Genomic DNA, 272,891 nt, shown 5'->3' on the forward strand with positions numbered 1-272,891 from the left:
GCCAAGGAGGGTTGCTAATCAGACCTAGCCATCTAGAGCATAACCTAGAAAGACTCAAGCAGGGGATGGCTCGAAACCCTAGGCTAGAGCTTCTACTAGTAGGACCAGCAATAACCCTTATGCCAAGCCAGTGCCTAATGGTCCTTGCTACAAGTGTGGTGAGTATGGCCACAAATCTAGTGATTGTCCTCTACAGAAGGGTGTTGTTCATATGGTAAATGAGTAGGATCGAGAGGAAGACAATGATCATGACATAGGCCCGAACGAAGGTGAACTCAATGATATAGTCGATGGAGATGATGGTGAACCATTTACTTGTGTGGTGCAGTGAATCCTCTACGCATCAAAGGAAATCTCATAGCGATAGGAGATCTTCTAGTCCAAGTGCTCGGTCAACCAAAAGGTCTTTGACCTGATTATAAATAGCTGCAGTTGTGAGAATTATGTATCCAAGGTGCTGGTTGATCACTTGTAGCTAACAACAGAACCACATCCAGCCCCTTATCAAACTAGGTGGATCAAGAAGGGCCCTGCCATTAAGGTGACAAAAATCTATAAGGTTCCTCCCTCCTTTGGTAAATTTTATATAGACGCTATCTCGTGTGATGTACTAGATATGGATGCATGTCATGTGTTGTTGGGGTGTTCATGGCAATATGATGTTGATTCTACACATATGGATAGATAGAATATGTATTGTTTAGATGGGAGAACAAGAGCATTGCTCTTATACCAAAGGGAGATTCACCCAAAGTTTCTAAAGTGGGGGGTGGGGGGGCAATCTTTCCTTTCAATATTTCCGTTGGAACTTGAGCTTTTTGCAGTTACCAAGGAGGCCAAGGAGACATTTGCTTTGGTGATCAAGGGTGAAACAGAGCCCGATCGTGAAGTTGCAGAGCTAGTGCAACCCCTATCGGATGAGTTCAAGGCCCTAACTATGGAACCAAACCATCTACACCCTATGCATGACATCCAACATTATATTGATTTGATTCCTTATACCACCCTGCCAAATCTACTGCATTACCAGATGAGCCCAAAGGAAAGCAAGGTCCTAAGAGAGAAAGTGGAAGAGCTACTACAGAAAGGGCATATTTGAGAAAGCATCAATCCATGTGTAGTACCTGTATTGTTGACACCAAAGAAGGATGGAAGCTGGAGGATGTGTGTTGACAGCCATGCCATCAACAATATCACCATCTGATACAGATTTCTCATCCCTCAATTGGATGATATGCTGGACCAGTTGGGAGGATCCAAGATGTTCTCCAAAATTGACCTGAAGAGTGGATATCATTAGATCCGTATCAAGCCTAGCGATGAATAGAAAATGGCGTTCAAAACTAAGGAGGGCTTATACGAGTGGTTGGTGATGCCCTTTGAACTATCCAATGCTCCTAGCACATTCATGCGGTTGATGAATCAGGTACTCAACCCTTTATCGGCAAGTTTGTAGTGGTCCATTTTGATGATATTCTGATCCATAGCAAATCTGAGGGAGAGCATATACAACATCTATGATAAGTAGTGACGGTACTACATGAGAACATGCTCTATGCCAATTTGAAAAAGTTTCACTTCATGACCGGCAAATTGATGTTCCTTGGTTATATAGTTGGTGCTGATGGGATACATGTGGATGATCAAAAGATCCAAGCTATTCAGGATTGGCCATCTCCAAAGACTCTAATGGAAGTATGCAACTTTCATGGTTTGGCTACTTTTTACAAGAGATTCATTTGAAATTTCAGCAACATTGTGGCCCCCATCACCAACTGTTTGAAGAAAGGGAAGTTCGAGTGGACAGAAGAGGCTGAAAGAAGCTTTACTAAAATCAAGGAGAGGTTATCTTCTACACCAGTACTAGCTTTACTAGACTTTGACAAAGTCTTCAAGCTAGAGTGTGATGCCAATAGGGTTAGAATCGGTGGTGTTCTATCTCAAGAAGGTAAACCAATAACCTACTTCAGTGAAAAATTAAACGAGGCATGATAGAAGTGGTCAACATATGAACAAGAATTGTATACAGTTATTCGAGCTCTTAAGAATTGGGAGCATTATTTAATTCAACAGGAGTTTGTGATCTATTTAGACCACTAATCACTGAAGTATTTTAGAAATCAGTGGCACCTCAACAAGATGCATGCCAAGTGGGCAATTTTTTAGAGCACTTTCATTATGTTATCAAGCATAAATCTAGCACTTCGAACTGTGTAGCTAGTGCGTTGAGCAGACACTCCACTCTGCTCATCACCGTAAGTAATGAAGTTGTTGGGTTCAAGTGCTTGAAAGAGCTTTATGAAACTGATAAGGACTTTGGCAACATATAGGAGAAACATACTACTAGACAGCCTATGGGTGATTTTCTTGTACAAGATGGTTTTGTTCAAGGGAAACAAGTGTGTCACCCTAGAACATCTTTATGGGACAAGGTAATTCGTGAATTACATGCTGGAGGTTTTGGGTGGCCATCTTGGCAAAGATAGGACAATTAGCAGCGTGAAAGAAATGTATTATTGGCCTCAACTGAAGAAAGATATCAAAAATTATGTGAGAAAGTGTTCTGTCTATCAATTCGCAAAGGGGCAATCTCAAAACATAGGTCTTTACATGCCCTTGACAATGCCGTTAGAACCTTGGGAGGATTTATCTATGGACTTTGTGTTAGAACTCCCCATAACTCATAGAGGAGTAGATTATGTGTTCGTGGTAGTTGGTTAGTTTTCAAAGATGGCGCATTTCATTCATTGCTACAAAACTACTGATGCAACGCATGTGGCAAAATTATTCTTCCAGGAGATTGTGCACCTGCATGGAGTGCCTAAGTCCATCACCTCAGATCGGGACAATAAGTTTCTAACTCACTTCTAGTTGACTTAATGGAAGCAGTTCAATACTAAACTTAATTTCAGTAGTACGACACATCCTCAGACAAATGAACAAGTTGAGATAGTAAATAGAACTATGGGCAATTTGATTCATATGTGGTGACAAGCCTAAACAGTGGGACAACACTTTGGCTTAAGCAGAATTTGTATTTAACAACATTGTTCATAGTTCAATAGGGAGATCTCCATTCTCCATCATCTACACAAAGGAGCCCAAGCATGTTCTAGATCTGTTAATTAAAGCTACCTAATGTTAGAGCCATGGTTGAACATCACCAAGCTACTATAGCGGAGGTGAAACAGAAGCTAGAAGAGTCCAACACCAAGTACTAGGCAGCATCTGACAAGCGACGACAAGAGAAGGTATTTGATGTAGGAGACCAGGTGATGGTGTTCTTGTGTAAGGAGCGATTTCCTATTGGTACCTACAACAAATTGAAGCCGAAGAAGTATGGTCCTTATTGGATCTTAAGGAAAATCAATAACAATGCTTATGTTGTTAATCTCCTTGAGGACATGAATATCTCTAGAACCTTCAATGTTGCTAATTTGTACGAATACTTTCCATCTAATGGTCCATCTTATCTAGATATTAACCTAGGGACAAGTTTCTTTCAAGTGGAGGGGAATGACGTGGAGCAGCTTGCAAATAAATGCATGGAACAATTGGATAGGAAGAAACTTCCCAAAAAGGAATGAAAGGATGAAAATGCATAGTCCTATGCAAACACTCAACTTTCTTATTTGTTTCTTTTTTTGAGTTTCCTAGTCTTAGTAGAGTTTTTATTTGTTTGTTTTCTTTTAAATTAGTTAGGAAAGGTGTAGGAGTTGTCTTCTTTCCTATTTGCTTCTTTAGGAATTGGTTTCCTAATTTGAGTAAGTTTGTAACTCAAGGCCTATAAAAGGGACCTTAAGCCTTTGTTTACAAGCAATGAATTTCAAATACAATTTCTTTAAAGAGTTTCTCTTATTTTCTGGTGCATTACCAAAGTATCAACCTAGTGGATTCTAGGCCTTTTCTTATAAACATGTAGCTTGCACGATATCAAGCTCAACTATGGTTTTTGTCCTGTGCCACATCCATTCTCTGTCATACTTAGATATGAATCAACATATCTCAAATAAGCAAGTGGAATTCCTCCTCCAAGAATGACTTTGTTCATTGAAGAATGGTAGATTGAAGAGGAGTCATCCTTTAGGAAGAGTGGTGGAATCGATACCAAAATCTACTCATTCTCACTGTAAAACTAAATTGAGCACTGATGCTTGTTCTAACAAACTGCCATCAAATCCCTCATCAATCCCTCACTCTCTCTAGAGTTTGAATTCTGTCTTGACATTTAAGGGCAATTGATGCATACCAATTGATGTTTCAGTGATAGATGAGATTAAGAAGACAAAGAGTCTGATATTGGTTGTTGCTTTCATGGAAGGGGGAATACAAGAATCCAGAGACATAACTTACAGTATTTGCCTCAAGGCATTCTATGACAGTGACTCTTCAATTGTCACTAGCTGCAGACATGAGTTTTATCTTCAATGTAATCTCTCAAATGGTGTCAAAGATGCTCGCAGTGTCCCCCAGGTGTTGGCAATCCACCAGTTTGAAGGATCCAACTAGTCAAGAACTGCTTAAGGTAGTGGAATGGGAGAGGAACTTCAAGTTTAACCAATCATGAAATGCCACAACATTTCATCACCCCACTCCCAGAGGTTTTGAATCATAGCATTTACCAGCAGGTTGAAATGATGTTAAGCTTGAAAAAAGTAAAACACAACACATTGGCTGCTACTGCTACTATGGGGAGAGTATCATCACTGTATTGCTTGAAGGGAAGGAAAACAAAGTACTACCACTACACATTTCTTGGTGTTCTCTACTCATCCCAGTGTACCTACTGGTGCTATTTCTTCTTCTCTAGCTCAAAGGATAGGGGAAATGTGCAGGTTCCTGCAATTACTGTTGTTAGTCCTTCTACTCTACTAACAGCCATGGAAGAACAACCATGCATCCAAAATTTTCTCCTGCCCAAGTTGGGTAAATTCTTGCCTCAGTATCTATATCTACTGCTTTGGATCTAGTTAATCTAGTTTATCCTTTAACAGATTCTCTAGTAAACCAAGACAAAGCAGGACCTTCAGAATTCCATTCATCTTCATTCTTCATAGTCTGCAGTGGCAATGAGGTATCACTTATACTGAAAATGTGATAAAAAGAAGAATAAGAAAGGTACTGATGTTCATCAGGAGCGGCACAAGTGTTCAACAAGGTTCAATATATTGGCACAATATGCCCGATACCGTATTGGTCACGATGCCATTGAAGACCTATGGCATCTGTCATGACCACCACTAAAAGATATAGCAACAATATAGCCAGAAGTCCGAAAATTATAAAAAGTGATTTCTTATATGTTATAAATTAAATGATTTTCATTGTAAGAAATAACGATAATATCTAATAAGTTGATCTAACAATAATTTATGTCAAAAATGTTTTTGTTTCTTAATTTTTAGGAAAAACAAAATTAATATGTATATATATATATATATATATTACATATTCTAAATGATTTTCATTCCTAATTATTTCCACCTTAAATTTAGTGTTGTCAATGATGTATTTGTGGGATTTGTAAGAATTTTCCTAATATATTCAAACATATCTATATTTTTCCACCACACTCATATATATCCAAAACAAAGCACCCTGTCTTATGTAGCCCCTTCTGTTAGCTAAAAAACAAACCTGTATCCAAGATTTCCAATACAATACGCAATACAGATATTTTAAACCTTGGTCTTCAAAATAAGGCATCAATTAAAGAGCTTTTTGTGTCTATCATAAAGATCTGCTTCAATGTGAGTTTGGCAAAGAGAGATTGCATCTCATTAATAATCTTTTAGAGTAGTTTATCAAATTTCATGCCAATAAAGTTTCTCATGGGCAAAAAGTGGAATTTCAAAATTTTAAAGCATTACATCAGGATTTTCCATTAGGAGACATATGGAAAGGGGTGTACTTCGCATTTTTCTATGAAAGGTGAAATGAGGTTTTTTGAAGGGTCAAAACATGGGGAGGCTTAAGATTAAGTATTTATCAGAAAACATAAGAGGTGTTTAAAAAATTCATTCTTTAAATTAAGATTAGCGGGGACCCGTGCGATGCACGGGAGTTATTAAGTTAAAGATAAATAATAGAAACATGTAAGAGTATACAATTGTTTTATATAATAGTTAATAATCATTTATATTTTATATACCACTTTTAATAATTTTTACAATACAAAAAATAACAATAATTAATTTTACATAGGGTTGTTTGTCAAACTTAGGGATGACAATTTTCCTCATTTCTCTGATCCCCGTGGGGATCTGCCCCGAATGGGGCAGGGATGGGGATGACTTTCTTCCCGTAGGACAAAGATGGGGAAATTTTTTAAAATATGGATGAATATGTTTGAATCTTTTCTAATAGGATTGTAAATTTTAATTATTTTATTTTTATATTTTAAATAAAATAAAAAAATATATAAACATAATGGTTGACATTATAAAGAATCACAAGGAGTGGGGATCTCTGTGGAGACGGGGATGGGGATAACTTTGTCCCCGTTAGCGAGGATGGGGATTTTCATGGGGACGGGGAAGGGGAGAGGCTCCTCGTCCCCGCCCCGCCCCATTGCCATTACTAATCAAACTAATGAAACTAACCAATCCGATTTATAGTAATTCCACTTGGCTTTGGTTCAACAATTTCCCAACCCGACTAGGTTAGATCAGTTTCGCTTTGGCCATTTGTAAATTGATTAAAATCGAACGACCCGGCCATAGATAAATATTAATATTTTATATTTTAAATATATTTTTTAATGCAGGAAACTGGGGAAGTTCCAATATTTTTTAGGTTAAAATATTTTATATCATAAATTTAAATTTTAAATATATTTTTTAATAATGCCATTGTAATTTTTTATAATCTAAACTTAATGTTTAAATTTATTTTTTTTAAGTTTAAATCTTTTAAATCGACCGACAAAATCTTTTGTAAAAATATATAATTATTAATAATATAAATATTATTAAATAGTTTATAATTATTTTTTTGTCTTTTTAATAAATATTTTAAATTTATTATATAATTTTGTTAGAATATTTAAATAATACTAGAAATGATGATGTCATCATCGAGAGGTGTTCCCAATACACGATGGGAATGTGCTTTGGGACGTTGTGGGGAACAATCTCTCTTATTTAGGTAATTGGAACGTGAGAGAGAGAGAGAGAGAGAGATTAGGAAGATTTTTCTAGAAAAACAGAATTTCTAATTACTAATTTCAAAAATGTTATGGATTAAAAAAATTCAAAAAAAGGAGAAAATTTGTACTTCCTTGTTTTAATCTATCTATCTATCTATCTATTATATATATATATATAAGTAACAACATATTTACTATTTACATAATTAACTTAAGAATTGAAGATTAAATTGATTAATTTTTGTCATATAAATATATATATATATAAGTAACAACATATTTACTATTTACATAATTAACTTAAGAATTGAAGATTAAATTGATTAATTTTTGTCATATAAAAAATAAAATATATAGAATAATTTTTTAATAAATAAAATCATTATATAATATCCACTTGTCCCAGTATGTTGGTCGTAGTTATTTCAACCCTAAATTTAATTTCATTAAACGTATTTATGAAATTTGTGAAAGTTTCCCAAATGTATTTAAGCATATACATATCTATATGAAATATATATCAATTTGGTATATGAAATAAATGTTGTGGCGTGCCAATGGTCAACATTTCAAATAAATGCTCTGGTTTACTTTTACACCATCTTTGAAATCAAATCTTCTTGCATCCTTCCCACTCCACCTCTTGTACCTCCATTCTTTTTTATTTATATTTTATAATGGAGGCAAGTAAGGTTCAAAATGCCGATATATCCGATTCACCAGTAATGGCGTATAAGAGAGTATCAATAGCTTTTTTTTTTTTTAATCTTTTTTTCGAATCTGATTCAAATAAACCCCAAAAGCCTCTGTAGAGGCGTATCGGGAAGCCTCCAAGACGATATGCTTTGAACCTTGTGAAGGTCAATTCATTTTATTTCCTATTTCACTTCTCACAAACAAATAAGAAATAAGAAAAAGCCAAATCTGTAACAAAGTATACCAGAATTTACACTCGGCCATTCTCCACGTCCATGCATTTACACCGGAGCAAATGAAATTTGTACTGCAACCAAACGCAGCCTTATAAGTGTCGGTCGCTTGAGAACCCATGGAATATCATCATTGAACATGATGTGTAAGATAAAGATTGCTATCCATTTACGAGTAAACCTTACTTCGGTTCGGTGTTGAGCAAGCACAGACCAGGACCAGACGAAACATAGAAATGCGAACAAGAAGCAAAGAATATTAAATTAACTGATAATAGAAGGATTATTACACAATATGTTCTAACACCACCCCTCCCCCCCTTTGAAAAAAAAAAAAAACTCAAAGCAACGACTTGCTAACACAGGCAACGGAGGAAAAAAGGTAAAAGACAATCACACCCTAAAACAAAAGAAACAGAAGTTTATACACAAACCACTGGCCCACATCATACACCATGCAGCTTGGAATTGATAAGAAACATGAGATGAACTGCAGCCAGACAGGATCTCTGGAACGACATGATCATATAACAAGCATTGAGACAAAAACTTGGCTGATCAAGCTGCAAGGACTATAATCACAATGAGCAGAATAATCCCAAAGATCACCAACAGCAGGCAGGTCTGCACAAGGGAAAATTTAATGTGGTTAACAAAAGCAGAAGAAAAAAATCTAACTCAAATATGAAGTTAAAACAGATAAAGAAAAAGGCATGCAATAGCCCACCACACATAGACTATCCTTGTTCAATCACAAATATGGACCTTTCACCCAGATCTAACTGCATACTTTCATTCAGGTCATACGAATGCAACCTCTTTCCTCAGTAGCATCACTTGGAAACCTAAAGATGCCATCCAAGTTCTGCCAATACAGTGTCCATGGTGCAGGCACTATCCTATACTTCTCAAAGCAGAAAACCTAGAGGTCATTAAAACTTACCAGAGATGAATTTGATCTTTGGGTCTTGGATGCTTTTGCAAGTTGTGCTTTTGCCTGTGCAGTTGCAGCATGGGAATTCTCGATATTAGAGTCAATTTCATCTGAAATTACACAGTTCTTTTCACAGTGAGTATAACAGATTAGACAGATTTACAAAAATAAACCAGAGAAAGACTGACCAATCATTGCTCCTTGATCATGGACAAGCACTGCTAGATCTTTGAAAATCTCATTGACCTCACCAATTTGTTGTTGGATTTCTTGGATCCCTTGCTCCCTCTCCTCAATGATGGCTTCATTAAAAACAATTTCATTATCCAGTAGCAGGACCTCCTGTCTGTGGCCACAAGGAAATAAAACTTGAAGCTCCTTTTTTTTTTTAAGTTGAAAGTTACTGCATTTTCATCCAACCAGGAAACCCACAAATTTAACAGAGGCTGTTTAATGAAATGTGGACTCAGAACAAACCTATTTATTAAAGCACAAACTCAACTAAATTTTACCGATTTAATTAATTCCAGACAAGCTTTTAGATTTGGTTGGAGAACACCAAAATCTCAATAAAATGATTAAATTATATTCAAATTTTCAGAATCAAGAAATGAAATATAACTTCTAAAAGAAATGAAATATTTCAAAAATCCTATTAGATCAATTGGTTAGAACATTGTATTACTGACACAAAGCTTGTAGGCTTGTAGGCTTGTAGGCTTGTAGCCTTGTAGGTTCAAGTCAGTGTTCTCAATTCCGTAAGGCAATGATTAATCATTTTGACCTCCCTAGTCAAGGTGTTGACCAATTGGTGCCTAGGCACTGACAAGCTGACCACAAAAAACATATGCTCTAAATTTAATATACTGACCCAGGCACCCAGCCTCATATGCAAATTCGAAATAAAGAATAATATGTTAGTGTGTATTCTTCATTCCACAAACATAAAAAAGTTTAGATAGGCTGAGATAGGGAGTTACAATCTTTTGTTCCTCAAAGAAAGAGTACTTTGATTATTTGATCCAACCCCCTGATTGGTGACTACTACATTAGTTTATGCTCTTCATTTCACAAATACTTTTTTTATCAATGGAACTTTTATTATATTAAAAATATGTGAAAAACATTACAAGTTTAATTTAATGATCATTATCAGCCCTAAAACATTACAAGTTTTACAAAGATGCCCAAAACAATTGCTGCCTTTCTTCATTTCACAAACATTAAAAAGAAAGATAGATAGGCCTAGATAGGAAGTTACAATCTTTTTTTTTTTTTTGATGAATTAGGAAGTTACAATCTTTGTTCCTCAAAGAAAGAGTACCTTGACTATTTGATCCATCCCCTTTATTTGTGACTACTACATCAATATGACTTTTTTTCAAAAAGAAAATGGTGTTGAAATATGATCCACAAAGGCATTTGCATCTCTTCTGACCCAATTACAAGTCATTCATTGCAATAGATGTAATAGAGGTGTCTCGTAATTGGGTCAGAAGAGATGAAAATGCCTTTGCTGATACACTTGCTAAACAAGGGGTGGGAAGGAATAGCTTGTTTTGGGCTGTGTTGTAATATTTTCATTTGGGAAGGGGCTAAGAGAGTTTATCCCTTCCCCCTTCTTTCTCTTCAATAGTACTAGTTTTCTTCTTAATTAATGATATTGATAAAAAAAAAATGACCCACACATGATACTAGAAAAGATTGGATTGTTATGGTTTGGAAGTTGGAAAATTACTGTCAAAAATTAAGGGGATGGAAGTAATAGGTAAAAACGTCATCTTTGGAAACACTATTAGACTCTTCATCATTGCAAGCTTAAGGTCATAATCAAGAAACGAGAGCTTTAGCCTTTTGTTATGTCTGTATGTATATGTGTGTTTATAATAGAAGCATAATAAGAAAAGACTCAGGATTTCTAAAAGCAACAACTGATATTGGTTAAGGAACCCAAAAGCAACAACTAGTGGCTCATAAAGAAGGTTTTAAAAGAACTCCAAATAGCTTTTTTTCCTCCTTTTAAACCTATCTCTGTTTTTTTCCCTAAATCAGCCTCTTCTTGATTGCACATTATCTCCTAAATCAATCTCCTCACTGAAACTCAAACCAGGTCAGAATTTAGGAACATTGATGAAAATATAAACCATTTTCCAAAGAACTTCAAACACATCTTTAGGTGAAGAAAGTATCATAAAATCATTCAAGTGATAGCATCATATCTAGTTTGACAAGAATCAACAACAATGTGATAACAAATCAATGAGAATTATTGTAAAAGATAGCAAAAAATATATATAAAAACTAGAATACCAAAAAGAGCATGGAAGGTGAAAATGAAATTATGAATAAACTACCATATCAACAAATTTGCGTTGAAAACAGAACTAACCTTCTAGATTCCACAAGAAGAGCACGCTCTTCAGGGCTCTTGCCTGAACTTATGTCAAGCTCGCTTGCAGTATAGCTGCATTAAAAGTTTTTAAAAGCATAATTTTAGTAAAATATGCACACTTAAATCTAACAAAACTATAAAGCCTCTGTAGCCACTGAACAATACCAATTCAAAAATTAAAATGAGACTGTCAATATTTCCAACAATACATTTGAAAAGTATTTTCATCTTGATGCTTGTGCTGGTCTGTGACCATACAGCTACCAGAACTACCTGGAAGGAAGGACTGCCTGGGGAATAAAAGGAGTATATGCTGTTTCTCTCTCAGCTGCAAGCCGTTGAGCCTTCTGAAACTCTTTAAGAACTGCCTGGAAATCTTTTGCAAGCTTAGCATCAGCAATCTTCTTGCTGGCCTGCAGTTGGAAAAGATTCACATTCTAAGAACAAAACCTCAGTTAACTGAAAACATGCATAAAAAAAATTAATAATTCAATAATAAGTTACTTGACATGCTAGATTTTAAAGGCTTCAGGGAAAAATACAAGGATTTCCAATGTATGTAAATGCATGAGGATAGCCATGTGAGTGATCCTGCAACAGTGTAGGTGAATGAAAGGCAAAAGAATGGAAAAGAAAGGGTGGAAATGGAAAGACAAGAAGAGAGACAAAGGAGAATCTAGGACCATTGTTTATTGGGCTTCACAGGAGGGACTTTGGGAAATTATTTACTAGATGACTAAATGACAACTTGTAGAGAACACTGATGTGGGCCCCACAGCAGTGGTCCCCACTGTGTTCGTAGGACAGCATGTTTAGTTATTTGTTTCAGTTATAGTAGTGTCAGTTTGGGTCAGTTTGTTAATTCAGTTTTTTATTTACCTTATTTATCATGTAAGTACTAAGGGCAGATCTGTCCTTTCCTTTATATACTGAACATAACCTATAAATACTAAGAGAGTGGCGGCGGCAGATGTGTTAGAATCTGTCCCTCCTTTCAACCCCTTGTGTTCTCCTGTTTCTCTTCTCTTCCTTCTCCTTTCTCTCACTTTTCTTCTGCTTTTGTAAACCTAAAATCTATTAGGATTCAAGACTGATTACAGTCTTGATCTTCTGCTTGGTATCAGAGCCTATCTAGGGCTTCTCATGTGTGTCTAGTCCAGCCGACCACATGAGGACTAGCTAGAGCTGGAAGCTTATGAAGAAGTATTCGGCGGCTGATTCTTGGAGATTACCAGGAGAGGTTCGCAGCAGTTGAGGACTTTCCGCGGCTTGCAGAGAGTTGGTAATCAAGAAGAAGCAGCGAAGGTTAGGGTTCAGGTAACCCTGGAAGGCAGTAAACCGAAATCCATTAGTAAGTTTTTATTTAGTTTCAGAGACTGCAATCAGTTGAGATAGGTTGGACCTATCTAGAAGGAGAGGCCGAACTGTTTTAAGTTTGTTTCTAGGGTTTGACTGTTGGGCCGAACCCCCCTTCTCTCAGAGGTGATTAGTTTTAGGGTTTCATATTGACCCTACGACAGGTCCCACTTGTATAGACTGCTTGGAGAGTGCAGCTGAGCACTTATTTCAGACCTACAGTTGAAACCCTAATTCTGCTCCTACAGCAATGGGCCCCACAACAGTGGTTTCAGAAAATAGCATCTCAGATTGCTCTTCTAGAGGATAAAAACTTGACAGACTGCCTAGTACTGTGCTTGCCGATTGATTTCAGATCAGATTTGTGTTGGTTTCTTGTATATACTGTGATAGCCGATTGATTTCAGATCAGATTTGTGTTGGTTTCCTACATATACTGTGATAGCCGATTGGTTTCAGATCAGACCTGCATTGATTTCACTCTTTTTTCTGGTGTAGTGACTCTAACAGTTTGTAGCCACTGATTCCTGACCAAAGATGGAGTTTAAAGGTCAGGGAGAAAGTAGTTTTGGAAACAACAGTTATGGTAGTGTATCTGAAACCGGGTTTCATATTACAACTGTGAGATTTGATGGGTCAAATTATTTGGAATGGGCTCAATCAGCCATGATGGCTATTGGAGGAAGGGGAAAACTGGGTTACCTCTTGGGAGATGTGAAAGAACCTTCCAAGGAGGACCCAACATACACCAAGTGGGTTCAAGAGAACTATTTGGTTATGGCATGGTTGTGTAATTCTATACAGCCACATATCAGCCGAAATTACTTGTGGGCAAAGATAGCCAAAGAGATATGGGATGTTGTGAAAGAAACCTATTCCCAACCCCTTAATGTTACCAGAGCCTATGAACTGAAGTGTGAGGTGAACAGCCTTAAACAAGGAGAGAAGCCAGTTTCTGTCTACTTCTCTACCTTGAAATCCTTGTGGCATGAGATTGACCATCTAGAGACCCTTGAGTGGGAGAGTCCCAAAGATGCACAGACTCACAGAAAGCAAGTCAAGACAAATAGGGTGTTTGAGTTTCTGGCTGGTTTGAATTCAGAATATGACATTGTGCGACAACAGATATTGACAAGAGATAATGTGACCCTTTCTCAAGCATACTCCCTGGTGCATAGTGAAGAGACAAGGAGGAAAGTCATGATGCAGCCTCAGCCCCCTTTCCCAGCCCTAACAGCTATTAAACCTAAGTCAGGGGGTGATCCAGAAAGGGACCGGAAGAAGGAAGATAAATGGGACCTGGTATGTGAACATTGCAAGAAACCAAAGCACACAAAAGATACTTGTTGGAAGCTACACCCTCACTTGGTCCCAGCAAAACTAAGAAATAAGAAGGGTAATGCTCATGTGGCCGTGAACACTGATTCAGCATCCTCATCAGGCACATCCCTAGAGACTTTAGTCGCTGTTCAGGCTGCTCTCATACAGTTGGAAAAGGAAGTTGGGAGTTTAGCTCAGCCATCTCAGTCACCATCAGCTCCTGCCACATCTGCATTTGCACATTCAGGTACTCAAGCCTCAGCTTACCATGCTTCAGCTCCAGCTAATACTGACCACTGTTGGGTAATAGATTCAGGTGCATCCGACCATATGACTAGCTTGCCATCATTATTCACTTCTTATCACTTGTCCTCTGGCCGAGATAGAGTATCCATTGCTGATGGCTCTCTTGTTCCCATTTCAGGAAAGGGTGACATCAAGCTATCGGATACTATCTCTTTATCTTCTGTCTTGTATGTTCCTAAGCTTGATACTAACCTGCTTTCAGTTAGTAGTATGACCAAACACATGAACTGTTCAGTAACCTTTTTCCCTGACCGATGTGTTTTTCAGGACTTGGAGACGAGGAAGGTGATTAGGACTGGCCGTGAGACGAACGGGATCTATCTGCTTGGAGAGAGTTCTCGTCGGGAGGAGTCGGTGAATAAGAAGTCTTTTGTTTCTCAGTTTGTGAGTCTGGTTATGCTTTGGCATAATCGATTAGGTCATTTGTCTCTCAAGTCTTTGAAGAGTCTGTTTCCTACTTTATTTGAGTTTGTTGAGTTATCAAAGTTGAGGTGTGAGAGTTGTGAGTTTGCCAAACATTGTAGAACCTCCTATTCTCTGAGTAATAAAAGGAGTAATTCCTCTTTTGATATTGTGCATACTGATGTTTGGGGGCCATATCATATCTCTTCTATGGGTGGGTACAGATATTTTTCTACTGTTTGTTGATGACTATACCCGCTTTTCTTGGGCCTATCTTATGCGTTCTTGGGATGAGGTTCCTGCTCTGACCCAAAACTTCCATCAGATGATTCTCACTCAGTTTGGGGCCAAAATCAAAGTCCTTAGATCTGATAATGCAAATGAATACTTTGCTAAGCCATTGACCTCCTACCTTCTTAGCCATGGAGTTATTCACCAGAGCACTTGCCCTTATACACCACAACAAGACAGCGTTGCTGAAAGGAAGAATAGGCATATCTTGGAGGTGGCTAGAAGCACTATGTTTACCTCCAATGTACCTATTCGCTTCTGGGGTGATGCTATCCTCACGGCAGTATATCTCATTAATTGGGTTCCTTCCCGGGTTCTTGATATGAAAACCCCTTTTTCCCTTCTATACCCAGACGAGGAGTTGTTCATTGTTCCCCTTAAAACCTTTGGTTGTACCTGTTTCGTTCAGCTTCTCGGGCCTCATCATTCCAAGTTTGAACCTAAGGCCTCCAAATGCATTTTCTTCAGTTATGCACAAACTCAAAAGGGTTATTGCTGCTATGATCCGGTTTCAACGAAAAAGTTTGTCTCCATGGATGTCACCTTCTTTGAGGAGACACCCTATTATCCTAGGGTTTCTCCTCAGGGGAGAGCAGTGAGAGTGGGGTTGTTTTGAGTCTCTTTCCTCAGGGGGAGCGCAGTGGGAGTGGGGTTGTTCCTTTACCTATTCCACTGGGTGATGAAGGCTGTAGTGGTGAGGGTGGTCAGAGGGATCGGGAGTTGAGAGTCTATCATAGGCAATGCAGTCAGGTTGATCCTAGTCATCGGTAGTCCCGGCCAGCTCCAGTTCCTTCTGCGGCTCCAGATCCAAAGCCTACTGAGACACCTTCCACTGTTGCCACTTCCCCTCCTGTGGATGACCTTGATCTCCCTATTGCCATCCGCAAAGGGAAACGACATTGCACCACATCTACAGCTCACAGCATCTCACAGTTCTTATCCTATGATCGCCTATCTCCCTCTTACTGGTCCTATCTCACTTTCATTGCCAATGTCCCTATTCCAAGAACAGTGCAAGAAGCCTTATCAGTTCCAAAATGGAAAGATGCAATGCAAGTCAAAATGGATGCCCTGTTGAAGAATAATACTTGGGCATTGGTTGACCCACCAAAAGAAAAGAAACCGGTAGGATGTAGATGGGTGTTCACTGTGAAGCATAATGCTGATGGCTCTATTGAAAGGTACAAAGCCCGACTGGTCGCAAAGGGGTTCACCCAGACTTATGATATAAACTACTTGGAGACCTTTGCCCCAGTAGCCAAGATGACCATCATCCGAGTTCTGTTATCCCTTGCAGCAAATCATTCTTGGCCCTTGTTCCAGATGGATGTTAAAAATGCCTTTCTGAATGGAGACTTACAGAAAGAGGTTTACATGCAGTTGCCTCCTAGATTCTATGATACAGAGACAGGTAAGAAAATTTGCCGACTGAACAAGGCATTGTATGGTTTGAAGCAGTCACCTAGAGCCTGGTTTGATAGGTTCAGATTAGCCCTTGGAAAGTTCGGTTATGTACATGCCCAGTCAGATCATACACTATTCATCAAGAGGGTGGAGTCCTCTCTAACACTACTTGCGGTATATGTTGATGATATTGTGGTGACAGGAAATGATGGCCATGAGATTGAGTCCCTCAAACAGCTCCTTCATCAAGAGTTTGAGGTGAAAGATCTTGGTGCACTACGGTACTTTTTGGGTATTGAGGTTGCTAGATCCAAGCAGGGGATTTTTATCTCTCAGAGAAAATATGTTCTAGATCTGTTGGCGGAAACTGGAAAGTTGGGTGTTAAGCCTGCTGATACACCCATTGAACAAAATCACAAGATTAGTGTAGAGGGCGGGGAGCCTCTTGAAGACAATGTTATGTTCCAACGGTTGGTTGGAAAGCTCCTATATCTCTGCCTCACTCGGCCAGATATCAGTTATGCAGTTAGTGTTGTTAGCCAGTACATGCATTCCCCTAGAACTTCTCATCTTCTTGCCTGGGTAGAGGTATACTGCTCAAGAACAATAATCACATGAGGGTGGAGGTCTATACAGATGTCGATTGGGTTGGGAGTGTTGACAACAGAAGGTCTACCTTTGGATATTGTGCCCTTGTGGGAGGTAACCTTGTCTCTTGGAGGAGTAAGAAGCAGAGTGTTGTTTCCCGCTCCAGTGCTGAAGCGGAATACAGGTCAATGGCTAACGGAGTGACTGAAATCTTATGGCTGAGATCACTACTTGAAGAGTTGGGTATTGACTATGAAAAGCCCTTAATGTTGTATTGTGATAATCAGGCAGCTATTAATATAGCCCACAACCCAGTGCAGCATGACAGAACTAAACATATCGAAGTTGATCGACATTTTGTGCGAGAGAGGGTCACATCACAAGAAGTGTGTCTTTTGTATATCACATCTAATATGCAGCTCGCGGATATCGTCACCAAGGTTGTACCAAGGAAGAAGTTAGAGACAGACCTATCCAAGTTGGGAATGATAGATATCTACTCCCAACTTGAGGGGGAGTGTAGAGAACACTGATGTGGGCCCCACAGCAGTGGTCCCCACTGTGTTCGTAGGACAGCATGTTTAGTTATTTGTTTCAGTTATAGTAGTGTCAGTTTGGGTCAGTTTGTTAATTCAGTTTTTTATTTACCTTATTTATCATGTAAGTACTAAGGGCAGATCTGTCCTTTCCTTTATGTACTGAACATAACCTATAAATACTAAGAGAGTGGCGGCGGCAGATGTGTTAGAATCTGTCCCTCCTTTCAACCCCTTGTGTTCTCCTGTTTCTCTTCTCTTCCTTATCCTTTCTCTCACTTTTCTTATGCTTTTGTAAACCTAAAATCTACTAGGACTCAAGACTGATTACAGTCTTGATCTTCTACTCAACTGATTTTTCTTTTTTTTTTTTATAGTAAAAGGAAAGATTTCATTAAAAAAAAAGAAAATAGTACAAACTCATAAGGTGTTAAGGTAACACCTACCAACAAATAACAACAGAAGATACAACTCAAAATAAGCCATCCAAGTTACAAATTGGCATCCCCTAAATATCCCCAAGCTTGTCCACAAGATCCTCTTTGTTGACTTGTGCAAACTCTGGCAGAACCAACCCAGACTGAAACTGATTTACCAACAGCCTCTACCAAACTATCAAAGCTCCATGTTTAGTCTTCAAGCATTCTTCTGTTTCTCTCCTTCCATTCATTCCAGCAAATAGCGAAAGGTAAGCAACTCCAAATCAGCTTGGCCTTCTTCCTGCCTCTGAGTTTTGGCCATGAAGAGAAAATCACTTAAGGGGTCCTTGGATTGAAGTCTCTTTCACCAAACAATGCTTCGAAGAGTTTCCATAAGAAGCCAGTAATTGTGCAAGATATAAACAAATGACTAACTGATTCCTCCTCCTCTTTGCACAGGTAAGATATACTAGCCATGAAGAATCCTCTCCTTTTCAAATGATCCACTGTCAGCTCCAACTACTCCACACTGTTATTACCCCAAATTTCATTTTTCAATCTTAGATCAAAGATCTCCGGTTTTGTCTCCTGTAACAGTACCACATCCAGTCTGTATTTTCTCAGCACATTCCTAACCACAAACCACCATTCTTCTCTTTCCATCTCTTAGACCCCTCACACTCCATGACATCAGCTTCATTTTAAGCTTTAGAGTCCCCCCCGCCTTCCCTCACCTCCACTCTTCCAATAACATCCTTCACTCTACTTCAACTAAACCTTCTTCTTGCCCTTCTCCTTCCTCCCACACCTCACCACCTTCCCCAATAGCTTTCTTTTTATTATACTCTTCTCTTCTACTCCTTTCAAAGTGACCTATTGCTTTTATTATCACATTTTCCCTGCCCAGGAAAAATAACCCAAGAGACTTTCCCACCAGCATCTGGCTTTCCACAAGTTGTTCAATGCCCACCCTGCCCCCATTACTGTTCTCCTCCCTCAATACCCTCTAACCCCTTATTTCCTCTCCCAGCTCTTCCAGTCCTCCTGAACTTCCACTTCTCCCCTTTCATCCTCAATTCCTCCACCTTCCTGCACTAAGGCTCTTCTCTTTCTATTATACACCCTTTGCTGATGATCAACTTTTCACCACACTAGAAAACTCTCTCTTCACCTCCTCCCCCTACCCTCCTCTTTTCTAACTCTGGTTTCCCTATCCCTCCACTTCCATGTTAAGATCCCCAGCACAGGTGAAGAGGATAAATCAGCAGAACTCACCTCTATGTTCAGTTGTGCTATTATGTCAAGGGCTTTCAAACCATGAGGAAGTCTCTCCATAGTGTCCATTGCTGCCACCAAAATCTGAATCACTCCATCTCGTTCCCCCTCCGTTATCTCATTACCAATTTCTACTATTTCACCCACATCAATGTTTGAATGTTGCTCCTCAATCAGCTGATTTCTCTGGTCCGGCACGCTTTCTTTCTGCCCTTCCTTGCAATTCAACTGCAAACACTCTTACTCATCTGCTTCTGTGTTTTTCACCAGCTTCGAGCCACTCCCAAACTCCTTGGCTACTCCTCGGCTTCTCCCACTGTGATTTTCTTTCCTTTCTCAAACCTTGTTACTACCCAAATCCAGTTTTCCTTCGAAGTCTCTCTCCCTCTATCTCTTCTCTAACCTTATGGGATCTTGACCCCTTTGAAAATATTTTACCCTTTCTAGTAATAAGCTTCCCTTTTACCACTTGTAGCCTTCTATTCTGGTTTCCCCCTTTAAAATCCTTTCTCAATCTCTTAAAATAGTGGTCCCCAGTCCCCGCCCCTTCCTGTATTTTTAATTTTACCTGTTCACTATCTCCTTTCCCATCCCTTTGGCTCAACCTTTGAACTTCCACCGACTCACCCATCCCATCCTCCACGTGTCCTCCACCCTACAGTCCACTCATCCCACCATCCTCCATGTCTTCTTCTTTACCCTCTGATACTGCCACCTCACCATCTTCTCCCTCCTCTTGACAACTCTTCAAATTCCTATCTGTCTCCATTCCTCTCCTCTGGCAAACACTCTCCAGCTCGAGCTCCTCCCACCCCTCCTTTCCCATCTTTGCACCTACTTCTTCATGACCTGCTTTCAAAACCTCTTCTTCCATCCTTAGATAGGTACCATCTTCTCCTCCAACTATAATTCTCAGTCTGTACCTTTCCCCTGCAAATTTAAGCTCCAACTTATTTGGAATACCAGAGACATCTGCCACTTCCACCAGTATTCTTGTCATGTCCAGCTTCTCCATGTTCTATTTTTATCATCAAATTTCAGAAATCTCCCACAACTACTGCCCACTAATTTGGACTTGTTTGGTCTTGCCTCGAGGGGTTTGGTCAAGGGTCCGGGGGCGGAGCTTCTGGCCCATCCACTTGATATACAAAACAGAAAAAATGCGCAAATCTTCAAAGGGCATGCAACTGGGATGAAGCACTAGGCACACCAGGTGCGTGCCTTTTGAAAGTGCTGTGCCAGGGACCTAAGCGCATTTTAAGGTACGCATCTCGCCTGTGTGCCTAGGTGCACCTTTTAAATCACTAGGAGGGAGACTGCCAAAAGATAATGTGCTGGATGAATATGCAAGAAGAGACCCATTGGAAGTTCAGACCTCTGATCAGACGGCTCATTCTCTAGGCAACAACTTGAATAACTCATTAAACTGGGTGCCTAGAAGTGCAAATTCTTTGGCAGATGCTTCAGCCATGGTTCAAAGTCTCAATACACCCAATACGCATGTTCAAGCCCTCTTTTCTTTTTTGTTTTAGTTATTTTTTTCAAAAAAAAAAAAGGTCAGGGGGTTGGTCTTAGGCAGGCCTGCTCCTGTCTAAACCCCAAAAACCTTTTATTTGGCATATTGGAGACCTGATGATATGATACAATATGTCCGATATGGAGCATATTGTATCGAAAATTTGAACCTTGGCTTTAGCTAGGGCAGGTGATTCTGAAAACTTAGCTGGAGTGGGGGTAGCCAGGGCCTGGTAGCATTCTGTAATTCTTTTTTGTAGCTTTTTCTGTTGTTCCTTTTTGTTGGAGCCTGCTTTGTATTCTGTCGCCAATTTTGGTTGGCTGAGTTCTTTGATCTTTCTCTCTTAATAAAATCTTTGCTGTTGCTTATCAAAAAATAAAAGAATAAAAAAGAATATGGAGTGGAAACCCTAAATGAACTGATTTAAGTAAGAAATGCACATTGAACACTGGTATGTGAGGAATTTCAAGGCGTGCAGATGGCTGCTAAGAGGGTAGCATATTATTGCTAGTACATCACTTGGAAGAGCAAAGTGGAAGATTAATTGGCAACCTCCTGAAGCTGGCAGATTAAAATTCAATTTTGATATGTGTTGTTTAGGCAACCGAGCCAAGTCTGGTGTGGGAGGGGTGGTAAGAGATGAGGGAGGAAACATAGGATTAAGCTTTTCAGGGGCTATTGGCATTGGTAACTCTTTGAAAGCAGAAATGGTGGCCCTAGTCTCAAGTTGCTGGCACTACAGAATTGGAGGGATGTGATCACAGAAGAGGATTGCCAAGTGCTTATTTCTTGGCTTGCTTCAGAGGAGGAACCACCTTGGAGATTCAGGTCAATGAAAGGGAAGCAGTAACCTTTAGAAGAAGTCTGAACTGCTCTTCTTTCTTCAGCCTACTCCCTAGCTTAGAGGTTAACCAGGGCAGTCGTAACCAGAAGAGGATGTGTATGGGGGATGGATGCCAGGGCCCAGGACTCTTTTCTAACTTCTGTAATTTCTGTTTCTGCTTTTTGTTTGTACTGTCAGCTTAATGCTGTTCTTTATATAATCCCTGCTGTCTAGTTTGGACAGGCCAGGGTTTTCTCAAGTATTTTCACACAAATTCTTCAGTTAATTTATCAAAAAAAAAAAAAAAAAACTCAAAACAATGACTTTGGTTTCACTTTCACCGTGAGTATCTAATTTTCTCAAGTCCCAAGATTGGGTTGGCAGACCAAGATCCAATTGTGGAACCCTTAGGGTTGGCAACAGAGTGAAATAAATTATTTAGTTAGTAATTTTGGCTGTTTACAACACACACCTGAAGTTGCTAACTGCCCCATCCCAACCAACATGCTAGCCATTAACCATCAGTCATCTTGCCTCTTCCAGGAAAAGATTGAAGTAAACAAAAATAACCTTCATATTTATTATAGAAGCAAATTGTCTCTAAACTTACACTAACTTCACTATGCTGATCTGTTTCACTAGCTTGTTTAAGCTTTGCCGAAGTGTCCTTTACCAGTTGTCCAATATGTAGCCTTGTCTTGTGCCTGCCAACCATTTCAATATATTATGAGGATCAATTAAGGACAAAACAAAAGGTTCATCATGAAATAACGAATCAATTCATCATTACTTGAACAAAATGAAGTTCAACCAATTAAAATAATATATGTTTCAAGTACAAGATATTTCTCGAATGATTTTTGTTATACAAAACTGCATGCAACAAGAAATAGCCAAATTCATATATCAGGACTCTTTTAGTTTTTCATCCCCTATAGTTGGGACAAGGCCTTTTTGAGTTAAATAGCTGCCTGAGAATAGAAGCATTTGGTATACAATAGAAGCAATAGCTGCCTGAGAATTGGTAGAAATATTCTCTGTTCACTTCATATGATAAAGCAAACCTACCAGTTCTGACTCTAGTGGAATCAAAATTTAAAGACAGTACATGCAAGGGCAGATCTGAGAGTAATTGCCTCCAGAAATTTTTACAAAACTCTACATATTTTTTTATCAGCATACAAAGCTCAATATATATTCAGCTTATAACAAGCTAATCCCCTAATGGTTGCAGATGAGACCTAAGCTAGCATGTCTATCCTGAATCATCATTGTTCAGGCCTCGCACAAACATGCCATTTAGAAGTAATAGGAGGAGGAATAGGAATATGCTAAGGGATATAAGCAAATGGATGTGGGAGCTGAATGTTCAGATTAGGTGAATCTCAAGGGCAAGGAATAGCATGGTCAACATCAACATATAGATCAATGGTGTAATTGGATAGGTAACAAGGGCTATCAGGGCTGTGATGGGTTAATCCTTTTTTTATCAGAAAAAAGTAAACTTATTAATTGATTAAAAGATTACAAGTACATCCAGAGCTGGGACTGGATACCCGGCCACCCATATGTTGCTTTTAGCTTTTACAATGCTGCCCAGAAATAATGTTCCCTATGGACTCTTTGTTTGGCCAATGAATCTGCTATTCCATTAGCACTTCCCTTAACCCATCTGAAAGTTGCACCCACCTCCCTCGCTAGCTTCTCGATTTCCCTCAAAGTTGCACCCACCTCCCATCCCCCAACCTAGGTGCAGGCGGGATTTGATCCCAAGTCTCCACTATGACCAGCAGAAGACCTTACCAACCAGCTGGTTGGCACCTTGCAATTTCCCTCAAAGTTTGCCTGTAAAATCAAGCTCCTGGGTTGTTTCTGCACATCCAGGAGATTACTAGCTTTGTTTCTCCCTCTATTTCAATACGCTGCAGTGCAATCTACTTTGCTAGTCTTAGGCCTTGTGGGAGTGCCAATACTTCAGCCTTTAAGGATTCAGTTAACAATGAAAAGAAAAAGATATAGGAGGATTAAATGATATATTCTAGGTTGTGAAAGCAATATTAGTGCTTTATACTGTACATGTTAGAACAAAGTATAGGCTGTGTATTTTGATGCTTAACCCAGAGCGTATACCTTTTGCATAAGCAGTGCTCTACTTATGGATAATTTTGGTCATAAATGAATAAGAATAAGCATGGTTTCAAATGTCAACATATTTCCTAATATTTATTTTTTGATTGGCACACATTTCCTTTTCCATAGGCACTCACATGAACTATTACTGATATTGACATATTCTCCTGTAATTACTACTTCCACTCTTTGGAGTACACAAGATAGTATTATAATATGATGAGTTGGAAACAACATTGCAAATATGTGGAGCATCAATATTATCACCACCTAACAAAAACGATTACCACTTTATGCCAGATCGAAATTCATTTGGAATGTAATATTAAATATTAATTTTTGTTTGTGTAATAGGTCATTCAGTTAATCTAGTACTATTATTTGCACTCTTTGTGAGCTTAAATTTTATTTGAACTTTTAATTTACCCTATTATGTGGTTTTAACTTAAACTATTAACCTTAATTCCTTAGCCTCATTTGATGGTTTGGAATAAGATAATAATCTACAGAGAATACCTCAGCTTCTTTTACCATCTTATAAAACATTATAGTATTTCACAATGTTTTCACTAACTCTAACTCCACAATTTTTGCCATATTTCCATATGACATTTCCAATGTGTTTCACTGTTTCCTATTTTCAGAATTTCAGATGAACTGACATCTCTACTGCTGCCAACATTTTAAACCTTGCCTCTAAGTATAGAATACATTTCTACTCCTTTAAATTATTTTCTTCTCAATAGCCAATGTGATAATTTCAATTAGGGTGTTGACATCCAGCTTTTTGTCACTATATATTCTTTCATTTGTTTATGGCAAAGCATCAATAACCTTGTGGTCTCTCAACCTCACCTAAATCCAAAACACCATGACAAACCAACCTAGGAAAGTGAGTCAAGGGAAATAACTTAAAGGTTTCTATGGATGAAAATAGAGCAGAACATAGGAAACATTCATTTTAAAGACAGTGTCACTCCAGTAAAAATCTCCCCAAAACTCATCTTTATCACCCTTGGAAACATCATGCCTAATGAACTGTAAAAAGATAAATAAAATTATGAATGAAGCAAAATTCCTAGGCAGAAGCTCCATAAGAAGTTGGAGTGAAGTGCCATGGGAGTGGGGGATGGGAGGAATTTGGGCCAAACTCATAAAAAACTTGATACAAGTATAATGGGCACTAATGTTTTCACCTACCTGCACTATTTTCTTTTCACTATTATCTTATCTCGACTATTAAACACAAAAACTTGCCCGATATAGCTACATCATTCGTATTAATATGAATAAGAAATGATTATGTTCTAGGTGAAGCTGAACGTCATTTTGTAATACAAAATTCATATTTCACCCTCTACAATTAAAGACAGTAAGTTACTATACAAAACCAACCACTTGGGAAAAGAAGCAAGAGACTCGTTAATACGTCAATACATGAAATTGGTAATTAATGATATAACCTTCTGTAAGAAGTAAGAACTGCACATGAATGAAGTGAAACTGTGCGAACACCAATGACACATAAAGAAACACCTCATTCATGGATATTATCCAGTCCGACCATCCTAGTGTCAATACCAAGTTACATTCTTTGATGCTTGAAAACTGGAATTCAGATATAAGCAAAAGCTAATAAACATCTTATAAATTCTCTAAAAATTATCACTGAAAGGACAATTAATTCTCCCTAATTCTCCTGAAGGATTGCATGTAAACAATAAAGATACTAATAATTCGAACTTCAAAAGGGAGGAAAAAATACTTACAGCTTTTCCCGGAGCTCTGGCGTATCCTTGGGAGTTCCGAGGGTATTAACGAGACGCTGAAACGTAGAAACGGCAGTATTAATCTGAAACACACCCGAAGCAACGGCCTGCGTAGAATCCTGTTTTCCATTGATGAACTCTCGCCTCGAAGCCAAAGGCCGACCAGATTCGAGATCCTGGAAGCTCATTTTCCTCCCCTAGAATTCTCAGAAAGATTAAAGCGATATCTTTCTGAAAACCCTAGAAGCCCGAAATTCACAAAGATCGAAAAGAATAAAGCACTGATCTTGGATTGATCCGATTTGGGGCGCCAATTCGATGACGACAACGCAAATTGAGGAACGAATTCAGAAGAGAAGGAAAACAAACCAGACTACCAGACAGAGAATTTGAAGGGCGGAGGAAAATTTCTTGCCATTGAACAAAATGGTAATATTGTAATTTCTGGGGATGGTAATGGTAAATAGATGAACTATGATTGCTTACTTGTCGTTCCCTACCGTCGCTTCGGTGTTGTTTGTTTAACAAAGCTAGAAAAGGACACAAGGAATTTGAAGGATTCTTGAAAGAAAGTGGATGGAAATTTCCATGCCCGAATGTGGAGCATTAATCGGTTCAGGTAGGAAAATGGTTCACCGAACACTGATCCGCATACGAATGGGGAAGATGACTTGGATGCGGGTTTAGACCTTCGCTGCCTCGCTGGGAGCATGGGAACCATTTTACGTGTGGGATTTGTATCGAGTTCATTTACGCATACGTGTCGGATCTTCAAGAAGTCAAAAGCAATTAAAAATCGTGTGTGTTTGCTTTGAAGGAAAAGGTAGGAAAAGCCGGAAAGGAAAGGAAAGGTATACAAACCTTGTATAAGTTTCTTTACCTTTTCCTTCTTTTTCCTACCTTCTCCTTCAAACCAAATACAGTTCTAGTGAAAAAGAATTTGTGAAGTTTTTTTCATAAAAAAGAGGAAAATCTGTGATGCTAGAAATACATGATATTGAAAGAATTTTGATCAATCAAAAATCACCCGTGAATTTTAATAAATTTCGCCTGGTTAATTGGTCACAAAATTTTTGGATATCATGTCTATCCAATATCATAACCGAACCCCATAAAAAAATCTCCTTTGAATGGGAAAAAATATCATTTAAAAAAACGGAAAAAAAGTAAAAGGCAAATGCTAGTGATGGAGTGAAATCCGGTCGGTCCTAGCTATCAACGATCTTGCCTCTGACTAGAGCAAAAGGTGCCTGAAACGGGGAAGAAAGCGAGTAGTCTCCGGGGAGGAACCCGGTGAGAGTGCTCCGAAGCTCAAGTTAGTATTTTCTCAAAGGCAAGATAAAAAAAAACCAGATGGCGCAAAGTTATCACGTACCTTTATTCTTGGGGGGAAGATGGCCTTTTATAACCACTTTGCACACTCACTCCCAAGCTCCTGTCAGGTCGAGTATCATTACCTCTGCACTTCTGTCAGTTCGGGTGTCATCACCTCTGCTAGGGCAGACAACCGCCACTGCTCTCTTTGTCAAAGCCATCTCTGTGACTGGAGGTGGCGGTGGCAGGTGGCCGTTGAAGTGCGGCTGTCAAGCGTCAGATCCTAAGTCAGTAAGGTGCGCCGCCTCAGGATACGAACTCCTTTGGTGTCAGGTACGGTTGTTCAGTTCGACGCCCTGGAGACGAAGTGCTGGAGTGGTGTGCGAGGTGAAATTTTGAGTTTGGATAGAAGTGTGGCCCAAACTGCCCTGGGGTGGGCCAGTTCGGGTTGTTGCCCTTTGCGCTCCTCGTAAGGCTCGGGGTCAAAGGGAGAGTTCGGGCTCCTTTTGGGGAGCTTGGACCGCTGGTTCCTCCTCTCGGAGCTCACGCCTTGAGCGTACTCCCGTGTCGAGCTGTTGCTCCTGCCAGGTCACCCTCGGTTGCTTCCACATGTTGGGTGGCCAAGAGGTCGAGCCAAATCTTCCTCCATCAATTGCCCCCACTCCTCGCGCTAAGGGTCTTGCCCTGGCGCGGGGAGTTCACGAGGTGACAGGTGGATTTGACCCATACTTCAAACGGTTGACTGATGGCGTAAAGTGTGCATACGTCAGGAGATTTCCGGATTCTTCGAGCGCCAAAAAGTCAAAAAACGCGCCAATCCGTCTTTAAATGCTAGAAGATGTGACGGCGGGCATTATTTCAAATTTGAAAAAATGCATCGCTGTTGCCTTCAATGTTGGGAGACGTGCGCCGACGCTGCTTCAGTTTCCAAAGACGTGTGACCAGTCACATCTCGGTCTTAGGAGGCATGCAGTCAGCTTGATCGTGGGCCGTTGGATTTGCCTCAATCAGAGCCATCGGTTTTCGGTCGCTGTGGTATAAATAGTGGGGCACCCCCAGTCGCTTTCCATCGTCTTTCTCCTGTGTTTGCTTCTTGAGCTCGCGTCCAAGTTTTAGCTCGCGTCAACCTTCCGTAGTCCATTAGCTTTTTCTGGGTGAGTCAGTACTTTCTTCCTGGTTTTTCTTTCCTCCCGATGTCTAACTCGGACAGTATAGACAACTTCTTAAGGGGGTCAGATGCAGGTTCCACGAACCGAGCTACATCCCCCGACAACCTTGGTGAGCCCGAGGTAGAGCTCAAGGAAGAGTTCGAACCCGTAGGCCAAGTCGCCTCGGGTAGTTTGGGGAGCTCGGACCGTTGGTTCCTCCTCTCGGAGCTCGCGCCTTGAGCGTATTGCCATACCGAGCTGTTGCTCCTGCTAGGTCACCCTCGATTACTTCCACGTGTTGTATGACCAAGAGGTCAGGCCAAATCTTTCTCCATCAGCTAGCATGTGAGCTAAACGCTAGTATAACCCTAAAATTAAAAATTCTATTTAATTTATTATATGGGAAAATATATAATACTAAAAAGGCATGATACCAGGAGAGTTTATGCTAATCAAAATCTCCCATCAATTTTGATTAATACTTCCTAATTGATTACCACTTTTTTATACTGGTTGATTGGTTATAAGATTTTTGGGCATTATGTCTTTATTGTATCCTATTTGAAAACCCTTTTTATATTTATAAGAAGCTATTTTGGATTAAAAAGTTGGTTATTAGTATAATGTTTAAAACGCACTTTTTCCTTTTGTTTTTGAAAATGGACATTTCAAAAAGTGAGATGGGGCTGTGGAACCAATGATAACTCTTCATATTAGTCTTAAAACACGTATGGTTCATACTTCATATTATCATTTGTTTTACAGCCCAGACAGCCATTGTGTTCAGCTAATTAGAATTATCAAAAAAGTGACTTTTCAAAAGTTCGTTTAAATAAAAAAGCACTCCTAAAACATGGCCTGTTTATGCTTGTTTAAGAGGACTTTCACATAAAGGCTTTTCGCATTAAGGGTTGGTATCTTTATCATAAACTTTTTTTCTTTGAGAAATATCATACGATCCAAATCAAACCGAATCAAATTTGATTCGGTCTGCATTTCAAAATAGTTTGTTTGATTTGGTTTGCATTTTATTAAATTACAGATTATGGCTTTGGTTTGGTTTACTAGATTTTATAAATTAAAACAAAATGTTAAACCATAAATATTCAAACCAGTTTAGTTTAGTTTGGGTTGATAATTTATCATATTGTAATTTGATTCGGTTTGATTTGGATCGTATGATACATGAACATAAAAAAAAAAAAAATTTATAAACTCTTTTATTTTTATAATAAAATAATTAAATAAAAGTTTTAACTTTAAACTCTCTCTCTCTCTCACCTCTCAAGATGTTAATATGAAAATACATGAACATAAAAAAAAAAAAAAACATTGGGAGGATAGGGGCATCATTTGGGTTTTCTAATTGGATTAAGCCCAAAAAAAAACATAGAACGGCTCAAACCATATTAGAAAACCACACCAAACCGCAATAAAATGGTTTGGTTTCATTTGGTTTCCATGCCAAAACAGTTTAGTTTAGTTTGGGTTGATAATTTATCATATTGTAATTTACTGATTTGATCAGAGTTCTCCAAACCGCACTAGAACTGCAGTAGACCGAACTTTGAACAGCCATTTGTGAGGTAAACCCAACATAAACAGCTTAAAAGTAATGTCCTTTTAAAAGGGTTTAGCTGAACATTCAACCAAGCTGGTGAAGATGCTTTGAGCCCCCCTGTCTAAGCTATCTAAAGAGCCTTAAGTGGCAGCCCAAAAAAAATGACTAATTATCAGATGGTTTAGGCTCTTAGGATTTTTCACCAAAGGTAGCTTAAAGTTAATTCATATAGAGCCCACTTTGTAAACCCAAAAGCTATTTTATTTCAGCTTGAAGTACACTACCCTCCACCAGAGAACTCTGAAATTACAGCCTCTCTATAAACCGCATCCTACCCGTGAATTTGACATTGGTCCATGGTCGAGATTCATCCCACTTGTATGGTAGGGTGTCCATGAAAAACCAAACCGAACCGAGAAAACTGAACTGCAAAATGCGGTTAATCGAACTGGTTGGTTTGGTTTTGGTTTAGAATTTTTGAAAAACCTAAAGACCGGTTTGGATTTCGGTTAACCTATAAAAAAACCGACAGTTAACCAAACTGACTGGTACATATATTTATATGTATATTATATATATATATTTAATATATGTCACATATTTTCTATGTATTTTATATAAATATATATTCATTATATATAAATATATACTTATATTATATTTATAATGATCTATTTACAAATATATTATATATTTTTAAAATATTTATAATATATTATATATCATTTATTATTTATAATATAATATTATACATATATTTATATAATATATATTATAAATATATAAAAAACCAAAAAAACAAAGAGCCAAACCAGTCAAAAACCGAAGCCGATGGACCGGTTAATCGGTAGTTCTGGTTCAATTTTGGTTTGGCAAAATGAAAAAATTGATACCACCGATTCGGTTTACAAAAAGGGGTCGATAGGGTTAAAAATTATGGGGTAGACTGAACAGTCATTCTCCCAAATTTATATTTGGTGAAAAGTAATATGCAGAAAGTTCGCCATCATTCAGACAAAGAAAGGTTTCTCGAATAAACTTTTTAGTAGCCTCTTAAAAGTGGCTTAAAACACGTTTGGGAGGTATCCATCTTTGATTGAGCTATGTTGATTGAGGCATGCATGTTGAAAAATCTACGGGAGAGTTGGTTTATTAGCTCAATTAAAGTGAATTCTAATTTTTTGGGTTTTCAACGTGGGCCCACCTTGCAAAGCCCATAAGCTATAGCGTGAGGAACTGTGTTCATGTCTTATGCACCCTGCAGAGGAAGTGTGTTCACCTTGAAACTTACATCATGCCTATTAAGTAGTAGAGAAGTGAATGCTCACAACGTTGTTAGTATGGTGTATGTGGTGATAGGAGTCAAAATTTTCTTTTCCCTATCTCTAATGAATACATTTGATGAGGGCATTGAAAATGTATGTGGAGTTGTCCAAAACAAACAAACAAACAAACCATATTGATGCCAAAGTGAGCCATTAGCATGAACAAGTTTTTTTTTTTTTTTTGCCCCCATACAAATATGTTCAGTGCAAAACCTTGTATTTGCACCGTATATATTTGTATTTGTACTCTTCTCAAATTGATCCTAATATTTCAAAACCTTATATTTTAATTGTACATATTTATATTTGTATTCTTCCCAAACTGAGCCTTACTTCGAACAATCATCAATGTTAATATTCTATGTCACTTATGCTGTGTTAATTTGAAAAGTAGGGATTTCTACAAATTTTGTGTCATTGATAGAGCCTTACTTCTCAGTTTCTCTTGAAAAACCATGAGAAATCATATCTTTATAGGTTTTTGGATAATGCATGTAGAACTTTGTTTTGGAACCAGAGCATTGAATGGAAGCCCTTTATGTTCATTGTCTTTTATCTTCATTTATTTATTTAGGTTGTGTTTGGCATCAAAGGTTTGGGGTTTACCAATACAAATTTTTGAGAAATTATCTTATCATTGAATTGGTGTTGGAATTTATAATAAAAACATCAAATTTGGTGTTTCATGAAGAAGTGGAAATGATACCAGCATTTAATGCTAAAAGTGGAATTTTTATGTGAAAAATGTTTTATTTAAAAAAAAAAATTGTATTGATAAGTTCCAAATGTATTTATTTTTTTATAAAACGGAATGGAATATAAAAGGGCTGCACACAAGATGTTCAATGATTAATAATTTTGCTAACCTTAAGGTTCCGGTTGCTAATCTTGTTAGGATCAACATCTTTGATCAGAGGCTCATCATCACCCCATTTGTCCATCCAAAAATTAGTGGAGTTTCCGTTTCCAATAACCCAACCTGTGCCTCTCTTCGGATTTACTTCCCAACGATTATCTTTACCCAAATATTTTTTTGTTACCACTTGAACCAACAAAATTTCATTTTAATTCAAAAAGTTTCCCTCTGAGTTTTGCCAAACAAGCCTCATTCATCCAAAATAAATTCTTAAGACCCAAACCACCCATAAGCTAGGTGGAACAAACCCGGTTCCAATTGACTAAAATAAAAGGGTTCTTATCTTTGTTATTGTTATTGGACCATAAGAAGGTTCTCTATTTTCTTTCCAAGTCTTGAATGACCCCCTTTTGGAATTCTAAATGATCTCATGATAAATTGGGGGATCATGTTTAATGAGGATTGAATGAGGGTTAGTCTACTTGCGAGCGACAAGGAATTACTTTTCCATCCAACCAATTTCCTATTCATTTTTTCATCCAAGAAATTGAAAGTTTTCTTGTTAAATCTATTAATAAAAACTGGAGCCCCCAAGTAAAGGCTATTTCTTGGTTCTAAGAGAATTCTGAGCATTCTAGCCATTATTTTTTTAACCTCGAGTGGACATTTAGAAAAAAAATATTAGATTTGGCAAAGTTTGGAGCCTATCCAGAAGCCTTGGCAAATTTATAGAGGATGTCTTTTATAGTATGACAAGCTTGAGTATCTGCTTTAGCAAAAATAACACAGTCATTTGCAAACTGTAGAATTGGAATCTTCGAACCATATCTAGAGGCCTTAATACCAATACAACTTTTGGTGGATGAGGCCTCTTTGAAGAGATTTTTTTGTAAGAGCCTCTGCACAGAGGACAAAAATATAAGGAGATAAAGGGTCCCCTGTCTGATGCCACGACCACGAGTAAATTCTCTTGTTGGCACCCAGTTAACTAGAATTTGATAGGTTACCGTTTTAACACACTCCATCACCCAATCTATCCATTTGTTGTGGAATCCAAACCTCCAAGAATCTTTTCTATGAACGTCCAATCCAATCTATCATATGCCTTATCCATATCAATTTTACAGGCCATCAAACCTTTTGTACCCTTCTTCTTTCTCATAGAGTGAATCACTTCGTGAGCAATAAGAACACTATCCGTGATCTACCTATTTGAAATGAAAGCACTCTGGAAAGGGGGTATAATGTCATCTAACAGTTTAATTCTATTGACTAGGATCTTTGATATTATTTTGTAGATGGCACTGCAAATGCTAATAGGCCTAAAATTATTGGCTAAAACCTGAAATTGAGTTTGAATAAAGAGAAAAAACTAACTCTGCAACCAATGAAGAAAACCTTGCAAAAATATTCTCAAACTAATTTTGTAACAAAAAATAATTGGTTTGAAAGTTGGAATAAGGAGAAGAAAAACCAAACATGAAGGAAGAAAGAAAGATGATCTCATACATTTGAAACTAACACTACAACTATTTGGAACCATCTATGCAACAATCTTAGCAAACATGAAGAAGAAGAGAGAGAGAGAGAGAGAGAGAGAGAGAGAGAGAGAGAGAGAGAAGACGATCTTAGATGTTTGGAATACCTAAGGTTTGAAACGAAAACCTGCGAGAGATGCTTTGGAAGTCCAAACATCTCTCAAGTGTGATTGGCTTTCATAGAAATTACGTGGATTAAAAAAATAAGAAAATTCAAATTTTTGAGAAATTAGGAAAGGGGTGAAGAAGAAAGGAGAGACATGCTGACATGAATAGACCAATTTTAATATAGGGGAATTATCCAAAACCTACCATCACTTTTTATGAATTATCTTAAACTCACCACAACTTTTCAAAGTGTCCAAAAATCACCATGTTACTAACTTGACGTTAAACAGACTAACAGGAGTTAACACATTACCATTTTACCCTTCATAGAAAAGTATAAAATATATACCTATATATTTTAATATTTTAACTACAAAAACATGAAAAAAGGAAAATATTCAAAAAATATTTTCAAATATAAAATACATATAAACACAGAAATTACAAAAAAATATAAAAAACTATAAAATAAAAAAATAAAAATTGTAGAAAAACACCTAAAAATTATATAAAAAACACAGAAATTGCAAATAAATAACAAAAAATATAAAAAATTATAGATCTTACATATAAAAAAATGTAAAAAATAGAATTAGAAAAAAACGTTGGAAATTATAACAAACACTAAAAATGCAAAAAAAAAAAAAAACAAGAAAATTGAAAACTAAAAAGGACAAAAGAAACTCAAAAAATATAAAGATTGGATAAAAACAAAAATTGCAAATATACATAAAATGATAGAAGTTCAAAAATTATATATTATAGAAAAAAGTAAAAATTTGCAAAAAAACACATGAAAGTGATAAAATTTTCAAAAAAGATAATAAAAACCTACACAGAAATACATAAAATGAAAAAAATTTAAAAATATCAACTAAAAAATATTTTGGAAACAAATAAAAAATTAAAAACTAACTAATAAAATGATAAAATTTTTCAAATAATAAACAAAAATTAGACATTGAATGCAAAGATTGTGCAAAAAAATTCAAAAAATATTTCAGACAATCAAATAAACAATTAATTATTTTTTTGCATAAATTTGTAGAACCCTCCATGGGAATTTACATTCTAGATTCAAAAGAATACATTGCAAATATTTCAAAACATCAAAAGTCTTTGAAATTTATGATTGTCTTCTTTCAAATCTTCAAACCAGTAGATCTTCAAACAATAGTATGTGCGGCAACAACCTTCAAACGAGAGAGAGAGAGAGAGAGAGAGAGAGAGAGAGAGAGAGAGAGAGAGAGAGAGAGAGAGAGAGAGAGAGAAGGTGGTGCAGTGGCTATCTTCAAGATCTAAGCGAGAGAGAAGGTGCTACAACGACAACAATATCCGAAGACGGTGGTGTGGTGGCGGCAAGATCTGAGCAACAGAGAGGGTGGTGTGGTGGCTACTTTCAAGATCTAAGCGAGAGAGAAGGTGGTGCAGCGACAAGATCTGAAGAGGGTGGTGCGGCAGCAAGATCTAAGTAGGAGAGAAGGTGGTGTGGCGGTTACCTTAAAGATCTAAGCGAGAGAGAAGGTGGTGCAGCGACAAGATCTGAAGAGGGTGGTGCGGCAGCAAGATCTGAGCAAGAGAGAGGGTGGTATGGTGACAAGATCTGAAGAGGGTGGTGTGGCGGAAAGATCTGAGCAAGAGAGAGGGTGATGCAATGACTACCTTCAAGATCCAAGCAAGAGAAGGTGGTGCGACAACCAGATCTGAGTGAGAGAGGCAGAGCAGAGAGAGAGAGAGAATTTCAATTTAACCTTAACCTAAATGACCCTTTGCTAACATGGCCATTTATGTTAAAAAACATTAGCGGTGCACTAACGGAAGGTAGTTTTGGAAAGTAAAACTCACTAACATGGGGTTTCCTAGACATTTTGAAAAGTGTGATGAGTTTAAGAGAATTCATAAAAAGTGATGGTGGGTTTTGGACAATTACAGAACAATTACAACACAATTAATTATATTGTATACCTTGTTCAGATTTGAAAACTTTTGATGGATGCACAAAAATAAGTAGCAAGCTTTACTGAATCAATTTACACTATATTCTAATCATATAAAGTGATACATGGAACAAAGCACCAAAATATGTTTACCTTTTCAAATTACTAACAAGAATATGAGAAAACAACTCATTTGCTTAGTATATGTTTGGCATCAATGCTATAGATACAGAAAATAGTGCTGCTAATATGTGGGTTGGAAACGTTGCTGCTAGGTAGAACATTTCTTGGAGCAACATCAACATTTTCTGTTTGGCACCAATGCTCTAGGTCCAGTGGTGGAGTTAGGGGGGACCCAGGGGAGCCATGGCCCCCGCTTTGGTCCAGAAATTTGCACAGTCAATACATTTTTATATGTAATTTTTTCCCTCCCCTTACTTTTCACCCAATGGTTGGCCTCCCCTATGGCCCATCCATAAGTTTTGGCCCTCCTCATAAAAAATTCCTGACTCCACCCCTTCTCTAGGAATCCAGTGCCACGTCATGTCACTGCCACCTCATGTCCCTGTTGGCAGCAATGAACTACAGCTCGAACAAATGCCAAATTCTGTGTTTCCAAGATGTAGCTTGGAGCACTGTTTGTTATGGAAAAACGATTCCAAACAAACATGCATTTCCAGAAGCACCATTTTTCTGACATTGTGCTGATGTGTTGCCATTTTCTGAAACAATGGCGTTGATGCCAAACAAACGCTTAATTGAGATCAACCGCACGCATAATAGGTAAAATGATGAAATTGATTATCCATATCCATGCAGGCTTATGGATAATCAATAATACGTATTCATGCAAGGATTAATTAGTTTCCAAGGGAAAAAATTTACAGGGGTGTTAAATTTCTAATGAAACGTGGTAGAACCCTAGATTTACAAATCTAACCAATAAAGTCTAATTTTCTAAAACCTAAACATATATTGAATATATTCTCTTTGATAATCGAAGCAAAAGAATTCAACATGATGGAAAAGACAAAAAGACGAAAAAACATGCTCGCAATTAAGAAATAGAACCTAAGAGAAAGTCAGCCAAGTGTGTGAGAAATAGTGGGCCGACTAAGTTCCTCTTCCTCTTCTTGTGGATAGAAAAAGATGTAGACAATTACACAAATAAGAATTTGAAAATCCACGCACATATATTCTAAATCCTCAAACTTCAATCAGCTTAGGAATCCAAGAAATTTGGATCGTTGATCAAAGAGTTGTTATATTTCCTTAACAAATTGGAAGTGTGTATGGAATAGCCTATGTAACGTCTTTTTTTTTTCGGGAATATTTTGTTTACCTATAACACCTTGCCCAATTAGAACAAAACTTAAAAATTAGTCATCATAATTGTATTTCATAGAAGGTTAAAACGGTTAAAAAAATTCCAAAAAAATAAGGAATTCATTTAGTTGGAAAAAATAAAATTAAAAAATGTATAAGACAAAACTATCCCTGTTAAATTTAATAGTTTTATTTGTTTTAAAACTACATCTGGGAGAATAGGTTAAATTCATAGAGGTACTTTCTATTCAATAAAAAGTTTAAAAATTTTAGTTATAAAAGGAAAAAGAAAATTTTCATTTGTTCTAGTAGAAATAGATTATTATTTAATTATGACATCATGGGTAGACCGATTTGATTCAAATGATTGGACAGCTAACTAAGAACCTAGATAGAAAAATAGTTTCGTTTTTAGATCAGTGTTAATTTTGTGTTTCATTTACATTAATAATAAAAATAATTATTATTTATCATACTTATTTTTGTTTAATATGAGTGATATAATATTAGAGATGTGTTTAATGCGTTTTTTTTTATATTTTTAAACTTTTATATCTATTCTACTGTTAAAAATTTTTATATTTAATTATGGCATTGTTTGACTTGAATGGTTGAACCACTATCACTAAGATAGGAAAATGATTTCATTTATAAGTTGATTTTAAATTTTATATTCTATTTCTATCATTAATAAAACTGCATCTTATTTAACATACTTATTTTTTAATACTTCTTATTCTATACATTTTTTTTTATTTTTGCATTTTTATTATGTAAACTTTTTAGTATTTAATTATGCATAATGAGTTGACCTGTTTGACCTAAATGATTGAATTGTTTACCTGCCTCTTAAAAAAATGTTTCATTTTCAGGTCAATTTTAATATATATATATATATATATATATACATAAGAAACCAAGATACCTTAAATATAGGATTCAATGGGAGAGTTAATGAGAGAGGTTAATAGTGTGAAATGAACAATAGCTTTCAAATTATAATGTCTGCCCTCACAATAGAGATGGACAAAATTTCAAAATAGGGGTATTTTAGTTAAAAAAAAAAATTTAAAAGCCTTGGGGAGGTATTCGCACTTTTTTCAAGTAGTATAGACACCAAATTTCATATATTATAATACTTTAATACTTTATATACAGCCAGGCTAGAAATGATCACCTCTAATATCTAGCTTTTTGCAATGGTAAAATCTTCAGATAACAAGAGTGAAAATGTAAGCTGGAGTCTAAAATTGGCCTTTTTATAGGGGTGCAATTTGAGCAGGCCTAGCCTGGAATTTTACACGAGATGGGCTTGGATTTTCGGTCCTTGGGCTTGGCTTGGATGAAGTCGGGCTTTTTTATTTTTTGAGCCGGGCTCGAACCTAGCCCTTAGGTAGCCCGAACCCGACTATATACATTTATACATGCATATGTGTATATAAATAAATGTTGCATACATATTTACATATAGATACATACATATTTGTATATATAACATTTGTATACATATTTACATATATACATAAACATATGTACACATTTGCATAAATACATTTATATATGTATAATTTTAGAATGAATTCACTGACCAACCCAAGCCCAACCTGAGTGCATCAAATTAAAATATGGACTAGGCTCGGATTGGAAAAATCGGGCTCAACCTTGGGCTTGGGCTTAGGCCCAAGTTTTAGGGCTGGGCCTAGTTGACCATAAACCCGGCCAACTCGCCCGATTTGCACTCCTTACCATTTTATGCATAAAATGCTAAATATTAAGTTAGAGGGATTCAAAAAAATTATCCATTTCAAAAAAATTCAATGATTTAAGTTTTATATATATATATATATATCAACTTATATCTGATTTAACATATCATTTAACAGTTTGGCATAAAAGGGAATGATAAGTTGGAAAACGATCCAAAACAAGGCACAAAACGTAGCAGTGTCTTTCTGCTACCAAGTGCAGTTAATGATGAGTGAAGCGCAAACCTGATTTACTGAGGCCTGAGGGGTGAAGGCTTTGACCCTAGTAAAATACACTGCTAATGTGTATAGAAAAATGAAAATTTATAAAAGAAAAATAAACACAACAATCTAATGGCTACCGTTGTGTAGTTCCATCAATATATACAACGATAAAAATATAATAAAGACTAACATTTTCTTTTCAATTCCATTCAAACCATAATTATGGAAATTTCCTCATTAATGCTTTCCTTCATCTTCTTGACCAGAACATTCAGCAAAATAAAAAGAAATGGAAGATTAAGAACTTTTGAAAATTTCAAATAGATTCACCTAGAAGTAAACCCATTTCTCATTTGTTGTTTCGGCAATATACAAGGGAAAAATTAATGGACCTCAAATGAAAACCATCCTTTATTTTATTTTTTCAAGTTTCAAGGCTATGCAAACTGACCAGAAGGTTGAACACTAAATGCCTAAAAGGTCACGGACCAAAACAACCATAAACATAGAATAAACCATTTCCTTTATATGTGTCTTAACTAGTTTTGAAACAATCAAATCCAATCTTAATCTTATTACATTAACTGGGACATTCAAATCCAGTATTAATCGAATTACTTTATGGACATGTAAATGCAGACCAGACCAATATAATAGGGTCGGTTCAATTCAGTAGATCTGTCGGATCCACCCAGACCCGTTGACTGCCTTGTACAGTAGTAAATTCATTGCATACCCAAAATAAATATAAGCTAGAAGATGTTATCCTTTCATTAGTGATAAGATTTTAGTAGCTAAGAAAATCGTTGAGATGCTTTTGTTATGGCAAATGAGTTTCTATTTTTTTTAAACTGCGTTTGGAAGCGAGGTAAAATGTCGTCGATGTAAAAGTTTGTCGATTTGGTTTTATTGGCGTTTGGATGGAGTGTAAATTAAAATGGATGTAAAATTACACTTAATAAAGTTTTACATCAATGTAAATACAAGTTTTACATTTTTACAGTATGCAGCTTTATAAATACAATACAGTTCTCAAAAAAGATGCAGTGAGATAATTAGCATCAGATGAAAAAAATAGCAGACCACAATAAATTAAAGTTTGAAGTACACATAAAAAAGAGTACCAAACTTTCTATAAGCCTGTAGACATTCCCAACTTTCCCTAATTCATCAAGCGGTCTGAAATCAATGACAAGACCCTCCGGCATGCATGTATCCCCATGTCTCAAAGGATTCTTTGTTTCTTTGTGTTAGGAGTAACAGATTCACCCACATTCTGCATTGGAATCTCAAATTCTGATGTAAACTCCACATTCGGTAAGGTGTTTGTTGGTGGAAAACTCTGCAAAGGAATCACAAGAACTGGTTCAAGCATGTTGCCCATTGAAGGAAGATTATGCCTGGGCATTGCTGGAGCTGGGTTAATCATGTTGCCCATGTCACACGAAGCATATGCTGAGTTAAGGTTTGAGAACCTGGACTCAGATGGGCCACAATCTGACTGCAATTCAAGGGATTCTAAGAGATCCGAGTATCTCCTATAATCATCACTCAACATCTTATCGAGAGCTTCATATAAGTCTTCTTCTTCTTTTTTATTTTCTGTTTCATGTTGCCCTTGAATTCTCTCCTGTCCTTCCCATTCAGCCTCAACCCCAGCTTCACCACTCTGATCAGCTGTTACAGTTGGAGAAGCATCATTCTGTTTGCCATTGCCACGACTACGTTTATATATTCTACACAACACATAGTCGTCGAACTGGAGGAAAAAGACATTTATTATTAGATGAGGAAAACAGACATCCCAAATATTATTATATTTGGTACATATATTTAGGAGTATATATATAAATATTATTGGTGCATATATAATAGACTTAATTTCTAGCTAGGTAGAGAAAAACAGACATCCCAAATATAAGTAAAGGTTCAGATTTGCATATATACCTTCATGCGATCTGGTTCATTGTTCACAGCCCTTTGGTGTTCAGCAATCCTATACTCATGCATGATCCAATTAGTTTTGCTTCCTTTCTGGGATGACGACCCACTGTAAAATACTAGGGATTTCTTGACACCAATATCATTTTTATTTTTATCCTTGATAGGCTTGTCAGCTCCAGTTGCTTTCCAGTGTCCGTTGGTTGTATCACGCCTTGGCCTGCTACCGTTGGGATATTTTCGACTCCTTGGTGTAAAAAAGTACCATTCCCCTTCTCTCTCTCCTGTGTATCTGTATTTTGCTGCAAAATATACAAGTGGCAAAAATGTTATCATCATGCCTAGTTTTTGCAACGAGCTAGGAACAACACTTAATTGAGCACTCAATTAATGCTCTATTGTTATTGTGGGAAACTAGTTTGGCTTGGTTCAGAATTAGAATTGGGGTTAAGGTTTGGTAATCTGCCCAACCGAAGCAGCTTGGTACTGTGGGAAAAAATCTGAGTTGTAATCCTTTATTATCTAAGCTTAATTCGTACAATGCATGGCAAAACGGAAGCAAAATTTTTCTTTAGTGATGTGAAAACTAAGGGAGGGTTTGCCGGATATATATAACCAATCAAACTCCATTAATTAATTAGTTTTCTGCTTAAACTTTTCAGTAAATCAAGAAGTGCAGTCGGTCAAACAAGGTGAACCCATTACGCCCCAAAGTTGAAAGATTAAGGTTTCAATAAACAAAGATATGCATGCATAGTACGAACCACACATCGATCGGTCCAACCCAAGGCTGCTGGTTCAACCTTGATTTTCTTCTTCTTTTTGCCTACTTTTAGGCCATGCCCGCATGAAGATTTTTTAAAATTAGAGATGACCTATATATATATATATATATATGCAGAAGAACAATGAAAAGAAGAAAAACGATAGATTGATTGAAGAAAGAACTAACGTAACAAAGAAAACAAAGAAGCTGTTATAAAGAAATTAGGCTACGTACCTATCAGCTCCTCAGGATCGAATTGATAGATATCGATTTCAGTCATTCTATGAATTCTTAGCGTCGGATCTCTGATCTTCTCAGCCAGGTAGGCAGTTATTAACTCTTCATCAGTGGGTGCAAACCTGAAGCCCACTGGAAGCTCCATCCCTTCGTCGTTTACCCATGTTATTCTTTCCATTTCCATTGTAATATATATCCGCTAATAAAGATTTAAAGGTCAACAAGATGATAGAGATAGAAGAAGAAGAAGAAGAAGATAATGAGCAGATCGAAGATAATGTGGGTTGATCGCAAACTCTTATTTGATCGATCTATAAATAGAATAGAACCCTAATCGTAATCCTACTATAATATATATACAACTCGTTAATTAACTAGGAGTTCATAAATTAACCCAACACTACCCAAGCTGTTGTTTAGTGTTTGGGTTAGGACATAGTACAGTCTGTCTCGAATCCTACCAACAACTAAATTCTATCTCCGCCACCGTTGGGTTCGGACATAGTAGAGTCAGACATAGTAGCTAGAGTCTATCTCAAAAAGCTTTTTGTGAAAAATTAGCAATTTTTTATTATTACAAAATTTTTTATATTTTTACAATAGAGTCTATCTCAAAAAGCTTTTTGTGAAAAATTAGCAATTTTTTATTATTACAAATTTTTTTATATTTTTACAATAGGTCTATCTCAAAAATCTTTTTGCGACCAATTACCAATTTTTAATTATCACAAAAACTTTTATCTTTTGTGAAAAATTCCTAATTTTTGTTACAAATTGGTAGAAACTTTTACAACTAATCGATAGAGATGTAAAAGTTAATTTGTCACAATAAAAATTTGGTAAAATTTTCACAAAATAAAAAAGACTTTTGGTAACATCCCTACCTAATTAAAAAATTGCTAATTTGTAACAAAATATGATATTTGAACGATTTTAGACCTATTTATAGAAATATAAAAAAATTTGTAATAATAAAAAATTGCTAATTTTTCACAAAAAGCTTTTTGAGATAGACTCTATTGTAAAAATATAAAAAATTTTGTAATAATAAAAAATTGCTAATTTTTCACAAAAAGCTTTTTGAGATAGACTCTAGCTACTATGTCTGACTCTACTATGTCCGAACCCAACGGTGGCGGAGATAGAATTTAGTTGTTGGTAGGATTCGAGACAGACTGTACTATGTCCTAACCCAAACACTAAACAACAGCTTGGGTAGTGTTGGGTTAATTTATGAACTCCTAGTTAATTAACGAGTTGTATATATATTATAGTAGGATTACGATTAGGGTTCTATTCTATTTATAGATCGATCAAATAAGAGTTTGCGATCAACCCACATTATCTTCGATCTGCTCATTATCTTCTTCTTCTTCTTCTTCTATCTCTATCATCTTGTTGACCTTTAAATCTTTATTAGCGGATATATATTACAATGGAAATGGAAAGAATAACATGGGTAAACGACGAAGGGATGGAGCTTCCAGTGGGCTTCAGGTTTGCACCCACTGATGAAGAGTTAATAACTGCCTACCTGGCTGAGAAGATCAGAGATCCGACGCTAAGAATTCATAGAATGACTGAAATCGATATCTATCAATTCGATCCTGAGGAGCTGATAGGTACGTAGCCTAATTTCTTTATAACAGCTTCTTTGTTTTCTTTGTTACGTTAGTTCTTTCTTCAATCAATCTATCGTTTTTCTTCTTTTCATTGTTCTTCTGCATATATATATATATATATAGGTCATCTCTAATTTTAAAAAATCTTCATGCGGGCATGGCCTAAAAGTAGGCAAAAAGAAGAAGAAAATCAAGGTTGAACCAGCAGCCTTGGGTTGGACCGATCGATGTGTGGTTCGTACTATGCATGCATATCTTTGTTTATTGAAACCTTAATCTTTCAACTTTGGGGCGTAATGGGTTCACCTTGTTTGACCGACTGCACTTCTTGATTTACTGAAAAGTTTAAGCAGAAAACTAATTAATTAATGGAGTTTGATTGGTTATATATATCCGGCAAACCCTCCCTTAGTTTTCACATCACTAAAGAAAAATTTTGCCATGCATTGTACGAATTAAGCTTAGATAATAAAGGATTACAACTCAGATTTTTTCCCACAGTACCAAGCTGCTTCGGTTGGGCAGATTACCAAACCTTAACCCCAATTCTAATTCTGAACCAAGCCAAACTAGTTTCCCACAATAACAATAGAGCATTAATTGAGTGCTCAATTAAGTGTTGTTCCTAGCTCGTTGCAAAAACTAGGCATGATGATAACATTTTTGCCACTTGTATATTTTGCAGCAAAATACAGATACACAGGAGAGAGAGAAGGGGAATGGTACTTTTTTACACCAAGGAGTCGAAAATATCCCAACGGTAGCAGGCCAAGGCGTGATACAACCAACGGACACTGGAAAGCAACTGGAGCTGACAAGCCTATCAAGGATAAAAATAAAAATGATATTGGTGTCAAGAAATCCCTAGTATTTTACAGTGGGTCGTCATCCCAGAAAGGAAGCAAAACTAATTGGATCATGCATGAGTATAGGAAGCAAAACTAATTGGATCATGCAGTTCAACTCGTGTTTTATTTAACTCCAAGAGACGAAGCAAGAAGCCAATGGCACAGCCTTTAGTGTTCAAGGAGAATTTCAGAGACCCAAAAGCAGAGCTGGATCATCAGATGAATGTTGTCGTTAATTAATCACATTGAGCATCATCAACTCAACGGGGGAATCATTCACTTTGTGACAACTTCAAATTGTTTGTGGAAGATGGCTAGGACCACTTACTAGTCTCAAAATTTACATCAGCGAGTACAAAACAGAGCAAGAACTTCTGTCAAAAGTTGGTTTCGGTATGATTTAATAATAACCTACCAGTCGGTGGTGCTTCTTCTTCAAAATTAACGACTTTTCCGTCAGATTTTGAGTTGCCAATAAGTGGAACTAAAACTCGTTAGAATGGAAAACAACTTACTCTTAGAGTGGTTTATTGTCTGTGTATTGGCTATGTTTTAGTCCTTTTCGTTTGGAGGGGGAAGAGAGAGAAAGAGAAGATAAATAGAAGAAGGAGGCTATCGGACTGGTTCAGCAGCAACAGTTGCTCCTCTCTGGTTGGTGTTCATAGGGAAGATGAACAGTAGAGCTCCGCCTCCACACCATTAACGGGTAATTTGGTCTTTATAAATGTTTAATGGTCCATCTGGACAACTTCTGTCAATGGTCACTAACGGTGACCTGAGTGAAGGTGAGTTTTGGATAGTAAAATATCTCTAAACGTGTGGCTTCTTATACATTCCAAAAGTTATGATGAGTTTAAGAGAAATGTTAAAAATTTATAGCAAATTTTAGACAATTTCCCTACTTTTTAATGTATACTCTTTTTATGATTTAACATATTTTAAATTGCGTTTGGAAGCGAGGTAAAATGTCATCGATGTAAATATTTATGTCGATTTAGTTTTATTGGCGCTTGAATGAAGTGTAAATTAAAATGTCATCGATGTATATATGCACCAATAATATTTATATATATACTCCTAAATATATGTACCAAATATAATAATATTTGAGATGTCTGTTTTCTTCATTTAATAATAAATGTTTTTTTCCTCCAGTTCGACGACTATGTGTTGTGTAGAATATATAAACGTAGTCGTGGCAATGGCAAACAGAATGATGCTTCTTCAACTGTAGCAGCTGATCAGAGTGGTGAAGTTGTGGTTGAGGCTGAATGGGAAGGACAGGAGAGAATTCAAGGGCAACATGAAGCAAAAAATAAAATGGAAGAAGAAGACTTATATGAAGCTCTCGATAAGATGTTGAGTGATGATTATAGGAGATACTCGGATCTCTTAGAATCCCTTGAATTGCAGTCAGATTGTGGCCCGTCTGAGCCCAGGTTCTCAAACCTTAACTCAGCATATGCTTCGTTTGACATGGGCAACATGATTAACTCAGCTCCAGCAATGCCTAGGCATAATCTTCCTTCCATGGGCAACATGCTTGAACCAGTTCTTGTGATGCCTTTGCAGAGTTTTCCACCAACAAACACCTTACCGAATGTGGAGTTTACATCAGAATTTGAGATTCCAATGCAGAATGTGGATGAATCTGTTACTACTAACACAAAGAAACAAAGGATCCTTTGAGACATGGGGATACATGCATGCCGGAGGGTCTTGTCATTGAATTTTTCAGAACGCTTGATGAATTAGGGAAAGTTGGGAATCTTTGCAGCAGGCTTATAGAAAGTTTGGTACTCTTTTTTATATGTAATTGAAAATTTCATTTATTGTGGTCTACTATTTTTTCGTCTAATGGTATTATGTTTTTTCTTTTGCCAACGGTTATCAAAAACTGCTGCAAAAGGTCAACGTCATTAAAATTCCGCTCCTGCAACTCCCAAAATCACGTGCCAAAAAACATTTCACGACATTTGTTGTAAACGCCATCGATATCTGTTTCAATGACGGTTATATAAAACAATATTATAATAAATGTCTCCCGCCAATATATTCTATGGCGGGAGTGTACGTTTTTAACGATATTGGACATAAACATCAAGATAAAAGGAGAGTTAAATGTCACAAAATAAATCACTTTTGTATTGATTTTAAATTGTTAAAAATTAGTTTTAAAATTGTTTAATTATAAAGTTAACTTACAAAATTTGTATTACTTAATTATAGAAATATTTTTTTTATTTTACAAATGCAATTAATATTTTTATTAATCTTACAAATTTGTATTCAACTATTAATTGTACTCTATGTTTTGATTAAAGTTATTTTGAATATTGAAATGGAGTTTAAGGTTATCCATGTTCTAATTTTTTATACTTAGAATATATATATATATATATATATATATATATATATATATATATATGAATTGATTTTATTTGCTTACATTTCTTAAAAAATTATAGTGGTGATATATAAATAAATGGTTGAATTTTTTTTCACATTCCATTGGTTTGTTGCAAAAGGGAAGATATATAGTAAGTAAATTAGTGCCAATGAAAAAACTAATTTATTAAATATTAAAATTTTCTTTAATTAATTCATTAATGTCTAATTAATCAACAATGTTTTTATCATTTTTTATATTTTATTGTATTATTAATTATTAATTAGATGACTAGTCAATTTATTATTTTTAATTAATTAATTAATAAACCTTCGAGGACTACTTCTAGTTAGTGACGTCAAATTGGGTCCAGCATGGGTTTTACTTAACCCTAATCCCACTCTCAAATGTTCCCATGCAAATCCAATTTGAGCTGATTTAGTAACTCAGCATATGCTTCGTTTGACATGGGCAACATGATTAACCCAGCTCCAGCAATGCCTAGGCATAATCTTCCTTCAATGGGCAACATGTTTGAACCAGTTCTTGTGATGCCTTTGCAGAGTTTTCCACCAACAAACACCTTACCAAATGTGGAGTTTACATCAGAATTTGAGATTCCAATGCAGAATGTGGGTGAATCTGTTACTCCTAACACAAAGAAACAAAGAATCCTTTGAGACATGGGGATACATGCATACCGGAGGGTCTTGTCATTGATTTCAGACCGCTTGATGAATTAGGGAAAGTTGGGAATCTCTACAGGCTTATAGAAAGTTTGGTACTCTTTTTTATGTTTACTTCCAACTTTAATTTATTGTGGTCTGCTATTTTTTTTCATCTGATGCTAATTATCTCACTGCATCTTTCTTGAGAACTGTATTGTATTTACATATTGTAAAAATATAAAACTTGTATTTACATTGATGAGGTTTTACATCGACTTAAGATGTAGAATTCCACTCCATCCAAATGTCGATAAATTTAAATTGGAGTGTAATTTTACATCGATTTTAATTTATACTTCATTCAAACGCCAATAAAACTAAATCGACATAAATATTTACATCGACGACATTTTACCTCGCTTCCAAAGGCAGCTTAAAAAAATAGAAACTCATTTGCAACATGATTGCATATAGTATTTACATATTACTGTATTTTTTGTTAATTTTTCCTTTCTAAGGTCTTTCCTTTGAATTTAAATTAGGGTAGGCATGGAATTTACTACTGTACAAGGCAGTCAACGGGTGTGGGTGGATCCGACCGATCAACCGAATTGAACCGACCCTATTATATGGATGAGGGTTAACTTTGGCTGTTGGGGCCCAATAGCATAGGCTGTTGAGACAGTTTCTAAGCTGGGCACGCTCTTGGCAATTCACCTATTCACGTCCATGTTTTGATTTTTAATAACAATAAATTAATATATAATTACTAATTTACCCATTCTCATGATAACGTGGCATTTTCAGAAACTGTCTCAACAGCCTAGGTGGTTGGCCCCTAACACCTAAAGTTTTTCTGGTCTGGTCTGCATTACATGTCCATAAAATAATTCCATTAATACTGGATTTGATATGATGTCCCAATTAATATAATAAGATTGAGATTAGATTTGATTGTTCCAAAACTAGTTAAAACACATATAAAGGAAATGGTTTATTCTATGTTTATGGTTGTTTTGGTCCGTGGCGTTTTAGGCATTTAGGATTCAACCTTCTGGTCAGTTTGCATTGCCTTGAAACTTGAAAAAATAAAATAAAACAAAGGGTATTTTTCATTTGAGGTCCATTTTTCCCTTGTATAGTGTCAAAACAACATAACAAATGAGAAATGGGTTTAGTGTCAAAACAACATAACAAATGAGAAATGAGTTTACTTCTAGGTGACTCTATTCGAACCTTGAAGATGAATCTATTTGAAAATTTCAAAAGTTCTTAATCTTCCATTTCTTTTTATTTTGCTGAATGTTATGGTCAAGAAGATGAAAGAAAGCATTAATGAAGAAATTTCCATAATTATGGATGAAAGAAAGCATTATTGGTACTCCACAACTGGAGGCATTAGATTGTTGCGTTTACTTTTTTTTTTTATTTATAAATTTTCATTTTTCTATACACATTAGCAGTGTATTTTACTAGTTTCTAAGCCTTCACCTCTCAGGCCTCTTTAAATCAGGTTTGCGCTTCACTCATCATTAATTGCACTTGGTAGCAGAAAGATACTGCTATGTTTTGTGCCTCGTTTTAGATCGTTTCTTCCCACTTATCATTCCCTTTTTATTTATCGCCAAACTGTTAATTGATATGTTAAATCAGATATAAGTTGATATATAAGTCATTGAAGTTTTTGAAATGGACAACTTTTTTTTGAAGCCCTCAAAACTGTTAATTGATACTTACATCTCTGTCAAATAGCTGGATCTGGATGAATGGGGCCAAGTAAATAGAGTACTGTGCATAAATAGGACTGTGACTGACCAGACCAACTTAATATTTAGCATTTTATGCATAAAATGGTAGGTGTGCAAGTCAGGCGGGTTGGGCCGGGTTTATGGTCCCCCCAGGCCCAGCCCTAAAACTTGGGCTTAAGGTCCAAGCCCGAGGTTGAGTCCGATTTTCTCAATCCGAGCCCATTTTATACTGTAATTTAATGCACTCGGATTGGGCTTAGGTTGGTCAATGAACTCATTCTAAATTTATACATATATAAATCTACATCCAATCCAAATATTAATTGGATGTAAGTTTTAACATCCAAACTGGACCTAGAATTAGGGGAGAGCATTTGGTTTATTCGGTTAAAAACCGAATCGAATAAACCAAAAGTCCAAACCTAGCCCAGCCCAAAGACCGAAAATCCAAGCCCATCTTGTGTAAAATTCCGGACTGGGCCTGTTCGAATTGAACCCCTATAAAAAAGCCAATTTTAGACTCCAACTTACATTCTCACTCTTGTTAGCCGAAGATTTTACCATTTCATCAAGCTAGAAATTAGAGGTGATCATTTCTAGCCCAGCCTGGCTGTATATAAAGTGTTAAAGTATTATAATATATGCAATTTTATTGGTGTCTATACTACTTTAAATAAGTGGGAATACCTCCCCAAGGCTTTTAGATTTTTTTAGTTTCTTATAATTATATATATTAAAATTGACCTGAAAATGAAACATTTTTTTAAGAGGTAGGTAAACAATTCAATCATTTAGGTCAAACAAGTAAACTCATTATGCATAATTAAATACTAAAAATTTTACATAATAAAAATGCAAAAATAAAGAAAATGTGTAGAATGAGAAGTATTAAAAAAATAAGTATGTTAAATAAGAAGCAGTTTTATTAATGATAGAAATAGAATATAAAATTTAAAATCAACTGATAAATGAAATCATTTTCCTATCTCAGTGATAGTGGTTCAACCATTCAAGTGGAACAATGCCATAATTAAATAGAAAAATTTTTAACAATAGAACAGATATAAAAGTTAAAAAAATACAAAAAAAAAATTAAACACATCTCTAATATTATATATTAATAATATTACACAAAAATAAATATGATGAATAATATTTATTTTTATTATTGATGTAAATGAAACACAAAATTAAAATTGATCCAAAAATGAAACTATTTTGCTATATAGGTTGTTTGTTAGCTGTCCAATCATTTGGATCAATTTGGTCTACCTATGATGTCATAATTAAATAATAAATCCATTTCTACTATACAAGAACAAATGAAAATTTTCTTTTTCCTTTTATAACTAAAACCTTTTAAACTTTTATTGAATAGAAAGTACTTCTATGAATTTAGCCCATTATCCCAGATGTCATTTTAAAACAATAAAAATATTAAATTAAATAGGGATAATTTTGTCTTATACATTTTTTAATTTTATTTTTTCCAACTAAACGAAATCTTTATCTTTTTTGGAATTTTTTTAACCGTTTTAACCTTGTATGGAATACAATTATGCTGTTTAAATTTTAAAGTATTGTTATAATTGGGCAAGGTGTTATAGGCAAACAAAAGATTCCAAAAAAAAGACGTAACATAGGCTATTCCATACACACTTCCAATTTGTTAAGGAAATATAACAACTCTTTGATCAACAATCCAATTTTCTTGGATTTCTAAGCTGATTGAAGTTTGAGGATTTAGAATATATGTGGATTTTCAAATTTTTATTTTTGTAATTGTCTACATATTTTTCTATCCACAAGAAGAGGAGGAAGAGGAATTTAGTCGTCCCAATGTTTCTCACATACTTGCTTACTTTCTCTCAGTTTCTATTTCTTAATTGCGAGCATGTTTCTTCGTCGATCATGTTGAATTCTTTTGCTTAAGATTATCAAAGAGAATATATTCAATATATGTTTAAGTTTTAGAAAATTAGACTATATTGGTTAGATTTGTAAATCTAGGGTTTTACCATGGTTCATTAGAAATTTAACACCCCTATAAATTTTTGCCCTTCGAAACTAATTAATCCTTGAATGAATACGCATTATATTGGATAAGCCTGCATGGATTTGGATAATCAATTTCATCATTTTGCCTATTAATAGGGCTAGGGTAGTAGAGATGCATGGGAAACCCACTTCAAAAGTAACACAATGAGCATACTTTTCCTGAAATGATGCCAATTGACTCGTCTAGGGACATACTGCCTATATAGACTCATATAATATTGGATTTACATAACCAATCACGAGTAGACTTGTTTATAATAAGTCGGGCTGTGGGCTTACGTTTGCACTGTTTTAATTTTGGTCTTTCGCTGAACCCTTTCAAAAAAAGCTAAACTCAAGCCCAATTCATGTTGGGGAAGATGGGGTAACTGTAACTTAGGAGGAGAAGCTCTGAGGCACGTCTGAAGACACTGTCTTTAGAACGTTATTTGCCCCCACTCAGTTTTATTGAGTTTGCTGTTGGGTTACAGGCAAATTCGTTCCCAGGATACAACAGAGCCTTGGGCGAGAATCTGCAACCAACAAAGTTGAAGAGTCTCCAAAGAAACATTCTGTGAGACTGTAGCAGACCAGACTGAGAGAGAGAGAGAGATAGTGAATTTCGAAATTGTGTTTTTGGAGTCTGATTCATGCTCCTTAAATAACTTGTGAAGAGGTATGAGGAAAAGGTAGGTGCTGGTTTAGAGAAGGCACCTTGAATAGTCACAATTTCAACCATTGTGACTGTTTAAAAAGTTGTTAACAGTTGGTGACTGTTAACTTTGAATTATGCCTCTTGATCACACCCGATCGAATCGTGACCGTTGATCTCATCAATGGTGATCAACGGTCATCAACGTATCAAAACCAGAGCTGCCCATCGCAAGCCACACGGGTGCGAGCAAAGGGCGAGCAAAGTGCGCCTCTAAAGCGCCTCATTGCGCCACACACACGCGCGCACGCGCGTTGCGCGGTATTGAATCCCCATACTCTCATCTACTAATTCTAAGGAGTATAAATCAGCTCCTATTGAAATATTGAAAACAAAACTTATAATTTTCCAATGTGGGACAAGTTCAAAACTGGGTTTTGTAAGAGAAAAACTGATTTTTTCAAACAAGTGTACAATTGCAATTTCTCATGTAATTGACCAATCAAACCCATTGGATTTAATCTCTTATAAGATTAAAATCCAACAATCCCCCACATTGATTAATCAATTACATAGTTCTCTCTCAATCCAAACTACTATGACACAGTTATGCATACAAAAGGTGTTTATCAACTTAAACCTCTTGTTAGTATAGTTATCTTAGAGCCTTGTCAAAGTTATTGGTGGTAAGACCTTAAACCAACTACTCTCAAGACAGACCGGAGACACCTATACACATAAAAATGTTCAGTCTCTACAAGAGTTTCAAATTTTGCTCAGCACTGTTATGGCCATGTGCTTCTTTCCTGGTTTCATGAACAATCCCGAGAGCAAACCCAAACCCTCATGAGAAGCGGCACCACTTCTATGTTCACATAAGTGAAGTTCTACTATGTGCTCCGTTATTTGACACATTTCAGAACTTCATTAAGAGTTTATCTCAACCTTTCATCATAACGGACAACACTGTTTATGTTGTGATGGGAAATTTTTCAATGTCAGTGCTAACAGTCACATTGCTGTAACTTGTTGTTACCCATTAAACCCAATACTAATGACTTTTAAGTTCAGGTTGAGTTACAATTACAGGTGACTAAGTAAAGAGTTTTAATCCCATCTCTTTGGTTGTCATTCTTATCAATTCTCTAGCTAAACCCTTGGTAAGAGGATCAACCAAGTTTTTACTTGACCTTACATAGGTTATAATGATGGCTCCATCTTGAATCAGTTGCCTAACAAATTCATGCCTCAGACTTATATGTCTGGACTTACCACTGTAGGTACAACTGTAGGCCATTGACAGAGTTGACTCACAATCACAGTAAATGGAAATTGGAGGCATAAGACTAGGCCAAAGTTTTATATCCAATAATAAATTCCTAATCCATTCAACCTCTTTTCCAACAGCTGCTAAGGCTATGAATTCGGATTCCATGGTCGAGTGAGATATACAAGTTTGTCTCTTGGATGCCCAAGAGATCGCACCCCCACCAAGGACAAAAATCCATCAAGGTGTGGACTTGTTATCTCCATTACCGGTAATCCAACTTGCATCAGTGTACCATTCTAGTACAACTGGATAATCACAATAAAACAAGCCAAGTTCCAGGGTTCTCTTGAGATACCCAAGAGCTCTCCCAATTTCCTTCCAGTGCTCTGCACCGGGATTACTTGTAAACCGACTGAGTTTACTTACTGCAAATGCAATATCAGGTCTGGTACAAAGCATAACATACATTAAGCTCTCTACTGCATTAGCATACTCAAGTTGTGGAATTGCTCTACTAGTATTTTCTACTAGTTTTATACTAGAATCATATGGGGTGCTATATTCTTTAAAACCTAAATGCTTAAATTTCTCAAGTATTTTCTCAATATAATGTGATTGGCTTAGTGCATAGCCCCTACTATGTTTTTTAACTTTTATTCCCAATATGGTATATATTTCTCCTAAATCTTTCATCTTGAAAACAGAGGATAAATAGTTTTTAGTTTCATTTATGCCAATCATATTTGTACCCACAATAAGCATATCATCCACATAAAGACACACAATTACTCCATAATTTTCAGTGAATTTTGAGTAGATGCATCTATCAACACTATTATGTTTAAAACCAAAAGCTAGAATGCAAGAATCAAATTTCTCATGCCACTCTTTAGGTGCTTGTTTTAATCCATATAGTGATTTAACCAGTTTACAAACTTTCTTCTCATTTCTAGGAAGAACAAATCCTTGTGGTTGTTCCATGTAAACCTCTTCATTTAAATCACCATTTAAGAAAGCAGTTTTAGCATCCATTTGGTGAACATATAAGTGATAAATTGATGCTAATGCTATAAGTGTTCTAATAGAAGTTGTTCTAGCCACTGGTGCATAGGTGTCAAAGTAATCAATCTCTTCCTTTTGACTAAATCCTTTGGCTACCAATGCAGCCTTAAAAGTTTGCACAGTTCCATCAATGTTGAATTTTCTTCTAAACACCATTTACATTTTATTGGTTTTGATCCTGGAGGCAGATCTACTAGTACTCTTGTGTTATTTGACATTATTGAATCAATTTCATCATTTATAGCTACCTTCCAAAAGGCAACATCTCTAGAGGTCATGGCCTCACTATAGGTTTTTGGATCATTTTCAATGTTTAGGACAATGGGTATTTTATTTAAAATCTTCTCTCTATTAGCTTCAACCAAAAATACAATTGACTGAGTAAAGATAAAATCTGAACCTAAGTGTTTCTCTGTTCTTTGTCTTTGACTTCTTCTAAGTCCTATTGTAGGTGTTATAGTTGTATCATTTCTTCTTTCAGTCTCATTATTATCAACAGGTATTGAGATCTGAGTTTCTCTATCATTTTCTGTGGATTCATTTTCTATAGGTTCAAAACACAGTTTATTTTCAAAGAATTCAACATCTCTAGTTTCAATTATTATGTTGGACCCTAAGTCTAGAGGCCTATAGGCCTTGTTATGTTCTACATATCCAACAAACATACTTTTCTTAGCTCTGAGTCATAATTTGGTTCTTTTAGGATCTGTAACTCTATAATATGCTAAGCACCCCCACACTTTTAGATATGCTAAAGTAGGTTTTCTTCCTGTCCATAGTTCATATGGGGATTTGTTATTAACTCTAGAAACAATTCTGTTATGTAAATGACAGGCTGTTAGGAGTGCTTCCCCCACAGGTTTAAGGGTGCATTAGCTTTTAACAATATGCAGTTTATCATTTCTGTAAGTGTTCTATTTTTCAGTTAGGCCATTTTGCTGAGGGGTATAAGGAGTAGAACACTGATGTATTATTCCAAATTCTTTACAGAAAGAATTAAACTCATTTTTAAAGTATTCAGCACCCCTATCACTTCTAAGGATTTTAATTTTCTTTTCTAGTTGATTTTCAACTTCAGTCTTATATAGTTTAAACATGTCAAATGCTTCATCCTTAGTTCTCATAAGGTAGACATAGGTGTACCTAGAAAAGTCATCTATAAATGTTATGAAGTATCTCTTGCCTCCACTAGTTAATACACCATTGAGTTCACAGATGTCAGAATGGATTAGTTCTAGAAGTTGAGAATTTCTCTCAACACTAGGGAAATGTTTCTTAGCCATTTTAGATTTTACACATATTTCACATTTTTTAGTTGATTCATTACTGTAAGCAATTATACTAGTTTGCTCATGTTCTTTATGGATTTAAAATTCAAGTGTGCTAATCTATCATGCCATAAAGAGAAAGAATCAACAATATAAGTAGAAACATTTCCTTCATTAATACTTAATTTGAACATACCATTACAACCATATCCCTTTCCAACAAACATCCCATTCTTGGATATGATTAGTTTGTCGGATTCAAAGACAACTTTGAATCCCCTCTTACAAACAAGATTTACTAAGACCAAGTTCTTTCTAATGTCAAGAACATGGAGAACATTCAAGAGAGTCAGTGTCTTTCCGGAAGTGAAGTTCAACTCTACGTTGCCTCTTCCAGCAACTTTGGCACATGTTTGGTTTCCCATCTGTACCTCTTGGCCATCAGTCACTTCTTCATATGTCTTGAATAAGGACTTGTTCTTACAAACATGGACTGTAGCGCCTGAATCAAACCACCATCCAGAAGATGATTCTGCCATGTTGACTTCAGTAATCATGGCCACGAGATTGTCTTCTACCATGTTTGCAGACTTGATTCCGCCTTTCCGATATCAGCAAACTCGAGCATAATGCCCCTTCTTTCCACAAACATAGCAGGATCCTTTCTTATTGTTGCTCTTTTTGAAGTTCCCATCCTTCTTCTTTACTTGTAATGCAGGGTTAGTCTTCTTCGATCCGTTTTTCACAAAATTTATCTTAGAGTTCAGCATACCGGTCAGGGTCTTATCCCTACTGTCTCTAATTCGAGACTCTTCTTCAATATGAAGGTGTTGCTGAATTTGCTCTAAGGTAAGTTCTTCAGCCTTGTGCAGAAGCTTCTTCCTATAATCCTTCTAAGAGGGTGGAAGTTTGGCAATGATTGCTCCCACTTGGAAAGATTCAGGAAGGATGATATTAAGGGATCGAATTTTATTGACTATCACCTGTAGTTCATGAACTTGCTCCAGTATAGGTTTATGGTCATTCATGGTGAAGTCAAAGTATTCTGCAATAAGATATTTATTCGTACTTGCTTCTTGCACCTTGTATTTGAATTCCAGGGCCTTCCATATTTCTTTTGGAGATGCAAGTTCCTTGTAGAAGTTGTAGAGCCGGTCTGATAAGGCATTCAGAATGTGTCCTCGGCACAGAAGTGAGTCCTCTTCCGTTTTGCTCTTTCATTCTTTAGTTTCTTAGAGTCTTTGTTAGTGGGTTCAGGAAGTGATTGCAGATTCGGGTCCAACAGATAGTATAGCTTTAGTGCGATCAGAAAGAAGATCATCTTGTCTTGTCATCGGCTGAAATTTGCTCCATCGAACTGGTCTAGTCGAACAAGATCTTGGTTCATCATTTTGATCGAAATCATGCTTGCTTCCGCCTCCATTGCAGAATAACGTTCTAAAAATTGTTGGGGAAGATGGGGTCATTGTAACTTAGGAGGAGAAGCTCTGAGGCACGTCTGAAGACACTGTCTTTAGAACGTTATTTGCCCCCACTCAGTTTTACTGAGTTTACTGTTGGGTTACATGCAAATTCGTTCCCAGGATACAACAGAGCCTTGGGCGAGAATCTGCAACCAGCAAAGTTGAAGAGTCTCCAAAGAAACCTTCTGTGAGACTGTAGCAGACCGGACTGAGAGAGAGAGATAGTGAATTTCGAAATTGTGTTTTTGGAGTCTGATTCATGCTCCTTAAATTACTTGTGAAGAGGTATGAGGAAAAGGTAGGTGTTGATTTAGAGAAGGCACCTTGAACAGTCACAATTTCAACCATTGTGACTATTTAAAAAGTTGTTAACAGTTGGTGACTGTTAACTTTGAATTGTGCCTCTTGATCACACCCGATTGAATCGTGACCGTTGATCTCATCAATGGTGATCAACGGTCATCAACGTACCAAAACCAGAGGCGTCCATCGCAAGCCACGCGAGTGCGAGCAAAGTGCGCCTCTAAAGCGCCTCATTGCGCTACACACGCGCGCGCACATGCGTGCGTGCCCGTTGTGTGGTATCGAATCTCCATACTCTCCTCTACTAATTCTAAGGAGTGTAAATCAGCTCCTATTGAAATATTGAAAACAAAACTTATAATTTTCCAATGTGAGACAAGTTCAAAACTGGGTTTTGTAAGAGAAAAACTGATTTTTTCAAACAAGTGTACAGGTGCAATTTCTCATGTAATTGACCAATCAAACCCATTGGATTTAATCTCTTATGAGATTAAAATCCAACAACTCATAACCGGTTTTGTTTACATTGAATCTATATATAGTCTAAACCCATGTGAAATCCACATGCAAATGAAACACCGACATGTTCGTTGATGATTGATTACATGACCCATCATATTGTTTTGTGCCTACAAAATTCGTAATTGACTAGCCATGGACAGAGTTAAGGGTGTTAATGGGCCGGTTTTGGATTGGATCCTGTCCAGTCCAAAATCAATTTGGACGGATTGGATGGACCAACAAAATATATTGGATTGAATCAATCCGGTTCAAAATATTTATTAGATTAGCGTGACCTTTTCTTGGATTCTCAAAACTTCTATCGCTCCATCCCCGCAGGGGCAGAGAACCCGTTGTTGTCTCGGCTGTGCTACCGGAGGCTCTGAGGAAGTCGGAATAGGAGAGCACTCATCTTGGGGGGGGGTTCACTACTTAGATGCTTTCAGCAGTTATCCGCTCTGCACTTGGCTACCCCCTAGTCCATCCGTAACAATTTTATATTGGATTGAGTTGGATTAAGCCAACATCTAGTCTATTGGTATAAGATAAGAATATATGTGTCAATGGACCGGGTTTGGATTAGATAGTCTAGACATTGAATTGGACCAGTCTAAATTGGTCCAAAACATTCATTGGATTGGATTGGACTTGGTCCATTTATAATGGACTCACACTGGACTGGATCGAATTGGACCAAATCAAGTCTAATTGACACCCCTATACAGAGTAATGCTAGCTTGCACAAAATGTCAAAATTGCACTTGGAACACTTTTGCAAATAAGTGGGGACCCATAAAAAGTCACTTACAACTTAAGGCTATTTTTGGTTTGAAGGAAAAAGGTAGAGAAAGGAAGGGAAAGATAGGAAAAGCCATACAAGGTTTGTAAAGGTTTCCCTACCTTTTTCCTTCAAATCAAACACAACCTAAAAGAATGTGATTTTATATGTTTCACAGCTTTGGCATGCATTGCTTATGCAATTAAGCTAAGACTACTAAGCATTCTTTTCAGGGTTTGTTTCATAACAACTGAAATGGCTAAATTGAGTAGCTTATTGCTTTGTAATAAGTTGATAAGATATCCCACTGGTTATAGCAGAGATTTGGAATAGAATGCCACCTGCATCTGGGCTGGGGGTTATGGGTTTGGGGAATGGGATACCCCCAATGTGAACATTGTGTTAAATTAACAACAAATCCTTATGCTAGCCATCTCATTAGGGTCTATATATGCCAAGAGAATACTACTAAGCATTCTTCTCGAAAGATGCAACTGGATAATTACCATCAGATGAAAAAAATAATAGTAGACCACAATAAATTAAAGTTTCGAATACATATAAAAAAATAGCACCAAACGTTCTATAGGCCTGCAAAGATTCCCAACTTTCCCTAATTACGGTCTAAAAAAATCAATGACAAGGCCCATACAATACGTTCCTGCATGCATGTATCCCCATGTCTCAAAGGATTCTCTGTTTCTTTGTGTTAGGAGTATAAGATTCACCCACATTCTGCATTGGAATCCCAAATTCTAATGTAAACTCCACATTTGGTAAGGTGTTCGTTGGAGGAAATCTCTACAAAGGCATCACTGGAAGTACTGGTTCAAAGATGTTGCCCATTGAAGGAAGATTATACCTAGGCATTGCTGAAGCTGGTTTAATCATGTTGCCCATGTCAAAGAAGCATATTCTGAGTTAAGGTTTGAGAACCTGGGTTCAGACGGACCACAATCAGACTGCAATTCAAGGGATTCTAAGGGATCTGAGTATCTCTCATAATCATCATTCCCTTTGCAACTGCACATATCAAACGAGGCATATGTTGAGCTAGGGTTTGAGAACCAGGAGTCAGATGGACCACAATCAGACTGCAATTCAAAAGAGCCTATGGGAACCGATCTATCAGCCCTCATCATCTTATCGAGAGCTTCACATAAGTCTTCTTCTTCCTTTTTATTTTCTGCTTCATGTTGCCCTTGAATTCTCTCTTGTCCTTTCCATTCAACCTCAACCCCAGCTTCATCACTCTCAGCTGCTATAGTTACAGAAGCATCGTTCCCTTTGCCACTGCCCATATCAAATGAGGCATATGTTGAGTTTGGGTTTGAGAACCAAGGGTCAGACGGACCACAATCAGACTGCAATTCAAAGGAGTCAATGGGAACCGCTCTATCCGTCCTCACCATCTTCTCGAGAGCTTCACATAAGTCTTCTTCTTCTTCTTCCTTTTCATTTTCTGCTTCATGTTTTCCTTGAATTCTCTCCTGTCCTTCCCATTCAACCTCAACCTCATCTTCACCACTTTGAACAGCTACTACAGCTGCAGAAGCATCTTTCCCTTTGCCACTGCCCATATCAAACGAGGCATATGTTGAGTTAGTGTTTGAGAACCAGGGGTCAGACGGACCACAATCAGACTACAATTCAAAGGAGTCTATGGGAACCGATCTATTAGTCCTCCTCATCTTATCGAGAGCTTTATATAAGTCTTATTCTTCCTTTTTATTTTCTGCTTTATGTTGCCCTTGAATTCTCTCCTGTCCTTCCCATTCAACCTCAACCCCAGCTTCACCACTCTGATCAGCTGCTACAGTTGCAAAAGCATCATTACCTTTGCCATTGCCACGACTATGTTTATATATTCTACACAACACATAGTCATCGAATTGGGAAAAAAAAACATTTATTATTAGATGAGGAAAAAATTAAACATCCATGAATATTAAAACACCCAACGGAAGCTCTTACAACAATAATAACTTCATACTAAAAGTTTAGCTTAATTTAGGAGTATATATAAATATTATTGGTACATATATAATAGACTTAATTTCTAGCTAGCTAGAGAAAAACAGGCATCCCAAATATAATTAAAGGTCCAGATTTGCATATATACCTTCATGCGATCTGGTTCATTGTTCACAGCCCTTTGATGTTCAGCAATCCTATATTCATGCATGACCCAATTGACACCAATATCATTTTTATTTTTATCTTTGATAGGCTTGTCAGCTCCAGTTGCTTTCCAGTGTCCGTTGGTTGTATCACCCCTTGGCCTGCTACCGTTGGGATATTTTCGACTCCTTGGTGTAAAAAAGTACCATTCCCCTTCTCTCTCTCCGGTATATCTGTATTTTGCTGCAAAATATAAAAGTAGCAAAAATATTATCATAATATGACTTAGAAAAATCATTCAAAGTTCCTTGTACGTGCCCAGTTTTTGCAAAGAGGAAGAAGAGGTAATTGAGCACTCAATGCTCTATTGTTACTGTGTGAAACTAGTTTGGTTTGGTTTGGTTCAGAGTTGGGGTTAAGGTTTGGTAATCTGCCCAACAGAAGCTTGGTACAGTGGGTAAAAATCTGGGTTGTAATCCTTTATTATCTAAGCTTAATTCGTATAAGGCATGGCAAAACAGAAGCAAAATATTTCTTTAGTGATGTGAAAACTAATCCATGGCGCAAATCATGGTGGTTTTACTGATTAAAATACAGGTGGATTTTCAGGCTAACCAATCAAACTCCATTAATTAGGTCTCTGCTTAACTTTTCAGTAAATCAAGAAGTGCAGTCAGTCAAACAAGGTGAACCAGGCCATTACGCCCCAAAGTTGAAAGATCAATGTTGCAATAAAGAAGATATGCATGCATAGAACGAACCACACATCGATCGATCCAACCCAAGGCTGGTTCAACCTTGATTTTATTATTATTTTTTTTGCCTATTTTAGGCCATGCCCGCATGAAGATTTTTTTAAATTAGAGATGACCCATATACATATATACAGAAGAACAACGAAAAGAAGAAAATTGGTAGATTAATTGAAGAAAGAACTAACGTAACAAAGAAAACAAAGAAATTGTTATAAAGAAATTAAGCTACGTACGTACTTATCAATTCCTTAGGATCGAATTGATAGATATCGACTTCAGTCATTTTATGAATTCTTAGTATCGGATCTCTGATCTTTTCAGACAAGTTTGAATGGTGGTAGTGGGATGTGGGCTTTAGCAATAACTTCTCAAAAAATGCCACGTATCTAGTTTTCCAGAAAATTGAAAAAACCACATGTTTGAATGATGGGGAGCTATAGCCTGGTAGTGGATTATGGGATTTATCAAGAATTTCTCAAAAATGACCATATATCTAACTTTCTAGAAAATGAGAATACCACTTATCTAGTAATCGATTGCGGGCTTTAAAAACAATTTCTCAGAAAATGCCATATATTTAAATTTACGAAAAAATTAGAAAGTCACGTGTCAAACTTGTTTTGTTAATTTCAAACTAAATGGTATAATAGGTAATATGCATGCTGACTTACTAAAATAAGTGTTGTAGAAGAGGTAGCAAGGCAATAGGTACTTAATTATTATCAATTATTTGATTGGTTGAAGTTTTATATGCTTTTACAAGGCCATGCCACGACAACGCGTTCTCAATCATAAAAATCTTCCCTACAGTTTAATTTTAGCAAAAACCTTTCTTTTATTTTCAAAAAAATTGGCTCAATCATTTTTCGAACGAGATCCCGGCATCAATTGGAGATTGCCGGTGACGGTGAGCTTCGATATAAGGCATGATAACCTTAGCGGAGAAATCCCTCTAGAACGCAAGCAGCTAGGATGAGCCTCCTAAATAAACAAATCAATCAAAGAAAAAATGGACCCAGAAATTAAAAACGTAAGAATCAAGCTAACCGGATTTGGGCGGCCTAGCAATTGGACCGGTCGAAGAGCGAAACCCCACGCATCATATACACATTGGAAAAATGCCACCTCTGCCTTTTGCATCCGAACACACCTTGCAGACGACTGATACTGAACTATTTATCGGGATATGCTCTGTGATGCTTTCATGCTCTGTATACGTGGGTTCATGTACGTGTTTGCCGTAGACATCATGAACTTCTCTCTCATCCCCTATAGCTTCCATATTTGGTTCTCATAATCCACGCGCGCCAACTCCAGCATCCCTTGTCCCACCGGCGTTGTAGTTTGACTATAGAATGGCAATGACATGCCAGAATCTCGTCGGATCTGGTGGAGGTATTTTCTCATGTAGGAAATTTATTGGTCGAGGCAGTATGTAATTATCCCCTATCCCTCTTCTCTCCCTCCTCGACTACTTCATCATTGTGACGAAGAAGAAGCAATCTTTGTCTTCGAGAATTGTAGAAAAATCTACCTTGTCGGTAATTGGAATTCTGTAGCAACTTCCCGGTGATGATCTTGATGGTTTCCGATGGACGAGAGAGATGGCGATCTACTGAGGAGGGATTCTGATTTTTTGACTCAGAAAGGATCGGAAATTCTTGAACTCTAGAGACAAATGCACGCTGACGTTGTCAAGGTCGATTTCGCGCTCCCCATCAAAGAAGATCACCGGGAAATAAGCGATTGTGAAATTCTCCGTCATATTTACTTGATTCCCAGCGAAATTTCATCAATCTGCCGATGGAACTCCAGGGGCGAGGAGGAGTTTGGATGAATAGGAAGATACGAGAGCAGTTTTTAAATTGGAGAAAGACACGAGGTTTCCTCTTTCAAAACTGAAAACTACATGAAGAAAGTGATGCCAGGGAGAGGCTCATCCCAGCTGTCTACCTTCCAGTTTGAGGGATTTCTCTGGTGAGGTTGTTATGCCTCAGATCGAAGCTCACCGTCACTGGCAACCTCCCAAGTGATGCCGGGATCTCGCTGGAGAAATGGTTGAGCCGATAGATCGCCGTCGCATAGAGAGAACTCATGGTTGTGCCATGCATTGTAGCCGGAGGGGTAAAATAGGTGGAAGGGAGGTTTTTGTCAATTTTTTTTGAAAACAGGAAGGACTTGCAGGGAGGGTTTTGTATTTTACCCTTATTATTATTATTATGATGGGTTGACTAGGCGAGTTGACTCGCCAAGCAAAATTTCACATTTAATGGCCAATTATTTAGGGGTGTCAATTGGACAGGATTTCGTCCAATCCGATATAGTCCAATGTCAATTCATTACAAATGGACCAGGTCTAATCCAATCTAATGAATATTTTGGACGGGTCTAATTCAATGTTTTGGACTACTGAAATTCAATTTGTTCAAATTCATTTTAATTCAGATTGGTTTCAACCCAAACTTGGTCTATTGACACCTATATTCTTATCTTATATCAATGGATCAGATATTGACTCAATCCAACCCAATCCAATATGAATTCATTACAGACAGACCGGGTCCAATTCAGTCCAATAAATACTTTGGATCATTAAGTTGGATTGGTCCAATTCAATATGTCTTGTTGGTCCTAAGGATCAAAATTTTGGGTTGATACATATTGTATCAAAGCCTTTCCGATACGCCCCTACAAGGGGTTTTGCAGGTTGAAAGTGGTTCAGAAGGTAGACCAGCCTTAAATCAACCCCTCTGTACCAATTTCAAGAAAATAAAAAAATAAAAAAGACATAAAAAAATAGTACCAATACAGACTGATACACCCTATCGGCATATGAACCTTTATCGATATTTGGAACCTTGGTTGGTCTATCCAATCCATCCAAATTGATTTTGATTTGTCACCTATATATTAATATATTATACCATATATAATATGTTACTTAAATGTTTTATAATAATATTTATATAACTTCTAGGTCAAGCTCTAGGGTTGCTTAGCCTAGGACCAACCCATTATGTGCAGACTTGGTGCAGATCTGAGCTAAGCTTAATTTAGAGGAAAATAGTTTGATGGGTTACAGGTTACAATTGATCATCCCTAAGTAGAAGGAGGCTTATGGCATTTCCAATTGAGATATTATTATTTATATTGTCTTAATTAATTTTTATTATTTTTACATGGAAGAAAATGGTTAGTTTTTTACTTTTTATTATTAGTTTTAAATTTATTTTAATATTAGTTATTTTTAAATGAAATTCAAATGTATTTTATTTTTAATTTATGAACTACTACTTTTTTTTTTAATTTCTTAAATTTTAATAACTATTAGATAAAAGCCCACTAACTTTAATATTTTTTTATCAACTTTAGTAGTTTAAATTAATTTTAGTTATTAGATTTCAAATTATAATTTTTTACAATTAACCAATTAAATAGAATTTGAATTTGAAACAAATAAAGGGAATTTGAATAATAGTAAAACTCTCTCTCTCTCTCTCTCCCAACAAACACTAGGGAGGATGACAACTCTTGGCATTCAAACTCTTGGAATGCCAATAATTGGTGTGACTCGTTCGTGACCAGTTATTTTTGTAATATATCGTAATATAAATTATAAAAGGTTCAAATTGTTTATTTGTGTCCAAGCTAAGCATTATTTTTGGGTGTTTAACTACTGTTAGGCTCAGTTTGGCCCTAAAATTTGTGAGCTTGATGTAAGATGAGGCCTGAGTTTGGTTGAAACGATCACCGCTATGCAAAGTGTCTTTGATTTAGGGTAGAAGTCTTAAACCTCTCCTAATATTTCACCTAAATGCTAAAACATAATCTCACTTTTCAAATTGAACTTAGACCTCCCTCCTCAGATAAATAAACTACTATCTTTGATGGAGAAAACAAAATGACTAATATACCCTAGGTTAAGTTTGCAATTATATTGATTTGTAATTAATTTAGAGAAGAAAATCCATTGTCTTCAACCTTAGAACAATGAAAACTTACCGCCGACAAAGCTGCATCTATCCACTAATCAACTTATTTTCTTGCCTGTAAATTTATTAATTAGTAGTGGAGTGAATTACTGAGGAGAGTTATTGGCATGATTAAAGAGGAAAAATAATCAAAGGAGTTAATTTCTTTTGGGTTTTATTTTATTCCACTTCATGTCTTAATTTACTTCAGTATTTTTACTCCAACCAAACAAAATAAGCTAAAATTTAAAATAAAAATAGGTCAGAATTTACATTTAAATCATTTGTGCCACCATAGTTTTGCATCAGTGCAGATTTATTTACATTGCAACCAAATGCAGCCTTAATATTTTAATTTATCAATTTAATTTGAGATATATTTCATTAATCTAATAATAATTTAGGGTTCTTCTATGATACCAAAAAGACATCATACCATAAAAACATCTAACCAACCAATTGGTATCACAAAAGTGGTAAGCAACCAGGTGGTATGTGGTACCTTTCCGGCATCAGAGGTTTACCCAATAATTTAATAACAACAAAAATTAATTAAAATAGATAGTTCTAATTAAAATTAAGGGCAATTTTATCAATTCCTGTGATTACATTAACTTATGGTATATCTTAGTTTATTAGATTTCCTAGTTTGGTTAGAACAGTTTTGCTCAATTGATACTTGTATAGTATATCAATATGTAAACTCAATACTTGGCTAATGAATATGTGCTTCCTTGTTACTTGATCTTTTTTTTTGGCTTAATTCCTAATTTGATGTGTTGTCTCTTTGAAACTCTTTTCCACTTTTCTTCTTCTTCATCTCTTCATTGTTTTTCTTTTTCTTCATTGTAATTATACATAATTTTTCATTGATTTCTTTTCTTTATAATTTATTTTACTTCTTATTGAATTCTTAATTTAATTATCATCAAGATATTATTATTTATTTTTTCTGACTTTTAACTCCTTGTTTTGTTAATTCCAAATTAAATGGTATAATAGGTAACATGATGACATACTAAAATAGGTATTTAATTGTCAATTTTTTGATTGGTTGAAGTTTTATATGCTTTTAAATTGAATATATTTAGTTTATTATATTACTGAATTGATAGATTTCTTAGTTATATTTTGCTAGAGATAAATGCAATCTGTCCACATCATCAATTGGATAACAATAATAAAATCTTATTTGTGGATTTATCAACCCCAGATAACCATTATCTTATTATCAACTTCAGATAACTATTATCTTGTTGTACTTTTCAAGTTATCTGTACATTTAATTTTGAATTTTTAAATTCCTTATCTTTGTCTATATAAACCTATGTAAACTCAGAAAATAATACAATGAGAATTTGCTTCTTCAATTGATTCTTGCATGGTATCAGAACCTTGGAAGACTAACGTCATGTCTACTCAAATCTCTTCGATCTTCATGAATGTTATCACAATTCACCTAGATAGGTACAATTATATATCTTATGGTCCATGCAAATTCTCCCTACACTAAATGGGTGTCGACTCATTGGATATATCGATGGATCGCTGCCATGTCCATCAAAGTTTGTTCTTGGCACTAATGATCAACAGGTCAATCCCAAATTTTTCTCTTGTTATGAATAGGATCAGCTCCTATTGAGCTGGTTTCTTTCTTCTCTCATAGAACATGTTTTTGCCCAAGTCGTAGCCTGCAAAACTTCTAAGGAAGTCTGGGACCAGCTCAGTAGCTTATTTTCCTCCACTAAAAAATCCAAAATCCATGATTTGAAGCTGAAGCTAGCAAATGTTAAAAAAGGTGATATGTTAGTTGCAGACTACATTCAGAAAAATAAAGGCATTTCTGATGCACTTGCTGCTTCTAATTATTTTATATCAGATTCAGATCTCATTCACTATGTTCTCGGTGGTTTACCAGAATATGATACCTTTGTTATCACTATTACTGCCCGTTTAGATGATTTGACCATGCCAGATGTGCAGAGTCTGCTTCTTACCTATGAGAAGTGATTAGCTCGACATGCTATTTCTGTTGATTCTCCCTCTATTAATGTTGCAAGCAAAAAAGGGGGTAATACCACTGCACACTCACAACAACATTACTTAAATAAGCCACGATAGTCTTCCTCCTCGGACAGTAAGAAACATCTTAACAATGGTTCTAAACAACACAGTGGTAAGGATACTCCTATTATTTGCTAGATTTATGTATATGTTGGACACACTATTGCCACTTGTAGGAAATATCTAGAGTCAATAAGTTCTCCGAAAAGAATGCCAATGTAGCCTCTTGCACTACATCATCTATTGGTTCTTCTCGTGATTCAGTATAGTATCCGAATTCTGGAGCTACAAATCTTATTGCAAATCTCAAAAACTTATCCTTGCATAATCCATATAATGGTTTTGAAGAAATCACTGTTGGTAATGGTATGCATTTACCCATCTCTCATATTGGCTCTTCTACTATTCACACCTCTTCTGGATCCTTTGATTTACATAACAATTTACATGTGCCTCGGATCACTGAAAACCTTTTGTCAGTAAGCCAATTCTGCAAGGATAATGATCTAGTGTTTATATTTGATGCCTTTAGTTTTCTTGTAAAGGATCGGATGACAAGGAAGACTCTCTTCAAAGGACCAATTAAAGATGGCTTATACATGGTGCAATCCATTTCTTCTAGCAGTCCTATGGCTTTGATTGGAGAACGCACCTCCAAGGATGTTTGGCATTTGCGTTTAGGACACCCCAGTCATAGGATTACTTCTCATATTATTTTTAGATATGATGTACCTATTTCCAATAAATCCTTTTCCTTCTATACGGCCTGTCCTAGAGGGAAAGTTCATTCTCTTCCTTTCTCTTCTAGTAGCCCAGTTGTTACAAAGCCATTAGAATTACTTTTTTCTGATATTTGGGTCTTGACTGGGGTCTTGCCCCTACCACTTCGGTTTAAGGATTTAAATATTATTTATCTTTTGTGGATGCTTTTAGTAAATTTATTTGGATATTTCCTATGATTGCTAAATCTCAGGCGCCATCCTTATTTTTATCATTCAAAAATCATGTTGAAAATTTATTGGATTGCAAAATCAAAGTTTTTCAGATTGATGAAGGAACAAAATATAAGCCTCTTACTGATGCTTTCTATTCTATGGGAATCTTCCATCAACATTCATGTCCTCATACTCACCAACAAAATGGAGCTATTGAATGTCGACATCGCATCATTATGGATATAGGTCTAACTCTCATGGCTATGGCATTCGTTCATCAAAATAGGTGGTATGATGCATTCGGGGCTATCGTTTTTCTCATAAATAGATTGCCTACTCCAACTCCTTCCATGGCTTCTCCGTGGTTAAAATTATTTGGAACTACTCCTGTTTACACATTTCTCAGGGTTTTTGGCTACTCATGTTATCCATATCTAAGACTGTATAGATGTTCTAAACTGGAATATCGTTCTAATGAATGTCTTTATGGGCTATAGTCTTCATCATAAAGGCTATAAATGCTTTCACTTACCAACTGGCCAATTGTATATCTCTCATAATGTTATCTTCAATGAAGGGCACTTTCTGTTTGCCACTACCTCTATAGATCTACCTCTCCTCTCTCTACTCCACCAATTCTTAGGCCTCCACCACTTTGGCCTACTTATCACAACACTCCTCTAATGACAGGTATAGCTCCACCCACCTCTGAGATTGCACATCTCATTGAACCGCCTGATCCACCTATAGTTTCTGCTCCCTCTCATGAGAACGCACTTCCCGTTGTCTCCACTCATCCTATGGAGACTTAGTCCAAGCGTTGAGTTTTCAAACCTAATCCACGTTATGCATTATTGTTGGTGCGCTCCAATATGTGGCATTAACTCGTCTAGACATTTATTTTTCTGTAAATAAATTCTGCCAGTTTATTAAAGCTCCCACCATTGTTCATTACGCAGCTGTTAAGCGAATCCTTCACTATCTGAAAGGCACTATCTCACATGGACTATCTCTTTGTCCCTCCAAATCTCTCAATCTCACTGCCTTTTCTTATGCAAATTGGGCGAGCGGCCCCATTGATAGACGTTCTTAGAGTGGCTATTCCATATTTCTAGGTCCCAATCTTGTCTATAGTACAGAAGCAGAGTATCAGTGCCTTGCCTCCACAGCTACCGAAATCTCCTGGCTAACCATACTACTCTCTAAACTTGGAGTAAAGTTCTCTCCCACCACTGTTTGGTGCGATAACATAAGTGCCAAATCCTTAGCCTACAGTCCTATCCATCACGGTCACACTAAAACATTGAACTTGATGTTCATTTTATTAGAGACAGGGTTGCAAAAAATTCTATTCTCCATACACTATGTTCTCAACAGTGACCAGATTGCTGACTTTCTCACTAAATCGCTTCCCTCTACACGGTTTCTTCATCTCAATGACAAGTTGACCATTGGTCCACCCCTATCCAGCTTGAGGGGGGATGCTATAGATAAATGCAATCTGTCCATGTCACCAACTAGATAACAATAATAAATAGTTATCTGTGGACTTATCAACCCCGGATAACCATTATCTTGTTTCAACCTCATATAACCATTATCTTGTTGTACTTTTCACGTTATCTGTACATTTGATTTTGAATTTTTAAATTCTTTATCTCTGTCTATATAAACTTATGTAAACTCAAAAAATTAATACAATTAGAATTTGCTTCTTCAATTGATTCTCACATATTTGCAACCAAACAACATGAATATTTTTTTGCTTCATGCTCAATACTATGAATTTTCATGCTAATGTTTTGTCAGTGGGTACAATAGCTGTGCAAGTGTGCATAAACAGAAATTTGAATTTTGTCTTAAACCGTGGACATCCAAAACTTGTTAAATGAGAGAGAGAGAGAGAGAGAGAGAGAGAGAGAGAGAGAGAGAGAGAGAGAGAGAGAGAGAGAGAGAGAGTTCCAAATTCCCAATGTTTCATAATATTGTATCAAACCATAATTTAATTACAAAACAAGAGACCAAAAATGAATTGCATGCTCATATTCATACTTAACTAGAGATGGGCAAGACTAGTCAAAATTTCTAAATCAAAGAATTTGGATCAGAGATCTAGAGAGAGAGAGAGATTGGAATATCTGAAACGCTGTGGCTGTGGCTGATTGTTGCTTCAGTCACTCTTTGCTCCTTGCTTTGTTGCTCCTGGAGCTCTGGCAAATTAAAACCACAGTTGTTGGCTGGAATTAATACTTTCCTTCTATCACAGACACAACTCACATGATAGCACAAGCATCAGCGCTGGTGTTGGGATTAGGAGCTTGATATACGCAATACTGAGGCATACTACAAGCAGCCTGGTTATAATTGAGAAACCAATCTACAGACTGAACTGTGTCTGTGGCTTTGGCCGCTGCTGTTGATTGGTTATTATTAGTTTTCTCCTCCTTTTTCTCCTTCACTTCAGAAACGCTAACCAGCTCCGCAGACCCCGAACTCTTCCTCAGAGACACTGTCAAGGTGATTGAATCAATCCACTCCCCTTCAACAACAATCTGACTCTTATCTTCACCTTGCAATGAAGCTGATTCAACCCCTGCAACAGTGAAAAACAAGCTGATCATATTGAAGGGTCTACTTCCATTATTGTCTCAAAATCCATACAAGTTATATAATAGATCAGATGGCCCATCTTACCTTGTATCCCAACTGCTATCTTGAGGTTTTTAGTGCGGGATTTTGAGCCATTCACAGGAACCTTGATCACCACCTTTTGCTGCACAAACAATCGATCATCAGTTTCTATTCAACACTCTACTTTCCAAAACTGAAATTGATCAGAACCCAGAAGTTAAAGCTCTACATATAAGCTAGCTAGTTCTCAGCTATATATACCTTCATTGTGAAAAATTTATTGGGTAACGAACAAATCAATCTCCAACTGAGATTTGAGACCTGAGAAACTACAGAAAGCGATATTTGGTTGTTATAAGCTATAATCGGTGGGTTGCAGAAAGTCTCAATGTGATTTTTGTTTGCTCTGTTTGTTGCACTGAGCCTCCCTCCTCTCCATGCATCTATTTATTATGGACATCAGATTGCCAATCAACTGAAAGCTTCCAACTTTCCAAGAAAATAATGATAGCGATGGTACAATCCCGAGAGAAGTCAAGTCAAGTCAAACAACACGTAATATTTAAAGGGGTTATTTTATATTTGCCCACTTTCTTTTCCGAGTTGATCTCGTGTAGTTCAAATCTGATGAGTTAAAAGATTTAAAACCCCGTCGTCACTATTGATGCGAGCAGTTGGGCATTGCTTCGTCAAATTAACTCGTGGATGCCGATGGCGACGCGTTCTCATCACATGGCCAATAGTGCCACGACAAGATTTGAACGCGTCCTTACAAGTATTATTCTGGCGGGTTGATTAGGCTCGCCAGTCTAATCAAGCCATTAAATTAAGAATTGCAAAATTTTTACATTTAAGGAGGAGGGCGAATAGCTTTGCCCCAAAAAACATTAAAGTAATGGTATTTCTTTCGTTACTCTAAAAAAATGCAACCCAACTGATATAGAAGTTTGATAAGTGCTAAAACACTCTAGAATGTGCCACGATACTATCAGATCTTAGCAGCACTCTTCCTTCAAGCAACGAGAAATAAAAAGTATCTCGTCGTCGCCATCTACTGCTTTATTAGGTGGGTTGCAGCTGAAACCCTGGCCACCATCACAATTCGAGTAATCCAAAGTTTCCTTTGAAAAAGCATCATCTGCCACTTTGGCCTTCCTCACATGCTAGTCACGGATAATGGGAAGTGGTTCTACAATGCGAGGTTCAGAAATGATGTGCCTCCCTCGGCATTAAGCAATAATTCACCTTGGTAGGCTACCCTTAGATGAACAACCTAGTCGAGGTCACCAACTGAACTATCTTAGACGGACTGAAGACCAAATTTGATAGAGCAAAAGTCTTATCGGCAGATGAACAAAACAGTATCCTATGGGCATACCAGACGACACATCGGACAACCATGGAATAGACCTCGTTCAACCTAACTTATGGCACCGAGGCCATCATTCCAATAGAGATTGGCCAACCGACACTTCGAACTGAGGCGTACAATAAGGCCAAGAACGGTGAAGCGCTTAGCATCGGACAACCTCGACCTCCATTGCCTGATCCTTGGCATCTGTTGCTTCCCTCCAGGCATCCCATGCAACCCCGTCCAAGCGAGCACACTCCTCATCGAACACCCTCAAATGTTCTTGAGCCCAAGCGAGTCAAGCCTTCTCGGCCTTCAGATTGTCCTCCACTATCTGTCGGAGCTACTTCTCCTCCTTTTGTAATAAGAGGGTCTCGTCTCGGCTAGTCTTAGTTGAGGACACCTGCACTCACAACTGTTCATTTTTCTTCTCAACTCGTTGCACATGGTCGAGGAGGCCAACCCAAATCCCTAAGCCTATGTAGTGGTGGCAAACTTGTAGCAGATATCCCATCAGCAAAAGCATAGCAAGAAGCCAACAAGATAATGAGGCAAAAGTTGAACGAAACTCACATCGGCCAAGAAGTCCAAGCCCTCATCTCGGATGACAAGAGTATCGGTCTGCATCATCTCAAACCGACCCCCCAGGGGGATCATCCCCTTGATTAGGGCCTTACTAACCCCCTTAGAGTTGATGGAATCCCCTTCACGGATGCCCCACCTATGGAAAAACAGACAACTGAGGTGCATCCCCTCCTCAGTTAGCTCTGAGGAAGAAAGGGGAACAGACGAAGCCCCGATGGTAGGCCCGTTGGCAGACGACATCCTTGGAGTAGCAAGAGGCCCCCTCCTCGATTCTCCACCCTGAGTCGGGCGATCCTTATGCGCCAACCTTTTTGTTGGAGGTGTAGGTGGCACCTCAACTGACCTCTTCTTGGTAGCTTCCCTCGGCCAGTTTCCCTCTATCGACCTCTTCCCTCTTTCGCCCCCTCCTCAATTGGGAGCTGGAGGCCAAGGGGTCCCCTCTACAGGCACAAACCCCCTCTCTACCCTCGCTGGTGGCACCTTGGCAAGCCTCTTTAGCATCTATCTCCAAATGTACCCTCAGCGGCCCCCTTCTTCCTTGCCAGGGCGCTCTTCAACAGCATGCGCTTGGCATCCAGTGACAAGTCAGCAAAAAAGAAAACAAGAATCAGTAGTGAGTAAAAAAGAAAAACCAACGTGTTAAACAACCGACGCAAGGATTCCTCCTATCGAGGGGGGTAGTGTTGAGCCCCGCAAAAACTAGAGGAAGCTCGGCCTCTACCAGGGCTTTGGCCCGAAGCGTTCCCAACACAGGGAGATGGGCTACCACAACAGCTTCATCATCCCGAAGTATTGGCTTGGCCATCTTGGCAGCTAGATACATTTCCCCCCAGCTCGAGTTGATTGGCCAACCCTCAAGATAAGAGATGAAGAAAAACTTTTCCTTCAAGCCATGGACGGATGAGGGATTGTCTAGGGGTCAGCTTCTCCAAGGGTGGAAGTAGTACATGTTGGCCTCGGAGGTGTGCTTCCTCGGCACAACTATAGCTCGGAACATCTTCGACATGAGGACCACTTCTTGAAGCCAAGCCACCACCAACATACTGATGATTGTCCTAACGGCATTTGGAACCAACTAGCTAGGAGTAACACCGTACCATTTTGGCAGCTCGGAGATCAATGAATGAAGGGGAAGCTGAGGCCGAACATAAGAAAATGTTGGTACACGTAGATCTCCCGTTGCTCTGGCATCCATGATTGATCACCAATGTCAAGGACCCTCAGTCGATAAGACCTAGGGATGTGATACCTCTTAGCCAAGGACTTGACTTTGTCATAGTCAAGGGTACTATCGAGCTCCGAACATAGTAGGTGCTCTACATTCATCCCTTGAGTATTCGACCATCGTCCATAGGCTTAGCTTGGGGACTGGTCCCCTTTCCACCACTTAAGGGGGACCCTTCGGCCTCCCTTGGTGCTGCGGACTTGGCATTTTTGTAGGAATATTCCTCACCCCCTCGTCTGCACTCAACATCCCTGGGGGCAGCCCTCTCCCTCAGCACCTCGACTGCTCGGCATGAGGCTGGGATCTTGGCGACCGATGTGCCTCGACTGGAGCTGATAGGGGTTTGGGTGCGGAAGGAGCTCGCTCCCGAAGAGACTAGGATTTCATAGCATTCGAGACCAGAATCAGAGAAAGAAATGATGTTTACCCAGGATGAAGACGAGGGCGACAAAGACTTTGAACTCTAAGGGCGAACAACTAAAGCCAAGGACTCTAGGAAGCAAGGGACTCTTGGAAGCAAAGGCATTGGAGAGCAAATCGTGAGCGGATGCGCGACTAAGGCCCCTATTTAAAAGAAAATGGATGGTTAAAATTGCATTGGATCCAAAGGCTACCGAGCGATCGCCTTTACTGCCCCATCCGCTGACCGACACGGGTCACCTACCTCGGAAGATGAAATGATGCTCAACAAGACAACTTGCCTCCTAACTATGACTCATTGGTCTGCCTAGCCGTGCTGACTCAGTAGGGACATGTTCTGGTTCGCCTATGTCCCATCCCTCATACGACAGTAACTCTGCAACCCATTGTGGGCATGACCCCCAACTCATCGATTTGAGGACTCGCGACCTACGCGACCTGAACCTAGCACCAGTGATCACTTCCTCCATAGCCCAAGACATCACAAAATGAGATTCCCTCACAAAAGAGCTAAGTCACTAGCTCGGGCACCCTGACATTTTCTACTCGGCTCTCCCAACCAAGGCCGAGGCCCCTATAGAATCTCTATCACCTCGGCAAGGCATCGGGGGACACACCCAGCATTCACGCATGGCTGGGGGGCAAGTCTCCCCCTCGTCCACATGACACAACAACTTCTGTGCCAAAGCCAAGGTCCCCTATAGGAGCAATCGAGTCGAGGCTTAACAAGAGCCTTAGTCTTCACTCGTGAAGAACAAAGGCAAGCTGACGCCACCATATGCCACGATGCACACAAAAGGCCCACCAACGCCTCCTGACTCAGACCAACACTCTCCCTTCAACCGAAGTTGAGGCCCTCTCAGCAAGGGTCTTCACCACGGTCTCTGGAGTGGGGGGCAAAGGATGTAGGCATAGATGGCCCAGTCCAATCGTAGGACTCACACATGCTAGGCGGTGCATGTCAGAACAGAGTCAATCAGAAAACGTGTGCTACCTAGCACATCGAAAATCGAGGAACCAATGGTGCAGGATCAGTTAGAGGCATGGCCACACACCGCACATACATACTCAATCCCCGCCGTCTGAGCTCACCTACCTCCAGGCAGCTTTAAGTATAAATATGAGATGGTCCCCCTCCAGGTAAAGGATCGAATACTTGAGCTCTCTAACTAGAATTTGAAATCTATTGCTCTCTAATGACCTCGTCTTGGTGCTTGCACCTCAAACCTCATTTACTCTACACCTTGGTACTAATTTGACCATCGGAGTCCTTGCCTCGGGTCTTTACCCGAGGCCTCCGACATTTTCCTTCATGCAAAAGGGATCACTTGGTCCTCAGCCACCTCGGATGCAAGACACAACGACCTCAGACTTCGGATCTCGGATCCTCATCACCTCAATCTCTAGTCCTCAATCACCTCAATCCTCGAGTACCTTAGTCGTACTCAAACTTAGGAGTGAATTGACAGTGTTGTACTCGGACAATCCGAGCATCAACAAGACCCTTTTCCACTTTTCTTCTTCATCTCTTCATTGTTTTTCTTTCTCTTCATTGAAATTATACATAATTTTTCATTATTTTCTTTTGTTTATAATTTATTTTATTGCTTATCGAATTCTTAATTTATCATCAAGATATTATTATTATTATTTATTTTTTCTTACTTTAAACTCCTTGAATTATTAATTCCAAATTAAATAGTATAATAGGTAACATGATGACCTACTAAAATAGGTATTTAATTGTCAATTTTTTGATTGGTTGAAGCTTTATATGCTTTTAAATTGAACATGTTAAGTTTATTATACTACTAAATTGATAGATTTCTTAGTTAGATTTGAAGCCAAACACCATGAATATTTTTTGCTACAAGCTCAATAATATGCATTTTCATGCTAAAGTTTTGTACGTGGGTACAATGGCTGTTCATAAACAGAATTTTGTCTTAAACCGTGGACAACCAAAACTTGTAAAATGAGAGAGAGAGAGAGAGAGAATCCCAAATTCCCAATGTTTCATAATATTGTATCAAACCATGGGACAAGCTACAAGTAGAACAGTTAAGATAATTTAATTACAAATCAGCAGGCCAAAAATGAATTGTTCTTATTGCCTTTTCATACTTAACTAGAGATGGGCAAGACCCTTTTAGTAATTAGTGTTCTCCTCCTTCACTTCAGAAACGCTAACCAGCTCCGCAGACCCCAAACTCTTCTGCAGAGACGATGTCAAGGCGATTGGATCAATCCTCTCCCCTTCAACAAAACTCTGACTCTTGTCTTTACGTTTTATTTAAGCGGATTCAACCCCTGCGACAGTGAAAAACAAGCTGATCATATTGAAGGGTCTAGATCCATTATTGTCTCAAAATCCATATAAGTTATATAATAGATCAGATGGGTCAGCTTACCTTGTATCCCAACTGCTATCTTGAGGGCTAAAGTGCGGGATTTTGAGTCATTCACAGGAACCTTGATCACCACCTTTTGCTGCACAAACAATCGATCATCAGTTTCTATTGAACTCTCTACTTTCCAAAACTGAAATCGATCAGAACCCAGAAGTTAAAGCTCTACATATAAGCTATCTAGTTCTCAGCTATATATACCTTCATTGTGAAAAATATATTGGGTAACGAACAAATCAATCCCCAACTGAGATTTTGAGACCTGGGAGACAACAGAAAGCGATATTTGGATGTTATAACCGGTGGGTTGCAGAAAGTCTCACTGGACTTTTGTTTGCACTGTTTGATTCACTGAGCCTCTCTCTTCTCCATGCATCTATTTATGGAGATCAGATTGTTAGTGCTTCAAACTGTTTTGAACCCACGTAAAAGGCAAAGCTAATCTATTTACTTGAGAGCAAATTTTTTTTGATGAATTTAAACCATTAAATACAAATAAATCAAAGATGCACGTAGCAGAAAAGTAGGCAGCAACTAACCCATGATTAAGAACTCCTAAGCTCATGGCTTTTTCCTAAATAATTGGTAAACACTACCTAACTTCCTAAAGAATAAGATTACAAATTTATTCTTCTGAATAACAATAAAATAATAAACTTTAACACCCTCCCTTAAACTGAATGTCATACAATCAGCATTCAGTTTAAACTAGAAAATGAAACAACTCCAAGCAAATCACGTAGCTTCACAAATGCACCCAATTTGAGAGGCTTGGTTAGTATATCTGTAACCTGGTCTTCACATAAGCTATCTAGTTCTCAATTAAATATACCTTCATTGTGAAAAATATATTGGGTAACGAACAAATCAATGACTCCTTCTTTTGTGACAATAAACCAATTCAATGACTCATTCTTTTGTGAGATGTCGAAGAAAATGGTATCTCACATCTATGTGTTTGCTCCTACCATGTAAAACTAGATTCTTGGATAGCTTAGTGACTGAACTATTATCACAATATATCTGTATACTCTCCTGCTTGAAACATTGCAACGATTCAAGTATTCTTTTCAACCAAATAGCTTGACACACACAAGAAGCTACTGCTATAAACTCTGCTTTTGTTGTAGACAATGTAACAACTTGTTGTTTCTTTGATGCCCATGAAACAACCTCTGAACTCATCATAAAGACATAACCAGAAGTACTTTTTCTATCCTCTAAATCTCCTGCATAATCACTACCACTGAAGCCAATAAGATCTGATCCTCCTTTTTGATAAAAGATACCAAAATCAAGTGTACCTTTCAAGTGGCGTAAGATTCTCTTTGCAGCAAGGAGATGAAACTCAATTGGAGATTCCATAAACCTGCTAATTAAACTTATAGCATATATAATATCAGGTCTAGTTGCTATTAAGTACATCAAAATTCCAACAATTTGCTTGTATAAAGTACTATTAATTTTCTTTCCTTCATAGTCCTTCGTGAGCTTCAAACTTGGTTCAATTAGAGTTCCCACTAAGTTATAGTCCATCATCTGAAACCTATCCAAGATCTCCAAAGCATATTTCTTTTATGTGATGAAAATCCCAGCTGTTGATTGCACTACTTCGATGCCAAGAAAATAGTGCATCATTCCTAGATCGGTCATCTCGAATTCTGCCATCATGGACTTTTTAAACTCCTCAAATATTGCTTGATCATTTCCTGTGTAGATTAAATCATCCACATAAAACAAACAATCGGAATTTTCTCTACAGATTCTGATTTAATAAAGAGAGTATGCTCATATGGACATTTTTTAAACCCAGCCTTGGCAAAATAAGTCTCAATGCAGTTGTACCAAGCTCTAGGTGCTTGTTTCAGCCCATATAAAGCCTTCTTCAACCTGTACACTTTTTCTTCACTTCCTTGTTGCACATAGCTAGGGGGTTGATCTATAAAAACCTGCTCATCTAGATTGCCATGTAGAAAAGCTAGTTTTACGTCCATTTGAAAGATTGGCCAGTAATTTTGTGCTATCAAAGTTTGAATAGTATCATGCCTTGCAACCGGAGCAAAAACTTCCTTGTAATCAACACCAAATTGCTGCTTGTATCCCTTTGCAATGAGTCAAACTTTATACTTGTCTACTTTGCCATCTTTGTTCAACTTAGTTTTATAAACCCATTTAACACCAATGGATTTTTGTCCGTTTGGAAGTCCCGACAACTCCCATGTGTTGTTTTTCTCTATTGACTTGATCTCTTCATCCATGGCTTTTTGCCATTTTAGATCTTTGACAACTTCTTGGAAGGTTATTGGATCACAATATGATAATAAAACATGATGAGCAAGAGTATCATCAGAATGATCACCACTAACCTCATAATCCTCCATCCATGTTGGTCTTCTTCTGATTCGTTGAGATCTTGAACTTGCACCTTCTGTTTGAGCTTCAGTGATATCAAGTGGTTGCTGCAACTGATGGTCAGGTTGTAAAGACAGAGGTGTATCAAAAATAGTTTGCATTTCTGCTCCTTTTTCTTCAAAGTCCACAAGTATTGGTTGCTTTCCTGTGATTGGATTGAATAACTTGTAAGCCTTTGACTACTCACTAATTCCAAGAAAGACACATTTTTCACCTTTGTCACCCAACTTCTTCCTCTTCTCATCGGGAATGTGTACATATGCAATGCACCCAAAGACTTTAAAATGATCAATCGATGGTTTCCCCAAGCTTCTTGTGGAGTATGAAAAGAAACAACATGGCAAAGAACCCAGCCGATCAGTTGCAAACCTTTCCCTTTCTTTTCCTCTTGCTCTCTTTCAAGTTGAACAGGAGGTGTATGAAAAGAAACAAAAGCAAAGAACCCAACCGGTCTAAAGCTAGAGAAGAGGAGAAATACTAAACAAGAAGAGAAGGGTTTTGAGATGAAAAAAGCTAGCTTGCTAGTTGATGGAAAAGTTAGGTTAGACAAGACATATCCAGTTGGTTTCATGATGTTGTGTCAATTCCCAAGACAAATGAGAATTTTCGACTTCTGTATGATATAAAGGGTCGTTTCTGCCTCCATTCTATCAAGGATGAAGAAGCAAAGTTCAAGCTCTACAAAGTTCGATCAATGCAATTTGGAGACAAGGGAATTCCCTACCTGAACACATATGATGGTCGTACAATCCGCTATCCAGACCCCCTCATCAGGGCTAATGACACCATCAAGTTTGACCTTGAGACCAACAAGATAACAAATTTCATTAAGTTCGATGTCAGAAATGTTGTTATGGTGACAGGTGGAAGAAACAAGGGGCGTGTTGGAATCATCAAGAACAAGGAGAAGCACAAGGTAAGCTTCGAGACTATTCATATTCAGGATGCAATAGGCCATGAGTTTTCTACTCATCTAGGGAATGTTTTCACCATTGGCAAGGGGAAAAAGCCATGGGTGTCTCTTCCCAAGGGAAAGGGTATTAAGCTTTCCATTATTGAGGAAGCAAGAAAGCGATTGCTGCAGTAGCAGCCTCGACCGCCTAAATCATTTAATTTATTAGGTTGGCATCAGTGACTTTTGCTTTTAGATCTTTAGTTTTGTTCTTTTTGATATCAATATCATGCAACTTGATGTCATGATCCAGTGCTACTGACCTTGGTGGAGCCATTTCATCGGGCAACTCCTAGCCTCTAAGCACACAAAGGCTTGTCCTAGCCTACCTTGGCCTGGACGCCACACGGGTTTCTTCCGTTGTAGAACTACCCCTGTCACAGTTGATATCAGAGCTAATCTATTGACTGTTTAGAACTCACGTAAAAGGCAAAGCTAATCCATTAACTGGAGAGCATAATTTTATTGATGAATTTAAACCATTAAATACAACTAAATCAGAGATGTACGTAGCAGAAAAATAGGCAACAACTAACCCATGACTAAAAACTCCTAAACTCATGCCTTTTTTCCTAAAGAATTGGTAAACACTACCTAACTTCCTAAAGAATAGAATTACAAATTTATTCTGCTGAATAACAACAAAATAATAAACTTTAACACCCTCCCTTAATGCACCTTCACAAATGCACCCAATTTGAGAGGCTTGGTTAGTATATCTGCAACCTGGTCTTCACTGTGACAATAAACCAATTCAATGACTCCTTCTTTTGAGAGATGCCAAAGAAAATGGTATCTCACATCTATGTGTTTTCTCCTACCATGTAAAACTGGATTTTTGGACAGTTTATTGGTTGAACTATTATCACAACATATTTGTATACTCTGCTGCTTGAAACAATGCAACAATTCAAGTGTTCTTTTCAACCAAATAGTTTGACACACACAAGAAGTTGCTGCTAGAAACTCTACTTCTATTGTAGACAATGTAACAACTTGTTGTTTCTTTGATGCCCATGAAACAGCCCCTGAACTCATCATAAAGATATGACCAGAAGTAATTTTTCTATCCTCTAAGTCTCCTGCATAATCACTTTTAAGTAGCGTAAGATTCTCTTTGCAGTAAGGAGATGAAGCTCAGTTGGAGATTCCATAAACCTGCTAATTAAACTTACAACATACATAATATCAGGTCTAGTTGTTTCCACAATGCATAATATCTGGCAATACAACTCCAGGAGTTGGTTCAGCCACACCTGTTTCCACAATAAGTCCAATACTCCTTGGATCACAGAAAATTCTCCATCAACATACTCCAGTGATCATAATGACCATCAAAGCGAGGAATTGTTGATTGCACATAGCTGTTGTCTGATGCCACTGTCGCCTGTTGGCTGTTTGCAAAAGAACAAAATAAACCCAAAACCCTTGTTGGCTTTGATACCAAATGTTAGTGCTTAAAACTGTTTTGAACTCACATAAAAGGCAAAGCTAATCTATTTGCTGGAGAGCATATTTTTATTAATGAATTTAAACCATTAAATACAACTGAATCGAAAATGCACGTAGTAGAAAAGTAGGCAGCAACTAACCCATGACTAACAACTCCTAAGCTCGTGGCTTTTTCCTAAAGAATTGGTAAACACTACCTAACTTCCTAAAAAATAGGATTACAACTTGTTGGCTCTGATACCAATCAACTGAAACTGAAAGCTTCCAACTTTCCAAGAAATTAATGATAGAGATGCTACAATCCCGAGAAAAGTCAAGTCAAACAACACGTAATATTTCAAGGGTTTTTTTTTATATATTTGCCCTCCTTTTCCGAGTTGATCTCCATTAAAGTTGCTTTGAAGAGATTCCAGAGGTTTGATATTAGATATTACCTTCCTTGTTGTTGTTTAAAACCATGTCGTCACTCTTTGACACGAACAATTGGGAATTGCATCGTCAGTCAAACTAACTTGTGGATGTCATGCCGATGCGTTCTCATCACATGGCCACTAATGCCGCAACCAGATTTGAATGCGTCCTTACAAGTATTATTATGGCAGGTTGATTTGGCGAGTTGGCATGCCCATCTAATCAAATCATTAAATTAAGAATTGCAAAATTTCACATTTAAGGAGGAGGGAGATTACGTGTTCCATGAAATTCATGAAGGCTTCTGCAGTATAGCCTTGGCCCAGAAAGCACCAAGGTAAGAGTATTTCTGGCCGATACTTCAGAAAGAAGCAACCAAACTGTTACGGAAGTGTGATAAGTGCCAAAGACACAGTATTTGCCACTAACTAGCCACAACACTATCGGCCCTCAACAGTCCTTGGCCCTTTGCTAATTGGGGCATGGACCTCCTCGGCCCTTTCCACAAGCAATGAGAAATAGAAAGTACCTCGTCCCCATCATCGACTACTTCACCAGGAGGATTGAAACCGAATCCCTGGCCACCATCACAACTAGGGTAATCCAAAGTTTCTTCTGGAAAAACATCATCTGCCGCTTCGGCCTCCCCCACATGCTGGTCATGGACAATGGGAGGTTCAGAGAATGGTGTGCCTCCCTTGGCATTAAGCAACAGTTCACCTCAGTAGGCTACTCTTAGACGAACGGCCTAGCTGAGGTCACCAACCAAACTATCCTAGATGAACTGAAGACTAGATTTGATAGAGTAAAAGGCCTATGGGCCGACGAACTAAATAGTGTCCTATGGGGCATACAAGACGACATCTCAGACAACCATGGGAGAGACCCCATTCAACCTAACTTGTGGCACCGAGGCCGTCATTCCAGCAGAGATCAACCAACTAATAATTTGAACTGAGGCATACAATGAGGCCGAGAACAGTGAAACGCTTAGAGCAAACTTGGACCTATTGGAAGAAGTCTGAAAATAGACCCAGATTAGGGTGGCGGTCTACTAGAAGAGAGTGGTCCGCTACTACAACTCAAGGGTCAAAGAGAGGCACAACTGAAAAAGGAGACCCCATCCTCAGAAAAGCCATGGTGCCCAAACCTGGCATAGGCAAGCTCGTTCCCAACTAGGAAGGTCCCTATAAACTCAAGCAAGTTGTTGTCCCTGGCACCTTTCAGCTCGAGAACCTAAATGGAAGACAAGTCCCTCAGACATGGAACTCGGAGAACCTCTATATGTACTACCAATGATTGTAATCCCTATTAGCTGAACAATGAATAATAGTGCAAAGTTTCTCCTCAGCTCATTCTTCAATGTGTGTAATTTCTTATTCTAAGTGGCCAAGACCCCTCGACTGCACGACCAACTGACACGCATAGCCTCCTCTAAGGCCCTTGCGCTCGGGCTTGACTGTGGTTGGGACATACATCTCGTCTTGAGCCAAACGTCCGTCCAACCTCTGTAGAAGAGGCAAGGACAAGTAGGGGCCTTAACTGCAAACCACAATAAGCACACTTGACCTATAATGAGCAAACACAAAACTTAAGTACCTTGTCAGGAAAAGCAAGCCAGGTCAGCCTAGGTATCACTCACCTCGCCCCAAGCCTCGGAGGCAAGTAGCCACCTTGGCTCCACAACACCTACCAGAAAGAATGGTAGGATCCATCTAATGGACGCCATAAAGGTTGCGGAATGGGTGGGCGAATTTCAAAAATTTCCTACCTTCTCTCAACTGGGAATCATATTCCCTAAATTTAGAATACAATATTCAAGGATCCTACTTGAACCATAATCAAACCAGATCTGTACCAAAAGATAAATGGGAGGAATATACCTGATCCGGAGAAGCAGTATCTCCCAAAGTTGGTGTTCACGCCCAAAGAATGCTCCAAGATCCGTTCATGCTGAAGATGACACAGCTGTGAATGGAACAGAACCAGCAGGGTGCGTCCTACACACTGGATCCTTCACAAGAATCCTCTGGAAGTATTAAACACTGGATCTTTTTCAGTCTTTCTTGCAAGACTGATGTCAAGAACAGATTTCTTGACTTTCTTTTCTGCAAAGATCTAATCTTGCAATGGCAGATGGCGGCGGCAGGAGGAGATCTCCAAAACGAAAAAGGCTGAACTGCTTTTTCTGTTTTTCTGGAGAGTATGAGATCTGATCTGAATTCGCAGGAACCTTTCTTGCGATTTTTTCTTGGTTCTAAATCTCCTCCTTTCTTCTTGATTAAGAAACCTCCTTTTTAGGAGTTATCCCAATCCAAATCAGTATTTGGATAGGGGATAATCTTAATCCTTTCGGTAGATAGAGTTAGCTTACTCCTGATCTTATCAGGAGGTTACCAGATTCAAATCTAATTTGAATTTGGTCTCTAAGAGTGGATAAGGCTAAAGGCCCAATCCTTTTACTAACTTTAATCTCAAATTCGCCCCAAGGATGGGTGATCATATCAGCCCACCTCGAAATGGGCTTTTGGCCCATTAAGTGTTCAGTGTCTAATTACTTTCCAATCTGCTGCCCAGTTGGGCTTCTTTGTATGGCGTGGGACCCAAGCATTGATCTACACACCAGCCACATGGGTTCGGCCCAGCCTCTAAAACAAGGCCCAACCGAATTCACTAAAAAACTCAATGAACCCCTTGAGTCCATCATATGGACCCTATGGGCCCAACACTTACATTAAGTGGTCCCTAGGCCAAGCCATCTTATAAAAACCCAGGGACTGTGGGCAGGTGCAAGATTAGCCCATCAAGTATTATCCTCAATGGTCTTACACTTAACCTCTCAGCCCTTAATGATCAAGCATTGCCCGACAAGAGAGGACCTCTCCCTCGGCTGCAAGGAACAGTGCCGCACTCTCCTCTCACATGGATCTCGAGAATTAAAACCATTTGCAAACAATTCGAAACCGTACATATATATATAAATATATTAATTTTGCAAAACAAAATTCCAACGATTGAAATCAACTGCCGGCAGTTTGGTTTCCATCAGAGAGAGTGCATTCCCGATCATTACCCTTTGTCCGACAAAGTGGCTGATTCTGTCACTATGATCATCCACTCAGATGAATTCTCAAACTGCCCAAACATACCCAGGTTTTGATCCCCGCTAAGGATCTCACTGATTGGCATATCAAAGGCAGCCTGATCCAACACCTAGTGAAATGTCATAATCGAGTCTAGGGGTCAGGTGTAACTTTCTAGTTTTGCCCATCTATCTCCAAGGTCCAGGGCAATACTGGAAATCTGGTCCAGTTCAAGGATTCAAGTAATCCCATACTACATGTGCCTCGGGTCTTACCCTGATGGCTGAGACAGGCCATCCCAACACTTGGTGGCACACCAGTATCAGCCTTGGCAGGATAAATCTCCCCAGACTTATCCAACGACTGTGAACATTTAAAACTAACATGAGTCTCTATAAATGTCCAGTTTTAGGATTTTACACAGAATTAAACCAAACAACATGAATCAGACATGCACTTTATTTATTTCCACTAAATAACAAAAGTACATCAAATCAGATTGAAGCTAAGGGCATACAAAACTGTCTAACACTACCATGAAAAAGGAAAGAGGAATGTAACCCCGATTGCCTCGGTGGTTCGCATCGGCACATAACCCGATCACCTCAGTGGTTCACCTCAGCCTCGCCTAAGTCGACACTTAAGGGAATAAAAGTAAGCCAATCGAGCTACACCTTAGTGGTATAGCTCACCCTCGGACACACACACTAACTTCCTAAAGTGAGTGTCTAAGTAATGAGCCACCTTGGGCTATTTTTTGCCCACTTGTGACCTTTCGAAGGGGAGGGGCATGGATCTCTAATGAAAAAAAGAAAAAGAGCGAAAAAAGAGAAGAAGAAGAGAAGAGAAAAGAAGTAAACAAAGGCACAAGATATACAAAAAATGCTCCATTCCATATTCATTGTTTAGCATACAAAAAATTCTAGCCTCAGAAGGGCAAGCCAAGCTCATTTACAATAACAAAAAACAAAAACAAGGAAAAGAAACATGGGGGGCCAACTATGTATCGCCCTTGGTTGGAGGAGCGACAGAGTCCTCGCTGCCTACGCCAGCAACATCAAAGGGACCTTGGTAACGTCTTCGGGGAGCAGGAAGTCTGAAAGCACTTGCAACTCGTCTACCCGAAAGTCGGGCATCATCTTCAGGAGTGCCTTTTAGTGTCCTCAGTCCCCTCCAAGTAGGCCTCAAACCCGTAATCAGCCAGACACTTCTAACTCTAGAGTTTGTTGGCAAACGATGACAACATTTTGGTAGTTGGCCTTGGCCTCCTCAGCCGCTACCTCGGCCTCTGTTGCCTGAGCCTAGGCATCCATTGCCTCCCTTCGGTCCTCCAATGCACCTCCCTCCTCCTCGAACGCCATCAATGACTCCTAAGCCCAAGCGAGCCAAGCCTTCTTGGCCTTCAGATCATTCTCCACCATCTGCCGAAGCTACTCTCGGTGGAGGCCACCCGCACCTGCAACTGTTCACTTTTCTTCTCGAGCCACTGCAGATGGTCGAGAATGAGGTCGACCCGATCCCCCTGGCCGACGTAGTGGCAACAGACCTGTAGCAGATATCCCATTAGTAAAAGCAAAGCAAGAAGCTAAAAGATAACAAGGCAAAAGTTGAACGGAACTCATCTCGGCCAAGAAGTCCAGGCCCTCATCCCGAATGATAAGAGGATCAGTCTGCATCATCTCAAACCGATCCCCAGGGGGATCATCCCCTTGATCAGGGCCCTACCAACCCCCTCAAAGTTTATGGAATCCCCTTCGGGATGCCCCACTTGGGGTGGAATAGACAACTAAGGCGCTCCACCTCCTCGATTGGCTCCGAAGCAGAAGACAGAGTACATGAAGGCCTGGTGGTAGGCCCTTTGGTAGACAACATCCTTGGAGCAATAGGTGTCTCCCTCTTCAGCTAGCCGCCCTTGGCTAGGCGGTCCTTGTGCGCCAACCTTTTTTTTGGAGGTGCAGGTGGAAACTCGGCTGGCCACTTCTTAGCAACCTCCCTTGGCTAGTTTACCTCTGCCGGCCTCTTCCCTCTATTGCCCCTCCTCCATTGGGGGCTGGTGGTCGAGGGGTCTCCTCTACAAGCGCGGACCCCCTCTCCACCCTCGTTGAGGACACCTCGAAAAGCCTCCTCGATGTTAACCCTCCGAATATACCCTCAGCGGCCCCTTTCTTACTTGCTAGGGTGCTCTCCAACATCATGCGCTTGGCGTCCAGTGACATCTCTATAAGAAAGAAAACAAGAATTAGTATCGAGTAAAAAAGAAAAACCGACGCAAGGACTCCTACCGGGAGTGTTGAGCCCCAAAAAAATTGGAGGAAGCTCAGCCTCCACCAGGGGCTTGGCCTGAAGCATTCCCAACACAAGGAGATGGTCTACCACGATAGCTTCATCGTCCCAAAGCATTGGCTTGGCCTTCTCGGCAACTAGATACATTTCCCCCCATTCTGACTTGAACGACCAACCCTTAGGATAGGAGATGAAGAAAAACTTTTCCTTACAGCCAAGGACAGACGAGGGATTGTCTAGGGGTCAGCCTCTTTGAGAGTGGAAGTAGTACATGCCTACCTCGGAGGTGTGTTTCCTCGATACAAGCATAGCTCGGAACATCTTCGACGTCAGGATGTCTTGAAGCTGAGCCACCACTAGCATACCGATGATTGCCCTAATGGCATTTGGTACTAACTGGCTAAGGGTAACCTCGTACCATTTCGACAGCTCGGAGATCAACGGATGAAGGGGAAATTTGAAACCAAACTTAAGTGTCCATGGTTGATCGCCAACGTCAGGGACCCTCATTTGATAAGACAGAGAGATGTGATACCTCTTAGCCAAGGACTTGACTTCGTCATAGTCAAGGGTATTGTCAAGCTTCGAGCGGGGTAGGCGCTCTACATTCATCCCTCGAGCAACGTATTTGGCCACCATCCTTGGGCTAAGCTCGATGACCTGCCCCCTTTCCGCCACTAAGGGGGACCCTTTAGCCTCTCTTGGTGCTGCAGACTCATCACTTTTGCAAGATGGGTCCTCACCTCCGAATATACCCTCAGCGGCCCCTTTCTTACTTGCTAGGGTGCTCTCCAACATCATGCGCTTGGCGTCCAGTGACATCTCTATAAGAAAGAAAACAAGAATTAGTATCGAGTAAAAAAGAAAAACCGACGCAAGGACTCCTACCGGGAGTGTTGAGCCCCAAAAAAATTGGAGGAAGCTCAGCCTCCACCAGGGGCTTGGCCTGAAGCATTCCCAACACAAGGAGATGGTCTACCACGATAGCTTCATCGTCCCAAAGCATTGGCTTGGCCTTCTCGGCAACTAGATACATTTCCCCCCATTCTGACTTGAACGACCAACCCTTAGGATAGGAGATGAAGAAAAACTTTTCCTTCCAGCCAAGGACAGACGAGGGATTGTCTAGGGGTCAGCCTCTTTGAGAGTGGAAGTAGTACATGCCTACCTCGGAGGTGTGTTTCCTCGATACAAGCATAGCTCGGAACATCTTCGACGTCAGGATGTCTTGAAGCTGAGCCACCACTAGCATACCGATGATTGCCCTAATGGCATTTGGTACTAACTGGCTAAGGGTAACCTCGTACCATTTCGACAGCTCGGAGATCAACGGATGAAGGGGAAATTTGAAACCAAACTTAAGTGTCCATGGTTGATCGCCAACGTCAGGGACCCTCATTTGATAAGACAGAGAGATGTGATACCTCTTAGCCAAGGACTTGACTTCGTCATAGTCAAGGGTATTGTCAAGCTTCGAGCGGGGTAGGCGCTCTACATTCATCCCTCGAGCAACGTATTTGGCCACCATCCTTGGGCTAAGCTCGATGACCTGCCCCCTTTCCGCCACTAAGGGGGACCCTTTAGCCTCTCTTGGTGCTGCAGACTCATCACTTTTGCAAGATGGGTCCTCACCTCCGAATATACCCTCAGCGGCCCCTTTCTTACTTGCTAGGGTGCTCTCCAACATCATGCGCTTGGCGTCCAGTGACATCTCTATAAGAAAGAAAACAAGAATTAGTATCGAGTAAAAAAGAAAAACCGACGCAAGGACTCCTACCGGGAGTGTTGAGCCCCAAAAAAATTGGAGGAAGCTCAGCCTCCACCAGGGGCTTGGCCTGAAGCATTCCCAACACAAGGAGATGGTCTACCACGATAGCTTCATCGTCCCAAAGCATTGGCTTGGCCTTCTCGGCAACTAGATACATTTCCCCCCATTCTGACTTGAACGACCAACCCTTAGGATAGGAGATGAAGAAAAACTTTTCCTTCCAGCCAAGGACAGACGAGGGATTGTCTAGGGGTCAGCCTCTTTGAGAGTGGAAGTAGTACATGCCTACCTCGGAGGTGTGTTTCCTCGATACAAGCATAGCTCGGAACATCTTCGACGTCAGGATGTCTTGAAGCTGAGCCACCACTAGCATACCGATGATTGCCCTAATGGCATTTGGTACTAACTGGCTAAGGGTAACCTCGTACCATTTCGACAGCTCGGAGATCAACGGATGAAGGGGAAATTTGAAACCAAACTTAAGTGTCCATGGTTGATCGCCAACGTCAGGGACCCTCATTTGATAAGACAGAGAGATGTGATACCTCTTAGCCAAGGACTTGACTTCGTCATAGTCAAGGGTATTGTCAAGCTTCGAGCGGGGTAGGCGCTCTACATTCATCCCTCGAGCAACGTATTTGGCCACCATCCTTGGGCTAAGCTCGATGACCTGCCCCCTTTCCGCCACTAAGGGGGACCCTTTAGCCTCTCTTGGTGCTGCAGACTCATCACTTTTGCAAGATGGGTCCTCACCTCCTTGTTTGCACTCAGCATCCCTGGGGGCAGCCCTCTCCCTTAGCACCTCGACCGCTTGGCACAGGGCTGGGATCTTGGGGACCGATGAGCCTCAACCGGAGCTCGCTCCCGAGGAGACCAGGATTTCATAGCATTTGCCTCCTCACTACAACTCGTTGGTATTCCCAGTCGTGCTGACTTAGTAGGGACATAGTCCGGTTCGCCTACATCCCATCCCGCATATGGCAGCAACTCCGCAACCCGTTGTAGGCATGATCCCCAACTCACCGATTAGGGGACCCGCAACCCACGCGACTCAAATCCAGCACCGAGAACCACTTCCTCCATAGTCCACGACATCATAAAACAAGATTCCCTCATGAAACGACTAAGTCACTAGCTCGGGCACCCTGGCATTTCCTCCTCGGCTCTTCCAGCCGAGGTTGAGGCTCCTATAGAATCATTATCGCCTCGACAAGGCATTAGGGGACACCCCCAGCATTCACGCATGGCTTGGGGGCAAGTCTCCCCCTCATCCACACACAACAGTAGCCTTAGCGCCGAAGCCGAGGTCCCCTGCAGGAGCAACCAAGTCAAGGCCCAACAAGAGCCTCAATCATCACCCGTGAAGAACAAAGGTGAGCCAACGCCACCACAGGCCACAACGCACACAAAAGGCCCATCAATGCCTCCCGACTCAGACTGACACACTCCCTTCAACCGAACCCGAGGCCCTCTTAGCTTGGGCCTTCACCACAGTCTCGGGAGTGGGGAACAAATAATGTAGGCGCAAATGGCCCTATCTAATCGTAGGACTCACACGTGTCTAGTAGTGCACGTTAGAGTGGTGCCAATCAGTGAACGTGTGCTGCCCAGCTCAACGGAAATCTAGGAACCAATGGCGTAGAATCACTTGGCGGCCTATGATGGCCACACACCCCCTGTACGGGCTCAATCCCCACCATCCGAACTCACCTACCTCCAGGCAGCTTCAAGTATAAATATGAGGTGACCCCCCTCTAGGTAAAGGATTGAATACTTGAACTCTCTCACTAGAATTTGAAATGTATTGCTCTCTAGTGACCTCGTCTGGGTGCTTGCACCTCATACCTCATTCACTCTACACCTCGGTACTAACTTGACCATTGGAGTCCTCACCTCGGGTCTTCACCCGAGGCCTTTGACATTTTCCTTCGTGCAGAATAGACCCTTTAGTCTCGGCCACCTCAGACGCAAGACATAGCGACCGCGGACTTCGGACCTTGGATCCTCATCACCTTAGTTTCTAGTCCTCAATCACCTCAATCCTCAGACCTCGGGTACCTCAGTCCTACTTAAACTTAGGAGTGAGTTGACAGTATTGTCCCTCAGCTAATCCGAGCATCAACAAGATACTTTTCCACTTTTCTTCTTCATCTCTTCATTGTTTTTCTTTTTCTTCATTGTAATTATACACAATTTTCATTATTTTGTTTTCTTTATAATTTATTTTACTTATCAAATTCTTAATTTATCATCAAGATATTATTATTATTATTTATTTTTTCTTACTTTAAACTCCTTGTTTTGTTAATTCCAAATTAAATGGCATAATAGGTAACATGATGGCTTACTAAAATAGGTATTTAATTGTCGATTTTTTTTATTGGTTGAAGTTTTATATGCTTTTAAATTGAACACATTTAGTTTATTATACTACTGAATTGATAGATTTCTTAGTTAAATTTGAAACCAAACAACATGAATATTTTTTGCTACATGCTCAATAATATATATGCATTTTCATGTTAATGTTTTGTCAGTGGGTACAATAGCTGTGCATAAACAGAATGTTGTCTTAAACCGTGGACATCCAAAACTTGTTAAATGAGAGAGAGAGAGAGAGAAAGAGAGAGAGTATCCCAAATTCCCAGAGTTTCATAATAATGTATCAAACCATGGGACAAGCCACTAGTAGAACAATTAAGATAATTTAATTACAAATCAGGAGGCCAAAAATGAATTGCTGTTATTGCCTTTTCATAAACTAGAGATGGGCAAGACCCTTTTAGTTATGGGCCCAGATCCTAGTCAAAAAAATTCTAAATCAAAGAAGTTGGATCAGAGATCTAGAGAGAGAGAGAGAGATTGGAATATCTGAAACGCTGTGCCTGTGGCTGATTGTTGCTCCAGTCACTCTTTCTTCCTTGCTTGGTGCTCCTGGAGCTCTGGCAAAACCACAGTTGTTTGTATCAGAGACACAACTCACATGATAGCACAAGTATCAGCGCTGGTGTTGGGATTGGGAGATTGATAAACACAATACTGAGGCATACTATAAGCAGCCTGGTTATAGCTGAGAAACCAATCAACAGGCTGAACTGTGGCTGCTGTTGTTGATTGGCTAGTATTAGTTTTCTCCTCCTTTTTCTCCTTCACTTCAGAAACGCTAACCAGCTCCGCAGACCCCAAACTCTTCCTCAGAGACACTGCCAAGGTGATTGAATCAATCCCCTCCCCTTCAACAACAATCTGATTCTTATCTTCACCTTGCAATGAAGCCGATTCAACCCCTGCGACAGTGAAAAACAAGCTGATCATATTGAAGGGTCTACTTCCATTATTGTCTCAAAATCCATATAAGTTATATGATAGATCAGATGGGTCATCTTACCTTGTATTCCAACTGCTATCTTGAGGGCTTTAATTAAAGCTCTACATCTAACCTAGCTCATAGCTATACCTTCATTGTGTTTGTTGGGTTACCGGATAACGAACAAATCAATCCCCAACTGAGATTATTTGAGATCTGAGAGACCACAGAAAGCGTTATTTGGTTGTTAAAACTGGTGGGTTGCAGTGAGCCTCTCTCCTCTCTCCATGGATCTATTTATAGACATCCGAATGCCAATCAACTGAAAGCTTCCAACTTCCAAGAAATAGTTCAATATCTGTCAAAGTCAAGTCAAGCCATTAAATTAAGAATTGTACAACCCTGAGAAAAGCCAAGTCAAACTGTCAAAGTCAAGCAACACGTAATAGTTCAATATCTGTCCTCCTTCTTTTCCGAGTTTATCTACATGGAAGCTGCTTAAGAGATTCCGAGTTTAAACCCCGCCGTCATTCTTGACGCCAACAGTTGGGCGTTGCAGCGTCAAGCTAACTCGTGGATGCCGATGCCGACGCGTTCTCATCACCTGGCCACTGGTGCCACCACCAGATTTGAACGCGTCCTTACCAATCAGACATAATTAATCTTCTATTCTTTACCCGTTCAAAAATTAAATAAACAAATAAAAATCTCAAACTATTTGTAAGATCTCATACCTTGAGCAAATTGCAAATTGGATTTTGTTTGATCTTGTGATCATGTAAATCTCGTCCACTTTGCCATTCACATATTATATTTAATAAATTGTTAGTATTCTCAATGAATTTAGGGAAAATTCCCCATTATTACTCTGTATTTTGGGTTTAGTACCACTTTGGTCCCTAAACTTTAAAATGCAATAATTCAGTATCCTAATTTTTAAAACTTGACAACCAATCACCCAAACATCGACAAAAAAATATCCTTACCTTTTCTATTCAAGAAAGTTGGGTCACCTTAATGTCCACTCAAGTGACCCTAACTTTCTTGAATAGAAAAGCAAGGACTTGAGACTGTTAATTTTTTGTCAACATTTAGATGGTTAATAAAAATATTAAATAACACTTGAAGGGTGTTTATGTCTTTTTCAAATACCAATTAATGGCTGGTTAACAGCTATTTAAGGGTAGGTATTGGATTGTTATGTCTTAAAAATTTGGGTACTGAATTATTGTATTTTAAAGTTCTAAGATTAAAATGACACTAGCCGAAAATACAAGTACTAATCCGAAATTTTCCTATGAATTATTATCATTAAAACATATAGGGTCAAAGTGGGATTTTCACGCCCAAAATATTTTTGTGCATGACTCATCCACTTGATGTTATAAAGCCTCACATATTATTCTTAGATCAGCAAGAAATGAATGTGCTATTACGCAACCGCACTTGGGAGTTAGTCCCTCCTGCTGACATATTATTCTTAAACAAAACCCCGATGGCACCATTGGAAAAGGTTTTCACCAATGTCTAGGTCGGGAATACATGTTGAAACCTTTGGTCAAGTTGTTAAACTATCAACCATTTGGTTAGTCCTTGCCATTGCCACCTCACACAACTTGGTGATTAATCATCTTGATGTTTGATGAGGGGTGATTTGGCCCGATCTAATATGCAAGGGATATATGGACACGACCTGCCAACTAAGTGACAAATCAGCGTATGAAGTCATGTCAGCAAAGCAGGGGACCTCAGGCACTTGGTTACTCCGAAGCCCGGGGCACCTCGGTACCCACTTGCACTGAGGTACCGAGTAACCAAACTTAGAAGCTCAACAGTTATTTCCGAACTTCTCAAGATCACGCCGCGTAACCGTAACCTTATCCTCATCCCTCCTAAATCGGAGGGAAACAATAAACCTCATTAATAAGTTGCGTTACTCTCCTACTAAAGCGGAATGGATCTGTCCGTCCGGGGCCATGAGTTTCGGGAATGTTTCACAAGACCTACGACAGTCCAGATATATAAGGGCATCAACCCCCAAGATCTAGGTATGCGCTATTATTTGTTCACTAGCATTCTAGCACTCGAGTATTTAGCTCGCATCCATAATGCAATACTGACTTAAGCATCAGAGCAAGCTTGCCGGGTTAGCCACCCCGGGTTTTCTGATCCTCTATCTTGCAGCTTGATCCAGCTCGCCACGCAACTAAGATCCAGGTCATCTTCTAGCTAGGAACTTCCAAATCGTGCACTATTAATGTTCAAAGTACTTTCTTACAGGAAGAGCTTTCTGAAGCAGTGTTCATGAAGTTGCCACTTAGATTCTTTGATCCCAGTTTCCTTTTTAAGAAGTCCATATATAGGCTGAAACAGGCTCTTGAAAATGTTTCTCAGTATTGCATTATCGTTGGGGCACTGCAATATCTCATTATCACTCAGCCTTCTTAGTTAGTAAGGTATGTCAATTTTTACATGCTCCCATTACAGAACACTAGACTGCTGTTACATACATGCTTATTCTGATACTAATTGGGCTATAGTTTCCTGGATGTCTGCTGCTTAAATGGTGGTTACTGCATCTTCTTTGGCGCTAATCTTGCTGACAAGGATGTTAGAGAGAATGAAGGAGGTCACATCTCCAACTCCACCACCTTCCCTTCGGTTACATCAGTTGTGCATACCTTCTATACTTTCATACATTTTTTTGACAAGTGTACGTATCCATTGTCATATTATGAGCACTTAAAATCATTTCTTATTACTTTCATACCTAAATCCTTTTCCATCTATCCCTAGCTCTAACCCCTTTAAGAGGTGTTGTAGATGGTCTTATATGCATGTGATCAAACCGTTTTAATCTATCTAATTACATTTTTTTTGAAAAAGAAAATGCAATCCAATAGAGTTAAAAGGACGCACCAACTAAGGCTTAGTTTGGAAAGAGTACAAATGCAAATATGTACAGCGAAATGCTTGCATTTGTGCTGCTTCCAAACTCAACCTAAGTGGTGGTTTGGTTGGCATGTAAATTGGGTATTCCCAAACGAGATGTGATTTGGATCCCCAATATTGACTATCATCACCTTTGAGAAGAGTTATCAATGTTGCTAGAAAAATTATTGTACTCTGTGAAAAAAAATGAAATATGGCTTAGAGACAAAAGGCAAGCAATACCCAAAATAAGAAAAAAGAACGCTGTATTTGCACCCTAAGCACAAGATATTTATTAGATGAATATGAAAAACAAATCAAACCCAATTCAGTTAGATCAGCATCGTTATTTTGTCTACAGTCAGTAAACAAACAGAGAGTAATTGAGGTCGATGTAGATGATTGTGAAACAATCTCTCCTCATTTTAATTACTTAGATATGTTCGAGAGTGACGAGCTCTGTTTGACCAACTTTCTTTCTTAATGTGCTCGTCAAGACAACGGGATCCATTCCATCTCCCGTCACCACCACCATATCTTTCTCCTTCCCATCCAACTTCACAGACTCAACACCTGTATCAAAATCACAAGTTTTTAATTACATCATTTCAACTTAAACTCTTTTCTAATATCAACTAATAAAATATATCACCTTAGAATGTTCTAGGTTCAAATCACATCACTAATAAAATATTTCTTGACCATTAGCTCGGCCCCAATGGCCCCACCAACCCCTCTACTTCACTAATAAAATATATCTTGACTAATAGTTTTTAGGTCAACGATTTGATTATTTAATTTGAATGTATAGTCTATTTTAAATTAAAAAATAAAAAATAATTAAAATAAAAAACATTTAAAACTGTTGTTCGAATTGAACGAGTCAATAAGTTTCTGACCAAGTTAACGATTTTTTTGCCCAAAAACAAATTAGAGATGAAACGGAACTTATTGCCTGTTTCTCAAGATAAACGGTCCAATCGTCTGGATCAAAAACAGTTTGAAAACACTGGTCTAACATATATGCTTTCTTAAAAGACCAAATGACATCAATGGCGCCTTCACCAACTCTAAAATGGGTAGCTTTGGTCAAAGTTGTTGTTCATGCCAGTGTTATAAAACCTCTCCCTAAGGTTGAACCACTCTCTCCATGTCCATGGGTTAGCGGTTCAACCGTATGAGTCAAGGGGTCTCTTCGTGATGCCTATTATAAAATTTAAAATAAAACCAAAACCAAAAATAGATAATCGGGAGCACAAGACCCAATAGAAGTGCATCCCACAGCATCCTACAGTACATCCCCGCCTTGTATTAGGAACATCTCTTCTGAGGATACGTATTAGAAATGGTGAGGCATTATGGGGAGATATTCCCAGTACACGTGGTGTGAGACATTGTGGGGTGTCCCTTGTGGGGGGCTGGTTTGAACTCCAACAAAACCATCAAGAGCATGAGGCCAATAATCTGTACCTGCCATCAGTTCACCGACTCAACCACCTGGTTCATCAAAAACCCTGAAACCGAATACTTTTCTCCATGGTTTTCAAAACCAGGTCAGACCGGAAAAACTGGATTACCCTAGAACCGTCTTTTGACCAAAAACCATTGATTTGATCAGCAAACCACTGATCTAATTGATCGAACTGCCCAACAGTTTTTAGCTTTTTTTTTGTCAGAATGAACCGTCTATTCAATTCAAATGGTTGGACCGTTCGACCCAGAAACCGGACTCCAAACAGTTTGTTATCCGATTTGGTTTTAAAAACCTTGCTTTTCTCAATGAATATATATGTTCAATACATACCACAAGCCCCTGCAGCGACCTTGAGGGCCTTTGTCTGGCATTTCTGGCAGCTCATCTCCACCTTCAGAACTATCTTTTGCTGCAAGATAATTACATCACACAATAAATCTTCTTGTAATTAATCCTTCATGGGCAGAAACTCAAAACAATTAATGGAGAAAACTAAGCAGCATTTTAGCTAGCAAGAGACCAAAAAGAAAAGAAAAAACAAAAGATGAAATTATTAGCTACCTTCATGTTGCTCTGCTCGATAGAAACAAATCAATAAAAGATTATGAGCTTAAATTGACACCTCAAATGGAAATGGCTGAGAGAACAGAGACAAATCAGACTTGCTTGCAACAGGAGCTTATGGAGAAACAAGAGAGCTTGCTCTCCTTTTAATACAAATCCAAAAGCCAAAGTGAAGTTGCTGAGAAGTTTCTATTAAACTTCTATCTCAATGACTCGGTTTGATTTCCATAGATATAAAGTAAATTTGACAGATCTGTCAACATCCATTTACTAAACTTGGCCGGAACCTAAAGTCCTCGATCAGTGTCTGCTTTCTAGGAAGTTTAAATGAAGGGGTGTAAACGATATATGAAAATCTGATTTCGAATTCGATATTCAACATAATCGAATTGAATTCGGATAATTCGAATATCTAAATTTGATTTTGAATTCGATATTCAATATAATCGAATTGGATTCAGATAATTCGAATATCTAATCGGTTGAATTTAGATATCCTATTTTTATCGAATAGTTAATCAGATTTGAATTTGGATATGACTTGATTCAATTTGATAAATATCCGAATCTGACCGGTTATTTAATTCTTATATAATATATATAATAATTAAATTATATAAATAATTTATATACTTTATATCAATAGAATATTTATTTTATATATTTATTAATTATCTAAAATAAGTAATTAATCAAATTCGAATTGAATCGAATATTCGAATATTTAATCAAATTCAAAGTCAGATATTAATTTTCAATATCCATCGAATATCAAATCGAATTCGAATATCAGATTTTCTAATCAAATTCAAATTCGAATATTACCTGATCCAATTCGAATTCCATCCGTTTACACCCCTTCTTAAATGTATATGCATACACCAATAAATTGTCTGAATAATAGGGTCCACCAAAAACACACCCATTAACGTCATCACGTGGTCTGTGGCCACAGATTACGTTTAATTACCCTGTGCCCAATATTGCTTTTTGGACTAAACGAATATCTGAAAAATCACTTTTTGAGACGGTCTTTCTGGAAAAGTGTTTTTTATGTTAGTTGGGTTGTTGGTAAGCTTTTTTATTCAAATTAGCTTCCTTTGCATGTAAAAAGCTGAATGGAATTTCTTCAGTGCGCTTTTTAAAATTGGCCTTTTTTTATCTGATGCAAAAAGCATTCTTCAAACGTTTTTCACCAAAACAAGTTTTTTTTTTTACTAATTTTGGGCTTTTTCTAAGAATTCAAATCTGTGCCCCACATGCATATCTTAGCGTGCGTTGGGAACATCTCCCAAAGTTATTATTAGGGGAGATGTTCCCAATACAAGGTTGGGATTAGGGTGCAAATGGATTGGATTCTGATAGGGTCCTATATATACATATTATTTATTTATTTATATAAATATATATAATACACATATGTTATTTATTTATTTATAAATATATTATTTATATTACATTTTTGTAAATTTATTATATTAACTATTTTTTATAAAAAACATGCATATATATGATGAAAATAATAAAAAAGATACTTGTATTTTTTGTTTTTTAAATTATTATATTTTATTTTTCTTTTAATAATTCATTAATTTTCTAAGAAATTTAAATCCAATCAGATTATATTCAAAAATCTAACTTTTTATCGAATTCAAATTTGAACCCATACTTATGAAATTCGATCGGACCAACTCTTAATAGTATTGAATCATATTCGAATATAATCTAATTCAAATTCGATCCAATCCATTTGCATCCCTAATTGAGATATGTTGTGGGGCATTTGTAGGGCACAGATTTGAATTCCTTTTCCAATATGAAAAGCCAAAGGATGGATTTGGGGGGCGCTCTGTGGGGAGCAGATGTGAACTGCTTTAAGACAATCTCCGGTAGACAAAAGACAAATCTGGACCATCTTTTCATGGTTCCCACCTGTAAGTCTGTTGTTTGATGGTCTCATGGCGTGTGTTGTGTGTGTGTTTTTCTTTGAACCCATCTACATCTTACATTCTTTTCCTGGTTATATTATACGTCTCCTTTTTACTTCATTAAAGAAGTATAAAAAAATTCCTATTCTTTGCATCCTTGTATTTTCATATTTGTATATTTTTTTATGGGAAGATATTCCCAATGTAAGGATAATACAATATCTTCAAATTTGTATGTTTTTTTTCCATGGAAAAGATAATATCAATGTAAGGATGCAAGGGACTCTGCGTACGGTGTGCATACAGTCTTGTGAGGATAGAAGCCGATCTTCTCTAATCTTCATGCTATGGTCACAGTATGTTGTTATGATGGCTGAATTCACATAGATCAACAAACAACAAAAAAAAAATAGACCACCTAGTGTTTAGATTTGGTCCAATCCAATCTAAGTAAGGGTGAGCATTCGATTTATTTGGTTAAAAATCGAACCGAATAAACTAAAATTTTAAAAACTGAACTAAAAAAATTAAAATTGAATCGAACTGAATTATAAAAGAACCAAAATAATCGAAATTGAAATTGTCAGTTTGGTTTTCAGTCATTTCGGTTAAAACCAAATTTTAATAATATATACTTTATTATATATTATAATATATGACATATATTATATATTATGAAATCAACTTTTATTATATTATATATCAACATATAAATATATAATATATTATAGACTATATGTTACATATTATATACTATATCTTACATATTATACATTATATATTACATATAATAATAGAAAGTTCGGTTAACTCAGTTAATTGAATTTCTAATTCTAAAATCCGAATTAGTCAAAAACCAAACTAAACAGACCAATTTAACCAAAAAAAAACAAAAAATCAAACCGAACAAACCGAAACCAAAATTTTTGATTCGGTTTTAACCGAATAGTGCTAACCCCTAAATCCAAGTGTAGTAGTGATCCAATCCAATTTAAAGTGGATATTTACCCAAGTGGCTATAATCCTAACCAATTTAATCAATTTATTGGTTTCATATCTTTTCACAAATAAAAATAGAAAAAAAAATCTATTTGATTCATATGTTTTTTAAGCCTGAATTGGAATCATATGATTTGAACAAATCCAAAACTAAACAAACATATACCCACATTGGTTTGCACCTCTCTCCCTCCTCTATTCCTCTATTACGATCCCGGGTAGGATGTAACTTGGATTCGTCTGTATCTACGGAGATAAAGACCTCCAAGAGATAAAAATCTCAATTATAAAGGATAATTTTCATAATAATTTAATTAAGAGGAGAATTACAATTTAAACAGACTTTGGGAGAATAACTGATCAGTCCAGTTCAGAATTTTCATACTAATAGACTTTGGGGGGCTATTAGTAAACTAGGTGGGGCTGTAATTCAGAATTTTGCATTGGGCTGCAGTTAGGGGTGGATTCGAGGTAAGCCGAACTGAATAGTACGAGGCTCGAACTCAACTTGAGCCAAAAACTCATAAGTTCAAGCTCAGCTTGACTTGACTCGAGCTCAATTTGAGAAAAAATATTTTATAAAAATAAAAAATTATATATATATAAATATTTTTTATTTGACATTTAAAAAATTAAGAATAATAATATATATTCGGCCTTGATTCATTTATTAATTGAGCTTATAAATTGGGATCAAACTCGACTCGAAGCTTAGTTGAAGCCAAGCCGAGCCGATCTTTTCACGAGTCAAACTCAAATAGTTCATGAAAAACTCGACTCGTGGCCACCACTAGCTGTAGTATACTTAACCCATAGACTTTTGAGCGGTACAAGACTTGATCTCGACTATGACCCACGTATTCCACTTAATGCAACCACTTTCTACATAACTACCAGCATGGACCCCACAAGACAATGTGAATGCAATACATGTATTTATATGTAATCTAATTGACTCAAGTAAGGCAATTCTATGTACTGGTAGCAATTTCTTGAATGAATGAAATCATATTTTAACCTTCAAAAAAAATAAAACAAAAACACTTATGTTTAAAGATTTCAACTAACAAACCTTTTATTCTCTTCCTAATACCTAGATAGGTGAGCCCAGTAATGGATATGTGACATTCTCTGTTATGATTGCCTTGAGAAGCTTGTCCCCTACCCCTCCCTTGACCCCTGTTTTGGGTAATTATCTTGGATTAAACCAAGAGATTTGGCAAGTTTCAAGTGAAAATCATGCCCCCTCTACTCTTTCATCCATCTCTATTCGACTATGATATGGAAAGGATATGATATCAAAAAACAACTGATCAATAAATTGAAATCACAAATATAGTAATAAATAAGGTATTATTTATCAAAATTTATGAATGAATTTTATTGCTCAAAACTCTTTCCATATCATATCTTTTCTCCATCATAGATTTTCTCATTTGAACCACACGTAAATAACAATTCCAACGAATTACAACCATTTACCACATTAAACTCCTAACACGTAACAAACTAATAAGCAACCACATAACTTTACTACTAACTCATTATTCTCCAAACGACTACTACCATATCATGCATTGCTCCACGTTACCCTCTTCTTATCCTTTGATCTCCACGTGTATATAACTCTCTCTCTCTCTCTCTCTAAACATTGCATAAACTACATTTTTATTTCCATTACTGATGTATCTTTTTCCACTATGGGTGCAAGAGAAGAGACTGCTGCAACCCACTGTTTTGAAATAAGACCAGACCAGATGATTGAACCGTTTGATCTGGGAATTGGTTATATTTTTTGGTCTGATTTTGGATTGGATCATTTAAAAAAAAACGTTAAATTGGTTAGAGAACCATTGATTCAAATAGTCAAATAAAAAGTTATTTGACCCAAACAGGGTACAGTTCAATAAAAATATTATTTATTTTTTTAGATTATTAACAAAAGAATAGGAGATTGAGAGAAGGGGGAGGGACTGAAACAATATCTTAGATCTGAGATCTATGTGTGTGTGTGTGTGAGAGAGAGAGAGAGAGAGAGGTTTTAGATCTGAGATCAAAGAAAGAGAGAGATCTAAAAGGACTAGGGAGAAATGTCATTGTTGCCACCATCATCATTGCTGATGAACGTCGTCCCTTCTTCCTCTTCCTCCTTCCTTCCTTTCTTTCTTTCCTTCTCCCCTTCCTTTCTTTCTTTCATTTTTCTCTTAAAAATGAATATATATTTTCTCATAAAAGAAAAGATATAAATATATATTTTTACTCTAATAATAATTCAATCTAAGGGTCAAACCGTTCAACTCAAATGATCAAACCGTTGATACAAAAACTACTGGTCAAAATGGTCGGTTTTTAAACCTTACTGCAACTAGTCTCTCCCCATATTGAAGGTGCGCTCCATTAACGAGAATTACTATTATGCCCATCACCGATTGTGTTCCTATGTACATGCACACTTTAAACGTCTCAAGCATACACCCTATGTACACCATCAACAAAGTTTGGTTCCAAAGTCAATTCGTGCAAAATATCACAAAGTCCACGACCCATATTGGTTCTGTTAAGTGCCCATTACGGGCCCATGAATTAGGGGGAGGTCAATTAGGTAAATAAGCCCTCGTTTAGGAGCGCTTATTTTTAAGCATTTATTAGAAAAAGGTGCTTATTTTAGACCAGGACTACACCAATAAGCACTTACATCATTACATGCGTAAGAAATAAGCCTAAATAAGCGTTTTTTTTTTCAGAAAATAAGTCCATTTTGAATAAATTAAAAATTTGGCTTTTTTTCAATGGTTTATTTTGAAAAAGTGCTTATTGCATTTTTATTTGTCTTGGTCCACCTCCACCACATGATTTTCAAAATACCCATACTATACTCACTTTTAAGAAAGTGCTTTTTCACCAAAACTCATAAGTTTTTATTATGAATTACATCAATAAGCACTCCTAAACAGGGGTTAAAAGAAGAATTAGTTAGTAAATATGAGGGTTGGATTATGATATGGAAAATATATGATATCTGAAAATTTTCTGACCAGTAGGTGTTATTTATCAAAATTCATGGGTGAGTTTTGATTGATCAAAACTCTTCCCATACCATATCTTTTCCGCATCATAGATTTTCCCGTGGATACATATATTATATGTTTAGTTAACATTGTGTTGGACCATGTATGGAATAGGTGCCACATAAGACAGTTCAAGTAGTGGACTTTGCTCTTATCATGAGAAGCTATTGGGATTTTATTTCATGTAACAAATGAATTCTAGTCCATTACTTCTTAAGCTATTAAACATATGGACTTCATTTTCTCATGTTAAGGAATCTTTAGGCTGTGTTTGGTTTAATGTATTCTAGATTTCACGTGAAGCACTTGGTAGAAATAGCAATGCATGGTACCAATACATAACTCTCACAGTGATGTGACAATATATATATCTCACCAATTTGTATTGATAAACCATCAAAACATTGTAGGTAGAAATAGAAGTGGTACCAAACACAAACTTAGATCTTAAACTGTGTTTCATTTGTAAATATAAATATAAAGTTGAGGGAAAGCACAAGGCTCAATTTGTTTGTATGGTAGTGCAAATAGGCTGTGCAAATTTTGATTTACTTTTACATCAAGTTTGACTGTCTTATTTGTTTGAGAAGTAAAATGATATGGTACCCTTCCTTATATGAAAGAGAATGGAGTTAGATAGAGGGTTATTTGTTTTGAAGTTAGGTAGGAAATGTATGGCCCATAAGAATTGAGGTAGGAAGAGGATAATGCAAATTTTGCATCAGTTTTTGGCAAACAAAATTTGCACGAGACAAAATGTACAAGTTTTATATCAAGTAGGAGTTCAAAATCATAGTTACAACTTACAAACAAATGGATAGAAAATTGCACTGGGTGTGAAATTTGTTTTTGGTTTAGATTTGCATCACAAACAAACAGAACCAAAGGACTTTCACCAATGTCCTTAATAATTTTCTCTCTCTCTTATTTTTTGTTAAACTAAATATACCCCAACCAGTCTCAGATAACCTGCTTATCGATTTTGGATCCTATACAAACCCCACAAACCCTTACATATGGAGCCCTAGAAATCACTGCTTGGATAACCATTAGCCGTTCACAATTCATTTACACTGTACCTAATTTCATCTGTCTTTTTTATTATTCATTTCTAGTTGTCTCTATAGTCTATAGTTCTATGCTACATTATTGATACACATTGACATCAATTTGATCAAGCAGCTTAGGCTTCATTAAATAGAAGAATAAATAAAAGAGAAGTGGTCTATTACATGTCAATGATATATCCGAAAATCTATGGCCCGAATCGACTATCTTGAGTTTGGATGATGTATTTATGTAATTGGATCATATTAAGATTTTGCAATTAAAATTATATTATATATAAATTTATATATATATATATATATATATAAAATATTTTATATATTATATTATATATGAATTTATATATATATATATATATATAATAAATTCAGTATGTTAAATTTATATTAATTTATTATATATAAAAGTTGGAAAGTAATTAACTTTTTATTTTTTTTTGTATTTAAAAAAAAATTGAAGCAGAGTCAAATTAAATCTGAATCTGATCCGAGTCTATTTCGAATCATAAGTCTTCAAATCTGATCAAATTTTAGATCGAATTCGGATGTAAGTTTTCAATAACGGAATTTGAGTTTTACTTATTCTGATCCAAATCCCATCCAATTACAGCCCTAAGTGGTCCATTGGTAATAAAAGGGAGGTATACTGCACTCCTTTGCCAATAAAAGGATAAATGTTCTATGTTCAATTCTGTTTGCCATCCATCATCCGTCCTATTTGCCTCCACTGTGGCATCGACCTAGAAAGGAAACTTTGATGGTGCAACTTCCTCATCTGGTTCAGCCATTGGAATTGTTCTATGGTCGAGCAAAGTCTTCTCACCTTTATCTGCAGCAGAGACAGAAGCAATGGTTCTATGGGAAGCTATGGAGCTCGTTAAGCAGTTGAATTTGCACTTTGTCATATTTGAAGGGGATGCACTAGTTATTATTCGAGATGTGTTGGGGAGCTTCCTTAGATGGAATCCCCAATAGGCGCTGAAATTAAATTGTTGTGGGTCCTATGGTTGCATTCAACTAATCCTTACTCCAAAATTTGTGCCTCCATCTGAAAATGAGGTTGCTCACTGTGTCATTCTTTCCTTTCTATATCCATAAGGACTGTGTTTTGAGCTCTCATTGATGAATCTGCCTAATTAGGATTCAACAAAAAAAAAAAACAAAGAAAGGTGTATTAAACTCAGGGGCTCTTTGGCAAGTCTTTCTACATAGACTTTTCAATAGTCTAATAGGCAAGAAGACATACTGAACTTTTGGGATTTTGTCTTTAAAGAGCAAGACCATCTGGTTTGCATCATGGTCTACCAAGTTGTTAAAAACACCTGGGAAGGCTATTTTCAGTGTGGAAATATCAAAACTTCATTTAAAGCTTTCTAATTTTTGGCTTTTTTTGGCCTTTCTGTGCGCTTGTCTTCGTGTCTTTCGGTCTATATGATAACAAACGAAAAAATATTATTTTTTTAGTCTTTTGAGCTTTCTGTAGATGAAAAGACACATCAAAAAGACATGCCAAACACCTCTTCATTTTTTTATTTTTATGGGAAGTTTCCATAATACTTAAGAAATATTCCCAAGGATTTCGAGAGGTTTACTAGATTCAATGGAGCCAAGGTGCCCATGACCCAATGACTTGGGCCTAATAAGGAAGAACCTCCAGTCTAACCTAGAGAAACTCATCCAAGCACAAGAATGAGAAGAAGAGATAGGTGGAACCTATAGTTAATCAATTTAAATTCAGTACCTCCATAGTTTTTGGTCTCAACCAAACCCATTCAAGTCACTCTAACCCAACCCAATCGGTCCCACAAATTAATGGAACCTCTATGCTCAGTCAAGGCCAACCTCAACCCAAACCCAATCTAAAATCCAATTAAGATTGACCCAACCCCAACACAATAGGGTGCACCCTAAAGTAGACATCCTTGTGGAGCCAAAATGGCACAAGGATGGAGGACTGTTTTACTCAATTTGGGTTGCAATTGTTGATTAGATTCCTCAATTCCTCAATTAATCAATATCTACCAAGCTCTTGTTAAGATCAGAAAAAAAAAATTGTCTTTGGACTTTATTCTCTTCTTTCATTGTTTTTTTATGCATAACATTGCAAATTTTCCTCTCCAAGAAAAATGAAATGTCACTGATATATTAGAGATATTTTGAATTCAATTGATAAATTAAATGTCTAAGATTTAAATTTTTAAAATATTTCCAAAACTTTTTAATGTTTTGTTAAAATCAATGAAAATTTTTGAATTTTTTTTTCTTGAAAGAACAAATGGGAACTCTATGATTGGATAGTTGGCTTACAATTATGAATGTGACCATAATTCAATAAAAAAAGGACAAACAATTCCAAAAGAAGATTCTCAGTCTAATCAAAACATATAGTAACAAAAGAAAAAATGCACTAATATCATGTTGTTACAATTGTTAGCAGCTGACTGTGTAATTGCATTGATGAACAAAGACAAAGAGAAATTAAAACACTGGAAATGAGAAAAGCATATATATAGACCATCTAGATCCTATTTGAGTTATGACCTGCTAACAGCCAACGACTATGAAGACCTATCCAAGAAGGCTGTCAAATGTTCGAAGGTGGATTCATCACAAGGTAGAACAATTCCCATTGGATTATCAAACCCATATTCAGATGCAGCTTTCTCGAGCAATTGCTGGAAGCTGGGATTCTTCAGGTATGATGTGGGAACAACAAATCTCTTTCTTGTACTACCCACATAGACGACAAAGTGGCCCTTTGGAGCTCTTTTCCTCTCTTCTGCTTGTTTCCTTGGCATTTTTGGAAGAATGGGATTCTTCTGAAAGAGCAGAAAAAAAGAAGAGAGAGAGATAGAGATAGATAGATAGAGAGAGAGAGATGGTGAGGAGAATGATGATGGTGTGTTATTTAAGTAGCATTTGGACTGAAAGGGATATAATGAAGTTGGAGAACGTATCATCCATCTCAAATTGGGAGATAAGGACAGAGATGGGTGTTGGGAGTAAAACAACATGGGGATAACGTGGAATGAAAATTCCCAATTGCACAATACAGAGAGATACAGAGAGAGAGAGAGAGTTCCAATTAAGCTATGTTTGGGCAGTGATTATCATCCAATGGGTTTTCTGCGTCCTTCCACGTTGGGGAAACCAAAAGCCAGTCAAAAACTGTTTGGTTTTGTATATATATATATATATATGAAAAAACTCCCCTGTTAGCTTTTAATCTCTTTTCAGAAGTGGTTTTTTCTAGAAATCCATTTAAGCTAAAAAGAACTCCCAAACACGACCTAATTAATTAATGTACTTGACCTACGTGGGGTATATGTATATGTCATTGTGGGCTTGGGCTGCACATGGCATCAGTTCAAATTTGCACAATTAATTCAATCAAAGACTTCACAAAACGAGAAAGAATTGATTGTTTTAGTCTTCCATCTTCCCACGAGAATTACATGCGGAAATAATTGTGGAAGAGTCCTCGTTTCCTGAAACAGCTCCTTCATTGTCGCCTTGGGGTCCATAGAGTGATTTGGCATATGGATGTAACGGATCAAAGTTTGTACATGGGGGCAGTTGAACCAGAAAATACTATGGGCCCCATGGGCCAAGAGGCATCTTGTAAACCTCTCAAAATAATGGGCAAATACATTTTGACAATGAAAAAATACGGCGCCGTTCACTTTTTGGTAAGTTATTTATCTGAGTAAATACAATTATTTAGGTAAGTTTTTCTTGTAAAACATTTACTTAGGTAAGTGTATTTATCCATGTTCTTTTATTTCTCAAGTAAAAAAAGGAAATGATCATTTTAGCCATAAAATCAATATTAAAAGGGGTATTTTTGTCTCATTCAAGTGTTTGAAACTTTCCCCAAGGTGGAAAAGTTATTTACCCACCTAGAAGATGTGTATCACTTACCTGAGTAATTGATGCTTAGAAAAATAAACTTTTCTTGGTCTCCACATTAATCTAAAAAAAGAACATAGGATTCTTGGTCAATGGGAACCAAAATCCCATTGACCTACTTCCCCCCCTCTCAAAATCCAAAAAAATAATGCCCCCTAACAACCTACCTCTTTTCTTTTCATAAATAAGGGAGTCTCCCATGTGAACTATTTTACTTGTGATGAGTTTTAAAAATAAAACAAAACCAGCTGGTTTGAAAATAATTGGTTCTTCGAAAAAATGATAAAAAAAATGCTTTATGTTATATGTGTATTTTTGTTTCCAGAAGCAAAACAAAAATCTTGCTCTTGAATTTCTGGTTTGAAAAACATGTTTTCATCTTTTTCTTAACCCTTAAATTTACTCCAGGCATGCGGTTGTGGATGGTCAAACCTAGCCTCCCTTGCCCCGCAATCCAAATACAAAGCACACTTCCTCACCATCTCAAATGCAAAGAGCAGGAAGCCTTCAATAGTCTCCTTGACAAATTGGATTTTTTGCCTACTACTCTCTACCCACACTCGCTTTGAATTGTGAGATGTGCAGCTGTAGTGTACTGTCAATATACTATGGATAGGGTGTGGATAGAGAAGGTGAGTAGGAAATCGGGGTTTTCTTCTTGAAGAGCATGATGAGGCACAAATCCGCTCACTCCCTTGTGTCTCAATGATGTGGCTCAAATTGGTTCCAACCTGGTGATGTCGAGCTGTGAGTCTATACGTCCGAGTTGAGAGATGCTGTAAAGGAACAAGGGTCACGGTGCCTAGGTAGGTTTAACCCAGGAGAACACTCCAATGCTTAAGTCAGTAAGGTGATTTAGTGAGAATCTTTGAAAGAGTTCAAGAGATTCAGTGCGGATAACTTTCAGAGCGTCCCAAGGTTCTTTTTATAATTTTTGGGCATTCAGGTGTCGTTGATCAATGTCTATGAGCTTTCTACAGAGCTATTTCCGCAGTTTGAGGGAGTAGTGGTCCGTTAGTTGCTAAATTCGCACGGCGGTTACAGGTCACCCATAGGTCTTGTGGTGCATGATTCGGTGAATTGTTCCTATAGTCTCAGTAACGATACTAAATTGGATATGGCACATGGGACGGTTTCGGGTGAGCTGTTTGTTGTCGGTGGGCTGAGCTCGCCTCAGCTTGGCCGCATACCTATTATAATCTGCCACATGTTGAGCTGGCTAGCTATCTTTCTGATTTGGATGTTGTGTTGCTGATAGCATCCACATGTTCACCATCAAGTGGATTGGCCAAAATGCCCCTCATTAAAACAGTTTCAAAAGATCACGAGCAGTTCTCATCTATACATTGGTTTATTTCTCTAATAAGCTAGAGTGAGAAGATTTAAGACTCGTAACAGTGTTCATTCTTCTAATTATATCACATAAACCATACATGATCATCCAAGAAAAAGAGGTTCTAAGGAGACATCTTCAAAAGAACATATATGTTTTCATCTGCTTATTTAATATCATGTTCGATAAATCATGTAACTTTCATATTAGAAAATATACTTTTGTTTTAAAACAAAATCAATTCATTTTTGCTTCTCAAAACAAAAACACAATTAAAAAATGTATTTTCGTTTTTATGCTAAGTGACAATTTTAATAACAAATGAAAATAAAAACATTAATGTTGTAGATACATGCACCCCTAATGTGTTAAAAGCTCATTTCGTCATGCTCTAGAGATTGAACTGTGAGTTTATAGCCCCAGACATGTTTATAGCCCCAGACATGTGAGCAAGCTATTTTTTTAGTGTACTATGATCAATCAAATGGCTTCTTCTGATCTTCTGAGCATAAATCACGTTAGATATGGTCATAAATTGCAACTGTGAGTTTATAGCCCCAGACATAAGAGATCCTGGGTGTACTTGGCCTCACCCACCATCATATCTCAAATCAAACCACACCCACCACCATATCAAACCCTCCATAGATTCCGTAGATCAGAATTCATTCTCTTGAATGCCTAATTTGTTGCACATTAATACAAGTTGGAATAAGTTGTGGATGTTGGCCTTTTGGGGCTGGATTAATTGTAAAACAAAATAAAGAAATAAAAAGGAAGAAGAAAAAGAATGAATTTGTGATTTTTAAAGCCCTAAAGCACAAAACCTCAATCATTAGGCTCAATTTTGTTTTAATCATGGTTTTCAAAATTGGGAGAATCTGTCAGGTAATCAGTTTTGTTTCATCTTAAAATTGTTTTTTTTTTCAAAAATCGTAAATTGATTTGATCAATGACCCGCTGGCTCAGGTAGTTGAATCATTAAACTGTCGACTTGAACAATGGTTTTCTGTTCATTATTTATTTATTTATTTATTTTTTAAGTCAGAACAGGCCATCCATTTGAATCGGACAACCTCACCAATTTTAAAAACCTTGATTTTACTAGAACGGTTTCTTTTCCAGTTTTAAAAACCTTGATTTTACTTTTAAAGGAGCAACCTCACCAATTGGATGGATTCCATGTACTGTGTTCATTATTGGAAGATGGGGAAGACTTTCATTTGGTCAATGTATTAGATAGTAACCATGTAGTGGTGTCCTTTGAATATAGAACATGTGGGCCATACAATGTAGTTTTTAAACCCATCTACAGCGCCAGCTCATCATAGAGACCGGATCTGCTCCTCACACCTGGTGCTTCACAGGCGTCTCACATGCACATTCTATCATGCATTAGGAATATTTCCCACACTTATTAATTATTATTCACGGGAGATATTCCCAATGCATGGTGGATGTGCATGTGAGACACTCATTTGTGAGGAGCAGATCCTGTCTTATCAACATAACCCTAGACCCTTCTAAAAGAAAAAAAACATGGTTTTTAAAAACGAACCAGTGACCGAATCAGTTAGGGGTCCACTTATCGGTTCGAATGCTCCGATTGTTCAACTTGAACAGTCGGCCTGTTCTAACAAAAAAACAAAAAAAATTTAAAAATTAGAAAATGGTCAAAATCGTCTGAACAATTAATCAGCCGGTTCAGTGGTTTGCTGACCAAAATCAATGATTTTGGGGAAAAAGCGGTTTTGGAAAAAAATGGAACTGGTCAAGTGACCGACTCCCGATTTTTCCAATCCAACCGTCTGGTCCGGTTTTAAAAACAGTGAGAAAAGGAAATAGAAGAAAAACCATCTTGGGTACGCATGTTTAGGGATGTTGGTGACTTGGTGGGTTGGATGAATTCGGCTTCGATCAGTAAAAGCCCATGCTCACACGGTTCAAACAGTCTAATGCAAGACTGGAAAGGCTGTTCTAATGGAATTTGCACTGACTAAGTGGGTCTCAGATTGGGTAGGTCATTAAGCGGTGAAACTCCATTGAGATTATTTCTTGCATGCAAAATCCAGTACGTTAATCGGGATTTGGTCCTTACAGAATGCTCTTCATATCGACTTTAGAGCACATCCCACCTTCCATTGGGAACATTCTCCATGAATAACAACATCCAATTAGGGGAGATGTTCCCATATACCGCTGGTACTTTCTGTGAGTTTGGGTGTCATAAATTATAAATTGAATAATAAAATGTAAAATTATGAAAAAATCATAATATTCATAGAAAATTGAGCATGTTTCTAATGTTATAATATATTCAACATATTATACAAATTAAAATGTGTTATAAATGAAAATTATTGTTATTAATGATGAAAATTACCAGATGGGGTGGGTTTTTTGCTTGAAGGATGGGTTGTCTTATGGTAATTTTCATCATTACCATTTGCTTGAAGGATTCTAAAACCCTACCTGATGGGTACCCACCCCTACCCTCCCCAATAGGGCGATTTTTTTTTTTTTCTTGAAGGATGGGTTTTAGGATTCTACAAGCCTTATGGATACAGGTAGGATACATTATTAGGCTAAACCCAACCCTCCCCAACCCACATAAACTTTATGTACCAAGTGTTGAATTTAATAATATTTTGAAATATATGTGAAAAATAAATTATAACTTGTGTTTTCTACATGCCTTAATGAAATAATTTGAAATTTTGTTGTTTATTTGTGTTATTTTACTTGCTTGTATATGACAATAAATAATAGGAAATTAGATGTGCGTTCTAATTCCAACTCACCCCTACCCTTGAATGAGGGGAGGGTAGGATTGGGGAGGGTTTTGCATTTTTCATGTGTAGGTAGAGTTTGGATTCTCAAAATCCAACTCGCTACAGGTTTTGGAGTGGGTACAGGTTGGGAGGTTTAGGGAGGTGGATAGAGTCTAGAATTAACAAAACCCGCCCTATTTCCATCCGTGTATTTCCATTACTCCTTTTTGTCATTAAGTTTTTTTATAAGAATACTAAAATTATCACCATTATCCAAATATGCCATGTTCAACACATGCAGATTCACTTGTGCTAGTATTTACAAATATGGCAATGCCATAATGTTAATGGTTTGGGTATGGATGGCGTGAAGCACACACATCGAACCCAATCTACCAAATTGAGGTTAACCCAACCCTAAACTTAGGATCAGGTCAATGTGGATTTGCCACTTAGCCTGACCCACTAACATCCCTAGTAGAAAGTACAGAGTGGAAACCTGAACTCTTGGTTAGATTATACATAATGTCTAGCTTTTATAGACATGATTAGACCGGACCGGGTGGTTAGAACATAAAACCTGAGATCGATATCCATTCCAAATTTTTATACTATTATTCAAATTTTAAAAAGAAAACGGTAAATAACTTATTGGGTTTCAACGACCCAACCGGTTTTTAACAAGATTTTTTAAACCGAACCAGTCAGGGGTCCGGTTCCCAGGCTGAATGGCCCAACTGTTCGAACCGAATGGATGGCCAATTCTGACAAAAAATTTAAAAATAAAAAATGGCCAAAACCGTTGAATAGTTCGACTACCTGGGTCAATGATTTGCTGACCAAATCAACAGTTTTTGACAAAATAACGATTCTGAGATAAAACGATTCTCGATTTTTCTGGTCCAGTTTTAAAAACCATGGTTTTTAATGACCATCTCGCAAGTCGCATAACTTAAATTACCATAAACTTTCAAAAGACAACAAAGAAACTTGAACTTTGTGACCCCTCTAGCCACCGCTTACACCACCAAAATAACATGCTATATACATATATACCCGTTTAACATACAACATTGTTGATGACCCACCCCCATGCGATTGTATAGCCCTTCAAAAGAAAAAAAATAATAATAATAGTATGAAAAATAAAAATAAAAATAAAAAAACTACTACAACCATACATGACAAAATAACTATGATAACTCAAAACCAATACCTTCATTTTAAAAAAGAGGTGATATGATTTTGGAACACAACAACCCTTTTTTTGAACCACGAACCAATCACTACCCTAATAAACAAGTTAAATTAAAAATAGCAAATTACAATCCTAAAACCCATACTGTAAACAAGTAAACCAATAAAATAGGTAACTATAGTTCAAACTTGAGACCATCAACAGTGTACTTTAGGAAATGATTAGTAAAGAATTAGGAACATTACTCCAACCAAAACAGTCACTAACCCTGCTTTTTCCAAAATATTTACTTATACAAGTTTATATGTTCTTGTTGGGTAGACCGTGATTTCCCTTATAGATGATGGCTTTGCCCAAAATTAAAAATTCTCCACTTGACTTTAGCTATTTTCACTTGTAGCCAATAAATAAAATAAAATAAAATAAAAACTTTTCAATGCCACCCCCCCCCCCCAAAAGCAAAATTTGGTTCAAACTTATTGCTTATGTCCCTCAGCAAAACTGGTAAAACCAATTAAGACAATTTTCATTGTTCCTTATGAAATTATAAATTCTCCTTATAATTTACTAGGCTAAATATGTACCAATACATTGAAGATTGTTTACAAAATCTCCCATTCAAAGCTTCAACCAGTCTAACTCATTCCCCCTCAATGAAACCAATAAAACAAGTAGAATAAATTAAAAATTACTTCTATGCAACTAGATCTGCTACCAACAAACGCTACCAACAAGCCTCCCAACAGGACCCTAAGCTGCACAAGGGAAACATCTCCCCATGAATGACAAGAGATGTTCCTGATGTGCGGCTGTAAGCCTGTAATGGCTTGTTGGTAGCAGATCCTAAAACCCTAATTTGATTTAAGAAAGCATTACATATTAGGAAAATGCAAAAAAAAATTATATGTACAAACATGTTTGGACTTGTCACAAAGACTTAACATTTACACAGTTTTTTTTCCTGCAAGTGAATTTATAGTAATATGAAATCTTTAGCTAAGGATTCGGCATATTTAGATATATTTTTCTTGGTGTAAAAGCTATTTCATTCAAAATATCAAGAATGAACAATCTATTCAACCGTTCTAGTTATTTAGTGTAATGGCACATTGTAAATAGTAGATGGGAAGATTTACAATTAGAGAGAGAGTTTTAGTAATTGGTACAAATGAAAATGTGTAATTCTTCTCAAGTTTAGCTCCTACAAAATATTAAAGAATTACCATGTTTATAGGGAGCTAAAAACCTAGGAAACTATCATACAACATGACAAATAAAAAACTTTTTGCAACATCAAAGGGAAAATAAATTTTGCCTCCACTTTGATGGTCTAATTAATTCCCATCAGAAGTGTTATTTTGTTGTCCCCACAGCTGAGCGTATCTTCCTGCATTTGACAAGAGAACTTCATGGGGTCCCTGTTCAACTACCTTCCCATTTTCCAGGACAATAATCTGGAAATTCACAAGGTAAAATCAATTAGAAAAATAAGAGGGAAATTTTGATTTTTTTTTTGGCTGGGGGATGAGATAAATAAGAAAATGTCAACAACTAATGCATCAAAATTAGAACCCAGCAGAACCAACATTTTAAGAAACTACCAGTATTTTAAAAGGGGTGTGAAATTTTAAAGACCGCTTCCAAGTTTTCTGTGCATGTTTGTTTTTAATTTGATAATATATTTAGTGTTTTTTAAAATGTTTGTTTTTAAAGACCGCTTCCAAATTTCCAATAGTTTTGATGGATTTATATGAATGTAATTTTTTCCAAGATCTTAGTAATTTGCGATGGGATTCTCTGCAAGCAGAAACTCTGCACACATCATGAAAGCATGGGAATCCCACTATGCATTGGGAACATCCCCCCAAGAATTTAAACATGAATGCGAGATATTCTCAATGTGCAGCTGGATGCTATGTGAGCAGAACTTTTGCTTGCAGGAGATCCAGGCTCTAGTAATTTATGGTCCTTGTTTATATGATGATTTTCATCTACTTTTCTTGTATGAAAATAGTCATGTCTACAAGTTCACAATTTTCTCAATTAAAATTTTCTGTTTATAAGATAAGGCTCATCATCACAAGATCCTAGCACCAAGCCCCAAGTTTATCCTATTCTTTAACCGTTCACTGCTGGGTTCCCTACATCTCCTACTGCCCAAAAACAGAACAGATAAAACATGATTGCTTTAAACTAATAGATACCTACCCCATAACAGTGTTGTGCGTTTCTCTTGAGCTATGATATCTACAAGGAAATTTGCAAATTAGGGAACACAGGAAAAGACTGATCCCATAGTGAGAGCCAAATGCTTTGCTCCCAAAGTCTGGTGTCTTAAACAATGTTTTAAAACACAGAGGCTTGGCGCAAGGCGTTCCACTACCTAGAGACATGAGGCGTAATTCAGAACATAAGAGGTGTAAGCCTCCCGAACACAAGGAGGCATAAGCCTCCTTAAGAGGAGGGGGATGAGGAGGAAGGAGGGAGGGGAGGAGGAAGAAGAGGAAGGAGGATCTCTTTTTTTTTTTTTGCCCCGGGCCCACTTTCCTTCCCCTTGTCTTTTCTTCCCTTCCCTTTTCTTTTTTCTTTTTCTTTTCTCTTTTTTTCTTCTCTTTCTTTTTTCTTTCCCTTCCCTTTCTTTTCCTTTCCTTTCCTTTCCTTCCTTTTTTTCTCTCTTTTTTTCTTTTTTTTTTGTCTTTTTATATGAAATGTGCATGAGGCATACGCTTCTAGCACGCCTCATGAAAAAGGCGTATGAGGTGTATGCCTCAGAGGTATCAGTGCCTCGGGCATTCACCTCAGGGTATTTTGGGGGCGCCTTGCCTGGAGGCATACGCCTCCCACACCTTTTAAAACACTGGTCATAAATGACAAGCCCTTCCATTTCTCCTTTTAGTTAGTCGGCAATCATCTGAGTTCCCTTCTACAAGCAAATATCCTTGCAAATCGATGCCCTTGTAGTACAGCTTGCAGTTATGCTATTAATTTTCAGAACCTATCAAGTCATGCCTGAAACAGTGTTTTAAAAGTCAACATGGAGGCTGACCTGTTTATATATAAACATGGAGGCATGATGCGAATTCGCATTCCACTACCCAGATGCATGAGGCATTCAGAACACAAGTCGTGTACAACTCCCAAGCACAAGGGTGTATAAACCTCCTTAAGAAGAAGAGGAAGAAGAAGTGGAAGCTCTTTTTGATTCTAGATGTTTTGTATGAAGAAGAACGACGATGTATAATGCTAGCAAAACGGGGGGAGAAATCATCCCGCCGTACATCGGGAACACCCCCCCTCCAGTTAATTGCTTATAGTTCATTCCCTTGCTCATGTCAAACTGGGTACAAATCATTTGATGGAAATAGAACATTATTTTGGAACTTCACCACAAGATCATAGAAGATAAATCCAAGTATAACGAGAATAATCATCCACAAACAGCAAAAAGTAACAAAAACCTCCCATAGACGGAACACGATAAGGTCCCCCTACATCAGAATGCACAATTTCAAAAGGTAAATTCATTCTTGTTTTACTAGAACAAAATAAATGTCTACAATGCTTAGCAAATCAAAACTTTCAGACTGTAAACTTGGCAACTTAATAGTTAACACCTATGAACAACTCCGGAAATAAAAGACACAGACTAAAAAGGCAAATAACCTAACCGATGACATAAAATAACACGATCAACTGGCTCAAATAGGACAAACTCATAAGCAACCAGATGGTGTTGGGTGAGACTCTTAGGCACATTGGGCAGATATTTATTCCATTCGCCTCACAATCACTACCCAATCATCTTCTAAGACTTGAGATTCTAAAAGACACAATGATGAGGAAAGAAGGTTACAAAACAATTCAAATCTTTTGTAATGGCACTAACTAAAAGAAGATTTGTATTGAGGTTAGGAATATGAAGGACAAAAGAAAGATTTAGGTTATTAGAAATCTTGGTGTTTCCCTTTCCCAAGATAGGAGCAAGGGAACTATCACCAATAGATACTCTCTCTTCTAGAGCAAAAGGTATATGAATGAAACAAATGCGAAAGGGAGGTCATGAATCTAGATTACCTATATAACTGACATGGTTGGCAATGGTAGTTGTACCAGTGGTTTTAAAAGTGCAAGGCACAAAAAAACAAGGGCCATTTTGTGCCCAAGTCACAAGGTGCAAGGCGAGGCATGCACCTTTTTGAAGCAAAGCGCAAAAATGCAAAAATGCAAAAAAAAATCAGAAAATGCAAAATATTAAACACGATATTAATTAAAATTATAAACTTAAAATTTAAAATAAATGTTTAAAAAAAAATCTATTATCTCAAATTAAAATATATAAACAAAACATGTAAAACATATTTATAATGAAAATTTAAAAATAAAATCAAACATAACATATAAAACATATTCAAGCAAGTAAACTCTTAACCTCTTTAACTTTTTTCCCAATTGCATTACCTTAAATAGCTAATGTGATGTTAAACATTATATGTTCCTGATTCTACAAGTCGCCTTTGTACCAAGCCCCTCGAGGCAAGCCCAAACAAGTCCATATTACGAAATTTAAGACCCTAATATGAACTTGTTTGGGCCTGCCTCAAGGGGTGTGGTTGGGTCCAGCCCTAGACCCTAGATTCTAAGCATAAAAAAAACAAAAACAATGCACAGATTTTCTTTTTAAAGTGTTGCACCTGGGACCTAGGTGAGGCGCATACCCTAAAATGCACGTCTGTGCACCTAGGCGCACTTGAGGTGTGCCTTTTAAATCATGAGTTGTACTTGAATGAGCAAAAGCAGTAAAGGAAGCAGTAGAGGGGCCTACAGCACTAGTAGCACTTCCCATAAACTTCACCCAGTGGCTTAGATATTTCTCATAGTTATCAAATTCGGCTCTTGTGGCTGCAAGGATTTCTAGTGATGAATATTTCTGCTATACAAAAGTGAAATTCTACTTATCTATAGAAGTAGTAGCAACATTATCATTGTGTAAATGGATGATTCTGTCCTTACAAGAAAGAATAAAATACATCAGTGTACAAAAGTACTGTACAAAGAAAGATGAAAGATAAAATTACAAATATTAACTCCCATCTTCTCTCTATTCCCCCTAAAACTGATGTCGAAGTAAAAGCATCAATTTGTCCACAACGACATTGTGTCTAATGCAAGTCATAATGATAGGTTGCTGCCTACCTCAGGGTTCCTTTGAGGGGAACTGACCACCTGAAGAGAGAGGGAGAGAGAGAGAGAGCAAAGAAAGGATCGTTATTATTATCATTTCTTGGTAGAGGGTTCAGCTTATATAACTATAGCTGACCGTTACACTGCAATTCTAACAAACTCGGTTGCGATTTCCCTCGATCGTGGTCTGGAGCTGCTCAAGTGCAAGGCAGAGGTTCTTCTTCTTTCATGTATACACCATCGTAACCGGGGGTCGTGGGCCATTAGCATAACGAGCTGGGCTTGGGTCGGCCCTTGGGTTCTCATCATCTCCTCCCTCCTTCAAATCGACCTTGGGCTCGAGGTCGAGATCAAGAAACTGAGTTTGCAACTCCCAATAAGGTTCCCAAGTGACATCAATTGTAGGTAGCCCATCCCATTCTACCAGGGCCTCCTGGATGACCCGCTTCCCTTTCTTAATCCATCTGAAATCTGTGAAGCGCTTGGGCTCAGTAACTAGACCTCCGTCGTCAGTGAACGTGGGCAGTGTTGGGATGACGATGGACTGTGGGCTGGTGCATTTCTTAAGCAAGGATACATGGAAGACTAGGTGAAGGCGGGAGGTGGGGGGAAGCTCCAATTTATAAGCAACCTGGCCAATTCTTTCCAAAATCTTGTACAGGCCAAAGTAACGGGGTCCAAGTTTTGCCCAAGCCCTCTTTGTTACTGAGACTTGACGATAGGGTTGAAGCTTCAGGTAAACATATTCCCCAATCTCGTACTCCATCTCCCGATGCTTCTTGTTGTAGTAGCGCTTCATTCTCTGTTGGGCTTGGTACAAGTTAAACTTAAGCTCCTGTAGGACTTCATCTCTGTTGATCAATTGTGTCTCAACGGCAGCCACGTTGGTGGATCCCAATTCATACGGCAGAATGGCGGGAGGATCCCTCCCGTACATGGCCTTGAAGAGAGTCATGGTTGTTGTTCCTTGGCACGTGGAGTTGTACCAATATTCGGCCCAAGGTAACCACCAGACCCATTGTCGTGGCCTGTCCCCTGTAAAGCATCTCAAATATGTCTGTAAGCACTTGTTTACCACCTTAGTTTGGCCGTCGGATTGTGGGTGGTAGCTGGTGGACCAATGTAACTTAGTCCCCTGAAGCCGGAAATATTCCCTCCAAAACTGGCTAAGGAAGGCCGGATCATGATCTGAAACAATCGACTTGGGAGTTCAGTGTAACTTGGCCACATCCCTGATAAAAACTTCAGCAACCATTGCAGCAGTATAGGGATGCGGAAGTGCCAAGTAGTGCGCATATTTTCTGAGGCAATCGACGACCACCATTACAACTGACTGTTTGTTGGACTTGGGCAACCCCATAATGAAGTTCATAGAGATCTCCTCCCACACCTGTGTGGATATTTTGAGAGGCTGCATCAAAACGGAAGGTGCCTGATAGTCATACTTCTGCTGCTGGCAAGTGGGACAGGCAGCCACATATTGTTGGACCCTCTTTTTTATACTAGCCCAATAGTAGTGTGAGGCCAGCCGTGAGTCATGAAAAAGTTGTAAGAAAGCAGTAAAGTGTTGGGAGGAGGGAGGTAACACGTACCGCCCTTTGTAGAGCAGATCTGGGTCCATCATGGTGTATCCTGGTACCGCGGTTGGGTCCTGCTGATAACGGGCTCGTATCTGGGCCAATCTGGTGCATCACGAGCTTCCAACCTGATTGCTTCAAATAATGGGTGAATGGGTTGAGAACCCATCAATTGATGTAACTTGATTACCCTAGAGAGGGCACCTGCTGCCTTATTGGTGGGCCCAAGTTTGTATTCAATAGAGTAGTCATACCCAAGAAGCTTAGAGATCCATTTTTTCTGGTCTTCTGTGTGGGCCCGTTGCTCCAACAAGAACTTGAGGCTCCTCTGGTCTATTCAAATAATGAAATACCAGCCCCATGGATAGGCCCGCCATTTCTGGACTGCCAAAGCGATAGACATGAGTTCCTTTACATAAGCTGAATAATTTTGGGCCTGGGCTGACAAACCCTTACTGTAATAGGCAAGGGGCTTCCCCTTTTGCATCAGAACTACGTCTAATCTGGTCCTCGAGGCGTCGCACTCTAGCACAAAAGTCTCGTTGAAGTCCAGTAGGACCAAAACTGGAAGTGTGGATACGGCCCTCTTCAGGTTTTCAAAGGCATGATGAACTTCGGGTCCGCAAATAAAGGAGTCCCACTTCAACAACTGAGTTAATGGGGCTGCCATCAGCCCATATCCAGGAATAAATCGTTTGTAATAGCCCGTGAGACCGAGAAAACCTCTGAGAGCCTTCACTGTAGTGAGAGTGGGCCAAGCCTGAACCCTAGTCAGCCATAACTTGCCCTGTTGTGACTATGTGACCTAAATAATGGACCCTGGTCTGGCCAAACGTGCATTTGGACAATTTGGCATAGAACCAATTCTCTCGCAACACCTCCAAGGTTCTTTCAAGATGTTGTAAGTGTGTAGACCAATCACAGATGTATACCAAGATGTCATCAAAGAACACCAATATGAAACGCCTTAGAAAAGGCCTAAATATGTCATTCATAATGGACTGAAAAGTAAGGGTGCATCTGAGCCTCCTAGTTCGAAGTCCATGGTCATCTGAGTCCAATTACACATTACTGGGCCTACCTAGCGCAACCATTGCACCCCTAACATAGCATCCGCCCCACTAAAGTCTAGGGGGTGGAGATCCACTGTAAATTTATGCCCCTGAATGAACAGCTTCCCATCTCTACAAATACCATCACATACAATTTTGTTTCCATCCGTAACATGAAGGGAAAAGCAAGGACAATAGTGGACAGCCATACCTAGTTGGTGGACCAGAATCAAAGCTACAAAGTTGAGAGTGTTGTCACTGTCTATCAAAACAGTCATCGGGCGTCCCCAAAGCTGTCCATTTACCTTCATAGCCTCGGAGGATGTCTATCCGTTTAATGCATTGAGGGATATCTCCGTATCAATTTCGGTGATCGTGGGCTCTTCTTCACCAAGTTCAAGAACCTCCATTTCTCCTTCAGAATCCGTTTGCAAGAGAAATACTTGTTGGACTTTACATTTATGGCCTGGCTCGAGTTTCTCCTCACAATTGTAACACAAACCTTTCTCTCGTCGAGCTTGCATCTCAGCCCAGGATAGGCGTCTAAAAGGTATTTTGGGCCTCTGAGCAGAGGCTCTGTCTAGTCCGGTATTGGGCTGGGGCAAAAGCTCATCTAACTTGTGAGGTGGAGACTTAAGAATCAATCTCGTGGCTCGATTTACTCGCCTCGTCTAGCCCAGACATTCCTCCTAAAGACGGGCTAACCCCACGACTACCAATAAGGTAGAAGGTCTCCAAGCTTTTACTTCTACCTTGATGTCTTCCCTTAACCCTCCGATGAAACTCCCAACCAACACCTTCTCCGTCCAGCCATCGACACTGCGAGTCTCTCGAGTTCAACTTGATACTCTCGAATAGGCCCTATTTGTTTAAGCTTCAAGAGAACCTCATCCCAGTCTTCATATGCAGTCGGCCCGAAGCTAACACAGAGGACGTCGATGAAGTCCTACCATGAAACTTGTGAGTGCAATCTCTGGAACCACTGGAACCAAAGGATGGCACCGCCATCGAGATGAAACGAAGCAACGATCACCCTCTAATGACCAGGGGTCTCATGATATTCAAAATATTGTTCCGCCTTAAAGATCCCCGGAATGGGGTCTCCGCCAGCAAACGCCGGAAAGTCAAGCTTAGCATACCGTCCCCCATAGGTTCCAGGGCATCTATGTCCACTACTGCTCGACTCCACTTCACTGTCCCTGCCCGCAGCTATCAATTTCTCACGTTGTTGGGAAGCCACCATTGACGGCAACTCCTTCAACTCCTTCAGTTCTAACGTCACCTAGTGTATGTCGACTTCCAAGTGGTCCATCTAGTCATCTAAAGAAGCTGATCGAGTATTAGGCATGGTGAAACGTTGGGCTCTGATACTAGATGATAGGTTGTTGCCTACCTCAGGGTTCCTTCGAGGGGAACCGACCTCCTAAAGAGGGAGGGAGAGACAAAGAGAGAGCGAAGAAAGGACTGTTATTATTATCATTTCTTGGTAGAGGGTTCAACTTATATAACTATAGCTGACCGTTACACTGCAATTCTAACAAACTCAGTTGGTTACGATTTCCCCGAACGTGAAGTTGGTTGCGATTCCCTCAATCGCGGTCTGGAGCTGCTCAAGTCCAGGGTAGAGGTTCTTCTTCTTTCGTGTATACACTGCAATTCTAACAAACTTAGTTGGTTACGATTTCCCCGAACGTGAAGTTGGTTGCGATTCCCTCAATCATGGTTTGGAGCTGCTCAAGTGTAGGGCAGAGGTTATTCTTCTTTCGTGTATACACCATCGTAATCGGGGGTCGTGGGCCATTAGCATAACGGGTTGGGCTTGGGTCGGCCCTTGGGATCTCATCACATAACCTTGGTGAAGAGATCGGCTCACTAAAGATTGGAGGAAATATGAGGAAGAGTGATGTGACCTGCAGTGAGAAGGTCTCTAATGAAGTGAAAATCCACCTCTATGTGTTTAGTTTGTTCATGAAAGACTGGATTAGAGGCGACCTTGATTGCATCCATGTTGTCAGAAAATAAAGGAAAAGGGGCTAGATCATGGAGAAGGGCCTTAAGCTAGACAAGTTCATAGAAAATAGATGACATAGCATGGTATTTAGCTTCAATAGAGGACTTAGAAATTGTCTATTGCTTCTTGCACTTCCAAGAAATGAGTGAATTACCCAAAAAAACACACCATCTAGTGGTGGACCATTTGGTGTCTGGACAACCAGCCCATTCAGCATCAACATAGAAAATCAACTAAGAAGTAAGGTTTGCGAGGAGTAGGCACAAACTGACTTACTATTTGTACAGCATAGGATATCTCTGGCCAAGCCATGGTGAGGTAAATGAGGCTACCAACAAGTTGATGATATAAGTTTGCATTAGAAGAAGTTATCCACCACCCTTACTAAGCTTTAGGTTGAGTTCCAAGGGAGTATCAACCTACTTCAAGTCAAAGAGATTGGCCATCTTGATAAAATCACTAGCATATCTCTAGTGATTAACAAAGTATACCCGGGAACTCTGAGTAACCTCAAGACCAAGAAAGTAGGCCACTAGACCAAGATCCTTCAACTTGAAGGATTGGCCAAGAAGTTGTCTCAACTGAGTGACTGACCAATCCCTTCTAAGTCATCACTAGTAATAAGTATGCCATCAACATACACCAATTGTGGAGTCAAGCATTGAGGACGCTTGAGAATAAAGAGGGAATAATCTGAGAAGCTCTGCTGAAATCCTGATTTAATTACAACTCCACGGAATCTATCAAATCAAGCTCATGGAGATTGTTTGAGCCCATAAGGAAGGCATTCTTTACATCCATTTGGTGAACATTAACAACAGTAAAGGCAAGAATAAGTTTGACAGTAGTCATCTTGGAAACAAGTGCAAAAGTCTCCTCATAGTCAATAGCATGTTCCTATTTGTACCCTTGAGCAACAAGCCAGGCTTTATATCTGTCCAAACTGCCATTAGAATTCAGATTAACAGAGTAAACCCAATGGATACCAATGATGGAAGCATCTGGCGGAGGGGGGACAAGTTCCCAAGTATCAATCTCCAATAAAGCCTAAATCTCAAAGTACATTGCATCTTTCCAATGTCCAACTACTATAGCCTATTGCTAAGATTTTGGATTATCTATGGAAGAAAAAACAATAGAAAGAAAGCTATCGGTGACAGGAAATCCATAGTGGTCAAGGGGCGGGAAACTCAATCAGCTATGTGTTCCTTTATGGGGTAGGAGGTGAAGGATCACTTACAGGAGGTGCAGATGTGGATGGAATAAATTCTAAAGATAAAGAAGAAGCAGTCGTCGGAGTCGATGATGGAGGCGGCATAGGTGCTGGTACAACTGGATACTTTGTAAATTGTGGTACAATAAGTGGGAGAGGGATATTGAATTGTAGAGAATACTAAATTGTTTGGATATTTCTTAATCTTTTGAGCATAGGGGTATTTTTATCTTTTCCTTATTATCACAAAGGAGGGTGTAAGTATCTTTTACTATTCCTTGTACTAAATATAAAAAGAAACAGAAGAAGTCAATGGGCTGCACATTATTTCTTCCTCTCAATTACAATTTTTCTCTCTTCTTTCTTGCTCTATATTACTGAAACGTATTTTCCCATTTTTTGTTTCCTTTACAGGTTTCTTTTCGAGTTGGTATTTATAGAAAAATTTAGCATGTTTATGGGGGTCAAACCTCAAACAATTGCATATTCTTCCCTTGTTAGAATAGGGTAGAAGTGGTTTTCACACAAGCATAACAGAGAAATAAATCTGAAGAAAAATTAAGATAAATCACCAACAAACTTCTATTCTACCACCACTGCATACCCAATGCAAAAATAATGGTGCATTTTGCTATTGAAAAAAAAGAAATAGGTATTGAGATTCTAATATAAGTCCTGAAGGTAAGCCCAAAACCATATGAAAAGGTGCAGTTTCATAATTTTTTTGTTGAATAACTGAAACTTTATTAATAATGACAAAAGAATAATTGTGAAAAGGGCAAATTTAATAAACCTCATCACACTGCATTGCTGTTGTAAGCCGATGAGCAATGAAGATTGCTGTTCGATTCTCTGCTACAGACTTTAATGCATTTAATATCTCAGCCTCTGTTGTACTGTCAAGTGCACTGGTAGCTTCATCACAAAGCCTAGCAAGAACGGTAGGAAGGAAATTAAGGAAATGGAATTTTCTTTACTTTTACATACAGGAAGAAAAAGACTGAAAAAGAGCTGTAAGTAATCAGCATTCACCAGTGATCAATCAGACTTTACAGAAGTCCCAAGATAAGAAAAAATAAAGAAACCATATCTCTAAAATACATCTCTGACTTGATTTTCATTTTAAATGATAGAAAATAACTTGTCTTGCTACCCCTGGAGCTGGGGACTCAATCAAGTTCTTGTCTTTCTACTCCAGCCCTAGCAAGAGAGGCTGATAAAGCATTGGCCAACCATGTGATCCAACAGAATAAGCAGTTAATAAGAGTAGCCAAGGATTTAGTTTTCTGTAGGAGAATCTGAGATTCCAGGGCCCTTTCTAAGTCTAAAAATTCCATCTTAATACAACTTAACAGTGGCCATCAACACATAAACCACTCTAACTAGGTCTGTCAATGGGTTGGTTCTGCGGCTTCTGAGTAATTTCCCAAACTGAACTGAACCGATTATGTCGGTTCTGGTTCCATGATTTTGTCCCAATTAATAATTGGGTCTGTTCCAGTTCTTGCCTGCCCAAACCCAACTCATTGACAGCCCTAACTCAAAAATAACGAGGTCAGTTTTAGGTCCTATAAGAGGGCAAGTACCTCATCTCTTAAAGAATTCCCTTCCACCACCAGACATTCAAAGATCAAAAGTAATGTATTTTCATGATTTCTGAACACAAAACCCATCCTTGAAGGGATAACTTTACCTGAAGAGCAACAATCAAAGTTGCATTTGATTACTCCACTACCCAAAGTGTTAGAAGTAGATAATAACGTATTGGAGTAGGTGACAGGGTAGTTATTTCCATTTACACAAGTTACTTATGTAAGGTTAGTCTAGTATATTTGATTTGTGTTATACTTCCATATAAATATAAGTCGGCCACAATTTTTTTTATCAGAAATAAAGATAGATTCATTAATAAAAAATATATGGGATTAAGGCTAAGTTTGGGAGTGCTTAAAAATAAGTGTTTATCTGAATAAACACTTAATTTGGGCCAGGACCACACCAATAAGCACTTCTTTGCATTTGGGAAATAAGCCCAAAATATGTGCTTATTGGATAAGCCCAAAATTTGGGCTTATTTTTAAGTGCTTATATTTCCTTTTTGGCCTATCTTGTCCTGCCATGTCATTTTAAAAAATACCTATACTACCCCTGTTTAAAATTATGCTTTTTCACCAAACAATCATAAGTGCTTATTAGAATAAGCACTTGTTTTTAATCACTTATTTTTCAAATAAGCACTCCCAAACTTGGCCTAAGTACAATCTGATGACCCTAGTGTCATCCCCACAAAATACAACCAGAATTACAAAGAGGCCCAATATAGGTGCTGCTTTGTAGCCCTTTGTTTGGCTAAAGTATCTGCTAGCCCATTTGCAATTCTCCTGATCCACCTGAATTCAGCATTTATATCCTTTGCTAATCTTTCCACTTCCCTGAAGATATGTTTAAGGGTCCATGGGATATGTTTGTTACATCTTTCCCAGCATATAACTACTTTCGAGTCTCCTTCCATTTCCACATATTGAAAACCCAATTGCTTTGCCAACCGGAGCCCCTTTAGTAAAGCCAATAACTCTGTCTTTGTTGAATTTCTAATGTTAATTGGCCCTGAATATAGAACCAATATCTTCCAATCCACAATCCTGATTGCTTCACCTACTCCTGCCAATCCCGGGTTGCCCATTGAGGCTGCCACCAAAATTCAATTTTACTTTGCTAACCTCTGGTGGTTTCCACTCAACTCTTAGAATTTCCTTTTCTCTAGAGGACAGTACTATTTCTTTCCATGCCCTTAGGACGTCAATTACTGAGAAAAGTTGAAAATTGTCAAAAGTTTTTATCCACGAGGCAACCCTCACTTTATGTTGTCAACTACTTCTTCCAACGTTGTAGTGAGAATGGCCCGAATGGGCCTTAGTGTTCTTTATTTCTTTTAATTAGTATTTAAAAGTCATGTTTCTTAGTTATGGGCCTTAAGGACTTCTTTTATTTTCTTTAATTATTTCTTTAGTGCTGGCCGCCCCATTAAGGGCATCCAAGTAATTGTACTCAGAATTATTAATAAAAGTGATGAAAGGGGGCTAAAGAAAGAGGTTCGAATTCTTCTTTTCTCTCTTCCCTTCTTTTCTTCTTCCACAACCTATTGCTGAAACTTCTTTCTTCTTTCTTCTTTCTCTTCCCACTTTTCTTCTTTTCTTGCATTATCTGAATTATCATAGGTGTAATTTTCAACTTGGTATCAGAGCAGGTTCTCACTTTCAATCTTTTTCTCCTTTCTTTGCCCATACATAGTGTGTATGGAGAACTAATCAGTTGATCAATCAGCTACTTATGCAGCCTAGTTAGGAAGGTTTTTGGAGAGTCTTGTGGAGGTTTTTCATCCTTAATTGAAGCCCAGGGCAGATTCTTGGAGATTTTTCACAAAAACCCTAGATAACTAGAAAAACCTTGTTACAGGTTGTATGGATAGTTTGAACCAGGCGCTTGGGGATCAAAGGTAAGCTTTTTGATTTCTATTAGGGGCAGTTTTAGTTGGATTGAAATTCTGGAACCTCTAGAAGGGTGGTTGAAGTTTCTCTCTTTCTACCCATCTCGTAGGACCCTGTGAAACCCTAATTTTGGGGGGTTGAAAGGTTGTTCTTTGCTTAAAACAGTAAATCCAGCTTAGTAAAGCCCTAATTTGATTTTCATTTGCATCCGTTTACTCAATGGAGCAAACTGGAGGAGAGACCAAATATTCCACAAATTCTAGGTTTGGACATGGGGGGTCAGTGGAGAATCTTTTGGGGTTGTGACTACTGTGAAGCTAGATGGGACCAATTATTTAGCTTGGTCTCAGGCTATTAAGATACATGTGTGTAGTAGAGGAAAATGGGGTTATATTACCGGGAGCAAGAAGAAACCGAAGGAGGAGGATCCTACCTATGAAAGGTGGATGCAGGAAAACTACACAGTAGTGGGTTGGTTAGTGAATTCTGTGAAACCACACATTAGTTAGCATTACCTGTGGATGGAAACTACAAAAGAAGTGTGGGATAGTGTCACAGAGACCTATTCCCAAAAGCTTAATATTACTCAACCCTACAAACTGAAGCATGATGTGAATAATCTTAGACAGGGGGGAGAAGCCCTTAGCAGTCTACTTCTCTATGTTGAAATCTCTTAGGCAAGAGATTAATCTAATGGAGATTGTTGTTTGGGGTTGCAAAAAGGATGCAGAAACATATAGGAGGTTGGTGGAGAGAAATTGGGTCTTTGAGTTCCTCACCGGACTCAACTTAGAGTATGATACTGTGAGGCAAAATGTTTTAGCAAAGGATGAGGTAACTTTGTCTCAAGCATATGCTATGGTGAGTAGTGAGGAGAGCAGAAGACGGGTTTAGTCTATTGAGCCGCAGGTTGATCACTATGCTAATGCTGGGATGAAGCCGAAGGTTAGCATTGGGAAGAAAGATATTATCTATGAATATTGCAAGAAGCACTAACACACTAAAGACACATATTGGAAGCTACACCCAGAGCTCGTTCCTGCCAAATTCAAGAAAGAAAATGGTGGAAAAAGGGTTGAAACTGGAAAAGGTGGAAATGAAAATGTAGCCACCTCTTCACAAGGTGAACAAGGACATGGTGGAGAGAAGTCAATGGAAGAACAGCTTGTAGCCACTAGGGCTGAATATGAGAAGTATGTTCAAATCATCAACCACTTGGAGTCCACTGCTACAACTCCTTCAGAGACAGTTCCTTCCTCTACATATGCTCACTCAGGTATTTGTGCCACTGCACATCATGCTTCTGTCTCAGGCACTCATAGAACCCCTTGGATAATTGATTCTAGTGCTTCTGACCATATGACCAGTGTTTCAGAGTTATTCACCTCTTACCAACTTCTTTCTAGCCAAACAAGATATCCCTTGTTGGTGGCTCCCTATCCCCTATCACGGGAAAGGGAGATATTAAGACCTCTATTGCCCTAACCTTATCATTTGTTCTTCATGTACCTAAACTTAATACCAATTTGCTTTCAATTAGTAATTTGACTAAATCCCTGAATTGCAGTGTGACCTTTTTTCCTTCATATTGTGTTTTTCAGGACATGGAATCTCAAAAGGTGATTGGGAGTGGCCATGGCCCATGAGGCGAATGGGATCTATCTGTTAGACATGCCTGAGTAGAGCCAAGTACAACCTAAGAGAACTACATGTGTTTCAAAGTCCACTAGTCGTATTATGTTATGCCATAATCGTTTGGGTCATTTGTTCTTTTCTTCATTGAGTTAGTTGTTTCCAAAGTTATTTAAAGGAATTAGTCAATCGAGTCTTCATTCTGGGGGCCTTACCATTTACCATGTATGGGTGTGTATAAATATTCCATCCTGTTTATTGATGATTTTTCACAATATACTTGGATTTACCTTATGTGCTCTCGGGATGAAGTGCCTAAACTTGTGCAACAGTTCCATGAACACAAACTCAGTTTAATACCCACATCAAAATATTTCGGTCAGACAATGCTAAGGAATATTTTGGGGACCTTTATCTCCAATCTTGAGAAGTTTGGGGTTATTTATCAGAGTTCTTGTGTTCGCACTCTACAATAAAATGGAGTAGCGGAGAGGAAAAACAGACACATTGTGGAAGTTGCAAGGAGCATTCTTTTTACTATCCATGTTCCTGTGAAGTTTTGGGGTGATGCAATTTTAATAGCTACCTACCTTATTAATCGCATGCCTTCTCAAGTCTTGGGGTTAAAATCTCCTTTTGGAGTCCTCTTTCCTAATGTTGAGATTTTCTCTATTCTTCTGAGGGTCTTTAGTTGCACTTGCTATGTCCACATTCCCAGTTCCAAAAGACACAAGTTTTACCCCAAAGCTTAGAAGTGTATCTTCCTTGGTTATGCCTCCAAAAGAAACAAATTTGTTTGACCTCAAGGCTCAAAAGTGTATCTTCCTTGGTTATGCCTTCACACAGAAAGTGTATCTTCCTTGGTTTTGCAGAGTCAATTCCTTTCTATAGCCATCCTTCTGAGGGGGAAACATCTCTCGAGTTGTTTTCTTCATACCTTCCTTTGCCAACTCCAATTGAGTCTTGTGTCGAACCCTCCACAGTTACCTCCATTCCTGTGGAAGGATCGTCGATGCAAGTGGGTTTTCACTATCAAGTATCGTGTAGATGGATCAATTGAGAGGTATAAGGCCTAGCTTGTTGCCAAGGGATATACCCAGGTATATGGGATAGATTACACTGAGACCTTTTCTCCAATTGCTAAGATGACTTCGGTGAGAGTTCTTTTATCCTTAGTAGTGAGCTATGATTGGCATCTATATCAATTTGGCGTTAAGAATGTATTCCTGAATGGTGATCTCACTGAAGAGGTATATATGTCCCTTCCTCCTGGTATATATGGCAAGGAAATGCAGGGTAAGGTGTGTAGATTGAAGAAATCACTTTATGGCTTGAAACAATCTCCACGTGCTTGGTTTGACAGGTTTAGGACTTCTCTTGTTTTGTTCAGCTTGTTAAGGGAAAAGGCACTTTGGTGACATTTCTTATAGTTTAAGTAGATGATATTGTGGTTGCTGGCAGTGATACAGAAGAAGTTAGTGCTCTCAATAAGTTTCTCAGTTCTAAATTTGAAATTAAGGATTTAGGGGAGTTGTAGCATTTTTTGGGCACTGAGGTTGCTAGGTCCAAGGAAGGTATCTTTATTTCTCAACAAAAGTATGTGCTAGACCTTCTTACTGAGACTAGAAAACTTGGTGCTAAACCTGCCTTTACCCTTATTAATGTGAATCATAAACTTTTAGATGACAATGGAGTGTTTTAGAGAATACTGGGGAAATTTCTTTATTTATGTATGACTCGTCCAGACATTTCATATGTTGTGAGTGCCATCAGCCAATTCATACATGCTCCCAAAGACACACATATGGCTGCTGCAAAAAGGGTGTTATGCTACCTTAAGGGAACCCCTGGAAGGGTATATTATTTGCTAAACATGGACACATGAAGGTAGAAGCATATACAGGTGTTGATTGGGCAGGAAATGTGGATGGCAAGAAATCCATATCAGGATATTGTGCTATGGCAGCTGGAAATATTGTTTCTTGGAGAAGCAAAAAAACAATCAGTGGTTGCTAGATCTTCAGTTGAGGCAAAGTATAGAGCTATGGCCCATGGTGTTTCTGAGTTGTTATGGCTTAGATCTCTCCTTAATGAGATGGGTCTTTCAGGTGATGAGCCATTGGTGTTGTATTGTGATAACCAAGCTACTATTAACATTGCTCGCAACCCAATTCAGCATGATAGAACTAAGCACATTGAGGTAGACAAACACTTTATACAGGAGAGAGTGGCTTTAAGAGAGGTGTGCCTACCTTTCATTGCACCAGAAGAGCAGCTAGCAGAATTTCTAAGTAAGGGAATCCCAAAGGCAAAGCTTCGACATTATGTAAGCAAGCTGGGCATGATTGACATCTATGCTCATCTTGAGGAGGAGTGTAGTGAGAATGGGCCGACTGGGCCTTAGTGTTTTTTATTTTTTTTTTAGTATTTAAAAGTTATGTTTCTTAATTATGGGCCTTATGAGCCTTCTTTTATTTTCTATAATTATTTCTTTAGTGTTGGCCGCCCCATTAAGGGCATCCAAGTAATTGTACTCAGACTTAGAATTACTAATAAAAGTGATGAAAGGGGGCTAGAGAGAGTGTTTCGAATTCTTCTTTTCTCTCTTCCCTTCTTTTCTACTTCCACAACCTATTGCTGAAACTTATTTCTTCTTCTTTCTATCTCTCTTTTCTCTTTTCTTGCATTATCTGAATTACCGTAGGTGTAATTTTCAACCCAACGTTCTACTTTTTCTAGCAAAAATTTTGTTATTCCTTTCCTCCCACACTTCCCAAGTAACAGCTGCCTTAGTAGCTCTCCACATTATTCTCCCCCTCTTCTTTTGTTGCCTCAAGAAGTTAGGATTGAAGATGCCCATCACCTCTTGGGGAGGGCTCCACCTGCAACCAAAGAGAGAACAGAAGTTAAGTGATGAGCCAATTTAGCGTCCCAACCATTACAATCCAGATCATGGATGCTTGCAATTGCTTTGTGCCACAACCTGTCCCTTTCAAAGGGAAATCCCCACAACCATTTTCTATGAGCAATATTTCCTGACCCTAGAGCCCCTTGCTCATTTTTTCTTGAAGAGGTAAAGTAAATTTTCATTAATCAAAAAAAGAGATATACAAGAATAACTGCCCACTGCCCAACCATCACAAAAGAACCCAACACATCCCCTTTGAACAACACATTTGTACTCAGCCACCCTCTCAGGTCATCTGCAACTGAATTTATCACTTTTCCACTTGGAGCTGCTTCTGATAAAAAACCCTCCTATTTCTCTCCCTCCAAGTGGACCACAGGATTGCCAAAGGAATTGCATTCCACAAGATCCTTCCCTTTTTGCTCATGCCACTCCCTTGGCTTACTAACCTATTCCCACTTGAGCAAATGATCCTTTTTTTCCTCCCCTGGTTCCCATAAGAAACCACTCACGTATTTCCCTAGCTGTTTTTCTATCCTTATCGGAATGCAAAAGGTGGAGAGGAAGTAAATGGGTACATTTGCTAGTGTGGCCCTAATCAAGGAAGTTGACCATGGAGATAGATTTTTCTTACACACTAATAGATTTTTCTCACACACTAATTCTCTCTATTGTTATCTCTTCCTCTTATAAATTCTGTGATTTTCTTCAATATTTAGTTGGTATTCTGATATTTTATAACATGATATCAGAGCATTAATCTGAGTGGTCATCTCTTTGCTTCATGCTCTCTCTTTTTCTTTTATAAATAACTCCTATCTGCCAATCCCACAAATCGGAAATCATCTTCTTCTTAAGGTTTCAGATAATGAAATTTGGCTTGTTTTACTTATGGTCACCTCTGGTGATATAGGGTTTTTGTGGTTATAGTCCCTCTAATTGACAGTTACAAAGAGGGAAATGGAGGCTGGTAGTGGTGTTGTTCAGAATCAAAAGTCTGATGGTTTTATGGTGCATACAGCAGGTCAGTCGGAATTACTAATAATAATACCATGTTTTTAGAGAAGAATGAAGACTGAAGATGTAAGTTAAGAAATCTGTAAGTGCTGGTAGATAGTATGGTATTTTGTCTACTATAGGCATGATGTTTCTGGCTAACTCCCAAGTGTGTTGATATGTAAATCAGTCCTCAAATATTAGGTGTAAATTTGAAGATTAGAAGAAAAAGGAAGAAGAAAAGTAAGAGCAGCAACACAAGAGAAAAAGATGGCGAAAAGAGAAGGAAGAAGAAGAAGAATCGAATTATCTTCCCTTTCTCCTCTAATCCTTTTTTTATTAAGAAGTAAAGTTAGAGTAATGACAAGAATAACATAAAGAGATTAAACAAAAAGAAATAACAGGCCCATTAAGAGAGGCCCATTAGCCAACAATAAAAGAAAAGATATTACAAAAGAAGATACTAGGACCCATTCGGCCCATCCTCTTTACACTCCTCCTCAAGCTGAGCATAGATGTCAATCATGCCCAGCTTGCTTATATAATGTGTCATTTTCCTTCTTGGAACTCCCTTGGTCAAGATATCAGCCAAGTGCTCGTATAAAATGTCTTCTTGGAACTTCTCCTGAGAAACTCTTTCCCTTATAAAATGTCTATCAACCTCAATGTGCTTAGTTCCATCACGTTGAACAGGATTATGTGCAATGTTGATAGTTGCTTGGTTGTCACAGTAGAGCAACATTGGCTTCTCGTAGTCAACCCCCAATTCTTCTAGAAGGGATCGTAGCCACAGTAATTCTGACACACCATGTGCCATTGCCCTGTATTTTGCTTCAGCTGAGGACCTAGCAACTACAGATTGTTTCTTACTCCTCCATGACACAATGTTCCTAGCAACCAGAGCACAATAACCTGAGGTGGATCTCCTATCATCAATACATCCTGCCCCCTGCCCAATCAGCATCAGTGAAAGCTTCCAGCTTCATGTGTCCATGTTTAGCAAACAGAATACCTTTCCTTGGAGTACCTTTCAAGTAACACAAAACCCTTTCTACAGCAGCTAAATGAGTATCTCTAGGAGAATGCATAAATTGACGAACAACACTTACTGCATAGGAAATATCTGGCCAAGTCATGCAAAGATATAACAACTTCCCAAGCAGTCTCTGAAACACCCCCTTATCAGATAAAAGCTCACCATCTGTAGCAGAAAGCTATTGATTAGGATCAATAGGAGTGGAGATTGGTTTAGCTCCAAGATTACTAGTCTCAGCAAGGAGGTCAAGGACATATTTATGCTGAGAAATGAAGATACCATCCTTAGATCTAACAACTTCAATGCCCAAAAAATACCGAAGATCTCCCAAATCCTTGATCTCAAATTCAGAGTTGAAAAACCTTTTTAGTTTACTGACCTCTTGAATGTCATTACCCGTGACCACAATATCATCAACATAAACTATCAAGAAGGTCACCAGAGAGCCATTTCTCTTCAAGAACAGGGTATGATCATATTGAGTTTGTGTGTAGCCAAAGGAGACGAGCAGCCCTAAACCTCTCAAACCAAGCCCGATGAGACTATTTGAGACCATAAATAGATTTCTGCAGTTTACACACCTTGACTTGCATTTCCTTCCCATACACCCCTGGAGGCAAAGACATAAGACCTCTTCATGCAGGTCTCCATTCAAGAAGGCATTTTTAACATCAAACTGGTGTAGGGGCCAGTCAAAAGTAGCAGCTAGAGATAACAAAACCCTGACTGAGGTCATCTTAGCGACAAGAGCAAATGTCTCAAGATAGTCAATGCCATACATTTGAGTGTAGCTCTTAGCAACCAGCCTAGCCATAAACCTATCAATAGATCCATCAGAGTGATATTTAATGGTAAACACCCATTTACAACCCACTGGTTCCTTCCCTTCAGGCAAGTCAACAATATCCCAGATATGTTGTTATGCAAAGCATCCAGTTCAGCCATCATAGCATCCCTCCATTCAGGTTGAGATAAGGCTTCCGGTACGGACCTGGGTATCACATGGGAAGAAACAAATGCAAATAAGAGTAGTAGGAAGGAGAGAGAAGGTTGTAAGACAGGTGTTTGGAGATACAATGGGTTGTACACTTCCACTTTTCCTTGCGGAGAGCAATAGGAAGGTCAAGGTCTAGGAAAGTTGTAGATGGGTCAAAAGACCTGTTACCTTAGTAATGATGGGAGGAGCAAGAGGCTCTTCTAGGAGTGGAAACAACTTGCCCATGTCTGAAGCTTTGCCTTTGGTACCACCTTTGGAGAATAGGAGGAAGAGGAATTATAGGAGAATGAGGTGGAGGAAGAAGAGGAATAGGAATATCAGAGGTAGGTACAGTGGGAGAAGTAGACACCTCATGATAGGACTCAAGAGGAATGGGAAGAGGAATAGCTGGAGACATAGCAAAAGGCTCTTCAGATTTCTCCCCCTTAGGAGAAATGCTAAAAAAAGGAGTCAACTCAGCAAAGGTGACATCCCGAGATACAAAGCGGGTGCCACGAATTGGATCAAAACAGCAATATCCCTTCTGTGTGGAAGCATATCCCAGAAAAACACATTTATGAGCCTTAGGTTCAAACTTGTGCCTTTGATGACTATGAATATGCACATAGCAAGTGCACCCAAAAACACGGAGAGGAAGAGAAAATATCCTCATCCGGGAAGAGAAGGCAGGGGGTTTTGAAGTCAAGGACCCGAGAGGGCATATGGTTGATCAAAAAAGTAGCAGGAATAACAGCATCTCACCAAAATTTTATAGGAACATGGGATGCAAACAGGAGGGATCTGGCAACCTCAACCACATGTCTATTCTTCCTTTCCGCCACCCCGTTTTGTTGTGGTGTGTAGGAATAAGAACTTTGATGAATAACCCCAAAAGTTTCAAGATAGGTGGAGAGAGTTCTCTCGAAATACTCCTTAGCATTATCAGAACGAAATATTTTGATACGAGTGTTAAACTGGGTTAGGATGAGTTCATGAAATTTTCGCACAATAGTTGGTACTTCATCCCTAGATTTCATGAGATAAATCCAAGTGTAACGAGAGTAGTCATCAATAAAAAGGATAAAGTACCTGTAACCCCCCATAATTGGCAAATGATAAGGCCCCACGTCAGAGTGAACAAAATGGAAAGGAGAAAGAGATCTTTTATTGCTTATTGAATAAGAATGTCTACAATGCTTTGCCAGTTCACATGACTCACAATGAAGACTCGATAACGGCACTCCCTTAAACATATCTGGAAACAAATGACTCAGAGCAGAAAATGACAAATGACCAAACCGAAAGTGACATAACAAGACTTTGTTAATAGACTCTAACAAAACTGACTCTAAAGCAACTCCATGAGGTGGTCCCAAATCTCGATCCGGTGTGTCCAACAAGTATATTCCGTTCGCCTCATGGCCACTCCCAATCATCCTCTGAGATTGCAAGTCCTAAAAAACACAATGAGTGGGAAAAAAGGTTATGCTGCAATTCATGGATTTAGTTAAGCTGCTAACAGATAAAAGGTTTGTGTTAAGTTTAGGGATATGAAGGACAGAGGATAAATAAAGGGTGTCAAAGGTCTTTATATCTCCTTTACCAGAGATGGGAGCAAGAGACCCATCAGCAAGGGACATTTTCTCTTTGCCAGAGAGAAGGTGGTATGAGCAAAAGATATTAGACAGGCTGGTCATATGGTCTGATGCACCGGAATCAATAATCCAAGGGATATTATGATTACCTGAAACTGAAGCATGATTTGCAAAAGCATGAATACCTGAGTGAGCGAATGCTGATGAAGATGATGTGTTGTTGCTAGAAGAGTGAGATGAAACAGTAGCTTCCATGTGATTTGGTAGCCTCCCATACTTTTCAAAATTTGCCTTCATTGCTGCCAACTGTTCAATGGTTGATTTCTCTTCACTCTCCTTATTTCCTCTTTCAGGTACTGTAGCAACATTAGCTGCCTTAGGCTTTCCTACCTGACTACCTTTCTTAGAGCTATTGTTATTCTTAAACCTATCAGGAAGAAGCTCAGGATGAAGCTTCCAGCAAGTGTCCTTTGTATGCCTCGGTTTCTTGCAATATTCACATATCTGCTCCTTTTTCTCAGTAGGACCCTTTGGCTTTATTCCAGCGTGTGCAAAGTGTTCTGTAGGTGGACCCTACAACTGAACCTACCACCTACTCTCCTCACTGCTTATCATAGCGTATGCCTGGGAAAGAGTAACCTCATCTCTGGCAAGGATATTTTGCCTAATGATGTCAAACTCAGGGTTGAGTCCAGTAAGAAATTCAAACGCCCTATTTCTCTCCATCAACTTCCTATACATTTCAGCATCATTCTTACTCTCCCATACAACTGTCTCCATAACACCGATTTCTTGCCATAGGGGTTTCAGTATAGAGTAGTAGATTGCTACACTCTTCTCCCCCTATCTTAGGTTCTTCACGTCATTTTTCAACTTGTAGACTCTGGCTACATTCAACTTCAGTGAATAGGTCTCAGTAACACTGTCCCATATCTCCTTAGCCGAAGACATCCATAGATAATGCTGACTTGTATGAGGTTGCACAGAGTTGATGAACCATCCAATGACTGTATAGTTCTCCTACATCCATTTCTCAAATTCAGGGTCTGTCTCTTCGGGTTTCACTTTACTACCTGTGAGATACCCGAGTTTTCCTCTACTACAGACATAAATTCTTATAGACTATGCCCAAGCAAGATAATTTGTCCTGTCTAGCTTGATTGTGGTTACACCAGTCAAAACGGAATCTACCGAGCCAAGGCCTGAAACAGACACTTGCTTGAACTCACTTCCGTATGGCTCCATTAATCAAACAAAAATCAAAGAACCAGAAATTTTGTCTATATAAACTTACTTGAAGTCAAAACAGAACCCAGATGCTTGAAAACTAGGATTTTACTTCGTCCAGCTGTTGGGGAGGAAGAGAGAAGATGCAGTCGCTCCTACCAGAACTTCCCAATCTCTTCCAAACCTGAACCGCCCTCCTTTAGTAGTCACAAGACACCTCCCCAGCACAGAGCGCCACACCCAAAGTTTCACCTTTACCTGTACCTTTGAAAATCTCTAATCTGCTAGGGTTTTGGGCAGTAACAGAACAACACCGCTTCTTGGCAATATCCAACCAGATTTAAACACTCCAAACCCTCTACCAACTAGGCCAGAGATTCTCTGAACTATAGAGAATCTATCTCTCCATACACTCTCTTCATCTAAGGGTGTATGGGAAAAAAAAGAAGAAAAAAGGAAGAAATAGACCTGCTCTGATACCAAGATGTAAATCAGTCCTCAAATATTAGGTGTAAATTTGAAGATTAGAAGAAAAAGGAAGAAGAGAAATAAGAGCAACAACACAAGAGAAGAAGATGGCGAAAAGAGAAGGAAGAAGAAGAAGAATCGAATTATCTTCAATTTCTCCTTTAATCCTTTTTTTATTAAGAATTAAAGTTAGAGTAATGACAAGTATGCCCTTAAGTGGGTGGCCAGCTAGGCAGTAACATCAAGAGATTAAACAAAAAGAAATAACAGGCTCATTAAGAGAGGCCCATTAGCCAACAATAAAAGAAAAGAAATTACAAGAGAAGATACTAGGACCCATTCGGCCCAGTCTCTTTACATGTTGAAAAGGCAATTTTAAGATACCACATCTAGATACACTTTGAATACACATGGATATGGTGGAAAAATTAAGATATGCATGGATACACTAGGGATATTCAAATAAATACTACAAATATATAAATTATAATAAATGAAAGCTTTAATGTTTTGTGACCTATTAAAAAAATGCAATTAATAAGGTAAACATACAAAAGAAACATGTATTTTAATATATTACTACTTTACGTGAAGTATAAACTATGAAGATATGCTTAGGGGACACTAAAAAATGGTAAAATAATTAAAATTTGCATGTATATCTTGGCAAACCAACACTATAAATCTCATTAATGCTTATACAATAATTAGGGCCTGTTCGTTTGCTCTGAAGTCTGACATCTGAAAGTACGATAATTACATTAAGAGGTATATTGGTATTGGTGAACTTTTCTTTCCTCTGAACTCTGAATGTAGAGAACGTTGCTCTGAATTCTGAATTCTGAAAATTATCAAATATCCATTTTGACCCCATATATGAGAGTTTTTGTTTGTCTTTTAGGGGGTATCATTGAAAAAAAAAAAGTTGTATGATTGCACTTTAAGAGATAAGAGATAAGAGGAAACGATCAACCATTTTTCTCTTAAAGTTAAAAGATTCCTATTAAGAGATAGGAGTTAAGAGGAAACGAACAGGCATCTTAAAGCAATGATGAATGAGCCCTCTATATGAAGAATTTAAGAGATTTTAAGGACTACAAGGGCTTTTTGCAAAATTAGTGAGAAGATAGAGAAGAAAAAGAGAAAATCAAAATCACTCCACAAGCACCTAAAATCACTCTAGGGTTAGACAAAAAAAAACACTATAGGGTTAACGGGAATCACTCACCACAAGCACAATATGCAGAAAGATCCCTTTAAAATCATACAATATCCATCTCCACCTTTTTTACATACACACACATACACATATAAACACTACAAGGGTGGCCAGATGGCCCATCATAGGGGTCTATAACAAAGAAACAGAGAAATTTCAGAACTACTTAACCAATTACTATGAAACTTTAAACACAACTAGCATAAGACTAGAGAACTAGACAATTAGATCAGACCCCACAGACAACATACAAAATGATCAAAAATACCCTTTTGTCTAAAAAGACAAAAATACATGAAGTTTTCAATGAGCTTCCTTTATCCTTCTTTGCTTCTACATTAAGGTAACTCTATCAAAAACAAGCTCAAGCAGATCATTAGACATTTAGACCTGTGTTTTTTTTTTTTTTTCATTTTCTCCAATTTGCTGGTGAAAAGAGAACATGCAATGAACATGTATTATATGGGAAAAGGTTTCCCAAACAGGTCAAGCTGGGAGAATCCATATATAACCTACCCTATTTGAGCAACATAGACAGATAATCTGACAGATTCAAACTATTCACTAAGTAGGATACCTTGGTCATATGTTTAATCCCCAACTTCACATCGTCCCTATACGCACCTTGTATTGGTGGTTTATCAAACTAGTTTTAGCTGTTCAAAGTTGTAAATTTTTAATAAAAAAACTTGCTCATAAAAGGGCTTTTGGACCAAACTTTGTTCAATAACCATAAGGTAGAAGAATAACACGGGGAATCCTTTTAGACAGGAAACTTATTTGTGATATGGAAGATTCCAAAGTCATTTGTACTTTTCTAAATAACTCAACTAGGACCATGACAGCTCTATAGATTCCATGAGTGCAGATGCAAGAAACTTCCTTTCAACTATAAGAAAACTAGTGCATTTCAAGGGCATTGTAAACAAAGCAAAAAAAAAGACAAAAATGGGTAAAAATGTTACTTACAGAATGGCTGGGGCTTTCAGGAATGCACGAGCAAGTGCCACCCGCTGCTTCTCACCACCACTTAACTGTGAGAAACAAATTATCTTATCATAAAACCAAATAGCCTAACTCAATAATTATATGAATCTTCAATCTTTGGAAATTGCAAGTTTTATCCTCAACCTCAAAAAAAGAAATAACTTGGATATAACAATTTCAAGAACAACTTCGAATTAATATGTTTACAATGAGAACTGTTTATAGGAAAAGGAAAAGTGTTGCACTTCAAGAGATCTGGAACAACTGCCAAAGTGTATCCGTTGAAGAGCATGGGCAATTCTGGGAAAAAAAGTGGAGTATTGTATTCAATAGAGCTGTAGTCGGGTTGAATTCTGATTGGATCAGGCCACATTCGAATCTAATATGATTATTGAATATAGACATCTGAATCTAATTCGAAATCTGATTGGATTTTGGGATACCATATCAGACTCAAATTTAATTGGAGTCTGCTTTATATCTATTTATAATAAAGAAAAACTAATAATTAAAAAAAAATTATTACGTTTTAAGTTATATATATATATATATCACCATCATCATCCAAGCCTTGTCCCAACTATATGGGGTTGTTAACCCTAGTTGCTATTCAGATTCAAAATTGCAACAGATTAGTTCTTCTTACAGGTGCTGTTGGTGGTCTTCTATGCACCTGAACATACCATCTTAGTTTACTTTCTCTCATTTTATCACCTATTGGACCTATTCCTACGTTCTTTCGAATGACTTCATTTCTGATCCTATTCCTTTCTCGATTGTCACTCATCCATCTTAACATATGCATATCTGCCAGACTCATTTTTTGGATATGTTGCTTCTTGACTGCCCAATATTCTGCTCCATACAACATAGCTGGCCTTAACAACTGTTTTATAAAATTTTGGACACACATACACAAAGCCAAATAACCTGATCAGATGCATTGTAATTAGAACCACCGGATCTGAAAAATTAAATTGGATATTTAATTAAAGTAGGTAAATTAACTCAGCCAATGTGTGCTTGTCATACATTGCCAGTTCCCGAACCTAAATAGAGAAGAGTTGTCTTGAGTTAAAATCACCAAATTTTTATGAACATTGATCCTAAATTTCCATTCCATGCTCATGCTAGGGCATTCCCAAAAGCGATGCACTACACCTTAACGTGTAGTGAGAATTGTACAAGTTCTAGGGCATTCCTTGCAAACAACACATCACAACAACACCAAGTTGTGGTGAAAAAAAAGGGCAAAGCTTCTTGCATTTTTTGAATGAGAGTATGTAAAGAAGTTAGTCCAAGAAACAAGAATTCAATTTTCTATTTCAAATATAGAAAATATAACAATAAAAACAACAAAATTAGTAAGCACAATGAAGAGGAAAAGGATTAACATTGCATGGTTACAACAAAATAAATGGAAGGGGGAGAGCTACATAAATTGATGTGTTTAATAGTTGTCAAGGCGATGCCTAGGCAACAAGGCACCCTTGAAGGTTCACCTCACCTAATAACCAAGCAGTTATGTATATTGTGGTATAAAATGCTTTTATATTCTTAGTCCTTTTAGTATAATTATAAAATAGACATTATTAAACTAAAATATTCATTTTGTGTGTTTATATGCTAATTTCTTTTTATTATTTTCTTATTTGTTAGGGTTCAAGCAATATAAACATTGTTAAATGTTGTATTTATCCTCAAAGACTTCAAAACCAAAACCAATAAGCAAGGAAGAACTTAAAATTTTGTCTTTTTTTTATCATTTAAAATTTTGTCTAGTTAACACATTATCTTCTTCCACATCTTCCTATAACAAAATAGGGGTTCATATTTTCATTTCTTTCTTCTTTTTCTTATATTTATCTTCAAAGACTTCAAAACCTAAACCAATAAGCAAGGAAGAACTTAAAATTTTGTCTAATTAACACATTATCTTCTTCAACATCTTCCTGTAACAAAATAGGGGTTCATATTTTTTTAATTTTCTTTTCTTTCTTCTTTTACTTATAAATAAGTTGATTTTCTATACTTTAACATGAAGTTTATACCTTTCTTATGAAAATTATGGATAATTGTTAAGGTAATATGATTATGGAACCTAGGGAACTACCCTATGATATATGTTTTTTACTTGAAAAAATTCATCACCTAGGGGACAACTAGGGGCCCACCTAGGCGACTAGGCAACAAGGCGCCCCCTGTCGCCTAGTCTCGCCTTAGCATCTTGAAAACTAAGTTATAAACGATGGTACATGAGAAAAGTAAAAAAATAGAAATGGCATTAGCAATAATAATTGATAAAGATCTAAAAATTCAACTAGACTTCTTTTAGGTGAGGAACTTATTAACATAATTAGTGCTTATGCACCTCAAGTAGATATAAAAAAATTATAAGACAACAACAAAAAAAATATATTTCTAAGGGAAGTTTAGATGGGTGTGTGGGGAGATGTAGGATATGATATGGTGCAAGGATGATTTGGTTTTTGGCACTACAACAAAACAAAGATGCAACTCTAAAATTTACAACAGCCTATGATATAGCAACAGTAAACACATATTTTCAAAAGAAGAATGAATATTAATCAAACTCAAGTCAAATAGGCATTCTTCCTTAATAGGAGAATAAAACAAGTGATGTGTACGGATTGCAAAGTTATTCAAGGGGAAATCTTAATTGCACAAGCTACTTACCTCAATGGTTTCACCATTGCCTTCTATCAAGATTGTTGGGAGTCAATGAAAGGAGATCTTATGAAAATGTTTGAGAAATGTTTTTGTAAGGGAATTATCAACAAGGGTATTAGTGCAACTCTTATTGCCTTGATCCCTAAGAAAACAGGTGCTTGCCATCCCAAGGATTTTAGAACGATCAGCTTGGTGAAAAACCTGTATAAGACCCTAGCCAAGGTACTCTCCTTTCATTTAAAAAAGGCCCTCCCATCAATTATCTCTCAATTCCAAGGAGCTTTTATTCGAGAGAGACAAATCCCAGACCAAATGCTTATTGCCAATGAAATGTGTGGAAGATTTTAGAAAATCAGAAAGGGTATCATTTGCAAATTAAGTTTGGAAAAGAGTTGGGATTTTTTTATCGAAGTGATGAAGAAGAGGTAGTTTTGGTGCTAGATGGTGCAAATGGATAAAAGGGTGCTTGCAAACTTGCCAATATTCAGTCTTGGCTAATGGGGTAGTTAAAGATTTCTTGGTGCCCATAGGGGTGTGAGACAAGGGGATCCACTCTCCCCTTTTCTTCTCACTCTCATTGCAGAGGTGTTTGGTAGATTGATTTCTAAAGCTTATAGAATGGGGGTAATAAAAGGGTGGAGAGTTGGAAGAGATAATGTGGAAGGTAACTCATCTTCAAATGTTTTATGAGTAATGAATGATTTTCTTAAAAATTAGAAAACATAAATGACACACAGAGAAAACTTCCCACAATGAGGCATGAGATACAGCATCAATAACTCATCTTCGATTTGCAGATAATATCATTATTTTTTGTCAAAATGAGGGTGAGCAAGAGGCTAGAAATTTAAAATTGTTGGTGAGCTTCTTTGAGAAAGTGACGAATCTCAAGGTGAATCTCAACAAGAGTATGATTGCAGGTGTTAATATGGGGAAAGAAGAGGATGGGTTGTGGGCAGGGGAATTAGGATGCATGACAACTAATTGGCCGTTGAAATATTTAGGACTTCCTCTTGGTGCAAATTCTAGAACCTTGGCTTTCTGGAACCCGGTGGTGGAAAGGTTTGAAAAGATATCGGTAGTGTTGAAAAGGAATTATATTTCTCTTGGGGTAGGATAACACTCATCAAATCCACCTTAGCTAATCTTCCAGTATATTTCCTTTCAGTATTTAGCATGCCCCAAGCCATTGAAAAGAGGATCGAGAAAATTATGAGGGATTTTCTGTGGGAACCAGGGGAGGAAAAGAAAGATCATCTAATTAGATGGGAAGTGGTGAGTCAAAGTAAGGAATGTGGTGGGTTGGATTTAGGAAGAATGAAAGAAAAGAATGTGTCTCTTTAAGATAAGTGGTTGTGGAGATTTCCACAAGAAACAGATAAACTGTGGCATAAGGTGGTGATTAGCATTCATGGGATCTCTAAGAATGGTTGGAATGCTGGAGTGTCCAACAGGGCTTCTAGTGCGTCTCCTTGGAAAGCTATTCATAAAGTTATCCTGCACTTTGTTACTCACATCAGATTTGATCTCAACTCAGGTAATAAAATTAATTTCTGGGAAGATCTATGGCTGGGTGAGGCTCCCTTAAAGGATTGTTCCCATCAATATTTGCTCTTTCTGTCTCTCATCTTTCAAAGGAAACCCTATTTCTGAATGTGTAACTCCCTCTCCCTCCTGTTTTGGATTTGGTTGGAACTTGGGCTTCCATAGGAATGTAATACAGAATTGAGTTGTGTATAAAATCTCTTACAAATTCTTGATGGAGTATTCTTAGATGAAAATAAAGGAAATAGTTGTATCTGGTCTATTCATCCTTCAAGGGCATTCAGTTGTGCCTATTTCTTTAAATCTTTGTCTTCTTTAATGTTAAAGGTAGCACATTGGGTGAAATCAATGAATTTACTCTCAGATTTTACTCACGATGATGTAATCAGAACGTGGAGCACAATTGCAGCTTCATCATCCTCAAAGAAGAATATTCTAAGAGCTTGGGGCCCACCTGAGAATGGCTTCCTCAAACTGAACTTTGATGGAAATAGTTTTGGAAACCCGGGTCCTTTTGGAATGGGAGGGATGATAAGGGATGAAAATGGACTAATTTTGGGTTTGTTCTCAGGACCGCTTGGAGTAAGGGACTCAACAACAGCTAAGTCGAAGGCAGTGGTTTTTGGAATTCAAAAAGCTGCGGAGATAGGGATAAGGAAATAAATGAAGGAGATTCTAAAGTAACCATAAGCTGGCTGAAATGAAATGAGAAGACTCCTTGGTGTTTCAAGAAGGAAATCAAAAAGTTTAGGAGCCTTTCACGGGAGATGAAATTGGATTTTCATTGGATCCCAAGATCAGCCAACTGTCTAGCAGCTCACTTGGTAAAGCAAGGGGTTAACAGGGAGCATTGTTTCTGGGATAATTTGTAAAGCTAAAAAGGTATAATTTTTCTGTTATTTGATGTTTTTCTTTGCTAAGTTTGTTTGGGGGTAGCCAAGGCTATCTAAAAGTTGTAACTTTTTCTCTCTTCATTAATAAATTTTCTGTTGCTAATCAATAAAAAAAAAAACATTTCTTAGAGTTCCAGCAGCAGGAAGATACTATTGGAAGGAGGGTTAGACACTTAGACCTCCCTCCATTGGGATTGTAATTTAGATCTAGTAACAACAAATCAAATGGTACTACAGAAAACTGTATGTACAAACTGGTTCTCATACTGGTGATAAGTCATCAGGTGTCTATAGGTGTTTGACATGTCAACCTCCAAACATCATGCAAGGAGACATAGTGATAAATAATACTCATATCATAGATAACTCAGAATATAGTAAAACCAGACTTTTTTTTTATAGATATTAAAGCATACATTCCCTATTGGATTTTTTTGTCGCATGATATCTTATTTAACTACAGCTTGGAAAACCTCCAAAATAAGAAAATTAGGTATCATAATAAATTCCAAAGTTGGTGCAAGTGTCTGGCATACGTAGACCCTACAGTTTCAAGGTGTCTATAGAACACCTTTGAATACTGTTATAGATGTACCTTAGTATAGTTAGCACTTGATCATGGTAACCACAAGAAAGAAAAAGTATTTAGTTCTCAGTAAAAATTAAGCAAAGTAAAATAAGGAACTTGAACTCTATCATAAATGAGGTATTCAGGAACACTCTTTAAGGATATAATAGATCACTTTCTCATGCTTTGTGGACAGGAGTTAAGAAAAAAATAGCAGGTTTCAAATCATTCCTTTCATTATAGCTCACCTTAAGTCCACGTTCTCCAACCACAGTTGAATATTTCTCTGGAAAATTCATTATAGTTTCATGGATGGCTGCACGTCTAGCAGCATTATATACCTAAATTTTAGAAAAGTAATCAGAATGGGTGTCAGGCTACAATGTTCGAAATATGAAAATTAAATGGCACTGGACTAACCTCCTCTTCTGTTGCTGATAGACGGCCATAGTGAATGTTATGGAATATTGTATCATTGAAAAGCACCTTCCCATTAAAAACCAAATCACCAAAGTTTAAGCATACATGAAATTATGAGATACAACAAAATAGTTTGCAACTTTATGTGACGAGAAAACAAATACCAAGAGTAAAGAAACAAAATTTTGTTTCACTTGTTAACTTACAGTATCTTGTGGTACAACACCAATAGACTTCCGGAGACTCTCAAGGGTCACATCCCGTATATCCTGGCCATCTATTCTTATCTGCCAAGGAAACACTTATTAATAGCTCCTTGGGGGAACAACTTTGATGTAAATTACTAAGCATACTTGAAGGGTGCCTCTCCTGATGTCCAGATGCTAGATGATGGAAAGAATGTAGAAATGGTAATTTCAAAGTGAAATCCTATTGCAACAGAATTTTCTGTGACTAGTGGCACTTGATAGTATTCTCACAGTGAATCACTTGAAAAGGAGAGGCCTTCAGCTAACCATCTTGTGCTAGATGTGCAACATCAGTGCAGATGTTAAACATTTACTCATATCATGCAGTATGTTTAGAAGACAAGTACAGCAGCTGGTGCATCCACAAGATACAATTGCTTTTTGACTTAGCTGGAGTTGTATTTACTTTTGCCATTTGTTAAAGCATTTGGGAAGGGGAAAAAATGAATAGAAAAACCTTTGATAGAAAGCAGAAGGATTATTAAAGATAATGTGCTGATGTGGGGAATATGATTTGGATGGATTAGTGCACCCAAAACTTATGAATGTTCATAGATTCTCTTTAGGCTCTAGGTTTTGGTTTTCTTTTATTTTAGAGAAATTCTCTTTCCATGTTAGTATTTTACCATAAAAAACGATATTGAAATATCCACCTTCTGGGGCATCCTCCTGAGAGTGGGCATAGGGTTGTCAATCGGTCTGGATTTCGTCCAATCCAGTCCAATCCAATATTGGTCTATTTACAAATGGACTCGACCAAATCCATACAAAACAAGTCCAAACCAGTCCAAATAAAATGCAAATGGACCGGATTGGGTCCATCCAATCCAAATTGAATCAAATACCAAAATACATGAGAAATCCAGAAATTATATAAAAAAACTACAACACCTTCTGCTATCCAATCCAGTCCAATTAAATTGCAAATGGGCCGGATTGGGTCCAACTCAATCCAAATTGAGTCCAACACCAAAATAACATGAGAAATCCAAAATACATATATATAAAAAAAAACTACACCACCTGCTACAATCCCATCCAATCCAATTAAAATGCAAATGGACCGGATTGGGTCCAATCCAGCCCAACTAAAATGCAAACGGACCGGATTGAATCCAAATCCAATCCAAAGTAAATGAAGAGAAGTACTTTGATAAAACAGATTTCATAAAAGTGCTTTTGTAAACGTAGTTTCATAAAAATGCTTTTGTAAAAGTGTTTTCATAAAAGTACATTGATAAAAGTACTTTGATAAAAGTACTTTGATAAAAGTACTTTGATAAAAGTACTTTGATAAAAGTACTTTGATAAAAGTGTTTTCGTAAAGTGCTTTTGTAAAAGTACTACAAAAGTGCTTTCGCAAAAGTGTTTTCATAGAAGTAATTTCATAAGAGTACTTTCATAAGGGTACTTTTGTGAAAGTACTTTTATAAAAATGCTTTCACAAAATCACTTCCGTAAAAATGCTTTTATAAAAATAATTTCGTAAAAGTGCTTTCATAAAAATGCTTCCATAAAAGTGCTTTCATAAAAATGCTTCCATAAGAGAGATTTTATGAAAATACATTTTGCAAAAGTTCTTTTATAAAAATAATTTCGTAAAAATATTTCAAAGTACTTTGGAGTGTTTTTATAAAAGCACTGTGGTTCGCATATTTAATGACTTTGGACTACCAGACCAATCGGTTTTGTCCAAATTCGGTCCACTACGTATACAGGCCATTTATATTTGAACCGGTCTGAGTCCATATAATCTTTTGGACCGTCCAACCCATCCAAAAGACATTTGGACTGGATGGGGTCCAATCCAAATCCAGTCCATTGACACCCCTAAATGGGCACTACCCCAGCATTAATTATACCTGCATAGATAAATTCCATTTTTTGAACATTACAAATTTACAATATGATATCCCATAAACATAAGATTTAGCCATTTCTATTCTGAAAATAATAACTGCATAGGACAGCCTAATCTCTGTGCTTTTAGTCAAAAGTTGGGAATTTGGGAAATAGTATCATTACTTTGGTTTAAGAATAAATTTGGAGCTGGCAAGCATCAGAATGAGCGTTCAAGTCTGGGAACGTCCACTTTGCAGGAAAAGAAATGCCAAAGGTTTTGACTGTTTCCAGTCTACCCCTCTCAAGACCCCAGATAGCCGGGAGGCCCAGGACCAACATCACATAATGGCCTAACTTCAGAGCATATAATTCATATGATGAAAAAATAAGCTATAAGTCAAACTATACAAATTGCACATGTGACAATATTGGACGTTGGTACCAAATAATTTACCAATGTAAGAAAAATATAAGAAATAAATTACTCACAGCTCCTGAATGAGTGTCAAAAAATCTGTACAGCAATCTAAGTATGGTTGACTTACCTGCACATCATGATGAATAAATTAACAGCAGCAAGAAAATATGAAGAGTAAAATACACATTTTTTTATGCTAAAAACAATAAAGATTTGTCATGGTAAATGTAAAATTCAGTGAAAAGAAAAAAAAAAGAAATATAAGAGATACAGGATCTGCAGAACAATAACCCAAAAAGAAAAAGAAAAGGAAAATAATCAACACCCTCAAATGTCAACAGTGAGCACACGTGAAAATCTACAACAAACTACCTCAATATACAAAACAACCAAGCTCAACCCCAAAAGCCAACCAGCAAACTACACAACTCTAAGACACAACATAACCACCATGACTGTTTAAATATTTAGTGTTTAAAGTGTATGAGGAATGGGAAAAACTCGGTCCCAGTCCATACAGCTTCAAACCTAGTCTTTCAAGAAAAAGGTAAGCATAAAAAAGTTGACTACCACTTTGTGAAGGAAAAAGTACTACATGGAACTTCTTTTTGTCAAAAACAACAATAAATACCATTTCTTTTAGACAAAAGAGTACAAAAGTTCTTCCTGTGTACATGACACTTTATGATTTACAGAACAAGCTAACTTAGTGATACTATGAGCCAAGATATTCAGGTTCCTATTTACAAAACATAACTTCACATCTTTAAATTTACTCTTGACCTCCTGAAATTCATCAAAAAGAAACATATTCTCCCAGCTGAACTCCTTTGTCTTTCCTGAAAGCTTCCAAACAAGTTGTTGAGTGTCTGAGAAAAGTAGGACTTTTTAAAGCTTATATTTATAGCTTCCTTTTAAGTTTATTTCTACTATATCCGTATGGTCTGACTCTGACAATCAGTAAGCAGATCTGTTTGTTGAAAAGTAGAAGATTGACTCTCTGATTGAGTCTCCAAAGTTTTAGGTCCATCAGTTTAGGAAACATACATAAGTTAGTTTCCTAGAATCATGGGATATTAATTGGAGAATATCACTGACATAGAAATTAGTTTTCTAGGAAAAGTTAGTTTCCTATTTTATCGCCCTGTAAGTTAGCTCCGTAATTCTATATAAAACTGTGTATATGCTCCTTACAAGACAATACAAAATTAATTTTTTCTCTCAAATTCTCTCATGGTATCAGAGCTGGTCACGACCTAATCTACACATAGTATCGCTTCGGTCATCTCTGCTGCTGCTGGTTCAAGAACTCTCTAACAGTATTTGGGAGGTTCTTGAGTGTCCTTGATTCTTCTTTGAGAGTGGCTACAGATCTGAACTCAACATTTTTTTTTCTACTGGGCTGCTGCGCCATCGGATTCATCCTTTTTCCTGGATCTCTTTGTAGAGACATCGGATCAATCTGAAATCTTAGATCCGGTGTTGCCAAGAGCAGATTTACTGAATCCCTTTGCTTTGGTTTGGATCAGTTTTGATTTTGAGAGGTTTCGATGCATTCTTCAGTTTGGTGGAACATTACAGGAACCTTTTTTTGGACATTGGCTGAAAGATTCTTTAGGACTTCATCGCCAACCCTTAAAAAATTTTCAGACCTTCATTCTCTGTTTTTCTCTCTTTCTTGAAGCCCGCCCAATATGTCAGAAGCCACCGTATCAAATACCACTGCACAATCGGAAGAAGTCTCCTCCCATCAGGGATCTAGCGACCAGCAAAACATTCAGGCAGCATATAGGTTGAACGGGAAAAATTACTTCAAATGGTCTCAGTTTGTTCGAACATATTTAAAGGGAAAAGGAAAGCTTAGCCATCTCTTAGGGACGGGACCGAAGGAAGGAGATCCAAGATTTGATGCATGGAGCGAAGCTGACTCCATGACCATGTCATGGTTATGGAATTCAATGAACCCGGAAATCAGCAACACGTGTATGTTTTTATCCACGGCTAAAGAGATCTAGGATGTTGTCCGAAAAACATATTCAAAGGCATGTGATGCAGCATAAGTGTACGAAATTACAGTCAAGACTGGAGCGACCAAACAAGGCAGCAAGACAGTTACCGAGTATGCAAATTTACTGCAGAACCTGTGGCAAGAACTCGATCATTATTGGTGCATTGAGACTAAATGTGCAGCGGATGCAGCAATCCTAGAGAGTTTTATCAAAAAAGATCACGTTTATGACTTTCTTGCAAAACTCACCACAGAATTTGATCAAGTTAAGGTTCAGATTCTCGACAAAGAAGAGGTACCATCTCTAAACGAGACTATTTCTCTGATTCGTGCTGAAGAAAGCCGTAGGGGGGTTATGCTTGAACCCCAAGTACTAGAAGGTTCAGCAATGGCTACAAGGATGGAGCAACCGAAAATACTGGAAGGAATGAAGACAGATTTGTCCTCTGCACGGGACAACAATGAGTCTCTTTGGTGTACCTATTGTAAGAAACCAAAGCACACCAAAGGGAAGTGTTGAAGCTGAATGGTAAACCATCGAACAGGGAATGGGGCTACCGAGGACAACAGAAGAGTCGAAATCAAGCTAACTTCACTACGAATCAGCGGAGCCAACAAAAGCCACCAGACAAGACAGAGTTCAATGAGAAGATTGAAAAGTTAAGGGGGCTTCTGGGATCGTTGGAGAAACCTAGTTGTGCAGGCTCTCTTGCAATCTCGGGTAAGTTTTCTATTCCTCACGAACTAAATGTATCATATGAAACTATTAGGGATTTATGGGTTATTGACTTAGGAGCCACAGATCACATGACTCACTCCTCACTACATTTTAGCACTTATACCCCCTGCCCAAGCAATCGAAAAATAGCCATTGCAAACGAATCCCTTACTACCGTAGCTGGCCTTGGGGATATCCATATTAATCCATCACTTACACTAAAAAGTGTCCTTCATGTTCCAAAATTGTCCACTAACTTGTCCAAAAACTCACCTATGACATGAACTGTAATGTGCTTTTCTATCCTTCTTACTGTATATTTCAGGACCAGGATTCGGGGAAGAGGATTGGACTTGCTAAGGAGAAGAATGCACTCTACTATCTTGAAGAATCATGCAAATCAAATATTATCCAGGATAAGTTATCTCTGTCATTCCTTTCATCATCCAACAAAGACACCATTTGGCTTCATCACTTTAGACTAGGACATCCATTTTTTGGAATTCTGAAAACTATGTTCCCTCCTTGTTTAAAGGATTGAGTGTTAAATATTTTCATTGCGATGTGTGTGAATTTGCAAAACACAAGCGTGTGCCCTTTCCAATCAGTAACAAGAGAAGTCCAGTCCCATTCTTTTCTATCCATAGTGATATATGGGGACCCTCCACTGTTCCAAATGTGTCTGGCTCACGATGGTTCGTCTCTTTTATTGATGATTGCACTAGAGTCTACTGGATCTTTCTTCTTAAATCTAAATCAGATGTAAGTAGTGTACTCCCAAATTTCCATAACATGATTCAAAATTAGTTTGGGGTCAGAATCAAAAGATTTAGATCAGAAAATGCACGGGATTATTTCAACCAAACTTTATCCCCATATTTTCAAAAAGAAGGGATTATCCATGAATCCTCCTGCATTAATACTCCACAACAAAACGGAGTAGCAGAAAAGAAGAATGGTCATCTACTAGCTACAACCTGAGCCTTACATTATAAATCGATTACCCTCGAGGGTGCTAGGATTTAAAACACCAAGAATCTTTGGATGCACTACTTTTGTCCATGTCCATAGCCATAATAGAGGGAAGTTAGATCCAAGAGTTGTCAAGTGTATTTTTGTGGGTTATTCGTCCACCCAAAAGGGTTATAAGTGTACCCACCCACCTACCAAAAAATTCTTTGTCTCTATTGATGTCACTTTTGAAGAAAAAACACCATATTTCACTCAACCTTATCTTTAAGGGGAGTCCTTGTCATTCATTGAAGATAATATCAGAGATTTATTCCCGCTTGGTCTACCTACAGTTTCTCAACACCCAAACTCAGCATCTATACCAGTTCAATCCGTATCTGCACCTATCGAACCACCTCAAACCAAACCAACTTCTTCACCCATTCATACTAGAGCCATGACAGAGAAAGATGAACTTTGTGACTCTATGAGAGTGCAGGTATATTCAAGAAGAAGACACCAGGATCCTAATCTTGTGCAGGTTCAAGATTCAACTCCTAATCTTGATAATGAGGTAAATACAGTTCCAGAAATTTCTTCTGAATTAGCATCTGACCAAGATCTTCCTATTGCCCTTAGGAAAGGCACAAGAGAATGCGCTAAACATCCCTTATATCCCTTAGCAAATTTTATGTCCTTTAAAAACTTCTCACCATCACATAGCAGTTTCCTAGTTAGTCTAAACACCATTCATATTCCTAATACTTTATCTGATGCATTATCTGATGAGAAATGGAAAGATGCTATGAGAGAAGAGATGCAAACTCTAGATAAGAATCAAACATGGGAAATTGTTGACCTACCACCAGGAAAGAAACCCGTGGGCTGCAAGTGTGTTTTCACAGTAAAGTACAAATCAGATGGCTCTCTAGAAAGATACAAGGCATGACTCGTGGCAAAGGGATATACACAAACCTATGGTGTTGACTATCAGGAGACATTCGCTCCAGTGGCTAAGATGAATACATTAAAAATTTTGTTGTCACTAGCAGCTAACTTCAATTGGTACTTGGAGCAATTTGATGTAAAGAATGCTTTTCTTCACAGTAATTTAGAGGGGGAGATATACATGGATACTCCTTCGAGCTTCAAAGGAAATCTAAAAGGAAATAAAGTTTGCAGGTTGAAGAAAGCATTATATGGTCTCAAGAAATCACCTAGGGCGTGGTTTGGAAAATTTACTAAAGTTATGCTTGCCATCGGATACAAACAAAGTCAGGGAGATCATACACTCTTTATAAAGCATTCAGATGCATGGGGAGTCACGGCTCTTCTGGTATATGTCGATGACATAATTGTGACAGGAAATGATGAAAAGGAGAAGGAAGCCTTGAGAAGATGCCTAGTCAGAGAATTCGAAATAAAAGAACTTGGGAGATTGAAGTATTTTCTAGGGATTGAAGTAGCTCATTCCAAAGGAGGCATCTTTATCTCACAACAGAAATACGAAACAGATCTTTTAAGAGAAACAGGAAAGTTAGCATGCAAACCATCCTCCACACCGATTGAGCCAAATCACAAATTGGGAGAAGCAAATGAAGATCCAATCGTGAATATGGAAATGTACCAAAGATTAGTAGGAAAACTTATATATCTTGCCCACACAAGGCCAGACATAGCATATGCCGTGAGCGTGGTTAGCCAATTTATGCACAACCCGAAAGAGGTTCACCTACGGGCGGTCTATAGGATACTACATTCTCTAAAGGCTAATCCTAGCAAAGAAATTTTGTTTAAAAGAAATACTGGATTAGCCCTAGAGGAATACACTAATGTAGATTATGCAGGCTCTCCCATGGATAGGCGGTCCACTACATGTTATTGTACGTTCCTTGGAAGAAATCTTGTGACATGGAAGAGTAAGAAGCAGAATGTGGTAGCTAGATCAAGTGCGGAGGCAGAATTCAGGGCAATGGCTCAGGGAGTATGTGAATTACTATGGCTCAAGATAATTTTGGAAGACCTAAAGATCAGATGGGAAGGTCCAATGAGATTATTCTACGACAACAAGTCAGCTATTAAAATTGCTCACAATCCCGTCCAACATGATAGAACAAAGCACATTGAGATAGATAGGCATTTCATAAAGGAAAATCTGGATAGCGGATTAATTTGCACTCCATACGTCTCAACGAATGGTCAACTGGCAGATGTGCTGACAAAAGGGCTTTGTAGTGTGGTATTCCAAGGACTTATCTCCAAGCTAGGAATGAAAGATGCATGTTTGCTGAAATAGGGCTGTCGAATGAGAGAAGAAGAGAAAGAAGAAGAAGAAGATATGAGATGGGCGGCAGAATAGTCCTCAGTCAGCCCTAATCTATTATATATAAGAACATTACATAATGTTACATAAATAGACAAGAATGCCCCTGATTAGTGATGGGACACCTAGTCAAAATAAACACTAAATAAGATTAGGCCCAGTAACTAAGGCCCAATAACTAATGACTTAAGACCCAACAAAGATAAACATACAAATTAAGACAGTCGAACCAACACTCCCCCTCAAGCTAAGCATGGATGTCAATAATGTTTAGCTTGCCAAGTAAGTCCACGAATTTCACTGTAGCTAGACCTTTAGTCAGAACATCAGCAATCTGCATCTCGGAGGGAGTATAAGGAATGTAGAGTTCTCCTGAGACAATTTTTTTCTCTAACAAAGTGACGGTCTATCTCAATATGTTCCGTTCTATCATGTTGCAATGGGTTATTTGCAATGTTGATGGCAGCCTTGTTGTCACAGTACAACCTGAGAGGACACTCAATCTTTATTCCAAGTTCACCAATCAGGATCTTCAGCCATAAAAGTTCAGCAACACCATGAGCCATAGCTCGGTATTCGGCCTTTGCACTAGATCTAGCAACCACATTCTGTTTTTACTCCTCCATGTAACTAAATTTCCTCCAACAAAGGTGCAGTACCTAGAAGTAGACTTCCTGTCCCCAATAGAGCCAGCCCAATCTGCATCAGTATATCCTTCAACTTCAAGTTTACTGTTTTTCCTTAACAGAATTCCTTTCCTCGGGCAAGACTTCAAATATCTAAGGATCCTTTCCACAGCTTTCATGTGAGGGATTTTAGGAGTGCGTGAACTGACTGACAACATATACAGCATAAGCAATGTCAGGACGAGTGTGGGACAGGTAAATCAACTTCCCCACCAGCTTTTGGTATCTTTCCTTATCAAGGTAGTCCTCTCCTACTGACTCCTGTAGACCATGATTCTATTCTATTGGAGTATTTGTTGGCCTAGACCCCATCATGCCTGTCTCTTGAAGAAGACCAAGGATGTATTTCCGGTGACATATATCGATGCCCTCTTTGGACCTTGCAACTTCAATCCCAAGAAAGTATCTCAGTTGGCCTAGGTCTTTGATCTCAAATTCAGCAACCAAAACCTCCTTTAGTCCTTTAATCTCTTCCTGATCATCCCCTGTAATTACCATATCATCCACATAGACAATAAGTGCCGTAAGTTTGCCATTTCTCTTCCTTATGAATAGGGTATGATCTGCCCCACTTTGAATGTAACCCCCTTTCTTCATGACCCCACATAGCTTCTCAAACCAAGCTCGAGGGGACTGATTAAGGCCGTATAGGGCTTTTCTCAGTCTACATACCTTCTTGCTAAAATCATAACCTGGTGGAGGATCCATGAACACCTCTTCATGCAGGTCGCCATTCAAAAAAGCATTCTTCATGTCCAACTGATGTAACTCCCATGAGAAATTTGCAGCTAATGATAATAGAACTCGGATTGTGTTGAGTTTTGCCACCGGAGCAAAAGTTTCTTTGTAGTCAATCCCTTCTTTTTGAATAAACCCTTTTGCTACCAGTCTAGCCTTGTACCTCTCAATGGACCCGTCCTCCCTATGCTTCACAGTGAACACCCACTTGCATCCAACAGTGCCTTTCCCTTCTGGTAGATCCACTAATTCCCAAGTCCTTGCTTTCATTAAGGCCTTCATTTCTTCGTCCATAGCCCCTTTCCATTTTGGGTCAGATACTACCTCAGAATACCTGGTAGGAACATGCACAGAAAAGAGAGCAGACACAAAAGAACAATAACGAGGAGACAAATGTGAGTAAGACACAAAATCAACAATGGGGTGTCTGATAGTACAAGAACGAGTAGACTTACGAAGGGCAATAGGAAGATCCAAGTCAGAGGAACTGATAGGATTACCTTGAGTTTCTGAGACAGGTTGATCCGAGTCCAATTGGTTGCTGTCATGAGTTAGAGGACCCTTCTTCCTTCTGTTGTAGGTGATTCTGATATCTCTTTACAACCTGTTGGAGTCTTCAATAATATTTGCAACATCACTAGTAGTAGCTGTTACAATGGGAGCCTCACTAGATTCACCCGGGATACCACAACTAGGTGGATCAGGAGGAGAAGATGGAAGGCCTGAGGTAGAGAGAGGTACAAAGAATGGAGGAACAGAATAATCTTCTTCCATCCCACTAGTCTCCCCCTGAAGAGGATTCTGGGAAGAATGAAAAAAGGATTGAGACTCAAAGAATACCACATCCTTTGTGACATATTTTTTCTTGGTGACTGGATCATAACACTTGTATCCCTTCTGAGTAGGGGAGTACCCCAAAAAGATTCCCTTTGTAGCTCTAGGATCCAATTTGGTCTTCTTCGGATCCTTGACATGTATAAAGCATACACAACCAAAGACTCTCGGTGGAAGAGAAAAGTCAAGAAGATGAGGGCAAAGAACAGAGAAAAGAGTTTTAATCCCCAATACCTTGGATGGCATTCGATTTATCAGATATGATGCAGTAAGGATTGCTTGAGACAAATAGTTTTTTGGAACTTTGTGCTGAAATAGTAAGGCTCGAGCAGCCTCCAATAGGTGCCCATTCTTGCGCTCAGCAGCCCCATTCTGTTGGGGGGTACTAGCACAAGATGACTGATGAATCATTCCAGCATCCTCCATAAACATATTCAAAGACCTTTCAAAGTATTCTGTAGCATTATCTGACCTGAATTGTTTGACCTTCGTACCAAATTGTGTTTCAATCATTTTGCAAAATGTCATGGTTACTCGCGGCACTTCTTCTCGTACTTTTAATAAATAGATCCATGTGCATCGAGAATAGTGATCAATAAAATTGATAAAATATCGAAAGCCATCAACAGAAATAATGGGAGAGGGGCCCCAAACATTAGAGTGGACTAAGTCAAAAGAAACTTGAATTCCATAACTCGAAGTTGAATAAACAGTTCTACATTGCTTTGATATTGACAGACTTCACAAACTAACTCTTGACTTGAAACACCTTTGAATAATTCTGGAAACAACACTTCCAATGATGAAAAAGGTAAATGACCTAGCCTAGCATGCCACAGATGTAACCTAGCTATTGACTCCACATTGCACTGACTACAAGTAGCAGATGTTTGCAAAGCCGAACTGATGTCTGCATCAAGATAGTAGAGACCTCCACTCTCATGACCACTCACAATCGTTCTCTTCGTCAATCTGTCCTGAAAGACACAATGAGTAGGAAAAAAGGTTATGCTACAATTCAAATTTTTGGTAAGCTTTGAAACAGATAAGAGATTTGAAGAATGATTGGGAACATGCAAGATAGATTTGAGTGAGAGGTCCTTGCTTAGGTCAACCACTCCATTCCCAGAGATGGTAGAGAGAGAACCATCAGCAGCCCTCATTTTATCTTGGCCAGACATTAAATGGTAGGAAGAAAATAGAGAAGACATGGGTGTCATGTGGTCAGTTGCACCATAATCAATAATCCAAGAGACAGGATCAATAGTACTAGTTGCACTAAAGGCAGAGACAATACCTGATCTGGCAAGGGAGGAGGATGGAAGAGAACTGGTCCTCAGACAGGCTAGAGCCCAGCTAAGTACCTCTACCTCATCGGTAGTAAAACCCAAGGACCCGGTTCAGGGGGAAGTAGTAATCTGTCCCATGGAAGAGGAAGTAACTGTAGATGAGTGTTTTGAACTATCATCACTTTGACTCGTAGCCAGATTCACACTTGCAGATTGACCCTTCAGATGCTTCTTATCTTTCCTCAATGCAGCTAGCTTCAGATGCGGATGGAGAACCCAACAGGTCTCTTTCACATGCCTTTCCCCTCCACAGTGGGTGCACTTCAGATGTCTCTTGTCAAAGTGTCTATTTCCCCTTTGATTTGTAGAGATTAGGGCCGACTGATCCACAGACTGTTCAGCTAGTTTTGTTTGAGTATCAACCTGCATCTCTTTTCTTCTCACCTCTTCATTCCTAACAAGGTAGTAAACATGATGTAAGTCTGGCATTTCATCCCTTCCCAGAATTTGGGACCTTATGCACTCATATATAGGATCTAGGCCAGCCAGAAACTTAAATGCTCTAGCATCCTCAACTTGTTTATCATGCTTTTCCTTGTCTCCGGCACTCTCCCAATCAATAATAAAGTGGTGATCTAACTCTTCCCATAGTCCTTCTAGTGTAGCAAAATATGTTGCAACATTCATATCTCCTTGCCTCAAGGGAGCAATGCCTTGATTCAGTCTGTAAATTCTAGCATTATTCTTTTTTTGCCCATAGGTTTGTTAGAATTCAGGTCTGCCTTAGAGTTCGGCCTGACTGAGTTCAGTTATGTAGAAGAAAAAAGAGTGATAGAGAAAGAGAGAAAGAGAGAAAGAGAGAAGAGAGAATTCTGGTTCGAACTGAAAGACTCAACATGACTTCTCCCATTCGACCAGTAAAATTTATATTAATATTAAAACATAACTGAAAAGACCTATGTGCCCTTACTTAAGTTAAGAACACATATTTCAACACAACATTACAGATCAGCAACATCAATCAAGGTATAAAGACAGAAATACCCCTACGCTAACACTCCCCCTCAAGCTAGTGAGTATATATCATATACTCCCAGCTTGTTACATATGTAGTCCACTCTTCCCCGACTCAAGCCTTTTGTAAATAAGTCAGCCCACTGATTTCCTGTATTAACATGTGTAGTGTCTAGTTCTCCATTCAGCACCTTCTCCCTCACAAAGTGACAGACAACCTCAATATGCTTGGTTCTTTCATGAAACATTGGATTCGAGGAAATATGAACTACAACCTGATTATCACAATAGAGCTTCATTGGAGTGTCTGCTTCTTCCTGTAGAAGGTTCCTTAGCCACACTAATTCACAAGCAGTATGCGCCATAGCCTTATATTCTGCCTCTACACTGCTTCTTGCCACAACTGTCTGCTTCTTACTTTTCCATGTCACCAGGTTACCTCCTAAAAACGTGCAATAGCCTGTAGTAGACCGCCTATCAGACATAGAACCGGCCCAATCAGCATCAGAATACCCTTCTATTTCAAGTTTTCCCCCACTCTTGTATATCAGACTGCGACCCGGGACCCCTTTTAGATACTTCACAATTCTCAGAACTACATTCCAATGAGCATTCAGACGTTTTTGCATAAACTAGCTTACCACACTAACAGCAAATGAGATGTCTAGTATGGTAATGGTTAGGTAGTTCAGTTTGCCCACAAGTCGTCGGTATCTGCCGGGGTCTTCAAACACTCCACCCATATCACTGCTTAACTTGGTATTTGCGTCCATGGGTGTTTCAGCTGGTTTGGCACCCAACAAGCCTGTTTCTTCCAGCAAATCAAGCACATACTTCCTCTGGCACAGGTTAATCCCATACTTGGATCTCGCTACCTCTATCCCCAAGAAGTATTTTAGTTTACCAAGATCCTTTGTCTGAAAGTGATCCTGCAGATAAGTCTTCAACCTATCAATACCAATGTTATCATTCCCAGTAATAACAATATCTACATACACCACCAACAGTATTTTTCCTCCCGGAGAGTCATGACTAAATACAGAATGGTCAACCTTGCACTGTTTCATGCCAAACTTCTTTACCACCTCACTGAGCCTACCAAACCATGCTCGAGGAGACTGTTTAAGCCCATATATAGCCTTCCTTAGTCTGTACACCTTACCATCCTCCCCCTGAGCAACAAACCCAGGAGGTTGCTCCATGTAGACCTCCTTGAGTAAGTCACCATGCAAAAAGGCATTCTTGATATCAAGCTGATATAGGAGCCACTCATACATGGCTGCAAGAGAGATCACAACACGAACTGACCCTATCTTAGCAATCGGTAAGAAAGTCTCTGTGTAGTCAATGCCATAGGTTTGGGAGTACCCTTTTGCAATTAATCGCGCTTTCAGGCGTTCAACACTACCATCGCAGGTACTTAACCGTATAAACCCACTTACAACCAACAGCTTGCTTCCCAGAAGGAAAAGCAGCGAGGTCCCAAGTATGATTATGATGAAGGGCTGAGAGTTCTTCTTCCATGGCACGGCACCACCCTGCAGAGGCAAGGGCTTCCTGGACATCTTTAGGAACAATAACTGATGATAACAAGGTAACAAACTGGCGATGGGAAGCGGAAAGGTGAGTAAGAGAAACATAATTAGAAATGGGATGAAGGGTGCAAGTACGTTTACCTTTCCGCAAAGCAATGGGTAGATCAATCTCAGATGCCAAGTGGGGTTCTGGTGCCGGATACGTCGACAGAGATGTAGTCGGAGGAGTAGTAGCCGGTGCACGAGGGCGATGTGTATACACATGACGGATAGGTGTGCGTTCAACAGGTGGTGGCATCGGAGGCAAGGATTTGGTCACAACTGAAACAAATTGAGGATCGACAACGGGAAGTGGAAGGGGAGGAGGTGATGAGAAGGAAGAAGCATCACCAGACCCCAAAAAGAATGGAGTAGACTCAAAGAAACTGACATCAGCACACACAAAGGACCGTCGAGAACTAGGATGATAACACCTATACCCTTTCTGGATCCGAGAATAGCCAAGGAATATGCACTTGAGAGAACGGGCATCAAACTTGTCGTTCCCAGGACCAAGATGATGGACAAAACAGACACACCCAAAAACTCTCGGCGTAAGAGGGAACAGAGACAAAGAGGGAAACAAGACCAGAAACGGAGACTGACCATCAAGGATGAACGTGGGCATCCGATTAATAGAAAACAAGAGGTAAGCACTACATCACTCCAAAAAGGTTTCGGAACATGCATGTGATGCATTAGGGATCTTGCTGTTTCAAGGAGATGGCGATTCTTTCTCTCACCCACCCCGTTTTGTTGTGGGGTGTAGGTACACGAGGTCTGATGTATAATGTCGTGTTGGTCCATGTATTCCTGAAATGATGAGGATAAATATTCGCGGCCATTATCAGAACAAAAACCTTTGATGTGGGTACCAAACTAGTCATGAATTTCAGCATAAAATTTTTGGAAAATGGTAAACAATTCACTTCTTTCTTTCATTAAATAGGGCCACGTCATCCTTGAAAAATCATCCACAAAAATGACAAAATATCTGTATCCATTATATGACATTACTTTATAAGGACCCCAAACATCTAAATGAACTAAAGAAAAAGGACTCGACACACAGTTATCAACCCTAGAACTAAAGGGAACACAATGGTGTTTCCCAAACTGACACGACTCACAATCCAAAATAGAAAGCTGACTAAAGGACGGAACCAAGGACTTCAAGACTTTTAGCGACGGATGACCAAATCGGCAGTGCCACTGGAGAGGAGAAAGAGATGATGGAGAGCTGTTGAAGTTCTACCACCACCACCGTCAAGATAATACAGTCCACCTGCTTCATGCCCTCCACCAATCTTCATCCCCGTCTTGAGATCCTGAAAAACACACATAGAAGGATAAAAGGTAATGGAGCAGTTAAGTGATTTGGTCAGGTTACTAATAGACATAAGGTTAAAAGGAAATTTAGCAACATACAGAACTGATGAGAGGGATACAGGATCTAGGTCAACATTACCAACACCACAAATTGAGGATGTGGAACCATTAGCAAGGGTGACAGATTGTGATGTTGAGCAATGTGATAAGGAGGGAAACACACCTGCAGTTCCAGTCATGTGATCGGAGGCTCCAGAGTCAATGATCCAGGGATTGGGTGTAGATGCCAGACAAGCCATACCTGAGTCAGCAAAAGTTGTCGTGTTCTGCTGTGATTGGATAAACCTCTCATATTCATCACGGGGAACACTCACCATCTCCTTCATGGGACCATCTGTGGATGTAGGAGGCAACTGGTCAGATGAATGATTCTCCTATTTAAAGTTGGAACTTGTCACCGGTCGCGGCATGATTGGCCCAGGTTGAGGGAGGACCATGTAAATCATAACAATAGTTGATGGTATGTCCATCCATACCACAATGAGTGCACTTCCTCGGGCCTGAGCTACGTCCTCTACCACGGGCTCCCCCTGAATCTCTGCTCCCAGTACGACCACCACCACGATTATAAGTAGACCCACCATTGCCACTTCGGCCATATGCAGAACCACTACCAACACCACGGCCAGACTGAGCTCCACCTCTACCACCACGGCCTCTCGATGCAGCAAAGGCCGATCTATCTAAGATATTAGAGTTCTCAGTAGATCCGATAGAAATCCTCCGAAGTCGAGCAAATACCTCTTCTAGGGACGGAATAGCTGATCCCCCTAATATGTGAGCCCGTACTAGTTCATATTCAAACTTTAGTCCCACCAAAAATCTAGTTACATCAAGCTACTCTCTCTGTTGTTGCTGAATCTTGACATCAGAAGTGAGAGGATGATAGACATTCAACTCATTACGTATGTTCCTCATGTTGGCATAATACTCCTCAAGACTCTGATTGCCCTATTACAAATTAAAGTACTCTTGATAAAGCTGATAAACTCTGGTTGTGTTGTCCTGCCCCGAATACAATTTTTTCACATGGTCCCACACGTCTTTGGCAGTATCAAGGAACATGAAATTCACACTAATCCTGGGTTCCATACTGTTCCACAACCATGTGATGATCTGAGCGTCCTCTTGCTTCCAATCTTCATACTCGTGAGAGTCAGAGGAGGGTTTCTCCTCTCTGATATGTTTTACCTTCTTCTTTGCCTTTAGAAAAACTTCAACGGATTTAGCCCAAGGCACATAATTCTCTCCATTTAACTTAATGGAGGTCATCTGAACATTCAGGTAGTCTGTATGCACCATCACACTAGGTTTATAATCATTACTGTCTCCCATTATGTTATCACCAATTCTGCACACTTGTTGAATTCTATTATCACCGAGATCTACACACTACACACCACTAGGTCACACCTGTCACACTGATTGCAGCACTAATTGTTGCTGGAATGTGTGCTCTTTACACCACAAACCCTGCTCCTACAACTACCTGAAATCTCACCACTATATGATCATATCTCTTCCTTCAACATGCACAAAGAAACCAGCATAAACCCTAGCACTTACTGGCCGAAACACTAGCAAATGATCTGAAACACACCTCCTATTTAATCCATAACTGATATCAAGAACTGAAATATCTTACCTTATCGCTGAAGTAACACCCATGCGAGCAGGAAAGCAGTCCACACACAACAGCCGCTTCACACACAACATCCACACACAGTTCGGCCCTCTATTCCTCCTCTAACTAGGAGAGGGCGAACTCAGAAATCACAGCAACCGACCACATACGACCTGATTGGAGGCATAGAGACCCCCAAGGGAAGAGGGCATCACTCCTTTTCAGCCCTTTCCCTTATCTCCAATCGAACACAGAAAAAAAGAGGAAAACCCTAGATAGGGTGCGCAGAGAATGAACCCTAGGCAAGCAGAAATCTAGGTAGATTTAACCTGCTCTGGTACCATGTTAGAATTCAGGTCTGCCTTAGAGTTCGGCCTGACTGAGTTCAGTTATGTAGAAGAAGAAAGAGTGATAGAGAAAGAGAGAAAGAGAGAAAGAGAAAGAAGAGAGAATTCTGGTTCGAACTGAAAGAGTCAACATGACTTCTCCCATTCGGCCAGTAAGAATTTATATTAATATTAAAACATAACTGAAAAGACCTATGTGCCCTTACTTAAGTTAAGAGCACATATTTCAACACAACATTACAGATCAGCAACATCAATCAAGGTATAAAGACAGAAATACCCGTACGTTAACAAGGTTTTAGAAACTTTTTCCCATATCTTGGCAACCGTGGAGAAATGTTGAACAGTCCTAGCTACTCTTGGAGTCATTGAGGCAAGTAGCCAGGACATAACTGTAGCATTCTCCTTGCGCCAAGCTGCATATTCAGCACTCCCCACTTCTTGTTCCTTCTTCTGCCCGTCCAAGTAACCAGTGAGTTCCCGGGATGTGATGAAAAGCATGGCTGAGACAGACCATTCTCTGAAGTTGTACTCATCCAACAACACACTTGTGATCTGTAGGCTGTGAAAATTTGGATTCTCTAGATTAGGAGACCTCCCACAAGCCCTAACATCTCTAGAAGACACTTCCCCGGATATGGAAGACATCTTCACTTACTCGTAAATGTCAAGACTGTAAACGCAATATATAGTGAACTGTTTCACACTTACGGAACTTGCTGCACTGTAAACTCAGTCCTGAGAACCCGACACAAAGCTGAAACACTGAGTACTACACTGCACACTGTGCCCTAATTACTGTTGTCACAGATTATACTCTGTTGTGCTACCTTCTGCTGTGTTCTAATCACTGCTGCCGCACCCTGCAACTTGCTATGTTTGCTTCTATTGTGTGCTAAGCACTGCTATCGCAGGTTATAACCTCACCCACGAACAGTTCTAGGACTGCTGAGATTAGTCCTTCCGCCTAGATCTGTTCTACACAGATCTATCTTAGCCAAATGGCTACAGTCTGTTGTACTGCGTCTATTAGGGCATCAACCTCTGGGTCTAACTCCCCTTGGGCCCTACAACCAAGGGAAACCTAGATGTAGGTCTAGCTGTGTTCTACGACCAACCCTAGGGTTTCTTTGCAGCAACCAAAAAAAAAAAAGATGAGAGAGTTAACTGCGAGTAGAAGAAGAGAAGGTTGCTGTAACCAGTCGAAAGATAAGTGCTCTGATACCATGTTTGCTGAAATAGGGTTGTCGAATGAGAGAAGAAGAGAAAGAAGAAGAAGAAGATATGAGATGGGCGGCAAAATAGTCCTCAGCCAGCCCTAATCTATTATATATAAGAACATTACATAATGTTACATAAATAGACAAGAATGCCCCTGATTAGTGATGGGACACCTAGTCAAAATAAACACTAAATAAGATTAGGCCCAATAACTAATGACTTAAGACCCAACAAAGATAAACATACAAATTAAGACAGCCGAACCAACAATGCATATTCACCAGCTAGAGGGGGAGTGTTGGAAAGTAAAAGATTGACTCTTTGATTGATTCTCCATAATTTTAGGTCCATCAGTTTAGGAAACATACGTAAGTTAGTTTCCTAGAATCATGGGATATTAATTGGAGAATCTCACTGAAGCATCAACAAATCATAAGGTGTCATCAGCAAATTGAAGAATGTTGACTTTTTCTTTTCCCGGAGCAATTGCAAAGCCCTCCAAAAGCCCCTTCTCAACAGCCTTCTTGCTAAAGAGAGATAAAATTTCCATGACGCAAATGAAGAGTAGGGGAGAGAGAGGGTCACCTTGCCTCAAACCTCTTGAACTTCCAAAAAACTCCGTCGTTTGCCCATTAATTAAGATGGAGAACTTAGGAGTCTTAACACAAACTCCGATCCAGTTTCTCCAAAGCTGCCCAAAATTCATTTTCTCCAAAACCAGATCCAAGCAGTGCCGGTTAACATGATCATAAGCTTTTTCAATATCCAGTTTACACAGAACACCTAGGGTCCCCTCTCTTCTTTTGGACTCCAAAAGTTCATTGGCAATGAGAACAGAGTCAACCATCTGTCTACCCGGGACAAAAGCACTTTGGTTACAAGAGATAACACTGCCTAACACACACTTCATTCTTTCAGCAAAAACCTTAGCCAAGATTTTGTAGAAACTATGCAAGAGACTAATGGGCCTGAAGCCCTTTATATTGACAGCCCCCTCAATTTTTGGAATAAGAGTGATGAAAGTTGCACTCAGACTTCTCTGAAAGGAAGCATTAGTGTGAAATGCCTGAAACACCTGCATCAGATCACTCCTCACAATATCCCAACATTATAAATAGAATAGATTAGAGAACCCATCAGGACCCAGTTATTTATCATTTTCTAGCTTCTTTACTACACTGTTAATTTCCTCTTCTGAGAATGGTCTCTCTAACCAGATTTTTTGCTCTTCATTTAACTTATTAAATTGGAGCTCGGAGGGAAAAGGTCTCTGAACCCACTTCTCTTTATAAAGGTTCTTATAGAAAGAAGTAGCTACAGATTTAACTTCAGAACTAGACTCACCACTCCTATTGCTAAGATGACTTCAGTCATGGTTTTACATTCTCTAGCAGCTACTTTTGACTGGCCTCTATGCCAGTTTGATGTTAAAATGCCTTCCTGAATGGAGACCTGCATGAAGAGTGTCTCTACCTCCAGAAGTGTATGGGAAAGAAATGAAAGGCAAAGTGTGTAAACTACACAGATCTATTTATGGTCTCAACCAATCTCCTCGGGCTTGGTTTGAGAGATTTCGGGCTGCTCTTGTCTCATTTGGCTACATTCAAACAAAATCTGATCATACACTATTCTTGAAGAAAAATGACTCTCTAGTGACCTTCTTGATTGTTTATGTTGATGACATTGTGGTCACGGGTAATGACATTAAAGAGGCCAGCAAACTAAAAGGATTTCTCAACTCTGAATTTTAAATCAAAGACTTGGTATATCTTCGGTATTTCTTGGGCATTGAAGTTGCTCGATCTAAGGATGGTATCTTCATATCTCAGCGCAAATATGTCCTTGATCTTCTTGTTGAAACTGGTAAACTTGGCGCTAAACCCATCTCCACTCCCATTGATCCTAATCGAAAGCTTTCTGCCACAAATTGTGAACCTTTGCCAGATAAGGGAGTGTTTCAGAGACTGCTTGGGAAGTTGTTATACCTATGCATGACTCGATCAAATATTTCCTATGTAGTAAGTGTTATTAGTCAGTTTATGCATTCTCCCAGAGATACTCACCTAGCTGCTACAAAAAGGGTTTTGTGCTATTTGATAGGTACTCTATGGAAAGGTATTTTGTTTGCTAAGCATGGTCACATGAAGCTGGAAGCCTTTACTGATGCAGATTGGGCAGGATGTATTGATGACAGAAGGTCCACCTCTGGTTATTGTGCTCTGGTTGCTAGGAATATTGTGTCTTGGAGGAGTAAGAAACAATCAGTAGTTGCTAGATCCTCAGCTGAAGCAGAATACAAGGCAATGGCTCAAGGTGTGTCAGAATTACTATGGCTACGATCCCTTCTAGAGGAATTGGGGGTGGACTATGAGAAACCAATAATGCTCTATTGTGACAACCAAGCTGCTATCAACATTGCACATAATCCTGTTCAACATGACAGAATTAAGCACATTTAGATCTTAATAAAATAGGGTTAGATGAGAATGGAGAATTAATTCGACTCCTTCTCTTACCTCTTCTCTTCGCCATCTTCTTCTCTTATACAGTTATTCAGACCTGCTTTATTCTGCTAATCATTGAATTTAAACTTGATACTAATTTATAATCTTTTTATTGAAGATAAATAAACAAGAAAATTCAATAAATAAAAGAAAAGTACAATGCAAAGGTGATGAGAAATCACCAAAGAGAGAAACAGAGTACAAGAAAAAAAATAACAGAATACATTAAGGCCTTTCTTCCAACTCCAAACAAGGCCCAAAACAGCTGCAAAAGACTCTCTCAGAACCCCTGAAAACTCTGGCAGAATTAAAATCCAATCCAGAATTCTTCTTCCTATAGATGAGAAAAGTTCCTCGAACTTTCCTTGGCTTCAAAGAACCTTCTATACATTTCCTTCCATATCTCCCAAAAAACTGCAAGTGGAACATGTGGCCAAACTATTTTTGCCTTCTTGGATCCAGATAATACTGGCCACCATGCAAAAATATCCTTTGGGCATCTTAGATTCCCCCAAACTAAATCAAAAAGTATGAAGAAAAAACCCCAAACAAAAGAAGCAAATCTGCACAATACTAAAAGATGAAGGACATCTTCGTCAGCTTCACCACACAAGTAACATCTCTTAGCCATTTGAAACCTTTTTCCTTTTTAAAGGATCTTGAGTCAAAATGACATACAACGCAATCAGCCACCCAAAAGCTAATGGCTTCTAGGTTGAAACATTCCACTTGATTTCTGGTGAGGACTTGTAGTTGACTTCACCATCAACATTCCATTTATGCATTCCTTCGACCATCTTGAATCAGCTCAATCAACCTCTAAATCCACCTATTGCAATCTAGCAAAAACTTTAAACAATCCTCCACTTCCCAATCAAACAATGGTCTTCAAAATGTAGGAAAATCAAACAACTCTTCCTTCATTAAATTGGGGACATTGAGCAACCAAAATGTTCTTCTTGCTTAAATTGTAAATTCTTGGACATTCATCACAAAGCCTTCCAATCCCCAACCATTCATCTTCCCAAAATTTTCTTCTTGCGCCATCTCGCACTTTAAAAGAGACAATTTCAAAAGACTGACTGAAAATTCATGGTTCCTTCCTAACACAAGCCCAATAACCGACCTAACCTTCCTTGAATCTCACCCAAAAACCACTAAACGATATTTACAAGCAACACCTTTCTCCACAAAGCCTCTCTCTCCATGCCAAATCTCCAAAGCCAATTCCCCCCCCCCCAAAAAAAAGCTTTTAAATCAACAACCGCACCCTCCTAATCCCAAGACCCCCATCCTTTTTTGATCTACATACTCAATCTCACTTCACAAGATGATACATCTCTAAAACTTTTATATTCTATAGAAAATCCCTCTGCAATTTTTCAATTGAGTCTACCAACCAAAGCTGAAACCTTTAATGGTGACAAGGAATAAGTAGGCAGATTAGAGAGCACACTAGACGAGAATAATTATCCCCCTTGTGAGAAATATTACCCTTTCCAACTAGGCAACCTTCATTCAATCCAGTCTAAAACTAGAAGCTCCTGAAGGGGGACCGAAACTAAAGAAAGGAGTAGGAGGAAGCCTTCTCAGTACCTGAGTGGAAGGATGCAACGAGGGTAGAGATGGACACCTTGCTAAAAAACAATACATAGGAGTTAGTTGATCAGCCTGAAGGGAAGAAACCGGTTGGGTGTAGATGGGTGTTTGTTGATGGCTCCATTGATGGATATAAGGCCAAGTTAGTTACAAAGGGGTTTACACAGACATATGGCATAGACTATTTGGAAAGTTTTGCACCAGTAGCAAAGATGAACACTATCAGAGTTTTATTGTCCATTGCAACAAATTTCTCGTGGCCATTGTTTCAAATGGATATTAAAAATGCATTCCTCAGTGGTGATTTGCAAGAGGAGGTGTACATACCTCTTGGACTGAAATAGTCTCCCAGATCCTTGTTTGATAGATTTAGATAGGCTCTTAAAAAATTCGGCTACGTGCAAGCTCAATCAAATCACACCCTTTTTATTAAGAAACTGGACTCCTCCTTAACTCTACTTGTTGTATATGTAGATGATATTGTGGTGACAAGGAGTGATACCTGTGAGATTGACTCTCTTAAGCAACTACTTCACCAAGAATTCGAGTTTAAAGAGTCGGGAGAACTACGTTATTTCCTAGGCATTAAGGTAGCACGATCTAAACATGAGATTTTTGTTTCCCAAAGGAAGTATGTTCTAGATCTTTTGGAAGAAATTGGGAAGCTAAACGTTAAACCTGCTGACAAACCTATTTAACAAAATCATAAGATCAATGCAATCAGTGTCGTTAGTCAATACATGCATTCCCCCAAAACCACTCACCTTCTTGCAATTGAGAGGATACTAGGTTATTGGAAGAAATGTCCAGGTAGAAGCATACTCTTCAAAGATAATGGTCATATGAAAAGAGAAATTTACATAGATGTTGATTGGGTTGGATGTGTTGATGACAAGAGATCTACCTCTGGGTATTGTGCTTTTGTAGGAGGAAATCTTATCTCTTGGAGAAGTAAGAAACAAAATGTTGTTGCCCGCTCTAGTGCTGAAGCCAAATATAGATCTATGGCGAATGGTGTGGCTTAAGTGTTATGGTTGAGATCCCTATTTGAGGAATTGGATATTGCTTATGAGAAGCCCCTGATGATGTATTGTGATAATCAAGCAGCTATTAACATTGCCCATAATCCGGTACAACATGACAGAACTAAGAATATTGAAGTGGATGGACACATTATCAGAGAGAGTTGCTTCCCAATAAGTGTGTCTTCCATATATCGCCTCTAATATGTAGCTTACAGATGTCTTCCATTTATGCAAGTTGGGAATGACTAATATCCACTCCCAACTTGTGGGGGAGTGTAGAGATGTAGAACAATAATATGATTATTTGTGGTCCCCACAGCTACATGTCTCTTTTTGTTACTGTTAGCATGTTAGCTGTATTAGTTAGTAGTTATTTCAGTTATTTTTTAGCTTATGTAAGAGTAGTTATTTCAGTTATTTTTTAGCTTATGTTAGCAGTAGGGGTAATATTGGTTTTTTACCATGTTTTAAACTATTAATATAAATAGTTGAGTGGGGCGACAACTTCAGTTATGACCCACACTCTTTTCTGAAAGTTTCTCCTCTTCGTTTCTCTCTTCTCCTCTTCTTCTCTTCTTCTTCTATTCTTTGCATTCTTTCTTATCGAATTCACATCTAAACTAAGACTGATTGCAGTCTTACTAGACAAGTGGGAGGATTGAGCTCAAGAACCCTCCCAAGCACTACCTTTGACCATCGGCCTATAGTGATTAGTAAAATGGATGTTGGAAGTGTTGAGCCGTCCCCCTTTAAGTTTGAAAGCATGTGATTATCCCACCCTGGTTTCCTTGAGAAGGAAAGGAGTGGTGGGGAGAATACAACCCTAGTGTCAATTGAAAGGAACAAGTTTTCACAAAAAAAAAAACTCCAATATTTGAAAATTAAATTAAAGAATTGGAATGAGTTGGAGTTTGGAAGATTAAAAGAAAAGAAGCAAAATGTAGTTGACCAAATTGAAGAGCTAGATCTAAAGGAAGAAAAGAAGGGGTTTTCTTAAGGCGAAAAGGAACAAAGATGTCTCTTGAGGAAACAATTGGAGGATATTTTGTACAAAGAAGAGGTAAGTTGGAGATAGAAATCAAGGTGCAAGTGACTAAAGGAGGGAGACAAAAAAATACGAAATTCTCCCATGCTCTGGCAAACAGGAAGAAAAACATTATCTCCAAACTAGAAGTTGAGGGCGCAACTTTGACACAACAAGAAGAGACTGCTAGGGCCCTTGTGACTCGTTTTAAATCTCTATTTAGAAGACCCTTAAATCATAGGTTGTGGGTGGATGTGTTGGACTGGCCAAGATAAGAGGAAGGGCTTAGAGACTGGTTGGGAAGGAAATTTGAATTGGAAGAGATTAGAGAAGCAGTTTTCTCAATGGATAGATCAAAAACATCCAATCCAGAATGGCTTTTTACCAACATTGTGAGGACATACTCAAAGATGATATCCAGTTAGTCATGGATGAGTTTCATAGAAGGGGAGTAATTAATCCAGGCCTGAATTGCACCTTTTTACCCTTGATCCCTAAGAAATCTGATGGAGACTTCAGACCAATCAGCCTAGTGAATACCCTATATAAGATTATAACTAAGATGTTGTCCCTAAGGATTAAGCATGTCCTCCCCACTATCATTGCACCTAATCAGGGGGGTTTTGTGCAAGGAAGACAGATTGTTGATCAAATCTTTGTTGGAATGTAGAAGATTGACTCTCTGATTGATTCTCCATAATTTTAGGTCCATCAGTTTAGGAAACTTAATTTCCTAGAATCATGGGATATTAATTGGAGAATCCCACTGATATAGAAATTAGTTTTTTAGGAAAAGTTAGTTTCCTATTTTATTGCCCTGTAAATTAGCTCTGTAGTTCTATATAAAGTTGTGTATATGCTCCTTCCAATACAATACAATCAATTCATTTTTTCTCTCAAATTTCCACATGGTATCAGAGCTGGTCACGACTTAATCCACACATAGTATCTCTTTGGTCACCTCTGCTGCTGGTTCAAAAACTCTCTAACAGTATTTGGGAGGTTCTTGAGTGTCCTTGATTCTTCTTTGAGATCGGCTACAGATCTGAACTCTACATTTTTGCTTCTTCTGGACTGCTGCGCCATCGGATTCATCCTTTTTTCTTGGATCTCTTCGTAGAGACATCAGATCAATCTGAAATCTTAGATATGGTGTTGCCCAGAGCAGATTTACTGAATCCCTTTGCTTTGGTTTGGATTTTGAGTGGTTTCGATCCACTCTTCAGTTTAGTGGAGCATTACAGTAATCTCTTTTTTTTACATTGCCTGAAAGATTATTTAGGCCTTCATCGCCAACACTAAGTTTTTCAGACCTTCATTGTCTGTTTTTCTCTTTCTTGAAGCCCGCCCAATATGTCAGAAGCCACTGTATCAAATACCACTGCACAATCGGAAGAAGTTTCCTCACATCAAGCATCTGGCGACCTGCAAAACATTCAGGCAGCATATAGGTTGAACGGGAAAAATTATTTGAAGTGGTCTCAGTTTGTTTGAACATATTTAAAGGGAAAAGGAAAGCTTAGCCATCCCTTAGGGACGGGACCGAAGGAAGGAGATCCAAGATTTGATGCATGGGACGAAGCTGACTCCATGATCATGTCATGGTTATGGAATTCAATGAACCCTGAAATCAGCGACACGTGTATGTTTTTGTCCACGGCTAAAGAGATCTGGGATTTCGTCCGACAAACATATTCAAAAGCACGTGATGCAGCACAAGTGTACGAAATCAAAGTCAAGACTGGAGTAACTAAACAAGGCAGCAAGACAGTTACCGAGTATGCAAATTTACTGCAGAACCTGTGGCAAGAACTCGATCATTATCAGTGCATTGAGACTAAATGTGCAGCGGATGCAGCAATCCTAAAGAGTTTTATCCAAAAAGATCGTGTTTATGACTTTCTTGCAGGACTCAACGCAGAATTTGATCAAGTTAGGGTCCAGATTCTCAGCAAAGAAGAGGTACCATCTCTAAATGAGACTATTTCTCTGATTCGTGCTGAAGAAAGCCGTAGGGGGGTTATGCTTGAACCCCAAGTACTAGAAGGTTCAGCCATGACTACAAGGATGGAACAACCGAAAATACTGGAAGGAATGAAGACAGATTTGTCCTCTGCACGGGACAACAATGAGTCTCTTTGGTGTACCTATTGCAAGAAACCAAGGCACACCAAAGAGAAGTGTTGGAAGCTGAATGGTAAACCATCGAATAGGGAATGGGGCTACCGAGGAGTACAACAGAAGAGTCGAAGTCAAGCTCACTTCACCACAAATCAGCCGATCCAAGAAAAGCCTCCAGACAAGACCGAGTTCAATAAGGAGGAGATCAAAAAGTTAAGGGGGCTTCTGGGATCGTTGGAGAAACCTAGTGGTACAGGCTTTCTTGCAATCTCAGGTACGTTTTCTATTCCTCACGGACAAAATGTCTCAGATGAACCTATTAGGGATTTATGGGTTATTGACTCAGGAGCCACAGATCACATGATTCACTCCTCACTACATTTTAGCACTTATACCCCCTGCCCAAACAATCAAAAAATAGCCATTGCAGACGATTCCCTTACTACCGTAGCTGGCCTTGGGGATATCCATATTAATCCATCACTTACACTAAAAAGTGTCCATGTTCCAAAATTGTCCACTAACCTGATATCCATCCAAAAACTCACCCATGACATGAACTGTAATGTGCTTTTCTATCCTTCTTACTGTATATTTCAGGACCAGGATTCGGGGGAGAGGATTGGACTTGCTAAGGAGAAGAATGGACTCTACTATCTTGAAGAATCATGCAAATCAAATATTGTCCAAGATAAGTTATCTCTGTCATTCCTTTCATCATCCAACAAAGACACCATTTGGCTTCATCACTTTAGACTGGGACATCCATCTTTTGGAATTCTGAAAACTATGTTTCCCTCATTGTTTAAAGGATTGAGTGTTGAATATTTTCATTGTGATGTGTGTGAATTTGCAAAACACAAATGTGTGCCCTTTCCAATCAGTAACAAGAGAAGTTCAGTCCCATTCTTTTTTATCCATAGTGATATATGGGGACCCTCCACAGTTCCAAATGTGTCTGGCTCACAATGGTTTGTCTCTTTTATTGACGATTGCACTAAGGTCTCTTGGATCTTTCGTCTTAAATATAAATCAGATGTAAGTAGTGTACTCCCAAATTTCCATAACATGATCCAAAATCAGTTTGGGGGCAGAATCAAAAGATTTAAATCGGATAATGCACAGGATTATTTCAACCAAACTTTATCCCCATATTTTCAAAAAGAAGGGATTATCCATGAATCCTCCCGCATTAATACCCCACAACAAAACGGAGTAGCAGAAAGGAAGAATGGTCATCTACTAGCTGCAACCCGAGCCTTACTTTTCCACCAGCATGTTCCAAAAACCTATTGGGGGTAAGTTGTGCTTACAGCCACATACATTATAAATCGATTACCTTCGAGGGTGTGGGGATTTAAAACACCAATGGAAACACTTTCTCAATATTATCCCGATCTACGTAAAACAAATAATCTCACCCCAAGAATCTTTGGATGCACTGCTTTTGTCCATGTTCATACCCATAATAGAGGGAAGTTAGATCCAAGAGCCGTCAAGTGTATTTTTGTGGGTTATTCGTCCACCCAAAAGGGTTATAAGTGTAACCACCCACCTACTAAAATATTCTTTGTCTCTATTGATGTCACTTTTGAAGAAAAAACACAATATTTCACTCAACCTTATCTTCAGGGGGAGTCCTTGTCATCCATAGAAGATAAGGACAAAGATTTGTTCCCGCTTGGTCTACCTACAGTTTCTCAACACCCGAACTCAGCATCTATACCAGTTCAATCCGTATCTGCACCTATCAAACCACCTCAAACCAAACCAACTTCTTCACCCATTCATACCAGACCCATGACAGAGAATGATGAACTTTGTGACTCTACGAGAGTACAGGTAAATTCAAGAAGAAGACACCAGGATCCTAATCTTGTGCAGGTTCAAGATTCAACTCCTAATCCTGAGAATGAGGTAAATACAGTTCCAGAAATTTCTTATGAATTAGCATCTGACCAAGATCTTCCTATTTCCCTTAGGAAAGGCACAAGAGAATGCACTAAACATCCCTTATATCCCTTAGCAAACTTTGTGTCCTTTAAAAAATTCTCACCATCACATAGGAGCTTCCTAGTTAGTCTAAACACCATTCATATTCCTAATACTTTATCTAAGGCATTATCTGATGAGAAATGGAAAGATGCTATGAGAGAAGAGATGCAGGCTCTAGATAAGAATCAAACATGGGAAATTGTTGACCTACCACCAGGAAAGAAACCCGTGGGCTGCAAGTGGGTTTTAACAGAATAGTACAAGTCAGACGGCTCTCTAGAAAGATACAAGGCAAGACTCGTGGCAAAGGGATATACACAAACCTATGGTGTTGACTATCAGGAGACATTCGCTCCAGTGGCTAAGATGAATACAGTAAAAATTTTGTTGTCACTAGCAGCTAACTTCGATTGGTACTTGGAGCAATTTGATGTAAAGAATGCTTTTCTTCACGGTAATTTAGAGGAGGAAATAAATATGGATATTCCTCCAGGCTTCAAAGGAAATCTAAAAAGAAATAAAGTTTGCAGGTTGAAGAAAGCACTATATGGTCTCAAGAAATCACCTAGGGCGTGGTTTGGAAGATTTACTAAAGTTATGCTTGCCATCGGATACAAACAAAGTCAGGGAGTTCATACACTCTTTATAAAGCATTCGGATGCAGGGGGAGTCACGGCTCTTCTGGTATATGTCGATGACACACTTGTGACAGGAAATGATGAAAAGGAGAAGGAAACCTTGAGAAGATGCCTAGTCAGAGAATTCGAAATAAAAGAACTTGGGAGATTGAAGTATTTTCTAGGGATTGAAGTAGCTCATTCCAAAGGAGGCATCTTTATCTCACAACAAAAATACGAAACAGATCTTTTAAGAGAGACAGGAAAGTTAGCATGCAAAACATCCTCCACACCGATTGAGCCAAATCACAAATTGGGAGAAGCAAATGATGATCCAGCCGTGAATAAGGAAATGCACCAAAGATTAGTAGGAAAACTTATATATCTTGACCGCACAAGGCCAGACATAGCATATGCCGTGAGCGTGGTTAGCCAGTTTATGCACAACCGAAAGAGGTTCACCTGCAGGCGGTCTATAGGATACTACATTACCTAAAGGCTAATCCTAGCAAAGGAATCTTGTTTAAAAGAAACACTAAATTAACCCTGGAGGCATACACTGATGCAGATTATGCAGGCTCTCCCATGGATAGGCGGTCCACTACAGGTTACTGTACGTTCCTATGAGGAAATCTTGTGGCATGGAGGAGTAAGAAGCAGAATGTGGTAGCTAGATCAAGTGCGGAGGCAGAATTCAGGGCAATGGCTCAGGGAGTATGTGAATTACTATGGCTCAAGATAATTTTGGAAGACCTAAAGATCAGATGGGAAGGTCCAATGAGATTATTCTGTGACAACAAGTCAGATATTAACATTGCTCACAATCCCGTCCAACATAACAGGACAAAGCACATTGAGATAGATAGGCATTTCATAAAGGAAAAGCTGGATAGCGGATTAATTTGTACTCCATATGTCTCAACGAATGGCCAACTGGCAGATGTGCTGACAAAAGGGCTTTGCAGTGTGGCATTCCAAGGACTTATCTCCAAGCTGGGAATGAAAGATGCATATTCACCAGCTTGAGGGGGAGTGTTGGAAAGTAGAAGATTGACTCTGATTGATTCTCCATAATTTTAGGTCCATCAATTTAGGAAACTTAATTTCCTATAATCATGGGATATTAATTGGAGAATCCCACTGATATAGAAATTAGTTTTTTAGGAAAAGTTAGTTTCCTATTTTATCACCCTGTAAATTAGCTCTGTAATTCTATATAAAGTTGTGTATATGCTCCTTCCAATACAATACAATCAATTCATTTTTTCTCTCAAATTTTCACAATCTTAATTGCAAGTGAGAGTGTGGAGGATTCAAGTAGGGCAGAGAAGAAAGTAGTGCAATGCAAACTTGATCTAGAAAAAGCATATGATTGGGTTGATTGGTCTTTATAATGGAGGTAATGGTCAACTGAGAAGGATGGTGCAAATGGGTGTTAGAATGCCTTAGGACCTTCCATTATTCCATTTTGGTTAATGGAACAATGGTGGACTTCTTCCCGGCTTTTAGGGGTATTAGGCAAGGGGACCCCCTCTCTCCTTATTGTTTACTTTGGTAGCAGTAGTTCTAGGGAAATTGATTACAATAGTAGATTCAAGAAATCTACTAAGGCTGGAGAATTGTAGGGAAGGGTTACTGACTACGCACTTAAAGTTTACAAATGATACAATTCTCTTCAGTTAAGGGGGTGATTTGCAGTGGATTAGGAATTTGAAAATTGAAATTGGTTATACAACTTTTTGAGTAAATGTCCAATTTGAAGATAAATTTTGAGAAAAGTTGTATAGTGGGAATTAATTTGGAGGAGGGGGAGATCTCAGTGTATGCTGCTATTTTGGGTTGTTTTGTCTCAAATTGGCCCTTGAACTATCTGAGTTTGTCTCTAGGGAATAATCCTAAGAAAGAAAGTTTCAAGACTCTAGTTGCTAAAAGATTTGAGAAAAAGCTTGCCTCCTAGAACAAAAATTACTTTCCCTAGGTGGGAGAATAACCCTAATGGTACACAGCCACTTTATTTAATTTGCTTGTGTACTATTTGTCGGTGTTTAAAATTCCAAAAAGGGTGGCTAGGAGATTGGAGAAGCTAATGAGGGATTTTATTTGGGAACCAAGGGAGGAAAGGATCATAGGGTTAGATGGGAAGTAGTGAGTAGAAGTAAAATCTTGGGAGGTCTAGGAATTGGAAATCTTCAAAAGAGGAATATGGATTCATTGGGGAAGTGGCTGTAGAGATTTTCTGCAGAGGAAGAAAAATTATGGGTGAAGGTGGTGGTAAGCATCCATGGGCTTGTGGTGAATGGATGGGACACTAGAACTCAGGCTAGGATACAATAGCATCACCTTGAAATCCATCCAAGCTTCTCTTCCATTGTTCTTGTCGTGGATCAGGAACAACTTACATTCTGGTAGCCAAATCAAGTTCTAGGAGAAGATTTGGATTGAGGATTCTCCCTTGAAGGATCAGTTCCCTTCCTCGTTTGTCATCTCCAATTATAAGAATGAGCCTATTTCTACTTTTTTGATACCGCCCAATTCCACTACTGGGTTTGGTTGGCATTTTGGATTCAGAAGGGTTGTTAGGGACATAGAATTAAACAGTGTTCCAACTCTGTTGGGTATCCTTGATGGGATTTTTTTGGATCCTACTAAGCCTGATAAAAGGATTTGGACCCTTTCCCCCTCTAGTTCATTCTCCTGTACTTCCTTTTTCAAAGCCTTAACCCAGCCAGATGACCTTGGGGTTTTGGCATTTCCTACGAAAGAGGTGTTGGGTAGACCTATTCCACCAAGGGTTGGGAGCTTCTATTGGGAGGTTTTCCAGGAAAGAATCAACACATGTGATTTGCTTCAATGAAAAAGACCTAAAAGCTGCTTATCTCCCCACTGATGTATCCTTTGCAAGGCCAATGGTGAGAATTGCTACCACTTATTAATTACATGTAATTTTGTGAAAGATATTTGGGAATGGTTTTACTCTTTGTTTAGGTGCAGATGGATTCCTCCATCAAACGTGCAAAGATTGTTTACCACCACATTTTTCAGTCCTCTCCTGGTGTTCTCCCCCAATGGTTTCTTCAAGTTAAACTTTGGTGGAAGTAGTGATGGAAATGGGCGTTTGGGCATTGGGGGAGTGATAAGGGATGAAAAAGGGAACCTAATTGCTTTATTTTCGGGCCCAATTGGAGTTGGTGACTCCCTTAGGGCTGAGATACTTGCACTTTTGGAAGGTGTACAAAGAGCCAAGGAGATGAACATTAATAAACTGATAATAGAAGAGGTTTCTAAACCGGTGGTGGATGGCTGAAGGATAAGCAAGATGGATTGTGGGCTTACAGTAATGAAAAGAAAAAACTCAAGTGGCTGATTCAGGGTATGGAACTTAAAAGTGTTATGGACTAAAAGATCTGCCAACACATTTGCTGATGGGTTAGCTAAACAAGGGGTAAATAGGGCTGATTTATTCTGGGCTCACTTGTAATTTTCTGTTTTTCAATTTACCTCTCCTTTTGTACCATCTTTATTTTCCCTTCTATTTTAATGAAATTCTATCATTGCTGATCAAAAAAAAAATTTGTTCAAACTCATACCTCCTTAGGTCTTCGATGTGAGATATATCTAAACATTGTAGAACCACTTTACTCCAGAGTAAAAAAATTATCCCTTCTCTTCTATTTTCTCCTCACTCATTTTCTCTCAATTTCTTTTCCCTTTTATGTTTTTTTCTTTGTTTTTGGTTCTGATCAATGATAATAGACAGGTAAATAGATGACCAAGCACCGATGGAGGAAAACATCCCTTTCCTTCAAGACAACACAACTTGCCTTTACAACAATACCCTGAACAACTGAAACTTACAAATACAGAAACCCCAACCAATGCATCACAAATTGGAGACTAGTAACATGGGACAAGGATTCTGGGGCAGACTTAAGACTTATAGTTGGAAAGCTTGGTTTTAGGCATGTGGAATAGCATGCATACATAGATTGTCCAACTGATAGCAACCCGTTGAGCTACCATGTGCACAGTGTCCCACCATGTTAGATTTAAGGAAGTGAACTCCTCCCCTACAAACCACAACATTTCAAGCTTATTCAAATTTCAAAAAAAAATGTTACATGAAGCAATCTTGTTTTCCCAATCTCTTTCATGGAGCTATTTGGATGTAACTTGTCATACAGATAGAGGGTGGGTTTCTAGTGTACTGAACATGTAAAACTTTGGCTACCACCTCATACAGAGGTTGGCAAGTCTAAAAACAGTGCCAAATTATTAAATTGCTTGTACAGCTGAGATGCCAACTTCACAATTATGCCACCTCTAAAGCCTTACCACTACCACTGGTTCCAACAATAGCTACACTTTTCCCTGCCAGTACAACAAATGAGATACCATCAAGAATTTTTCGTTCTTTGAGGTACCTGCAGCAAACAAAAGAAAAAAAAAGTGTCAACCATCAATTGGCAGCAAAATCAAGAGTATAACAGACAAACAAGAGTGGAAAATCAGAAAGTCCAATAAAATAAGGAAAAGGCATTATATGGGATATGCTTCATCTCTTACCCAGAGAAAGAAGGAAAGTTACCGATGTGCAACATAGAGGAGATGACAATCAAAGTTAGTTGTGAATTACTTGGGCTTCAACCAAAGTTTATCTGTGTCTAGAGGAAAACACCAAAACCATTTTCCAGGGCTGCAACACATACAGGCATATCCCAAGCAAGGTTCAAAAAAAAAATTTTTGATAAGTAGCAAGGTTGAAAATTTCGCAACATATCGGTCCCTATCAACCAATACATATTGTATCTTTAAGAAGTTGTCACCAGAAAAATTACAAAATCCTTTGTGTCATGCCTTTTCGTCGTGCCAACCTCGTATCGGGGCGTATCAGGACCGTATTGGGGTGTATTGGCTGATACAGTACGACTTTCCTGTAAGTGAAAAACAAATTGAAAACCTTTGAAAAAGAGGCTTCTAACTCTATCCAAAAGCCTTCTTTGTCTCCCAAACTCACCAAACCATCCCTACACATTCTTGGGTTGCAAGATCTTTAAAAAATCCCCAAAAACAACCTCCAAAACCCAAGATTTTTTAAATTTTTCAAAATTTGCAAAAATAGGTGTTCTCAATTTATTTGATAATATGTTACAATGTTTACATTTTTTTTTTGGTTTTGATGCTTGGAAATGCTTCTATATACATCGATGTACTCTTCTTGCGTTGAAAGTCCTATATTTTTTTGTACTTTAAATATATTACGTAAGTTTTTGAAGAAAATTCAGAAAAATATAAAAATAATAAAAATATAAAATTCAGAAAAATATAAAATCATATATACATTGATGTACTCTCCTTGTGTCATAGACCTATGGGTGATCTACCATATCCATAGATCTAGTGAAATTTCTTGTAGAATATTTATTTCATTTATTTTTTGTAAAATATTTATTTTTTTTTAATATTCATTTTTGTGAAATATTTATTTTTAAAACTTTTTGTAATTTTAGAATAAAAAATATTTATTTTTCTATTTTTTGGTGTGATCTAACCATAATATTTACTATGTTGTAAATCTATGGACGATCTATCACATCCATAGAGTAATTTTTTTGTTACATTTTTTTTAATTTTTGTTATAACTTTTGGAATAAAAAATAAAATAATTGTTTGAATAATAAATAAATCATTGTTTAAAAAATTACAGAAATTTTTCATTAAATAATTATTAGACTTATATTTCGTAGTTATAACCTTATTAGAGAATACCCTTATGTTCCCAAATGTTTATTATATCTTTTTTCATAATGATCACTAAAGGGTGTTATTTATGTATTTTTAATGTTATTGATGTATTTTTATGATTTATTGGATTATCTACAGTGTTTCTTTGTGTATCTTAATTTTTCGTTCGTATCCATGTGTATCCAAGGCGTATCCCGATACATCTCTTAAATTTGTCTTTCTGATACACTTAGCATTTCCAATACTCTAAACCTTGAAACCAAGCCAACCCAAGCTCTTGCATAGGTTGAGATTGAGTTTACTACTCCAAAAAGGCCTACTGATGTGGACAGAAAAGCAAGATATATGCAGCACTTCAAGAGTACAACAATACAAAGTTGAAAACAACAAAAACACGTTGGATTCTTAGTAACAATGGTGTCAAGCTGGCCTCTTGCATGGACACAGCATTAGAGGGATTGGAAGGTGCCAAATAGGTCGATTTCTCAAAACCGAAACTCCAAGTACTTGAAAACCCTAGTTGGGGATGAGTTGCTTCTCAAATAAGAAAGAAAGAATCAAAAAGACCCCCACAAAAATAGCCCCTTCTCTACTATAAGACTCAATGGCTTGCAGGAGAAGCCAACTAAAATATTTACACAAAAGATAACTTTTGTTACAAAAACACCAAATAGACCAAAATCTAATAAGTGTGCACCCAACTACCCCTAACCAAAATCTAAATTATGAAATGAAGAAAATACCCATGGGCCCAAACTAACAACAAAGCTACCCAAAAATAACTATTTGGAATCCTACCTCAAAACAAACAAGTTAGAACATTTTACATCATTTCTTTTCTTTCTTTTTTTTTTTCTTTTTTATTAGGCTTATCACCTAGGCTAGAAAACCCAGGCTTAACCCAAACTCAAGTTGGGCTTGGATTGAGGCCTCAGATAGCCCAAGCCCAACCCAAGCCCATCCAAACCCACCAATCTGTATATTATGTATATATGTATGTATATGTATTACTATGTATTTATGGCATGTATATTACATATATATAATATATCTAGTTTTTTATAATAATGCAATCTTTTGCTCAATTTTATCAATCACTTCTTGAAAAGCAGTAATTGCAGAAGTTCATGGGTGATCGTCAGAGATTGTCAACTCCGGAAACCTACAACAAGTCCTAAATACTACAACGATGAGAAAGTCAGTAGAAATCGGTTCAAAATCCTAAGTTCAACACAAAACCTTTCAAACAAGATGATTTTTTATTGCTTACAGAGAGAGGTAAGGGAGGTTGAACGAGAATATCCCTAAAAGTAGAGGAGACGACCTAGGTGAGAGATTTCCTCCGAGAGGTAATCTCCACACAAATGGGATTAGTTAAAGAGCGTAAACACGCTCACAAGGGGAAGGTGTTATTAATTCAACAAAGTGAAAATCGTTGGGGTAGATACATCCGTTTAAGTGTTTGGGAACTCAACAAAAAACAAAGGTCAATTTGCATCCCGGAAGAAGAAAAGAAGTCGGGTTGGAAGATTTTTTGCGAGGTGTTAGACTCTTTCATCCCTAAGCTTGGACCTTCAGCCTCTGAAACCCTGACTGCTTTCCCGTCACTGACGATTGGGCGGAGTGGAGTTGTGAAGGCTGGAGGTTCGGCCCATATCTCTATCGCCACCCAAGAAAGACCTTTTGCTTCTTGGAAAAATGCTTTTGCGTGCACCAAAACTGACGAATTGGGCTGGAACGAAATCGAACTCGGCCTCTCGGCAAACCTCCACTCTCCAACCCACATCCATCTTTACCCTTTCTCTAGCAACAAAGTTCTGGGGTTCACTCCTTCTGAAGACCTAGCTTTTGCTTGGGCTAGAATGGGGAGTCTCTACATGTACGGAAGTTGGGTGAAGCTAAACCGTTGGTGGCCAACTGTAAATGCAATTCCCGCAGATTTACTATTTGATGGATGGATCACCATTCATGGACTCCCATTTCATTTGTGGAAGGAGGAAGTCTTCGAGCTGATCGGAAGTATGTGCGGAGGACTAGAAGAAGTTGATCCAAAAACAAAAAACTTGACTGATTTGAAGGAGGCTTGTCTGAAGGTGAAAAACTGAGGAATACACTCTATCCCTCGTTCAATACCAATCCTCAATAGGAACGTCTGGTTTTTTGCTTCAGTCATAGTGGAGAAGACAACCGAGTCAAATACCAAACTCGTTGCGTCATCTCGGAGCAACGGTACGCAAACCCGTGTGAGTTCTACGGCCCCCGACCAACCAGGAGATGGGGCAGGCCGGTTACGTGCAAAGGAAGGAAAACATGTGGCGAGACCTAAAGGGATGGACGGAGTCAGGAATAGGCGGGCTTTTACTCTATCGGGAAATAGAAAGAGAGAGGAAGCAAGAAATTTTACCTTAAATAGCCGGATTAGGAAGCCTGTTCAAATTTCAAAAGGAGCCTCAGCTTGAAGGCTTAGCTCAGAGAAAGTGGGTTCTCTTTCGGGTTTGAATGAGCCACGCCAGCATAATATTGATCTAACTAGGAATCCTAGCCGTGTATCAAGCCGAACACAACCACCTCAAGTAGTTAGCACATGCCAAGATATTCACACGCATAGCTTGTGTTCGACTCCCACATACACTGGACGAGACTTCCCTGAACCCCCCCAAGCACAAAATCTCGCCAGAAAGAAGTGCTCCGGTCACCAACAATCGAGTACCCATCGTCAAGCTGGTCGGAAGAAGTAGAAGAGTTGGGCTCAAATGAAGTTTCAAGCACCTACAAGACAGAAACAGAGGTTGATCCATAGGAAGTGGCGCTATCCAGAGCCAAAGCTCTCCTAGACGGGGGAAAGGAGTGGGGGTGTGTCGACTTGTTGGAAGAAGTATGTTTAGTCGATCCAGAATATGGGATTCAGTTGCCTACTTACAGAAGCCATGAGGACGAACAAGGAAGAACTTCACCGCTCTCTTTGAACACAACCTCATCCAAATCTCGCTCTTATTCAAACCCTGGCTTTCCTTGTTCTTATTCAAACCTCAATTGTTCTTGTTCTTTTCTTCATTGTAGCTTTCCTTCATCTCACTATAGCCATTTGTTTACTTGTGATCCCGGTTCAGGCGACCAGCAATCTCAACCGTTGGACAATCCTAGATTTCACAATCGTAGTTCGGGTCCAAAGGAAACTTCGTTGGTCATAGCAGGGGCCAAAGCTACAACAAGCCAAGAAAAGGAGAAACAGAAAATATCTGAAGTCATAGAGATGGAAGGGGAACTAGGAATTCACTGTAGCGGAACCAGTGGGATTTTGAGCTTGGAAAGAAAGAACACAAAGGAAGATAGTGAGTCCAAGGAAGTAATCGGTATAAAGAAAGGAAAAAGAAAGGGAATCAATAAGGAATTAAAGCGTTTGCAATAGGGGATAAGGGACCAGAATGCAGATAGCAAAGGGGAAGAGAATAGAAGATTAAGTAATAGAAAGCCAGCTAGAGTTAACAAATGAAGATATTGAGCTGGAACATAAGGGGGTTGGATGGTGATGTAAAGAGAAGCATAGTGAAGACAAGTTGAGAAGAGAGAATCCCGACATAATCCTCTTGCAGGAAACAAAAAAAGAATCCGTGGAAAGGAGATTGGTAATATCAATTTGGGGAACAAAAGGCAGGAATTGGGCAGCCCTTCCGGCCACAGGCACCACAGGAGGGATTATCATAATGTGGAGAGAAGACGTAGTATCCGGAGTAGAAATAGACAAAGGTGATTTCACGATTTCAGTCCTGTTCAATAACAAGGAAGATGATTTTACCTAGATCCTAACTGCGACTTATGGTCCAAACACCCCCTCAAAGAGGAAGAACCAGTTTTGGGAGGAGTTGGATTCCCTTCATGAACAGGCAGACATCCCCTGGGTTGTGGGTGGGGATTTCAACGTCACTAGATTCAGTTATGAGCACTCAAACGGGAAAAGAGTAAACAGAAGTATGAGGGCTTCTCCAACTTTATTTCTAGACACAGGCTGCATGACCTTCCCTGAAGAAATGATAATTTCACCTGGTCCAACATGCAGGAGAATGCTTTAAGGTGCAGACTAGACAGATTTTTAATCTCCCCAGAATGGGAAGATCTATACCCTTTGACCTTTCAAGAGATCAGGCCCCGATGCATCTCTGACCATTGGCCAATTGCTCTCACCACAAATTTGAAGCTTCAGGGAAAAACCACTTTCAGATTGGAAAAAGTCTGGACTGAGCACAAAGATTTTTCCAAGAAGGTGGCAACCTGGTGGGAGGAATGCAAAGTGGAAGGCTGGCCAAGTCACAGATTTTTGGAAAAGCTAAAGTATGTAAAAAGGAATATAAAAAGGTGGGGGAAAGAGGAATTTAAAGCTCTAAAGGAAGAGAAATCTCTCCTATTATCAGAATTAGCAGACCTGGACCAAAAGGAGCAAACCGGCCAGTTAGAGGAGAGTGGCAGAAGAAGGAGAAACACTTTAAGGCAAGAATGGGAGAAGGTGGTAAGGCACGAAGAAGTGTATTGGAGACAAAGATTAAGGATCAAATGGCTGAAAGAAGGAGATAAAAATTCCAGATTCTTTCACATATATGCTTCTGGAAGGAGGAAAAGGAATCACATCTCAAAAATAAAAATCGAGCAAAGAGAGACGGAGGATCCCGAAGAAATCTCTGAAGCCTTGGTAAGTTTTTTCAAAGACTGAAAGTAGAAACTCTCATCAAAGCTCTTGGGAAGGCTCAAAAGTTTCAAAGACAAGTAAAATCTGGTTAGTAAGGGAATTTCAAGAACAAGAAGTGATAGAAGCAGTCTTCAATATGGACGGAGACAGGGCACCAGGGCCAGACGGATTCCCTCTTTTCTTTTATCAGATTTGCTGGAATACCATAAAACAAGATCTGCTAGAGGTCTTTAAAGATTTTTACCACTCGGCCATAGTGAATAAGGGAAATAACTCCAACTTCATATGTTTGATCCCAAAAAAGCAAGAAACTCCTAAAGTGAAAGATTTTAGACCAATCAGTTTAGTGGGAAGTGTTTACAAATATCTAGCTAAGGCGTTGGCTAGGAGATTGAAGGAAGTTCTAGGTGAGATCATCTCGCCTAACCAATTTGCATTTGTAAAAGGAAGGCAAATTGTTGATAGCATTCTGATAGCAAACGAATGGGTGGAAGAGAGGAAAATGAATGGCAAGCCGGGGATGATTGTGAAGCTAGACTTGGAGAAAGCATACGACAAAGTGGATTGGGAATGTCTATTAGAAACCCTTAGGCTAATGGGGTTTGGAAGAAAATGGATTCAGTGGATGGGGGGATGTGTTAAATCCACGTGGTTCTCAGTTCTAACCAATGGACAACCTAAAGGCTACTTCAAGGTTAGTAGGGGTTTAAGGCAAGGATGCCCCCTTTCCCCCTTATTTTTCACTCTTATAATGGAAATTTTCAGCCAACTGGTGAAGAAGGCAGATCTGTTAGGGTTGGTGAGGGACTTTGAAGTTGGAAGAAATTCAATTCAGATGACACACCTTCAATTTGCAGACGACATTATGATGTTTTTAGAGGCCAAAGAAGACAATGTTGTCAACTTGAAAAGGATCATAATCTGTTTTGAATGGATTTCGGGGCTTCAAGTTGACTTTTCTAAGAGCAGTATTGCAGGGCTGAATATAGCAAATTCCCAATCCCTAAACAATTTCAAGGAAATTCTTGGCTAAAAAGTTGGAAGCCTCCCTTTCTATTATCTTGGAATGCCTCTTGGAGGAAACCCGAAGACACAAAGCTTTTGGGAGACTCACCCTAATCAAAGCCTCTTTGACAAATCTGCCCACATACTACCTCTCATCCTTTCGAATGCCAACCAAATTTGTCAATCAGCTGGAAAGACTTCAAAGAAATTTTCTGTGGGAGGGAAGTGGGGAAAAGGGATCCCATCTTGTGAATTGGTCCCAAGTGTGCAACTCTAAGGAGGAAAGTGATTTGGGAATAGGTCATTTGAGAGAAAAAACACAGCTCTTCTGAGTAAATGGCTGTGGAGATTCCCTCATGAACCAGATGCCCTTTGGACTGAGGTCATCAGCAGCAAGTACGGGAAACATGCAAACAGTTGGGATTGCAGGCTGCACTTGAATCGGATCAAGGACATAAACCCTTGGAAAGGTATACTCTTGACCTACCAAAATTTCATTTCCTTTATCAGGTACAAAGTGGGAAATGGGGATAAAATAAAATTATGGACTGATGTTTGGTGGGGTGACTCTACTATGGCTGAATCTTTTCCTCGTCTCTATAGCCTTACCCAAAATAAAGAAGCTCCCATCTCCCTTGTCCTATCCTCTCATCTCTCCCAGTTCAACTGGAACCTAGACATTAGAAGACCTTTGAGAGAAAATGAGCTTGAGGAAATATCTAGATTCCTTTACACTCTCATAGAAGTGTACCTTTCCCCAAACACCCCTGACACTCGAGTCTAGACCCTACACCCAGCAGGTAAGTTCTCAACCAAATCTTTCTTCAGGACTCTAATCAAGAAGAATTAGGTATCTCATCTTTTCCCGTTTAAGACAGTCTGGTGCACACGCATTCCCTCCAGAGTTTGTTTTTTTGCATGGGAAGCCAGTCTGAAGAAGATCAGCACTATGGATCTTCTCCAGAAAAAGAACCAAGGAAGGTCCTGTCTATCCCCTCATGCTTTCTGTTTGTGTTTAAAAGCCAGGGAATCAGCCAATCACATTATGATCCACTGTGAGGAAACCAGAAAATTCTGGAGTTTCTTCCTCAACCTTTTTAATTTTAGTTGGGCTTTCCCTGAAAATGTGATAGACTGTCTCAGACAATGGGCAGCAAGAAGTTTAAGCAAAAGAGGAAGGATCCTTTGGATTTCCATAGTACATGCCATCCTATGGAGAATTTGGGAAGAAAGAAACAACCGAATCTTCAACAATAGAGAAAGGAACTTCGAGGAGATTGTCTATCATCTCCCATAGAATCTCCGTTTGGACCGCCAGCTCAGAGAACTTTAAAGGGGTTCCTTTTTCTGACCTCCAAAGAAATGCTGCAGAATTTCTGTTCTCCAACACCAATCCTTAATCCTCTCTTCCCCACATTCTCCTGTGACGGAAGGGGAGATAACCTTGTACTTTGATGGAAGCGCATTTGGAAACCCAGGTAAAGCAGGAATCGGTGGAATTTTCAGAAGAGGAGATGGTACAGTTATTTGGGCTTTCAATGGACCAATAGGGATAGCCTCTTCAACAAAGGCTGAAACTATGGCAGCTCTAACTGGAATCAGGATAGCAAGAGGTCTGGGTTTTCAGAACATCACCATAAAAGGAGATTCAGCAAAGACAATCAGGTGTCTAGCTGATCATGGCAGTGGGCCATGGGCGTTAGCACAGTTTTTGACTGAAGCAAGGGATATCCTTCTCAACCTAAATGCACAGCTGGGGTGGATCCCCAGGGAGCTAAACACTGAAGCGGATGGCCTAGCAAAAGCTGGTGTTCACAGGGATGTCTTATTCAGTGATAGTTCCCTATGTACATTTTTTCTTTAAGGAGACTGTTTTGGGCTTGATTATAATAATATCTAGTTATTTACAATATGTATATGATTAGCCAAAACTAAACCCATTCAGAAACATGTACACATATATGCATTCAAAAATCCCTTCAAATCCAACCAACCAACCCAGGCCAGCCCAAGCCTAGCCCAAGTTGCGTTGGGTTAGCTCTAGTTGCACCCATGGTTCACAATTTTAATATCAATGGACATTTTGCCATATAGAGATGTCGAAATTTTGAGAATTTTCCCTATGATATTTGGAAAATCTAAGAAAATTTGAGGAAACTTTCTAGAAACATGGAATAGGAATAGGTTAATAATAAACCGTCAAGGTATTGTTAGAAGTATGATAGCACATTTAAGGTTCAAAAAACCATAGCAAACAACTATATAAATAAAATAAGATTATATTAAGAGACTTAATGGGCATGTTTCTCTTTGTCTCCCTTTTAGTCTTTTAGCCATCTTCTCTTCATTTCATGTCATTTACTTGCCATTTTGACTTTTGTCTTTTTTGTTATTATATGTTTTCATGAGATTGAGAATCTGCTATTATAGTTGTGTGCATTTTTCTTTTTATTTTGAACTATAGTAACTTAGTAAGTGAACCATATCAAAATAGTAAGCCAATCATCCAATAACCAATTCTCCATTGATTTCTTTGGGAAAACACTTAAAAAAATATCATGATTTTAATGAAATATCATAAAATTTTTAAACCATAAATGCATAATCTATCAACAAAATTTGAAATATCACCAACATATCAGCAAAATATCAGATAAGGAAAAAAAGATTCTCAAAAAAATTTCATGTCACTACCTAGCAAAATGGGGAGATAGATTTTAGAGAAACACCGCTAAATCTCATTGATATTGCAAGCCCTGGTTGGACCTAGTTTAGTAAATTCAACCTTGACCCCATGTTGGACCAGGCCTAAACCTGAGGTTTGATCTTAAGATTGGACCAGGGTTGACCGTCAACCCAACCCAGCCAGTCAAATTGCACCCCTACCATTTCCCAAGCATAGCATAGTTTATAAGCTATAGTCTACCTAATCCACCTTCCCTCTTATTTTTTCCCATAGTGCTCCATTTTATTAAGTGATCTCTTTTAGAATCCCCAAGTTCCCAAAGAAATTATCTGATTAATTTCTCCAGCTATTGGCAATTTGGCACTAGCAATCTAAACATTAAGAGAAAGTAAGCCAGTAAGTTAGCAAGGGTGGACATTATTAGGGTTATTATTCCTCCAGAGAAGAAATAATTCCTCTTTCATATAGCCAACTTTTTGAAAAACTTGTTCAGGACAGGGTTCCAAAACTAGATGATCCAGGGTTTCCTTCCAGTGGTAAGTTGATAACCAAAGGTCGCATAGGGCCATTCAAAAAGATGCCTCTAGATTTTTTGGGGCTATTTTTCTTTTTTGTTTTCTTTTAATTCAACCTGGTTTCAATATTTGGAAGAGTACATCTTTTGGTGATTATTGCATTTTTTTTTCTGAACTTTCTGGGTTTGGGGGCTGTTTTGATCAGTCCAAAATCTGATCTGGTTTCAAATATTTTTGGATGGCAGAAAATTGCTAATCATTGTTTAGGGGGATTAACTTCGAATCTGGCCATTTCCCCTTACATTTTAGATCATTTTTCCAGTCCCTTTTATCACCATTAACTCAGTTTTTTTTATATTTGTTTTGGATCTGGACAAGAAGCCCAAGAAATGTGGGCTATATGGGATGCCAGTTAGACCTTTCTGTTGGTTTTACATATAAAACTACTGCTCAAGTGTTTACACATCTATGTACACTTTAAGATTTGATATGATAGATTTAGAGAAAGGGGAAGTATTTTTACTGAACCTTGATAGAACAAACTACTCAATGTGGATATTTCACTTTCATTGTTCAAGGGAAAAGTCAAATTCTGTGGGTATGTTGATGGATCAAAAGTTCAATCAAACACCAAGGACAGTTTTTTCTTTGTAAAGGTCTATCACCTAGACAACTAGGCAACTAGTCAATCCACTATTATCAAGAATCGCCTAGACTCCTTGACAATGGTGCGAAAAGCATACCTAAGTAGTTCAACAATATGTCATACAGCCAAACATTCACAACAAGGTACTTCCTGATAAATAAATAATTAACCAAATAAAGAAAGGTCGGTTTCTACCCGAAGTGTACATTTTCAAATTCAATGCTTCCTCCTCTCAATGTTAGTGGTTTTGCATCAGGTCTAACTCCAATTTCAGGCCTCTCCTACAGAATTCATCAAAAGAACTTAAAGAGAACATTAAGAGATAAATATAAACTATGATAAACCATTGGAACAGGATACAAGTTAGACATAGAATAAAAATTAAATTGATTGAAGGACAGAAGGCATTTAACTCTCAATAGCAATACAATGTGTAAATGTAACCAAAATAGCAATAACCTTAAAAAAAAAAAAAAAAACTCTATGCCTTCCTTCCTAAGCATATTAGGGAGCCATACTTAATTAGGGGCAGAAGTGTAATTTGCAATAGTTTGATAAGTATATATAAAGCAGCCAACTGGGAGAGATCTAATAATTTAATCTCTTACCCATTGGCTCTAAGACAACACCTTACAACCACAACCAAGACAAACTTCTATTGAGAATTAGACACCTGTCACACCTCTTCATTCGTTGCTTGATTCTGAATTCGCTGACAACCATAAATCCCCCCTTTCTCAAAAACATCATAAATCCTCCACTTTATCCACCTATTCTTGCCTGTCTTGTTCATCATTCCACATCTCTCCTCCTTACCCTACTTTGGACTTCTTCATCCTCTCTTCCTTCTTGCTCCTTTCAAATTCTTCAAAAGCTCTTCTAACAAATGCCTCTCTGATGCAAAAGAACATACCTAAGCTCTTGCCAACCTTTACATTCCTATCAACCAAATTCTCAACCCCCACACTTCCTATCTTGTCCACCTTTTTTTTTTTTCTAATGAAACCTCACCATCTCTCTTCTCTTCTTTTCCACCATCCTTTTCCTTCTCCTTTGGCCCTTCGTTTATCTCTTGATCCTCCTCAGGTGCGACCAGTAACGAGAACTCCAAACTTATGGACACTTGAGACCCGTGAACCCACCCCTGAAGAACTACTTTGTTCAAATTTTTTCTTCCTTTTTCTTATAAACTCTTTCATATTTGTTTTTATGGCCTGTCCCAACCAGACCTTTTTTAAATGACATAAAATTTTAATAACATGCACTAAATGGGTTTTGCTTGAACCTCAAGCATTCTTCAACACCTCCAAATCGGATTCAGCAGCCAACCCACTACCACCTTGGAGTCTCCTAATAGTAAGCTCTCCACCCAAAGTTGGTTAGCAATCTGTAGGCCTTGTACAGCTGCTAGTATTTCAGCCCTTGTTGAGTCTCCAACTCCCACTGGACCTGAGAATAAAGAGATAATGTTGCTGTCCATGTCTGTCAAAACCCCTCCAATGCCTTAGGGCCCTGGGTTGCCTTGGCTACTACCATCAAAATTCAGCTTTACAACCCCTTCTGGAGGAGGTGTCCACCTTGCTTGTATTCTAGTATTCTTAGAGGCTGTGGATGCCACAGCTGCCCAACCCCTTCAAATATCATAATAGGAGTAATCCACAAACAAATAAGAAGTTTTCAGCCAAGAGATGGTCCTTGTTAAGATACTCTCCTTAACTTCCTCAGGACTCCTTTCTTTTTCTTGGAAAATGCTGGCATTCAGTTCTTCCCAAGTAGTCCATACCATAGTTGCTCTACATTTCCACATCAGTTTTCCTCTCTTCATTGGAAAGCAAGTTCCACCTACACCAAAATCCAAATATCTGCAGTAAAAGAGCAAGATAGCAGAAAGTGGTAATAGTCCTCATTCTGCACTTTACACATTGTACACACCAGTCTGGGGATAAGCACAAACAAGGTTTCTTCTTTTGTATGTTATCCAAAGTACTACTCTACCATGATTAACCTCCCAACAAAAGACTTTTTTTTCACCAAGGCACAAACTCTTTTAACTGGATTGAGATGGCCCTTGACTCCTTCTCTATCATCCATTCTTTATGTTCCTAAGCTTCCTTTCAATCTCATGTCTGTATATTAACCAAGTCTAACTGTTCAATCACATCCCCCCCCCATGTTTTTCAAGATACAAGATGGAAATGAAGATTGATGGAGAGAGCATGAAGTTGATGGGTTGTATGATCTCTAAGGTGAAGGACCAAAAGTGGCACTTCAATCCTCTTTCGCACCCTTCTAGTGGTTCTAGTGCCATTGCAAACTTGGTCATACTTCTCTTCAAATGTTGGAGTTGTTGGTTCCATCCTTGAGTCATGTCTCTTCCTTGGAGTTGAGACATATCAACTAGGTAAACACTATCAAGTGTCTTTGAGTCCTAGAGTTGTTATTATTTATTAGAGTCTTAAGTCCTTTTTCTTTTGTTCATTCAAATATTTGGGGTCCTATTAAAGTTGAGTCCTACAATGGTTTCAAGTATTTTGTAATCTCCATTCATGATTACTCAAGAAAGACATGGATTTATCTTTTAAAAGAAAAGTTATAAACTGTTAACAGATCCATTTCCAGTTTCAAGTTTAGACCTTCCAATTCCATCAATGAAAGGTAAAAGAACTTGCACTAATCATTTTATCTCTAGTTTTACATCTGTTGAACATTCATCCCCATCCTATAAATAGTTAGTCACATTGTTATCCTCTATTTCTATTCCTATGACTATTCAAGGAGATCCAGGCTCACCTAGTTGGAAGAAAGCAAAGGAGGAACTATATTCTCTAGTAGACAATAGTACCCAGGAACTTGTTTCCCTTCTTTGAAGCAAGGCACAAATTAAAAAAAAAAAAAAAGCCAAAATAAACTCAAAATAAATTAAGAAAATATAAAAAACAGTATTAATAAAAAATGCAAACTTTAATTTTAAACTAAATAATTTAAAAATCTCATTAACTCAAATTAAAATACATAACCATAGCATACAAAACATATTCAAAGTGAAAATGCAAACTATAAAATCAAACATTGCATATATATAACATATTTTTGATAAATTAGCATATATAACATATTCAAACATGTCAGCGTTTCAAATTTGCTTATTTCTTTCCTAACTATATTATTTCAAATAAATAATATGATGGTAAACATATTTCATTCCTATTTCTATGATCCACCTTTGTAACAAGCCCCTTGAAATGTGCCTAATTCTATAAACATATTTCATTCTTAGGCAAGATGCAAACCCTAAAAGCAGACATTTAGAAATTGTTGCCAAGATGAAATGTGCCTAACAAGCCCCTTGTTACAAGCCCCTTTGTAACAAGCACCTCGCTTATGCGTCCAAGCGCACTTTTTAAACCACTGGGTTATACACTCAATTCTTGCAGATGGAAGTGTAGAACACCTTAAAGACTAGTTGCCAAGGGATACATTTAGAAATATGGGGTAGATTATTTTCAGGCATTCTCTCCAATTGCAAAGATTAGTTCAATATGTGTACTTATCTCTTGAAACTATGTAGATTCACCACTCCACTAGCTTGATATCAAAAATGCCCTTCTTCATGGTGATCTACATGAAGACAATTAAATGGAGCAACCACCAGTTTTATCGCTCATGGGGAGGCTGATAAAGTGGGTACACTATGGACAGAAATTTATGGGTTGAAGTAATTTCTACAAACTTGGTTTGGCTGATTTAGTGAAGTGGAGAAAAATTTGGGATCTAACAACACAATGTTGATCATTCTATCTTCAATCATGATTCAGCAACAAAAAAGATTCTTCTAGTGGTGTATGCTGATGATAATATGATATTGTCATCACAAGGAGTGATACTCAAGGAATAGGAAAGATAGAAAAGGTTCTTGCAAAAAAATTTTTAGACAAAAGATCCTGTCAAGTTGAAGTACTCCTCAGGCATTGAAGTAGCAAGATCACAACATGGCATCAAGTTGAAGTACCTTTTAGGCTAATTATATTTGTTTCCCATATATATAAAAAAAAAAAAAAATTATAGTTTCCTCAGAAATGGTTGATGAAGTTGCACTGAAGTTATATTAGAAAAGTAAAAACAGATATGTTTTATGGAAGAAAACGAAATGTGCCCCTATTTTTTGTAGTTTCTTGTATGACCATTTTTTGTAGTCAATTTCCATGATCAAGAGGCTGTAATTAAAACTATCAGGGGAGTTTTTTGAAATCAAACTATAAATCCTTGCTAGTGATGAAAATGCAGACACTAGAAGGGACAAAATGTAATTACAAGTTTACTTCAGGGGAAAGAATAAAAAGCACCTCAAGTAATTGAAACAATGATTTCATGTCAATAAGACTCTGTCTGGTCTCTCGGTACACACTCCCAAGGAAGTTGAGAGGAAGAGATAACTGGAAGAGAAGTCCATTTACCATAACCTGTGCATTCCAAAATTATGATTTAATTCTCACAATCATTGTTAAAACACAAAAAAAAAAGTATCCTGCGATAAATTCTGAAAGAGCTAGGAGTGAAATGAGTGAGCATTACCAAATCACCAACAGTCATCATGCCATTCACAATTCCATGTGAGCATAACACCATTGCCGTTGATAGAGCCATGCTAAATATCACATTTTGGCCGAAGTTCAAGAGAGCAAGGCTACTTTGAGTTTTTAAAGAAGCATCCTCATACCCTGAAGAATAGCATTACCATATGAGTAAACATAGTTATAAAAATAATACAAATATCGTGCTACAGCTCTGTCATTTTGTTAAAGATTGCCAAAGTGACAGAATTTTGTCCGTGGAAATTAAATCCGAATATTCAGTAATATGAATAACAAAAACATGATCCAATTTCAGACCAAGATGAACTAGCACTAATGCAAGGAAAATAAAACCTTTCAGGATTCAAAAAAAGAATAGCAGTAGATGACGTAGACAAGAGGTCCAATATCATCAAAACTTACTCTTTAAAAATTCATCATACTTCTCAGCTTCAAAAGCCTCATTGTTGAAATATTTGACAGTCTGAAAACAAAAAAAAAAAAAAAAAAAAAACAGTGCATGATGAATAAGAATCATATTCATAAAGAAGAAACAACAAATTTGATATAATAGAAAGAAAGGCATATAACATGAAACAGTAAATACAGACAAAGGTACCGCCTCGCTCACCTCATAATTTATAAGTGAATCTATTGCTCTTGTGCTTGCATCATTATCAGCTTTATTCATGACCTGCCTAAACTTAGTCCTCCACTATGAAGGACAACAAAAACCTTTAGCAAAAATGATAACCCTGATCCCATACTTTACAGAAATAGAAGAAGAAGAATAAAACCCAGTTGATCCTTAGTCTACATAAAAAAAAAAAAAAGAAAAAAGACTAGTAGCAAGGACCCTATTCTATTCTGAAAGATAATAGATTTACTAATTAAATTAAACTCCAATGTTATGAGGTAGTATTGAACGCTTACCTGTGTCACAGTTAGGGTAAAAATAACATATGCAGCAACGGATAAAGATGTAATCCATGCAAAAGATGACCCAAACTTGTATGCCAGAATACCTGACACCATAGATATCTGAAAAGTTTGTGTTAATACTCAAACCTTTCTTATTGTCAATCAGCAGAATAAAAATTTATTCATCAAATAAAAATGATCAAATGAACTTGGTGGAGGCTGATCCAGTTAGGGATGTTTGGGGTAAGCCTGTACCAAGGGCTGAAGCATTTGCTTGGTTGATTGTGAGAGGTTGCATTCTAACCCAGGATAACCTAAAGCTCAGAGGTCTGCAGTTTTCAAGTATATGTGTGCTGTGTTGTGCTGGTGAGGAAGATGTGTCTCACATTTTGCTTCATTGCAGCTTTTCATATCCAGTTTGGTCCTATTTCTTCAAGTTTTTCAAGGTGGACAGGAGCCCTTTGGCAGATCCAACTGAAATTTTTAGTTGTTGGCCAAGAACCCGAGGTGGAGTTAAAGTTATGATCCTCTATACATGTATTTCCTTTGCTGTTTGCTGGGAAATATGGAAGGAAAGAAATAGAAGGATCTTTGAGGAGAAAAAGAAAAGTATGGAAGAGATGGTAGCTGTTATTAGTTCGACAGTTATTGGTTGGGTGCTTTTGCTTCCAGAGTTTCAAGGACTGCAGAAAAAATACTTTGGAGCTGACTTTTGGACTTCTCTGAATTCTTAAAAGGAATGCTGAGATCTGTTTTGATAGAAATGTTGTTTTTGCTTTTTTGTGGTCTCGCATTACTGTAATCTGCTGGGGGTGACATCTTTTCACCTAGTTACGATGCATTGTTTTTTCCTTTTAGCAATAAAATTTCTTTTTAATTTATCTTCAAAAAAACTTGTTTTCCCACTTCCTATGGACTTAGTTTTTCTGTGCAAATAAAGTTTCTGGAGTAACTTTGGTAGAGCAATGACTCATTTTGTTCCAAATTCCAAAGAATCTACTCCAACTTAACTACATAACCAAAATTCAAAACCATCTCCAAGCATACATACATTACTTCTTCAGGTATCATCACCTAGGATCTTGGCTTTAGAAGATGGTTGAGGGTCATGAGTCCATTGTGGCTTTGACTATCAGTAACCGTTTGACAAGGATCTTCCTTACACTTACCCCTTCTAGTTCCAATTAAAGAAGTGGCTTATGAATCAAATGGGATATTTCTTGTGGCACAATTCTTAGGGATTTGATCTTTTCTCCAATACACCTTTGGTGTTTCAGTGATAGCATTTTGATACAACCCCACCCAAGATAAGTAATGTAAGATGAGGAGTTCTACTAGGATAAACGTGGTGGGAAGAGGAGGGAGAATGAAGGATCTGAATTATGAGAAGAAGAGATTCAGATCTGAAATAGATAAGACAGATTGCACCTTTAGGGTCTGTTTTCTTCTTGACAAATGGCTGAGAAATATGAGATATGCTTTAAACATTCCATTTTCCAGTGTTTTTTAGCAAGTAAACATGGGATGGACCAAGAAACTAATGGACAAGTTTCATCAAAAGCCAGGACACAGGGTCATACAAAACCAATGTGACCCCAGTGAGAAGGGAAGTGGACAGAGAAAAAAGGTGAGGTCATCTTACTACTTGACAGCCAAACATAGCTCAAACGGTCAACCGATTGGTGCTTCTCAACCATTGTGAAAGTAACCACCAGATCCAGGATTTTCATAGATCTCTCAACTATATTCATGTATTTTTATTTTCATTTTTAGAGATCCAAGCACAACCAAAAGAGAGGCATCACCACCGTGGCTGCCATGGTTTCTGATGACCATGGTCAGCCTCCGGCAAGTGACTTAGGTTTTCCTTCTTTTAAGTCTTTGATCTGTTCATTTGCTCCCTTAAATCTGCTCATAGAAATTGATCTGAGTTTCCTCTTTTTTCTGTTAAATATGATTATTTTCTCACTTATTCTGACATAGAAACTGATCTGGGTTCCCTTAATTGATGAGTTTACTGTTTTCCAAAATCTCTATTTCTTCAATATTGATTATTGATCATTCTTGGTAGAGAGAAATCAGCAAATTCCTCTATCATCAAAAGTCAGTATCCATGGCAGATTTCTGATAAGATTTTTGTTGAAAAATATTTGAACTAATTCTATTAGATACATAGTTGAATCATTTGATGTATTTCCACGAAACCAGTGTAGGAGATTACTACTGTTAAAGAAGTGGCAATTCGTCCTGATTCTGATTCTAATCTCTTAATTGATCTGAATTTCTGGTGCATATTAATCTTCTGTAACATGGACTGAATTAGAATCGGATGAGTTTTGTAGTTGAACCATTTGCACTTTTCTCTTCATGAGGTAGTTTGAAGTTGGAATTAGATGGTACATGGTACTTGAAATAATTGGTATTATTTATGTTCTCATCTCATAATGTTCAATATATCATCAGTATCTATTCAAGAAACTACTCTATTCAAGAAACTACTATAAGGATGATGTCTCTTGTAGTCTGCAACTCTGCATTATGCATTCTCATCTATCTCATTCAGTAACAGGAGACTAAAATATTCTCATTCTGTGTTCTCATCTCGTTACAATACAATACACACAATGCATTGTATTTAGGAATAGGCAAAACAGAGTTGCCTCATCACGTGTAGTTTCACTTGGTCAAGCATTGTTGTAATGATTCTAGATAGATTTTTATGAAATAATTCCTCCTCCTATACCTACTCAAGTGGCCATAAATGACATGAATACAGTGTCAAAAATGACCAGGCCAGAGACTACATGAAGTAAAAGTTAGGTGTGAAGGTTATTAATGCATTTAGACATTCTTTTATCATGCAACAGTGATTTATGTAGATTCTCTACGTCCACTTATTCCTTATCACCTACCATTTTCCTTACTAGAGCAACTGCCAAAATCAAAGGTCAACAAAATTTTCCTTCCTCCACAAAGTGAATCAACTCACTCTGAATAGCCAAGAGCTCTCGCCTGAACTCAACACTAAAAACCTCTACAACAGAAAACGGTGGTGAGGCTTCCTTACATTTCCAATCCAACTTCTTCGCTGCAGCAGTGCAGCTACATGCCAGATGTCACCACTCACCAGACAACTTTGAGGGACAAAAATATCCTTTAAATCCCATTCTCTTGTAAACCTTCTTAAAGATCCTACAAGGGCCACCACCCCAGAGACCCAATTTAAGCCAAGGAAAATATGCACAACATGAATCAAACAGCCACTCTTAGAGATCTTAAATCTCTTCACAGTGCTGATCTTTCATTCCTCTACGGATAGCACCAGGCCTTTTTTATCGTTAACTTTCAATTTCATTAATTAGGGAAAAGGTATGGTATGTACAGATATGCATTACAAAGGAAATAATGCTATTCAGCCTAAAATAGTTTAGTTAGCTTGAAAAGAAGGGGTTTCAGCTTGGCTAGTTTCTGCTATATGTCAGAAGAGCAAGAAGAGACAGTCTACCACTTATTTTATTCTTGCAAGGTTGCTGGTTTCATATGGAAATTTTATTCTCCATTGTTTGGTGTGAAAGTATTTCAGGCAAGTTCTCCTGCAGAAATTTTCTCTTCATGGCCAAAGTTTAGTGGTAGCAAGAAGGCTAGAATCATGTGGAGCTGCATCCCTTTTGCGGTATGTTGGATTTTTTTGGTAAGTAAAAGAAAATTTCATTAAGAAAACAAAAAAGCAGCTTACAAGCACCAATACAGGTGTTAAGATAACACCTAATCAAACTTCTGCGGTATGTTGGATTATCTGGAAAGAAAGAAACAGAAGGCTATTTGAGAAGAAATCTTCGAGCATTGAGAGGCTGGTGGCAGTCATTGGCAAATCAATTGTAGATTGGATGTTGATCCTTCCAGAATTTGCACAAGTCAATGGAGTAGATTTGGGAGAAGTTTCAGGAAGTGCTTGAATTCTAAGATTGTAATTTTGATAATTTCTTTGGTTGAGTTTTTTCCTGTTCTTGGGTGTTACCTTGACACCCCATTAGCTTGTAATCCGTTTTCTTTTTTTCGATAAATTTAATCCGTTTTCTTTTCTTCAATAAATTTTTTTCTTTTACTATCAAAAAAAAGCTCAGTTAGCCATAATTGGCATACTTCTCTTTTGTGGTAACTAATAGGCTTACTTCTCCCATACCTTTCAAAACTTTAATTGGGAATTTGGGATACTATCAAGTCCTAACGCCTTTCCCTTCTTCATCCTATTTAATGCCACCTTCACTTCAGAAAATCTAATTTACTGAAAGCCCATATTGATTTTAGTAATGGTAAAGTTGTCAATCCTTCATCCACTAGCACTTTCCATATGTTCTTCATTTAACAACTTTTCAAAATAGCTTTTCTAAGCTTCCCTTGATTTCCTCATATTTTTATCAAGACGCTTTAATCTTCCTCCTTGACGCATCTAACATGAATCAAATCTCTGCTTTTTCTTTCTCTCATTTTTGCAGATTTATAAATTCTATTTTCTCCTTTATCGTCTAATTTATGAGAGAAGTTCATCACATGTCTTAAATATAGCTTCACTAACTTTCTTTCTGATTTCCTTTTCTTATACTTTTCCAAGTTTTCTATATTTTTAGTCTTTTGCCTAACTTTATAATATGCTTTTTTTATTATTTTTTGAACCTCCTCATTCCACCACCTACCATACAAATAAAATTAAAGACGTAGAAGTTTGATCAAGTATAAGAATAAGCAAGCCAATAGAATTGTACCTCCAAAATAGTGGGTACAATATTAAACACCATTGATGAAAGAATAAAGTTTATTGCACGGCTACCACGGTCAATTATTCGATTGAGTGCACCTGTTTGTCGACTAGAAGTAACAAAGCCAAGTCAGGAACAGCAATAAAGGATCCACAGCATCCTTCCTTCCAAATACATTATCATATGAAGAGTTAAGCAGTAAACACAGGTTCAAGCAAAAGTAACGGAATGCATCTTATCACTTGAGGAATAATATATTGGATGTATAACAAAAATGCAAATCAGAAATTAAATTGAACCACTTTATTTTGATATTTTAGTTATACCAGACTCTTGGCAGCAAGATTCCTCTATGCTTATGTATCAGAAAGGAAGAAACACTTCACCCGAAGAGACCCTTTCCCTAATGAAGTGTCGATCAACTTCAATATGCTTGGTTCTATCATGTTGCACTAGGTTGTGAGCAATGTTGATGGCAGCCTGATTATCACAGTACAACATCATTGGCTTGTCATATTCAACTCCAAGTTCTTCCATCAAAGATTTTAGCCATAAAAATTCAGAAACCCCATGTGTCATGGCCCTGTATTCTACTTCAGCAGAAGACCGAGCAACAACCGATTGTTTCTTGCTTCTCCAAGAAACAACATTACTAGCTACCAAGCTGCAATACCCAAAGGTAGATCTTCTGTCATCAATGTTCCCGGCCCAGTCAGCATCGGTGTAAGCTTCAAGTTTCATATGACCATGCTTGGCAAACAGAATACCCTTTCCTTGGGAGCCCTTCAAATAACATAGGATTCTCTCTGCAGCTGCCAAATGAGTGTCTCGAGGAGCATGCATGAATTGGCTAATGCAACTGACTGCATATGCAATATCTAGCCGAGTCATGCATAGATACAAAAGTTTCCCAAGAAGTCTCAGAAAGATTCATTTGTCTTCTAACAATGTCCCTTCTGAGGCTGAGAGTTTATGACTCATATCAATAGGAGTAGCAGCTGGTCTAGCACCCATCTTTCCAGTTTCAGAGAGCAAGTCAAGAACATACTTCCTTTGGGAGATAAGAATCCCATCCTTGGATCGAGCCACTTCTATGCCAAGAAAGTATCTCAATTCCCCCAAATCTTTAATCTCAAACTCTGTATGGAGAAAAGATTTTAGATCATGAATTCTTGAGGCATCATTATCCGTCACTACAATATCATCTACATACACAATGAGGTATACTGCCAGAGGTCCACTCCTCTTCACAAAAAGAGTATGATTGGACTGTGTCTGCACATAACCAAAGTTAACAAGTGCTGTTCTAAATCTCTCAAACCATGCTCTAGGGGACTGTTTTAGTCCATAAAGAGATTTCTTCAGCCTGCATACCTTCCCTTTTATATCAGTTCCATACATCCCTGGAGGAAGAGACATGTAAACCTCCTCATGTAATTCACCATTCAGAAATGCATTCTTCACATCCAATTGATAAAGGGGCCAGTCAAAATGAGCAGCTAAAGATAGAAGAACCCTCACAGATGTCATCTTGGCAACAGGTGCAAAAGTCTCTAAATCATCAATCCCATATGTCTATGTATAGCCTTTTGCAACCAACCTGGCCTTGTACCTTTCAATGGTGCCATCAGCTCTGTATTTGAAAGTAAAGACCCACTTGCAACCAACAGGATCCTTCCCTTCAGGCAAATCCACCACTTCCCATGTGTCACTCTTGTGTAGGGCATCTATTTCAGATTTCATAGCATACCTCCATTCTGGAATCTTAAGAGCTTCTGACACAGACCTGCGAATAGGATGAGAAGCAGAAGAGAGATAGGCAAAATATGAAAGTGAAAGAAAACTGTAAGAAAGGTGCTTAGAAATGCAGTGTGCAGTGCACTTCCGTTTGCCTTTTCTAACAGCAATGGGAATATCAAGGTTAGGGAAGGATGAATCCCAAGGTGCTGAACCAATATCTATTGTCTCTTCTGTGACTGGAAGTGTAGGAGGCTCATGTGTTGTAGGAGAAACAACCTGCACATTTCTGGATCTTTGCCTTTGATACACCTTGGGATTGAGGATAGGACGAGGAGGTAGGGTATCGGGACAAGGAGAATGGAACGACTGATCCAACCTTGATTCATTTGAGGGAGAAGCAAACACATCAAGGGACTCAACAGGGACAGGAAGAGGAAGAGCAAACACATGTGTCAAATCCTCCCCCTATGGACAATGTCCTTCTGGAGAGGAACCATAAAAAGGGGAAAACTCATCAAAGGTGACATCCATTGAGACATACCGATTGCCAGACTTTGGATCAAAACAGCAATAACCCTTCTGTTTGGGAGAATAACCAAGGAAGATACACTTTTGGGCTATGGGTTCAAACTTATGCCTTTGGACACTTGGAACATGTACATAACAGGTGCAGCCAAAGACACGAATAGGAACAAGAAAAAGGTCTTTGTCCGAATGAAGAAGAGTGAAGGGAGACTTAAACCCCAAAACCCTGGATGGCAGTAAGTACAACATCACCCCAAAACCTAGTAGGAACATGTGAGGCAAATAAGATACTTCTTGCAACCTCAACAATATGCCTGTTTTTCCTCTCAGCAACCCCATTTTGTTCTGGGGTCCTAGCACATGAGCTTTGATGAATAACCCCCATGTCAGAAAGATAGCATGATAGGTTTTTCTCAAGGTATTCTTTTGCATTGTCCGATCTAAAAATTTTAATCCTGGTATCAAATTGGGTCAGAACAAATTCATGGAATTGTTTTACAAGTCTTGGAACTTCATCATGGGAATTCATCAGGAATATTCAAGTGAATCGTGAAAAGTCAACAATAAACAGGATAAAATATTTGTAGCCACCCATGGAGGGTAAGTGGTAAGGCCCCCACACATCAGAATGCACAATATTAAAAGGAACAGAAGATCTTTTATTTCTCAAAGGATACTTGCTTCTACAATGCTTTGACAATTCACATGACTCACAATGAAGACTGGACAGACTAATTCCCTTAAACAGTTCAGGGAATAGATGACTCAAGGCTGAAAAAGACAAATGACCAAAACAACAATGACACAACATAATCCGACTGACAAACTCTGAAGAGACAGATCCAAGAGCAACATTCCCAAGATGATCAGTGCATTGTCCCGGAGCATCAAGCAGGTATATTCCGTTCGCCTCATGACCACTCCCAATCACCTTCTGAGACTCCAGATCCTGAAAAACACAGTAGAAAGGAAAAAAGGTTATACAACAGTTTAGTGACTTGGTTAAACTGCTCACAGACAACAAATTTGTATTTAGTTTAGGTACATGAAGGGCAGAAGGTAGGTACAAGGAATTCGTAGCCTTGATGGTTCCCTTACCAGAGATAGGGGCAAGTGAACCATCAGCTAAAGTGATTTTATCACGTCCAGGAAGTAAGTCATATGAAACAAACAAGGTAGACAGATTGGTCATATGGTCAGAAGCACCTGAGTCAATAATCCAAGGGATCTTGAGATTACCTGAAGAGGTAGCATGATTAGCAGAAGCCCTTATACCTGAATGAGCAAATGCTGAAGTAGTAGAATTTCCTGAAGAGTCGGAAGCAGAGGTCACACCACTCAGCTGACTGATCATCTTCCCAAACTTTTCATATTCTGCTCTCATGGCTGCCAACTGTGCAGAAGCAGACATCTCTTCACTATCTGGCCCAGCAGCTACATTTGCACTTCCTGATCTTTTACTATCATATTTTTTTTGAAACCGAATGGGAACAAGATTAGGATGTAACTTCCAGCACTTGTCTTTGGTGTGCTTCGGCTTCTTGCAGTACTCACATACAACTTCTTTCTTTCCTGTGCCACTAGAAGTTCCAACATTCCCTTTAGGTTTAATCCCCATATTGGCAAAGTGATCATTAATATCAGCCCCTTGAACCTAAACAGCCCTTCTACTCTCTTCACTACTCACCAATGCATAAACTTGTGACAAAGATACACACTCCTTGGAAAGAATATTCTATTTTGTGATATCATATTCTGGGTTTAGTCCAGTTAAGAACTCAAAAACCCTGTTCCTTTCAACCAATTTTCTGTAGGTCTCTGCATCATTAGTGGTGTCCCAAGTTACAACTTCTATTAGGTCAATCTCTTGCCATAGGGATTTCAGGGTTGAGAAATATACAGCAAGAGGTTTCTCTCCTTGCCTTAAATTCTTTACATCACTTCTCAATTTATATGCCCGGGCCACATTGAGTTTTTGGGAATAGGTTTCTGCAACACTGTCCCAAATTTCTTTTGCTGAATTCATCCATAGGTAGTGTTGACTGATTTGTGGCTGCATTGAGTTCACAAGACACCCAATGACAGTGTAATTTTCTTGCATCCACTTCTCGTAGGATGGATCATCTTTTGGGGGAGCCTTCTTACTCCCGGAAATGAACCCCCACTTTCCTCTACTACAAACATGAATCTTTACTGATTGTGACCATGCCAGATAATTAGTTCCATCTAGTTTAACTGTGGTCACAGTCAATAAGGAATCACTTGGAGTCCCCTGACCCAGTCCATATTCAGCACCACTTTTGTTTTCAAACTCTAAGGAGTACATCATGTAAACACTCCAAATATGATTTCAGATGACTTCTACAAGTATACTGAATAAGGACAAGCAATAACTGAGTTCAACCGACCACAAGGAGGCAACACACTGAGTTCAGCCGACCACAAGGAGGCAACACACTGAGTTCATCCGACCACAAGAAGACAATTCACTGAGTTCAGGCTTCAAGAAGTAATCAGAAACTCCTAGGCATTGTGCACTCAGCCGAAGTACCTTTTCAAGGTTGTACACTCAGCCAAGAAGAGTAAGTACCAATCGGTGTTGCTGAATAGGCCTTTTCACAAACACAGTGTGGGCAATAGAGACAACCCCACTGTCAAGGCAGAGAAAAGACCCCTCTTTCCTTCACAAGAAACTCGATTAAATCTGCAATTAGTGATCTCTACTTGGTATCAAAGCAGGCCGAAGGTTCCTTGAAGTTGTTCTCTCATGCAGTCCTAGATCGGCTGACTACATGGTGATTTAAGAGGCTGGTCGAAGCTCTCAGGTAAGCCCAGTTTTTGGATTTTTTTGGTGGATCTGTGTGCCTTGTATATGGATCTTCCTATTGGTTTTTACAATGATACTGAAAAGGGAAAGTTATGTAGGCTTAAGAAGTCACTTTATGGCTTGAAACAATCTCCCAGAGCATGGTTTGACAGATTCAGACAGGCCTTGATTGCTTTTGGCTACACTCAGACTCAATCTGATCACACCTTGTTTGTGAAGCGAAAGGGATCTTTGGTGTCAGTCCTAATTGTTTATGTGGATGATATTATTGTCACCGGGAATGATTTGAGTGAGATTGATGGTCTGAAAAGGAACCTACATAAAGAATTTGAAATTAAGGATCTTGGAGAACTGAGATACTTCTTAGGCATTGAAGTTGAAAGATCAAAACATGGAATTTTTATCTCACAAAAGAAGTATGTCTTGGATCTTCTTCAAGAGACAGGGAAGCTTGGAACAAAGGCAATCAGCACCCCTATTGATCAGAACGATAAAATCAATGCATCAGAAGGTGAACCAGTAAAGGACATTGGGAGATATCAGAGACTTGTGAGTCGGCTGCTATACTTGTATATGACAAGACCAGACATTTCCTATGCAGTAAGTGTAGTAAGTCAATACATGCATGCTCCACGAGTCCAGCATCGGAAGGCAGTTGGCAAGATTCTTGGTTATCTGAAGGGACACCCGGGCAGAGGCATATTGTTTACTGATCATGGACAGTTGAAACTAGAGGCTTATACAAATGCAAATTGGGCAGGATGCCTTGATGACAGGAGATCAACTTCAGGAGTGTACACCCTAGTTGGGGGTAACCTTGTCTCTTGAAAGAGTAAGAAACAAACAGTGGTGGCAAAATCAAGTGTTGAAGCCGAATACAGGGCCATGGCACATGGAGTTTCAGAACTTCTCTTGATTCGTTCCCTGTTAGAAGAGATTGGTGTACAGGCAGAAGAACCTATGATGCTATACTGTGATAACCGGGCAGCAATTAACATTGCCCATAACCTAGTCCAGCATGACCAATCTAAGCACATTGAAGTGGATAGACATTTTATCAGAGAAAGGGTAACTTTTAGAGAAGTTTGTTTTCCATACATTGCTTCTGATCTGCAGCTCGTTGATGTTCTCACAAAAGGTGTTGCAAAGAACAAGCTGGAGCATGATCTACGCAAGTTGGGAATGTGTGACATTGACTCCCAATTTGAGGGGGAGTGTTGAGTTGGTCCGGTTTGTTTTTATTTAGTTAGGAAGTTGTTGGGCTTTAGGCCCATTAGTTTGTGTTTTTTTTAAGTTGACTGTTCAGCTTTTAGTAGCCGCCCTACTATGGGCATCCTTGTAATATCTCATCTTTTAAAGTTAAGTATAAATATAATGAGAGGGGGGCGGCTAGGGTTAATTTTCACAATCCTGGTTGACTTCCTACTCTCTTCTTCTTCTCCTTTCTTCTCTACTGCTGAAATCTTCATCTTCCCCCTCTTTCCTTCACAAGAAACTCGATTAAATCTGCAATTAGTGATCTCTACTAAAAAGACAAAAAAAAAGACGATGCATTGCAACTATGTCATCCCATAAGCCTCAACATTGTACATTGGATTCTGATCTCTGAAGAGTTTAAGGGGGCTTCCTTGAATGATCTTTAAGAAGGTGGCAAAACATTGGTGCTTTGAATCGTATACAAAAAACAAGGGCTGGCTGGGAGCCTCCTATAGGTGGCAGACTTAAAATTAAATTATGATGGTTGCAGTCTTCACAACCAGGAGTTTTGGGCATTGAAGGTCTGGTGAGGGATGAAGGTGGAGTGGTCAGACTAGCCTATTCGGAACTCATAGGTCATGGAAACTCTCAAAGGGCAGGGCTGTTATCTGTATTACAAGGTTTGAAGTTGGAAGCCACAAAGAATTTAAGGAACACCATGGTGGAGGGTGACTGCCAAATGGTTGTCTCTTGGTCAAGAACAGGGAAAAATGTACCTTAGATAGTTAAATAACATGTTAGAGAAGCATGAGTGCTGGGAAACCCATTGAGGTGCTCATTCAATTGAGTCCCTAAGTGCAAATGATCTAGATGATGAGCTAGCAAAGGCCAGTGTTTTTTTTTTCTTTTTTTTTATCAATAACAAATAACTATCAATAAGAAAAATGGAGATTAAGTACAAAGGAGAGAGGGAGATAAACTCTCTTAACTCCCCAACCAAAAGAAACAAAAACAAAGATACATATTAGCCCAAAACAAAGCATCCCTATTCACCCCTTGCTTAGCTAAACCCATCATCAAAAGAGTTAACACTTCTTTTAATCTAATTCAGCTTAATTTCAATATCCTTTGCCAACCACTTAAGTTTCATCTTTTCATTGCTATAGTTTTTTTATCAGCAAAATAAGAATTTTATTAAATTAAGATAAGTAAATACAGAGTTACAGCAGTGAGAGCATAGACATTTCAACAGAAAATGTTACAATACAGCCCAAAAAAAGCTGTTGCCTTTGAACTCCTTGTTTAGCTAGAGAGTCAGTTGTTCCATTTGCAGTTCTCCTGACCCATGTGAATGATGCATTAAGTTCCCTTGCCACGCTTACTATCTCCCTTAATGGATGTCTGTAGTTCCAAGGAACATTACTGCTTGAATTGGTACAAGATATCACTGCTTTTGAGTCCCCTTCTTTCTCCAAATTACCAAGATCAGCTTGCTTGGCAATCTTTAGACCTTGAAGCAGAGCTAACAGTTCAGCTTTTAAAGAGTTACCTTCCCCTAAAGGTCCTGAGTACAGAGCCAACACTTAGCTTGAGGAGTCTCTGATCACAACACCAAGGCCTGCCATACCCGGGTTTCCTGTAGAGTTCCCATCAAAGTTCAGCTTATACTTGTTGGGGCCTGGGGGCTTCCACTCCATTACTTTCCTTTCCTTCTCAGCAGTGTGTGCCACTTCATTCCAGGCTCTTACAATATTAGTAATTGAGATATTTTGAACGAGCCGGAGTGACTTTACCCAATGTGCAACTTTTATCTTTATGTCCTCCATAATAACCTCTTTTGGTCAATGCTTCTCATTGAAGATCCTTGCATTCCTTTACGCCCATATTGTCCACACAACCGCTGCCCTTGCTAACTTCCACATAACCCTTTCTCTCTTTGTTGGCTGCCTTAGAAAGTTTGATCAAAGAAGCTAACTACATCCTAGGGAGCACTCCACCTGCAACCAAAAAGAGCATAGAGATTCCCAAACAAAAAGCACAAAAGGGCAATGGATCAATAAATTAGGTAGGGATTCACCATCTGTAGAGCAATTGATGCACATATCAGGGGAAAGGCATTTATTTGGCCTCCTTTTTTGAAGCATGTTGCAAGTATTTACCTTCCCAAGAAACACCTCCCAACACAGAACTTGAATTTTTGGTGGAATGGGCTTGCTCCAAATCTCTTTCACTGGAAAATTGTCACCCCCAACAAGAATTTGTACAAGGGTATTCAAGAAAGAAGCATAAGTAAAGGTGTCATCAAAAGAAGTAAACCATACTCTGGTCTCCTCCAAAGACTGAACGAAGAAAAGTGGCTTAAGAGTATTAAGCAAGCAAATAAGAGACTCATCATTATCCCTCAAACCGCTTCTGAAACCAAAATCCCAACTCAATCCAAAGTGAGAAAGGGTGACAAAATTTGAGATGGGTTGTAACTTGTAGTTAGAGACTGAATATAGATCAGTAAAGAGGGAGCAAAAAGGAGTATCACACAGCCGAAGATCTTCTCAACAGAGCACCCTAGGGCCACAACCCACATCAACTCTGATGAGATTAAGATAGGATATACCTCTTGTATTGCTTTCCACAGAGAACGCGAGGAAGATGTGGGAGGTATCTTTGCATACCAGCCATTGTTCATCAGCCCATGAATGCTTTCTACCACCTTATGCCATAGCCTGTCTCTTTCCAATGGGAACCTCCAAAGCCACTTTCCTAACAAAGAAGTATTCCTATGAACTAAGTTCCCCAGTCCTAACCTCCCTTTTTATTGCAACAGGATTGCAAGGGATTGGATAGTGTTTGTAATTTGTACTGCAATGCTCATGGTGTTCTTTGCTTAGTTGTTTGTAATGCTTATGGAGTTCTTTCCAATGGGAACCTCCAAAGCCACTTTCCTAACAAAGAAGTATTCCTATGAACTAAGTTCCCCAGTCCTAACCTCCCTTTTTATTGCAACAGGATTGCAAGGGATTGGATAGTGTTTGTAATTTGTACTGTAATGCTTATGGTGTTCTTTGCTTAGCTGAATGTTGTTTGTATTCTTCATTTGTTTGACATTTTGGCCAACAAGCTACTTAGTCAATAAAATACAGTTATTTAGCAAAAAAACTATACAAATGTCATACCAATGGAGTATCTAAAACCATGGCAATCCAACAGCAAAATAGGACTTAAACCTCTTGCTACTAGTTAAACCCAGGTACTACTGGATTTTGTGTATTGCCAATACTGTTCTTTTGCTTAGTAAGTTCATACTAAGATTTCTCTATTTTTGTATAAGTAATAAATTTTATTAAAGAAGGAGAGAAGAAATTACAGCTGTTTCTTAGTCTGTTAGATTTCTTTATTGTTTAGGCATCAATTGATGCCAACCTCTATTATTTCCCTCATGATGGTTCGATATTACCAAGAAACTAGAGTGTCATTCTTTAACCAACCCACAACCACTCTTGAATCTCCTGCCATCAATTTTCTATAGTTGATAAGTAGCTAGGCAGCTAGAGAAGATAATGAGGGACTTTTTGTGGGAGCCAAAAGAGTAAAAAAAAATACCACTTGGTAAAATGGGAACATGTTTGTAATCCCAAGGAGCAAGGTGGGTTAGGCATTGGAAATGTGTTAAAAAGAAATACAGCTCTTCTTGGCAAATGGTTGTGGAGGTTTCTTCGTGAGAAAGAAAGACTTTGGCACAGGGTCATAGTAAGTATTCATGGTGTAGAGAACAATGGTTGAGATGCAAAACTAGCTTCAAATACAAATTCAAGCTCCCTTTGGAAAATAATCATTGAGGTATTCCCCAATTTCCTTAATTTCACTTGTCTTGATGTTGGGAATGGGAATAGTGTTACTTAGGGAAGACCTTTGGCTCGGGGATCAACTCCTTAAGCTGCTTTTCTTAGACCCCTACTCTTTGTCAAACCTTAAGGCGGAACCTGTTGCCAAGTTTGGTTTGTTCTTAGAATGTGGGGAAAATTGGGATCTTGGCTTCAAGAAAGGTGCGAGAGATACTGAGTGCAATTCCATCCTTCACTTACTTTCACTTTGGAAAAGGTCTACTTGGATCGATCTGCCTCAAAAAAAAGAATTTGGCACCCAAGCACTGATGGTTTGTTTACCTGTGCATCATTTTTTAACAAACTTACCCGTTTTGACTCTGTGGAAGTGACTTTTCCTGTGAAAGAAATCTAGTGCAAGCCAATTCATCCTAAAGTTCAAGCTCTTTATTGGGAAGTGTTCTAGGGAAAGTAAACACTTGTGATGTGCTACAAAAAAGAAGGCAAAATAAGTGTCTCTCTCCCCATGTGTGCATCCTATGCAAGGCTTGTGGTGAAACCCTTTCTCACTTGTATCCTGCTCTTTTGTTTCTATTATAATTCGGTTCTGCCTTAGAGTTCTGTCTGTCTGAGATCAGTTATGTAGGAGAAAGGTGGAACAAAGAGAGAAATTCTGGTTCGAACTGGAAGACTCAACTTAACATCTCCCAGTCGGCCAGGCAGTATTTATATTATTAAAATTAATTGAAAAGACATATGTACCCTTACTTAAGTTAGGAGCATTGGTTCCAACACAACATTACAGATCAGCAACATTAATCTAGGTACAAAGCCAGAAATACCCCTACGCTAACACTCCCCCTCAAGCTAGTGAGTATATATCATATACTCCCAGCTTGTTACATATGTAGTCCACTCTTCCCCGACTCAAGCCTTTTGTAAATAAGTCAACCCACTGATTTCCTGTATTAACATGTGTAGTGTCTAACTCTCCATTCAGCACCTTCTCCCTAACAAAGTGATAGTCAACCTCAATGTGCTTGGTTCTTTCATGAAACACTGGATTAGAGGAAATATGAACTACAGCCTGATTATCACAATAGAGCTTCATTGGAGTGTAAATGTTGTACCCTACTTCCTAAAGAAGGTTGCTTAGCCACACTAATTCACAAGTGGTGTGCATCATAGCCCTATATTCTGCTTCTGCACTGCTTCTTGCCACAATCGTCTGCTTCTTACTTTTCCATGTCACCAGGTTACCTCCCAGAAACGTGCAATAGCATGTAGTAGACCGCCTATCAGACATAGAATCGGCCCAGTCAGCATCAGAATACCCTTCTATTTCAAGTTTTCCGCCACTCTTGTATATCAGACCGCGACCCGGAGCCCCTTTTAGATACTCCACAATTCTCAGAACTGTATTCCAATGAGGAATCAGAGGTTTTTGCATGAACTGGCTTACCACACTAACCGCAAATGAGATGTCTAGTCTAGTAATGGTTAGGTAGTCAGTTTGCCCACAAGTCGTCGGTATCTGCCAGGGTCTTCAAACACTTCACCCATATCACTGCTTAGCTCGGTATTTGTGTCCATGGGTGTTTCAGCTGGTTTGTCACCCAATAAGCATGTTTCTTCCAGCAAATCAAGCACACTTTTTCTCTAGCACAGGTTAATACCATACTTGGATCTTGCTACCTCTATCCCCAAGAAGTATTTCAGCTTACCTAGACCCTTTGTCTGAAAGTGATCCTGCAGATAAATCTTCAGCCTGTCAATACCCATGTTATCATTTCCAGTAATAACAATATTATCTACATACACCACCAACAGTATTTTTCCTCCCGGAGAGCCATGACTAAATACAGAATGGTCAACTTTGCATTGTTTCATACCAAACTTCTTTACCACCTCACTGAACCTACCAAACCACGCTCGAGGAGACTGTTTAAGCCCATATATAGCCTTCCTTAGTCTGCACACCTTACCATCCTCCCCTGAGTAACAAACCCTGGAGGTTGCTCCATGTAGACCTCCTCGAATAAGTCACCATGTAGAAAAGCATTCTTGATATCAAGCTGATATAGTGGCCACTCATACATGGTTGCAAGTGAGATCACAACACGAACTGACCCTATCTTAGCAACCGGTAAGAAGGTCTTTGTGTAGTCAATACCATAGGTTTGGGAGTACCCTTTAGCAACCGACCGCGCTTTCAAGCATTCAACACTACCATCAGGCAGATACTTAACCGTATAAACCCATTTACAGCCAACAACTTGCTTCCCAAGAGGAAGAGCAGTGACGTCCCAAGTATGATTATGATGAAGGGCTGAGAGTGGCATCACCCTGGAGAGGCAAAGGCTTCCTGGACATCTTTAGGGACAACAACTGATGATAACAGAGTGACAAACTGGCGATGGGAAGCGGAAAGGTGAGTAAGAGAAACATAATTAGAAATGGGATGAAGGCTACAAGTACGTTTACCTTTCCGCAAAGCAATGGGTAGATCAAGCTCAGATGCTAAGTGTGGGTCTGGTGCCGGATCCGTCGACGGAGATGTAGCCAGAGTAGTAGTTGGTGCGCGTGGGCGATGTGTATACACATGATGGATAGGTGAGCATTCAACAGGTGGTGGCACCGGAGGCAAGGGTTTGGTCACAGCTGGAACAAAGGAAGAAGGGTCAACAACGAAAAGTGGAAGAGGAGGAGGTGATGAGGAGGAAGAAGAATCATCGGACCCCAAAAAAAAACAGAGTAGACTCAAAAAAGGTGACATCAGCACACACAAAGGACCATCAAGAACCAGGATGGTAACACCTATACCCTTTCTGGGTCCGAGAGTAGCCAAGGAAGATGCACTTGAGAGAACGGGCATCGAACTTGTCATTCCCGGGACCCAGATTATGGACGAAGCAAACACACCCAAAAACTCTTGGCATAAGGGGAAACGGAGACAAAGTGGGAAACAAGACTTGAAACGGAGACTGACCATCAAGGATGAACGTGGGCATCCGATTAATCAAAAAGCAAGAGGTAAGCACTGCATCACTCCAAAAAGGTTTGGGAACATGCATGTGATGCATGAGGGATCTTGTTGTTTCAAGGAGATGGCGATTCTTTCTCTCAGCCACCCCGTTTTGTTATGGGGTGTAGGTACACGAGGTCTGATGTATATTGCCGTGTTGGTCCATGTATTCCTGAAATGATGAGGATAAATATTCGCGGCCATTATCAGAACGGAAAACTTTGATGTGGGTACCAAATTGGTTACGAATCTCAGCATAAAATTTTTGAAAAATGGTAAACAATTCACTTCTTTCTTTCATTAAATAGGGCCACGTCATCCTTGAAAAATCATCCACAAAAATGACAAAATATCTATATCCATTATATGACCACTTTATAGGGACCCCAAACATCTGAATGAACTAAAGAAAAAGGACTCGACACACGGTTATCAACCCTAGAACTAAAGGGAACACGATGGTGTTTCCCAAACTGACACGACTCACAATCCAAAACAGAAGGCTGACTCAAGGACGGAACCAAGGACTTCAAGACTTTTAGCGACGGATGACCAAATCGGCAGTGCCACTGGAGAGGAGAAAGAGATGATGGAGAGCTGTTGAAGTTCTACCACCACCACCGTCAAGATAATACAGTCCACCTGCTTCATGCCCTCCACCAATCTTCATCCCCGTCTTGAGATCCTGAAAAACACACATAGAAAGATAAAAGGTAATGGAGCAGTTAAGTGATTTGGTCAACTTACTAACAGACATAAGATTACAAGGCAATTTAGGAACATACAGAATTGAGGAGAGGGATATAGGATCTAAGTCAACATTACCAACACCACAAATTGAGGATGTGGAACCATTAGCAAAGGTGACAGATTGTGATTGAGCAATGAGATAAGGAGGAAAACACACCTGGAGTTCCAGTCATGTGATCAGAAGTTCCAAAGTCAATGATCCAGGGATTGGGTGTGGATGCCAAACAAGCCATACCTGAGTGAGCAAAAGTCGTCGTGTTCTGTTGTGATTGGATAAACCTCTCATATTCATCACGGGGAACACTCACCATCTCCTTCACGGGACCATCTGTAAAGGTAGGAGGCATCTGATCAGATGAATGATTCTCCTGTCTAAAGCTAGAACTTGAGTCACCGGTCGCGGCATGATTGGCCCAGGTTGAGGGAGGACCATGTAGATCGTAACAATAGTTGATGGTATGTCCATCCATACCACAATGAATGCACTTCCTCAGGCCTGAGCCACGTCCTCTACCACGGGCTCCCCCTGAATCTCTGCTCCCAATACGACCACCACCACGATTATGAGTAGGCCCACCATTGCCACTTTGGCCATACGCAAAACCACTACCACCACCACGGCCAAACTGAGCTCCCTTAGCTCCACCTCTAACACCATGGCCTCTCGATACAGCAAAGGTAGATCTATCTGAGATATTAGAGTTCTCAATAGATCCGATAGAAATCCTCCAGAGTCGAGCAAATACATCTTCTAAGGAGGGAAGAGATGATCCTCCTAATATCTGAGCCCGTACTGGTTCATATTCAGACTTTAGTCCCACCAAAAATCTAGTCACATCAAGTTGTTCTCTCTGTTGTTGCTGAATCTTGACATCAGAAGTGAGAGGATGATAGACATTCAACTCATTACGTATGTTTCTCATGTTGGCATAGTACTCCTCAAGACTCTGATTGCCCTGTTGCAGGTTAAAGTACTCTTGATACAGCTGATAAACTCTGGTTGTATTGTCTTGCCCCGAATACAATTTCTTCGCATGGTCCCACACATCTTTGGCAGTATCAAGAAACATGAAATTCGCAATAATCCTGGGTTCCATACTATTCCACAACCATGAGATGATCTGAGCATCCTCTTGCTCCCAGTCTTCATACTCGTGAGAGTCAGAGGAGGGTTTCTCCTCTCTTATGTGTTTTACCTTCTTTGCCTTCAGAAAACTTCGACGGATTTAGCCCAAGGCACATAATTCTCTCCATTTAATTTAATAGAGGTCATCTGAACATTCAGGTAGTCTGTAGGCACCATCACACTAGGTTTATAATCACTATTATCTCCCATTATGTTATCACCGATTCTGCACACTTGTTGAATTCTATTATCACTGAGATCTGCACACTACACACCACTAGGTCACACCTGTCACACTGATTGCAGCACTTATTGTTCCTAGAATGTGTACTCTTTACATCACAAACCCTAAATCACACCTGTCACACTGATTTCAGCACTTGTTGCTGAAAAGTGTGCTCTTTACACCACAAACCCTACTCCTACAACTACCTGAAATCTCACCACTATATGATCATATCTCTTCCTTCGAAATGCATAAAGAAACCAGCATAAACCCTAGCACATTACTGTCTCACACCCTAGCATATGGTCTGAAACACACTTCCTATTTAATCCATAACAGATATCATGCACTGAGAGAAATCAGTCCACACACGACAGCCACTGCACACACAGTTCAGCCCTCTATTCTTCTTCTACTAGGAGAGGGCGATCTCAGAAATCACAACAACCGACCACATACAACCTGACTGGAGGCATAGAAACCTCCAAGGGAAGAGGGCGATCACTCCTTTTCAGCCCTTTCCCTTATCTCCAATCGAATGCAGAAAAAAAGAGGAAAAACCCTAGATAGGGTGCGCAGAGAATAGAAACCTAGGCAAGCAGAAATCTAGGCAGATTCAAGTTGCTTTGATACCATGTTATAATTTGGTTCTGCCTTAGAGTTTTGTCTGTCTGAGATCAGTTATGTAGAAGGAGAAAGGTGGAAGAAAGAGAGAAAGAGAGAAGGGAGAAATTCTGGTTCGAACTGGAAGACTCAACTTAACATCTCCCAGTCGACCAGGCAGTATTTATATTATTCAAATTAATTGAAAAGACATATGTACCCTTACTTTAAGTTAGGAGCACTGGTTCCAACACAACATTACAGATCAGCAACATTAATCTAGGTATAAAGCTAGAAATACCCCTACGCTAACAATTTCTTATATTTGGAAATACTTTTGCTCTCTCTAGTTGCAGATGGGTTCCACCGCAGGGTATAGTGAATTTGTTCAGCTCAAATTTCCTAAGGCAGCAGAAAATGAGGGGGAGATGTATGTGGAAGGTGGTAAGGGCAATTGTGGTATGGTCCATATGGGAATAAAGAAACCAAAGGATATTCAATGAGAAATGTAAGTCAAGGGAGGAAGTGATTGAAATCATAAAGATCAGAACCGCACATTGGGTTAAAACATTGGACATCTTCAAAAACATATCTACAGACAATATACTAAGGAATTGGAGAGAAGTGGAAGAATCATAAATGCATAGAGAAAAGGCAAGAATGAATTAGAAACCATCAGGACCAAGCAAGCTAAAGCTGAAGTTGATGGCAGCTTCTTTGGCAATCCAGGGAGGGTTGGGATAGGGGGAGTTATTTGGAATCATCAAGGAGAAGTTGTGGCAATGTTCTCTAGACCAATTGGCTTTGAAAACTAAATTCAGGCTGAAACTCAAGCTCTCCTACAAGGTCTGAAACTGGCTGAGCAGTTGGGAGTAAGAGAGGTGGAAATTGAAGGGGATTGGACAAAACAAATCGACTTAGCACCTTGAAAGCTTAGCTTCATCTTCAGAAAAATTAGCTCACTAGCAAGAAAATTCAGCTCCGCTTTGATTGGGTCAAAAGGGAAGCGAATAGTATGGCGGATGCTCTAGTAAAACAGGGAGCTGATAGACCCACTTTATTTTGGGCATTTCTGTAATTTGTCGTAATTGATCATGAAAAAGGTGACACATTGTACTTTCAAAGTAACTTTAAATTAATTAAAGGTTGTTATTTACTGATCAAAAAAAACTCTAGTTGAAAGTCCTTGCAAACCGCAAGCCCTGAAGTAGGAAAAAAAAGCACAATGGAGAAAGAAGAATCTCCAATTAAATTACCAATTCACAGAATTTAAAACCAATAAAAACTTCAGTAACACAATTCCTGAAAGTTTATTTTACAAAACAAGTTAGTTTCAACCAAAAGAAATAAGAATTGAAGGAAGATTCAAGACCAAAATAATGGATGGCCTAAAATGATGGCATATTAATGTATTATAATTTCTAGGACATTAGACATGGATGAGCTTTCCAATTCAATGCAAAGAAAAAAGAAAATTCAATACCACTGCACTTAATTCTCGCAAGTAAGAAGCCTATAGAGTTTAGACAAATATGTATTCCAGATAGGGGACTATTAAGAAAAACACATACATCGAGAAAGAAATACAAATAATACCAATTAGCAAACATTAATAAGCATGTTGATATAATGCCCCATGCAAGCATAGTTCTGAGTAACAAAAAGCAAATCTACCACTGTAAAATTTTCATGCCTTCCTACCTTAGATGGTACCGAAGGTCAAGACCATGTAAATGGGAAAACACCTGCACAAATTGAAAACTCCATCACTGAGTAAGAATCTTAACTCAGACCATATCATCATTTTGATCAAACATGAATAAATAGGAAACGATGACAAGAACTCTAATGGCAGGGTGCTGCCACTAGATAGAAGATAGACTTGGATAAGAAGAGACTAATAATATGTCTCAAGCACAACTAGTCAGTTGTGCTTGACTACTTGTTAGATTACATATTGAGGCCTATGAATGGAATGACAAACCCATTATAGAAAATGTTTAATGATCAATAGAAAGGAAAAAAAAAAGTTTCACCATACAGTAAGCCATAGCCTGAAGTCAAAATATAAATGGAGTTAGAGGAACTTGAGGGGCATCTTATTCCCCTTGCTAATGCTACTAGATCTAGGGTACATGCATTTGCCAAAATAAATTTAAAGAACTTTGCATGGCGGTACTTTTGTTCAAGATTGCTTTCCATAATAGTATTTAATAAATCATTTTGGACCTCCTGATATTGGCATAACCCAAGATCGATAAAGGAATACAACTATAACAAATAAGCTTCATATACGAGTAACAAAAATTTTTTAGCAATAAATGAAAAAGAAAAATTTATTAAAGAAGAAGAAAGTACAATAAGGTGATAAGATATCACCACAAAATTTCAAAACCCAAGACCTACATCACCAAGACCCTCCAACCCCTATAGATACAAACTCTTTTTCTTCCCTAATTTTTACAAAACCAACAAAACTCACGACCAAAACCCAGAACACTTCAAAACCTAGCAGTCCCCTTTAAGATCCCCAAACCAATGACCCTAACAACTTTCAGCATTCAGGTCTCCCCTTTAGAGCCTTCTTCATTCAAAGGATGTCTCTTTTCCAATTCCTGGAACATTTTTCTTGCATATTTTTCCCCTCCTACAAAAGATAACCCTAATATATTGCTTACTTGGACTTCAATTTCCACCATCTTTTCCAAATCCACATTCTCTTCTATCTTTCTTTATCAACAATTACCTCCTCCTCTTCAGACTTGTCTTCCTCTAAATCCTCCTGTCCCGACCTCTCCTCTTTTCTCTGCAAAACCATAGTCTTCCAACCATAGTTGTCAAGGTGACGCCTAGGTGACTAGGCGCTTTTCAAAGAGCGTCTCGCCAAAACGCCAAGAAAAAATATGTTAGGCGCATGCTTAGGGGACTGAAACACATATATACTATATAATATTTATTAAATAAAAATAGATATAAAATATATAATATTTTATTGGTTGGTTTTAGGTTTTAATTTTATAATAGAACCTGCTGCATGTTATCATGTTTTTGTTGTGAGGAAAGTAAGAACAAAATAATCTTCGAGGGTTTCACTTTGACAAAAGAACCGAACCGAGGAAGAGGAGAGAACAACAGCCCTCCATCGTTCCCACATAGTTCTCTAAGTCAAGGTGAGTTAATCAGTTTCCTTCTTCTTCTTCGTTTTGTTCTCTGTTTCCTGATTTAAAACAGTGGTTATGCCCCATTTTTCTCCTCTTACTTTCTGTATCTTTTCCCCAAGTTTTTTGATTCATTTTGTTGTACTAAAACAGGGGCTCCGCCCCCTTCTTTTGTTCTTAATTTTTTTGTGTTTTCAGCTTTTGTTCTCAATATTGGTGTCTGAAACAGGGAGGAACAGGGGTTTCACCCCTTCTTTTATTCTTCACATTCTTCTTTTATTTTAAGCATTTTTTCACCAGCTTTTCTGGGTCTAGAACAGGGGCTCTGCCACCTACTTTTCTTCTTCATTTTCTTCTTTTGTTTTTTTATTCTTTTTTTAATACATAAAACCAAAAAAAATACTAATTCAGAAGGGGTAGAAATCCATCAGCTTCTTATTTTTAAATTCCACCTGGGCGCCCCATGGTCGCCTAGCCTCGCCTTGGCGCCTTGAAAACTATGATCTTCTATTTGAGCTTCAGAATAAGACTCCATATCCCTCTTTCCCACCTCAACTTTCAACGTAGCAACAATATTGTTACTTTAAGCTGAGCTCTGCCTTCATTTCTGGATTTCATTCCCTTCCTCTAATATATCCTCTTGAGCTTATTGCAAGGACCATCATCAAAGAGACCTTCCTAAACCTCTGCTTCCACCTCTTTATCCAAGTCCAATTTCTTCTCCACCATTCTTGTTTGATCTAATATCTGCTCATTTTCACTCTCTCGTGGCTCAGATTCTTTTCCAACCAGATCCTTCCCACAAGTTGGCAGCAACAGGGCACAAGACAAAAAAGGTACCCGAAGGCAGCCTTATACACCAAAGTACCTGCTCCTATTACTTCAAAACATTGATTCACTATAAAATCTTTATTACTCAACCCAAATAATATTGGACAAATATCACATAATTGCCAACCTTACACCACAAATCTTCCCAAAACCTGACTTTAGAACAATTGCCTACCAAAAACTTGTAAGTAGCAAACAATTGTTGAAACTTCGTTATCACCTTCTAAACAAAAGCCCTATAAGATCCTGATAATGAAAGGAAAAAAAAAAAGTTTGATTTGAGGTTAACTGCAGTAAGAGTGTATTCTTCTTCCTTTTTATTCTTTCTTTCCCTCTTCTCAATCTCAGATCAGAAACATTTTTCTTGTCCTACTTCTTGTCTCTATTCTCAGATTTTTTTATTGGAAACGGTAACTTCATTAATGCATAATTAAGTACAACTGTCACCCATAAACAGGTATTGAGTCCCCAGTAATCTTTATTACAAAACTGCCCAAAACATACTCTCCCTCACAGTCCCTTGTTTAGCCAATGTATCAGCTAAACCATTAACGGATCCCCTTGTCCAGTTGAAGCAAGCACCAATCTCCCTTGTTATATTGAGGATTTCCCTTATGGCTGTGTAGGTATGTAGCGCTCACTTAAACCCTCAGAGAACATTAAACATCAAGATCAACACCACAAAATACACGTGAGCAGCTCACAACCAACCCCCACGCTGTGATGAACCCGCAGCACACCAGCATCCCTGCGATGAACTCGAAATACGTATCGCAGTAATCGCGATAAACCCACAGGTCACCGAGTAAAGTCAGCGTTAGAACCCAAAGAAACCACAGCCGAACCCATCCGAGAGTCCCAAGCTCTCAAGAATGTGAGATGAAGCCACACCCGCCAAAGCGTGCGATAAACCCACAGCCCGCGAACACGCTCGTGGCGACGGGTCAGGAGGGACCTAGGTCGAGCCCATAGCGAGGCCCGTGTATGCCCGGAGACACGTGGAATCCACAACAATTAAGGACGCAGCGAGTCGCCACATGGGACCAGCTAAGCGTCGCCCGTCAAGCGGTGATGTCATTGATGCCATGCAGGATTAGTTATAATGCACAAAAAGGCAGTAGCACACGTGAGTAATGAGGAACCTCAAGGATAAGAAAAGCCAATCCTCGAGAAGATCCTCATGAGACGCGTGGCAAAACCCCAGTAGTGCATCCAATATTTGACAGTGAATCAAATATTCCCTTTTCCTGATATGAAACGAATATCCTCATCTCCTACCTTTTAGGATCTCGGGATCTCCTCCATAAATAGAGATCCTCCTCGTATCAGAAGGGACCCGATCCAAAGCACTTGTCATCCAATGCCCCGGAGGACACCCCGGCTCTCCTATTCCCGCATCCTGAGAGACTCCCCCATTTTTCCCTACTCACGGAACCTTTCTCTGTCTTTCAAAGAAACCGCTCCCCAACCAAGCCTTACCCAGCCTACAAGTTGTCTATAAATCCAAGCTCCCAACTTACCTGATTGCAGCAACTCAATTAACAATTTAGAGTCTTTCCTCTATCTCAATTTGGTTTAACCCCAATTGTTTGGCGTATCTTGCACCTTGAAGCAAGGCCATCACCTCCACTCTCAATGAGTCCCCCATTCTTATTGGCCCCGAAAACATAGCAACAATTCTTCCATTTTCATCTCTAAATACTCCCCCTATACCTGAAGGGTCCGGGTTACCTCTAGAGCTCCCATCAAAGTTCAGTTTCATTCTTTGTTATGTTGGTGGGGACCAAAATTCCTACACAGTAGGTTTTATGGAAGTTGTAGATGCCACCACTCCCCAATTGCTATAAATGTCCTCGGCTGAGATGTCTTTAAACAAATCCAAAGTTTTCAACCATTGAATAGTCATAATGGTTATTCTTTCTACAATTTCCTCCTTGGATTTCTCCACTCCTTTAAAGATCCTATTGTTTCTTTCATCCCAAAGTGACCATAGGATAGCTGCTCTTGTGGCTCTCCACATTAATCTTCCACGTCTCTTCGGTTGCTTGAAAAAGCTTGGGTCAAAAAGACTTGCCACATCCAGGGGAGGTGTCCACCTACAACCAAGGATAGAAGAGAACCAAGTCCAAATAAAGCACACAAATGGACAAGAAATTAATAGGTGTGTGATCGTCCCACCAGAACCCAAGTAGAGGCTACAAACATAGGGCAACAGGAAAAAACTTGACCTTTTACTTTGCAACATACCTAGAGTATTGATTTTTGGAGAAACAGCTCCCAGTAAACATCCTTTGAAGGAATGCTGATTGTAGGGTTTGTTGACTGAATGATGACATCAAAGAAAGAGGAACAAGTGAACACACCAGATGGGGAAGGTTTCCAAATTCCATTATCCAAACAAGATTGATCCAGATAGGTTGACCCTAAAAGGGTAACTAATTCATCCACCATTGCCATTTCCAACTCCCTTAGACCTCTCCTCATACCCAGGTCCCAAGAATTATCAATAAAAACTAAAGAGATCATTCTTCCTTTATTTTCTAACAGTGAATAAATAGTAGGAAACCTATCACTAAGGGAAACCTCTCCAACCCAAACATCTTCCCAAAACAACATTGTTTCTTGCATAGGCATCAAACTTAAAGTAGGGATGAAAGGCAATATACCATGAATAGATTTCCAGGGAGAGCATCGAGAAGCCCTAGGGTTGACTCTTGCATCTCAACCATTGTCTGCAAATCCATGAATGTTAATAATCACTCTAGGCCAAAGTCTATCTTGTTCCAACGGCAATCTCCATAACTATTTCCCCAATAATGTAATGTTTCTTAGTCTAATATTTCCAATTCCTAGGCCTCCTTCATCTCTACTTCTAGAAACCACCTCCCACTTCACTAGGTGGTCTTTTCTAGTGTCTCTTGGTTACCAAAGGAAGTCTCTCATAATCTTCTCTAGCTGGTTTGCCACTTTCACCAATATCCCAAAAGTAGATAGGAAATACATGGGTAAGTTAGCCAATGTTGACTTTATTAGGGTTATCATACCTCCCAAAGAAATGTAGTTTCTCATCCAATTTGTAAGTCTCTTTGTAAATCTCTCAATCACTGGATAAGCTATATGTATTTGGATTTCCTCCTAATAGTAGTTCCAAATATTGCAATGGCCAATCCCCTACTTCACACCCCAACTGTCCAGCTAGCAAATTCACCTTTTCACTCCCTAAATTTACTCCTACTACACATCTCTTGCCCCAATTAATTTTAAGGTTGGAGATCCTCTCAAATTTATATACTATCCTTTTTGCCCTCACAAAATAAGATAATACCATCTGCAAACTGTAGATGTGTAACCACCACTTCCTCCCTTCCAACTTTCCAGCCTCTAAACATATTGTTAGCATTTACCCTTATGATCAATTCACTCAACACATCAGCTACCAGAGTAAATAGGAAGGGGCAAAGAGGATCTCCTTGTCCAAGGCCCCTTTTGGCAGGAAAGAAATTCTCTTGCTACTCCATTTACCAAAACTGAGAAGTGACATGAAGAAGTGCAGCCTTTCACCCATCTACACCATCCTGCTCCGAAACCCCTACGCTTAAGAATGTCCATCAGAAACTCCCGGTCCACCATGCCATAACTCATAAGCCTTTTCTAAATCCAACTCACAAACCAGTCTCTTTTGCTTCTCCCTTCTTCTAAACTCTACACATTCATTGGCAATGTGAATTTGATCCATTATTTGTCTCCCAAAAACAAAGGCCCCTTGATTTGGTGAAATCATCGAGGGGAGTACATTCTTTATTCTTAGGGCCAAAATCTGGAAAATGATCTTGTACATGTTTCCTATCAGACTTATGGGCCTAAAGTCCTTCGGCTGGATTGCATCCACTTTCTTTGGTATCAAAGCAATGAAAGTTACATTTATCAAAAAAAAGACAATGAAAGCTACATTTGCACCTAAGTTAAATTTGCCCCTCTCATAGAATTCATCAAAAATCTCCATCAGATCACCCTCAATTATCTCCCAACAATCTTGATAGAATGCCATCGTAAAACCATCAGGTCCCAGCCTCACAGGGCTTTAAGTCTCTAAATCAAAAAGATTGCATTTTTCACTTCTTGAACCTCAAATTTCTTTTCCAAGGAATCCAACAACTCTCTATTTACAGCCCTCCATTCCAGGCCCTCTAAATCTTCTCTTGAACTCCTCGATCCCTCATAAAGTGTTTTGAAAGGATCCACAAAGGCTTGATCTATGTCCTCATGTCTTGTCAATACTTGCCCATTCCATTCCAATTTCATCACTGAGTTTTTCCTTTCTCCCATTTGCCAACATATGAAAAAAAAATGGTATTGTCATTCCCTTCCCTAAGCCATTGACATCTAGATTGTTGTCTCCAAGTAACCTCCTCTTTTCTTAGAATGTCTTAATCCTTTTTCAACCCCTATCTCTCTCATAATTCAAATCCTTAATTTATATTCTTCAAATTTCAAAGTATTGGAAACGTAAGGTGTATTGGAAAGGCAATAAGAGACATATCGGCATATGCTTTGGATACACGTGGACACAGATGAAAAATCAAAATATGCATGTATACGCTAGGAAACTCAAATAAATTTGGAAAAAAAAATATACTAATAACAACAAATATAAGCTTTCTGTGGTTATATATAAGTTACTTAAACATAAAAAGCAATACTTTAATGGCTTATATAAAGTGTGAGATATCAAGACACAATTGGTAACCATCAAAAAATGATGGAAGAACTAAAATGAGCAATACAGCCCAATACATTGCAAAATTTTAAACCTTGGCACTCTTAACCAACCATGTTAATCATATTATTCCCATCCTATATAACTGGATTCCAAGGGGTTGAACAATACTTAAGACCAAAGATGAACAAGCTACCATAGGATCAATAAGCAGTATAGAATATTACAATGCAAATTCTTTAAATTAAAATAAATACATATGTATCAAACAACAAAAAGTAACTTCTCCCACTAGAAGAACAACCCAGCAAAAAGAAAAGGATTAAGGAGGTTTTTTCTTACCTTCCTAGAAACTAATCGGATGGTCTGTGATGCCACCTTAGAAAATACAGCATTCCGCAACTCTACAAGAAAACAACGGTTTGCCATTTGTATGAAAGATGACCAAGCATTAAGAAGCAACCAATAAAACCTTTAATGGATATAAAAATCCAATACAAGCACTCTATCAATCCAAAACCAGACAAGTCTAAAAGATTACTTCATTTGTAATACCGTTGCAAGCAGATGCCCCCGCCCTTGCTATTCCATACCCAACTAGAACAGCTGCTGGAGTCGCAAAAAGCGCAACAACAGTGGAATTAGCTGTCATAAATGAGGAAAGTGCACCACCAGCCCCTGTAGCATTTGTCAACCAATCCACCGCAAGCTTGAATAAGAATGGAACTTGAACATTTAGAACCTGAATGATAATATTAAAGATACTTGTGAGGGAATTATTGGTAGAACCACTTTTTGTTTTCCTATATTATGTGTTTCAGCAGATACACAATTTTTTCCAATAAAAGAAAGAATGGTGATAGAATGACCATAAGAAGAAATTTTTCTAAATAAGAGAAAAAAATGATCACCTTTGCCCCAACCAGAAGACCCAATGCCATTACCACCCTCAATTGAAACTCAAGGTTATCTTTCAGCCATAAGTACTTTGCAAGAGTGCGCAGGATAGTCATGTCTGTGATTTTTTCTTTAGAAGCTCCTTTAACAACTATATTGGTTTGGTTTTGCTCTCTCACTTGCTGTGTGCGCTTCAAATCACCCACTGATGTTGAAAACATTGCATAACCCTTGTATAACGAATTCTGTTTACAAGTTTGAATCAGAGAAGCATTACTTCAACAACATTAAGGAGAAGAATATTGCCTTACAACTACTAGCATGGCTTGAGAATGAAACATAAACGCTGGCCAGGGAAGTACCCAGACTTTTTTTTTTTTGGATAATTTAAGTAGAAGCTCACTACTTAGTTGATGGTTGATCAACGAATTGAGATTAGTCACAATTAGGAAAAATACGATGAATCTAATATCTTTTCTTTATTTCTTTTTTTTTCCTTTTGGTAGGTAGAAATTTAAAGTTTAAAGCAGGTAACATGCTTAATTGCTGCAACTTCCTCGTTCTTGTAGGGTTTCCTTACATTTTTAATTGAATATCTGGAGTCGAAGATAAGTAGACTTGTTATGGTTTTTTTATTTTTTATTTTTTTTTTGGGGGGGGGGGTGGGGGGGTAAAAGGATGGAAATAGGGGCTACATAATTTTATTTTTACTTTTACTTTTAGTTATAGTTTAATTTATTTTTATTGGAGATATACAATGAAATTAAAGATGATTGAAGTATGTGTGATGCCTCCTTTCATTATAGAAAAAAACTCTGACATTCCCACACCCCTCACTCACCAAAGAAAACCATAACCACCCCCCCACCCAAAAAAAAACAGCAGACACCACTCACTAATAACCTAGAACACCCTCAGCCCAAAACTCAAGGCATTTTTGTCAAGGGTAGGTGAATCCTTGATCAGTATCTCGTTGCAAATAGGACTGTGGACAGTTTAAAATATCAAGTCTGCGAGGAATACCAAGTAAGCTAAACTAGAGAAAGCTTATGAAATGGTGATCAAGGGGTGCGCTTTGTCAGCTCATTTCTTTATCAATATTAGTGAGAACCCCACTTCTGTTGATAAGCAACCGCACTTTGAATGGCAGGTAACATGTACACCAGATATTTCTTTATAATTTAACTTGGATTTTCGTATACCACTTCGAATGGAATTCATCATCTAAAATCAATACATTGCTAAGACTCATTCCAATCTCTTCAAAAAGAGTATTTGGGCAAGCAGAGAAATGAAAAAACAAGATAAAGCTCATACTTACAGATTCTCTATATGGTCGAGGCAGCCCAGGTAAAGACGTATCCGACAGAAACCCAGTGAGATGCCTAAAAAACCCAGCTTTGCTTGCAACAGTATCCAGTTTGTGACGACCAATAGCCAATTCTCCAGAAAACCCATAATTCCTATTCTTCATTACCTCTTTAGGTCCTACACGAGGCCAACGCTCTCGAGAAATCCGGTGACTTGTGCTCCACCGGCTTGGGAGCACTGTGCTTCGACAGAAACCGTGCGCATTCATCTCTGCTCTGCTCCGGAAGAGCTCGCTGACCCTCAAGCACTTTGAAGCGGCTAACATGCTGGACTGCCGTCTGCTGCAACGTCTTAGTTCTGGTAGCTTTGCCTTTCGTTTCTAATTGAATCTCTGGTGCCAAAGATGAGTAGTCTTTGTGGGTTTTTTTCTTTTGAAATAGGATGAAAAGAAGATGGGCAGATACATTGTATATTAGAGTCCAGCCGTGCTAAAGGATGGTAGATTCGAAAACAAAAATGTCCTAACTCCTAAATTTGCTAGCCACCGGTTTTATTTCATTCCCTCCACAAGTGCCTGTAATAATGCTGTTACAGTATTATGGTAATATTCAACCAAGCTTTCACATCTCTTTTTTATAGTGAATTTTTCCTACAATTCTAGATATTTGTCTTCGAATCTCACTTTTATATACAATTTTATAAGGGTTCGACTATGATATCATGGAATCTTTTTCTTTTTATGTTTTTAATCATTATCATTAAAAATTAATTAATTTATATATATAATCTAAAATAAAAGATTGTACCCAATTGTAGTACATTTGAAAAACAAAATCTTTTTTATATAACCTGAAATCTTATAATCTTTCCTTTCATGATTTTAAGCATTACAATTACAAATTTAATTAATTGCAATGATGCATTGAATAAAACAAAAAAAAAAACAATCATATTTCTTATTTCTTTTCATCCTTCATATTTGATACTGTAAATATAATTATTTACAATGGTGCCATTGCTAATTATTTATAATGGTGCCACTAAATTTTTATTTTTTTTCATATTTATCAAAAATTATCTTTATCTCTCATTTTATTTTATAGTCGGGCCATGTTGGGCTATGCCCTACAGGTTGTGCTTCCCTCTCCTGTGATACTTTAAGGGGTCGGCATGGCATGGGCCTCGATCTAAGCCCGCACAGGTCGATGTCGTGCTGTAGTTCAAGTTGGTCTGCGAGCCAAGTCTTAGGTCAGGTTGTGGCCACAAATCAAGTTAATCTATATTTTTTTTAATTTTTGAAAAAAAAATAATGAAAAGGTTAACATAAATTAGAAAATAGATAAAAATTTAAAAAATATCTTAAATTTTTATTTTATATGAAATTTGATATATACAATTGTTTATATAGGCAATACAAAATGAAATAATATAATAAAATTATACATTATATAATTATTGTATATAATATACAACACAAGCCCAGCGGGCCCATGCCGTGCCACAGGCCAGACTAAGCCATGTTTTTCAAAAAATTTGAAAAAAAAAATAATGAAACATTTAACACAAATTAAAATAAATACCAAAAAATTAAAAAATATATTAAAACTTTATTTTATATGAATTTTGATGTATACAATTAAAAACTAAATTATATATATTAATATATTATATAGTTATTATTAGGCCACAAACCAAGTGAAGCCATGTTTCTATAAATTAAAAAATAGATAAAAAAATTAAAAGTATCTTAAAATTTTATTTTATATGATTTTTTTATGTATACGATTGTTTATATATGCAATAATAAAGTGAAATAATATACAAAATTATACATGTTAATATATTATATAATTATTGTATATAAGATACAACCCAAGCCCATGCAGGCCTGTATCGTGCCACAGGTTGGGATGGTCCACAAACCAAGTGTTACGCCAAGCCAGGCCACGAACCAGGCTAAGCCTATTCATGGGCTCGATAGCTTAATAGTTCAACCTTACCCATTAACAATGCTAAATTAAATAATTAAATAATTTGAGATAGCCTTTACCAATCTTGTGTTGATAATACATAAAGATTATTTATGTATTTACTTATTTTATTAGATTATTAAATTAGTTAATAATTTAATAACCTAACAAATTATTATTGCTAGCAAAGTAAGACATAGAGTCGTGTATATATTTATATATATTTACTACTTCACTTGATTGTCTATTTATCTCATTTATTTATTTATTAAATTAAATTAAATTAACTATTTACAATTATTACACCATATAAAACAAAAAAAACAATGGCAAAAGTCATCTCTCCCTTTTCACTTTATTGCGCCACTGCCATTCTGAAGGGACGTGCGTTGGCGGTTTTGTCAGTTGTAGGAAGATGTGCGGTGCATTGTTAGTTTCAGAAAGACGTGCGCCAATCACGTCTCAATCTCCGGGGATGTGCGGTCAGCGCGAATGTGGGCCGTCGGGTCGTCATTGATCTGCATGGTCGGTTCTTGGTTATTGTAGCTATAAATAGTGGGGGACCCCAGCCGATTTGTCACTTCTGCGGTTTGCCTCTTGAGCTCGCGTCCAAATTTTTAGTTCGCGTCCAGGTTTTTCAGCTCGAATCTAGGCTGCTTACTTAGCCTTCAAGGTTTTGGACTTGTTCCTGTCTCCAGAACCCTCAGAACTTTCTTCCGGTGAGTACCTTCTTGAATCCACCTATTTTCCTCGATGTCTAGCTTTGATAGCTCAGACGACTCTTCAAGTAGGACTGATGTAGGTTCTACAAACCGAGTCGTATCCCCCGACTGCCTTAGTGATCCCGAGGTGAAACTTGATGATGACTATGAACCCGTAGGCCGAGCCGCTTCGGGCAGTTTGGCGTCTACCTCTCGCCGAGGTCAGATGCTAGACAGGTTTGGTCCCTCGACCATGACGCCCGAGGGGCTCTAATCTATACTCATGTATTATGATCTGCCTGGGGGGTATACATATTTCATTCATTCGGCTAGTTTTCCTTGGGAACACGGTCCTGACGAGATCGTGATTTTTCGAGAGCAGCTCGCTGCGGGGCTGCGACTACCTTTCCACCCCCTTCTAGTCAAAGTCATAAACCACTTTGGTGTTACCATTGGCCAGCTTCATCCGAACTCTATTCGGAACCTGGTGGGGATAGTCCCCCTCTTTTGTGAACAGAACTTCCCTTTAGATTTGGAGATTTTCTCCTCTATCTTGATGCTCAAGAAACAAGCGGGTTCTTTTCCTGGGGGAAGACGGGCGTATTACCTTTCTCCTCACCCGGGCTTTAAGCTTATGCACGATCTTTCTAATAAGGTCCCGGCGTGGAAGCGGGACTACTTCGGTGTGCGAAGTGCACAAGGATGGCCCTTTCAGACCGGGTGGGGTGAGGCCGCTCCTGATTCTGGTGTCACTCTCGACAAAGAGACGGTGAAGGGCCTCCGGCAATGGGCACGACAAGGTTTAAAGTGTCATTAGTACTTAACGGAGGCCAAGCTCATTGCGGCCGGCCTGAGTTCGGGTAGGTTTCTAATTCTGCGGCTTTTTGCTTGCTTTGTTCCTTCATTTTTTCCGATGTCGAACTCGTTTCTGCAGGTGTGATGGACGCGGAGAGAACTCGTGGGGGGCGTCTGTTACAAGGCATGAAGAGGAGGAAGCGGGTCGCCAAGCGAACTCGTACCGAGCTGCCCCCGGATGAGGACCCTCAAGTTCCAGGCCACACGCCGGAGGATCTGCCCAGGGAGCCCGAGGTGACTCCACCAATGCATGAAGCGGCCGGGGTGCCTTACGCTGAGACTACTCACACGGGTGCTCCTGCTTACTCTAGTGCTTTTGCTCACTCTAGGTCCGCTCATACGCGAGCTGGGGCCTCGGGCTCGGGAGCTCAAAGGGAGTTCAGGAGCGTGTTGACGCCGAACTACGCTCTTCAGAAGAGTAGGGAGGCTACTTTCCCCGAGGAGATCGCGGCGTGGACCGATCTTCCTTTGAATCAGGTCGCCTGCCGCGCCATAACACATGCTATGGTGGTAAGTCAGATTTCATCTGCCTTCTTCATTTTCTATCGCTTTTGCTGTTAATAACTTGTTTCTTTTGGTAGGTGAATTCTTCAATTCACGCCTTAGCAGCCCAAGTAGAGAGGAGTTCGCGACAGGCGCGAGCTGCTGAGGCTGTCGCCCATGCTGCTGAAGAGGCTTTCCGTGCCGCTGAGGCGAATACCCGAGTTGCTGAGGCGGCCGCTTATGCTACCGAAGAGGCTGCTCGCATCGCCATGGCCAGGCAGGCGATGTCTCAACGTGATGCCGAGGCCATGGGGGTAGTCGTCAAGCACATGGCGGACTTGAAGTTGGACTTGCAGCATCAAGTCGAATATCTTCAGGAGGACATCAGGGAGAAAACGCAGATTTTTTCCTAAGGCATTGAAGACGCCAAGAAGAAGGCCGTTGAAGACTATATTGCCTCTCCGCGTTTTGACGATCTGATGGTGGATTCTTACAGAAGGGGGTTCAAGCTGAGCCGATGGATGATCTGGAACACGTACCCCGACCTCGATGTTAGTGCCATATCCACTTCGCGTATAACTCAGGAGAAGGCCAATGCTGCCGATGGCGAGCCGGATTCTGAAGGAGAGGTAGGGCCTTCGGGTGTTGTTGAAGTGCCTTCTGATGGCGAAGAAGTAGCTCCGAGCATGTAAAGATTTTTTTTTAAGTGCCTTTTGATGGCCAATGTACTCCTGTTTCTTGCAACGGAATAGACAATCTTTTTGACCAAGTGTTGTTTTTTCCGAACTGATTCTTTGTCGAACTGATAATATGCCATTGTTTATTATCTGGGTTATTGTACTTACGTGACCTGTTTCAGCGCTAAGGATTTTGTAGCGAACTGATTTTTTGCCGAGCTGATAATATGCCTGACTTTTCTTTGCTTGCTTACGCCGAGGTTTCTCTTGGCTCTGCATCATGGCCCTTGGGCCCTTGAAGAGATTTCGTCCACTTCGCTTGGTGGTTTATAGGTAGTATCGCCTTAAGTTCACAATGTTCCATGCTCGAGGTACTTGTTTGCCTTCTAAGGTTTCGAGCTCGTATGCCCCCCCGAGTGCTCTCTTTACCTTATAGAGCCCTTCCCAGTTTGGTCCAAGTTTGCCCACACCGGGTTCGGGCACCATAATTTTACGAAGGACCAGGTCGCCGACCCGGAAGCTTCGCTGCTTTACTCTGGCATTGTAGTATCGAGCTACCTGCTGCTGATAGACCGCTGTTCGGATGTGCGCGAGGTCCCTTACCTCGTCCAGTAGGTCAAGGTTGGTCCGTAACTCATCTCCGTTTGTCTGATCGTCATATGTTTCTAGTCGCAATGTTGGTACTTCGATTTCCGCCGGGATCACTGCTTCAGTGTTGTAGGTGAGGTTGAAGGGGGTTTCTCCCGTGGTGGTTTTTTCTGTAGTTCGGTGAGCCCATAAAATGCTTGGTAGCTCTTCGGCCCACAATCCCTTAGCTCGATCTAAACGTGCTTTCAGTCCGCACAGGATGGCTCTATTCATAACTTCCGTCTGACCGTTTGCTTGCGGATGCGCGACTGATGTGAAGTTTTGCCGAATCCCCATGCTCTGGCACCACTCTTGGAACTTGATATCCTCAAATTGTTTGCCGTTGGGTTAGTCGATCCTAAGAGACGGGGGAAGCCCGTTAGACAATGCGATAAGCGTGAGCTTCGAAAGGGAATCAGGTTAAAATTCTTGAACCGGGACGCGGTGGTTGACGGCAACGTTAGGGAGTCCGGAGACGTTGGCGGGGGCCCCGGGAAGAGTTATCTTTTCTATTTAACGGCTTGTCCACCATGGAATCGGCTCAGCCGAGGTAGGGTCCAGTATCCAGAAGTGCACCGCATGTCACGTGGTGTCCGGTGTGCCCTCGACAGCCCTTGAAAATCCGGAGGATCGAGTGTCAGTCGCGCCCGGTCGTACTCATAATCGCATCAGGTCTCCAAGGTGAACAGCCTCTGGTCGATGGAACAATGTAGGCAAGGGTCGTCGTCGCGATCGTGGAAGGCAGCGCGCGCCCTTAGGCGTGCCTTGGCACTTGTGTGCTCCGGGCATCGGCCTGTGGGCTCCCCATTCAGCCCGTCTTGAAACGCGGACCAAGGAGTTTGACATGTGTGCGAGTTAACGGGTGAGTAAACCCGTAAGGCGCAAGGAAGCTAACTGGCGGGATCCCCTTGTGGGTTGCACCACCGACCGACCTAGATCTTTTGAGAAGGGTTAAAGTGAGAGCATGCCTGTTGGGACCCGAAAGATGGTGAACTATGCCTGAGCGGGGTGAAGCTAGAGGAAACTCTGGTGGAGGCCCGCAGCGACACTGATGTGCAAATCGTTCGTCTGACTTGGGTATAGGGGTGAAAGACTAATCGAACCGTCTAGTAGTTGGTTCCCTCCGAAGTTTCCCTCAGGATAGCTGGAGCCCGGGTGCGAGTTTTATCAGGTAAAGCCAATGATTAGAGGCATCGGGGGCGCAACGCCCTCAACCTATTCTCAAACTTTAAATAGGTAGGACAGTGTGGCTGCTTCGTTGAGCCATGCCACGGAATCGAGAGCTCCAAATGGGCCATTTTTTGTAAGCAGAACTGGCGATGCGGGATTAGTTTACTACTAATTTAATAAATTAAAAAACTAATTTATATTTCCTATTAGTAAATTGGTATTTCTTAATAATTTAAGAATCATATATATATATATATATATATATATATATATATATATATATATATGTATTATTTAATATATTTCCTAACATTTTGTCCATGTCTAAAAAATAATGGGTCAAGCCAAACCGGGCCGTCAAGCTACCTGGTCCATGAATAGGTCTAACTGTATATATAAACAATTGTACGCATAAAAAATCATATGAAAAAAAATGGAAATATATTTTTCAATTTTTTTTAAATGGACCTCTCATAGCTTGGCCCGGTCTGTGACCTAGCCTGGCCCAAGGCTTGGTCAATGGACCATCCCAGCCCACGGCATGACACAAGCCCGTGTGGGTTCGAGCCATGGGCCTTGCTGAATCGACCCCCCAAATTATCCCATGGAGGGGAGGCACGACCCGGGATGCCCCATGGGCTAGCACGGCACGGCTTGCACTTTGTGCAAGCCACATGCTGGTCGTGTTGTGCTGGCCCAACACAACCCGATTTACACGTCTACTTGAACCCACCCAATACTTGGTAGAAGGCGAGGAAATTTGAGGATTCCCCATCCTTGATGAGGAATGTGGGATGCCTAGCCCCTGAATTTGCCCGACATTGAGGAGTGGTTGCCTAGCCCTAAACCCACTTGACACTGAGGATGGGGTAGAGTATTTTGAGTATGAGCCAAGGACAGGGATGGGGTGCCCTACCCTGAACCCACCCCATTGTCATTCCTTTATAATTGTTAATTATTATTGAAATTAATAAAAAAAGTTAGCTTTTGTAATAATTATTATTTATTTAAAGTTAATCAATTTTTCATTTAAAAACAATAAAAATAATAACAATTATTAAAATTACTACAAAATATTAATAAAACTAAATTTATTAAAAAACATTTATTCATATAAATTAACAACTATTATTTCATGTAAATCAACATTAAATGAAAATTACAATTATTAAAATTTTACATATTCACAATAACTTTGATTACTTTTAGTTAATTAACAACAAATTTTGATTATTAAATCTCTTAGATTTTTCCGTGCATCACACGGGTCCCTACTAGTATATATTAAAATTGGTCCTACCATGTCAGCATCCCTCTCCTGGCTTCAAACCCCCTTCCTAATTTTTTTTTTTTTGAAATTTTTATTTTTTTAATTCCACATAATTACCATTAAACCAATAAGGAAATCACATATGTTTTGCTATTTCTAACAACCATAAAGAAAGTGGAACTTGCTTTTCTAATGTTTAGCCAAGTGGCACCACTTCCCCCACTTCCTCCTAAATTTGTCATTAATTCCTATTTATCTCCTAAATTATCTCTAACTCCTATTTATCTCTTAAATTATCTCTAATCTAGTAGAGATGTTCTCTCCTAAACTATCTATAATTCCTATTTATCCTCTCCCCCACTTTTTATCTACATCTATCTAAAGAAAGTTTCAATTAAGAAATTTAGAACTATTTAAATATTAAAACGAAATTATATACTCAATTTCAAGTATATATTCAAAACACAAAAAATTAATAGATTTAATAATATTCACATTATTAATAATTCAATATTTTTACAAAGTTCATCATGAAATTATGTAGTAACAATATAAATTATAATTTTATGAATTATTCAATTTAAATGTTATTCAGATAATAAAAATTAACATTAAAAATAAAACAATATTTAAAATTTTCAATTACTAAAAATATTAAATAAAAAGTTAAAAATAGCTAAATAAAATAAAAAATATATGTAATATTACATAATAACATTAAAATAATTAAAATTCAAATAATTAAAATTTTAAAATATTTTAGATATTATTTATATAACAAAATATTTAATATGGCAAAATTTTAAATAATTAAAATAACGAAATTATGTAATAAATTTTACAAAAAATCTTAAAAGTAGAAAAATAATTATAATAGAATTATGATATTCATATTAATAATAACTTAATATTTTACAAAATTAATAACGAATTATGTAATAATAGTACAATTATAATTTTTTTATTACTAAATTCAGTAAATAATTAATATTTTAAGAACTTAAACAACAATATTATTTAAATAAGTAAATAATGATGTAAATAAATAACTTCACTTATATCAATTAATAATTATAGAAAATAACTATCAACAAAATTATATTTATTAGTAATAGTTTTACAATAATAGTGTATATTCATTATATGTTTATATTTACTATAATTAATATTTATTTTATTTTCAGTAATTAATTATTGTTTTGTTATAAATATGCTTTGAATAATTATTTATAAATGTATTTTTATTTTTTATTTAATAGAAATTTATCGATAACTATTGGTGATTAAACAACTATTATTTAACTTTTGAAATTTACTTTATCGTGTTTATTGTATTTTTGTTATAAATTTATTTTTAGTAATTATATATTTATTATAATTTATAGATTAACACTTTTTAGAGATTAAACTATTATTTATAATTACACTATTTATTGACTAATTTTGTATATTTTTATTATTTATTATATTTTTGTCATTATTGTATTTTTATTATATATCTATTATATTTTCATTATAAACTTATTTTCGATGATTGTGTACGTTTGCTATAATTTTTCAATAATTATTGGAGATTAAACTATTTTTATTTATTAGAGATTATACTATAAATTTATTTGAAATTAGGAGTGTTCAATGATTGGTTCAGTTTAGTCGCAGGTTGTTTTGCTAACCAAATCAATCTAGTCAAGTTCGTAGTTTGTCACTCGAAACCGATTGACCATTAGTAAAAACCCACCAACTCGAGTTGTATCGATTTGGGTCTATTTTCGGTTTAGTTTGTTTTTTCAAAATAATTAAACTTTAAATTTCATAAATTACAATGATATTATTAAAAAATAAATTACAAAATTAAATATATGATATAAATTATCTTAGACTAACAAATATGAGAAATTTCCTACTTCCCCGTATTAAAAAATTAAATATAAAATATTAAATATTAATATATATTTATTAAACCAAAGCCGATATGAAATACTAGAAAACCGACCAACTCGGGTTGAGTTTGATCGGATTCTTTATTAAAAAGTTCAAATATAAAACAATTATATACTCTTATGTATTTCTATTGTTTAACTTTCGCTTAACAAAGCACGGGTCCCATCACTATTAGACTTGTTCATAGACCTATTCATGGGCTGGGCCGGGCCGGACCGGGCTCGGGCTGGGCTTTTACTCATCATTAATGGAAATACGCTAGGCCCGAGCCTGAGCCTGAGCCTGAGCCTGAGCCCGGCCCGACCAACAGGCCTATAACTTGGGCCCGAGCCCAGCCCTGATAAAAAGCCCGAAGCTCGACCTAATAAATGAAATTACAATTTTCCCTATTAAAATTAAAATTAAGAATTTAGATGTTTTTTTTTTCTATTTAAATGAACAATGGGCCTACAATATGGTTTTTTTCCCTTTATTTGACGTTTTAAAACACAATTTTACAATCTTAAATTAAAAAATTTTATCAAATGGACATAATCACATGACCCATTTTAAGTCTAATTTTAGGTTAGGTCGGCTATTTTGACAAAACCCGAGTCCAGCTCGAATTTATTATGGGTCGAGCTATTTGGCTCGAGTTTAAACCCATGAACAGGTCTACTCACTATGCCTATCCTTGCTCCATTATCCCCACCTTGCATTCTCTTTGACTTTCTCTCCTCTCCCCTTCCCACCAATCCCATTAAGCCATGTCACCCAACTACCTAAAAATATTCCTATAATCTCTCTCCTAAGATATCTCATTTAAACAAATAGGAAAGTATCATGTTGCCCCATTCCCTAATGAATTTCTAAAATGCATCCCCCCAATCTATATCCACTCTCCCTCATTTAAAATATTCATATTGATTAATAAATATCCCACTTGTATTCAATGAGTATTAAATACTGTTATTACCAAAAGTTAATAAATACGGTTAGTAAATTACCAAAAAATAATAAATATTGTTATTAATCAACTCGTTAACAACATTTTATAGAAATTGAAAACTCTTTAACTAATTTGTATAAAACTGAGAATTATATTTAACAATTATCAAAAAGTAAAATTTTATTTATTGTTATTATTATAATTAATAATCAAATACAAATAGGGGAACAAAATATTATAGTGTTAGAAAATAAATTTATTAATTAATTTATATTGAAAAATAAAAGATAAATTAGTGTAATTTTGTTAGTAAACTACCAAATAAGAAAATATGTTTAATAATAATTTAAAAAATCAATAAATCTCCATAGTTACACAAATGTAATAAAATTTTCATAAAACTAAATTTTTGTAAAATAACATTTTTGAAATTAAAAGATATAAAGTATTTGAAAGTTTATTTAAAATGCATTAAATAATTATTGAAAAATATTAAAATATTTTGGAAATTTTAGGAAAATTTATTACATTTGATAGATTTTGGAAAATCATTGAAACATTATGTAATTTTCATGGAAAATTATTGAAAATTATTAAAGATAAATGACCATGGAAAATGGAAAACTATAATTTGAACAAATAATTACCCAAATTATTCAGATAAATTAGTATAATATTGGAAAAAGGAAATTATTGGTTAGTTTATATTATAAATTATAAAATAAATTAGTATAATTTTGTAAGTAACCATTTAAAAATAAAAAAAAAATGTTTAATAAAAAATTAAAGAAATTTGAACAAATTTTCAAAATTACATAAGTACAATAAATTTTCCAAAATTTTCATAAAATTACATTTTTGAATATTAAAGATGATTTTGTAAAATTCCGATGAAACATACAACTATGCAAATCTCAATTATTATGTTTTCTTCTTTAATGGAATACTTTACCTTTTCTCAAGAAAAAAATATTATCCAGATTAAGTCCATGATCATGTCCAACTTAGGAAAATAAGTGCATCTAAATTTTCCTTACACATATGTGATGTAATTTCAGTTCAAAATTGCATCTATATACCCCTCAATTATAATAAATAGACTTAAACTTACCCCGTAAAATTATGAGTGGTGCAATCCACGACACATTCGTGATCTTTGTCCATGTTAGAGAAGGAGTAGTTTTCACAGCTGAATTCTTTAAACTGTGCATTCACCAGGAAAACAGAAAAACAAAAACAATGCATCAACGTGCAATAAAAAGGTATCAGACAATTAAACGAACAAAATTTGAATAAATAAAGCAATTAACAAGGAATTAAGCCCAAACTGCACAATATCATCAAACAAGGAATTAACCCCTAATCCTCATGAACTATATACTAGGACAGGTTTGGAAAATAAATACCAAATAAAGAAACCATAACCCTAGAGATAATGGATTCAAACCAATGATGAGAGGTAGTTAAAGGATAGCTATTTCCGGAGAGAATGATTACAAGGTCGTAGGTTTTGATGAATCTACAACACATATAAGCCCTGAGCTGATGGACAAAGCTCGTTGGTATCTATGCAATGCTTCCCATTGTCTAAAAATGTCCGTGAGGTTTAGAATTGATAAAAAAACTTTGAAGCGAAAAATGAGTCAATGAAGAAACTCAAAAGGGACCAGTCAATAAAGAAGGAAATATGTATTGTATTCATTTTTCTCAACAGTCAAAGATTGGAAATGAATTTCCTCACAAATTTGGTTACAATAATCAAATACGAGATACTATAAAAAAATAAATTTGCTTTTCTCGTTCTATCCATTCTCGATGACCAAATGAAGTATAAGCTATTAGACCAATAAAAATCTTATACTATATAAACTTACTGCCACCTCTTTTTTTTTATTCAAAATTTCTTTTATTCTCCCTTGCAATATATTTTTCTTCTCTACTATTATTGTTTTGTTATAATTAATAGAATTAAAAACTTAAACAACTAAACATTTGCAACTTGCTTGTGTTGAAACCAATGAGTGGCAAATACTATTTTTGTGATTGTATTTGTTGGCATTGTAATAATGATTCAAATGTAAATTTTGCACTGAGTTTAATTTTTGCTTCTTATTGTTTGTAGCTATTAATTTCTCTCACACTTGATACAAAATTTATTACTTTCGCCTCATTTACACTCACTGGTAGTGTAAATTTTGCATCTCAAAAATTTATGCAAATTTTGTACCATCTTCTTCCTACATCAATTCTCTTGCATATATGGTGGGACCATATCATGTTATTTCCAATTTTATAAAACAATGTCAAATTTAAAAGTTTTTTTTTTTTTTTAATGTAAATTTGATTTTGTACTTAGCCTATTTGCATTCTCATGCATTCACCCTGATGCAAATATGTAAACGGCTACAACCTATAGAATAACTGGCTTTCAACTTATTGCGTTTAAAAACATACTCATTCAATTTGATTATTCAAAGTGTTATGAACTTGCATATGTATGATGATCCCTCTGATTACATAACCTCTGTAAGTCACCATAAATAATTTCTAAAGCATTTATGGGGATCAAGCTTGGCTCTGGTTAAGCATGAGCCGTTAGATGGTGATAATGATAATGACGACGAGGAAGAGCACCAATAATTGAGTAAACCAAGGAGCTTTTTTACATAGCTAAATCATATTAATTGACACATAGAGATATTATAGACCATTTGGAATGTTGCTAATTTGAGAATAGACCATTTGGAATGTGATGTATGTTCAACTTCACAATTCATATCAGCCATAAAATCATTGCCGCTCAACTTTTAAAAATTCAAACATTAATAAATCATACTAAATTGGAAGATTCTAGTTGGATATATATATTTTTTTTTGGTATTATATAGTTGAGAATTAAGGGTAGGGACAAAATGGGGTGTACATAAGGCTCATTGGCCTTAATATGGAGAGCTTGTTGTTTTGTAGGTTTGATCTCACATCTCTAATTTCAAATGAATGTGAATTGATCTTTTCATCTATATGGATACAAACAAAATAAGTTGAATTCAAATATGGGCGTATCATCCAAATTCAATTCGATAGGACTTGAATCTGATAGGCCATGCGATACCAAAATTCAAATTCAAATTGACAAATTATCAAGCATTTTAGAACAATTATATTTTGATTCAATTAATTTGATAAAAATTGAAAAGGAATAATAAAATCGAATAAAAAACAATAATATAAGGGTTTTGGGGGTTAGGGTTATATTTGATAGCAAAAGCTAAGTCTCATATTTGTTTTAAGATGAGCTTTTTCACGTTAGGGTTGCATTTAAGGATAACAAGCATTGAATTTGTATTTGAAGAAAAAGAACCACTTGATCTTTAAATCGATTGCCTATATGGTTCTACTTTTTACCACGAATTGTTTTTTTTCTTGCAAAAAAAATGTTGAATTGCTTAGCGAATTGTTGATTTGGATAGTTTGACCATTGAATTGTTTGGCCCAAGCAATGGTTAGCAATTCAACAAAAAGAACATCCATTTTTTAGGAATAAAGGGGAACTAGGGAAGAAGGAGGGAAGGGAGACATGGAATTTGAGAGATCTCAAATCTCATACGAGGGAGAGAGAGAGAGAGAATCCCCTAGTCCAATGTAGAAACAAAAAGAACATCCATTTACCACGAATTGCCTTTCACAAAACTAGCTTTTTGGTAAGATTCCCGAATCGCTTAGCCATTTCAATATAGAAACAATCTATCTTAGTAAGAACAAGTTTACAGGAGATTTATCGGTGTTGTTCAAAACAAATGGAACACTGTCGAGTTCGACTTTAATCTTAACAAGGTGAAGCTTCCCAAGAGCCTAGAATATTTGAACTTGTCCCATAACAGGATCAGAGGGAGTATCCCCAAGGAGGTTATGGGATTGAATTTGTATTGGCTACACTTGAGCTATAATCGGCCATGCAGAGAAATTCCATGCGATGGGAAGATGAATGAGTTCAATGCCGACTCTTTCTTCCATTACCACTGTTTGTATGGCTAGCCACTCCCCAAGTGCTAGTAGCTTGGTCGGCTCACTGTGGATGACAAACGTAATGGACTATGTTCATTTAGGGCAAACCCTCTTTTTATTTGACAAAGAGGAAGAAGAAACCCTTAACCCCAATTATTATTTTTTATTTATTTCAAAGTTTAATATACATTTTTATATATTAAAAATGAGATAGGAGTGGGGGACATTTGAAACATATGTTAATCCCACTAGCACATCCTCTGATTTGATATACAAGAAGATCTATACTCAAACAACGACGAATAACTTAACCTGAAGCACAATCGTTGCCACTTTAGATCTTAGATCTTTTTCTTCTCATTATTTTCTTTCCTCATTCTTTCATTTTTTCTTAGCCATTTATTACTCTATACACCAAATCTTCGTTAATAAATATAGGTTACATTACCCTAACATTCTACTAGTGCTAAGATGTAAAATTCATTAGATATTTGATTCAATGCTTTGAACAGTGTATTAGATATTAGATATTCCATGTTGGTTTAAAACGCTGCCTTAGGGCTGCAAAACAACAAGCACTCATGAACTAGCAACAATGATTATTGAGGTGGGATGGTATTTGGCAATTGGTGGCAAAGATGTTTATGGCAAAGTGTTCTCCATTTTAGTTTTTTACTTCATTACAAAACTAAGAACTTTGTCCTTATTTGAAGTTTGTTTTGATGAATGCAAGGTTAAATAGTTGAGATCATTCAATTTTTAACTTACAAGTTTATACATAAACGAAAAATGAAGAATCAAATCAAGGATATATTCAAATTCGATTCGATAGCTATATTTGGTTGGTTTGAGAGAAAAGGTAGGATGCATGTTTCCTTACTTTTTTCTTTTAAACCAAACACAGGGCAATTAAATCATATTATTGGGTCCAAATTGAATTTATTAAGCCTTACTTATATTCGAATGCGGATATAAACGGATCACATTTGAATCAACCAGATCAAAATTTGATTAATTTGCAGCCGTACCATCTATCAACAGGAGGCTAGTTGGTGGGATTAGGATTTTGAGGTTGGTCTCTGATCTTGGTGGGTTGGACTTGGGTTGGAGCCTCATGTAGCCTGAATGGGTCTAATCCAAGCCTTGTTCAGTTGGGCTTGAGCTTGGCCCAAGTTTGTTAGTTTCTCATCGGGCTGGGATCCATGATCGGGTTGCCCGACCCGGCCGATCACGTTGCATTGTTTCTAAACCCTAATGTTTAATTGGTGATAAAACTCGTCAGAGCCCTCTCCACTGCAGAGACAACTCTTTGTTGATCCCTGCTGTCATTGGCTTCTCCAAACCCTAATCGCGAGATTTTATAGTTCGGAACCTCAGAATTTTGATCGAATCGTGTTTGTTGCTCGATTGGGATTTTGGGTGTTGCGGAGATGGATATTCCTAGTCTTGCCATGGTTCTTCAAGCAGCTCTTAGTCCCAATCCGGATGAGCGAAAAGCTGCAGAACAGAGCCTCAATCAGGTAAAGTTTAATCCATTTTGGTTTTGACCTCGAAATCTGTTTTGTTTAGTATTTTTTTTTTAATTTTTTACTTTTATTATCGACTGAAATCGATGTTGATTCGATGGACATGCTTTTGACAGAGAACAATTTTTACTTTTGATTTTATTATTTTCGTTAATCAAGTAATTTTATTCTTCTTTTTTCGATTTTAATGGTTTTGTTGGTTGTAGCAACCCATGTAGAATAGTCACATAATTCTTCTTGGGTGTTCTTCATTAAAAATTTCGTTGTAATAGGTTTGTTTTAGTGTTTTACTTCAAAGGTGAGATTGAAGTAGCATATCTATCTTGGCTCCAAATTGTACCCTTCAATTTGCATCTATTGTAGGTGTAAGACCAACAAGTAGTTGTTGCTCCTAAACTATAAAAAGTTTATTTGATGTTATTTAATATGATTTTCTTTTGTGGTATACTGTTTTGCAGATCCAGTACACTCCGCAACATCTAGTGAGACTGTTGCAGATCATTGTAGATGGAAATTGTGATTTGGGCGTGAGGCAAGTTGCAAGTATTCATTTCAAGAATTTTGTGGCGAAACACTGGTCACCTCATGAGCCTGGTATAGTATTTCGATTGCGTCTAATTCCTGGGCTATTGATTTGTCGAGCATTAGTGCTTATCTTTTTTTGTCATTGTAGATGAGCAGCAGATCTTGCCAGGTGATAAGGACTTGGTGAGGCAGAACATTCTTGTTTTTGTTGCACAAGTTCCACCATTACTAAGGTAGTAATGGTACAATTATTAGCTGATTTGTTTTACTTTTATGTACGACATGTGAATTTTTATATTTTATAGAATTCCCTGTAGCACTAAACTTATGGGTTAGTGTTGGTACTCGTTCTTTTTGTTGGGACCAATCATCACCTGCAACTTAACTGCAAAGTTCTGCAGCATGGGTGGTTTTTTGTTATGATATCATGTTTTTTGTTATACAGGGTACAGCTTGGAGAGTGCCTCAAAACGATCATCCATGCAGATTACCCAGAGCAATGGCCTAGCCTCTTGCAATGGGTTAAGCATAACTTACAGGATCAACAAGTGTATGGAGCTTTATATGTGCTGAGGATTCTTGCTAGGAAATATGAGTAAGTATATGCTTCTATTTATTATCTTGCATGAGTTCATTTATTTACTTGTATGCTTTTTCAGCTGCCACATCTAGTGTCATGATGTGCAAATTGGGAAATGAAGTTGTGATGCATATAATCAGTGTAGACACTTGTTTGGCATGATCGTAGAACAAACAAGCTGCAGAAATTAAAAAAAAAGTGACTATTCTTTATCATGCACACTACGTATCCTAAATGATGTATTATGTTAGAAATCATGTACAGATATATGCCATATGCATGCATACCTAATTACCTACTGCCGCTGAACATATCTATCCTTCCAAGTTGCTTAAGCATTTGAAATTGAAGAGATTGTACAAATAAATAGATAGAAGTTGCACATTTTCTGACGCACGTTTTTAATAGTTGCATGCATGGTTTCTGATTTCTTTGGAGTGAATTGATTTGTGTATACCTCAAGGAGTGATTCTCTTTTACATTTATTTGTGGTTTCTTTTTGATATTGTCTTAGAGGTTGTATAATGATGTTGAATGCAGAGCATTCTCTCAACACTCTTGCCTAGTATATTCTTGTTTTGATGTTAATAAAGCTTTATTTTTCTTGAAAAAATAAAATCTTTTGGTACTTGTTTGTCCTTTACCTTCTTATTCTTAGTCGAATTTGTTAGTTATAATAAATCTATATGAATTTGGTTGTTTATTTTTGTTTAGTTATAAGTAATGTTTGTATTGACACTGTAATAGGGGACCATTACAAATATGCTGTACAATATATGATGGCTTTATGCTTAAACAACTTTTCTTTTCTTGGATGAAGGTTTAAGTCAGATGAAGAGAGGACACCTGTATATCTCATTGTCGAGGAGACATTTCCCCATCTGCTCAATATATATAATAGGCTTGTTCAGATTGTTAACCCTTCATTGGAAGTAGCAGATTTGATCAAACTCATCTGCAAAATTTTCTGGTCATCCATATATGTATGTCTAGCATGAAAGTTTCTTCCATTGTTCTTTCAGCGTATTTATTTTAGGATACTCATTATGTTTTGGCTTCACCGTTTTCAGTTAGAGATTCCAAAGCAGCTGTTTGATCCAAATGTATTCAATGCATGGATGATTCTTTTTCTAAATATATTGGAGAGACCTGTTCCTTTAGAGGGACAGCCAACAGATCCAGAGATCAGAAAATCATGGGGATGGTGGAAAGTGAAAAAATGGACAGTTCACATTTTAAATCGGCTATATACTCGGTGAGTTTTTGCATGCGTGGTTGTTTTTCAACTGGATTTGTAGTTTTTGGACTCTCCTGATGGCATCTCTTGGGTTCACCTTAGGTTTGGAGATTTGAAGCTTCAAAAACCAGAAAACAAAGCCTTTGCTCAAATGTTTCAGAAGAATTATGCTGGCAAGATTTTGGAGTGCCACTTGAACTTGTTGAATGTGATCCGTGTAGGTGGCTACTTACCTGATAGGGTTACAAACCTTATTCTGCAATATCTGAGCAACAGGTTTGTGTAATTTGTATCCTCAATATCTTTAACTTTTCAATTCTTATCGTATAAAGGTGCAATATCTCTTCATCTTGGCTTAAGTATCTTTTCTAGCTGCTTAACATGTTGGCTGTTATCAGTATCCCACTTGAACTGTATGTTACATGGGATATTGATGGATTCTTCCAGATTTTATGTGTGAATTCCTGAAATTGCGTGCTGGGCCATAGGTGTTTTGATAATGTACCACTAAAGGGAAAGTAGTTGGACCTTTCTCTTATTTGGTCTTCCCCTTTTTCTTCTTCTTGGAATAAAAACATCATTGGATTCCTTATCTCCTTGCTTTATTCATATGTGATGTTAACGGACCCATGCATGTTAATGTGTTATATGATGCCATCTGGAAGAAATTAGGTTCCGGTAATTTTCTTTTTGGGCCCCTTACTTTTTTTTATTTGCTTTGCCTGTGGTAACTGCAACCTCTTCAAGAAGTTCTGAGCTATGTTTAAGATTATAATAGAACTAGAATAGCTTGATAAAAAAGAACTCTAAGCTTGAGCTTAGAAGGATTAACTAGCAAAACTAATGATTTTTGAAGAGGTCATGGGCATGAGGTATGAAATGCACTGATTTATTGGAAATCTGAATGACAAGAAAAACTCTTAAATATGTGCTTAGGATTTAAGTAGCTAAGGTGACTTTTTTTTTTTAAGTTTTTGTGCATAAAGTATTAAATGTATCAACTTCTTGAAGAATTAATAACATTCTTAACCAACTGATGGTGACTTGGTTAGTTCTCTCTTGTCGTAGCAGAGACTTAGAATCAAATCCCGCTTCCAGCAGGGTTGAGGGGTTATGGGCATGAGGAATGGGATAGCCCCATTGTGTAGCCTAACCCAATGGAGCAAAAAAAAAATCATGGATGCTCCCAATCTTTCACTTTGTGTTCATCTAAAGCAGAAGAGCGGTCTTGAGGTCATTTTGAACTAAGCCATTGTTCAATAGTAAATTTGTAAATAACACTCTTATTTTAGTGAAGAAAGATCAAAACAGAGGTTTTTTCTTTTTGATTGTTTAACAAGAAAATATGATCCAAACAGAAAGTTATGAGAGATTATTTGAATTTTTGTTTCCCACAGAAGAACTGATGGTCAATTTCTTACATATGATAGGTATTCAGTGTCTCAGCACATTCTAATTGATAGAGCGTAACTCCAATAAATTTCCATTAATGGTCTCGTTTCAGCATTGTATTTTGTATGGAAAAGTGATGCCTTGTTCATCTGTTTTATTTTTAAATCCCTCTAATGAAATTAAATCTCATCACTATCAATGTTTTAAAACGTGGTATGGCTTGAAGTGTTCTGCTACCCTAAGTTTAAGGCGTAGAGCAGAGCAGAATGCAAAAGGTGTATAAGCCTACTATGTATGGATTTTTTAATTAATAAACAATTAAAAAGAAAACAAATAGATACGCAAAAAATATGATAAATATTGCAGAAATAGGATGTATTATGAGAAACTTGAAACTTTTAAATTTGCAATGTTTAATAATAAAATTATCACATTTAATTCTAACTTAAACGACCACTACATCAAGTATCATAATCAATAATTATATAAGTATCTTTGGCTATCAATACATCACTTGCAAAGTTGCAAATCAAATTTCAGAATTAAAAATTGAAATAAGTTGCATAGTATTAACATACATAATTCTGTCATCTCATAATCAAATGAGTGTAAAGTATTGAAAGCAATCAAAGCAATGGTGTATGCTATATAATACTGTAATGACCAAGATGGAGGGTTTTCTTCATTTCTATTATTTTAATGTGTAATGGTAAAATGAAAAATGGTTTATGCACTTAATTATAAAATTTTATTATAAAAATGTCCTTAAAGGTATGAGCATATGAAGCATACACCTTTCTAAGCTCCTTGAGACTAAGATTAGTATGCCTCAAGTGTGTCTGTGCTTTTCTGTACACTTCTGCACATTTTCTTAGTGCTTTGCTTGTGCTTCCAGCACCTTCAAAAACACGTATCTCTACTTCATCTCCTGGAAGATGTGCTTAGGGTACTTCTGTTGTTTACGTCTGTTAAACCTGATTTTTGTATTGGTTTCTAGAAGATGATAATTAAAGATGTCCTAATCTTTGACCATTTGCTTCCTTTTTGAAACAAAAAATTTGTCTCGCCCTATACTTTTCTTTCCTTACTGTCATAAGTTGTATTTGCATGGTAATACATCTATTTGGATGGAGTATATTCACTCATTTTTCCATTTTTTGGCAGTATTTCAAAGAATAGTATGTATCAGTTGTTACAGCCACGGTTGGATGGTCTACTTTTTGAGATAATTTTTCCTCTTATGTGCTTCAATGACAATGATCAAAAGCTTTGGGATGAAGATCCACATGAGTATGTAAGAAAAGGATATGGTGAGCCCTGCCCTTTAAAAGGACTGTGATGTTGATCCTCCTACTTCCTTCACTTTGGTTGGAACTTGACTTATGATAGTTTGTCTAAGCCCCTTTTTTCTGCAGATATTATTGAAGATTTATATAGTCCTAGAACTGCTTCAATGGATTTTGTCAGTGAGTTGGTCCGAAAACGTGGTAAAGAGAATCTTCAAAAGTTTATTCGGTTTATTGTAGAGATATTTAAGAGGTATCTTCTCACTCAAACTATGATAAGATTGATATTATTTAATCTTTAAATTTGGAGAGTTGTTGATGTTTCCTATGCTATTCTAAAACAGATATGATGAGGCTCCAATAGAGTATAAACCTTACCGGCAAAAGGATGGTGCTCTTCTTGCTATTGGAGCATTATGTGATAAATTAAAACAAACTGAGCCTTACAAGTCAGAGCTTGAACGCATGTTAGTGCAACATGTTTTCCCTGAGTTCAGCAGTCCTGTTGGCCATCTTAGAGCAAAGGTTAATTAATTGAAGTGCTCTCTGTTTTCTTTTTGTTGTTTTGGTTTTATGAATTTCTCAAAGTTCTGTGCTTCCATTTGATCTGGCTTCTTGCATTTACTTTTAAGTGCCTGCTTGGCTATGGATTTGACTGCTTAGTTGTATGGTTCATTCTTCACAGGGTGACGAACGTTATTGTGGATTCCTGGCTTGTTTGTAAACTGGATATATTTGAAATAAAATCATGTTATTCTATTGGCTTGAAAAATGAAGAGGTTGCATGTTGTATTTGCTTTTCTACTTCTTTGGCTGGTAGTGTCAGTTGCTTATGTCCACAAAAATTCTTTGAAGACAGTGATTGATATGAGAACTGGGAGTTATCAGTTATCATTTATCTAGTGTCTCCCCAAACTTTAGAATTTGATATCAGTGGCTATTTGATGCCTCACTATTTTGCTGGTCTTGAATGGTAACATTAGCTTTATTGATAACCTAGATTTTTTTATTTGCCATAGGGCGTTTTTTTTTTCCTGGTTGTCTCACTACTTATTTGTTGACTTTGTTGTCTTGAATGTTCATTTGTCAGTGATTGATTACTTATAAAGGAATGGAAGAAAAACCTCTTCATCCTGATCTAAATATGTCATGTCTAGGTTCAATTAAAAAATATTGCTTCCGTCCAATATAGACGATTAAATGAAGAATTAAGTTGTTGGTAAAGACATAAGTGCAAGCCATTGATGCTACCTGAAAGGTGATTTGGTGGGTGGTGAAATGAATTGATCCTTTATTGGGGCTCCTTGGCTGGAGCACTTTTATTGTTTTCCATGTATACACCACACACCTTGTAGTTGTAATCTTACTGCAACTGAATAGTTTGCTTGTCCCTTTTATATTCTCTTTTTTGTCTACTGCTAAACATGTTTATTGTGCATTTCCTGTGTTATACTTGGTTTCTGATTGTTGATTTTCAAGGCTGACTTATTTGATCTTTCTTATTCTTTTATTTCTGTTGAAAATTTGATAATTTGAATTATTAGGCTGCATGGGTTGCCGGTCAATATGCACATATCAACTTCTCAGATCAGACCAATTTCCGCAAAGCTCTGCACAGTGTTGTTTCTGGATTGCGTGATCCAGAACTTCCTGTCCGTGTTGATTCAGTTTTTGCATTGCGCTCTTTTGTTGAAGCTTGCAAAGGTATGTTATCCCTGTTTGAGTTTGATTTCTTCTATCTCTTCTCTCTCTGTGAATGTCTATGTGTGCATGGCAACAATTTTCAATATCTGGTAGACATAAATAAAAGATTACATCCTGTTGTGCAGATCTGGGTGAGATCCGTCCAATTCTTCCTCAATTACTTGATGGTATGTTGTTTGGAAAGCCTTAGTCATGATTGCAATTTGCAAATTAATCTCCCAAACTTCTGTCCGTATTGTTCATGAATGTTTAATGATTTCTGCAGAGTTCTTTAAACTTATGAATGAGGTTGAGAATGAGGACCTTGTATTCACTCTTGAGACCATTGTGGACAAGTTTGGTGAAGAAATGGCTCCTTATGCTCTTGGATTGTGTCAGAATCTGGTAACAAAAATTCTTTTATTAACATTTTTTATATCTGTCCGAGTGTTGTGGAATTTCAGTTCTATGCTTTTCTGCTTTCTGAAGCACTTTTGTCTTTAATTCTTTAGGCTGCTGCATTCTGGAAGTGTATGAACACCGCTGAAGCCAATGATGAGGCTGACGATACAGGTGCTTTGGCTGCTGTTGGTTGTTTGCGTGCTATAAGCACAATTCTAGAATCTGTGAACAGGCTTCCACATCTCTTTGCGCACATTGAGCCTACTCTATTGCCCATAATGCGCAGGATGTTGACTACTGATGGACAAGGTATACTTACTTTACTGACATAACTGGCTTTTCTTCTCGGTATACTGGATTATTGTCATATAGTTTAGGAAGGAATGAGTTGCAAATTTATATTTTTGAAATGCAATTTTAATGTACATTTCACTAGTATAAGCATTAGTTATCTTGTGCAGCTTAAACAACTCATTCTGAATATTTAAATGATTCTGGCGTATAGCTAATTCTTTTTCTCCCAGCTCACATTTCCTTACGTGCCATTGTCGTTTGATCTTCTGACAGAGGTTTTTGAGGAAGTTCTGGAAATTGTCTCATATATGACGTTCTTTTCTCCAACAATTTCAATGGAGATGTGGAGTCTTTGGCCTTTAATGATGGAAGCATTGGCAGATTGGGCTATAGATTTCTTTCCTAGTAAGTTTGTTTTGACTAATAAGAGTGTGGTTTTGTTTACTATTCTTCGCATGTGGTTATGTCTGGATTTGACATCATTATGTTGTTCCTTGCTATTTATAATTTGTATATCTTCACTCTTTATTATTGTGACTCTTAAGCATGAAGGGTGGTTATTGCACTGTCAACTCTACTTAATGATCAAAACATGAAACTAGTGCATAAAGGAAGTCACTATTTTTGGATGATTGTCAACTATGGAAGCTATTCTTTTACTTTGTAGATTAATAGATAAGTGTAGGAAATGGAGAAGGCATGCCTGCTTGGTATTTATTGTTTTGTGAAAAGCATGTGATAGGGTATCTACCATCTCGGGGAGTCATCTGGTGCATTTTTAGAGGTTTTCAAGTAGGTTTATATATATATATATATATATATATATGAAGGGGCAGTACCCCCAATGTGATAACTTAAGACGGAAGATTGGTATTTATTCGATTGAATTAGTTGTGGATAAACTAACTAGACATTTATAGGAGGTTTCATGGTGTATGCTGTTTACTAATAATATAGTGTTGACTGGTAAGGCTAAAGGTGAACTGAATGTGAATATACCCCTAATAACTCTTCCAGTGCCTTTGATAAATCATTTATAATAATGAAGATTTTGAAGATAATGTATTAATAAAAATAGAAATTGAAGAGGATGTTCTCCATGCAAGTAGAGCAGGGTGGTTGAAGTAGAGAGGTGCTTTTGGTGTCGTATGACTGGCATAGTGGCATGTGCCAATGAAACTAGAAGGAAAATTCTACAAGACAACTCTAAGACAAGCACTGTTATGTGGAGTAGTGTCCGGCAGTTAATAATCATTTTAGAAAAGAGTATAGCTAAGATGGATGACAGAAATATGGTTGTAGTAAAAATGACTTAGGAGTAGGTCTAATTAGTAATAAAATATGGGCAAGTTGATCGAGGAATGATTTGGTGCAAGTAAAAGGCTCTAAAATGGCATGTGGAAAACAAAGGAAAATGTAGGCTGACATGGTAAGGAATTATCTAAGGACTGCAATTTGATAAAAAACATAGATATTGATAGATCATGAAGGCGGGCAGTATTCATGTAGCTGTCCCCAAATATTTGGGATTAAGACTTATCTGAGTAAATGTCTGGCTATGCTCTTTGAATTTTTATCACAAGCAGTTGGTTTGCTTATTATTGTGTCTGCAGGAGTTATATATTAAATTAATTTCAGCATGAGAAAAATCTTTGGTACCATGTTATCTAATGTGACTTTGTAAAAGTTGCCAACTTGCATGCTTTAGCTAGGCTTATTGATTTTTGTTTGCCAAGAACACTATAACAAGAAAGTATTTTCTCATCAAATCAGTAATACTCTTTGTTATTATTTTGTTAATTTGAGCTTTTATTGGAGGGAATAGGGAGTTTTTGTTAAACAAACAAGGGCTGTTTGCTGCAAGTTTAAATCGTCTATTGTATTAAATTAATTTTGCTTGATGTGTAGAGGAGAATGTTCTCTGTGCATTTAAATGTAGTCACTTGAAACTCAAACATTTATGATAGAGGAGTGAAACACCTTATGTTCTTTCAATATTGTTATAGACTTTACTGAAAATATTCTTTCTTGCAATTCTTGTCTATATATGAGAAAATCTGAGATACCCATTCAAAGCAATATATTTTAGTTTTTAATTCCACTATTTTCATTAAAAGAGGATTTTTTTGTTCCTGCCAAGTGTACATATTGATCTTTTCGTTGGTCCAATAAGATAATAATCCTTGATATCCGAACAATATAATGCCACCTTCACATGCATTTTACTTTCTATAAGGGTGTGTGTACCAATATTGTAGTGTAATTTTCCAGAAAATGTTTTCACTAATGCAGCTTTCTGAAGCGTGTTTTTTAGTTTCTTCTACTGTTGCATTCTGTTAAGTATATTTTCATTCTTTTGTTCCTTCTATGTTAATGGTCTCATAAAATTTCTTTTATTACAGATATTTTGGTTCCATTAGACAATTACATATCCAGGAGTACTGCACATTTCCTAACATGCAAAGATCCTGACTACCAGCAAAGCCTTTGGACTATCCTTTCATCCGTGAGTCATCATGGTTTCTATGAACATTAATATTTTATTGCCAATCCAAGCTGTTTGAAAAACTAACTACACTAAAGAGATTGAATTATGTTTACTCTAATTATTGTTATTATCCCTTTTCGATGATAATAACAAATGCATCGACTTTCAATATGTAGCTCATGGCGGATAAAAATATGGAGGACAATGATATTGAGCCTGCACCCAAGCTAATTGAAGTAGTGTTTCAGAACTGTAAAGGCCAGGTGGATCAGTGGGTTGAGCCATACCTCAGAATCACAGTTGATCGGTTACGTCGAACAGAGAAGTCTTACCTGAGATGTCTTCTGATGCAAGTGGTGAGTATCCTGAATAATTTGAGCAGTCTTCTGCACACCACCACTCCAAAAAAATAAAAGAGATGCCTTAAAGCCCAAGTTTCTCTATAAACAGCACCTTAGTGGTTTGGGTTCTTCTTTCTTTATTCATCTACGGGCATGCTTTATGAGGGTGGTATTCTTAATTATTAAACTAGCAAATCGATCATGCTGTCTGTGTGGACAATTACAATTGCTTTAATAATTAAAGTTTGTTTGCTGAGAAAAAAAGGGTTCTAGGCTTCTAGCCAGAGGATAACTGTCTCCATACATGAGCCTGTTATTGTAGGTCTTCTAATTTGACATCTAGGCTTCAATTTTGTGGGTTCTTAAATATCAGTTTGACATCTCTCTCTATAAATTACCACTAGATTTTTTTATTGCTAAATAATGAACACTGGATTGACTAAAGTGAAATCAGAATCAATGAATGGTCTCACTTGTATATATTTATAATCCAGAGGAGACCATTTAAAGGTGGATTGTTCTGTCATATATCTTCTTTAAAATAAATATCATGTGAATTGGTTTAGTAAAGCCTTTTAATGGCGTGTTTGAATTCTCCATTGTGGTATCACATAATAATTGGGAAAATGCCATGTCTCACTGTTTAAAGAGATACACAATTAGAATGATTATAGGCAAAAAATCACAAAAGGGAAATAATCGTGTTAATCCTATGTCAAGATGTTGTAAAGACAATCAGTGTTCACAACTGTATTTTGTCCACACCTTCACTCCCTGAATATTATACAAGTAGACTCTCTTTCTACAACTTTTATTTTTTTTGATGCTTTTCTTTTTCCCCATGTATTCTCCTATGAGTTATAAAACATGGGCCATAAGCAAGATTATATCCATGTCAGAGATATGTCAAAGATAATGTGGTTGATCACTTGCTTATGTTTTTTGTTGTGTTTTTGTAGTGGGTAAACACTTAAGCTACCTGTTTAGGTATCGGTTTATTCCTTTCCCCTGTTTATAACCTCAATATTTATGGAGCTTGTGCAGTCAGCATAAATTTTTTTTCCAAGCTCCTTTGAACATGGATCCTGAAATGTCATTTTGTGCACATTCTTGGAAATTCAACCTGAACTTGGTAGGGAATGGGTGAGTGTATATTAGGGTGTTCCCCAAAAGTGATGTCCCACAGTATTGCCTGGTTGTGGTGAGAAATAGGCGAGGGTTCCCACATCTTTTTAGATGATGGTGGGTAAAAAGGTTGGTTAAAGTGACAAAAATTTTGACTAACTACATGGAATGTAGGAACATCATTAGGAAAAAAATATGAAATTAGTAGATGCAATATACCATTCTTATAAGGAACTAAATGAATGGAAAAGCTAAAGTTGATGTCTGCAAACCATGGAAAAAAGCTAAAGAAAGATGTCTGCAAACTATGGTACAAATACATGTTTACCTCCACTCAGAAATAGCAAGAGTAGTTTCCTCTACTCCCCAAAAATGTCCTCACTTCAACTGTTGTGGGACCCGCTCCAATAATGACCAACCTTTCTAATATAATCTCCTAATTCAAAGAAAAGAATCACCATGATGATTTTCAATTGTTTAAGTGATGTGGGTCTCATTCTCTTAAATAAATGGGTCATCAATTACAAATTAAACCTGATTTAATCTAATAAACTAAATAGGAAATCATTTAACAAAGAAAAAATAATAAATAAAAGGCAAATTTATCACATGAATAGTGATATGCGCATACTGATACTTGCCTGCCTCTTCTTTCAGAAAGCATCAATTACACGGTTGTCGACTTACCTTGACTCAAAAAAATTAAGTGGCTACTCCACTCCCTAAAAAAGTGCTTATGTCAATTGGTGTAGGACCCATACCCATAACGATCAACCCTTTGTTGAACAAAATGGCCAACCCACCAATTGCTGGAGGAAATGCCACCGCATTGGTGAACAAAAACAAAGTTTGTTGAAGGTTTCAAAGTTGCATCTCCTTTGTTTCTGAAATTTAGGGGCGGGGGGTGGTGCCATATTGTCTTCATTTTTTATGAACAAAGTATGCTTGTTGGTTTGCAGATAGCTGATGCTCTTTACTACAATCCATCTTTGACACTCGGTATACTTCAAAAGCTTGGGGTTGCAACAGAAGTATTTAATCTATGGTTTCAAATGTTGCAACAAGTAAAAAGAAGTGGTGTTCGTGCAAACTTCAAAAGGTTACATCAAACACTCGTTTTCCTCTGATATAATAATGGTTGCTATTAGTGCTGTTATTGCTTAGAAAGAACCTGACTATATGTTCCAAATCATGGGGTGGCTGCAGGGAACATGACAAAAAAGTTTGCTGCTTGGGATTGACATCACTTTTTACTCTTCCTGCGGATCAATTACCTGCGGAAGCATTGCTACGTGTTTTGAAGGCAACACTTGATCTGCTTGTTGCCTACAAGGAGCAAGTGGCTGGTATTTATTTGATTTATTATATGAAGTTATTTTAAATTTTCCCTCTTTCCGGGCAACTAGTTTTTATTGTTTTTGGAATTAGCCAATGAAGGTAGATGGTTATCAGATTTCTTTGTGGTCAGCACGTGCACCTTAAGAATAGTAGTTAGTATCTTTCTGTTTTATTATATTATTTTTTTCAACGACAACTTTCCGTGATGGTGGGCCTGTTGCTAGTGTAATAATTGTTTTTTTTTCCATATTGACTACTTAATTTATTTTATTTTGTGTGAACAGAAGCTGCAAAGGAAGAAGATGCTGAAGATGATGATGATATGGACGGCTTTCAATCTGATGATGACGATGACGAAAATGAAGGTTCTGACAGGGAAATGGGAGTTGATGCTGAGGATGGTGATGAAGCTGACAGTGTTAGGCTTCAAAAATTAGCAGCTCAGGTCTTTGAATTATTGAATCACTACATCTTATTTAGATTTCATACCAAAACCAATGTTACGAGGCAAGATCATGGACATTGGTGCAATGTGGCTGCTAGTTTGTGTGGGTCAGGCACCTGGATCCTCTGGGACAAAAGTTGATGGTTATAGAGGCAATTACCCAATGTTGGTCCCAGCTATTTTGGGTCTTTGGAGGGGGTGGTGGGTTGGGGGGAAACTGGATATTGGTCCTAACCTTTGGCACATTTTTGCACAAAGTGGTTGTTCTCAGGTTTGAACCCACATTCTCATGCTTGCCGGTCTCGGGCATTACCATTACAACAAGTGATGTCCCCTTATGTTATAGAAATTTTAAAAATAAAATTGAGGGGGGTGGGGGATGGATGGGTACTGGCCTACTGGGTAGAAGGGATACTGGATATGGTCCTAGCCGTTGGCACATTTTTGTACAAAGTGGTTGTTCTCAGGCTTGCCAGACTCAGGTATTACCATTACAACAAGTGATTACCCCTTAGGTTACAGACTTGGTCCTGGTTCAACGGGTTAACACAATAGTATAGGGGTATCACTGGCTGGGTTTGGCTTAGCACCTATAGTATATGTACAGCATATATGTTACAATATATAAATATAAAATATTATGTCATTTTATAATAATATGCATATATGTATAAAGTATAAATATGTAATATATAAATATATTGCGGGCTGGGCCTGGGCTGGGTCTTAACACAATCCAGGCTGAAGAAGCCTGGAATTTTGCAAGCTTGGTCAGGCTGGGTTAGAAATGATCACCTCTATTTCATAGATAAGGTAGTGTTGCCCATGTAATTTTGTCAAAATGTAATCAGTGCGAAACTCCAGGCAGGTGGTTAATCTGCACGGTTTAGGGTCTGGATATAGCGCAGGTGGGTTGAACATTTCAGTTTGGGGTAGGTTTACCACATGAAAGGGTGATGTGCAACGCATGGAGCTGTTTTAGGTTTCAATATTGAACTCCATATATTTATCATGGCCCATGGTAAATTTCATTATCAGTAGTATATAACTCAAGTTTGCAACACCTATGTTTGATGAGGTCCTCCACTACAGTCGTTAAAAAGGGTTTTTTTTGTGGGGGGTGTGGGGTAGTCAGATGCTTATTTTATTACAGATTTATATGTTATTGTTTGGTTGGCTTTTAAATACCAATATTTGGTTCTGTTCCTCTACTGAAACATGAAAAAATCTCACCATATGATAAAAAGCTGTTTTGACAGGCCAAGGCATTCCGTCCCAATGATGAGGATGATGATGATGATTCAGATGATGATTACAGTGATGATGAAGGGTTGCAATCACCAATCGATGAGGTGGACCCATTTGTCTTCTTTGTTGATACCATGAAAGGTAATTAAGAAACCCCACCCCCACCCACCCCCACCCTCCAAAAAATAAAAAAGAAAAACATTCTATTTGGTACTATTTTTTTTGATAAATATTTCACACTATTTTTTGACGCCCTATCTAGTGTTAACTGACTTTAATCTCGTGTTCCTAGTATTGCAAGCATCAGACCCAGCACGGTTCCAGGGCCTTATGCAGACGCTTGACTTCCATTATCAGGCACTGGCAAGTGGTATAGCCCAGCATGCAGAGCAGAGGAGAGTTGAGATAGAGAAAGAGAAACTGGAGAAAGCGGCTGCCACCTAATGTTCCTAGGTGATTTCATGTTGAGGCTTAATATTTTGCTATTCTCCCTTAGTCTTGCCGAATCCATTTTTTATTGATTGCAAGTCCCCGAAGGAGGTATTGGTTCATTGTCATGGAGGTCAGTGATCCAAAGGGTCTTAAAGTAACTGGACCTTAACGAGCCCTGGGTCCCGAAGAGAATGATGCAGGCAGCAGAGTCGGGACTGTATTTTCTTTGCTGTGGTGCTTCCACATGCTAGAGCGCATGTTGGGTAAGTTGTCCTCCGTTGGGTGTGGCTATTCTATGGCAGAAGAGTCTGTGCCCATCAGTTTTCGTGTCCTCTATATATATTCTTGTTGGAGTCGCATCAATATTTGTTGGGAAGAAAATTCCCCTTTGCTTTTTTCCCTTTTTTTGTTCTTCCTTTTTTTCCCTACCCCAGTTTTCTCTCTTCGGTAATGAAGTATATTTGTTAAGAAACCCTTGGATCTGCTGTCTTTTGTGTGATGCAGGGAGGGTTTCAAGTATAGAGTGTACATGATTGTTCCTTTTTTATTTTTTTATTTTTTGTTAATGACCGATCTGCACTGAATCTGTTGATAATTTTTGGTGGAGGGTTTTGTAGTCTATTTCTTGGTTGAGGGTTTTGGTTTTTCTGTGCACATTCACCTTTGCTGGCGGTTGCTGCGGAATGTATGACAGCTCAATTTATTCTTTACAACAAGTGGTCACAATTGAAAAATTGGGTTCTTTATTTATAAGCCTTAGTGGTCCTTGCCTTAGATCCCTTATTTCAGCCTTTTCAGGGTTTTAGCCAAGGGTTTGGCGGAATATAATCCCAGTCTTACTGAATTAATTCCCATGTATGCCGTCTCCTCACAACAATTCAATTCTGGATTGCTATGTTGAAACTTCGAAAGATGTGTCATGTGCATCTTTTTTCCTAGTTTTGATGATGGGAAAGCTTGATTGTTTTAGCAAAATCAAATCTGAATTAATTCCCATACCAATTTTGTTTGCCGTCCACTCTATCCTATAGATAGATATTAAGAGATGTAAGGTTTGGATGGTTGAATAAATAGTTTTGTGACCTTGTGACTTGTAACTCCAAGTTTTCATCATTGCCGGTATTTGATGATTTTTATAACCAAAAAACCATATTTGTAACGGAACATACTTTCAAGTTTTAACTAGTTACGGAATTAAGAAAGAACATTTGATTATGGTCAATGCTAACTCTGGCCCCATTATATGGATTGGTGGAAGTAGATTCTTAGGAATATGAGACGATGTGTGGCGGGTTAGAACGGGAAATTTGGAGGTGCTGTTTTGTCTTTCTTGGGTTTCTGAATTCTGAGTGAGATGTTGTATAGGTTTTGAACTGACTTATCTCTCGTTCAAATTCCTAAGCTTTTATACTTTGCCCCACTACCTGGAGCTTTGCAATGGGGAATTTCAAGGTGAAGCTTGTCAGTTTGAATCATGGGGTTTCATGAATCATCGGGAACAGAGAGCGAGAAGTTTTGGCTTTAAAGATGTAATATAAAAATGACATGATTTATTGCTGACAAAAATGTCATTATTTAATATATTGGACCTTTGGACCTTGTTTTAAAAAAAATTGTTGGTCCCAGCTCCTATGTCCCAGCCACATGGTGTTTTGGTCTTTTATAAGCTTTCTTTATGTGTCCGGTGGGGGGGGGGAGGGGGCGGGGGAGCGATTGGAAATTTGGAATATTTTCATTTTCATTTTTTTTTTCTTTTTATCAGAGGATGCTAATAATTTTATCTCGCTTGTCATTTTGGGATTTTTCCTTATGCTTAGTTGGTTGTAATGTAAATGCAAATATGTACACTACATATTGGTTTATGATTGCAAATATGGTTCACATTTTAAATTGTTTTTGCATTCACATTGTTTGTTTGAAATCGGTGCAAAAGTGTGGGCCCATCATTAAATGCTTCAACCATATTATGCTCTAATACATTAATTTTGGTAAAAAAGTTATAATTATCAAAAGAATACGAAATTATATCCAAAAAGTAGGTACATTAATACTCTCTTTTCAGAGAACAAAAGTGTCAGAAAATACAAATTTGCTCCGATAATCATTACTTTTTTATGTTTCAAACAAACGCTTGCAAACGTGAATCGAGGTACATAAATACCCTGATTCGGCATTTGTATCACAAACAAATGAAACATCGGGCTCAGTTTGAAAGGACTACAAATACAATTATATAGAGTGCAAAGTCTTGCATTTTGTATATATTTGCACTGTACATATTTGTATTTCTACTCTTTCCAAACTGAGCTTTAGCCTTTTTCAAGTTTTCAATATAATGCAACAAAATCAGATTCAAGGTTTAAAAAATTGACACATATCGGGAGCACCCTAATATGCCCGTACAGAGGGTGTATCAGGGTTTTTACCGGTTCAGGGGTGGAGGTACCTTAAACTGCCCCTCTGAACCAAATTTGAAAAAAAAAAAGTAATGATACGCCCCTACCTGCATATCAAGCGTATTGATATTTTAAAAATCTTGATCAGATTTCTGCATCACCTTTCCATCATGCCGTCTCTTCTTGGACTAATCTCCTATTAATTGGCTGAAAATCAACTTTGATGGGGGTATTTCTTCTGAAAATGCTAGAGCTGGGGTTTGTCTTTAGAGCTTTGTTTGGTTGTAATGCAAATAAATTTGCACTGATGCAAAATTGTGGCACTGCAAATGATTCTAGTGTAAATTCTAGATTTTATCAGAGGGGGGGTGAGCGATTGGAAATTTGGAATATTTTCATTTTCATTTTTTTTTCTTTTTATCAGAGGATGCTAATAATTTTATCTCGTTTGTCATTTTGGGATTTTTCCTTATGCTTAGTTGGTTGTAATGTAAATGCAAATATGTACACTACATATTGGTTTATGATTGCAAATATGGTTCACATTTTAAATTGTTTTTGCATTCACATTGTTTGTTTGAAATCGGTGCAAAAGTGTGGGCCCATCATTAAATGCTTCAACCATATTATGCTCTAATACATTAATTTTGGTAAAAAAGTTATAATTATCAAAAGAATACGAAATTATATCCAAAAAGTAGGTACATTAATACTCTCTTTTCAGAGAACAAAAGTGTCAGAAAATACAAATTTGCTCTGATAACCATTACTTTTTTATGTTTCAAACAAACACTTGCAAACGCGAATCGAGGTACATAAATACCCTGATTCGGCATTTGTATCACAAACAAATGAAACCTCAGGCTCAGTTTGAAAGGACTACAAATACAATTATATAGAGTGCAAAGTCTTGCATTTTGTATATATTTGCACTGTACATATTTGTATTTCTACTCTTTCCAAACTGAGCTTTAGCCTTTTTCAAGTTTTCAATATAATGCAACAAAATCAGATTCAAGGTTTAAAAAATTGACACATATCGGGAGCACCCTAATATGCCCGTACAGAGGGTGTATCAGGGTTTTTACCGGTTCAGGGGTGGAGGTACCTTAAACTGCCCCTCTGAGCCAAATTTGAAAAAAAAAAATAATGATACGCCCCTACCTGCATATCAAGCGTATTGATATTTTAAAAATCTTGATCAGATTTCTGCATCACCTTTCCATCATGCCGTCTCTTCTTGGACTAATCTCCTATTAATTGGCTGAAAATCAACTTTGATGGGGGTATTTCTTCTGAAAATGCTAGAGCTGGGGTTTGTCTTTAGGGCTTTGTTTGGTTGTAATGCAAATAAATTTGCACTGATGCAAAATTGTGGCACTGCAAATGATTCTAGTGTAAATTCTAGCATATTTTTCTTTCAAATTTTAGCTTATTTTGCTTGATTGCATTACGAATGCAGTAAATTAAGACATGAAGCAGAATAAAGTAAAACCAAGGTTCAAAATATTGATATGCCTGATATGCCAATAGGGGTGTATCGGGCAATATCGATACTATTTTTATACTTTTTTGAAACTGGTTCAGGGGGTGGTTTAAGGCTCCTCCCCCTGAACCGGTCAGAACCCCAATACATCCACTGTAGGGGCGTATCAGAGAGGTCCCGGAACGATACGTATTGACCGATACAGACTAATACGGGCCGGTACGTGTCAATACTTTGAACCTTGAGTACCCATAACAAAATTAAATAAGAATTTGCATTTTTTTTCATTTTGCACTGCCATACGTTTGTGCTAGTGCAAATAAAATTGTACTGCAACCAAACACAACCTAGAGTAAGGGTAGTTCCCCTACTTTTGTTCTCATCAGTGGAGTGTGAAACTAAGGCATTACTTGAGGCTCTAGAGCTTGCTGTGGTTAATTGTTGGTTGTTGGTTTAATTTTGTACAACTGTTGACATGCATATAATTCATCAAAAAAAAAAAAAAACTGTTGACATGCATATAGACACTCGTACGCATATTTATAGATGCATCGTGCATAGTTTCATATATATGTACATGCATATAAACACTCGTATATAGATGCATCGTGCATAGTTTCATATATATCTACATGCATACATGCATATAATAATTATACATAGAAATATGAAATTAAGTTGGGGTTCGAGTTGGCTAAGGCCTCAACCCTAACCCAACCAGAATAGGGATGCAATTGAATTGAGCTCTAATCGAATAGTTTGGGCTCAAGTTCGATTCTAATTGAGATTGAATTGAGTTTGAACCTCGGTATGTTCGATTAGTTATTCAAACTCAAGCTCGACCAATAAAAAGTTCATCTTAAAAGATTGCAAGCCTGGTTCGATTAATGTAAAAATATATTTTATAATACATATTATAAAAAATTATTTTATAATCTATGTACAATATAAGAATATCCTATATATTATAAAAATTATATATCATATATATTTATAAAATATAAAAATATATTCATTTTCGAGCTTTCTAGCCAAACTTGAGCTCATCGAGTATTTAATCAAACTTAGCTCAAACCAGAAAATATAGTTTGAATCGAATTAAAACTCGAACTGGAACCTAGTAATATTTTAGTCCAAGTGAGCCAAAATGCCAAAGTTCGGCTTGACTCGCTCGATTGCACCCATAAACCTAAAGTTAAGTTGGGTTCATACTTTCAACCCTAACCCAAACTTCAAGTCGAACAGGCATGATACCTAAAAAGCTGATAGCCAATCAACCAGTATCACTATCACAGAAGTAGTAACCAATCAACTGGTATTCATCAAATTTCATGGAGGGGTGGGTGCTTTTGATTGGTCAAAGTTCTTTGATAGTATAGCCTTCTCACATCATAGAAATTTCCATATATAATATAGATTATACACTCAAAGGGGCAAAATTGTAAAATAGGCATTATTCAGAGAGGTTCCAACATTCAGAATATTGAATGGATTTACTACATCATAACTTCAGATAAGCAGAAACGTTATTTTTGATGGTTGAGAAATCAGAACTGTTCTTAAGAACTTTTTTGATTTATCCTTAGTCCTGGCTGGCATTCCCCATTCTAAAGCACTTCTGTTCATACCAATCCTTGCAAAATTATCTGCCAAGCTGTTGGCCATCCTTGGAATCCACCTCAAAAATTTCTTGGATCTTTACCAGTAAAAGCCTAAAATAAACGTAAGTAAAATTTATATGATAGGATGTCTCAAAACACATTAGTAAGAATATTACAAGAAGGTGCTTGCCTTGTAATTTTTGTTACCTACGTGTCTCCTTATTACCTAGATGGGTGTCCTTTCAATAGAACCCATAATGTTTGGACTAAGCACCTTTGGTATGCCTTGTTGCCTAGGCAACATGTTGGCAACTAGGTCATCATCTGCTATATCATCAGCTTCAAACCTTATTCTTCTTTACTTACACCTTAAGGGTTAATTAAAAAGCATCATAAAGATCATAGGTTCCAAAGATTTCCAGTAGAGAAGATAAAAACCATAGAATCACTTACCAAGTTGGAAGTTGGTAGAAAGAAGAAATCACTCAAATTCTCATTCATCGATTTGTGAAATCAAAATAAGCATGTATTTGTGGATCAGATCCTAATAGCTATTGGGTGTGTGGAAAAGAAGAAAAAGAGGGGTGGAAAGGGCTTTTTGTAAGCTGGACCTAAAAAAGGCTTATGATATGGTGAATTGGTCATTTCTCCTTGGTATTATGGAAAAAATGGGGTTGGGAACCTTGTATTAGCTCTGTACACTATTCAATTTGATAAATGGAGTAGGTAGAGATTTTTTTTAACAAAAAGGGGCTTGAGACAAAATGACCCCATATCCTCTTTACTTTTCACACTGAAGTTTTAAAGTACGTTGATAGTAAAATTGACTTGGCAAATTCCTTTAGTGGTTGGAGGGTGGGAAGGAATGACATAGTTGTGAACAACCTTCAGTTTGTAGATGATATAATTGTGTTTGTGATGGTTGTGACGAAGGAAGCTTGAGTAGCCTAAAGGAAATAGTTAATACCTTCGATAGGGTTTTTAATCCAAAGGTGAATTGGGGAAAAAGTTGTGCTGCAGGACTTGATATTAGCGAGGTTGAGGTTCAGGCAGTGGCAGGGATCCTAGGATGTGAGGTTAGAAACTAGCTTGTAGAATACCTTGAACTACCTTTGGGAGGCAAAACGAAGGCTGAGAGTTTTTGGAAACCAGTGGTGGAAAATGGCTGGGATGCAAAAGTGACTCCTGTTTTGGGAATATTTGTGGCGTGGTGAATTACCCTTGAAATTGCAACTCCCCATGCTCTATTCTCTTTCTACTTATAAATTTGAATTGGAGGGGCTTGAGGGACATTGAATGTGAGGCTCTTGTATTGTTATTAGCTAAGCAGGATAATATTTTCCTGGATCAGAACTTAGAGGACACTACAATTTGGGCTCCCTCCCCCAGTGGCACCTTTTCTTGTGCTTATTTCTTCAACCTTCTCATTCAATTTGGGCTCCCTCATTTACTTATTTCCTGTCCCTTTGTGTTTTATATTTGGGAGTATCTGCACTCTCATTGGTTGCAAATGAATTCCCCCTCAAGATGTGGTAAGCCTATTCAGTCCCAATTTTGTGAGGCAGCCAAAGAAAAGTGGGAGAATTGAAGGGATGAGAGATCCATCATATGGACACCCAAATCTTGCGGAATAAGGTGGGTGAATTTCAAAAAATTTCTCTCCCTTCAATTGAGAATCGCATTCCCCATTTAGAAAATCATATTTTTAATGATCAATCTTGAACCATAAACTGAATCAGATCTGAACAAAAGCAGTAGGAGAGGATTATACCTGATACAGAGAAATATTATCTCTTAATGGAGGTGTTCACGCCCAAGGAAGGATCCAAAGACTGCTCCCGCTGAAGACGACGCAGTGTAGGATGGAGCAGAATCAATAGTGTTCTCTCCAAGAACCTAATCATTCGCAAGAAGTAGCTGGATGGCACGTGAGCACAACTTCCTATCAGTCCCTTCACAAGGAACTGATATCAAGATAGAATCTTGATTTCTCCCACTGAAAAGGAGGTCGAACTGGCAGGTAAGGCGGCAGCAGGAGGGAGGCGGCAAGAAAGAATTTCGTAGGGTTGCTTAATTCTTCCTTCTATGATTTCAGCTCTAAAGAGGATGTGAATATGTGTTTTCTAAAGGCTGCCTTCCCCTCATTCTTTTGTAACCTTAAAGGGATAAGCTCCTAATCCCATTAGGAGTTGCTGATTCAAATCCAAATCATATTTGGATCAGACATCCAAATCAAATCCAAACCCTTATCTTATCTGCAGATTAGATCAGCCTTCTCCTAATCTCATTAATTCCCATAATTCGCCCCTTATTTAACCACTTAAATTAGCCCAGTTCGAAATGGGCTTTAGGCCCATTAAGGTTATATGCTCACTTAGTCTTCCTGACTGCTGCCCAGTTGGGCTTCCTTGTATGGCTTGGGACCCAAACATTGATCTACAATCAGCCACATGGGTTCGGCCCAGCTTTTGTTACAAGGCCTGGCCGAATGCACCATTATGGACAGTGCACCCCCTGAAACCCATCATATGGACTATATGGGCCCAACACTTACCCTAAGTGGTCCCTAGGCCAAACCACATTGTAGCACCTAGGGATTGTGGGCAGATGCAAGATTAGCCCATCAGGTATTACCCTCAATGATCTTACACTTAACCTCTCATCCCATAATGATCAAACACTGCCTAACAAGAGAGGACCTCTCAGCCCATAATGATCAAACACTGCTCGACAAGAGATGACCTCTCCCTTGGCTGCAAGGAAAAATGTTGCACTCTCTGCTTATATGGATCCCGAGAATTAAAACCTTTGGCAAACATTTTAGAAATCATACCATATATATATATATATATACTTTTATATATTTTGCAAAAACAAATTTCAACGATTGAAATCGACATTGAAATCGACTGCCGACAGTCTTGGTTTCCATTAGCGAGAGTGTATCCCCGATCATTACCTTTGTCTGACAAAGGGGCTGATCCTGTCACTATGATCACCCACTCAGATGAATTTTTAGACTGTCTCAACATACCAAAGTTTTGACCCCCGCTAAGGAGCTCATTGATTGGTACATCAAAGACAGCCCAATCGGGCACCTAGTGCAGCATCATAATTGAGTCTAGGGGTCGGGTGCAATTTTCCAGTTTTACCCATTAATCTCCAAGGTCCAGGGCAATACTGGAAATCTGGTCTGGTTCAAAGATTCAATTAATCCTACACTGCATGTGCCTTGAGTCTCAACCGCACCTCAACCGACTTGGTGGCACATCAGTGTCAGCCTTATCAGAATAGGTCTCCCCAGACCGACTCACTGGCTGTGAATATTCTAAACTAACATGAGTCTCATTAAATGTCCAGTTTAAGGGTATTACACAGAAACACACCACAATAACATGAATCAAAATATGTACTTTATTTATTTATAATAAACTCATAATGTACATAATTCTGATTGGAATTAAAGGCATACAAAAACTGTCTAACAAGAATTATGTGGAAGGCCAAGATAGTAAGGGCAGCAGTATCTTTTTGATTTGAGGATAACCAAGGAGGAGTAGATAGAAGGCATTACAATAAGATTTGAACATTGGATAAAAACCTTGGACTTCGTCCGATCATTCTGTCATTGATATTGTAAATTCTTGGACAGTAGTGGCACAAACAGGAAAAAGGAAAAGGTGCATATGAATTGGACTCCACCAGCTGACATAATAAAATTGAACTTTGATCGAAGTTCCATGGGTAATTCGGGCAGAGCAGGTATAGGGGGTGTATTCAGGAATCACTTGGGTTAGGTGATGGCATTGCCCTCCGGGCCAATTGGTAATGGTGATTCAGTTAGAGCTGAACCACTGGCACTGGCTAAACAGTGCCAAGAATATCAAATAGCAACCCTCCAACCCAACCTATCAAATAGCCTAAAAAATCTAGTAAGAGACACAAAAAGATAGAAACACATCCAGCAAACCAACAACCAACAATTAATCATTACTTGAGGTCGATACGGGCCGATACGTATCAATACTTTGAGCCTTGAATACCCATAACAAAATTAAATAAGAATTTGCATCTTTTTTTTTTTCATTTTGCACTGCCATGCGTTTGTGCTAGTGCAAATAAAATTGCACTGCAATCAAACACAGCCTAGAGTAAGGGTAGTTTCCCTACTTTTGTTCTCATCAGTGGAGTGTGAAACTAAGGCATTACTTGAGGCTCTAGAGCTTGCTGTGGACCTAAATCTGAATTGTATTATTTTCGAGGGAGATGCATTGCAAGTAACTTCTTCTCTGTTGGGGGAAGATGTTTCTCCTCTTTGGCGAATCACCAATGTTATTGCCGATTGCAGAGAGCTTTTAAACTCAATCTCTGCTTCTCGGTTACCCACATTAAAAGAAATGGGAACATGGTGGCTCATAAGCAGGCTGGTCATTGCCACCTCGGTTTATTTCTTTGGATTTAGATGCTGATAATAATATTTTCTGAGCAGTTTTAGTTAATGAATTGATTTAAGGCGTAAAAAAAATGCAATCTAAGCTTAGAGAGATCTAAATATGCACGGATATGGTAAAAAGATAATGACACTAGGAAAACACATAAGTTGCAATGGTTACATGATTTTGTTCCATACATATACCTTGTTTATAGTGATCTATGATTTTGTTCCTTACATCACTAACTCTTGTTGTAGGTCATAGATCACTCACTATGAACAAGGTATATGTATGGTACAAATATATTTTTTAATAATTTGTTTGTATTATAAACCATGGTTAAAAGTATCAATACGATATGCCGTGTATTGAATATATCGTATAATATTTTTGCGTGTCATATACATTTATTTATAGGTGTTTTTGAGAACTCATTTTTTATTATTTAATATATATAAAAATATGCCTAAAACTGAAATTTAAAAAACCAAGAAAAAAGATAAAAGGCGCATGCTTTAAAATATTGATACACCTATGCCGATATACAAAGGTGTATCAATACTTTGAACCTTGCTACTGGGTAACAACACATTAAAGCCCAGTAGGGATATTTTTTCTCACCAAAATGTGGATGGTGGTTGGCAATTTGGTATTTCTAGGGTGAATTGTTACAACATGGAACTTACATATTGTAGAACCATTTTAGGTTTATGGTAGATAGAGCATATATAGTAGCTGTGTTTTTCTTGTGAGTAAGGGTGTTAATGGACCAGTTTTGGATTGGAACCCGTCCAGTCTAAAATCAATTTGGACGGATTGGATGGACCAACAATATATATTGGATTGGACCAATCTGGTCCAAAATATTTATTAGATTGGATTGGACCTGGTCTATCCGTAACAAGTTTATATTGGATTGGGTTGGATTAAGCCAATATTGGGTTTATTGATATAAAATAGGAATATATGTGCCAATGGACTGGGTTTGAGTTGAAACCAATCTATTTCAAAATGAATTTAAACAGATCGGACGATTCAGACATTGAATTGGACCGGTCCAAATTGGTCCAAAACATTCATTGGATTGGATTGGACCTGGTCCATTTATAATGGACTCACATCGGACTGGATCAGATTGACCAAATCCAGTCCAATTGACACCCCTGCTTGTGAGGGGATTGATAGAAAAGGATCAATATCTTCAGGTGGTGTTCATTGATATTGAGAAAGCATATATGCCACATATGATAGTCTTTAGCGAGATAATATGGACATTTTTGAAAAAAAAGGGTTTGAACTTGGAATTTAGGCCTAATTAAGAATATTTATGATGATGCAATAATTGATGTAACATTAAGGTTATGTTTGGTTTGAAGGAAAAGGTAGGGAAAGGAAGGGGAAGGAATGAAAACCTATACAAAGTTTGAAAAAGTTTCCTTGCCTTTTCTTTTCTTTCCCCACTTTTTCCTTCAAACTAAACATAGCTTGAGTGATCAAATATATTCAGAACAGGGCTCATACCCATGGTGCTTGTTGTGTATTGATAACATTGTTTTAATTGATGGTGCATGATACTAGCAACGGGTCAAATACAACATTATGTTTATGGACAAAACTTTGGAACAAAAGGTTTTGAAATAAGTAGGATTAAAATAGAATACGTGCTATGTGTATTTAATAATAATAATAATAGTAGAGTAAATCAATGTACACTTAAGATTGATGACTAAGAGAAAACCTAATAGGAAAAATTTAGGGATGCATTCAAAGTCATGAAAGAGTTGTAAGTCCGATTAGGTTATATGGAGTAGAGTGTTGAACAGTCAATAAAGTAGAATGCATACTTAAAAGTGGGTTTGTTCAAAGAAGTTTAGGAATAACTCTAATAGGTGATAAAGTGAGAGGAATAAGATTAATATGATTTAGTCACACGCATATAATACACTTACAATACTTGTAAGAAAAATTGATCTATTACAAGTTAAAGGTTAGAACTAGAAGTGTTAGGGTGTCATTCCATTCTGTCTATTGCCATATCAGTTTTAAATTATGAGCCCTCAAATTGTTTCACTCTTTAGTTCATCCCTAGCTCTTCTAGTTCTAGCCCCTTGAACTTTGTAAAAGTTCATTTCTTCAAAAAAAAAAAAAAAGAGTTTTTCTTGGCTCTTGTGTACATTTCTTCTTCTTTTGCTGTTAGATTTTAGTTGGCTCTTGAGTACCGTTTTTTTCCCTCTTTGGTCACATAGGATTCTCTATTTGTGGTGTTGATATTTGGGGAGGGGAGGGGGGGGGGGAGTTCATAGTGCTGTCATCCAATCATTTTCCAAATAAATTATAAAGAAGCTCCTCAAGTTACCAACCAACCATAATGAGAATGTATGGAAAACTTC

General features: G+C 38.1%; 6 protein-coding genes, 1 long non-coding RNA gene and 2 pseudogenes across 10 annotated transcripts; 3 read left to right on the plus strand and 6 right to left on the minus strand.

Annotated features, from left to right (window-relative positions):
• The first annotated feature begins 1,330 nt into the window (after window positions 1-1,330).
• LOC148845612 (E3 ubiquitin-protein ligase RHF2A-like) lies at window positions 1,331-5,098 on the plus strand (annotated as a pseudogene).
• Window positions 5,099-8,313: 3,215 nt separating this feature from the next.
• On the minus strand, window positions 8,314-26,339 carry LOC148845613 (syntaxin-22-like). Of its 4 annotated transcripts, none has more exons than XM_088954010.1 (7): window positions 25,538-26,339; window positions 22,249-22,342; window positions 11,676-11,815; window positions 11,400-11,474; window positions 9,199-9,356; window positions 9,020-9,120; window positions 8,314-8,700 (listed from the first exon to the last, which is right to left on the minus strand). In XM_088954010.1, the coding sequence occupies exons 1-7, from the start codon at window positions 25,723-25,725 to the stop codon at window positions 8,635-8,637; spliced, it is 822 nt and encodes a 273-aa protein (XP_088810136.1). In that variant the 5' UTR covers window positions 25,726-26,339; the 3' UTR covers window positions 8,314-8,634. The 4 variants fall into 4 exon arrangements, with proteins under 4 accessions (XP_088810136.1, XP_088810137.1, XP_088810135.1 ...); XM_088954011.1 differs by having other exon boundaries at window positions 9,020-9,073; window positions 25,538-26,060; XM_088954009.1 differs by having other exon boundaries at window positions 9,020-9,073; window positions 9,199-9,413; window positions 25,538-26,021.
• A 32,435-nt stretch (window positions 26,340-58,774) lies between these two features.
• LOC148845614 (uncharacterized) lies at window positions 58,775-62,863 on the minus strand. The gene is made up of 3 exons (XM_088955823.1): window positions 62,097-62,863; window positions 60,296-60,537; window positions 58,775-60,042 (listed from the first exon to the last, which is right to left on the minus strand). The coding sequence occupies exon 3, from the start codon at window positions 59,751-59,753 to the stop codon at window positions 59,061-59,063; it is 693 nt and encodes a 230-aa protein (XP_088811949.1). The 5' UTR covers window positions 59,754-60,042; window positions 60,296-60,537; window positions 62,097-62,863; the 3' UTR covers window positions 58,775-59,060.
• A 7,110-nt stretch (window positions 62,864-69,973) lies between these two features.
• On the minus strand, window positions 69,974-71,065 carry LOC148845615 (heavy metal-associated isoprenylated plant protein 47-like). The gene is made up of 3 exons (XM_088956156.1): window positions 70,912-71,065; window positions 70,714-70,792; window positions 69,974-70,612 (listed from the first exon to the last, which is right to left on the minus strand). The coding sequence occupies exons 1-3, from the start codon at window positions 70,915-70,917 to the stop codon at window positions 70,293-70,295; spliced, it is 405 nt and encodes a 134-aa protein (XP_088812282.1). The 5' UTR covers window positions 70,918-71,065; the 3' UTR covers window positions 69,974-70,292.
• Window positions 71,066-79,554: 8,489 nt separating this feature from the next.
• On the plus strand, window positions 79,555-80,155 carry LOC148845616 (small ribosomal subunit protein eS4 pseudogene; annotated as a pseudogene).
• Window positions 80,156-91,632: 11,477 nt separating this feature from the next.
• On the minus strand, window positions 91,633-92,575 carry LOC148845617 (uncharacterized). Its single transcript, XR_016102403.1, has 2 exons — window positions 92,389-92,575; window positions 91,633-92,287 (listed from the first exon to the last, which is right to left on the minus strand). It is a non-coding gene; the product is annotated as an uncharacterized LOC148845617 (long non-coding RNA).
• Window positions 92,576-95,507: 2,932 nt separating this feature from the next.
• Window positions 95,508-97,432, minus strand: LOC148845618 (heavy metal-associated isoprenylated plant protein 47-like). The gene is made up of 3 exons (XM_088955568.1): window positions 97,274-97,432; window positions 97,043-97,121; window positions 95,508-95,811 (listed from the first exon to the last, which is right to left on the minus strand). The coding sequence occupies exons 1-3, from the start codon at window positions 97,277-97,279 to the stop codon at window positions 95,672-95,674; spliced, it is 225 nt and encodes a 74-aa protein (XP_088811694.1). The 5' UTR covers window positions 97,280-97,432; the 3' UTR covers window positions 95,508-95,671.
• A 17,139-nt stretch (window positions 97,433-114,571) lies between these two features.
• Window positions 114,572-230,276, minus strand: ABCB25 (ABC transporter of the mitochondrion 3). The gene is made up of 20 exons (XM_088955097.1): window positions 229,627-230,276; window positions 228,320-228,550; window positions 227,964-228,150; window positions 227,751-227,812; window positions 220,404-220,447; window positions 202,872-202,974; window positions 198,121-198,228; window positions 197,819-197,902; window positions 197,611-197,671; window positions 197,189-197,334; window positions 196,960-197,076; window positions 192,812-192,897; window positions 181,674-181,762; window positions 149,812-149,867; window positions 147,439-147,519; window positions 147,233-147,298; window positions 147,061-147,153; window positions 141,098-141,162; window positions 125,377-125,512; window positions 114,572-115,003 (listed from the first exon to the last, which is right to left on the minus strand). Exons 1-20 carry the CDS (start codon window positions 229,939-229,941, stop codon window positions 114,884-114,886), a joined length of 2,250 nt encoding a protein of 749 aa, XP_088811223.1. The 5' UTR covers window positions 229,942-230,276; the 3' UTR covers window positions 114,572-114,883.
• A 15,244-nt stretch (window positions 230,277-245,520) lies between these two features.
• LOC148845620 (importin beta-like SAD2) lies at window positions 245,521-261,206 on the plus strand. The gene is made up of 22 exons (XM_088954187.1): window positions 245,521-245,763; window positions 246,228-246,363; window positions 246,443-246,527; window positions 246,740-246,889; window positions 247,695-247,857; window positions 247,945-248,129; window positions 248,214-248,387; window positions 250,668-250,813; window positions 250,919-251,042; window positions 251,134-251,314; window positions 252,334-252,493; window positions 252,619-252,660; window positions 252,759-252,877; window positions 252,985-253,183; window positions 253,442-253,573; window positions 255,571-255,674; window positions 255,833-256,012; window positions 258,082-258,221; window positions 258,329-258,468; window positions 258,745-258,905; window positions 260,165-260,294; window positions 260,446-261,206. The coding sequence occupies exons 1-22, from the start codon at window positions 245,674-245,676 to the stop codon at window positions 260,595-260,597; spliced, it is 3,093 nt and encodes a 1,030-aa protein (XP_088810313.1). The 5' UTR covers window positions 245,521-245,673; the 3' UTR covers window positions 260,598-261,206.
• The last annotated feature ends 11,685 nt before the right edge of the window (window positions 261,207-272,891 follow it).

The sequence above is a fragment of the Nelumbo lutea genome, chromosome 7 (genome assembly GCF_056320005.1).
Source record: "Nelumbo lutea isolate HS-2025 chromosome 7, American lotus-T2T, whole genome shotgun sequence".
Classification (NCBI taxonomy): Eukaryota; Viridiplantae; Streptophyta; class Magnoliopsida; order Proteales; family Nelumbonaceae; genus Nelumbo; species Nelumbo lutea.

Excerpts from the sequence above, each read along its gene's own strand:
- LOC148845613 (XM_088954008.1), bottom strand. The coding sequence starts at position 25,725 with ATGAGCTTCCAGGATCTCGAATCTGGTCGGCCTTTGGCTTCGAGGCGA. Across the intron at positions 11,475-11,675 it reads CAGGCAGTCCTTCCTTCCAG|CTATACTGCAAGCGAGCTTG; the intron begins GTAGTTCTGGTA and ends CTTTTAATGCAG. Across the intron at positions 8,701-9,019 it reads AAAGATCAAATTCATCTCTG|ACCTGCCTGCTGTTGGTGAT; the intron begins GTAAGTTTTAAT and ends TCCCTTGTGCAG.
- LOC148845614 (XM_088955823.1), bottom strand. The coding sequence starts at position 59,753 with ATGGGCAGTGGCAAAGGGAAAGATGCTTCTGCAGCTGTAGTAGCTGTT.
- ABCB25 (XM_088955097.1), bottom strand. The coding sequence starts at position 229,941 with ATGTTAGCCGCTTCAAAGTGCTTGAGGGTCAGCGAGCTCTTCCGGAGC. Across the intron at positions 228,551-229,626 it reads CTCGACCATATAGAGAATCT|AATTCGTTATACAAGGGTTA; the intron begins GTAAGTATGAGC and ends ACTTGTAAACAG. Across the intron at positions 197,672-197,818 it reads ATTCACTTATAAATTATGAG|ACTGTCAAATATTTCAACAA; the intron begins GTGAGCGAGGCG and ends TTTTGTTTTCAG.
- LOC148845620 (XM_088954187.1), top strand. The coding sequence starts at position 245,674 with ATGGATATTCCTAGTCTTGCCATGGTTCTTCAAGCAGCTCTTAGTCCC. Across the intron at positions 246,364-246,442 it reads CTGGTCACCTCATGAGCCTG|ATGAGCAGCAGATCTTGCCA; the intron begins GTATAGTATTTC and ends TTGTCATTGTAG. Across the intron at positions 253,184-253,441 it reads GTTGACTACTGATGGACAAG|AGGTTTTTGAGGAAGTTCTG; the intron begins GTATACTTACTT and ends ATCTTCTGACAG.
- LOC148845615 (XM_088956156.1), bottom strand. Across the intron at positions 70,613-70,713 it reads GATAGCAGTTGGGATACAAG|GGGTTGAATCAGCTTCATTG; the intron begins GTAAGATGGGCC and ends TCACTGTTGCAG.
- LOC148845618 (XM_088955568.1), bottom strand. Across the intron at positions 95,812-97,042 it reads GGTCGCTGCAGGGGCTTGTG|GTGTTGAGTCTGTGAAGTTG; the intron begins GTATGTATTGAA and ends ATTTTGATACAG.